This window comes from Homalodisca vitripennis, chromosome 1 (assembly GCF_021130785.1).
Source record: "Homalodisca vitripennis isolate AUS2020 chromosome 1, UT_GWSS_2.1, whole genome shotgun sequence".
NCBI lineage: Eukaryota > Metazoa > Arthropoda > Insecta > Hemiptera > Cicadellidae > Homalodisca > Homalodisca vitripennis.
Window position 1 is genome coordinate 157,689,759 of NC_060207.1, and position 250,023 is coordinate 157,939,781.

The 250,023-nt window shown below is 33.4% G+C and overlaps 3 protein-coding genes and 1 non-coding gene across 9 annotated transcripts; 1 reads left to right on the top strand and 3 right to left on the bottom strand.

Annotated features, from left to right (window-relative positions):
* Window positions 1–4,967: 4,967 nt before the first annotated feature.
* Trnam-cau lies at window positions 4,968–5,039 on the bottom strand. The gene has a single exon. It is a non-coding gene; the product is annotated as a tRNA-Met (tRNA).
* Window positions 5,040–29,884: 24,845 nt separating this feature from the next.
* LOC124374710 (probable tRNA N6-adenosine threonylcarbamoyltransferase, mitochondrial) lies at window positions 29,885–69,692 on the bottom strand. Of its 3 annotated transcripts, none has more exons than XM_046832886.1 (9): window positions 69,545–69,692; window positions 57,437–57,592; window positions 50,986–51,119; window positions 49,370–49,494; window positions 45,239–45,367; window positions 42,959–43,163; window positions 40,428–40,582; window positions 30,969–31,177; window positions 29,885–30,217 (listed from the first exon to the last, which is right to left on the bottom strand). In XM_046832886.1, the coding sequence occupies exons 1-9, from the start codon at window positions 69,547–69,549 to the stop codon at window positions 30,091–30,093; spliced, it is 1,245 nt and encodes a 414-aa protein (XP_046688842.1). In that variant the 5' UTR covers window positions 69,550–69,692; the 3' UTR covers window positions 29,885–30,090. The 3 variants fall into 3 exon arrangements, with proteins under 3 accessions (XP_046688842.1, XP_046688848.1, XP_046688835.1); XM_046832892.1 differs by lacking the exon at window positions 69,545–69,692 and adding an exon at window positions 57,706–57,725; XM_046832879.1 differs by lacking the exon at window positions 69,545–69,692 and having other exon boundaries at window positions 57,437–57,789.
* Window positions 34,571–37,691, bottom strand: LOC124374734. The gene is made up of 3 exons (XM_046832898.1): window positions 37,220–37,691; window positions 35,537–36,738; window positions 34,571–35,075 (listed from the first exon to the last, which is right to left on the bottom strand). Exons 1-3 carry the CDS (start codon window positions 37,293–37,295, stop codon window positions 34,725–34,727), a joined length of 1,629 nt encoding a protein of 542 aa, XP_046688854.1. The 5' UTR covers window positions 37,296–37,691; the 3' UTR covers window positions 34,571–34,724.
* LOC124374679 (steroid hormone receptor ERR1) lies at window positions 59,612–238,315 on the top strand. 4 transcript variants are annotated; one of them, XM_046832855.1, is made up of 11 exons: window positions 59,612–59,766; window positions 72,683–72,772; window positions 76,663–76,664; window positions 176,501–176,650; window positions 180,651–180,764; window positions 225,627–225,756; window positions 226,405–226,623; window positions 230,739–230,906; window positions 231,816–231,997; window positions 233,650–233,822; window positions 237,601–238,315. In XM_046832855.1, the coding sequence occupies exons 2-11, from the start codon at window positions 72,712–72,714 to the stop codon at window positions 237,764–237,766; spliced, it is 1,365 nt and encodes a 454-aa protein (XP_046688811.1). In that variant the 5' UTR covers window positions 59,612–59,766; window positions 72,683–72,711; the 3' UTR covers window positions 237,767–238,315. The 4 variants fall into 4 exon arrangements, with proteins under 4 accessions (XP_046688811.1, XP_046688816.1, XP_046688820.1 ...); XM_046832860.1 differs by having other exon boundaries at window positions 59,620–59,774; XM_046832864.1 differs by lacking the exon at window positions 59,612–59,766 and adding an exon at window positions 69,836–69,854.
* The last annotated feature ends 11,708 nt before the right edge of the window (window positions 238,316–250,023 follow it).

Genomic DNA, 250,023 nt, shown 5'->3' on the forward strand with positions numbered 1-250,023 from the left:
GACCTCATCAGTGAGGGGCCGTAGACTTAGCCCGCACATGTTAGAAGGAGAAATGCTCAGCAAAACTTCCAAAACACTTAATTAAATAAATATTAAATGGAGCTACTTCAACTAGTACAGCACGGCTCGGAGTCTCTTCCACTCTGCCCGGAAAGGCCAAACGCCTTCAAATGGTCAGTCGCCTCTGCAGCCAATAAACCACACACACACTAACTATATAAAACACACATGAGCCGGGGAGATATAGGTATAGAACCGGCTCAGTACACTACATAAAATTACTAAGATAGCGTATTGTACACCGTCCTTATTAAATAAAAACAGCAATTTCTAATAATAACGTGAACATCGGTACACTAAATTTAAATGTATTCTAAAACGCAAATATTTGATATGTATTAAACTTCAGCTGCTTTCACGAGTTTAAAGAAATGGTGTAATAGTACTGCAAAGTCAAACGCTTACACACGCACGCACACACAAGTACATTTTACCCTCTCACTCTCGCTCAAGCAGACTCGCGAACGACTTCAAACTGAATGCTGCGATATAATCATACAAGCAGGAGAGCGTTTACAACTTCTGGCCTCACATTACTGTTACTTTGAACTTACTAATTGCTCCATATTTTCTTTGTGTAATTTACTTGATTATAATGTTTTTTATAATTGTATAGCGAACGCGTTGAGTAAACAGTTCTTTTGGCATATTTATGTGTATGATATGTGTTGTGTAATATGAGTTAGTTTAAAAAAATCGATTTTAACCAATCGAGGAATGCGTATCCTAGAATTTGTTTACAATCCAGAATTTTTCTTAAGGTAGTGCAATATATTTTTGGTTGGATTAATATTTTTAAATCTCAAAGTTACGGAAGAACATAGAGATTAGTTTATCTCACAGTTTGTTTAAGACAACTGTCCTGAATAGACCAAAATTATTTTTGATTACTACAAGGAATTATTTAAGTGTCAAAATCAGGAACGTTGTACAATGTTCCAGCAAAAATAAAAACTAGTGCAGATAAGAATCTCAGTGTATGTATATGAGCTATAATTTCATATATTGACATGGTTTTAATTTAGTCATTCACAGCTTGTATAAATTTTAATTTTCATCGTGTGTTTATCTTAAATTGTGCCCTAGTCTAATGATAACCTAGTCATGTTAATTACTTCATTTACAGAATATTCCAGTAGTTACTTCTATCCAATTTCCTGGACGATTGGAGGTTTCTCGTTACTTGATTTTTTTATTCATACGTAACCTCAAATTGATTATGGACATGGAGAATAATCTTAAATGTTGATAAACCATGAATGAATAATAGCTTTCACAAAAAATGTAAAGAGTCATGCTCAACGCGTAGCCTCCACGTACACTCTTGTAACAGACCCCAAGGCAATAGACTTGTGCTGAAACATTGCTAATTTGAACATAAAATATGATCTGCTTTACCATTTAATTGACAATAACTGTGACAGTTTTATTTTTGTACTTTAATATTGCGTAGTACAAAATCTGTAATATATGAACTTTCCTTTAAAAACCAATAATTTAACACCTCAGGCCTGATTAGATGCTCAGATCAGCTTTTAATTAGAAAACTTACTTTCCTTGAGGAACCGACATCCCTTACTTGCCATCCCTCCCTACTCACTGGAGGACCCTCACCCCTATTGTTCTGTTCTTACTCTTTTCTGTTGTGAAACTCCCACAATGTCCACAACCCATTGTTCCTTACCTTTCTTGTATAACATTGACGAGGTATTGAAACATAACTGAGCAGGTGATTTATTACAAAAATTCTTGTTTAGTGTTTCGTCTTCAGCTTATGTTACAACAAAACTACACTGAAAACATTTGAAGTAACCAGTGCGTGTACCAAAGCTTGATAAACACATTAATATTGCGTACTTATCATGTTGATCTGTTCAAAACTTATACATTCCAAGGTGGAAATATTAACAAGTTATTTTCATGTACTTAATATTTTATTACAAATGTTGTTAGTCTTTATTAAAACTATAAGCGCTTATCGTCACCACAATACCCTTATATACAGTAATTTGAATTTGAAATATTTATATTATATATATGCAAATTAATTAATTTGTATTACAATTTTTAATACAAAATTGCAAAACACGCAATTAATATATCGCTGTATTGTTATTATTTGTTAGTATTTTTTATTTATTTTTATTGTTGTTGATTGTTTGTTTTATTTATTGTCGTTATAATAAAGATATAGTATCGAAATATTTCTTTAGGTATAATCATTGATAGAAGGTTGCCTTAAGTGTCACACGTTCGTCGTGTTAAAGGACAGCTAGAACTGTAATGTATGCCTTCACGTAGCCGTCCCATGCGCTGTCCTTGGATCAATGTAGAACTGTATGCCTTCACGCAGCCGTCCCATGCGCTGTCCTTGGATCACTGTAGAACTGTATGCCTTCACGCAGCCGTCCCATGCGCTGTCCTTGGATCACTGTAGAACTGTATGCCTTCACGCAGCCGTCCCATGCGCTGTCCTTGGATCAATGTAGAACTGTATACCTCTATAAAACTGTATATTTCTTCTATGATAATAATGTAATACTGAATGCGTCCCACCTGACTCATACCCCCACCATTATGTTTTTGTTTGTCTGAAGTTCAGAAGTGCCATGTGCTGTAGGGCTATTATGGGGATTTGTAGCTTCCACCTCTCTAAGTATAATGCTGATCGTGCTCTATATTGTGATATGGAGTTTCGTGTATCAAATTTATTTTTCTATTGTTTGGATTGAGATGAACTTTGACGAAGAATTTTTAGCCATTTTTGTCTAAACGTCAGCAAAGACCACTCCTGGGTCTGCACAAATTGAATTTCTGTCTATCTGTATATCTTTCTGTCCGTTCGCAAGATATTTTCGGAAACGAACTGACCTGCAGACTCGATATTTTGCATTAAGCTTCATTTTTATAGGCGACTCTGGGTTCTATGATGGTGCATGTCAATCGAAACTTGGGTGAGCGTTAGCAAACATTTTTACATTGGTCTTGTTTTTGTAGGTAACCATGATGGCAACGAAAAAATAACAGTATAAATAAATTTGTAAACAAATTGAATATAATCATATGAGTACAAGTAAAAAATAACACAGTGGTAAGTCAATATTAACCCTTTGAATGCCGCTGGCATTTTCCCAAGTCATATGTATAAGTGCCGGGCTTTTTTGCATATTTGCGACAAAATCATCGCATAGGTACTTCGGTATTATAGAGGCCCACTATTTTTGGACGAGTTTTCCTTATCGGGGACCAAAATAAATTTCATTATACATTTCTAATACTTTCCCTTTTCCATAATGAATCGAAAAATACTCGATGAATCATACTTCCTATCTCCAGCGAATAAGCCGAAGAGCGACCCTTCAAGTAGGCGTACGAATCACGTGTCACTTTCGAATAATAAAATGTTCTTTTAATTTTTGTTTTCATTGATTGCCGTAATAATTAGTAAATTTCAAAATCGGTTAAAAAACTCTGTTCTTTTTAAAACCATAATTTATTTTGTCCCCGATAAGGAAAACTCGTCCAAAAATAGTGGCCTCCTGAAAAGTAGCCAAACAACATATATTTCACAGATCAAAGAGTAGGGAAACAATATAAAACTCATATTTTTCGATAATTTGAATATATATATATATATATATAATATATTTGAATATATTTGAAAATAATATAATATGATAATTGAATATAGATGTATGGTTATTTGGCCAAAAGAATCTTGTACTTATTAAAATATTATCGAAATACGAAACGTCAAAAGTAGCGACGCCGGCACTCAAAGGGTTAAAAGGCAATGATAAGATTTGATTTCAGCGCATTTGAACACTACTATTAACCTAACGTAATAAACAAAAACGTGAATGTTTCATGTGGCAAGTTATTTCAAATAAAGATTTCATCTGTAGACTTATAATTTTGCATGAAACATTTTTCTCCATAGACAAGAATGAGATTTATGATGGTGGATGTAGAATCAAGAAATTTGGCTAAGCGTCATTGAAGCCTATCATTTACTACGTTCTTTTTCAGATAGAGATGTAAATTTATTCTGTCTGTTTGTCTATCTGTCCGCAGGACATCTCGAGAATGAAGTGACCTACAGATTTGAAATGTTGCATGCAACTTCAGCGCAGCCTGTTACACGACACGCGGTGTGGCGTATTCCTACCTTGTTTTATTTTTCATCGATTGTGTGCTTTACTTCATGTTTTTGGGTTTTAAGTTTTCATATGTTTCAGTTTTTGTTACATATAACGCTAGCAGATTTGATCCTGTTACTTTTTAAATCGTATTAATTTTTGTTCCTTCTTATCACTTAATGAATTAAATTTAAAATGTAAACTATATTAAACACAAATTGTGTTTTAACTGAGTATTACGACAGAAGCAACCAGCTGTATTTCTATCGTTCTCAAAGGGTCATTACATTGTTATTTGTTACCTTTAAGGCAATGCTATCATCGCATTTCAACCGTTTTAATGTATGTTTTATGTTCGAAAAGTTAATGTTTTTACAAGCCAATTTTATTTAAATCTAGAAAATCTCCGTTGATGCATTGATTTAATACAACCATCATAAATAAAATAATTAGTATTTTAATATTGTTAGCTTAAAATGTAAATTATCCATTCATGTACAACTGAAATATTTAAGATGGGATATGAGTCTATTTTCAATTGTTGACTTAAAATTTAGAAGATTTAGCAATAAACCAAACTGATAGTTAAACTGTTTAAGATCTCTTTATTGCTTATGATGAGGACAATGTTAAGGATTAAAAGATTTTCATTTGCACATCTTTAAAACTGCAGTTTTTCAAAAGATGTACACGTATTTACAACTGAATATCTCATATTATATCAGGCTTAATAATGAACGGGTTAATGGAAAACGTGCAAAAAAGTTATAGCAGATCGTGGTTTCGATCCACGGACCTCTGGGTTATGGGCCCAGCACGCTTCCGCTGCGCCAATCTGCTCTGTAAAGTTCATTTCCCATGGCAACACTTCACGTACTATTCCTGAAATAACCCTGAATGAAACACTGTCGGAGTAAAATTTATTATGATTTATTACATTAAAAGTTCCAAGAACAGTTTATTCATTACAATTAAAACGTTTTTATTGGAAATTATATCATGTTTCGAATAAAGTGGTTTAAAATTTTAAATTAAGTGTAAATATTTATTAGTATTTAAGTTTGAAAAATGGTACGCATTTAGGAGTTTTTACTAAGAAATGAGCTTTCGTACTCGTATTAAATCGTTGAAGAATAAGCATGTTTTATAGATTTTATTTTTAAAGTTCACTAGTATATTTTTGTTATTTTATAACTTATTAAATTTAAATCGTTTATGCGTGGGACGACCCCCTATATTTACAGCAGCAGTTGATCCAACACCTTTCAAAACTAATTATTAAAATCTTTATTGATCGTTGAACATTCCAGCCCCGGCAACAACCCCTCATTCTGTATTCAGTAGCAGCTAAAGAAGTGTTGTATTTTAATTTAAAAAAAAAAAAAAACTATATTGTGAAGTAAAATATCCAACTTGCTGGTTTTTATAATTTAAACATAGGCATTGCTGGAACTAAAATTATGTTGAAACCAAAGTATGTTATAAATTAATTAATAAATTAATTATAAATTAATTGATCTATGTTAGTGGCATTGGATACATTGTTTCCAACATTTGAAATACATTTTCATTTACTGGTATTACAACATAATAACAATTTTATTTAGAATAGAGGTAATTCAGTTAATCTTCGGCAGACTTTGACAAATTTGGCACCATTAGTTTTTTGGTAATGCTGCAAATCTGTATTAATGTACTGTATAGACAAATAGTAAATACTGCCTGTTTCTATAAAATGTTGTATTATAAGTTCAAACTGTCAACTTTTAAAATTGTAAATAGAAAAAATAAATCTTTAGTTTGAGTTATGACCCGTTTTTAAAATATACTTTTCCATACAACACACACAGACTAATAAAGTCTTTTCAAACGTAATGTTCCATTTAATGTTTGTCTTATTTTGAAGCTCTTAACCAATATGTGAAGTATGAATAAATGAATTTTATTTCCCATAAATTATTACATAAATACATGCATGAAAAAGGCGAGAAATATACTGGCCACTTTAACCAGTAGTGTGGCCAGTTGTAAAAATAAAGAATATAGTTTTTACATGTGAAACAGAGTCTAGCATTATAATACTTTACTTAGTATTTCGCCAACCGCAACATCTGAGGGTTTCAAAATATACACACACATATATACACACACACACACACATATATATATATATATATATATATATATATATATATATATATATATATATACATATATATACCTACACATTAGTGAAAATAAATAGTATAAATGATTTTTTAAATAATAGAAAGAGATAAAGTAACTAAAATGACAAAATTATGCATAAGTAAATAGGCACACACACATGCATACATATACATCCACATATATACCTACGCATACACACATACATATACTCACACATACATATTATTTTTTATATTGTGAAAATGAACACTATATTATTTTAAACTAATACATTGTTAAAGTATTCTACATCCCGCTGAGAAGAAAGCCAAGTGATTGTTTGCTTACAAAAAAGATTGAGGTTTTTCGTACTCTTGACTTGTAATGGTAGTTTATTAAAATATTTGGGTCCCAAATATTGAAAGGAATGTCGGAAAATAGCTTTATTAACTTTAGGCAGTTTGAAACAATTATTTACAAAACTTCTTGTACTATGTAGGTGGTTAGGCATAATATTTTCTCTATTTCCGCTTCTAATAAAAAACAATCTCAAGACTTTAAAAATGAATAGGTGCTGAATGGGTAGAATTTTTAAATGTTGGTATAACGGAAAGGAATGTGTTATTTTAGATTTTTTTAAGATTATACGTAAGAAATAATTTTGAGTCATTCTTAACTTGCCAATTAAAGTTTTGTATGTTCCACCCCAACATGGCAAGGCGTATTGTAATCTTGAATTAATAAGGGCAAAATATAGTGTTCTTAATAATTGTTCGTTACAAAAATTTCTCAAAAAGTAAAATTTTCTTATTTGTGATCGTAATTTGGAGTGTAAATCTAGAATGTGTGGTTCAAACGTAAGTTTTTCATCAAATAGAATTCCCAAGTATTTAATAGTTTTTACTTGCTCTAATGATTGACATGTACATAGTTGGAAGTTGCAGCTTGAGGAATGAAATATCAACGGGTAGGGTATTTCAAAACCGAAAAAATCAAAAGTAACAAATTTAGTCTTATTCACATTAACTTGCATTCTATTAGTGAGACACCATTTCCTGAGTAGTAAAAGATCCAAATTTATTAAATCACTCAATACAATAAGGTTTGTTTCTGCATAAAAAAGAGCTATATCATCTGCAAAAGCGTTAATGTGTCCATGGAAGTTAAGGTTTAATAAATCATTAATAAAAATTAGAAATAGGGTGGCTGATATCACTGATCCTTGAGGTACTCCATTTTGGACAATTACTTGGTTGCTAAAGGTGGTATTTATTTTTACTTGTTGTTTCCTTCCTATGATAAAGCTTTTAAACCAGTTTAGAGCCACTCCTCTGATTTCAGCTGACTCTAATTTGCTGAGAAGAATCTCATGATTTACCATGTCAAACGCTTTTTTAAAATCTATAAAAAGTCCTGTTGTTTTGAGTTTTGAATTTAATCCGGTAAAAATGTAATCTGTAACTGTAATCAATGCATCTTCAGTAGATCTTCCTTTAGTAAAACCGAATTGTTTACTGCTAAAAAAGTTGATTTTTTTCAGAAATTCATTTAATCTTACTATCATTATCTTTTCAAATAATTTGGAAAAAACCGAAAGTAGGCTAATGGGTCTTAGATTATCTAATTTATATAAATTGGATTTTTTCAAAATAGGAACAACTGAACTTAATTTAAGATTTTCGGGGAAAACACCTTTGTTGAAACTGTTATTGATGATGTAGACTAACAAAGGGGCAATTTCCTCAATTACATGTTTTATTAAATTAACATTAAAATTATCGAAGCCAGTAGATTTTTTATTTTTTAAATTAAAAACAACAGTTTTGACTTCTTCTACTGAGGTTGGAGCTATAAAGAAAGAGTTTTGGTGTGCACGGATAGGAGGCAGTGTTATGGCTGGGACTGTACTCGGCTGACCAGACTGTACCGAGATAAGATGGTTGTTGATTTCTTGAGCAATGTCACAAGGCTCTGTTATCACCGTCCCATTATCAAGCTCAATCCGGTCAATACAATTATCTTTACTGCCGCCAGTTAATTTATTAATAATTTTCCATTGCTGAGAAATATCACCTGTGCAATTTTCCAACTGATTAGAATAAAAGGAATTTTTTGTAATATCAATTTCTAGTTTTAAGTTGTTCGAAAATCGTGTAAAATAATTAATAAAAGCGGTATCATACGGTCTTCTCTTGTAAAGTTTATAAAGCTTGTTTCGTTTGTCTATTTTTTTCAGAATATTTTTATTAATCCAGGGACTCAAAAACTTAGCTTTCCTTAATTTACAATCGACCGAAAATATCTTATTGCTAGTGTTAACTATATCGCTTAAAATTCCTTGAAACTTATTATAACATATATTTACATCTTCCTCAGCATAAACCTCATACCAGTCAATGTTTTTTAGCTTAGTTTTAACCAAATTCATATCAACTACAGATTTATCAGGCGTAGAGCCCGTTTTATTGTTTTGAAAATTAATTTGCTTATTTGGGAGGCCTTTAAACTCAAGTCCTACAATACAATGGTCAGTGATACCGACATCAAATACACCACTGGAAAAGAGATCTATAGATCTATTCCTGATAAAAATATGATCAATAAGTGTTTTTGAGTTAATCGTTAATCTAGTAGGAGTATTTATTAAAGACATGAAACCATTATTATTCAATAGACTGTTATAGTTGTTAGTTATTGCGTTCGTCTCCAATAAATTAATATTTATATCTCCAATGTAAATAACGTTTTTTGTGAGTGCTGGAATAAGTTGTGCTAGTTCAGCTATAAATGAGTTTTCAGATATATTATGTAATCTATACAAGCATACAAGTTTAAAGTAAGTTTGGTTTAATTTAATATCCAGCAATAGACAGTCAGCTGATGTCATGTTAAAAGGTACGTTTATCTGTTTACAATCTACATTCTTATCTACAAAACACAGAACACCACCTGCTCTATAAGTGTTGTTGCAATTCGCAAATATTTTATAACCTGGTATATTATAACAACTTATTTCACTGGTATCAATCCAAATTTCACTAAGAACAATAAAATGAATTTTGTGTTTTATTTTACTTAATTCTGCAATCAAGCTATTGAAGTTTTTTCTCATACTTCTTATATTTGTATATAATAAATTATAGTTGTTCATATTATTCTCAGAGTTAAAGAATTCCAAAAAGTCGAGATACGAGTTTTTTGTAGAAATGCTAAAAGTTTAAAGGCCTCCCAAATAAGCAAATTAAGGACAGATAAACTATAATAATTAAATAACAGGACACTAACAGACTGACATATATAAATAATACATGATTGGCTCAAGATTGGTATGATTTAGGCCTAATATAAATACGTAACAAAGAGAATAAATTTTTGAACAAATTAAGCGGTACTTTGATATAAGAGTATTGATCTCTACCTGTAGCAAACCCAGCATACGAGGTGTCAAGAAAGTATTGTACCTTACATCATAAAAAATGTATAATTTACTAACTGTTACCCGCGATTTAAAAAATCAAAGTTGTAGCCTACTTAGTCATAGCAATTATGATGTAATGTGATGGTCCCCTATGATAATTTACGAACCTAAGTAGACATACGGTCAGGTAGACTATGTATTAGTTCAGTGTTCATGGTTAAACGATCAGAGGTTGAGGGACTAACGACTAACATGTCAAGTTTTGCATTTAGAAACAGATATTCCCTTGAGTTTGCCTTTGTGTCACGTTGAAGAAGTATATATATATATATATATATATATATATATATATATATATATATATATATATATATATATAGTAGCAGTTACCCGCGGTTTTGCACGCAATTTAGTATGTTTTGCACTTCTGGTTCGAGTTAATTATATTTCCAATGCCAATATTGAATATAAAATATGTTGTTAAAAAGTATATTTTTATAGAAATTTTAATTTACTCCGGTCTTAGTATTTTTTATTCCAAAGTTGATTTTGCACCTCTCCCGATCAAGAAAATAATATATATATATATATATATATATATATATATATATATATATATATATATATATATATCAAATTTATATATCTGAGAAGCCTACTTTTTTCAAACTGCAGTTATTAGAAATTATTGCAGTTAACATTCACAATCCTACCATGTTTAGTATTCTGCTTGGTACATTTGCTATTAAAAGTAAAATTCTAAATTTGTAGTCATTCATTTTATTATACCTAAGCTTAGTTTTTAGTCAATCAAATCTGTTTATAACCAAATTAGATGTAATTTACTTCAGATTTAAAAATGGCGAACGTTTCAAAATATTTAAGTCCAATTTTATTCAAAGCAACATGATAATAAAACAGTTTAAACACTAGTATATAAAAATATAATCTAATGTGTTATTATTGTATGTAAAATGCTGAGAAAATAATTCATATTATTGTTTAAAACAGCATAATCTCTAAACAAACACTTACGCCTACACCTTATATTGTACAATCGCAGCAAAAACTGCAATTTTCATGTCACTTGTCATTTGACCCTAATATGGTATCACAATGTTTCAACTCTATTTCGAGGAGATAGTGTTATATTTCTCAAATTGCTTGTTGCTATGTCAGTTTTCATAAAATTTAGGATCACTCCTTTAAAAGTACAGGTATTTCAAAATGGAACTGATCGTTTTTCTGTAATTTTGTTTTAGCCATTGGTCTCCAAGTTGTGTTAAAGAGGGGTTCTAAGCCCTAACTTCGCCTGATAAAATAAGAAGACATCTTTACTTTACTTTACGTTCTATTTAGCAAGGCTCTAGATTGTAGACATCCTTTGTGTAGATGTAGACTGTCAGCCGGCGACGAGCAGCGCGGCTGAGTGACAAAAGCCAGTACTACGAACGGGCATAGTTAGCGTTCAGTCAGAAGTCACCACAGTAATTTACCAGTCCCTTACCAGTCCTAAACTTTTATGTCATGGACTTTCCTTGATTTTTTTTTATTTAAAACAAAATTCAAAAACATTTTTATATTTTGTATATGTTTTTATATTTTTTGCAATTTTTACAAGTATTTAAATTCAATGTTCAAGCATTGTAATTTTTAATATTCAATCTCTTTAATGTAAATTTAAATACTTGTTACAGTTGTTGATCAAGATTTGTAAAGAAGATTGAAAAGTATTTTATTTAGTTTTTTTTTTTTTTTTTTTTTTTTTTTTTTGTGATTGACTCTTATTTTAAAACAATAAGAATTGTAAAATATTTGTGAACTATCTTTGTTTATTTTTAATTCAGAACATTCACAGACTTTCAAGTGACTTTAATTTTCAATTCAATTTCACCTTTTAAGTTACACTTTAATGTAATTTAAAGTACCGTGTATCTTAATTAATTAAGGTTACGATACAGCATTCGAAATATTAATAAACCTTCATAGAAACAATTTTGTACAAGTCAACCTTCAAAACAATAACGCATCTTCAGTCTGTGCATGAAGGTGACAGTCGCAAATAGAATCTGTCCTTCTGCCGCCTTTATTTTTTTCCTTCTGCCGACAAACGGAATATTTTTCGTTATTAAGTTATTTTTTATATAGACAAATAAATTCAAACTCCATAAAACATAATAAATAATAAGTGCATTCATTCGTGATTTTTATTTTTTTCCTTCAATATTTTGTAAACTAAGAATTGTTAAAACTGTATGTTAATCACGGTTTTCGTCTGTTTTGCTACTATAGTTCAAGAGATCTCAAAACACAACACCTAAACAATTTCAATGATTCATTTACAAAATTTAAGCTATTTATTTCATAATGTGGGAATATAAACGATTCTGTATCAAAAATCGTTTTTCACCAAACTACTCTACTTGTCTTACGAATGCGTGAATTTTATTTTTTAGCTTCAATATTTTGTAAACTAAGAATTGTTAAAACTAGAATATGTTAATCACGGTTTTCGTCTGTTTTGCTACTATAGTTCAAGAGATCTCAAAACACAACACCTAAACAATTTCAATGATTCATTTACAAAATTTAAGCTATTTATTTCATAATGTGGGAATATAAACGATTCTTTATCAAAAATCGTTTTTCACCAAACTACTCTATTTGTCTTACGAATGCGTGAATTTTATTTTTTTTAAGCGGTATGGGCGTTCTTTGGATAATATGTTAACGGATAACATCAATTGAGCACTTCAGAGCTAAGACAATGGAATCCAAGACCAAATCAATATGCAGACAATTCTCTTGTACATCACAATATACGAACATGCAGTGAATTCAAATGGAATTGTCATGTTCTGTCTATATGTGGGGTTCCAAAATTCTTTTTTAAGGAGAAGCCGACCCCATTTTAAGCTTTATTCTGCCCGTTCTCATGAACCACTGTGCGAGGATCTTACCAAAACTCTTCTACATATAAATTAATCGATTAATATGAATATTTTATACAAAAAACTAATATAAATTTTAAAGTTTACAAATATGGAGCTTCTGGGAACCTTTTACCAGGACTGAGCATGGACAGATTGTATTCTAGGTCACCAGTCTTTCCTAAGTAATTATAATCTTGCACCTTTTAGATGGTAAGGTTAAGTAACTATGTTAACCAGGTCATAAAGTGTTATAGTGTCATGATATTAGGTAATGTAAGCCGAGGCAAATGGTTGTGTCGGTGATTTACTAGGCGATTCCACAATGTTACTTTTTTATTAGTCAGTCCTGTTAATGAAGAAAATAATTACACTAGATTCTGATCCTTCCACCACAGGTGTTTCTCCTTCAAATTTACTCAAATCTGACCCAATTTATTTTCCCGCAGACTTTTGCTCGAGATAATTAAAACACTTCACAACAAGGGCAACTTGGGTTTACATCGTGGAGGACCGTATCCAAATGAAAAAAGATTCGTACTCAGCAAACGTCAGTTTGAGCATGCACTTTGGAAGAATTGCTTTAAAAACAAGAAAGAAGGCTACTGCTGTCTAAAAACGTGATGGTTCCTAAAATTGATATCGTTCCTGGCTGTTCTCTTCACTTGCCAGGAATGTCTGACGTACGTTTCGTTTCAGAGCCCATAAAACAGCTCAGGATTCGAAAGTAGTATATATATATATATATATATATATCAATAGATTTCTTTCCATTACTGTGTTTCCAATATATTTATCTCCAGGATTCCCTCAAGAAAATATACAAGGGCTGCTCAAAAACAACAAATATTCTTTAATTATTTTGTTCAACACTTTCAATACTCAACTGTATTGTCAAATCAGCAACTATTTAAATGAAGAGAATAAAGTAGCTGTGATGTTAGAAACTTTATTTTTTGATTCTGTTCCAATCAGCTCTTAATTAGAAAACTTACTTCCCTTAAAGAACCAACAACCCTTGCTTGCCACCACCCACCGCTCACTTGAGGACCCTCACCTCCATTGTTCTGTTCTTTACTCTTTTCTGTTGTGAAACTCCCACATTGTCCACAACCCATTGTTCCGTACCTTTCTTGTACCCGACAAGAAAGTATTGATAGATAACTGAACAGGTGATTTATTGATTTTGAAGTACATCTTTGTCTTTCATCTTTAGCTTCTTTTATACATAAAAGCAATGTTGAAAGTAGTGTAACGTAAAAGTAATTACACAAATTTTATTATACCAAACGTATAAAAATAGTCAACTTGTTTATTATATGATTAAATCATAAATTTTAATCGTCTAATTTCAAATGGATGATTTGAAGGGGTAGCAGGATTACAGAAATTTGCCATCGTTGTTATGTTACAACAGAAACACGACGTTTCTAGAACTAGTATCTGGTTTATCCTCCAGGTGTCATATCGTAAAACGGGATATAACGTGTAAAGGGTACAAAAAACACTTGATAAACACGTCAAAGTTAATAACAAAAAAGTATAGGTGAAAGCCACAAACATAAATGTCTACCATCCTGTTCATGTCAGATGAAGCATAAACACATTTTCTATATTATTATACTACAACCTAGCCAGTACAATAATATATTCTTAACAAAAAAATCGAAAAGTAAACTACTTCTGTTGTCCTAATAATCACAAGTAGTTTACTTTAGTAATATTATTAAGTATTGCATATTAAGAAATCTGAAAAGAATGTATGTAAAGAGCAAAACCATTATGTTTAGAAAATACAAAATTAACTATATAATACGTTTTTTACCTAATATTAATTTATGAACCAACTTAATGTTAACTAACAGTTAAGCAAAAGCAAAAGAGATGGTTACGTCAGCGCTTGAACAGCGTTCTGGTGAGAGACTCGCAGGCGCACTCAACATTATTTCTTGAAACGTGTTGTCTTCAAGCTACACATCACTCTAACCATACAAGCCAAGAAGCATGACATTGACTGGCAAAAACGTGTTCCAATATGTAGCCCACTGATAGTAGCAATTCAATGGCAGGGCCGAAAAGAGACGTCAAGCTCCGTTCGAGCGAAAGAGACCATTGCGATTTAGACCCATTGCATGATCCATAGAGAAGCATTAGCCGCTAAACATATCACTAAGGAACCGCACGATATATACTTAATTGTTATCGGTGCAATCAACAACTGCATTAAAATTAGTCCTAAAAAGTAAGGTTCTTTTGAATACATGTATAAGGACATGGGATCAGACCGCTCACGTTTTATTCTAGAGCAGATTTTGTTCCTTGTCTCTTGGTAACTCCCTTTCTAGGTTTTTGAACCGAAACACGAAATATATGCTTACCAGAAGGATAAAAGCCCTGCCATTGCTGATAAATTTATTAATAAGAACTTTCTGTCGAAGATAGGTTTCCTTTACTGAGTTGTTTGAAAAGTTGAACATACCAAGTAAGTAATTGCAAGAAAAGAACACAAATATATTAAACCTGCCAGGAAGGCTGTCATAGATAAGATTAATACAATATAATTTCCGCCTTGAAACAGTTTATTGAAGAAAGATCTTTCCAAACTGAGTGTATATTTTGATGAATATATCTCTACCTATAAACGATATCAACTCTATAATATGGGTATCAAATCTATTCAACAAAGAACTGCATCTAAACGTAAAAGGGAGTAAACAACTAGTTGAATTCTAAACAAATACTAAAGAATGGACTCAACACGAATGATTTATTTAGATTTTTGGTGTAACGTCGAAAAAGGTGAACCCGCAAATTGCCAGGAAAGCATTGCTTGTATTGATACCTTTGCAACTTCTTGCCTTTGTTAGGCTGGCTTCTCAGCGGTGGCAGTCATGAAATAAAAATAAAGACCAAACTTAAAAATTTAAAAAGAAGTTTGTTGCAATTTCAAACATGAGTCCCTATTTTGATAAACTAACTAAAGGACAGAATCTCATCATTCGCATAGACTTTTAGCAAACTGTGCGATTGTTTTTTGTGAAACTTTAAATAAATATTACGAACCGTTATGAATTTGAGTAAATATAATCTGACTAGCTAAACTGTAGTTTTTATGAAGCGATTATTGGATTATTAATACAATATTTAAAATATTAAATAAAAAATATTTTAATTTACTTACTTCCCTCTATATATTTACCTGTACCAACAATAATGTAATACTAGCGTTGTTCTTTAAAATCAGCAATAGTGAATAGTACATAGTTATACATAATTTATTAAAAACCGGGTATTTACTTGATACGTTCATGACGGTTAATTTACAATAGGCATATAGTCATATCATAACATATCTTACCGATGTAAATTAATTATTATGTGAATTAAAAAAAGTCACAATACTTTATTATTATTCTTCATCAACTCTATTGAGATAAGCTGATGGGGTGGGGAGCCCCTTTGGGAAGAACTGCTTTATCACGTTAAACCGTGCGATGTTGTTTGTATCTTTTTATACCTTGTGTTATACGATTTGACATCTCTTCTCTAGTTCTAGAAACATCGTGTTTCTGTTGTACCATAATAACAATGGGGAATTTCAGTATCATTTTTTTTATCCTTTCAAATCATCTCATTTTAATAATACACAAACCAGTGTAGATTATTTTAATTAAATTAACAAAGTAGTCTGTTCCTTAATAATAATCGTTATAGAACACGAGTATAATGCTCAATAACAGCTGAGATATACAGTTCTAGCCAAACCATATGGTTGTAAGCACTGTAGTTATGACATAACAAACACAAAGTGTAGAACCAGATACAATTTTCTCCAGCTAGACCGACTCACGGTTTAGCCATAAGTTATTTGGTGCTATCTCTTGATCCATAGAATAACATAACATAAGCATGGCAGTTTGCCTCATGGTTTGGGAGAGAATTATGCAAACTCCTCAAAGTTTGTACTTCGCGTATTGTTCGATATTTAACACATTTATTTATGTTTAAAGCCTTATGGTAGTAATCAAGCACATAATGTTTTTTGTATTTAGAATTCTTATTTAGGTTAGAGCAGTTAAAAGCACAGAAAGCAAAGTAAAAATAACTCATTGAATTTCAAATGTAACAAATGGTAATGTATTTTTGTCAAATTCCACAATATCTCGTGTTACCTCCTTTGGCTGAGATAACTGCTTGAATACGCTGTGGCGTGGTTCTATAATAAGTCGTCTGGAGTTGTCTTGAGACAACCGCGCCCATTCTCGTAATGCCATTGCCAGCTCATCCAAGATCCTGGGTTGGTTTGGCGAGCCCCGGGTGCTTTTCCCTGCTTGATCCCAGACGTGCTCAATTGGATTTAGGTATGGCTTGGTGAGAAGCTTACCTCTCCAATGCTGGTATGTCATGTACGTCCAAGCAATGTCGAACTACTCTCGCTGCATGTAGTCATCTTTTCCCCATACTCTAACACGGTCGTCATTACCAAAATTGTACATTTTGGCTCGTCTGTATACATTACCTTACGCAATTGTCTCAACTGCCAATGACTATGGTCTCTTGCGAACTGCAATCTTGCTCTCCCGTGACGTGCGGTTAATTGCGGCACTTGGACATCTCTCCAAGATCTCATTACAGCTTCCCAGAATCGATTTATCACAATTTTGTCTGACATACGAGTTCCAGTTGCTTGGCTAAGGTCAATTTTAAGTTCTCTAGCAGTTGAAAACCGATTACGAACTGCATTAACTCGTATAAATCTGTCTTGTGCACAGTGGATCTCGAGCGACGTCCTGGTCTTCTGCGAAGAGTGTCTTGCTCCTGTTACCGGTTCCACAATCTTGAAACCACTGACTGGCTCACACCTGAGCATCTCCCCACATCACGAAGGGAAAACACCTTCTATCAAAGTAACCGTTCTACTGACTTCTGTATTTGTCAAAAACCATCTAAAACCTGTCATTACTATGAAAACCAAACAGAACAATTTTAAAACATCAACTGATCAACATCTAGACTTATAGACGTTCAGCTAGTTACAGAACTAAACCAGATAGTTTTCTTATGTCTTTCTTGTTTGGATCTGATAAGCAAATCTGTAGTATTTATCTTCAACAGAACTATTCGGAAATAAAACATAACTATTTATCTTCCTTACCAAGACGCTGCCTTTAACTAGGGGCAAAGTATAAATCTCTCATATTATTTATATTTATCCTACGCCGAGCAATATAAGTGATCCATTAATTGTTTTGAGGTGTGTAATATTAGTGGTTGGTCAGTTATTTTAGTTTAACTAATTAGTGGGCTATTTTAATTCCAACCATTTAAAAATAATCTAAAGACAATTTTGTTCTACTTTAATTGATTGAACATACTCGGTCTTCACTAAGTTAACTGATCGAATCCCTTGTTTAGGTTATAGAATAGAATATAAACTACTAGAATTGACTACAGAATTAAATTTTCAAATGCAGTTTGGACCTCTCAACAAGTTTTGTTGCCTCGCACTGCATTGCTGCCACCATTCCACTCCCCTCCCCCACCCCCATGTTGATTTGAAAATGTCAAAATTATATTTAAGTTTACTAAAAGAATATGTGTCAAATTTAAATTTTCATCCATTTATATTCTTTTATAAAACATTACGGAGTTGATTTCCAAAAACAAAAATTCCATAGCAGGCAAAAAATATATATATGGAATGGTTGGATATATCACCTGTATTAGCTAATTATTTCTTACATTAACAGATTCTAAATTGAAAACTTAAACTACATTTTTAAAACTAATCCAAGCCAGAACTGTAGTTGTTTAAGTATAATGTGATGTGTATATAAACTCTAAACAGACAATAAAATCCAATATTACTGATTTGATGGGCTTGGTAATTCAACTAATGAGTTGAAAATTATAAAACTAAACCACTTGATCTAGATCAAACTAGAATTAGTTGGTTATTCATTCGACCAATAACGGACAAATTAGAGAAATAGCTGACTGCTTAGTCTGTAATAAAAACCGTTTGTTATACCATCATGATTGGCTGACTACTTCACTCACTACACAAGACCTCATATCTGTTTATTATTGTCTAACCTTCGTAGTCGTATCTCACAATGTTTCTGAGATAATCGGATAGATGATAAAGGGTATTCTTAAATTAAATGGATAACCTATAAAGTTGGCAAGTGTTTCTAACTGTCCCATAACAAATAAAAGTGATATTAAAACTTTGTACAGGTAATCCCCATCAAGAACTGGCTGGGTAGGTTTAAGTGGAACATTACCCATAATGCCACTCAAGACCCGGAAGACAAAGGAAGTTCCAGTCCAACAGCTAACTCAACTCTGATGAGATATGAAGTTTCTTTTGTGCTTCGGAGGTAATTAAAAAGTATTTCACAACTTGGAAACTCGAATCTCTACACCTGCATAACTAAAACTTTATGACTCTATTAACAAATTAATATCCTTTGTTTACGGAGCATTTAATGCAACAATGGGGAGATCCTTATTAATTCTCTGTTTGCTCTTTACTAAATATTTCAAATAAAAATTGTATTTAAAAACAGATTTTTCTTTATAATTTAATTCTAAACAACATTTATTTTTATTTACAAATTCTCATTGAAATAAGCTATTGTGGTTGCTTTTAAATCGATACTAAAATCCAGAAGGATATAATGTGAACCGAAAAGTATTTTGTTCCTTTTCTTTAGAAAAGTATTTTTATAACATTTTCAAGACTCTTATATTAGAAAATAATTTAAAGGCTGCATTTTAAAATGATTTCTTAAAATTATTGTAAACATTTTTCGGAATTGTAAAATTAGATTTTTTCAACTAGTTTTGTTCTAACATTCTTAAAAGATAAAAATATAGATTTTTAAGCACTAGAGAATTTCTTTTTCCTAAGAACCAATTTTACTGGCAATTACCATGATTTTAGTCCCATAGCAACAATATTATTACCTAAAACACACTTTTATAACCTTATTTTTGCTTGTAGAGTAACTAAATCTTAAATTTTTCAATATTTTTTTAGATTTTTAGGAAAAAAACTGTATTTACTTTATTGTTTGAATTCTCAATGAATATACTTAACAAAAAACAGAAACATCGTTTCAATGCATATTAATTACATTTTTTAAATCAGACATCAACCATAACTCTACCGTCAAAAATAAGGGATTAAGTTTAGTTCAATATATCTCTTAAATATTTTCCTAAAACTATAAAACTGATAAGTGAATTAGAAAATTAAAAATACTTAAATACTTATTTAGTCACTAATGAAGGACAAGACATTATAAGAAGACATAGAAGAGCTTTTATAATAAATTTATCATAGTATTTTTAATTTAACACTTCTAATAAAATATAAAAAGGAATACTTCACTGATACTAATGATAAATTCAATTAAATTTTAATTCAAATTGAAAATTAATTCTAAATTTAAATTAATTTGTAAAAAAATATACAGACAAGCAAAGACAAATGTTAGATTGTTAGAAATATTTTAGTTGAAAATAATATCAGGTTGGTCAATCTATATTCAGAAGGCTTTTGTTGAACCGACTATTCTCATAAAATAACTGTACCATATGTATTGGCCACTTAATGAAAAATGTGAATAAATAGTTTCCTGAGATTACAACTTTTTTTTATCTCATGTTTTTCTTGTTGCCAACATGGTATCCTACGATAGTGTCAACTGATTTTACAACCCAAAACTTTTATCCTAAAATGCAGGCTTAGTCTAATTTCAATGTCCTCGATATCATGATTAATTTTTCAGAATTAGCTTGTACCAACATACTAACCCATAATATTTATTTCAACACCGAAACTAATTAATTAATTAAACCAGAACCTTTGCAAATTTACTGAAACTTCATTTAAAATATCTCATAAAAACAAACTAAAAATTCTAAGACATTGATCACATATGCCTATTAACAAGAAAAATTTGGCATGGTTATTGTTTTAAATGTCTTTATTTTTTTTAAATAAATGTATTGAGTGAAGCGGGAAGGCACACATATCTATTCTTTCAATTTGCAGATGTTTTAAGAAAATTTTAGAGTACTAAAGGAAAACACATAACTCTTACCTATTTGTATTATACTCTATCCTTCACTTAATTTTATTAAGTAACATAAAAAATAGAATTAGTTGATAGGTAAAAATTAATAATTCCTCATACTTTCCTTTTTATTTCTAAAATGTAAATTTTTACAATTTTCCAAAAGCATAGTTAGTTTTCTTCACATGTAGTAAACCTGGCCCTTAGACTAAAATGTACGTCCCATGGTAATAATAACGGTAATAATAACGTCCTGTCCCATAAAGTTGGAGAGGGCTAGATTGTAATATAGATTGGAAGGGTTAATATTGATGTTGAACAATGTAGGCTCTCATTGTCTGCTGCCTATTGTACCTCACACTGTAGCTCTCTCCTTTACATCAACTAATCTGACATTTCACAGTTCTAGGTGCCACTCAAGTTATCAGAAAAGACTAACTGTACCAATTTGGTGCACTGAAATAATGTAATAGGTATTTTAATAGCAAGGCTAAAGCCACATTTAGCAAGAAAGTTTTTATTTTCAAAGCAATTCATGAGATTAATGTGTCTTATTACAATTAAGACGTTTTAACTAGATGCTGACTTTTTAAATTTATTACCTCCTTTACACTCTCAGCACTCAGTTACTGAAAGCAGTGGGGTGGATTTTATCCTGTACACACTACAGAAATTGAAAGTGTAAATAACTAATATATAAATTCAGTGGTTCCTTTGGAATCGAGAAATGTATTTATAGTAGGGAAATTCACTATAAACTTAATCTATACTACTAGATTTCTAACTAGCAGCACTTTGTTTTGTAAGATTATATAACATTTTATTAAATAGCATCAAAGATGGATTTTTATTACAGTGGAGTTTTGAACAATATAATTTTCGGATTAAGCAAATTGATTAAATTATTATTGTTATTAAAATTATTTCACTTAATTAACAACAACTGTATATTATATATTAGTTTTCAAGACATCATGTGGACAGACAGATGAGAAATTTTGCTAGGCTTTGTTAATACTCAGATAAATTACGTTAACTATTATGATTTTGCACATAAATTACATTATTGTATCACAATGCATCTAAGTGAATAAAATTTAATATGATTTTTAAATTTTTCAGGAACGTAAATGGAAACATACTGAGAATGATTGTTTTATTATTGTTGTAAACATTGATTAAAAAAGCTTTTTATTTAGAAGATTACAATAATATTTTACAAACATACAAGTTTTGAATAATATAAGAGATAAGGCTAAGAGTTAGAGTTGGTGTTAAAACAACAAAATTTAGGTTTATGTCTATAACAACATTTATTTTAAAATGAAATATCTCATCATTTTTCAGTTTAAAAGCATTTTTGGAGAAGCATAGCAACTTCATTGAAGTGTCATATTAGGCTCAACTATTAAAACTTTTTTGTAAGGAAAATAATTGCACTGCCTTGTTCAAATTAGAGGCTTGTACTTTGCCTTGTTCAATACCTAGACTAAGTTATGCAATTTGATTATAGACCATACCAATAGATTTTCTGAATAATTCTAAATATGCAAATCATAGGAAGCTCTTCTCTAGCATTTTTCTATTAAATGTAATACAACTTCAACACCTTTATGTATTGTGTACACTTTTTAGAGTATTTTACTCTAGTAATGCAATGAAGGAATTAATATTTTAATTTATAGAACAAGAAATTTCAGTAATAACATTTTCAAAATTCCAGGAATAAATACTAAATTTCTAGACTATCCTACAAAAAATGCATTGCAAGTACATAATTATTATCCTTACCAATAAAATTGCTGACAAATTAATATTTTTTTACTGTACTGATGTAACTGTTAAATTATATTCTTAATCATTTTCTTATAATATTAAAATATATCATACATCCCTCTTTTGTAGCAATATTTTCAATAATTATTTCAATTAAATTTTTTAATAATAAATCAAACCTCAGATGATCACTAACATTATGAGTTTATGGAATTATCTAAAAATATATTTTTTGTTAAAGAGGGCAAAAAGCCAGGTTGTAATATGAGAGTTTTTATACGAGAAAAAATTTAACATTTTGTACACAATGGGCACTTTATCAACCGTATCTGTGTGTTCTTTTTAATGTCTGTATATTAAAAATAGGATTATATTTTCAATCTGGTAAAAGTAGCCCTGCTGTTCCTATCCTATAAAACAGGGGTTCTCAATCTTTTTTAACCAACAACCTCCTTTTTGTCAGAAATTATGATGACTCCCAACCGTAAGTTGCATTTTGGGCGGGGGAGAGTATAAGACGTTCAACATCACTAAATAAATAGCACTCATATTCTGTAAAATGCTGTGGTTTTTATGGTATACCCTTATTAAATATTAAATAAATACTAAATTTCTTCTTCCTGTAATAAAAGCATGGCAGTAAATCCGATATTATGTAACATGAAAACTAAATTAAAATATAATGTTTTGATCACATTATAAAACATGCAGATGAGCATGATCAGTCTATGCTGCTACCTGTGGGAGATTTTATGAACTAATTCAGGGTGCCAACGACTTGGTCTTCTGTCTGCCCGATCTAACATGTAAGTTTCTTACTCTTCACATGTTTATTTTGTTGTTTTGAATTAGTCCAATATTGTAATGAATGAATCGTTTTAAATAAGTGTTTCCATGAGTAATGAGGTAGATCAAACTAAAAAAAAACAAAATTGCAGGGGGTGCACGCCCCTTGGAAATAAGCCGAAGTGTGGTGTCATGTGTGGTGAAGTACTGTCTGCTGAATCAATGAAACTATCGAAAATTTTATATCAACTGCAAACCAAACATCATGAACTGGATAGAAGGATAGACAAGTAAACTGTTTTGAACAAAAATTACAGCCTCTGAAGATTCAAATGGGAAATATTACTAAAATAAATAATACTAACAAAATGCTTCTAATGACATAGCATTTAAAATTGCCTCATGCATGAAACCTCATACAATGGGAAAACGTTCAGGGTCATTTAAGGACAAACTAAATAAAAGTGAATATTATCAATACAAATTGACAAATCGACTAACATAGGCAGTTGTTCTCAGATGTGTTTCATCCGATATGAAATTGGTGAAGCAATCGAAGTAACATTCTATTTTGCAAACCACTCCCTTATCAAACAAGAGGGGAATGCATGCATGATCTGTTCACAAATACTACTGAGCCATTTAAAACCGATTGATGTAAATGTTTTTTATTATGCAATGATAGTGCTGCCGCTCTCTCTTGTAAACACAGTGGACTGACAATCATGTCTAATGCTAAATGGGTTCACTTTTTTATATAGGCAAGCTCTGGTATGAAAAAAAATGGTGATAAAACTTTGTCAAGTTCTGGATGAAGCAGTGAAAATTGTTGTTAACACTTTTACCGTATCACCGGTCTGTGAGACCGGAGGGGTATTTCATGTTTCTGAAATTGGCACTACTGGTGTTTGGTTACTCCCTCCACGCTCAGTAGCTGTCTACCAGTCTCTCCTGAGCCGTTTTTGATTGGTTTTAGTTTGTCTAGGGTGTTTGACCTTGAATCAGTCCAGTTATTTTGTGTGCGCTACGGCCTACTGTACCGGACGATACGGTTACTGTAACTATTCTACCGGTCTGTCATACCGGGTGATACGGTTTAAACTGTGAATAGTTATTACGTGTTTGTATATATTAGTTTTTGTGTTTTATTATAACTTGTTATAACTATGAGTGACTCGGAAATTTTAAGAGTGAACGATGGAAGATTTAACGAGCGACTTTTACAACTCCTACATAACGTTGAAGGGGATGATAGTGACGATGAACCTGTTGACGATTCGGATGAAGATCCAAACTATGTAGTGTCTGATAACGAACTAAATCAAAGTGAAAGTGAAAGTGATGATAGGTAGTTTTGCTGCTGATGAACCCCAACTGGAAGATGGAGATGACATCCACTATAGTGTCAAAAATTATTTGGTTCAGGAATCTGAAGATGACTTTTTTGGGGGAAAGATGGTAGCGTATGGTGCAGAAAGGAGCCACCCAAGCAGCGCAGAACACCTCAAAATAACATTTTGAGGGGACCATTACCCGGGCCTACTGCAAGAGCAAGAGCCTTAGGTAACAATCCACTCATTACAAGATTTGAATTCATAAAACGTCTGACCTTAAAACTTATAAAGCCTCACATGTCAAGACGCCTAGAAATTCAAAATTAGCCAAGAGACATTAGACGCGTCATCACGGAGTACGTTGGAGAAACAGAAGCTGCAAATCCTAATGAATGTGTTCCTAGTGACAAACTGGAAAAACGAAAGATGTTCCAAGTGCCCAGCTGCTAAGGAAAGAAAAACCAATTACAAATGTATCAAATGCAGACAACCCATCTGTTTGGAGTGCAGCAGAAAGTTGTGCATTTCATGTGTTCAGAATATCTAAAATCTGTGGATACTTTTTTTGTATTTACTTATGCCTTTTTTAAGTTTTAATTGCTTTGGTAAAAATGTATGTGTAATTCTGATACTTGTAAATAGAGCTTTATACTATATACTAGTATTCTAGAATATTATTTTCCATCCTAAATTCCCCAAATTATTAAATTTTATAATTTTTGCAATTATAAAAATTTAAAAAATATTAATTGTAGTTTTGTTATCAACAGGGAATAATTGTAAATATATTTTGTGTTTAAATCTGAACTAAAAAACAAGAATAGCCCAAAAACAGCAAAAAAACCTCCCTCAGGTCTGTGAGACCGGATGATACTGTAAGTGATTGTAATTTCATGATACGGTAAAAGTGTTAAAGCTCGTCCATTGCAAATATTTTGCTTCACACAGAAGTACGTTGGTTTTCCCAAGGAAGCGTGTTGAGCAGACTGTTTGAGTTAAGATCAGAAATCCAGATTTTGGATTACATTCCAAATGAGGATACTTCTGGTTCACAATGGGTAATTAAATCAATGAGAATATAGTGGGAAAAAGCAGAATTTTGTGCTATGTTTCATGACAAACTGGTAGAGTTATCAAGAGGCCAATGAAGAAAAACTGTTGTACAAGAGCGATTATGAGGACAGATTTTGGTTAGGTATAAATAACAAGCATCCTGATTTGGAGTCCAACCTTTAAAACTACTGATTCCATTTGCAACATCATACTTATGTGAATTCAGGTTTTCAAAAATGGTAACGATTTTTGAAATTCCAAATCAAGAAACAAGTTAATATCTTTGGAAAACTATATAATAATGTGCATGTAAAATACTCAATTAGGCATTTTAAAGACAGCCAAGGCTAAACAAACTTAGGGTTCACATTGAAAGTAGGCCTATCCAACTTGTAAAAACTAATTTTTAAAGATTGAATGCAAATGTTAAATAAGAATACCCACATACTTTATAAAATCAAATTTATGCAATTTTACAGCATTTAAACACATTTAATTACATTCTCTGTAATTTTGAGAATGTACAGCTTAGAGTGAAAGTAGTTTTTGTCAAATTTTGTGTAGGTTATTTCTTAAAAGTTCTTAAATCCTGGCAAACTGATATGTAATTGAAATGTTTATTGCTAAGTATAATAGTAATATTTCAGTTTATATTGTTATAATAAAATTCATTTAGTCCATTTTTACAGTATGTAACTGTGAATTTATTTATGTTTTTAGCTATGAACAAACAAGCTTAGAACACAAAAGTATCCTTAATTTTATTGTACTCATTCACTTATGAATAGTGTTTTGTACCTTACTTGATACTTGTTATCTGCATTCCTGACCAGGTAGCTGGATCGATGGCGTCAAAAATTTAGCCATGTACAAGACATTTTGTTAAAATCTTAGCTATTTAAAAACTATTTACATTATTTACACAAGCTATGGCGGCAAGATAGTGTCAAACTCGCTACTAAAAAACTCTTCCAGTGAGTAGAATGCTCTCCTCAGCAGCCAAGTCTTGACCCTAGACTTGAAGACCTTCAGCCGTAGATGCCTTACTTGTAGAGGCAGTACATTAAACATTTTCATAGCCAGTACAGGAAAAGAGTTCCTCTTTTTACCGAGCCTACAGTCGGGTAAGGAAATGGTGTCCCCTCCTCGTAAACTACGAAGGTGAATGTTGGCTCTGGTGGGCAAACTGTGTTCATTGCTCTTAACGTATAGCAAGGTGTTGAGTATGTACTGGCTATAGACAGTCAAGATCCCCAGTCTGGCAAAGATGGGTTTACAATAGTCAAGGTACCGAGATAAAGAGATGATGCGCACAGCCCTCTTCTGCAACCGGAGTACCTGTGAGCAGCCAGGCGCATGGTCCCACATCAACCATCAAGCCCGTAGCTTAGGTGGCTATGGAAGAGTCCGTGATAGATGGTGACAAGATGTTCTACCGTAAGAAGGAGAGTCAGTTTACGCAGCAAAAATGTCACACAGGCCAACTTCGTGCACACGGTCTCAATATGTGCACTCCAAGACAGCTTTAGGTCGAGATTGAAGCCCAAAAGTTTAGTTGTGTTTGTTCCCCATCCAGTTGTTCGACTCAAGGTGCACATCATCTCTTGAGTTTTGTTCGCATTCAGCTTTAACCTATTTGCTGAGAACCAATCTTCAGCCCTGGCAAAGATGTTGGCAGCTTGGAGAGCAGCAGATTCAGGAGTATCACCGCCAGATAGAATGGTTGTATCATCTGAGAATAACACTAAATCACCAAGCAAGCTGATATCGTTGATGAGGATCAAAAACAGAATTGGCCCAATAACAGATCCTTGTGGAACACTGTGGCATACTTGCAGTGGTTTGGAGTTGGCCCCCCTGACTGACATCACCTGCTTACGATTCTGCAGATAGGTCTGTAGTAGCCACAGTACCTCCTGTTGAACTCCATAGATCTCCAGCTTCTATAACAGCATTTCATGTGACACACAATCGAAAGCTTTGCTGAGGTCTGCCAGGATAAGAGCTGTAGAGTCCCTTTCCTCAAAGGCGTTGAGAATCCTCGAGCTAACATGTGAAACCGCAATCACTGTCGATCTACCCCACGAAATCTGTGCTGGGACTCTGAGAACAAGTTGTTGCGTTCAAAGTGGTCAACCAGTTGGTTTTTCATGACAGTCTCAAACACCTTCGCCAAAGCAGGAACCAGGGATATAGGTCTGATATTGACTCAGGGTTACCCTTCTTGAAAATAGGAACTGTCCGAGAAATCTTGAACACCTCAGGGAAGACACCTTAGCTTAGATACAAATTTATTGCAGCAGACAAGGGATCAGCTATCTCATTAATTATAAATTTAATCATAGTTGTACTCATACCATACAGATCCGGGCTAGGTGAGTTCTTAAATTGTTTAGTTATTTTTATAATCAGGGCTGGTGTTGCAGGGCACCATTTAGAAAATATGGCAAGGTTGTTACGTAGGCCTATTTCATTTGATAATTTGTTAAGACTGTCTCTTACAGAATCGTCACTAGGGATCACTGAGCTGACAATTCGGTCCACCTCATTGAGAATAAGTCGTTAAACTCGTCTGGGCTGGCTGTACACTTCATTGCTGGTTTACATTTGTATATTTGGTTAACCAAGTCCCATGCTGCTTTGCAACGGTTATGAGCATTCTCAATTTTTAACATGTTGGCCAGCTTCTTTGCCAGATTCACCTGTTGCCGATAAATCTTTTTAGGTCTGAGGTATAAGGAGTAAAACCTATCACTCTCAGCTCCCACAGCCACCCTCATCCTGTCATGTAAGGCTATCACAATTTTGTTTAGATTAGCAAGTTGAGGACTGTATCAGGTGTTATTCCTTTGTAACTTTAGACCTTTAGGAGAGTTTTCATTTTTATTATCAATTCTACTCATTCTTACCGGGCAAATTCTATCAAAAATGGCCGTAAGGCAAAAGAAAAAAGCATTGAATGCATCTTCACCGTGTTTTCTGCATATGACATGAGTCCAATTTACTTCCTGTAGTGCCATCTTAAGCAGATATAAGTTAGCGTCATTGACAGTCCTACTAGTTCTTAAGTAGGTATTGTACCACAGAGATTGGGCAGAATTGTTCATTGCATCTAGTTTCAAATCCACAATAATTACTGGTGAGTGGTCTGCAATAACTGGATCTCCAATTGTAACACAGTATTCCCACGAATTTAAAGATGTGACTACTGAGTCCAGTGAATACAGGCCACGGCTTTTAAAAAGATAATCCAATGTATTAGATTCATTGCAATTAACATTTAAGTGTATGTTAAAATCACCACCAATAATAACAGGCTTGCCAAATCTGGACAGCTGAAGAAGGCAGAGTTCAAGTTGTTAAATAAAGTGGTCCAAATCCCCAAAAGGTGAACAATACACAACAGCAACTAACAGGGGAAATTCCTTGACCTCTACACTGCTAATTTCAATATCCAACTCACTGGTAATGTTGCCCAGATCAATAGGTGAAGTGTTCAAGCTATTTTTAACATAGATAGCAACACTCCCCCCCCCCAGTTTTTGTGATGGGTACAACAGTAGACTGACCTGAGGGTGAGGTGTTCAATGCAACTATAGCAGTCTGTCTCATTGTTAACCATCCAGTGTTCGCTCAAACACAGGATGTCAGGGTAGATACTATCAGTAAAAAGTGAGATTAGGTTAAACTTTGATCTCAAACACTGAACATTTACATAAGCTACTCTTAGATCAGCTTTGCTACTTGGTTTAGGTCTAATTAAGCTTATATTGTTTTGTTTAAGAGTCTGATTAGGTGCACTATCAGTGAGATTTGCATTACTTGTTTCCACAGAGCTATTTACACTTGTATTAGAGCTATGTACATTTAATTTACTTTACTATTTTTAATTACGTAAATTTATGTCAATCCTATGTTTGTATGTATTTTTACGTTACAATGTTGTTAAGACTGTCTCATAGTAATTTTGTTTAGAACAAGTATACTAAGTTGAAACAATAACACTAATATAAATTTTTACATAAAAATCTACAACATGTTCAATATTGGCCTGAGAGTTTGAAGACATGCCTTTGATGGAAGACTGTATAGGAGCATGCAGTTCGCAAAGTGCCTGCCGGCTATAGGTTTCAACATTGTAGACACACAATAATCAGTTTTGTACAGATTCCACTTTAGAATCATTTAATGAAAAAAATACCAATATTTAATGAAATTTAGATGGTAATTGACACAAACTCAAACTGTGTGCATATCTTGAAGTATTATCATTGTTTGTTATCATTGTTATTATCACAATCATGATACGAGGAACTCCATATACTTCCAAAACCTATATTAGAACTTTTTCTACAGTTATTATGTTTTGACAGCGTCAACTAATGTTTCTGTGACATTATCTGCATACAGTTCAGACAAAGAGATCCATTTACACTTTATTTCACTCTTTGACACATCTTCGGAGAGATCTTGACCAAGGGGACACCTGTAAACCATAATACAATGTTTAATTACTTTAATACAAACATTGTTATCAAAATAAAACTTAAAATTTACATGTTGGTTCTGTCTGATGTGTATTCTATGCATTTAAATATCTTTTTTAACAACTATAGTTTATGGATTTAGAGATTAACCAAGTGTGTCTACATGAATTAACTAAACAAAAATATTTAAAAAATACATTAGATCTAATGGAATTATATATGTATTTTATGAAAAGTTTGAAAAACATTTTTGAAACCTTAACTAATAAGCTTAAATTTGAGACCTGTAAAATAGAATTCAGTCCACATACTAAAAGTTTAAATACTGGTCAAACTTATAAATAGAAACATTAACTTGAAAGTGTTACATATACATAACTGATACGTAAAAATCTCAGTACTTTTGTACAGTACCTGTACAAATTGTATCTTACTGGGATGATGATGAGCCAGTGTTAAAATGAGTTACACAAAACAAAAAGCAACTATTTGCTTGTTAAATTTTCTACTACGTGTGGAAAATAATAGGTATATTTTAAAGCCTCCTTCTTCATTAACCTTTCACATACTTTGACAATTTGCATACATTTTCACTGAATATAACTTCCAAATAGTAACAATTTTAATTTTAACTTCTTGTTATTAACAAAAAAAGCTGACACAAACAAAACAATACTCAAAATATGGTATTTTTTATTCTAAAGTCGATGTAAAGGCTAAACACACCAAAAAATATGAAACTATCACCACCTTGCTTGAATATCGAGGCAGTCAAGATTGTCATGCTGGTAGATACCATCTTGCACACGCCACCTCTCCATGCCGTTCCACGCGATCATGATACCATTGTCGGTACAGAGATGTGGAGGGGGAACTCTCACACTGTAGTCCATCTCTCTACACACAACACCCACTGCTCGCTTGATATACTTGTTACATGCCACACCTCCAGAAATAACCTGCACAATATTTCATTTGTAAATGTATCTGTCTGCACTTTGAAAAACCATTTTGAAGGTAAAGATCATTGCTACAAAAGTCTATTCCATTTTATTTACTAGTTAGTCCGTCAAATCGCTTGTACAAATCAATAACAATGAAGTAGATCTACCTCGTTATTCAACCTTTATGTTGTTCACAACTTTTCTGGGAGATGTGTCACAGATCTTGTACTTAAACATTTTTCTGCACCTCCCTCACTTCTGTTTACCTGTAAAATCTGATACTATTTTAAAACTAGTGATGGGCCAATTCCAAAACAATTCTATCAGATTTCAATACCAAAATTATACTCTTGATTCCAAATGTGATACAGATTCCTGTTTAATTCGTTACTAGAAAATAAGAATATAGCCTGATTTCACAAAATTATTTAACGATTTATATTACAGACTAGCTGTTACCCACGGCTTTGCCCGCAATTTTCAAAACCGAAGTCCTTATATTACTTAATAAAAGCACTCATGATGTAATATGATGGATTCCTATGGAAATTTTAAAACGTAAGTATACATCAGGTAGATATTATTTAAGTTCATGGTAAATAGTATCAGAGTTTAACTTAATTATTGTATCATGTTTGGCACGTGTAGGAGCATTTCTGGTTCTAATTAATTATATACATAACGTCACAGCTGAATCTGCCTTGTCATCCCGATCAAGAAAACACAAATCTCAGATCACACAGGTCTCGGAAACTTACTTCGGTCAAAAAGCGTATATTTCCAGTCCTTGTCATATATTTCAGGTCTAAGATATTTCCAGTACCATAGTAGAGTTTGCCTGTTTGTTCATTAAGGTTAGTTTTATAACAGTATTTTTTAATGAATTAGATTATTTGAATTCGTCACTGGCACAATCTGTAGTAAAATTATATACATTATTGTTTTATTTATTATCTGCATTACACTACCGATCAAGCCTGTTTACTTATTATTGAACAAATTTAAATGTAAACAGTTGTTTTAGAAAGTTTGTCGAACTATAGCTGTCAACAACTGTTTAGTGCGAGTTTAATTTGAATTATGAAACGTAAAAAATACAATTTTTTCTGAATTCCAAAATATTCCATGTAACTTTTCTTAACTTTTTCTTCATAAAAACTTTCCTTTGACTTCAATGGACACTTTACAAAAAGAATTAACCGAATTGGTCCAGCCGTTATCAAGATTTGCGCTAACCAACACATTTTGAGATTTATTTTTATATTATAGAAGATGAGTCGAGACAATACCAAACCAATGTCATTCCAATTCTGATACCAATACCAAAATTTGGTCTTGATTTTGAATTCCATACTGATTCATGTATCAATAATATCCAAGATTAAAAACAAAATATTATTAATAGCTAATTAATAACTAGAAATATAATACACTACGGTTTTGTTTTGTTACCATTAAAGCAGATATGGCCAGTGAGAAGACAGCCAAAAATGTCAAACTACCCTCAGCTATAGTATAACATTTTAAGATATACAGTTAGAGTTAAAAGTATGAATACTCTGTTTAGTTTTTTATGGATAAAGATGGAGGAATGGAACTCTGTACACCTTTCTAGGAAATAGAAGTGAACTTATTAGTCACTGTTACAACATTGTCCATTTCTCAGAACAGAATGGCAGCTCGTTGAACTTAATTAAGTTCAAGCATGGATGGATCCTTATCAACCTTCAATGGACGAAATGAAAGTCAGTGTGTCCTCTATGAAACAAAAGCGAACCATTTTCCCAAATGAACTTTTTGGAAGGCAGTTAACAATTTTGTAATGTAAAGTTACAGGAGCGCTATTAATTACAATTAGGTTAAGCAATAAAATGGCTAAAACTTACTAATCTGTGTTTTTCATATCAGATGTTCAAACTGTTGTCCCAGGACAGTTTGAAAATGTCCAAGCCTGTTGTAGAAACTTAAAACGGCACACTGTATGGATTCACATGTGATGTTTTTAATTTCCACTGCTATTCTGTCTCTAAAGTTATTAATGCACTGGGGTTTCATTTTATAGACTTTTTTAATGTGACCCCACATAAAGTAGTCAAGTGAAGATAGATTTGATGATCATGGTGCTCTCTCATCTAATGAAGGTTAACATCAGCCCTATAATTGTGTCTGTTAATATTACTGTTTAACGTGAAAGTTGCTTTATCTGAGAAAGCAATGTTGTTTAATCTATTTCTATTATTATCAATGTTGTGCATCATTATTTCATTCGTAAACCACAACAAATTGTGTACGCTTTATAACCACTGTCATGTAAAACTGATATACCTAATATTTGAGAAGCATTTCTTGTTGAGGCATGAAGATATTCTACAACAAACTGTAAAACATCAAGTGACAATTCATCATTTGTAGCCAATTTGGACGTCCAGGTTTGGGTCGGTCTTTAAGGGTGCGCTCTACCACAGGCCAGAAATCGCAGTACAATGTTTCAAAAATCCGCTTGGAGCGCTGGCAAAATCGGTTGTAGGGAGGGCAATGAGTAGTTGCTGTGGAAGGGATCGGAACTTACCGAGCGCCTCCGACATTTGCCGAGCGGGGGACCCGAGCCAGGTGCACGACGTCCGACTCTAGTATCCGTGTTCCGACTCACACGCGCGCTGGAGCACACAGCTTCGTGTCAGGGATGGGCTAGTCTTTCACTCTTCAGCCACTTGCTATGCTTTATTCACATTATTCTGCCCCTATATACTGACAGTAAATGGACACAACGATACACATGAAAACTATCGCTAAACATACATAAAATATTGTAGTATTATTTAGGCAAAACATGATACGTAAAATATTATAGAAAAAATCAAACTGGGAGTGGCTTCCTTCAAATATTATTACATGTGAATAACATTACATGACACTTTCACTTTTATTACAGTACATGTTTTAGATTTGTTCAGACTGCGATGTACCACAGGCCAGAGATCGCAGTATCGAGACTACGGAGCATCTCAGTTATTTGCCGAAAGAAAATGCGTTCGGTGGCGTACGGCTCGTAACAACGCACTCGCGCCACGTAGTGTGGAGATCGGCTAAATCAGTATGAAACTTTAACCGGTACTTTTCCTACCGTTACTCGTTGGTACAACATACTTTTATTATTATGCAATAAAACGTTTTAGTAAAATATATTTTATTTTTGTTAATTTAAATTCGGTCTATTTGAAAACTAACAGAAACGTAATCATTCCAGTGATATTGTCAGGTCAGAGTGTCTACCGATCTGGAATACGTGGAAAAACTGGGCAAGGCAGGAATTGTTATGAAAACCATAGAAAATTTAAATAATTTTAATGTTATCAACAAAACTAACATAATTTTATTAATTCTTTTATACATAATGTAAACCCACACATTTTCTTGTTTATATAATCATTCTTTCATTTTTTTTAGAATTATCAGATCACATAAGAATTTTAAGACTTTTAAAGATTTTTTTAATTAAATGAATTACTAGGATCACCTGCTCTCGTCACGTATATTGCATTATACTAACATAAAATTTTAGTTACAAAACATCTAGTCTGTCTCTCACAGGAAGCCCTCGAGGGTATCTTGGGTCAACTAGTTCTGGCAATATGCATTTGTGGTAAAAAGTTAAAAGTGGAATTTTCATATGTTTAAGCCAGAACTCATCATTTTTCAAAATTTTTTCCACTGATACTCCGTGAGGTGTCCATACTGTAAATAAACAGAATTGTTTTCCTGTTACATGGAGTTGTCCTTGTACTTGATAATAATAAGAGTGAGTCACTTTTAACTTTAATTCGCCACACTCATCCAGCTTGCAAAATTTTATAATTTTTCTTCGTACAGCATCTGCTGGAGTTAAATTTTTTGCTGCAGCCGGACATTTAACCTGTAAAATAAATACAAATATTACTACCAATTCCCACACATATTATTAATATACAGTATATGGAGCTATAAGAAATTCAATATTATATTTGAACTCAGCAATAACTTAAAATTATTTAATTCAGTTAATATTAACTAAACAATATTAAGTATACTATATACTTGTTTTAAGCTCCAATTCTTTATAACCGCATATTGAAAATCGTAAAAAGTAGTACAAAATATTGAAAAACATAACAGAATTTTTCATTTTCATGAGCCTACACGCTAATAGTGAAAGCAGGAAAAATTAACCCATTTGTAAAGAGTGGATCAATCTCCAACTACAGAGTGAATATGACTTCAGTGGGTTTTCACTCTGTAGTCGGAGGAAAATGAGCTACTTTTTGTCAATGAGTAACTTTTTCATTCATTTTATTTTAGTGTGTTTGTAAAAATTACTTGATATACAGTATAATTTACCTCAACTAATCCCTTGCCGTCTATAATGCCATCAGGTGAAGCAGCTAAAAATGGATGAACTGGATCTACGAAGAGTCCGCACTCTTCCACTTTGGCTCCTATGAGGTTTTCCAGTTCATCTATGGCGTTTCGCTCATTCTCCACACCGTATCTCGTGGCTTTGTTTCCAACGAACGATTTGTATAGGAGTTGTTCCACTGTTTTTTGGCACGGTGTAGTTGACTTCATCCTGCATATTTTCCCAAAATTTGATGCCGTTAGTCTCTTTCTACGCTCGTGCTTCCACAGTTCGCAAGTACTCTGGCCACGAGAGTCTAATTCTAACTGGGTCCGGGTTTCGGTATCAAGTTTGAGTGAATTCAAAAAAGTATCTTTCTTGTGTTCAAACTCGTCTGGTTCAATGTCTACAGCAGCAACATCGCCATAATCATGGTCAGCGCAAAATGAACGAAATTTCTTCGTCCTCTCTTCACGAAAAAGTGATTTTCTTGTCCTAGTCCTCCTCCTACATCTCCGGTGCGCCAACGTTTTCGAATGAATTCCAGGACTATGACCTGACGCCAACTTTTTATAAATACGGCGATGTACTTCTTCATTGTCATTAGTGGATAACGCGGACAATTCACTTCTTGCAGTGTAACTGTTCCTTTGCACCAAATTCACTCTCTTTCCCCCAACCAGTTTACACACTTTAGCATTGTAGCTTTCTGCAATGTTTGATGTGACGCACTGTAGCAGGCTATAAGTGAAGTTGGCTAGGAATGTATTGGCTGCCATAATGTCTTGCCAAACTCCGTAGGATTTAAGTAATTCTACATAATTTTCTTCTCTGTTTTTCGACCGCTTACAAAAATAGGGTTGGCACTTAGAATGGTCTCCGAATACGTGGTTTGGACCATTCATAATATCAGTCTTTAACTGTTTTAACGTATCATGAATGAGTTGGTATGAAGAATTACTTTTATGATGTTTGACTGCTCCAGTCACAGCATGCCGAAGTCTCATCAAACGGCTGAGAATCTTGTCCCTTAGTTCTCCTGGAACCGGACCTAAGTGGTTTCTTTTCTGCCCGCCGATATCTCGTATTTTACGAATGTAATTTCGGAGCAGATGGTTGGTACACTCTATTTTTCCTATTGTTGTCCTGGGACCATACGGCTGACACTCAGTTAGCTTTGACATTACACTGCTGTCACCATCGCCTGCAACAATAACGTACTTTATTGTAGTAAAATACATTTTTATTTAATACAAGGTACATTTATGTAAATGTTTACAGCCCTTTTTTGTTGCAATGGGTTATGAAAATCAAAGATAAAACTTCTGAGTACCTATGTACTTTCATCAACAGTTCAAAAAATGACGCAGTTACGTACTTTTATTGTCATTATTTTGTTCAAGGTTAATATACGTAACTATGAAATATATTTTATATATTTTAAAAATGTCAGACAAAGCTCCTTCATAGCCATAAGGCCAAAAACTGTCATTGGAGAAAAAGGCCGTCATTGAAAATGAATAATCTATAAATGTAGGTTAAAAATTATAAATTTTCTTACAAGAGAACCTGTTATGACATTCTCTGAATTTTGGACTCTACTATAATGTTACGGACTATAAATTCAAGTGGGCTATTAAAACAACATAAGAAAATATAGGAAAAATAATGTTACACATACTCACCTATTACATTGACATATTTCAAGTTGTACATCTCAATACTTTTCCTAAAGCCTTCAACTATTATGTCTGCCTCCATTGCAGTAGAGGACTTGGTCCAGTTTTTGTAACAGAGTGTTCTATACAATAAGTTTTATTACAACATTCCTTTGTTATACAATACTTCTAAACAAGTTTCACTGCTTGTATGAAGTTACCAGTGCTTATGACAATTCTTTATTGATGGGGAATACCCGAATACATCGAACAAAAACTTCAATATTGCGTGCACAAACGTGCACAAACGAAGCACAAACGTTTGGAATAGGTTCTATAACAATACTTTGAAGTTGCACTGCCAACTTCACAGACATTATCTTTTATTGTAATAATAACAAAGTTACCTAAGCAAACGAGAGATTAAATTTCCAAGAAAAAGAAATTAAAATAAAATTACACTAGTTTTAGGTGAGTTGAATTATAAACAACACGTATAAGTGTTTTACTATAGAGATTTCTAACCCCATAATATTAGCTTTATCATCTCAAAATCAATTTAAATTAATTAAACAGTTAATCAAATCAATTAAACAAATCGATTAACCAATATTTAACTGCGAGATAATGGCCGAAATGTTCTTTTGTCTTAAATTTAATTTTATAATTCACTATTCTAATATTCTGGAATAATATTAATTATTAATTTATAATAATTAATTTATTTACTACCAATTAAGGACTCCACATTATAATATGTTGCTTTTGCCCTATTAATTTGAATATATTCCAATAGCACAAAAAAATATATTTACCGTCATTTTAAGCCTATAAGCAAAATATGATGAGATTATGACATTTTATTCGTTGTGCACCATCTCATATTTTGTAAAGTGTCTTTGGAGTTATAAAGAAAGTTCAATATTAATATAATTAATTCGTTATAATTTCTATGTTTTGCAGATATGTTCGGATATAAAACGACTCATTAATTCGGATATAAAACGACTCATTAATTCGGATATAAAACGACTCATTAATTCGTAAGATAATAGAAATCAGAACCGTTCCGAACTGAGGTCGCTATCAGCCGCATGTACAGGGTTTGTCAGGAATTTTCGGGATTTATCGGTACTGCTCGGCTCTGTCCCCACTCTTTCTATCTGCCTACATTAATCGCCCCATTAAACATACGCGTGAGGAGCTCATACACGTTATAACCTAGCGAAAGCGGGTGAGGGGAAATATCCAGCAGGTAGTGGTGGGAGAGTTGCCTACAGTTTCCGGCTGTAGCCGCCACGCGCGCCACCTGACAGAGCGTTGAATAGCGCTTGCAGACCTTTCATGTCTGCCTTATTGTACCTTAACTTCAGAACTTTTTAATAAACCGTTTGCAGTTTTACACTTACTATATTCCAATCTACAAATGTCTGTATTCAATTCTTTAATAAAAATTCACGTTTTTATTTTATGAAGCGTTGAAAATACCCTTAATTTACAAACTTTCCACCTGATGTGCATAAGTTGAATCGAAATTGAAATTTCAAAAACTAATGCACGTATACAAATATTTAGTTACTTAAATGACATCAATATGTTTGTAATAGCTCAAAAAATAAGCCTACAATGAGGCAGATTCAAAACCCTTGCATCAGCGTTCACCAGAGTGGTAGAGTGCACCCTTAATGCTGCCTGCTTCCTGGAAACGTTGGGCTGTTTTTTGAACTCCTGATCATCAGGAGCATAATACACTCTTGTTTACTTAAAAAATCCATGTCAACTTAACTTAACATGATACTGGACTTCCTCAAAACTTCTGTTTTAAGATAAGGGAGGCCTGCCTTAAAACAGGTTTGAGTTTTTAAAGGAAGTGATTGTCTATTGAAGTTATTTACCTTCTGAATTTGCATGTTCATGTTTTGCCTCAATTATTTTTTAATTAATTTCAATGACCTACCATTTGTACTGGATTGAGATAGAAAGCTCTATTTTCCACTGTTCTTCTTTTATCAAGACCTTTCAAATTAGGTGTCACTTAATGGGTCTTTACATTTAAAAATTTTGAGTCGCCTCTCCCCCCTCCTCACAAATCCCATTTTGGGGAATAGAAAAAGTTGCAAAAGCGGCTAAAAAGTTCACTTCTATTTCCTAGAAAGGTATCCCGAGTTCCATCCCTCCATCTTAATCCATCAAAAACTAGACAGAGTGTATCCATACTTTTAACTCACATTGTATGTATATATTGTTATAGAAGATATATTTATACAACTACACAAACTACGGATAAACAAAAATTAACAAATGTCTGTTGTTTACAGCAGAGAAGTGTTCCTTCACATATTAGGCAACATATGCGCTGTATTGCACGATCATAGATAGACATAGAAAATATAAACTGTATTTGTTGATTTTGCTATTTATCAATGTTTTATTTTACAGAAAATATGAGAATAACACGCTGATCCTTATTCGCATACTTCCAATCACTTATTGTCCACAATTACATGCAGCAGACTCGCAGCGATATGCGATCATACATATATAAAACAGGAATGTGATAAATATAATTCTTAAAAATATCATGATTATTTTATCTAGCTACTTTTTTTCTTACAGAAATTAAAATAATAACATAGCAATCGGTAATTTGTTTACTACCAAACAGCTACAGTAATGTTAATAAATTTATAGTGTTGTTTTTGTAAAATGCAATTTTTATTACTTTAAATGATTTTAATTTAATTTCTTTATTATCCTACATATTTACTTATGTAATAATAAACTAGGTAGATTTAAGATTTTAACTAGTTTAATACTAACATGGTTTGATATACTTCTAACACTAATAAAGTAAAACTTTAACAAAGGTTAAATCTGTTTTCTTACATAAATTTGAAATCATCATGAGCCTAAAGCCTAAAAATCCTTCTACATCCTATCACTAAAATGTGAAGAATTAATTCTTAATCCAGTAAAAGAACAAATCACTTTTGGCTTTCAAAAACCTAATGTTACATGATTCTGTTCACAAAGGAGTTTCTAAAGCGCAAAATTAAGTAATAGGATAGTCTGAAAATGACTTTAAATACTACAGCAGAAGTAATTAATAATTATTAATGTTGTATTCAAAGTAATACTATTCAATTTTCATACACAAAGGATAATTGCACTGAACTCATTTGAGTCTGATTATTTGAATTTCTTAAATTTAAAATACAACATATTAATAACATACCAGGTTCCGTCTGTTAGGAGGAATTAGTTGTTTAAGGTTGGCATACTCGATGGCACGCTGCACTCGATGACAAATATGTATGGCAATACTGTGTTGGAGACTAGCACACACGTCATAGAGGACGGGCTTAGGTATTGTCTGGCCTCCGGTCACTTCTACACAATCAATTTTTTTTTAAAGTCACTTACAATTGATCGATAAGGAAAATTACTAACCTATAGTCAAACTTTTCCCATGCAACTTTGTCAAATACAAATAAATCAACATGTTGACTGTGTCAGATGCCTTACGGCGCAGGAGCTGAGATAGCCGTTCAGTCTCATTCCATAGAGACCAGCAGTGAAGGAGTTAAAATGAAATAATGTATTTGAGTGTAATAATGTATGGGAGTTATAACTAGTAGAAGTCCACAAAAACAAACAAAAAGAAGATCAGTAAAATTAATAGTTCATTTTAATTAGCCTACTAATTCATTTTAATGTTTTAAGTAGTCAGTTACACTTCCGATAATATTAACAACTTTAAAAATTTTTGTAAAACCAACTAGTCCAAGTAAGTAAGAGCGAGAGCTTTTTGATAGACTGTTTGCCATAAGATATATTTGCTGATATTGATCAAGGGGCATTTTCTCATCATAAACTCATTGTGATTGCTATTATAACACACAGATGATAGTCAAAAGAATTCAACTTTAAAAAAATGGGTTAGGTAATTCTTTCACCAACATTGTAGGGTCTAGTCAGACTGCCTTGTAACTGTATCTAACCACCTTCCTTATATCAGCCAAGTACAATGAATGACTGACTGGCTAGGACAAAGAATACGATTAGAATTAAAGAAATCTTGGACCCTCTCAACCCTTTAGGTAGCAATAAGAAGACTTGGAGGGAGTCAAATTCATCAGCATACTGATACTCTCCTTGACTGTCATTTCTCAGGTTGACTCTTCAGAGACACTGTCACAAGCAACATAAGTCTTCCCATGCCTTCAGCCAAAGGCAAACCTGGACCAGAGGATTACTTAGGGCGAAGTCACTGCCTCTAAAGTTAAGTAGTCAAGTGAAAAGTTCAGCTCATTTAATTCTCATGGTGAGCTTCTCCATCCTTTTAATTAATGCTTTTCAAATAAGGTCCTGAAATAGTGTAGCACTTTTTGTTTGAACACTTTTAAGGCAAGTAAATCCTTCGGATATGTACCTCAGTTAAGAATAATCATTAATGAGGTGTTTCTTCTTATGCATATTCGTAGTAACTACATTATTATAAAATCCCTTAAACCTGTTTGTATCTCATTTCTTCTTACGACGTTTGAAAGCCTTTTAAACTGCCACATTCAGAAAGGAGTGTTTAACACTTTGAGTGCTAGCTCTGAAATATGTGGATAATAATAGATAGCTGACCATTTTGAGTGAGTTTGGAAACCAGATAAGCTATAAAAAAGATACTGACATTACTGAGTCCCTATGTTTTCTTCTTTATTGTGATGCAGATATTTTTTATTATTTAATTATAAACAACAACTGTATATAACTTTTTAAAACAAATATTCATAAACAAAGTTTTTTCAACAAAGAAACAAACCCCTGTTTTAGAATATGTTTGAATTGCTTATTCACACACAAAACTGTACAATAAATGACATATGAGTATAATTTTATTGAAGTTGAAAATATGTCTCACCAATGACAATATTAATCTTAGCAGATGTTAATGACTGGAAGGAAAAGACTATTTGGTAGGATTTTTCTAATTATTGTTGAAGAGAACTCCAGACATCCAGCATTATGTATGATATCATCATAACAATAATTTCTTTATTTCATTAGAACAATTTACTTAACAGCTATTTAAACTGTCAAAAATTAGCTATAAACTTAATATTTAAAACACATTGTATTTGTAATTATTCGCCACACAAAAAAGCAAATGTATGATCAGACCCAGACCATTCTTTGTTTTTGTCGAGTAAATTTATCACAAAATAGAAAACATTTAGCACTAAATGGAGCATTAAATGAGTCTTGAGTAGTTCCATGCCTCAAGAAACATATTGATGAGCCTGACATCAACTCGTTCTGGAAAATGTTCGGAAACCATCAACCAGTTGCTTTAAATCCAGAAGTAATCGCTACATCTTGTTTCATAGTAATGAACAGGACTGCCTTGAACAACATAACACTGAAACTAACAGTACACAGTCACTTTTATAAAGTACAAAGTCCACAAAGTCAGAAATCAAAACTCCCTAAAAGCATCTCTACATGACTGAAATTCAATTTAGCAACGATTACAACTATATTTTAGTTTCAATAAATGTTCCATTTTATAGCTTGTCTGTCTTCTCACAATCCTTTTTGTTTATTTACACATAGTGTACGATTGGAAATTGATGTGCAATGAAAATATTTTGACAGAATTTCAGAGTCTGTATAATCTCAATAAACCAATTTTAATACAAGAAAAGTCTTAGTTGTTTATAGATTTTTAACTAATAGATTAAAAAAATAAAATGCACTATACGTTACACTGACCGTACTTTTTCTCTTCAGCCATTGTGATCCGGTGGATTGAGTTCTTGAAGCCAGAGAAGCTGAAGTCACAATTTCTGTAAGTGCGCATGGGGATGCCAAACTCGTAAGCTTTGGGGTTTCCTCTGGATGCTGCCAACTCTATGGCTTGGCCCCCACTCATTGAGCGGAATTCCAAGATGTTCCTTAGTTTTAGCCGTCTTGCCGCCTACAAAGCAATCCAGGTATAATGAGTTCTCAATGTAAATGTGATACCAACCAAAAATAGAATAGCCACATGGTTGTTTAATTATTTTTTTACTTTAAGCTATTTTCAATTTGTTTGGTTGGATCAGATTGGCAGGCCAGCATTAAATTAAAAACTAATGTAACCTGATACCCCAATGAGTGCTTTTCAAATTTAATTGGATTTTTTAAATATATGTTGGTTAATGTCCAAAGTGATATGCTGTAATCCATTTCTTTACAGACAACATTACAGAATAGACACATATACACCAGACACAATATTACAGAAACAGACAATATCAGTGAAAAGAGTGTTTGTGAGCATGAGAGTAGGAAATTATATTGATCGTGTGAAACAGGCCTTTTATGAGAAACATTACAAGGCATATCCGGAAAGTAAGTGTACTAAGGCTCTCACGATCAGAAGGATTATTTTTCGATATGTTGGCTATACTTCCATGTAGCCTGATTTCTCCCAGTTTCTAGGTCAATAAGTTGAGAACTGTCGATGCGACAATACGTTTCGTGAAAAATGTCAATCCAATCTCCCTCTAAGTGTAAAATATATGGCATCATCCTGTATCATGTTTGGAAGGGAAAACTCTGATTGAGGTTTATAATGAGGTAAAAACTGCATATGGTGATAAAGCTATACATTACACGAGTGTGTTTATGTGGTTTCACAAGTTTAAAAATGGTTGTTTGTCTGTGCATGATGATCAGATACGAAAGACCTTCAATTATGACTGAAATTCTGGAAAAAAAAATTGAAAATGTGCTCCATACCAATCGCAAATCGATTGTAGATGAACTTTCTGCAATATTTCTACTAATCTCTTAAATCTCTGCTACACGAAACCACCACAGAAACCCTTGGTTATCGGAAAATGTCCACAAGGTGGGTCCCAAAACAGTTGATAGACCAACACAAATTGAATCTGAGAGTGGAGACAGGGCAAGAGTTTTTGAGACTCTACAAACTCCATTCAAATAAATTTCTCCACTCCATTGTTTGAAATGATGTATTTTTTATCTCATTATAACCCTCAACTGGAGTTTTTCCCTTTCAAATGGAAAAGGAATGCTTTAAATTTTCTTTTGTTTCAGTTTTTCATTTCAGTTTTACCGAGTTTTCAACAATAACTTTAAGTCCATTTAAATAAGTTTACTTATGATTGTGTTACTGAATTCATCATTATCTTCTCTCTACTTGTTATCAAATTCATCTAGTGATAAGTTATTAAGGTTGGTGGGACATATACAATTTTTTGAAAATATTTAATTTTACCATTTCCAAAATGAAAAAACAAGGTAGCTGGACGCCACACCATCATACACCATGTAACAGACTTCGCTGATGCTATATGCAATATTTCAAGTCTCATTTCATTCTCAAAACTTTTAAGTTTCCCCAATAAACAAAGGAGATATTATGTCAGTCTACTGAATCATAGGTTTCAATGACACTAAGCCAAATTCCAGGGTGGGACATGCACCATCATAGAACTCATTCATGCCTAAGTAAAAATGAATTTTCATACTAAATTTAAAATCTACAGATAAAATTTCTCAAGATATCTTGCTAAACAATACATTCATATTATGGCTTATTAAGTCAGGTTTCATAGCAGTGTTTACATATTGAAAGTGTACAAAAAAATACTAATGATAATATGTCACTTGTTAAAAGTTTATAAGACTACACTCAGTTTGTTTGGAAATGTGTTTATTCTGTAATATTCTCTTTGCCATCATGATCATCCATAAAGCCAATATAAAAATATTACCTAACACTTGGCCAAACACCATAGGGTATCATGCACCATCACCGAACTTAGTATTATCAATACAGAAGTGAAACTTCATGTAACATTTCAAGTCTGTAGGTTTTCGACTTATCCTGTGGACAGACAGACAGAAATAAAATTTTTCCAGTCCCTCAAGTGATAGGGGACTTTGCTAACACTCAGCAAGTAATAATGTTTAGTGCTGCATACTTACAGTTTATGTAACTTCAATAAAATAAACTTAATCGAATCTGTTTGAAGAACTAACTTTGTCCAGAACTTCTCCAGGAGCGTCATCTCGACTCTGACCAATCAGCTGGAAGTGTGTGGCTGACTGTGCAACAGCCAAAAGACAGTGGCCTCCAGAGATCAGCAACACCAGGAATGGGAACTCCACCTTTAACGACATGGACCACAGACTTTTTCAAATCAGTTTTTGTTGGTTGGTGAAGTATTATAAAAACTACTTTTACAAAGTAAGGGGTAACCCAAAACACCTCCTGTATTTTGATTACCTGCATCATTATCAGTAGACAAGCAAGAGGAGTGGGGTGGTCATTTCCTTCACTATATCCTATCCTTATTTAATCGCCAGGTCAGGAGTTCATCATGCTTTTACAGTAGAAAAGTTATTCTAAAATAACAGTTCTGTAATTTTGGAACAAAGAGCATTTTCATTTATGTTTTAAAATTCCACGAAATGAACAAGTTCCTGAACAAAAGACTATCTTATGGTGGGTAGAGAATTTTTGAAAAACAGGTTCAGCATTGAAAAAAATTATGTGGTAGACCCCCAAGTGCTCGAACCCCTAAAATATTGAAACTGTGAGCAGTCACGTTCTGCAAGAAAACGTGCTGTGACTGATAGGTTTTCTGGTATTAGAAGCGTTTTAATAAGACCAACAAATTTCACTCATAAAAAGTTCAAATGATTCCACAACACACTTTTTAAACCATCATTTCATCACTTTTTGCCTGGAACAGTGATAAGCTCATTTTCATTTGAGCAGATGGGTCGACAAACAAAACTTTTGGTATTGGTCTGATCACAACCTTCAAATCCGAAATCAGAGACCATTGCATTCTGATAACGTGACGGTATTTGAGCGATCTATAAAGATGGCAGTATTGTTCCTTATTTGTTTGTAGCAATAGAGAAAGGTGTTATAACAACATTAACGTTCCAACGTTATATTGCTGTGCTTGAAAACTTTATAATACCTCAACTACAAAACTTGGGGATGGACAACCTTGATGTATGGTTTCAGCAATATGATTCTATGTCCCAGAATGATCGCGTATCCATGGAAGCACTAAGAGCCCGTATCCCTTGACAATTTGTCTCATTCCATGATAATTTTGATTTTCCAGCATGATTCCGAGACCTAACTCCTAATGAATTTTTCCTATAGGGTTTTTAAAAATTTAAGGTCTATAGACACAGGCCTCAAACTCCAGAAGATATGAAGATGGATATTCAAGAGGAGATAACCATGTATTCCTATAACCATCCATTTTCTCACATTAACACATTCACTGCTGCCAGAAAATACGTAAAATACAAGCCCATGCTGAAAATATTTTTTTTAGGTTTTACTTACCATTATTATGTGGAGACTTCATATGCACCATCAATGATGTGTATATGTCCATATATACATATATACAGCAACAATATAGTAGCGGCACCGGAAGGGTGCCGGCCGCACTCGGCAGGTCAGATGCCATTGGACACCCGACGGTGTCAGTCGCGGTCCGTCACTTTCCACGCACAACACTTTTCACTGTTCAAATTGTTTACAGTATTCATTCATTTGTAAACCGTCATACACACAATTATATACAATATTTACAATATTTCCACTTTTTCCTGCCTCATTTTCTTTCCTACTCATGATACTTGTCGAAGCATCCTCAGTGCACATAGGCCAGGTTCGCCAGGGCACTGGGCACAAAAGAAAAGGGTCATGGTTCTTTTCTTTGTCTTTGAGCATTCTCTGCATCGTTTTCTCTTCATCCTTTCTCCTGTGTTGTCAGTGTGTCCATTTTTGACACAATACGTGTCTGACAGGTTGTTTGTTGTCTAGGCCGGAGTGGAGGTGTGATTGCGTTTGCTGCAGGCAAAAGCATGTTGATGATGGACAATCTAAAGTGGTACAGCGATCTTTTCCTTGGGTTGGTTTGTAAATAAAGTTTGAAGGAGTTCACCAACAACGTCCTGAAGGAAATGGACGAAGATCTTTTTGTACCAGCGAATTGATTTGTGTTCGAAGGCATAATAGCTCATAAGCTGATCATTTCGGTCACACCACCTTCATATGGGCGTTGTACTGTATTATGGGCAGAGGCTTTTGGCGAGGTTGGTTATACCTATTCATTGAGATTGCCCAATCATTCTCAAACTCTGTGGATAGGTACAAACACCTGACGCTTGTTCGCACCATTTTGCTATCAAAACACCATTGGCGTACCGTTCTGCCTTTTCTCCTCTGGCAAGACGAGCTGTCTTGAGATCTAGCGGAACATGCTTTCGGTCTGAGCGCATTGTGCCAGTGCAGTAGGTTTTCTCACTCAGTAACTCGGTTGCAAGGGGGTAACTGATATAATAATTATCCATATACAATGAATGGCCCACCCCAAGCATTCCCCTCATCAAATAACTTGACTACTTTGCTAGCATGACCTTTTCCTCCAAGTTCACCCTCCCTTCCCAGAATACACAGTGAAACTTACACAAAGTCCATCCGGTTCACATAACGAGTAAATCTTGATACCATATTTATGGCGCTTTCCTTGAATGTATTGTCGAAAGTGCAGACGTCCTCTCCATAGCACCATTCCTTCATCAATCGACAACTCTCGACTTGGGTAGTAGATGGTTTTCATCTTTTGATTGAAATAGTCAATCAAAAGCCTGACTTTGTAGAGGCGATCATCAGGTACAGTCTCTTCGTCACTTTCATAAAAATTTAAACATCTTAGGATCAGGGAGAAATCTGTCTCTGCTCATTTGGGATCTCACGAATCCAAAATTAAACATACGATCAGTTTTCCAGTAATCGTTTAGACGATTGATTTTTTACAGTTCCCATGTGAAAGATTAGCCCGAAAAATTTTTCAGTTCAGCCACTGTCAGTTCCTGCCAATTATTTATTCTTGATTTTATTTTGAGGTTAGGGAAAATAATATTTCCCAGGCATTTTTGTTAGTGCAGACACAATTTTTTCCAACAGGTATCATCAAGTAGTAAAAAAAAACCAATCGATAGGATCGTTTGTTCCGGGGGCAGGTACAAGCAATTTGTTTTTCTTTTGTGAAGGGAATTCTTCGCATACCTGCAGTACGAAGTGACCATATTGGGTCAGAAATCACTTGATCAGCTTCCTGGTCATCCGTGTCCTCATCCTCGATGTCCACAGGCGCCACCACATTGACAATAGGCGGCGCGTCAAGCTGGGCTTGGTCAATGTCACTCTCCGGGCCGGCAGACGCCACAGAATCGTCAGAACTACTTTCCACATCACTCTCACTCAAATAGTGTCTTATTTGGCTAGAACTAGGACCATCCCATTGTTCACAACGAAGTTCACAGCCCCTACAACTATAACAATACACCAAACACACAGATTAGCCGATGAACTCAACCCGAACCACGTGGAACAACAAACAAGGGTACTCTACACGCGGCGCGAAATATACCTTCCTCACGCAGAAGCTGAAACAGCACTGACGTTGTGAAATCTAGAAGGTGGCGTGACACCGTCCGGTGCCGAACGCACCCGAGGACACCCGAAGCGCGGCACCGTGCGGTGCCAGCCGCATTCAATGTGTTAAGTGTGGTATTATATTATGTGAACATCAAAATTAATGCCTTAAATCTGAAATTTATAAATTTAATTTTAGTCATATTAAAATCTTATTTCTAATAGGCCTACACAAACTGCTTAATACACAAATATCATTGTTATTTATTTGTACACAGCCATTTTTATTTTTATTTGAGTATGAAATTGCAATTTCATTTGCAAATCCACTAATTTGACAATTGAAATCTTGAAGCAGCAGGTCATTAATATATAAAATGAATAGATCAGTAGAAATAATCAATTTCTGTAGGATGCCTACCTCAATGACATGAGAGTTAATGTTTATCTGTATTCACCTTCTCGATTTAACCGACTGGTGGGAAGAAAATTAAATAAAGGAGGGCTATTTCAAATTCAGTCAATTTGGGAAAAAGGTCTAACATTATTACCTTAAACTACTCATTTGTTTCCTAACATTATTCTTCTTGTTTATCTTGACGAAATGCTATAGAACTTCTGTAACAAATTAAGACTGTGTGGTAATTGTAATTTTTATTTTAAAAGTTACATTTTAAAAGAAATGGGTCACTCACCTGTTCAACCATCCTAATGGTGAGAGCGTGGGCTTCCATGTGATGTATTGGAATGAAAGGTTTTTTTGAAATTTTTGATAAGTGCTTTCCGTATTGCATTCCAATAATTAAAGACAAAGGAAGTCCTGCCAAAAGAAAATATGGGTAAGACAAAAATAACAATAACCCAATAGTAGAACATGAAAAATCTAACTTAGTTTAATAAACAGATTACTGATTCAAATTTATCATGTTAAGTAGGAAAATAAAAAAAATTTCTAGCACATAGCAAATACCATGACACTGAACTGAAACCATCTTCATCCTCGGTCTCAATTTACAAAAAAATGATAAATCATTATTGAATTTTAATCCTATTACTCCCTTCTGCACTTGTTTTATCCCAATTATTTAAGTCCTTGTTTGAAGTTCATTCATTACAATGGAAGATTTTAAGATATAACAGCAATATAGTTATCTTTCATTGTTAAATGTTGCAATAGTATAAACACTTCTCTTGTTTAGTTTGTAACAGTTAACAATGGCAAATATCCAGAATGCTGTTATAACTTATTATTGTTAACATTAGTTGTTTAAACAATTTAAACAGAGTTTTAAACTATTTTAAGTGATTTTATTAATAAATTTGTTGATATTCCAAACCAATTAAACTACATGAAACTAAGTGTATGACCTTTATGAGATAACCTCTAAATTTCAATGATGCCTCATATCTAGGATTTTTTTTTGGATAATATTCTTTTAATTCTGAAACGTCACAGAAGTAATATAGTAACCGACTGGCCTACTTTGACGAAACCATCCCACCACCAAGTAGTTAACCGTTTTCTCACAAGATATCAACACTATTCAGTTTTAATTTTGTTTCTGTGTTCTACGGAATAATAGGAATAGAATAATTTTACTTTGCAGACTGACAATTCGTTAGTAAATAAATTGGTAGGTTGTAGATTTACTCAAAACTGTATTTTACCATATATTTTAGACTCTTTGCAACAACTGTTTGGTGTTGAATGTTTTTTAGTGTGTTAAAGTCAACATAGCTCCTAATAACGGAGTATGAAATAATTTTGTAAATTTTAACAGCTTTTAAATTGGAGCTTAAGTAACCTAACCTCAAAATTCAATAACTAAGGAAAGTCTACAGATATTTTAATATTTCCAGATGATGCGAAATGTCGGACAAATTTTCATCAATAATAATATGAGTAAACTGATCGAACAGTTAGAAAACACGTCACTGTCAAATACTATAACATTAGGGAAGTGTTTCGTTATTTTCCTAATCATATATAGTGTTGTATGTTGTTGCAGTTTATATTTCCCTTTTAATCTGTAACAGATTTTTCATTAACATCAACTTCTGTTAGTTCAGATCAGATGTTTATATAATGGATGGTTTATGTTTTTGGTAAACCTGTCATTTTACTTTGAAAGCATGTGAAAAACATAAACATGCGTGACACGAAACAAAAGTTTTTCCTGATCAAAACATACATCCATAGCCCACCCAAAGAATTAGGCACTTCAATAAAAGGTTACAAAAGGTGACTTCAATTTCAAGAGCTTTTTTTAAAACTAAACATCATTACTCCAAAACTACTTAAATAACATACCAGGTTTAAGAGTTGTAGCGATGGCATCAACATCAGCAATTTTCATGTTGGCAGCATCCAATGCCTTTTTGACCACATTCTGTATGGCTGCCTTGTGCAGATCTCTGGCTACTGGAGGAATTATTCCTCCATGCCTCATTTCAAAACAAAACATTCAATATAAATGTCAGTTAATAAATGACGGATTAGTTATTTTCCTGTAGGTCTACTGTCTATGCTTTCAAAGTTTTGAAAACACGTATATGTAATATTACAACCAAACCAACTAAGATATTTCAATAAGTGTCAATAATTATTTTGTAATGTTAACAATATTTTGATGTACTGCTCATTCCCATTTACAATACCTGTCTCTCACCCCTCCCCCAACACAATTGACAAGCTTCTATTCAGTTGGGAAAAATAACGAAGTACTCGTACAAGTCACAATATGATTTCTGAAAACTGTTAACAGTTTGTCATATCAAAAGGTTCATAATTCATTTATATTTAAGTGCATATCCTAGATTTAAAGTTAATTGTTTGGAACTTGATTTTGTAATGATATTTTTATAGTTTGCATTTTATCCCACACAATATCAATGATTTGTATAGCATGCAATATAAGAGTAGCTTTCTGACAGTGATAAATATTTTAATGTATGATTACCAACAATCATTTCTACTGAGTAGGCTTATCATAAAATAACCATGTAAAACAATGATCGCAGCTTCTCCTTGGATTGGACTCCTAAACGTTCCTTTTCTTACAAGCAGCCCATCCACCAGACTACTGGATGTGGTTTATAGGCTGATAACTTTAATCATAATTGTAGCGCATTTTACTCGTTCTTCTGATCAAAACTACATGGTTTTAGGGAGCGATGACCAAAAATAATGAAGTTTTGTAATACTGAAAACGAAAAATTTTGTTGCTCCTACATGTACTGCCCTTCTTGTTATTTGTGTTTTTCAGTGTTATCTACAGCTGATGTCTATTCTAAGCATTTCATTGTCAGTACTATATCCTCTAGTGTCTCGTCTATTATTGTACAGTCCCTTGTACCAACTTTGTAACCATGGTGTCCATTACTCAACTACCTTATCCTTAATACCATCAACTATTTTTAAGCATGTTTGGAAAATTATCTAACTTATGTGGTATATGAGTTTTGAGTTTGTAACCACTTTTAACCCTTTCTGAGAGGAGACCACTACTTTGGCTAAAACTTTGGAGTCTCAGGTGGTCGTCCTCTTAACTCGCCGGGCCAGGCATAGTGGTCAGTCGTAGGTGGTTGGTCGACGAATGCAGACGTATTGTGACCTGTATTCTGTAGTTTGGTTTTAATAATTAGTGTTGTTTAGTTTTTTATTAAGTGCATTTTTTAGAGTTAGTGAAGATGACACACAACATGGTGGTTGTGATTCCTGACTTAGGCGTGTCAACACTCTGGTAAGATTTGTTTATTTTAACCTAGTTTGTAGTTATGTGTTAGGTTAGTTATTTACCTAAAGAAGAGATCAGATTACAGATCTCGAAACTTAGTGTTACTGAATTTTTGTTTTAATGATAGTTATTATGGTGCTTCTTTCAAACATTGGTAATTGTTTATTGCCACTTTTAATATTTGTTGTTTTTCAACAGGAAAATGCTTAAATATGAAATTTTAAAAATCACAGATAATTAAATTTTGGAGACCAGAATTTTTTTAATCTCTTAAAAGCACTATTATTGAATGAGCTAACAGTAATGCCTCCGACCATCAGCACGGACTAAGGCAGCACCTTCATTGCAGCCCCACACTGATGGCAACGAACGAAAAACATCCCTTGAGATTGTATTGTTTAGTAAAATATAAAATTCAAGAAGGTTGATCGATAATTTCACTAAATATTACCATATTAAATCCATGCCAAACACAAGCAATAGTGTAGCGTCAGCTATTTAAAGGACTATGACTGCCACATTTGTCATACAAAGAAAAGGAATGTAAAATTCTACATAGAAGTAAAAACAACACATTATCAAAACATCATTCTAACATAATCATAAAACCTGATAGAGCACCCACAACAGTATTGTTCATAGGTAAAATATTTTCTTCACTTTTAAAAGCTAAATGCATTGTTCTAGAAGCTTACTATCGAACAAACACACAACAAAAATTTAATACAAAATGGCAAAACACAAAGAAAATTTGGTACTTTGGGATTATACCGACCACACCCAGACATGAATCGTTATTTCACATTTCGTTTCTACTGATTACTAGATTAGCGTAGAACAATATTTCGTCAATATAAAACAGGAATTGTCTTATCGCAAACCCCTCCCCATCCTCAGACAGAGGTCAAAGTCGAGCGTCTAGTAGATAACGTGATTGCAGAGTCTCGCCGCCCGTTCAGCTGGTGCATCGCTTTGTTGTACTTCCGTGTTTTACCTCTACATTTCTCCAAACACAAAAATTCAACAAAAACAAACATTTACCAAACTAAACTCTTTATTAAAAAAACACTAAAAACTTGTTTTTATTCTTGATCACATTCCGCCACCCAAAAATGCGAGTGCCTCCGGCCATCAGCGCGGGCTTTGGCAGCACCTTCGGTGCTGCCCCGCGCTGATGTCGACGAAAGAAAAACATCCCTCGAGATAGTACCTATCAGTAAAATATCAAATTCTAGAGGGGCTAATCAGAAATATAAATTGAATTGTAATGGAAAGGCAATTATGTACCGTGCAAATCACGTGATGCCGCGCGGTCTGCCGTAATCAGGATTCTCGAGAAAGATAAGATAACAGCGACAACAATAACGATCACAATACCTGGAAATGCTTGTAAGTTTGTAATTTTGTAATTGAAGAGTTGTTTTTTCGTTCTATCATGTTTGTTTCTATAAATTTCTATTTTTGTGTTCTTCATACTAGTGTGGTCGGTATAATCCCAAAGTACCGAAAATTTTTTTTGAAATGTACAACGCAGTAAAATCTGAACAATTATGCAATGAGAAACGATAATTTAACAACAATATATGCAAATAAGATGCGTATTGGCAAACATGACCGTGGAACATGTAGGAAAAAAAGATAGCCTAGTCAAACTTCACCAAACTATTGCAAAAATAATGAAAAAGAGGAAAAAGTACCAAAAATCTCTTAAATTATCCTCATATGCAGTTGGTAGTTTTTCTCTGACCTCTAATATTCCATATACTTTTATCGTGTGAATATTGGTATCCCTATTATCCCCTCCACCAATGTCTACCCCTCCTTAGCTTGTTACAAACCCCAATTCCCCTCGGTTTCCTAGATTGACGAACTATTTGGGATACAACTTAAATTTTTTAATTATTAATTATTGTGTACTTTTTGAATCGCCTAAACATTCTTCCTGAAAATAAAAACATAATATTTTAAGAAATTGTTAAAAGTTGTTTTAGCTGTTATGACTAATGTAAACATTAACTCCAATGTTAAATACAAGGGTAGGGTACGATAAGCGGACCCGGTTATTTATTGTAATCATCGATACCCAATATACGCATCTCAAATCCTAGACTATCAATCAATATAAAAGTATCTATAGTCCTTAATAACAAACATATTTTTTTAATTAAAATGTGAATTTAATATTAACAGTGATCAAACAAACTATTATAACCAAGATTAGGAAAACTGAAGACGACAATATTTGCTCCTCTCACAGTTAAGTTACATTTGTTTCTTTCCCACAGGTTTCAAATAATGGGTTTTTCGGTACGAGTCGGGTAGGGTACGATAAGCGGACCCGGTTTTTTATATCGAAATTGGCAAACAATATTACTTAAAATCATAACCACCGATATAATCAATCGATAATGATTAATTATTTCGAAAAAATAACTTAAATAATCTATATTAACAGCTGTAAACACTTTCAAATAATAACGTAAGGTAATATTTCAAATTTACATATAAGTAACATTTGATTAATAAAAATGGCAGTCAATTTTCAAAAACTACACGACGTTGCTTTGAAAGATGATAAGACATGTTTTACGTGGCTTCAACATGTTGGACTCGTACCGAAAAATCCATTATGTGAAATTTGTGGGAAAGAAAAAACTGTAACTGTGAGAGGAGCAAATATGGTCGTCTTCAGTTTTCCCAATATTGCTTATAATAGTTATTTGTTTCATCACTGTAAATATTAAATCCATATTTTAATTTAAAACATATGACTGTTATTAAGGACTATAGGCCTAGATACTTTTATAGCGATTGATAGTCTAGGACTTGAGATGCGAATATTAGGTATCGATGATTACATTTTTCTATATAAAAAACCGGGTCTGCTTATCGTACCCTACCCTGAGTTTTACATGTTGAAGCCACGAAAAACATGTCTTATCATCTTTCAAAGCAATGTTGAGTAGTTTTCTAAAATTTTATATATATATATATATATATATATATATATATATATTATTTACGTTAATTGTTGAAAATAATTAATTAGTTTTGATTATTTTATTGATGGTTATGATTAACCCTAGAACTGGCAGTCATTTCATCCTGTAGTGTCGGGCTGTTTTGGAGCTTCGCGCAAGGTTTTTTTTAAAAAAATTATTAAAAATATAAAATAAAAGCAATATAAATAAGAGTATATAATTTTGTGTTCAGAATTAAACGAAGAATTGCACTATATTGTAAAATTAACCATCAAAAATTTTCTAATAAACATTTTTTTTAATCAAATATAAAATTTACGAAAAATATTTCTTAAATTTGGGGGGGACCATACCTAGCAAATGAAGTTATAGTGAGAAATATTTATAAGTGAGATAGCCATTCTGTGTCAAATTTTATCTAGTTTCAGAAAAACATAAACAATATACACATTTATGAAAGCATCATAAAGCTATAGAACAAAAAGCAGCGATGCGTATAAATTCTGAAAATCGGGTGTACACGTAAGACTTTGGTAAAACAAGTTTTGCTAATACATTTATCTATGAATACATGTTATTTTGCATATTTTATTACTTAGAATAAAATAGAATATACAGTAGTAATGAAAAAATTACCATAAATTATTTTTTGAAAAGTAAAAAAAGTTAAATTTTGCCATTATTCAAAAATTTTGCGAAAAATTTTCATTCAGCAAAATATAAAATAGTTTCTAAAGCTTGTACTATATCAAAATTTATAAATTTATGGTTTATAAGTAATAGGAAATATTATGTAGTTAGAAAACTATAAATATAACTAAAGATATTGAAAAAATATAGAATAACCCAAACAGTTATTATATATAACCAAAGAAATTACAGGAAATATATATTTTATTGTGAAAACTATCTATTTACCAAAAATAAATAGTTACTTCAGAGCTAAAAAGAGTGCTATAAATAACGTTTAGTAAGTGAAAACAATACCAAACTATGTGAAATGAATTTTAGCCAAGTCATTTTGCCATAGCCTACACAAAGCCGGTAATTTCTCAAACATATTTCAGTAAATAGAAATTCGGCACACAATAAGCTCAGGTTGACGTGTGAGGATCTAGGAATCCACTCCAATATCCCAAAGGAAAAATAGAAATTGATTTATTCTAAAATATATATGTTTACACTACTACGACATCAAACAACACACTACACATTAAATACGACACTAAAACACGCGTAAAAACTATTAAAACTTACAAATATCCACAGCTCGGCACGAAAGTGATACAGAACGGTAGCGGCAATATGGCGGTCACAACAAACGGCGTCGCGTTTTCTTTTACGTTCAAAATAACAAGCTTGCTACGTCATAACCATAATACAAAGAGGAATAAAACTCATCTGTTCCTTAGCATTTTCCTTCCTGAATCCAATGGTGCATGAATTATATCGATACGTTACCGGAGTATATTGTAAAAAGTAATTATACGAGGGAATGTTTGACCGACAAAATTTTGACGGTTAACACTACAAAAGCGGCATTAACCGACATAATTATGTCGATTAACAGTTCTAGGGTTAAGTAATATCGTTTACCAATTTCGATATAAAAACCGGATCCACTTATCATACCCAATCCAAATACAATAATGGAAAGTTAATCTTAGGTCTTAAATTATTTATATTATCAAATTAGCTTTTATCCACAATAATAGTTATACTATAAAATAGCTAGTAATTATGATTAGGTGAATTACAAGTTGTTTGCTCTCTAAAGTTGTTTCCTAGCTCTCATTTATAGGTGGAAGTATGCGTGAACAGACCCTCCAGATTATTAATATTTTAGTGATAAGTATCTTGAATATTGAGGGATGTTTTTCATTCCTTGCCATTAGTGCGGGGCCAACTAAGCTCAAACTGTTAGTCCACTGTTCTTTTCCATCCCATTATCAAGGAGAGGAGGGTTGGTCTTCTGTCATTTAAAGCCATACAATTGTAACTAGGGCTACATATTGTAAGATCAAGAGATATATTAAATACTTACTCGAGATGTATTTCTTGCTGTGAATGAAGTGATTCTCCAAGAATATGTCCTTCATTGTTTACAATTGCACATCCTGTGTCATCACAACTTGTCTCTATTCCCAATATTGTAACTGATCTTTTAAAAACTAGGTTAGGTTCATTTTTTAATGCGCTCCTGAAACATTTGCAAAGTTTTTGTGGCGATAAGCTTAATTGAAGTGTTTTGCAAACACTATGCATTTCAAATGTAAAAAATAAATAAAATTATAATTCACTAAATCTTATTACTTCATGAAAACAACATTTATGTTTCAATCAGCTGCTTCAATTCACCAAGAAACATAGTTCACCATTGTTTTTGTATGATGTCTGATAATACTCAGCAGACGACGCAACCCGACAGCGAGATCACAATCAGGCCATCTTGATCTAGTACCGCCATAACCTCTATTTATACTCATTGCACTTCATACAATCATACATGGAGTAAAGAAGTCTTTATGAGTTCGTTTTAGAGAAAGCTTTATCCCTATGATAATCAATGATTTCCACTTAATCGTAGTTCAAACTGACAAAGAGGATTGTTCACCAGAATTTTCAAGGGATTAGCTAAAACATGACACGGTAGAAATTTTCATCAAACTAAATTTATTAATCATTTTCTGTGGCAAAACAATTAGTTAATATCGTATTTATCGCTCTGATTTCAAATGTTGTTTAAATGGATTTTTTTGAAGCGACTACTTTTGATGTGGTATGGATTTTTGTTTTGCAGGGGGAAAAACTTCAGTTTCGTGACGCGTAACGTCACGTCACACGTCAGTCTTCAGCTGATAAGGACTGGCCATTTTGTAATTTTAAGATATTATCTGATACCGTCTCGAGAGTGTTGTTTGTCAGTTGTAAGCATGGAGAGCTACAACAGCCCGCCATCATAGTGGGAGGCAATCGTAATCACTCTGAAATTTTAATGTATTATCTGATAATACCATACCAAGGGATGTTGGTCGTTAAACTCCTTGGATGTCTGTTAACAGAATGGCATTATCTCGGTGTAACGACTGTCAAGACCACGAAAGTCATCAGCGTGAACAAGTACCTTAGTTATTTGGCTCCTTTGAAATCTTGTAGAAATTGAGAACTTTGTACTTCTTCAATATGTCTTTCACAGTTTTTAAAGTAGTTTGGTAAATTAAAGTTTAGATCATGGGTTCCCTTTATTTGTGTTTCCTTATTGCAATGGCTGCAGTAACTTAAAATATATGTCTTCTGTCTTTTTCCGTCCAAGAATGAAATTGTGGATTTGGGATTATATTCCCCTTGTATGTTAGTCACTAGAACTACGGAGCAAAATTTAATTTAGCCAAATATAATTAAATAGAAAAGAGTTTGAGAAAATTTTCTTCTAATTAGACATTAAAAGTGTCATGCTTCCTGTATTTTCCTGGCATTCTTTCTTTATTTTGACTTATTCACCCCATATTAGATACCAAAACTAGTAAAACAATAAGTTTAGACTGAAAACAAAAACAGCGTACAACACTCATTAGTCGCTAATTATCGAACGATTCAATATAATATCCAACTTAGATATTATATAATAATTGTACGCAATTATCACTTATTGTCAACAAAAATAATAGATTTAAATTTGTAATGTCTTTTTTCTCGCAAACTTCTTTCGACGATTCAAGGAAAGAAGTTTGTTTTCTTTACGATTCCGATCTCAATTGTTTATCTCACACAATTTCCTCATATTGATCCCTGTTCACAAATTCTTTTAAATTTAGTTACGTCTTCTTGTTTATTGTTTAAATTAAAGATTACCATAATAATGGAATAACATTATATGTTAATTGAAATACATTTTAATATCAACTTCTTCATTTTATTAAAACAACCGAACAGCGAGTGTAGACCCTTTTTAATAGTATATCCAATTTTTTCTGAGCAATGTATTGACAAAAATTAAGAATGTTCAAGATGTTTATTTTATGAAACAATACAGATTATTTACTGGTACGGGATAAGTATGATATATTTAGGGATGTAATTTAAATGTTTTATATTTATGTATAATATTTTATATTAATGAAATAAGTATGGACATACATGGTTGTATTTAGTGTATTGGCCGTATACAATACGACCAAACGAATTTGGCATGTGATACTTAAAAATACATCAGCTGACTGCGCAAATGTGGTCAAATTTCGTCTATTTGCGCTTGATCGTCTGTTCTGTTTTTAATTTATTTTCTTATTTAATGGTTTTGTAATAAATATTTTTATTTATTTCTGGATATGTGTTTCTTTCTGAAGTGGAGGGTCTGAAGGATCTCTTCACAAGGTCTGCATGTAAGAATAATTTAAAATTCCATATTTTTTCAAACGTACAGTAAGGATTTAGAACCTTCTCTGAACTGTACAGGTCTATAATATACAGTACCAAATTAGTCCATTTCCTTTGATTTAATATAAAATCTTGTATCTTTGAATAATTTTTAGAGCTAACTCCAACAGTTGTAATATGACTTAAATGTTTGTATTCATCAAAGATTGTTTCAATCATTTGTATTCTTACTATGTTTTTAAGTTTGTCATACATGCTATTACAGTTTAAACTGGTTCCATTCAGTTTTTAATTTAAATTAATGACATTTAATTACATTCATCTTTAATGTGTATCCTATGTATTCAGAATTTAAAAACAACGTTACTGTTTGTGTAGGTTTTATAATTTAGTCTATTGATTAACATTGTTGATTCCTCAAAGCTGTTATCAGAACCTGAAAAGCCATGTTATCAATGTTTCGAAACTACACTAACTAGTCAGGGTAGGGTACGATAAGTGGACCTGGTTTTTATATCGAAGAATGTAATCATCGATACCTAATATTCGCATCTCAAATACTAGACTATCAATCGATATAAAAGTGTTTGTAGTCCGCAACAACAAACATATGTTCTAAGTTAAAATGTGAATTTAATATTAACAGTGATCAAACAAATTATTATATCCAAAATTAGGAAAACTGAAGACGACCATATTTACTCCTCTTACAGTTACATTTGTTTCTTTCCCACAAATTTCACATAATGGGTTTTTCGGTACGAGTCCTACATGTTGAAGCTACGAAAAACATGTATTATCATCTTTCAAAGCAATGTTGTGTAGTTTTCTAAAATTGACTGCCATTCTTAACCCTTATAACGTCACAGACGCCGTATGGCGCATAGACAAACTATCTCCAAACGGCAAAGACGCGGTACGGCGCATCGACACAAAACTGCGTCTGTAGCAAATTTAAGTTCCTTTTAAATCCGATCAATGTCACTAACGGTATGCGTCAACCATGTGTGTGGGTTATTGACCTATGTCAAGCGTCAAAATATAGCTGTCGCGTTACATTGTTTGAAACAATAGACGCGGTGTCTAGACACTCTCCCCGCCACACGGCATAGACGCCGTACAGCGCGCGCGCTTTTGTTTGCAGTTTGGCTTCAGGTAGTGCGCGTCTAACCATCGCTGAGTCGGTTTCCTTCGTCGTGTTTTCTGTTTATATAAAAGAACACTATTAGGTTAGTTGTATATTTACAATCATGCATTTCTTTTTTATATTTATCACAAGTGTAATTTATATAATTGTCTGGTAATGTTTATAGTTTAGCTAATAAAATTTTGTGTGCCTTTTATTTTGACTTTATTTATATCTACAATTTAATGTCCCATAAATATATGTACGTACAAGATAATTTTAAAATTTTTACTTTTTTATACTTACCATAATTATAGAAAGTAAAAATAAAAATGAACTTTACACATTTAAAATTTTTTTTTTGTAATATTGTGCCGTTTGCTGGAAGTCGTGAAAAGATATACTGACGTTATAAGGGTTAATAATCAAATGTTACTTATGTAAAATTGAAATATTATCTTACGTATATTACTTGAAAGTGTTTACAGCTGTAGATATAGATTATTTAAGTTAATTGTTCAAAGTAATTAATTAGTAGGTATTGATTGATTAGATCGATGGTTATGATTGAGTAATATCGTTTGCTAATTTCGATATAAAAAAACCAGGTCCGCTTATCGTACCCTACCCACTAGTCATCTCTTGTTAAAAAAAATAATTACATTGATGAAGGTAAAAGGTATGTTGTGTTTTGTATGTAGTAACATATAACATACATGTCTCAGTTCTTCCTTAAACCATTTATAAAAGTATCGATTTTTATATGCAACGGGAACTTTGAATGGAGTTTATCTACCCAGGTTATGAATCTTCGAGGCCTGACAGTATTTACTTGGTTAACATTGAAACAGGCAGTTAAATTGCTGTTAGTGGTGAAGTTTTTTTTGTCTCGTATTTTGTCTTATAATTGTTTACTTATTAAATACCATTGTATTCAAGAATGTTCAAGAATCATTTTCATTATACATAATAAGTATATCTGTATTTTGAATACCCATCGCTTGCAAACATTAGAAGTTAATTTTAATTTTTTGATTTGTACAAAAGTTATGATTGGTGATATGAAAAAAACAAAATATAAAAAGATGAGACATTTAATTTTGAGTAAAACTGGAAAGAGTAAAAGGTTTAACTTTGTTTTACATATTATGGTAAAATAAAAGAAAACGAACAGAGATGGTCAAAATCGCAACTTGCTAAAATAATAAACAGAAAAAAATTGTAAATTACTAAATTACTGTCTTAGGGGCAACCCTCTTAAGTACTCAAATTATAATTATAATTATGATAATAATCACCGGTGCTTATGCACTATACGGACCCCACCTATATTTTTACAAATTGGGCATAGTTATGAGAGAAAAAAAAACATGTGCAGCATGAATATGAATATATGTACAACAATGAACAGAGAGAAAATGGTTACTGTGTATTGGCGTCATTCCAGAAGGCCACGATGTTCGCTAGCAACGCATCAAACCTATTGCCTCCGGTCGCCGCTACTGTGGGATAGTTCCCTTTTGGAACTTTTGCGCTATTTCGCAGTACCCTACATTCTTTCAACACGCTGTGTGTTGGCCTCAGTTTCGGGATTTAAAAAGTTGTAGCTGAGGTTGACCGAAAAATGTTCAAATCCACCACTTTCTAGTTCACCGGTTTTGTATCCTTTCCAGCAGTCAGACATAATCGTACTATCTGGTTCAATATGCTCCAGAATAGCAACCACATGTGTGCCTGCACAACGGTTCGGTACCTTAACCAAGAATCTAGCATTAGTTTCCCTGCAGAGTCCGCCAAGCACCCATTGTTCAGGCATAACACGACCAACATTGTTCTTACGTCTGGTAAACAAGCTCTCATCTATTTCAACTATTTTATTGCTACCACCAATTATCTTTTTTTTATAACAGTTTCAACACATACCTCTCTCATGTAATTGTTCCAGTCCACTGTTGTGTGAATAGACATTCCCAATTGTCGGCCACACCACTTAACTGAATTAAGTTCCTCGCACCAACAATACATAAAACGCAATGTTGTTACAAAACGTAACATACTGTGTTGAAAGCACGTACCGACACGAAACCCCACTTTCTTCTTGCTCGGTCTGACATTGCATTTCAAAAAGGGGTAGTGTTCGCTGAAATACAACTCCATAGCATGTCCTTCTTCGTCACATGCAGCAGACCTCATGATTGGAAAAAACCCACGGCATTTCCTTCTGTAGACGGCAGCTCCCAAATCAGCGACGGCAATGGAATTACTGTATTTTCGCTGCGCAGTATGTACCGGCGACTTATCAGGCGTCTGTCAGGCAGTGACAGGCGCGTCAGGTGCTGGACAGTGGCTCTGCATGTCCACTACCTAGTCTCCTGACCTAGGTTAGATTAGGTTATGTAATGATAGTAATTTAACATAACATAACCTTACTCTACCCGATATGTTAAAAAATAGTTGGGGTCCGTATAGTGCATAAGTACCTTATCAGCATCATATTGAAATTAAGTAAAATCAGGATACATAATATAACATTTTTACAAAATCTTGTAAACACCCTTTCTTAAATTATTATTTAACTATGAATCCATTAGCCTCCCACTTGAACACTTTTTGAATCACTTAGCTAGGTACCAAAAATATAGACTATGAATTTTTTCAAAATTTTCAAATATACACTTTTTGAGGAAATATAAATAATGTTTTATTTGATTTTTCGAAAAATCCTGTTATGATAAAGTACGTTTTTTGTGCATCAAAGGAAAGAGCATTTAAAAGTGAGTAAAATGACAAAATTATCATCTCTCTAGCTCAATCAGGAGGAAAACTATGGTGATTTCAAAATATGTTGGTTCCGGTTTTTTGGTGGATTTTGAGAAACTTTACATTGCGGTAACTTTAAAACCGTTTAAAATATTTTGGGGAAAATTGGAAATATTTCTAATCTATATGAAAACTACTTTCATACCAAATTTCATGAAATTCTGAGGTGGACAATTAAATGTTAAATAACTTGGAACAACTGACTGAACACCATTATACAGGGATGAATTGGAATTGTAAAGAAATAAACAAAAGAGTAACTTCAATCTAGTGGAAACAACGGAAACTACTTGAAAGTGTTTCTTATCTATTCCGGTAGATCACATATGTATTCAGGTGAGAGATTATTCATCACCAAACATTATTACAGAAACTGTTAACCGCCATAGCGCTTCCCGCACGGCTATCAGAATTACTGCATGTGGCACATAGTATGCTCTCGAATATGTTGTGGGATTACTAGTCAAAGGGTTAAAAGCTCTTGAATATCACTAAAGCCATCGTGAAATTTACGATCAATTGTCGTAATAGTAGTGGCTCATCAAAACTATTTTTTTTTTTAATACTCGTTAACCCTAGAACTGGCGGTCATTTCATCCTGTAGTGTCGGGCTGTTTTGGAGCTTCGCGCAAGGTTTTTTTTAAAAAATTATTAAAAATATAAAATAAAAGCAATATAAATAAGAGTATATATTTTTGTGTTCAGAATTAAACGTAGAATTGCACTATATTGTAAAATTAACCATCAAAAATTTTCTAATAAACACTTTTTTAATCAAATATAAAATTTACGAAAAATATTTCTCAAATTTGGGGGGGACCATACCTAGCAAATAAAGTTATAGTGAGAAATATTTATAAGTGAGATAGCCATTCTGTGTCAAATTTTATCTAGTTTCAGAAAAACATAAACATTATACACATTTATGAAAGCATCATAAAGCTATAGAACAAAAAGCAGCGATGCGTATAAATTCTGAAAATCGGGTGTACACGTAAGACTTTGGTAAAACAAGTTTTGCTAATACATTTATCTATGAATACATGTTATTTTGCATATTTTATTACTTAGAATAAAATAGAATATACAGTAGTAATGAAATAATTACCATAAATTATTTTTTGAAAAGTAAAAAAAAGTTAAATTTTGCCATTGTTCAAAAATTTTGCGAAAAATTTTCATTCAGCAAAATATAAAATAGTTTCTAAAGCTTGTACTATATCAAATTTAAAAATTTATGGTTTATAAGTAATAGGAAATATTATGTAGTTAGAAAACTATAAATATAACTAAAGATATTGAAAAAATATAGAATAACCCAAACAGTTATTATATATAACCAAAGAAATTACAGGAAATATATATTTTATTGTGAAAACTATCTATTTACCAAAAATAAATAGTTACTTCAGAGCTAAAAGAGTGCTATAAATAACGTTTAGTAAGTGAAAACAATAACAAACTATGTGAAATGAATTTTAGCCAAGTCATTTTGCCATAGCCTACACAAAGCCGGTAATTTCTCAAACATATTTCAGTAAATAGAAATTGATTTATTCTAAAATATATATGTTTTACACTACTACGACATCAAACAACACACTACACATTAAATACGACACTAAAACACGCGTAAAACTATTAAAACTTACAAATATCCACAGCTCGGCACGACAGTGATACAGAACTGCAGCGGCAATATGGCGGTCACAACAAACGGCGTCGCGTTTTCTTTTACGTTCAAAATAACAAGCTTGCTACGTCATAACCATAATACAATGAGGAATAAAACTCATCTGTTCCTTAGCATTTTTCTTCCCGAATCCAATGGTGCATGAATTATATCGATACGTTACTGGAGTATATTATAAAAAGTAATTATAGGAGGGAATGTTTGATCGACAAAATGTTGACGGTTAACACCACAAAAGCGGCATTAACCGACATAATTATGTCGATTAACAGTTCTAGGGTTAATAAGAAGCAACTACCTGAATTGTAGAGTAAAAAACAGCTGTGTGAACTAGCTGATCCTGCACAGCACATGTAGTCGGTGCAGTACGTGAGTACGTAAGAAATAGTTTTGAGATTTAAAAAAATCATATGGATTAAACACATAGAGAAACGTATTATAGGCTATGGAACGTGAAAATGATCAGAAAGTTTATTAGTTAAGTAAACTTGACATTTCTCTTTTTATTAATATCAATACCGATTCTTTTAGAGCATGTTTTCAAGAGGTAATAACAAAAAACATAGGCTGTATTAAAAGATCTGATATGGAGTACTGCCATGTAGAAAACAACTGAAACCCTCGACATTTGAATTTTGCCAGTTGTAGGGGTAAACGCTACAGCAACTAAAGACCCTAAGTTAATGATGGTACTGCACACGTTGATTATCTAGTTATAAAATGTATTAAAACCTAGTTACATTGGGGCCAGGTGCTTATTAAAATTATTCTGGTGGGTTTTAGTCAGTAGTCGGGACATTGTCTATATAAACCAAAGTAGGCTATTGTTTATGAATAACACTGTCAACCACATTCATATAATACTGGACTAGTTTAAATAGGTGAAATAAAAAAAGAAAGGTGGTGAACAATCACTCCTCATAATATTAACACAACTCATTCGTACATGAAATGGATTGCTGAGAGGTTGATTCAGAAACTAAACACTTTTTTGTGCAATAATTGATTGTTTTCTAAAAACATAATTCTTCCAGATTCTACAATTATTTAAATTGTTCTTGATCACTTATCTTCTATTTAGTCCATCCAAATGTGCTGTTCGACAATGGACATTACTAATCCTAATTTACTTAGTTTTCATTAAACTATTTCATAGCAATACAAATGTAATAGGCTACATAAATATTAATTTATTAATAGAATACTACAATTATAACAAAAGATAAACTTATAAAAATATCACTTAAAACTAGATAATTTTTTTCCAAGAAAAGTGGAGGGTGACCTCTCTTTAGACTTATTCTACTATCTTCAAGGGTCACTGGTTTCTGTGAGAGTTTTATTTAAAACAAAATAAGAAAAAGAGATAATGTTCTTGAAAAGTTAACAATACTGATAAAAATTCTATCGTCACAGGCAGGTTTCTTATTATAGGTGACTATCTCTAACAAAAATTTTACGTACTTAACATAGTTACCTGATCTCACCAGGTAGAAGGTGGAGATGGCTACATTTTAGTCCTGAATGGTCCGATATTAAGATGACTTATAATGTCATTAACGTGTAGTGGCTTCATAGATGAGAAGTTGAAGGACTACAAACTAGTGAACATTAGGAAGGAGATGATTGGTCTGAAGTTTTATACAAAGTTTTCTCCAATGTCGATGTAAATAGTCATTTCACAGGCAGATTGGCTTAGAGAAGTTTATTTAAATCAAAATAAGAGGTTTTATCTACCTTTTCTTAACTTTTTATATATACCAAATTTGCTCCTTTCCTAACTTTTTCCAGTGCATGCAAACAATCATCAAAAGGAATTGTACATTGGAGTCAGAAATAAATGCAATTAGATGGACGGAATGTTTCACTGAAGGTGTATTACCATTACTACATAATACAATTTACTATTTTATTGGTGTACTACTGTTAAATTTTTCAGTAACTGTTCCTGAAGGTTATACTATAACTACTAGGGTAAACAAATTCATTATAACTTCTATGACAAAATATGTTGTGAAGGAATTATGATAAACGTAATTTACTGTAAAATATACCATAATTTTAAAATGCAATCTCACAAATTAAGATAATTATAAAATTTATAGTAGTAATCATTTAAAAAATATATATTATCGAGTAATTTATGACTAAAGTGTGGAATCTATTTAGAAAAGTTCATAAGTTGTTATTTTTAGCCATCCCTGACCGACATTTAGAAACTATATTGTAGTTCCAAAGTCCTGGTGCATCCTTACTGTTAATTGAGAAGTACAGTCTACCCCAGTTTAATTCCTTAAAGATAAAACCAAAATTTAAATATTTGGGATTAATATTATTGTTTTGAAAATGTCTATATATAAACAGATTACAAATTGTTTTCTGAATTGATCAAGTTCCATTGCAAGTAATAGCAAAATACAATGGCACTGGTCTTTAGATTGTTCTTTAATTATACACCAGGCTTCAGTTTGTTCTGACCATACGATCTAGAGGTGTATTTGTATTATATTTCATAAATGGTATCAAAAATTATATTATCTAGAATTTGATTTTTTAATATGAATACAAAGCGATGAACAGACTGGAAAAGCATTTTGGTAAAGTTATGAGATGTTTTAAATCATACTGCAAAAGTTATGAAAGGTTTCCTACCAAGTACACAGGCAAAATTACTTATGTGGTTAGGGTGAAAGTTTTCCATTAGTATAACAATGAGTATATATATATATATATATATATATATATATATATATATATATATATATATATAATATATCCATAGGGTTTTCTAAAAATACATATTTAACGGCTTATTTAACTTTTTTATCAAACAATTTCTTAATGAAAGTACAAAATTTAAATCTTTCTCAGACGTTTTATGTTCATGTGTGTAAAAAATATTTCTTTGCACAGAATAGTAAAAACTTTGTGCACAATGCCTCATTGTTTAGCTTGCTAATTTAATAAAAAAAGCTAATGTCTAATAATGCATAGCTTCATGGTATTTCTGGAAAAAATACTCAGCTGTTTCTGCAGGTCTGAACAGGGGATTTTCAATATTCACAAGCTGCTGATAAAAATAACTGCTTCCAGTGATGAGTGATGAAAATTCATTGACAGACAGTGACAAGGAACAAGCTGTTCGCTCTTGTCAGACTGAACAACTTGTACCTTGTAATTGGGACAGCATCGAATAACTCGAGCCATTGTATCCATCCGTACTCTTATTGCATTTATGTTACTTTCATACTAGTTGACAGCTTTTAATCTAGGAGCCAGAGCCAGTTTGCAGTGTTTAAGCACACAACTTATTTTTTCATGAAATTTATAGAGGAATGTACCCTAAGAAAGAAATCAATCGTCAGCCACTCTAGTTTCAGTGGAGGTTGAAATGAAAAAAGATATCTGAAGGGTTAAACATATCAAACCACACGTGTCTTTTTTATATCAAACCTACTGTCAAACACCTAAATAAAAATTGAGTATCAGCATCAGACAAAGACATTCAGAGACTTTCACCATTTTAAGCTATATAGTTCGTCCCTACTTGTTGACTGATATTGATTTAAGTTTTATTTATATATCTTATAGTATTAAGTGTGCCAAACTAAAATAATATGACCTATGTAAAGAAATTATCATTTGGTATGTATAATCCTAATGAAATATCCATTTCAACCTCTACCAAAACTAGCGTGGCTGATAATAGTGGCCGAATCTCTATGAGTGGGGACATCAGTTCCTGGCAACAGAATCCAGATATAGAAGGTACATGTTGTTTAGTGCCATAGATTTGATTTTTAAGAAAAGAATCCTCTATAAACTTCATAAAAAACTAGGTTGTTTTATGATACAAATTTTTTTAAACCAAACGAACATTAAAAAAAATTAATAATGAAGTAAAAATTATTGTTAAATTATTAATTTAATATATACTAACTATTTTTTAATAGCTTGTAGGTTAAATTATCTCTAGGTTATTTATTAAAGGTAGGATTACATAACTTTATAGCCTGTAAGAATTTGAAACTGTTGTGGTACTGGAAGTGGTATAATTTGCACGATAAAAATAGTAATAATAAGTTCTAGAATTTAACTTAAATGAAATAATTACTATTAATCCAGTAGAAACTTACCCCATAATTTTAAACAGTCAAGTCTAAAAAAATATTCACTGTGGAGGTTGTTTCAAAAAGTGTACTTGGTTTTTACATTCAACAGTTGGATTATTGATAGTTGAACCGCAATTCAAACAATGACTCTGACTTCCAATTAAAACTATTTGTTAAATGTATGTCAAACAATTCCTAACTATTATTGGTTTTATCTTAGTTTCATCTCCAATTATAATCCATCAACTATTTTGTAATCAGCTACCAACATATTTCATAGCACTAATGTTAAACGTACATTGAGGTGGTACTGAGCTCCAATCATTGCATCAATGTAAGACAAAAATTAATTTTTATAATTTTTTAGCTAGTAAACTTGTAAATACAATAATTTATTAAACTTGGTTGAGCTTGTCATTTTTTTCATTTTTCAAATAGTATAAATTTTATAAATATTGTTAACTCATGACATTAATATAGTAAATTACTTCAAAAATGGTATTTACTACTTAGTTAATGATTTATTTTCTACTTCATTAATATATTTAAAAGAACACACTGTATGTAAGTTATATAATATTATTAACACACTCACACAAAGTGAAGACTCGAAAAGTAGTAATTGTTTTGGTATAACATTATTTCCTATGCTTGTCAAACAAATATTGGCTAAACATTACATTCAAAGGGACAGACCTTTGTATATAATAAGTTTTCATTTAAAATATGTAAAATTAACTGTTTTAATAACTCGTATATAATTTATATGACATTAATTTTGCTACTTGTAAGATAGGATATAGAAAAATATATTAATTCATGAATAAAATATTTTCCAAATAAATCTAAAACTGTTTTATAACTTATAAATATTTTCTGCTTTTTCACCTAGGAATAAATTAGTGTATTGATCTGTTTACAGTCAGATTCCTCAGAATGCCCACAATCAATGTCTTTCAAATCTAGCTTAATTGCTGCAATAAACGAGAAACTCCTAGGTGGTTTCATGTTTAAATTTAATTTGTGATATAAACAATTTTATTACTACCTTTGTTGTTTGATAGATTAACACTTTTAGGTGAATTTTTTTTCCTCTGTACTATTGTCGTTGTCTGCATAATACATTTATAATTTTCCTATTACTCCGTGACCAGTTTAATGAATTCAAATTCACTGCCACTATGCACGAGAATCCATTATGTTATATTAACATAAAATTCTAGCTATTTCCCGCGGCTTTTCACGCTTTTCGTAAGCTTTGTCCATGTATTAGCAGTTCTGGTTCAATTAAATTATATTTCTAATACCTTGTTTATCTTGTTACCACGATCAAGAAAATCTGTCAAAAGTGTATGTTTATAACATTGTAGACATACATATACTTTATTATAAAGTGGTCTAACACTCAAGCTTTAAGTTCAACCAAAAATTTATTTTAAAGACAAATATACATCAAAACATAGCACCTTAAAATAGTGTTTGGCTATTTAATAAATGTAACTGTCTCTTAATTGCAGTTTATAATGTGTAGGTGCTTTGATAAATTTTATATTTTGCAGTGCCGCCTGGTGGTGAGTTATAGCATATGATCTCATGCCATCAATGGGCATAGCATATAAACCTTCTACATGGAAAAATAACACATCCATACAAAATTTCATAATGATCGGTCAAATAGTTTCTGAGTCTATAAAAGACATACAGACAAACAATAATTTTTATACATATAGATTAAAGATTGAAAATAATATAATGAAATATATTGAATTTCAAAATACGACTAATCTTTAATATTTCTTATCAACTATATAAACAAAAATAATTAACGAAGCATGATTTTAATTATATATTCTGTTACAAGGTATTTGACAGATGTGTGGTTTAAACAATAATTAATATTACATTTTAAAATGTTCAATAATTATACATAGAAAAATAAGAGTGTCATAAGTGTTTGAAATTTAAAATTGTTTTCATAGGGCTAAGCTCTATGTAATTTCACTATAGCTGGTTCTCAGCCCTATTGATATCCTCCCATTTTGATCTCCACAAAAACTAGTGAAGTTGACAATTAATATCCTTTGTAAGGAAAATTCATCTATTGATTTCATGCAGATAATGAAACCAGTTAATGTACTTACAAAGTTCAAATTGGCTTTCTGTTCCCGGAGTTCTCATAATATATGAGGTGTGTTCAAAAAGTATCGCGAATTTTGAATTTTTGTGGGTTACTTATATTCGAATTTCGATTTTTTTGTGGTGTTATGTTGGTACATATGTCTCTCACTTATGTTGACAATTTCGGCCATTTTGAATGTTCAGTTAATTGTTGACAGCTGCTTTGCTTGCACATGTTTTGGTTCGTCTTCGATTTTTACCTATTCAAAAAAATGTAACAAAGAACCTGTATCAAATTTTGTGTGAAAAACGAAATTAAGTGCGTGGATGCATTCCGAATGTTGACTGTGGCATACGGAGAAGCTACTTTGGACAAACGCAAACTATTATCGGTGGGACAAAATGTTTTCAGAAGGCCGAGAAGATCACAACGACGAAGAGCGTGCCGGACGCCCGAGCACTTCAACAACTTTGAAAAAATTGAATGAAATGAAGAAAATGGTATTGGACAATCGTCGAATCACCGTTAGAGAAATTGCCGAGGACCTAGGCATATTGATTGGCTCGTGCCATTTGATTTTAATCGATAATTTGGGCATGAGACGGGTCACGAGATATTCACAAATAAATAAATCATTTTTGAAAATACACAAAATTCACGATACTTTTTGAACACACCTCGTAGATCAGTTAGTTGGAATTGACTTTCAGTGTAAAATATGTTATATATGTATTAATTGTATCAACTCTTGATTACTTATCTATTCTAGTCTATTGCCACTTTTGGCAATTTCCACATTTGAAGATCACTTTTCTTTCGCTACGAATTTTAAATAATTTGGTTAAAAGGGTTTAAAAATCCAATTTGGTATAGTAATATGTATTATATCCAAAGGTGTGATAAAACTTCTCTCTCTAAGTTCCTAGCATTTGAGTCAGTCAACTGACCAGTCATTTGGTGATATATGGTGCTTTATGTGATAGAACATTTTACTCTTATCAGAATTATTTATTCAGTGATTAAATAACACAACTTGTTTTTAGGTTGATGGAGAAGAACCTAACTTTTTCCAATGCTTCAAAATCGTCCCGGAAATGTGCTGGTCATCAACATTCGTGAATCGCTGAATTCAGGTATACCACTCTGCTACATTAGAAAGGATTGTCATTCTGGTTGGGTTAAAAAAATAAAACCTAAATTATAGTGACATATTTTATGTACACAAAGTTTTAAGTTTAGTATTATGTGTCCAATTTTATTTTATTTATAAGGCCAGTAGCGTTCCCAAAAATAACTTTACTTTATAGTTGTGAAAGATTATGATCTTTTTGTATTCATACTGTAGTCTGAAAAAGAATGGTATGTTGAAGCATTTTAGTATCCATTCCTCTGTTTTTTTTCTGTAATTTATTGTAAAAATGCCATATCACAATGTCAATAAAGCCAACTAGTTATGAGAGTACCTATGTTCAAGTATTCACAGCTTTATTAATTAAGATGGGTTTTATAAGTTTTTCAGTAATATTCCGAATGGATTAAATGATTTAAATTCATTACTGATGCAAACTCTAGTAAAAATTTGATAGTAACTTTGTCTTTGCTATCTGCATTACAATACTGATCAAGCACTGTATATTTATTATTTTCTAAAATTGTAATACATGTTTTAGTCTTTTGGACAGCTTCAGCTGATAGTGTACAGCTGTTTAATGCCAGTTAAATTTGTATTATTTTTCATCAATATTATAAATACTATCCCAAATACGAAAATATTCTAGGAAACTTTTCCAATTTTTTCTCTTTATTAAAACCTTCTCAGACAAAATCATATTAAGGAAAAAATTACCAAAATTGCTCCATTCAACAATTTATGTTTATTAGATAAATATAGTATTTTGTAAGTGACCTATCAATGTTTTAATGGTTAAATTAAACATTCATATAAGCATACATATATATATATATATATATATATATATATATATATATATATATATGTATATGAATATTCCATTTAACAATTAAACTATTAAAACTTTACAATATAATTGCATAATTGCAAAGTACACATACATATACACACAGAGTGAATAAAAAGTATGGATACCTCATATTAACTATTCCATTACTGCACTTAAAATCAAAGCTTAAACGGTTACTAACCTCAGTGTTTTCACAACAGGTGCTCAAACTGCTCCCCGTCGACAGTCTATCAATGTGCTAACTTGTAAAATCCTGAAGTGGCAAGTTAGATGGATTACTGCAAAATTCTCTTGCATAATTTGATTTCTTAAATCGTTCACACGCATTGTGGTTTTGATTTATACACATTGTCTGTAATATGGTCATACAAAGTAATCTAAACGTGGTAGATCAGGTGACTGCTGGTCACTTGATATCTGCTTTTCTACCTACCCGGTGGGTGATTGATAAAGGTGTTAAATATGTGCGGACGTTAAAACCGTAGTGTGGAGGTACTCCATCTTGCTGGAACCTGACTACATCTAAGTTAATTAAGTAATTTTTCACTAACCAAACTGCTGTTATAAAATTAAGTCATTTTAGTAGTTTGTTAAACAAGTCCAACAAATAGATCTCTAGCCTAATTAAATTTTTCTGGATACTGCGTACGTTCTCACATCCAGTGAGGGTCAACGTCTGACTAGTACAGTTTGCCAATTGTGCCAGTTTACATTGCCGTTTAGCATAAATGCCGTTTTTATTATTTGTGAAAACAGTATTATTAAATGGTACTGTACTATTATCAATATTCCTCATCTTTACCTCGCAATATTGGAGCCTGGGATGAAAGTCATCCGCAGAAAGTCCTTGAATTAGGTGGATTTTTAAGATTTAAATTTGTTATTGTGCAAAACTGTATGAAGGGTGATTCATGAAGATATGCAGAAACTGTGGGAGCTCATTCTACTTGTAGAAATAGTGAAAAAATGTTATATAAACATGGATCCAGAAATTCTTCGTTAGCGAGTTGCTGCTAGCGAAAGATTTCGCCCGTATTTCAGCTCAACCATGTAAAAGGAGGTCTTCTTGAAATTCTGGTAAGGTACATTTAGGGGTGAATTCAATCGTTTCTTGTGGTTTTTGACCTGAGAAATTGAATAAAACAAATCCCAGAACTGTAAGTTAAGTAGTTTTTGAGAAAACCAGTGTTAAATGCAATAAAACTGGAGTAAAAAACACATTTTTTCATCTTTGGGAAAAAATAATTTTGTTATTTCCCTAAGAAACTGATCAGAATTTTTAATAAAACTTCTAAAATATTTTGATGAGAACAGTGTAAATAAAGGACACAAAAAGGGAATATATATTTAATTAAATGAATTTTTATTCATAACAGTACAACACACCTTTTACACTTGTGGACTGACAACAACTTTGTTAATTACCCATTAAACAAATTAAATTTATACTAAGAAATTGTATATTACAATTCTTTTATAACAAATTATTTCATAGAGTAGTTTGATTTTAGCAGTGCATTCAGGTGCTGTTGAGATACTGTATTGATTGATTTAATTTGACCTTAAAACACAGAATGATGTTTTGCTGGCAAATTTTATTTTATAAGTTGGCAATACAATAAGCAGCTGTTCAACAATATGACTTGAATTGTACAACTCAAATAATTTTGAGAGGTAATAACTGAGTTTCAGTCCATGTGCGTATTGTTCTGTTCGTAGTAATTGGGTTTCAATCTGTATAAGTTTAGTTTTGTCTGTAGTAATTATTAAATTATTGGAGTAGTAATGAAACACTTATTTATGAGTGAAGAATATGCCAATATTATGTTTATTTATGGTGTATGTGAAGACAGTGGAACCGCCATTGTTGAAGAGTACAGACAATGTTACCCTTACAGCAGAATTCCAAGTTGTAGAACAATTCTTGCTACACTTCTTACGTTACGAGGAACAGGATCACTTCCTAGTGCAAAGTTCCAGTATGACCGCTCTTGCCAACATGATGTCATTGTAGAGGGAAACATTGTTTCTGCTATTGAACATAGTCCAGGTATTAGTACAAGACGTATTTCTAAACGGTTCAGGGTTACGCAAAGTAAAGTATGGAGAATGCTCAATAATGACAAGTTCTATACCTACCATAAATAAAAAATACAGCATTTACACCTAAGAGACAATACCCATCGCTTGGAGTACTGCATTTGGTTAAACACTCATCGTCGACTTTAAGTATATTTCATCTACCGATGAGTCACAGTTCTCTTATGATGGTATCAACAATTTAAGAAACCAACATTCATGGGTAGAAGTAAACCCTCATGCAACAATTAAACATAACTTTCAATAGCGTTTCAGCATTAACATATGGTGTGGTATTTTTCTGATCAGCCGTTTGGATTGTTTATTTTTCAAGAGCGCTTAATAGGTCAGACATACTTACAGTTTCTTCAAGAAGAATTTCCAACATTGCTTGAAGCTGTACTTCCAACATGATGGCATATCGCCATATTTTTTAAATATTTTTTCCATCTACTTCAATCAACAGTTTCAAATAAATGAATCGGTCATGGAGGTCCTATACACAGATCACCCAGGTCATCAAATTATACGCTGTTGAATTTTTCCATAATTAAATTCACCCTACCTCAAGGCTTACCATTCCGCAACACAGAACAGCCCTCTTTGAAAAAAAACCATCATACATAGGCCGAAAATTAAAAAAACCTCCTTCCAGACTTCCTCCGAAACCTGACAGGCGACAGACTGAACTCGCTTAGAGAATTTCTACTTAAGAATCCTGTCTACACTGTAGAAGAGTTTCTGGAATCTGCAAATGCAAGAACTACCATGACCTTCAACATTCAAACAATTTTTAATTCACAACTGTTATATTACAATTGTATTATAATAACTTTGTATTATAATCTGACAAATTACTGTTCTTAATGATCATGTAATAAAGATACTTTGACTTTGATATTGGGGATGGATGAAGGAGAAAGTTTATGAGGTCAAGATAATTCCTGTGAGGCGCTACTTAGATGTATAAACAAAGCTTTTAAAACGCAGTTAAAAGAAAGCCCTGTTGAACTACGGGAAGCAACAAAAGTCTTAAATGAACAGAACAATGCATTAAAGTTGGCAGAGACACTTGAAAATTTACTGTAATTTGGTTGAATAGGTTTAGATTATTGTTTTCTGGTTAATTTTACTTTATAGTGCTATGAATAAAAATCCATTTAATTAAATATCTATCCACTTTTTGTGTACTTTATTTACTCAGTTTTGTTCAATATATAAATTTCTACAAGTTATATTACAAAGTTTAATCTGTTTCATAGTGAAATAACAAAGTTATTGTTGTCCAAAGATTTAAAAAAGTGGTTTTTCACTCTTTTACTAGAAATCTTTTGCTAGTCGTAACTTGCTAACGAAGAATTTCCGGATCCATGTTTGTATAAACTTTTCATTATTTTTATAAGAAGAATGAGCTCCCAATATTTCTGCATATCTTTGTGAAGTGATGTTTAGAAAATATCTAAAGTTTTTAAAACAGAAAAAGTTGAAACATTGGAATTCTCTACATCATATTGTAAAACATCCATTGAGATTTAATTGCTAGTAGCTGACTTTGGTTTTCTGGTCCAGTTTACTGCCTGTCTCTTCAAAACGTTTTATGCAATCCTGATTAATTGAATACATTTCTCACCTTATCATAAGATATATAATCTTATCTGCATAACCTCGAATCATTAAAATCGTTTAACGTTTATGTTCACTGAGCTCTACACTATATTACTAGATGTCTACAGTAAATGAATAACCACTTTGTAACTTTGTGAATAACTGATGTAAAACAGCTGATACCTATCAAAAGACAAAATGTTTGCTGCTCCTGGCTTATGCAAGCCTACTTTTAAAGTGGTCGTGCTCTATAAGCATTTAAAGATTTTGTTGAAACAAGTACTATTGGAATTGTAATAAAAATGTTAAAATAGTTGGTATCAAGTAATTTTTTTGTAACTATACGTGGGTTTTTGTTATTTGACTTTAAAAATTTTCAACAGACACCATATTGTTAATATTAAAGAAAGTAACACAGTTATTTATTTTTTAAATTTAAATCCGATTTATTCAAACCTATGTGCTAAATTTAGTTATTTTAATCCATTGAAGAACTTGCGTGAGCATCACTCGTTATGGCCGAGCGGGACTGAATAATCTTGCCCTAGCTGGACTCGTGCTCTTTCTAGACACTAACAATCACATATTTGTTTGTTTTTCCACTAGATCGCAGTTTTGTGGCCTTGTATCCTTATAAGCAATTATTCTATTTCGATTCATTATGTTTGCACACTGGAACCACAATTAATAACTTGTTTTGTTATGGTTTACATTTTGCCATATGCTCAATTTTTATTACTTCAATGTTCTGTTTACATTCTATGTATCGTGTTCTTAATGTTAAGTGTTTTTAAACTGTTTATAGTTTTTGAATGAGTTTTTAGTTCTTCCGCAACATCATGGAACAAGGCAATTTGCGTACTTCAGAAGTAGACAGATATTTGGACAGTGATATTGAAATATAAAAAAATACTCACAGACTGACACAGAAGTGAATTATAAAAAGTAAATGAATGGTCATTGTATGTAATGTAAATAGTTTATTTTAATTATCATTTTGATAATATAAATTGAATGTAACAAACTGGAGCTTGTCATAAAATCATAAAAAAATATTAGTGAATTTTGATTGTTTTGTTATTATGTTTTATAAAATTAAGTAATCCAATAAAACTGGTTTTCCATGTAAAAACATTGTGCTGTTTTGGATAACAAAATTATTGAAATAGATAAACAAAGAACTAATAAAATATTGACATTAAAGCAGGGGAAGTAGGACAGGCCAGATATGTACAGACCTTAACTAGTATTATTAGATTTTTCATTTTGCTAATCAATATGGGAAAATTAGAATTTTGTTTATTATTTCTCAGATTCTCCAATTTTTACATTATTTTTTATTAATTATTATATTATATAAAATACTTAATGTTTGATGTATGTTAACACATATTTATTTCAAATGTTACTTTTAAATAGGAACAATGATTTATATTGTGGTATATTGTGCATGTTTTTAAAATGTATATTATTTATTTACTTCAGGATAGATGACTTATTTTGAAAATAACAATACAAATTGTGAATTTGTTCAATCTAAAAATGTCCAGAATCATAAATTACTATTTATGTAATTAAAGTATATCTGTGTTAGGTAATACATTTTTGATGCACTTGGCATAGATAAAATCAGCTAAACCTTATGATACATGTAGATCAACTGTTGTAGACAGAGAAGTTGTTAAAGTATAGAGCAGCTTACTGAAGAAATAATGCTGTTGTATAAATGATTTACAAACTAATTATTTCCAATTGAAATATTGAAAACACGTAAGGGAAGAGGCAAATTTTCTACAGCCTTTTAATATTGAATTCACTAAGTGTAAAAGACTTGCATACCAGATTTCAGTTTTAAAATTGTTCTATTTTATTAATTGTTCCTAATAGTTATTTGAGGAAAACTTCAGGACTTTCTATCAAAAGGAAATTAAAGTTGTGGAACACTAGGAAATGGCAGGAGTACGGCTCTAAAGAATAGTCAGTACTTCAAATCTCTAGTTAAAAGTCTGCCCATAGTGTAACTACAAATTACCAATTAAGGTTTCATGATGTTACACTACTTTACAGTAAAATAAGTATAATGTAATAAATCACACCTTGTAACAGTAAAATTACTTGTAACAGATCAAGAATAATCAAAACCAAATTTATCAGATGTATTCGACTAAATTATTATAACGAAGAACTACAGGGCAATGGACTACAAGACCTTGTTCTTTTGACTTGATAGATTGCAAGCAAGAAGTCTTGCAATGTATAATGTTGCGTAGGTCAGCCCACATATTTCATACAAATTGGAAAATACATTATACATTGTGTCTGCATTTTGATGCACTCCCTGACTTTGCTTACTTGTTTTCAACACCAACCTTGAGCTCAGTTTATGTCTGCTACATGGCAAAATATGGTTGTCTGCATTCTTTAGCACCTGAGACATCCATCCATCTTGTTATTTTTAGAGCTGTGACGTATTTGTTGTTTCAATCAAATTTCGGTTGGGAAAGGAAGGTGCTTGTGAAATTGATTGCTACAGGTTGATTAAAAGAGTATTCAATTTTAAAATTGTATTGAAAAATTATTTTGCTGTGTGAAATTTTTGAATAAAACTTTAACATATCTCAAATTTATTTTAGAGTTACTTTTTATGAATTGTTCCTCAGGAACAATCATGCACTGTTTCAAATATAAATGTTATTTTATCAACTATTAAGCAGTGTCATTTATCGCAAAACAATCTAATTTTCACTATTTATGTTTTACAATCATACCTGTAATTAGTATAGTTAGAGGTCTTAATAGATCATCTTGATGCTTGAATTCTTAACAGGTCATTGATATTCTATTGGACTACTGCAATAGTTTTTATTGCCTTCATCATTCATCGGCCTTTTATACTGTCAGTTTCTTTGAAACATTAGATTGTTCTACATAGTGAAGACTTTGATATCGATGGTCTGTCCGGAAACTGTCATGAAATAAATGCACAAATTGATCAAATGTTCGTAAACAGTCACCATATTCCCTCATCATAAGCAGGGTTAATTTTTTAATTTCAGTCACAGACATCACAATAACAAAGTACAGAACTAGTCAGTGTTGATAAAACGTGCCTTAAAACCCAATTTACACTGTACAAATATTGTACACTGTATCACAAAATCAACTGTGAACATTAACCCTGCGTTGGTCGCGCGCACGGTCCTAGATTCCGTTACGCTGGAATTTTTTATGCTATTCTTGTTGGGGTTTGCAACATGCAACGGGCTTTTGTCTAGCTGAGTTCTAGAACCCCCTCCCCCACTCTAAGGTGTAAAAGCAGTGTTTGGTGTGACCTTAAAGGCAGCGGAGGGGTTTTGTTTACGGCCTGGTCTGCTATTCCGGCGCGCCTATCTTTGTAGCCGCTACCCCGGTACTCGAGACCGTGCGCGACTGTTTCTGTTTGAGTGTTCCCGGACTTGTGGACCGTGCGTGACTATAAGTGTTTGTGATTAAAAAAAATTTTATGCATCTAATTTTTTGAAAATGGATCCCAAAGAATAAGAACGAATTCTCCAACTTCTACATGAAGTTCCAAGTAAAAATGACTTTATTGTTGACCAATTTAATTCGGATTTAGACGATATGTACATGGAAATAAAATAGGAAAACAAGAGTAAGATGTGCACGTTGTAGAATCTACATCTGGGGCGAGCATACGGGCCTAAAGCTGTGTCTTAACTGCCCATTAGATGGACCAGAAAACATGGACACTGATGAATCAGATTAAATCAGAGTTTTATAAATTTCCACTTTTATACTTACTTCACTGCACTTATTGAACCCTATAAATAATATTGTTACTGTACTGTGTATTCTTAAATGTTCTATGAGTATGTTTGATTAATTAAGTTCTATTTGTATTTTTAAATAATGTTTTTTACTTTTGGATATCGAAATTTTAATTTTGTAATATAAGTTTTAAGTTCATATAAATTTTAATTATATTTATATAAGAATATTTAAACTACTCATAAATTATTTACTTATTTCGTTACTAAAATACATTTTTAATAAGTATTTTTATAATTTATGAGCTTTTTTCAATTTTAACCAGCTTATTCTATTGTTTACTCAATCACGGTCTCACAGACCGTGCGCGAGCAACGACGTTCCAGGCGGAGCGCGACTAACGCAGGGTTAAAAGAAAAAGAAAATTTCCTGTCTAAATATATTTTACAATCAAATTAGAGGAGATAAACAATGAATTACTTTAATGTTGGAATGACAGTAGGAATGTCATTAACAACATTCACTTATTAACAATGATGTAAATGCTAATGACTTTTCAAGAATAAACTATCTCGGAAATCCCATTGTTGTGATCTTTGTTACCAACACACAAGAACTAATTCATCACATCAATCAAGAAACTCGGGAAATACCCCCAGATATGTTAAGAAACTATAAAACGCTGCCATTTTGGTAAGTTTAAGCCTTTTGAGGTCTGGTTATTGGCATTGTGTTCTGTTAAAGACCTTAATTTGATGTACATCTCGACCTATGCTCTAATTTAAGATTTTCTTCTGACTCATTGTGGGCCATCCCCCTGATAAGATAAAAACCTGACAATAGCATAAAACATTTTATTTTTATCAGTAATATTGACATACCAAGTCTAATTGCTTTACAAGAAATGGTTAAAAAAATTATTAAACCATTCCGGGACTTTTAAAGCACACTGTATAGCCTATTAGATATCAAGTGCTAAATGTCTTAGGTCTTCAGAAGATATTCATTCTGCTTTTTTTCTTTGTTTTCAGTGTAATCGTTTAAACTCAATACATTATTTTCATTACTGAAAACATAACACATAATACATTTTATGCAGTTCCATTCTTTAATATTTTTCTAGCATGTCTAATGTTACCTAATGTTAACCATGTGTAAAAAAAGGAACTTGGAGTTCTATTTGTATTCCTTAGAAATTTTTTATTTAAAAAATGTTTTTTAATGTTTTTTGCATTAGGTACAGATAATTAAACTCCAGTTTTTATGATATCAGAAAGTTAAATATGAGTGAGGACTCTGCCTGTAATGGGTATAGAATATAGAAAACAATAAACATGGCTAGCTCAATTTTATTTTCAAAGCAGTTGTCATTGAAAATTAAAACTTAGAAACTATTCAACAACTTTAAGAGCCACATTTAGTGAGTTGCCCCTGGTTTTTACCCCATAAGAATAATCTTAAACTTCAAACACTTTTACACTGTTATTTTTTTGGCATAGATTTATCAGAGATGTCATATTTTAATTTTAAAGATATTACACATCTTAATTTGGCATAAAATGATTTATTTCAATAATAACAAAATATTTTAAAACTAGAAATAGATTGACTCTGATCAATATTTTTTTATTCAATAATAATATGAATTACTATCTTATTCCAAAGATAATCTCTCTTGTACTCTAAACTGTGCATAAAATATTGCAGACTATGCGACTCAGTTGTTCACAACATTGGTAATCATCAGTTGGTGGCGGGACTATCCTTCCCTTCCTCTTTGCTTTTCTAATCCCCCATCCCCATTCCACTGCTCGTAGCCGGGCTGTCTGTTGTGCATCCAACATCCAGTGTTATTGTGGTGTGGTGACGTGTCTATCTTCATTGTATTGCCTATGTGCTTTATGTTAGTCATTACGCTTTACGTTGTTGACAACTATTCAATGGATTATATTGTGGAACAGACCAAGATAAATAAAAAAAACTTCTGTCATTCTTCACTAATTCAGAAATTCTTAATTCATAAAACAAATGCACAGAATGTACACCAGTTGGCCAATTGGCTTTAGGTATTGTATACGACTGAACAGTCGTAGGTGGTTGGTAGAAGAATGCAGACGTATTGCGACCTGTATTCTGTAGTTCAGTTTTAATGATTAGTGTTGTGTATAGTATTCTTATTAAGTGCATGAGAGGAGCGCTAGCATGCAAATGGAGTAGATGTGTTTAGTTCGGCTCTGTGATTTTTCATTTGTTTAAAGGTTTATGTAAGAGTTATTTATAAAATACTTATTTATTAGGTTACTTTTGACGTAAATTCTTACTGGTTAAGTTATTTTCAGTGGATGTGTTTTAATAAACCTTTTTAACTGTAATTACTTCTGCCTCGTGCAAAGTGAGGTTACTTGTGTTGGGAGCTGAGACACCAGTTAAAGCACGTGTATCAAGTCAGCTGTGTTGACGCCTGTCAACTGCAATCAGTCGTCTGCTTCTATGGGCGATAACAACAAGACTGTGCGTACCCGTGCTCGGAGTGCCAGTGACATGCAAGCTATAGAAGAAAAACTTGACCCTATCCTTTCTAAGATTACTTGTATGGGATCGGACAGTGCCTCATTGAAATCTGATATTAATTCAATAAAAGAAATTCACAGCTGAAATTAATAAAACGCTGGACTTTTATTCGGAAAAGCTGGTGGAAATCGAAAGGAATGTAGGCCATACTGAAGGCAAAGTGAAGATCCAGAGTGAAAACATCAACTTGTTGAAAAGTGACAACATTTCGCTTAGGCGAGAGCTGTCCAGCCTGAAGAAAAATCTTAATGCTAATTCGCAGTATTTGAAGAGCAACTGTTTGGAAATTCAAGGTATTCCAGAAAATAAAACTGAAAATGTAACTGATTTGGTGACAGCAGTGGCTGATGTCTTGGGATTCAAGATGGTTCCGTCAATGATCGACGCGGCGCATTGCCTGGCTGCCATTCCCGGAAGATCTGGTCCACGACATATCATTGTTAAGTTTTGTCGTATGTTCAACATGGAGTAAGTTTGCCGCCTGGCCATGAAGAAAAGGGGCTTCTCGGCTTCAAACTTAGGCTTCTCCAGTGATCTATCAGTATACGTGAACCAGGCGATGACTCGTGAAACAAGGATTCTGTGGGTAGACACTCGCAAGCTGAAGGAAGAGCTAAGTTTCAAGTTTGTCTGGATTACTACTGCCGGTAAGATCTTTCAACGAAAATCTGATGGAGATCGACCTGAGGTGATAGAGGACCACTCGGACCTGGAACGACTGAGACGTGCATCGAGGACGGGACTAGGGATGGAGGGAAGGAACGACGCCGAAGGTTGAGCTGCCAGCTGTTATCGCATCACCAATGTATGTTTTGTTCTTATTTGTTATCTTGGTATATCCTCTGTATTTATTCATTGCATGTGTTATTTGTTTCTCTTAGTGTATTGGGTGTTTTGATTGTAAGTGCATGTCTTGCATCCCGCCTCATTTTGAATTAGTTAAAATTGAAATTTCTGAATATGTATGTATATTTTATTCTTTAAGAATGTAGGTTAACATTAAATTATTATTCGCATATATTCAGTTTATATATTTGTATATTTATTTTTTACTTAAATAATGTGTAGTAATATAAATATTTATTATCAAAATGTGAGGGGTCTTAGGACCAAGACCCCTCAGGTACCTCGGTACATTACCTTTGAGATTGGGAGTCATAAATAACAGCTATAAAATCATTGCTATTAAAAATAATTTAAAATCTAGTCGCATTTATAGTTTAGAAACTAATGGGAACACGTCTGGGTGCTAATTAATTTAACTAAATCTTTTTCAATTATTCTGGCTGTGGTGTATTTTCCTCCTAATTCGTCAATATCAATGTATAAAGAGTTTTTTGAAAAATTGGAACAATTCAAACTCTCCAAAGTTAAACAAATTTTAATCATTGTAGATTTCAATTTGCCTATAACTGGAATCAATTTTACTTTGACAAATGGAGGACAAATTATTTTTTATGCAAATTTTCAATCTTTAATTGAAGAATAATGTGTTGAATTGTTCCGGGAGAACTTGGATCTAGTTTTAACAGATATAGATTTAAAAGTGTTAGAGGAAGAGCCTTTGGTTAAGTTGGATCGTTATCACCCGCCATTGCAAATTCTTTTTGAATGTTTCATAAATAAGACAACAGATTTGTTTCTGAGCAATAGCAGGTATAATTTTAAAAAAGGTGATTACTTAGCTCTCTATAATTCGGTTAATTATTGTCTGAACTGGGAAGATATCTTAAATACTTATAACGTTAATGACGGTGTCAATATTTTTTATAGTTTATTGTATTCTAAAATTAATAAACACATACCTTTAACAAAGCAACATAAAATTAAATATCCATTGTGGTTTTCATACGGTACAATAAAAGTTATTAAAAAGAAAGAAAGATTACGCAAACAATACAAAAAGTTAAAATTTGAATACTTGTTGGATGAATTTAAATTAATTAGAGTGGAATCAAAGCGGTGTATTAAATCTGATTATCTAAATTATACTTCCTCTTTAGAACAAGATATTGTAAACAATCCTATGTCATTCTGGAGTGCGGTGGGGAGGTTGAGGTCGACTGATGGCTGAACTACAACGATGATGGTGGACGGGGTTGTGGTGGAGGGCGGTGCGGAGATAGCAGAGGCTCGGTATTTTAAATCAGTGTACGATAACTCTGCACTGGACTGTGATCAGCTGGCGGGCATTGCGCTCAGTTCTTCCATTCACTCTAGTATTGGTTGTTTCAGTTTAGGAGCTGTTACTGACCAGGAGTTGTTGCAAGCTTTTAAAAAGCTCAAGTCCAAGCGATCATGTGGTACAGATGGCATTCCCTCTTATATTTTTAAAGGTTGTTTTCAATCTTTAATGGAACCTTTAAAGCACTTATTTAACATTTCAATTAAATTAAATATTTTTCCTGACTGCTGGAAACTAATTAAAGTAGTTCAAATATTTAAGAAAGGCTTAAAAAATTATGTACAAAACTATAGACCAGTTGCCTTGTTGTCAACTCCAGCTAAACTATTCGAGTCAATTTTATACAATAGAATTTTCAATCACGTGCAAAATTATATTACGCCTTTTCAGCATAGCTTTTTTACTGGGTGTTCTATTAATACAAACCTTAATACTAATTAATACTTCACAGATTTTTGCTCTTCAATTTTAGATCAAGGGAGCCAGGTTGACATAGTTTATACTGATTTTTCGAAAGCATTTGACAAGGTCAACCATTTAGAATTACTAAAATAATTATTATTTTTTGGATTTTCTGAAAATTCTATCAAATTTCTTTCATTGTACCTTGTAAAAAGAAAACAGATAGTTACATACAGTGAATTTTATTCTAGTGAATTTCATGTACAATCTGGTGTACCTCAGGGCTCTAATCTTGGTCCGCTATTATTTATTATATTTATAAATGATATTGTGGAATGTGTAAAAAATAGTAAAGTCTTGTTGTATGCGGATGATATAAAAATTTTTCGGGAAATCAATACTATAAATGACTGTGAATTGATGCAAGATGACAGATCGTTTATTCATGTGGAGCCAAACAGGCCTGGGATTTAATGCGGACAAGTGTGTTGGCATGAGGTACACTAGGAAAACAAGGAACGTCTTACAATTTGATTACTCATTAAACAACAATATTTTGTCAGTTTGTTCTAATTTAAAAGATTTGGGTGTTATTTTTTATATTAATTTTTCCTTTTCTAATCATATAATTGATATATATGTAAAAAAGCATACAAAACATTTGGATTTTTATACAGGTCTAGCGATTTTTTCAAAAACTTTAAAATTATTGTACCTTTCTTTAGTTTGTTCAAAACTTGAGTTTTGATTTATAATTTGGAACCCATTCCAATATTGTTTAATTGAAATGATCGAACAAATACAAATCAAGTTTTTAAGATTTTTGTACTTTAAAGCATTTGGAGTTTATACTTATTTGATAAAGTATTCTGAACTATTGACTTTGTTTGACTTCGAGAGCTTTCGTAGGCGGCGCTGTGTGGGTTTGCTAGTTTTCTTAAAGAAGCTAATAAATGGTAACTAGACTGCAGTGTACTGCTTGCCCGTTAATGTTCCCCACCCCTCGTCTAGGGTTAGAGCGTAGTTCAGTCCTCATTTTGCCTACTCAAATCTAGGCACAAATTCCCCTATCAATACAATGATGCGACTGCACAACGCTCTGCCCGATCATGTCGATATATTGTCATCGACCTTGACCTCATTCACCGCAACAATCAGACACTGCTTTGAATTCTAGCTGTTTAAATATTATCAAACGATTGGGTTCAATTGTGAGGAATTCAAAATATAAAATAAAATAAAATATGTACGGTATGTTACTGTTAGTATGTCTATTGTTTTAATCACTGGCATTGTGCAATTTAGTACTATTGATAATTTATTTACGAGTATACTATAATAGGGTCTATTTATTTGTTATTTTTTGTTAAGTATAGGAAGGTATGAAGAACATGGACTGGGATTTAAAAGTATATTTTTAAAGTGATTTTGCTGTGTAATTTGTTAGTAATAAGATATAAATGTATAATATATTAATATGATACAATGTAATTGGATTTTGAAATCTGTATTGTAACATTTAAATAAATAAATAAATGTTTTAGAGTTAGTGATGTTAACACACAACATGGTGGTTGTAATTCCTGACTTAGGCGTGCTACAACGCTTTGGTATGATTTATTTATTTTAACCTAGTTTGTAATTATGTATTAGGTTAGTTATTTACCTGAAGAAGAGATCAGATTGCAGATCTCAAAACGTAGTGTTACTGATTTTTTGTTTCACTGAACGATGGCAAATGTCCGGAAAAATTCTGTTTCCTTCACAATCCTTCCATTGTCAAAAATAAATATAAACAAAGAAAAGTTTGGTTACATTCTCCGGTTCCTTCAGAATCGCTTCAGAATTTTACTAGGTGAAGTTTTTAACCCCTATTTACTAAGTGTATAACCTACATACTTATAACCATAGTATATTACCTAAATACTTTACAAAATCACAAAAAAATTATATTTGTTTTTACTGACTTTTACTATTTTTACTATTATAACTTAGTTGGTTACATATTTCTCTAAGCTTAGCTAAGTGTTCATCTGGATTTTTCCGTGTTACTAGAATGTCACCTACAAAACATACTACTCCTGGGATACCCATTAATAACTGTTCCATCATTCTTTGGAATATTCCTGGTGCCGAGGAAATTCCATACAGTACTCAGTCCATACATAAACAACCCTCTGTGGGTGCTAACCGTTCTTTGAGTTATCATCTAAGCTAATTTTAAGATAAGCTGCAGACAGATCAATTTTAGAATGCTACTCCTTTCTGCAAAGAATTTAATAAATCCTTGATACTAGAATTGAATGCAGTTCAACTTCTAAGTAAAGATTTAAAGACATCTTAAAATCTCCAAATTGTCCATTTCTTTTTAATACTGGAATGTTAGGTATTCCTCATTCGCTACTCATTACAACTGACAAAATACCATTACCTATTACCTCTCAAATTCTTTATCCACTTTTTCTTTAAGAGAAAAGGGTATGGGTCTTGGTTTGAAATATTTTGGTGAAACCTCAGGTTTTAAATTAAGTTTTATTGGTTTCCCTTTATAATTTCCTAACTTATCTGTAAATCCTATTCTTGTCGCCACTCTTATATCCTTACTAGATGTAATGGTGCCTTTCACTTGGGCATTATTCAGGTTTTTAAATAAGGCACAGTTATTTGTATATTAAGACCGGTAATCATTTATTCAACTCGTGTCATTACATACAACTCGCAAAAACATATTGCCAACATTCAAATGTTATAGAACAAAATATTAAAGTTAGAAACATTAAAAGATAACGAGAACAGAACCACTACTGAATGAGTGATGTATAGAGGATTAATCGAACACCTGACATCAACTCAATTTCTGCCAGATTTGGCAATTATGTACAACATATTAACAGAGTTGTCGATGATTTCAGAATGTCTTAAAATTAGAGAAGCAATAATGGTCTATGCAGAAAAAATCATACAACGGGCAATTGCTTTTTTTGAGAGCCTTATAGAGAAATTGGTACTAAATGCCTTGAGGGCAAAAGAGCTGCAATCGCCGCTAGAAGGAGCATCAACTATCTACAGGGGCCAGCAATAATGAAAAAGAATAATTAACTTCTTTTAGAATTGCAAGTTCTTGAAAGCAAGAACTGGCCTCCTGAAAAATCTGTTAAATTAAAAGAAATGAAAAAGGTCAGTGCAAGATTGAAACTGAATTTAAAAAAATTAAAAACATCCTCAGATATTATTTAGAAAAAAGCATGACTATTCCAAAATATTTAAAGCCTCTAATCAATTGCTGCAAGCTCATTCCTTGCAGTTCATCAGAATGTTAGCGGGGTTTTAGTCACATGAACATAATCATATCACTATCTAGATCGAGATGTATCAGTGCTGATGTTTATCAAGCTGAATGGACTAAAAATCCAGACATGGAAACCATAGGACCACATCAGGACATGGCTACGACAACACCACACAGCTGGTGACATTAGAACTCGTTGATCTCAACCTGACAGAAAAGAAGTGGAAGAGGACAGATTATCTGACTATTTATAAATATATCATATTTTTGTTTTATTTGTTTCCTTGTGGTTTTTGGAATATATGTTTAATTTTAAGAAACAGGTTATGATAAGTAAAGATTATATTTTTGTTTTATTTGTCTCGTTGTGATTTTTGGAATATATGTTTAATTTTAAGATAGGGTTTACGATAAGTAAAGTTAGTTGAACCTCATAACAATTCTTAATAACGTTTAATAATGTATTGTAAAATAAATCATTTAAAACCATAAATATAACATTACTATTACTTTATTTTATTTTTCCTACAATTTTCCTTATAATTTAACGTAAATATCCTGAAGGCTACGTGTTATACATATGTTATTCCGTGAGCTTAGATACATTTAATTTTATGCTTGTAGCTATTGTAGGCATTCTAGGAAATCATATAAGTTGAAATTTTCTTATAATTCGTCAAATGTACCTAACATTCCCACACTGGAAAATTTGCACTACACCACTGTAGACAAGTGTCTGGCTAAAAGTCCCTACCTACACCCCTCTTGTTCCCTCCACCAACTACATTTAAAGGTTGCATTTGCAAGCTTTTGGTTTGTAGCCCATATCTTTATAAATATTAATTGTAGAAAGAAGTATGATATTTGAAGATTCATGTTACTAGTTAAATTATCTACTAATAAGGTCTTATTACTTATTTTACAAAACTTTTTAATTTAGAGATGATTATCAAAACATTAACATGTTTGCATTTTCATGTCCCTTTTTATGTTTTTTGGAATCTATTTATTTAGTACAACTTTACTTATCTGTATATGAATTCACTGTATGTTGCTAAAGAAGTAGAATATATTGTGTTATTTCTAATTGTTTTAGTTCTATTTTATTTATATAATTCACTAGTGTTCAATTTCTGGGTTCAGTTTCTTTTTTTATTTAGTACAAATCCTGAAAGAAATGCTGCTTATTCAAATCAGATGTTGGCAGGATAGTTTCCATACTAAACGTAGACTCCATATTCTCAGTGTACCTGAAGTACATTGTATACTAAATGTTATGCAAACAATTAATGTCATATATCCATTTAAATGAAATCCAAGTCTCTCCTGCTTGCTCAGTAAATTTTCTTAGCTTTCACTTTCATTGGATGAATGATTTTTATGTAGTTCTTTAGACTCACTGACCATTATGATAAATAAGATTGCATAAAAAAATGATATATATTACATTGCAACGTATTATAATAATGACGAAAATGATGACACCTTTAATTTCTTCTGATTTTTTATGGATCTTTAAATATCAAATGTATTTACGTTGCCTATAGGCTTATGGGAAAAGAATTGTGACTTTTTTGATATATTTAAACTAAAAGTAAAATCGAAATGTCCATATCTACAACCATAAGAGATTTGTTATATGTATTTGTGGATAAATCTGCATACTCTTATGCTACTAATGCAATTATTTGTATTGCTGAATAAGCATTGCAATACTGTACTCATAAGAAAATGTAAAATTTTCACACATAAAATCTAGAATTGGATTTTCAAAGAAATGTGAATATCTCGGAAACTCTGTTACTTGTTTGTAGCCATGTTTTGGTAATTGGACAAGTCAATGACTTTTACTTACCTCTTTAAATATTATCATTGACTTACAGAAATGTACATGTACATGTACAATGTACATTAACATTTGCCATCAACTAATTTTTCATACCCCATTTGCCTTATGAGATAAAAATTCTTGTGGTCAGAGAAGTTGAGGTTTAGGCCCTTAGTTGATGCCCAGGATTGTATTTTTGTATATTGAACCATCTCAAAGTGTTTAAATCATTCTGAGTAAATTCAACATCCCTAAATAAGCAGTATATGAGGTATGTTAAATAAAGTAACTGGAATGTTCATTTTTTGAATAAATATTTATTTATCTACATTAATGTTATCACCTTCAAAATAGTCCCCTTTAGATATTATGGGAATACTTGTTCCAGCACTTCTTCCAATCTTCAAAACACTTTTCAAACTCGATCTTTGGGATTTCTGGTTTGGCCAAAAATCCACGAACAAGCAATAAAGTGTGAGCAGGTGCATTGTCATGGTGCAAAAGCCATGAATTGTTTTGCTACAAATCCCGGTGTTTTTCAGATTGCTTAACGCAGACGGTGTTGAACTTGCATATAATACTCCTAACTTACCGTTTGACCTTGTGGCAAGAATTCATGATGCACTAATCCATTAAAATCGAAGAACACAGTGAGCATAACCTTCACGTCTTGGCAATCCAGAATGTCTCCACTGGGATGATTGACCCTTTCAACGTCATATTCGTAAACCCATGTTTCGTCACCTGTTATAAGACGTTTCAGCAATTCTGTATTGTCGTTGACCTCTTTTAGTGACTATTGAACAACTTCCATTCGCTGTTGTTTTTGTTCGAATTTCAACAATTTTGGAACGAATTTTGCTGTCACTGATTCATACAAGTATCCAAAATATTTGAAAAAATGTCATAGCATGAGCCAATTGATATGCCAACATCATCAGCAACTTCTCACTGCAGATTTTCTTTTCTTTTGGTTCCTAACAGACTCACCATAGGCGTTTGTTAACATTTCCTACACTTCATTTCATTTTTCACACACAATTTGATTTAAATTCTTTGAACCATGTTTTTTTTATCAAACGAAAATCGCTGAGTTCGTAAAACACATCAACTATAGCAACTGCCTCTAAAAAAGTAAAAAATGAATTGAGGTACTTCAAACAATGAATCTTAATATACCTCAGGAGCAGAATACCAACATAATAAAAAAAATCTTGGCAGTTAGATGAAATTTTACTCCAAACATGCCAAACTTCAAAAGTCCCATTATTTTTTAACACATCTCTTATAAATATTGAGTCTCCATAGGTTATTATTCTTACTTTTTATTAGATCTTTGAAAAATATCAGAGTTTTGGAAATTACATATTTTTCTTCTCCTTCTATTTTAAAGAGGTAGCAAAATTATTTAATCCATTGAAACCATCACTTTAGACTTGTTAATGTTTACTAAAGTAAAAGATCTGCAAGCACTCGAAATTTAAAAAGGGGAGCAGCTACATAAAAAAGGGTACTTATACTTTATACTGACCACATTTGTTTGTTTTTAGTTTAAAATAACAAAACTGACCAAATCATAACTATTCTTCACATATGTTAACTTACTCTTGCCTATATTTTAGCCTACCCAATCTATATAATACTGGTGGCGAGAGAAAAGAAGAGACCTGGCCCGTGCCGGCGCACAGCTGTGTACTAGTGTGTTGCTGCACGGTAATTTCAGGCGCTTCGCCCCACAGCCAACCCTGTGAATTGTTTATCCTAGCAATGAGTTATTTGTTTTCAGTAATGTGGCATTCCTGCAGAGTGTGACTCATCTTAGACGCGCCCATTATTTCAGTCTTGTTAATTTCAACATTACTAACAGTAAGTTTTTTATGTTATCTTCCGAACATGCTTACCATTGGAGGATTAAACTGTGTTCTCTCGGTTTCATATTCAACAATTTACAACTTTAGCAAAATTTAATTATTTTCTTTTGACGTGGTATTTGTAAACCTGTTGAAGCAAATTTTTTTTTATCAAATTACAAATGTTTCTATTTTTTGCGTAAGAGGTTTTTTGTTTACTGTACATTCAATATTGTGTTAATCCAGTAAGGTATCAATGTTAAATTTTATATACCTAAATTCACTACATTTACATTATACATATATGAACATTAGTAATTATTATCTCAACAATAAAAAAATCTTCAATTTCATCAATTCATTCCTTTAATTATTCTTTGTTTACAACCACTGTAGAGCCTAATTATTAGAATTAATTACAAACATAAATTTTGCTCAATTTTAATTGATCAAAACAGTACCGTCATTTAAATTATCTTATAAAAACATAACAATTAGGCCGCAAATCAATGAAAACAGTGAAACAATAATGGAATTACGAAACAAGGCGCGGCAACATACTAGTAGTAGCGCCTGCAATTTTCAGATAGGCCAGAATCCAGGTCTCTTCTTTTCTCTCGCCATCAGTAACTTATCACATTCATATTTTAAACATATCCTACCAAGAGAAAATATGTTAATCTTGAGAAAAAAAGAATGAGTATGTGGAACCTAACCGAGCAAAATTCACTTCTGGCTAGTTTATACCTTCCAGTAGAACCATACTGGGTTCAGTAAAAATCAATGTTACTTAAAATTGGATAATCCAATGGAGTTTAGGAGTGATTGTTTGAAACATCATACACTACACATCAGCAACTGTAAATGTCAAGATGTTGAGGAGAAAAGGGCTGGTCATAAGTCTGGTTTACTGCAGAGGATAATTGGAGTGAATAGGCTTCCTTAATGTTAAAAGGCTTTTTCAAGCCATAACACCAGGGAGTAATCTGTTTCCACTACCAGCTTTGACTGGAAGAGTCTGGAACAGCTAGTTACCCTTTTTTCAAAATGACGAGACTGAGAGTGTGCTTGTAATCGCACATTCCCATGGGATCTCAACAGAAGACAACCCCTACCACGAATACACATCTCAAAACTTGTCACTCCTGAAGCAGTCTAGGTCCTTTTAAGATTCAACCTAACTAACTGGTAGTTTTGCAAGTGCCTCAAACTTCCGTACCCAAGGACCGACTGCGCTACCCAAGAGTAGTCATAGTCATAGTCATAGATCTTTATTCAAAGCTGTAATATTATAAATACAGTCAGAATAGTGTCACAAATACAGATAGACTAATATCATCACAGATACAGGTTAACCTATCTAAAATCTTATGTTAACTTAACATAAATATTGTTAATTTAAACAACTAAAATTAACTCAATTTTTATTTATATTTAATGGCCCAAGCCCTCAAAAAATTCTTCAAAAGAATAAAATGATCGTGATATGAGATAATTTTTTAATTTATTTCTAACGGATTGATTTCTTCAATTTTTTTTATGTCAATAGGAATGTATTGAATAAATCGTGTACCAGCGTATTCAGTTTTCTTTTTAAACAGCTCTAATTTATGATTTTCAAAAATTATACCACTCCTAGTATTATATCTATGAGTGGTATAGTAAGGTATATTTTTAAATTTTGTGTAAGTTATTGTATCGTATATGTATTGACTGTAAACAGTTAAAATTCTTAATTGTGCAAATAAATGTTTTAAACGGTTGCTTGCCATGGTAAATTTAGAATTAACCGTATTGATTTTTTTTGTAGTATAAGAATTTTTTTCAAGGTTTTTTATTTGAAGTAGCTCCATATACACTGATCCCGTAGCTTATATGGGAATGTATTAAAGAAAAATAAATTTGTTTTAAAGTATCCTGGTTACAAAGGTTTGCCATTTGCCTAAGGGCGTACAGGCCAGATGATGCTTTTTTTATTATGGTTTGTACATGTTGATTCCAGCTTAAAATTTTGATCTATTATTAGACCTAGGAAACAAAGTTATCCTCTACCCTCCATTATATTTTGGTTATTTATCTTAATGTCATATTGAAAATTAAACTTCGATTGGTGTGTTTTAAAGGTATAAAATGTGTTTTGCCGGGGTTAAGTAACAAATTTTTTTTAGTTAAAAAAGAGTTAATTTTATTCAAACAATTAAGAGATGATGTTTCAATTACCTTGGGATCCTTTTCCTTTTGACAATTACGCTTGCATCATCATCAGCGTATAAACACATTTTGTTTTCCTCTGCTACTGTAGAAAGTCCTGTTATATAGCACAAATAAAATAGTAAGGGACCCAAAATTGAACCTTGTGGTACGCCATACTTTATGAGTTTTTTTTCGGATACAAAATTAATTTTGTCTTTATTTTATTAAGTATGATAATTCAACGTATTGATTACGGTTACTGATGTAAGAGTGAAACCAATTTATTTCTTTATTTTTTAAACCTAAATCTTCCAGAACATTTATAAGTTCGTCATGAATATACGCTGTCAAACGCTCTTGTCAAATCCATAAAAATTCCTAAAGGTCTATTACCTTTATCTAATTCCTCTATTAAATTTTGCACAAATTCTACTGATGCAGTAATTGTTGACCTGCCTGGACGAAAACCATGTTTGTGTTGATTATCAAGAAAATCATTTTCCGACAGATAGTTTAACAGTTGTTCATTAACAACTTTCTCAAATATTTTAGAAAACGTCGATAATAATGATACTGGCCTGTAGCTCTCCGGCACCTGAGGATCTCCTTTTTTTGTAAATAGGAATTACTTTAGGCCGTTTTCAGTTCATCTGGGAATTTACCAGATATTAGAGAAGAGTTTATAGTGTGTGTTAACGGTCTTAATAAATGCCTTATTGCTTTTTTTATTATTACAATTGGTACTTCATCAAAACCAGTAGAATATTTATTATTAAATGAACTGACAATTTTTTTAACTTGCTGTTGTGTAACTTGACTGAATCGAAATACTTTTTAAATTTGGATTCCAATCTCTATTACAATAATTTGAGGATTTAGGCACATCTTCATCACCATGGGGACATCTGCTGATCCACAACATTGATGAAGAAGTTATTAAAAAACATTTGCAAACTCTACCTGGATTCAACAACAGTTTTTTCTTTATTAAGCAACATAATGTTTTCTTTTAATTCTTATTTTATTTACCAGTTTGCATGTTAATTAACTTCCAGGTTGTTTTGTTAACGTTACTTGAACATTTTATTTTTTTTTATCAAAAAATCTTTTTTTAGCTTGAATAATTTTTAGTTTAAGATCACGTTTTTTAATTTTTAGCTGCTGCTTTAAGTTATTATTTTGTTTGTTCTTCCTATATATCTTTTCTTGCTCAATTAAATCTGTTCTTTTCGTTTTTAATCTTCTTCTGTCACCCAATTGTTTTTGGATATGCAATTAGGTCTTAGACTAGATACTTTAGGGAAACAAATGTTAAAATAATGCAAAAAAATAGAATGGAAAGTATGAAACTTGTCATTGACACCAGACATATAAACATCTATCCAACTAACCAAGTAAACCACCTAGCTGCGCACAGGACTCCCGACTGACTGCTATGAAGCTGACTGCCGCACAGTAGGGTTCCCTGACTTACCTTTGCTTGTTTTGATAAAATAAACCAACACAACAATACAGTGACAGGGAAATGTTTATTGTCGTTCAATTCATGTTTCTTTACTTTATTTACTGAACCATACAAAAAGTAAGTGTGAATGTAAGTATGGTCAATATTATTCATAAGTACCAAGTAAAACTACCTGTAAAGAAATTCTGATATTATAGTTCGAATTACAGTATATGAAAGAAATTTTCTTGGTAATATTATCAATCACTTATAGTAAAGATTTTTTTTAATTGTATCAACTGCCATTTATGAAAATAATCTACACTTATATAGCACCCACCATCCATCATTATTTCTTATCGGTCAGCCCACTTAACAAGATAGATAAAATTTGTATGGTGTAAAATATTTTAATTTCAAATTACAAGTCAGTTTTCTTCAAAATTATAGTATAATATGTACAATACCAATGATATCAAAATATTATTAATCTGCATAATTTTTTTAATTACAGCATAATAAAGTAAAGAATAATGTCTTGTAAAAGTTATTAAAATCTTAAATTTTAATCTAGTGAATTCAAAGACTGTCTTGAAACTGTGTTTGGTACCTTCTCATTCTCTAATAAAACTCTATATCTTGCTCCTTTGTGTTGGTGCTCCAATAAGTGTTAATGGAATGTGTGCATTGGTAGATGATTTGTACTGTATTACTTTGGTGATACTTGTACTGTACTGGTTTTTGTGATACTTTTGGTCACATCCCAAGTTTGGTTTAAGTTTAACAAGATCTTTACTACTAGCGTAGAGAAATTTACAGATTTTTGTATTAAGAATTGTTTGTTCTTTCACATTTCCCTAGACTTGAGGTATCTCAGTATGATGATGTAACAGGAGAAAGCAATAAAAAATTGAATTAAACTACAAAAATTTTTTCAACGAACAAAGATAGAGCCAATTGTTGATTTTTTACACTTATGAACCTGCTATTCTGGCAGACACATTAATTTTAGATCCATAAGAAGGGTAGTATCAGTGGAGGTGAGCTGTCAGTGGTGCTTATAGCATTCAGTTTTAGTAGCAATAGCACAGTGGACCGTGTAACATCTAGTGTATGATGTTGGAGTGTATTTCAAATTGAATGAATCAGTCGTCAATGTTCAACAAAGCTTTTGTAGAGAGTTTAATGTAGTGAAATAGTTCAATACCTAACAGCAACACGATACTTCGTTAGGTAAACTATTTCATGCAAGAATCTGTTACAAAGAATAAATCAATTGGTCGTCGCAAAATTTAACAATGTCGTCAGAGATTCAGTTCTTCAAAGTCCTTACCGCTTGACTATTTCTATTATCATATAATATAAATATAATAGGGGCTCTATTCTCACTCTATAATAGAAAAGAGTAAGTAATTTAATAATCATAAAACTTTTTAAGATTGTACTATTAAAAATATCTATGATAAATTTAAAATTAGTATATTTAATTTTTTTTGCAGGAAATTATATTTCAAAACACCCTCCTTCACTTCTAAAAGAGTAGAAAACAAGTTTTTCATGTTTTCAATGTGCTGATGCAGATTTTAACAATTACTCATCTCAGAGCACAGGGCTGCTCTGTTTCATGTTTTGTGAGCATTTCAAAATACTGATTTGATGATAATCAGTATATCCTTTGCTCTGAAAAGTCTTCACTGTTTAAAGAAATATTGTTTACAGGGATACAATACAAATCTTTCTTCACTTAGAAACACATACTTTCATATTACCACTTGATGCACATAAGGAAAATTTGAAAAAGATGTTTAATGTTGCATTAACAGTCCTGTGATCAATGGACTTCATTGAGGATTGGTTTTATGCTTCAATATAGGCAACATCTTCCAAGATACTGTTAAGTAACAATAATAACAACTAAATACAAAATTGAAACTTTTTCTTGGCCCTGTCCAAGATGATAGGCCTTGCGCCACAATTGAATCTCAAATCATAGTTTAATATCTTAGACCTACAGTGCTGGCCAAATTATTAGACTAAGATTGTTTTAAAAGCAAATTCTTTACTGATTACATATTTAAACACATTATTGTACAATGAAATAATAATCTAATATTATTAATCTAATATAATAATTAATATGCATTTCCTTGTTTTTGATTAGCATTTTGAGCCTGTTTGGCATACTTTTCACAAGGTTTACACACACACTTTTTATTTCTTCATTGTGATGCCACACTGGGATGAGCTCCTCGATCAGTTGCTGCTTCGTTGTTATTTTTGTTTTCTGGAGTCGTTGCTTGACAATATTGACAATAGCCCATAAGTTTTCAATTGGGTTCATGTCAGGGCTGTTTCCAGGCCAGGGTAAGACACTGATCTCTTCTTTTACTCAAGAATTCCTTGATGCTTTTAGCCTGGTGGCATGGAGCTTCATCATGCATGAAGATGAATTCTCTGCTCAGGTACCAGTCGTGAACCTGTGGTAGCAGCCTATTTTTTATCACATTCAGGTACTGATCCTGTCTCATGATTTTTTCTACAATCAAAAAAATCAAAATCTTTTTTATTGCAGCGATATTGTATATACATTGTATGGCAAACGTCAATACGGGGTTTCTACAATTCCAGGCATTCATACACACAATACACATTCATACTTACAATTTTACAATCACGCCTCTTTCATTCTTCGCCAATGCAGCCCACTTACTACAGCAGAGTCAGTCTTCTAATTGGGCGGTCTCCCAGTCAAATGCCAAAAACTCACCCCCATTATGGAATGTCTGAGACACCAAGAAGCGTTTGAGGCGAGTCTTTAACGCCTTAGGCGTTGGGGCATGTTTAATTGAATTGGGCAGTCTGTTGAGGAAATGCACACCCGCTTGCGAGGGTAGGCGTTCATAAACTACAGTTCTGTGTCTCCCAGTCCGGTAGTTTGCTCTGCCACGCGTCTCATACATGTGTATGTCTTGGCCTCTGGTTAAGGCACATTTACTCATACAAAACAAAGTTGTTTCCAAAATGTAGAGGCACGGCAGAGTCAACAGCTGCAATTTCTTGAAAGCTTCCCTGCACGACTCTCTAAATTTGATTTTGGCGATTACTCTAATTGCTTTTTTTTGGAGTCTGAATTCTCTTTGAAACTGAGTGTTTGCGCAAGCTCCCCAAAGGACCACTCCGTAGGCAAGATGGGGGTAAATCAAGCCGTAATACGCCGTAATCAGTACCTGACTCGGACAGTATTTGGCTAAAGATCTCAAAACAAAAATGCCTGAGCAGATTTTTGCGCAAACATGGTCAATGTGCTCATTCCAAATCAGCCCTCGATCGAGGTGCATTCCTAGGAATTTTGAAGAGCAGACTTCTTCCAGTGTGGAGTCATCTAACAAAATGGCCGGCTCACACTGGTTGCCCGCAGTGCACAAGGCAAAATTCAAAACGTTGGTTTTTGAAGAGTTTGTTGTTAGATTGAGGCTGTGGAAGTTTTGGAACAACAAAAGCCTGTTGTTCCAAAACTTCGCTTGACATTGCATTGAAAAAAAGAGTCGTATCATCGGCAAACTGCACCAATTTTCCATGCAGAAGCAATGATTTTATATCGTTCACGTAAAGCAGGAAAAGCACATGACTGAGGATAGACCCTTGAGGGACTCCATATCTCAGGTCTATTGGTTTGGATGATTTATTTGATATTTGGACAACTTGGGATCTCTGACTTAGGAACGAGCTAAGCCATTTAAGAGGCACGCCTCGAATGCCGTGGGACTCAAGTTTGTCGAGCAGTGTAACCGTGATCTACACTGTCGAATGCTTTGGACAGGTCTAAAAACACACTCATTGTGTGGTTTCAACATTCAATTCCCTCTACAATCATATCGACAAGACTCACAACTGCGTCTGTTGTCGATTTGCCTTTTCTGAAACCAAATTGTTCACTTGAGAGCTGATTGTATTTGTCCAAAAAGTGAAGCATTCTTATAAGAAATAGCTTTTCAAAAATTTTGCTTATCACTGGCAAAATTGAGACAGGCCGATAGTTAGTAATTGAAGCTGGGTCGTCTTTCTTAAAAATAGGAATAACTTTAGCAATTTTCAGGAGAGAGGGAAACACTCCTTTTTGGAATGAATAATTTACTAATTGGGTTAAGGGTCTCACTAAATGCTTGCAGCATTTTTTTATGAGCCATGGAGACATTATATTGAGGTCGTTTGATTTTTTGGCTGGAAGCTGCTGAATAATTCGGTGAAGCTCATCCTCAACGACGGGCGCCAACACCATTGACGATGTGGGGCTCTGTCTTTGCAAGGGGCGTACTTGAGGTTCAGATGGCCGAGGACCCCGCCCATCAGCAAAGGATGCAAAAAAGTTATTAAACTGATCGGCAATCTCCGTTTCATCGTCCACAAGCCTAGACCCAATTTTAATTTTGACTGATTTATGAGTTTTCGTTGTATTATTAATGATGCCCCAAGTTGTTTTTGAAACATTTTTGGAAGAGAGAATAGATTTTGAGACATCATATGTTTTTGCAGCTTGGATCACTTTCCTGTATGTTTTTTTGTAATTCTTGAAAAAAGTTTTAAATTGTTCGTTTGTAGTGTTTTTGTAAATTTCGGAGAAAATTTTTAGTTTTTCTCTAGAAATTAAAATACCCGCTGTGATCCAGTTGTTTTTGGATGTTTTTTCACAAACATTGATAATTTTTGTAGGGCAGCAAATGTTAATGTGGAAATTTAGAGTGTCGTTAAACAATCTAAACTGCTGCTCTACAGGTTGAAATTAATTTAGAAAATCCCATCTTTCTTTAGAAAGAGAAGTGTTGAGGTGAGCGATGTTTTCTGGCCTTATGTCTCTTACTGTTTGTTTAATTTTGGGCTCCCTTTTGAGTTGTACCCCACTAATGACGGCTTCTTGGCCATAGTGGTCTGAGACAGCTGTATTCACTACAGACACCGCGACACTTGAGTGGTAACCGCCAAGTTGGTAACCGCCGCAGAACTTGATTGTGTTGTAGCCGTCACTCTCGTCGGAGTTCTGACTAGCAAGTCCAGGTCAAATGACCTAAGTAAATCGAATTGTGGAATGGTGAGTGTTGTCCAACGCGTCAATGTTGAAATCCCCCATCACAACAAATTCCTGACGTTGGTTAGTCAGGCATGTCAATAATTTTTCGAATTTAGAAAAAAAAGTGTCTACATTTCCACTAGGAGACCTATAAATTCCGATCACGACTAATTTTGGTTGATGCGTTTGAAGTTTGATCCCGACTGCTTCAAAATCTTTTTCGATTAATTCTTGGATCGGAAAGGGGGTAAACAAGAAATTTTGTTTAAGAAAAATGCTAACGCCTCCTCCTTTGGAGTAAGTTCGACAAAACGCGGAAGCCAATTTGTAATTTGGAATTTTGCACAGTGCGACGTTCTCCATGTCGAAACCGCTTTCGGTTAATACAAGGAGATCGGTTTTCAGATCCTCGCACATAAGTTGGATTTGATCCAGTTTGTTGGTTGCAAATTGAGAATTTTGATGAAGCAGTCTTACTTCAGTTTGTTTTTTAGTGTTTATTAGTTTTAATTGGGTTTTGTCTGTCAATTTTGTCCGCTGTTTCCAAGTGGGGTCCCTAAAAAAACAGAGTTTGATTTTTCATTAACAACAACTGTAGAGCGTTCGTATGTAGGTGAAGATCTCACTGCCTCCGCGTAGCTGTTGTGGGGTGATGTCCAGGGTGTAGCCGGGCTGGGCGGCACACAGGGGACCACGGTGTCGGCAGCCGGCGACGGCATCGGCAGACATCGCGGCTCCGCGGTGGCGACGCTCGGAGACTGCGTAGTTGATGACGGCGGCTCACCCGAGGATGGAGGTGGCACCTTAGGAGAAGGCCTCGAGGTGAGCTTATGCATCTTGGCGAGACTTCGCTGTATCAAACCAGCTAGTTTTCTCTTGCCTCGCTGGGACAGATGCATGCTGTGCCTCGTGAACATCTTCCGGTCTAACAGGTTAAAATCCAGGAATCGAGCGTCGTGTCTCACGGCCAACTCCTGGATTTAAGCGTTCACGAGGCCGATATCTTGATTTGTGCCGTCATCTCCGGGCAGGTCGTGGCGATATGGCAGAGTAGAGATGACCAGGCTAGTGTTGGCGGGTCTGGTAGTCATATAATTCTCCAGGTGACGGTATATATTCTTCTGTTCACCTGAAGCCAGATCGTTGGTACCCGCTATCAGTACCTCGCAGCGGGTACCGACCACCGGTGGAGTCGGGCTGTGGTCGATGAAGTTTGCAGACGCCCGTCACCTCGGAGTTAACCATCTCCCCCAACAGTCCGGCGATGTAGCGTGCATGACTTACCCCCCCCCCCCCCGAATTACCACCGTATTGAAGCCAATGTCTTGCTTTTTAAACATTTTTTGATGGGAGGTATGTTTTTCGTTTGACGTCTTTGTAATAGCTTTCTTCTTTTTATCATCGTACTTACTTTTAGATTTAGCTGGCACTTTTTGCTGGCTGGTTTTGGTTTGTACTTTTGTCCAGGTATCTTCATTAGTACGTTCCTCACGCTTAAATAGGTTTAGTTCATATTTATGGCTTGCAATCTCTGCCTCCAAAACCTCAACTGTCGTTTTGAGGCTGTGAACTAGATCGCGATTCACACAACACTGTTCGCTGTCACACACGGCCGGGATTGTCAATGACTCGTACTGCACGCAGGCGTCCACTGTTGCGACAGTATCGTCTGGATTACCGAGAGATATCAGAGGTTCACACTATGTGGCACAGTCTACAGTCATGGCGGCACGCGGCGCGGTCATATTTGCGGAACTGGAGTTGGCGACAAAAACTTGGTCAGTGTACTGGAGAAGACGAGTATCCGATTCGATTGAGTGGTCTAGTAAAACCGTTACTCGTCTGTTTAGATCAGCTATTTTCTCCCTCAGTAACTTGTTTTCCACTGCCAAATCATCCGAAAGTGTTGGGCTAAGCGAGGAGTCATCAGGTGTTGAGGGACTGCTCGGTAGACTGGATGGTGCAGGCGAAGGTGGCGTTGAGATGCTGAGACTAGGCGTGGAACACGCGGGCACAGGCGCGGGGGACGCGGTAGCTTGTCCGTGTTGTGGAGACATCAGTTGTCTCATAGTGGCTGGGTGTGCGCCACTGTGTTTTGTATTACACACAGTAACAGTAGTAGTGTCAGGATCCGTCTTTATAGTCGCACCACAGCTTTTCCCCAGACAACGCCATGAAACGTCACCGTTTTTTAATGTCCTTTGTTGCCTGTATTTAAAGTTATTGAACACAATGCATGGTCGGCCAGTTTTTGTACAACTGTACAATGTACAGCCTTCCAGGACCATGTGCCGATATAACACTCCATACCATAATGCTTGTAGGGTGTTTCACAGTTTGCTTTATGCAATCTGGGTGGAATGCCTCATCGGGTCTTCTGCGTACGAATTGCGAGCTTTCGTCCGATACTTGGAATATCGACTCGTCAGAAAAGCAAACCTGCAAAAAACAACTTATTTAGGTATATCCTAGCTTAATTGAAGGTTTGAAGGCCCTACTTTCAGTTTAAAGATGATTATGACCAGATGAGCAAACTTTATTAAACTGCGATTGAGGTAAAGTTTGGGATTCATTCTAAGGGTATTACAGTAAAAGGTAGGTAGTCTACATACATACAGTAAATATTTAAGCCTAATATCTTACAAAGAACTCATATTTACCTTGTTCCAATCATCATCAATGAACTGAATCCCTTTGGCCCATTCCAATCTCTTCTTAGCCATTGCCGGTGTTATTTTTTGTTTTTTTGTAGGCCTGCATGCGCAAAGACCTTGTTCATTCAAGGTTCTTCTGATGGTCCTGGGCGAAACATTTGTGCCATAATCTCTTAACTGGTCACTAAGAACCTTGCTGGTCATTTTTCTATTGGCTAGTGTCATGGTTTTCAACTTTCTGGCCATCCTTGGACTTAACGCTTTCTTCCGGCCACATTTTCCGATACGGCTGGATTTATAAATACAATTGATATCAAGTGTTTTCTTGATCCTACTAACTGACTTCTGTGAAATATTTAGTTTGTGTGCTATTTCAGTTTGTGTGTAATGTTCTTCCAAAAGAACCCATTTCCTGATAATGTTATAAATAGCCAACAAGGAAGTAAAAAGGTGGTTTCATACACTCACAAAATGACCTTAAACTCACTTTAATAATAACAGAACACACTAGTAGAAAGATATACTGAACCAAAAACATGTTAACCACATGAAAAATTAACTGTAACATGATTGAGGTTATGCAGCTGGTAGATTTGTAAAGGCACATGATAAACAAAACAGGCAGTGTTGCCACCCGCCAACATAAAATTACCAAATTTTCTGCTCATACTATTCTAAAGTAATACACGAATGAGGGTATATACTTCAACATAGTTTTTTTGTAAAAAGTCAAAAGAGAAAACAACAAAATATGCTTTAATCTAATAATTTGGCCAGCACTGTAGATGAATCAGTAATTTTGCTAACATTTTCGTGCCTTCCTTGTGCAAATAGCATTTCTAATGTTATTGGTAAAAACTAAAGGAATTGGATTCAAGTAAAAAAAATGGAAACAAAAAAATTATTAATATGTCTAGACTGGTAGCCATCGACAATTGACCAATTGATTATTATTCCACATTTATGAAATCATGAGCCATATTGTAAAGGAAACTCCTTTATAATCAATTCCAATCGGAAATAAATTACTGTACTGGGCACGCGTTACTGTAATGCTATCCACGATGCTTTCATTATTTGTTTATTTACGTGCTCTGTACAAGTTCGGTTGCGCAGGGCCCGGCACAATAACATGCGGTAACCAGCCAATTATCCGGATACAGTCGTCGCGTCGTGTTCTGTTTATTTATCCGGGTTATTGTAAGCGGACTGTACAATGTGGCAACGCCGCGTCGTATCCCTGAACTTGACACTGACTACTACGCATGACTGGGCCGCTCAGGGCCATCGTTGTGTCATTGCTTGGGCGAGGGGGGAGGAGTTCTGCTACAGTGCACATCAACAAGTTTGGCTCTGTAAGATCGAAGATCGCGTACAGTTCCTCCTCCATCGAGATCCGCTATATCTCGATAGAACTGACCATATGGTTTGTGGTAGTACAAAGTCTCTTATTAGAAGTTGTTGGTATTGGAGATTAGGCTAAGAGCGTCTTCACACAGCGGCAAAACCACAAACGAGTCGCTCTCTTACAGATAAAAATACATTTTCACCCACGCTGGCTGGCAAAACAGACGAACATATGTAATCTTTTCAATCTTTTTTCGAAAGGTGAAAAACGCAGTATGTCTGTAAACTAACATGCAATATCTGGTTATATTAATAGTAATGAGACAAGTAGGCAGGAGACAAGACTGAGTTAACAGTCCGGAAGGCAAGTATCAATTTGCAATTCGTAGAATAAATAATCATGAAATAAATAGAGACCTTTCCCCTTAGATAGAAATCAATTGTCTGATTAATCGGGATCCAAAATAAGGTACTGTATGGGTTAAAATATCAAATTTATCGTATTTTTAGCGTGACGCTTGAAATCAAGTTAAAAGTTATACAAACGTTAGTCAACGACAAAAGAGATTGGTGAAAATCACCTGAGTTAGAGTCACTATTTTCAGACTCTTTATCTCGAAGCAATACTGGGATATAATTACAATATAGGGGCACGACAGACTATCGTGTAAGAGGCTTCGCATAAATTTGCTGCAAACTTTCAAATATATCGCTCATTTCATTCTCGAGAGGTCTTGCGGACACAGACAGACAAGGAAAGAGATGATCACACAGAAAAGAAATTGTTGAAGTCCCCAGACGACTGAAGAAATATTCTGCAAGCCTACAGAATGATAAATAGGCTTCAATGACGCCCAGTCTAATCCCATGGATGGACATGCACCATCATCGAACTTATATATTAACGTTGAAACGACGCTATGTTCTCAGTGATTTCTGGACTGATCTTCAAGATGTATGTGTCAAATTAAAGGAGACAATGCACAGATTTGCCGAATTTCCAAAGATTTCCCACCCTGTCTTATGGCTACGCTGTACAGCCATTTAAATGTGAGAAAATACAATTCTTATGGAAGAATAAAATTCAGTCATGATTATTTACCAACTATTTAATAGACAGTCGTGAATAATTTGTCATTACCTTTATAACACAATTTTCAGTACACGGTATTATAATCTAGGAATGTCTGATTATAATTGGCGGTTCTTAACAAAGAGTACGCAACGTGAAGTAATACAAATAGTAGGCGTGATATAGAAATATTACATGTGTTGTAAATTAGATGTTTTACTCCTTGTTTCGTAGACTTTCATCGGTTTAGATTTGAAATAAAAATAAAACAAAAACAATATTGGTTCGCTATGGTTTAGTTTTAACTTTGATTAGATATATTATTCAATGCTAAATTCTGTGCCCAGTTTCACTCGCTGTTCTCTGTCAGGAGAACTCCCGCCAGTTCCCCGCCATTGAAAAGTGAAGTGCGCCAAGTGAAGCGCAACTTTCTTGTACTACTAGTTCTGGTCTATGTAGAAAGGAAATCTCTTGCAAAATTAAATTAAAATTAAAAGATACAATCTTTCTTGAGATATCTTTTGGAGGGATAGAAAAAAGAGAAATGTTGACATCCCCTCTCCCCTGAGTTGTTTGGATAACGCTCAGCCCATTATTTACTTTGGCTTTATATCAAACTAAAAATTACGATTCTAGGCCTGGAAATTGACAATTCTTATTTTTTATTCTGTCTATCCTTACATTTCGTAATCGATCAACATTAGTATGAAAGACAAACAATTTCTTCATTAAGAGAAATTTTACGAAAAAACAAGATGTGTTCTTTTAAACTCGCTCCTGGGCTTGTACTTCTGTATTATATTCTACTTTTGTCATATATCTTTGTGGTGTAGTTTTATACCTTTTTTTGGCAAAGAGAGAGGTTTCAGCCGAAAGTGTTTAAATTATTTTTTGCAGTGCTGAAAATCTTCGGATATGTTTAGGAGTGTATTGCACGTTATGATAGGCATATGAGAGTATTCATTCTTCTGTGCCCGATTTGATAAAGTGCAGACTATTCACGTCCGGTCCTCGGCAGTATGGGTAAATTTCTACTCTACACATACGAGTAAAATACTAATATAATATCCGAAACTATGAGGTCCAACTTCGTTTATACCGCCGGTGTGTGTGAAATGGGCTTTATATCCGAAAATGCCCTCAGGCTACTTTCGCCCTCCGAACCAGAGATAATATGCAAACCGTATGTTAGTTCAAAATTATTAAAGAGAGTAGGACTTTCACTATGTTGTATTTGTTTTAGCAAAAGCTTTTATTCACGCGATCACGGGGGTACAAATACTGGAGGGACCGAAGTAGACCTGGACTCAGGATTCACGCTTGATGGCGAGGGGCGCGTTTTTTTCCCCCGGGATGGTGTAGAGTTTCTTTGTCATCACCTTGTTGTCGATGTACTCTGGCTATCATTATAGTATATCCTTTAGTTGTTAAAATGCACCGTAAAATGTTTCCCAGGAATTCTGATTACATTTCAAATTCTCCTCGTCCCTCTTCCTCCCAGTAAAATGCCAAGGGTATGCGCAGGAAACACATCGCACAGCGCGTTAACACATCATTGATATAACGTGCTCGACCACGCGACTGGCACGTAGCGTAATGCCTGCTGGTAACACGCCGTATAAATTAACATAATTTTAACCTGCTTCAAAGGAAATACTCGTAGTTATCAATTTGCCTGCATATTTATACATGTACATTTATATGTGGTGGTCATATATAATTGTCACCAATCCAAAAAGATTTTGATTAGCCTATTTTTAATACGGGTGATTAAATAATGCTGATACTGTAACATTCTTACATTTGGTGAAAAACCATACAAGTTTTAATTTTAAATACCGTTCATTAGTTTAGATTAAAATTATTTTTTATGTTTATTTTTTACAGGAAACAGAAAGAACAGGATACAGTACGTACAGGGTATAGTACTTTTTATAAACAACAAACTTAAGGACATAAAAGATGATGAGATCCTTGAGTATTGCGTTTGGTTAAAATGGATGAAGGCAAGTAAATTCGCAAAAAATACGAATACACCCGAATGGATTATTAAACTGAGAAAAATATAACTTACAGTAAGCTCAAAGAAATAACCTACCTTAATGTGAGAGATTTATGTCCTACGTCCCGGTCATGTAAACTATTAACATTATAAGTAAACAATGTAAGACTGGACACTTGAATCTGTGTATATTACAGAACGCAGAAAAGTAATATAATATCTCAATCTGTGACCCCTGAGTGCGGCCTACACAAATATGACGAGTGGCCTGGGGTCTCTACCCCATTGAACCTTTGATTATTAGAGTTGCGTAACAAGTACTTAAAACTACAGTTATAATTTATTTGTTTGTATTAATTCAACATAAGGTTTATTGTACTTTTTAGCATCACTGTTCACGCCTACAACTCATTCCCTTTTACTATACGAAGTTTTAACTTTATTCTAAGTATAGTAACACTCTGTATAATTCACAAGGCTTCACAGCAAAGGTAATATAATATACTCAGAGCGTGATTTGTAGCTTGTCACCTAAACAAATATGGCGGCTTTGGTGACAACACCGTTAATGCAGATTAAATAGGCGTCTCCCTTCAATTTTTGTGTGAATTCGATGGTTCAAATACATTGACAATTTGCCTTGTTCTAGCTGTTACTCACAGACGACTTAGTGGGACATCCAGCTCATTTCGTTCATTATTTCGTCATCTTTAAATAAACCGCCGGATTATATGTATCCCATACTGACAATTATAAAGATTTTAAATGTAATTGAAAACAATTCAATGAACCAAAGCTTAATCCTTAACACATTTGTTAATGTACCAGAATAATTATGATTGTTCTGTTTCTAATTAACAAAAATCTAAATAGTGTTATTCATATATTTGCATGAACATGATTTATTTTTTAAATTGCCGTCACAGTTGCAATAGATTTTTAATAAACAGCAATATTTAAGTTTTAAGGTTTCTAGAAAAAAGATAAGTTTGCTTGTTCCTACCAATAATTCCTGTACTGTAACATGAATCCATGGCACAACAATTTAAAAACAGAGCTTTTCATATCGGCTAGAGTAATTAGTGTCGCAAATTACGTACAGGGAACTATTTGGTGAACACGCCAAAGTCGTACTTGAGAACAGAAAAGATATAAAGCAAAAGCACACATACCCGGCAGAATAACAAACAGAATATCACCACACATCAGTCTCTAGGTTGTGACACCAGATATCTTACGTGATGGTTCAGATTTTGTGACACGTGACGGTGACAGATGTTCCTACTCTTACTGCCTCAGGTCTAGTATATGCCGGTGGAATATCATTTTCAACTTAAAAAATAAACAATATTCCAGCAGCAGTAATTTGTTTAATGTTTATAATACTCTTAGATAACTCTGTTTGGAAAACAACGGATTACAGTTCGAACATGTGTAAATAAGGTTAGTAGAATAACGTAATTTTTGGACCGAAATAGTTAGAACCTAGATAAATAATTGTAGGAATAATATGAGTTCAGTTATCAAGAGAGTTATTGATAAGTGTGATGAAAATCATACCTTGCTATTTGAATGTCTTAGGTTTTACTAGTTTGAAACACCCTAAATTTGAACTATTTTTAAATATTGTAAAATATGCAGAAAAATAACAACTATAACATATTTTTAGAAAGAGTGCTTCTTTGATAACTTTGAATAAAAATTTGGATTTGCTAAAATGTTTAACGAGGTAACAGTAATGAAACAGTGAAACCGTACAACTTTGACATTTTGAGCCACTCTGTATACAAGAAGTTGATAACTTTGAATAAAAATTTGGATTTGCTAAAATGTTTAACGAGGTAACAGTAATGAAACAGTGAAACCGTACAACTTTGACATTTTGAGCCACTCTGTATACAAGAAGTTGATAACTTTGAATAAAAATTTGGATTTGCTAAAATGTTTAACGAGGTAACAGTAATGAAACAGTAATGAAACAGTGAAACCGTACAACTTTGACATTTTGAGCCACTCTGTATACAAGAAGTTGATAACTTTGAATAAAAATTTGGATTTGCTAAAATGTTTAACGAGGTAACAGTAATGAAACAGTGAAACCGTACAACTTTGACATTTTGAGCCACTCTGTATACAAGAAGAGAAATAAATCTTTTGTTTCAAAATGGTCAGCAAACTTTGAGATACGGTTCTCACTATCTTTATATTTGAAAATCTTTCAAACATTACCCCTACTCCCCTTTTCCCCAAAAGTGCCATTTTGGGTGTTAAAAATGTTTTTCCCGGTCGAATACAGGGGTTTTAGTTAAAACTAAGGTTGGTTTTTCGGTTTAGCCACACTGTACATCGCGGACGGGTGGTCTGTCTCACCCTGTAAAAAGATATTTATTTGCCATTTTATGAAATTTAACATAACATTATGTAATTTGTGTTATAGTGATCTAGGACACATAAAATAGGAAAATTCAAAGAACCATCCTAAACCATCACGGTAAGCATTCCCACTAGAAGGATTACCGTGATGGTTTAGGATGGTTCTTTGAATTTTCCTATTTTATGTGTCCTAGATCACTATAACACAAATTACATAATGTTATGTTAAATTTCATAAAATGGCAAATAAATATTTTTTACAGGGTGAGACAGACCACCCGTCCGCGATGTACAGTGTGGCTAAACCGAAAAACCAACCTTAGTTTTAACTAAAACCCCTGTATTCGACCGGGAAAAACATTTTTAACATTTGTTTACAAATCATATGAAATCCTTCAATATATGTACGAGTATATATCGTACACTGGATGATGGTTTCCTCCTGTCTGTTTCAGATGTAAGTGAGCTCCCGCCGGCAGCCTCCTCTGGTAGCACTATCAGTCGTGTCACGTACGTAACTCACATACCATTTTCGTGTTCGTCCAACACGCGTTCATTAAAAGTAGATATAAGATACAATTGTATGGTGAAAGTATTTCGATCTCCCAAGATTTAATGGTCGGCAAGGCGGAACCAACAACTAAGATGGAGGGAGGTACGTGTTATGATGGGATTCGAGGGAGGGGGAAGTCAAGTTCAAGGCCGACTGTAATTGCCGGGAGAGAAGAAGAAGAAGGGGAGAGGAGATTCGCACGTAATCCAGCTTCACAACGGCGCGGCGTGGCGCGAACAAGGCCGTGGCTTTTGTGCAGAACGTAAACACGCCAGTTAGGGGACATTCCTGCGCGACTCACAACCTGCTTTCCTCCAAAATTTATCAAGCTTATATCACACACAAAGTTTGTAGTCAAGACAAGTAAAAATCAAGAACACCTGCTTCCGTTTTTCGCTATTACTTTAAGTGCAAAGTAGATTTGTAAATGCGACATTCAAGACTCTTTTCTACCCTAACTATTCAGGCGGTAAGAGTTGGGGTTGAAACGCTTATCGTCATCCCTTTTGGCTTTCAAGAAAAATGGTTAAGAAATAGTAAATAATCCGAATTAAACCATACATGTTTTTTGCTTGTTATTGCATTCCTAGTGATTTTATCTATCGCGATCAGGTGTACAACATCATATAGTACTAGACAATACAAACTTCGCCTCCTCAGGGATCGTTCTGAGGTTCAGTTGAAAATCTTTAATGTAAGCATAAAAGTATTGTTGCATATCATTGTAAATGTATTGGGCAACACAAAACTAAAGGACAACCATTTCAAGTTTTTTTTTCAAATTTCAAATTACATATGTTCGTATACATTTGCACAGTGGTTATGAAATATTTAATTAAAAATTAATTATTCATAGGTTTATATAGCACTCTAAAGATAAAAACTATTACACGTTACACACTGGCACTGCACTGAGCACTATAATTTTGATGAAAACAGAACTTAAATTAGCATAATTAGGCTATTTATATACAATAAGTAACATAACTTACGCAAACTATAATAAGTATATTGTGAAATATGTTTTTTTACAAGTGTGTGTTGTATAATGACGTTAAAACACGGTTGCGTCAAAATAGGCTGGATTCTCCGAGATACTTCATCAGCCTACAACACTTAATACCACCTACTATTGGGTCGAACATATTTAAACCTAGCTTTCTTTTAATTATTAGACATAGGTTCTGAGCATCGGTTGTTCAAGTGTTAATATTATTGGGTACAATACAAAGGTCTCGAAATTATAATATATATATATATATATATATTATTTCGGACCTAAAAATGTCATACATTCTTATGCCAATCAATTTCGTATTGCAGTATTATTCAGGCACTTCATTGGATTTAAAGAACAATTAAAACCCTGATGTTAAGATTGGTTTTGTCAGCTAATTATATATTTATGTTTAAAATACGACATCGCACTGTGTTATAGAACATTACAGATTTTAATATTCCTCGTTCTAGGGGAGGAGATATCTTCATAATCAAATACGTTAGGTTATGTAACAGTCTTTGAGTAGATGTGCCATACATTGTTAAAATGTGTAGCAGTTTGGAACGTTTGGGTTGCGCGCTATCTAGCGACAAACTGAAGAACCAGCAATTACAAGTCTGTTACAATAAAGTATCAGACATTTTATGTTCAGTAAACTCTGACAATAACAAAAATGCCAAATATGAAAATGAGATCATTGCGATAAGATTGAAAACGATTACAACACTAAGGAAAAGATTTGAAATTTTAGCGCTATCTAAAATTCACTGTACAGAACTGCCATTACCGTACAAAATGTCGATTACCGTTACCCACACGATCCGGGTGCGGGTAGTCATTTAGGAGCTCTCCAGTATGGGATGGGATTCTTAAGTTTCCAGTAGGATGGAGTAGATTATCCCACGTAGAAGTATATTTTAGTTCATAAAACATTTGTCTCTATACTAGTTATAACTTTGTTGTAAATAACATTTTTTGGTGAAAATCTTATAATAAGGTATATTTTTTACAATTAAAGCTTTTACCATAAAAAACTTTTATCCTTACTACTTACACGGTTATCAAAAGGTCTTAAGTCAAAGGATGTCTTATTTTACCAGGCGAAGATAGGACTAAGAAGTCCTCTCTAACACAACTTGGGGACGAAATCTTGAAGGTATCTTACGAACCACCCACCAATGGCTGGGTAGCTGAGGTGCTTACAAGTACAGGATCACTCAATGGTCACTCGTCAAAGCAGCAGCCACGCTCGACGTTGCTTGATTCTGTTATCTTGCCATAACATCCGTACTCGCTGCACTGCGCCATTGGCATTTATCCGTGTAGTATCTGTTACAGACTAAAAATTCAAGCGTCACCCAATTCACCGAATAGTGCTATCGACGGTCGATTCTAATACCATAATTCACTAGACCGGGTCTAGCCCAGCCAATTCTTTTGACTGATCCAAATCAGTGACGGATAAAAAATTTTTGTTTGATGGTGCGGGGCTACTCTCCAGAGATCTTTTGTAATAGGTCGCGTAAAGTAGTCATTTTATCTATTTAAAAAGCTGAAAAAGTTCTTTATAAACAGTTATAGATTCAGTAACAGTTTTAGTAATCTTATCTTATAGTTATATGATTAAAACAATTATTGACCAGATGTAAGTTTTGTGGTTCATAACGGCACCAATTGCACCTTATAACCAACGGCAGTTTATTACATGTAACGAATTTTTATATTTTCTCTACGGTTGGAGGGGTCTGAACCCCCTGTACCCTCCTCCTTTATCTACACCACTGGTCCAAATAACCCAATTAGGTTACGACGAGTCTGCAGAGAATTCTTCCTTGTTTATAGAAATCAACGATGAAAATTGTTTCAAACTCTAAACAACGTGGTGCTAAGGGATCATTGTTAGATCGACAAATGGTGTGGACCACTCAAGAAAAACTGTCGTATGTTTAAATTTTAATAAAAATAAATGGGATGTATTAATAGCGAAGTGGGTTATTCAGTCAGACAAGTATTGGTGAAAACGACGAAATAAAAATGCTGTAGTTTTATATAATAACTACTTATCAGGATTGACAATTTCCCAGTGGACTTCTCCGCAAATCTCCTAAAATTTATATTTAATTTGCGCACATTTTAGTTTTTTAAGGACACATGAAATATACAGTCGGGTATCACTTTTTTCTGTGGTATCTTAAAGATATTAGTCTTTAAATAAAACCGTAAATTTTTCTCTTAATACTCAAAATTTCTTTTAGAAATGTTATAGCTTTTAGGAGTAACTAACATGTCAAGTTTCGTGCACACCTTTACGTAACTAGCTTGAAGAAGTTTCAATTATGTAAATGAAATCTTCAGGAGATAATCAAAGAGAGTATGCAAACATAACATTAATTAACTTCGAAAGACGGTTCCACTTCGTATTTAAAAAATGTCAAACTATGTATACAAACAATGTAAAACTAATTGTCTTATTAAAAAATGGGACGCGTAGTGTGATTTTAAATAACTAGCGCTTATTTAATCTTAAATACTCTTAAATTTTGTTTTTTAATTTATGGCGTGAGTTCAAGAATATATCAAAGGAATTACAATACATTTAAAGTCAACATTTTACTCTAGCACTCCTGTGTTTAAAAATTAAAGAATAAGGTCACAATTCATCAAAACATCGAAATTAAAATCGCTATATCAATAAAACTTACAACAAACAGGTTTTCTAAATATAAAATTATCAACGCATATACAAATGCAGCTTGGCTATTTTAAATGTGCCACAAATTGTATGTCATAAACGTCTAAATTTACACTAAACTTTAAATGGGAGATTTCATTCAATAATATAGGGCATTCCATTAAATACTGGAAAATGGCGGACAAGTTTATAAATCTAAATTCATATATTTTATTGTCACTAAAAAGTAGATCCTGTAAATTTACTTGTTTTTGAGATATAAATGGCGGTACAATTAAAATTGACACCCTGTATATTTTGTCACTTTATGTGTTGTAATGAATTTAACTCTTACCATTGAACCGCAATCGTAAGTTCTCTCAGGATCTGCAGAGCATTGGCTCTTATGGGCTTTGCGTCGTGGCAAAGTCCGTTGGCGTCATCAACTACGTGTCAGTTATACGTTTAATTCCCTACATTCCTGTTCCTAAGTTAGATTTAACGTGGAAGTATTTATATCGATTCAACATAGTGGAACTTAATATACAGAGGATACATCGAAGTCAACTCCTGAGTGAATCCCTCGACGTCTGCTTAGTAAGTTTAAGTAGGACACGAGTATCTAAACGAATGCAGTCAGAGTGTTTTATAGTTGCAGGCAACAAGTCGTCTCCGTGGTGGGAAGGGTGGAGTGAAGGGGTCTCTCCTCTCCCTCTTCACCCCCTTGTCCTAGTTAGAGCACTTCTGCATTTCCATTACTCCCTCTGTAGGTCACGTTAATTACTCGAGCTCTATTTTGCTATTTGCAGTGCACATATTTACTTCCTTCCAAGGGCATAAACTGCAGTTTAGATAGACAGTTCCACTCCAATACTTACTTATACTTAGAGCATTCGGCAGCCCCCACTTAAAAACCTTTCATAAAAAACTGCATTTATAATTTACTGCATTTGTTCCTTAAACTAAGTTACTACATGATAAGTAGGTTACGTGATAAATATAACACCTGTTAAGTAATCCATGGAAGGTTATTGTAAGCTAAAATATACATCCGCCTAAAAAACTTGTGGTTGTGGACTTGTAAGTCTGTTGACATATGATTAATAAAACATAAGAACGTGATATACTCTTTGGTGTATCATTCTTTCCTAACGTGACAAATACAGGATCATTTTAAATGCCCCCAAGGGTTGCTAAATATAAAACATGTCCCTCACGAACTATTGTGCTCATCGGCTCTGTTTATCTGTTCTCCCGACTAAATGATTTGTTCTATTATATGTTGGGATTGATAATACATACAACCGATTCTTTACTTAATGGATAACAAGTACTGGCAGTGCACTTCGACCCTCACACGGCCCCCTATAGTAGTTGTACAACCAATTTACTGTAATTTCTGCAACAGTCAGCCTTTGTTCTGTTCATCGGCTCTGTTTATCTGTTCTCCCGACTAAATGATTTGTTCTATTATATATTGGGATTGATAATACATACAACCGATTCTTTACTTAATAGAAAACAAGTACTGGCAGTGCACTTCGACCCTCACACGGCCCCCTATAGTAGTTGTACAACCAATTTACTGTAATTTCTGCAACAGTCAGCCTTTGTTCTGTTCATCGGCTCTGTTTATCTGTTCTCCCGACTAAATGATTTGTTCTATTATATGTTGGGATTGATAATACATACAACCGATTCTTTACTTAATAGATAACAAGTACTGGCAGTGCACTTCGACCCTCACACGGCCCCCTATAGTAGTTGTACAACCAATTTACTGTAATTTCTGCAACAGTCAGCCTTTGTTCTGTTCATCGGCTCTGTTTATCTGTTCTCCCGACTAAATGATTTGTTCTATTATATGTTGGGATTGATAATACATACAACCGATTCTTTACTTAATAGAAAACAAGTACTGGCAGTGCACTTCGACCCTCACACGGCCCCCTATAGTAGTTGTACAACCAATTTACTGTAATTTCTGCAACAGTCAGCCTTTGTTCTGCTCATCGGCTCTGTTTATCTGTTCTCTCGACTAAATGATTTGTTCTATTATATATATTGGGATTGATAATACATACAACCGATTCTTTACTTAATGGATAACAAGTACTGGCAGTGCACTTCGACCCTCACACGGCCCCCTATAGTAGTTGTACAACCAATTTACTGTAATTTCTGCAACAGTCAGCCTTTGTTCTGCTCATCGGCTCTGTTTATCTGTTCTCTCGACTAAATGATTTGTTCTATTATATATTGGGATTGATAATACATACAACCGATTCTTTACTTAATGGATAACAAGTACTGGCAGTGCACTTCGACCCTCACACGGCCCCCTATAGTAGTTGTACAACCAATTTACTGTAATTTCTGCAACAGTCAGCCTTTGTTCTGCTCATCGGCTCTGTTTATCTGTTCTCTCGACTAAATGATTTGTTCTATTATATATTGGGATTGATAATACATACAACCGATTCTTTACTTAATGGAAAACAAGTACTGGCAGTGCACTTCGACCCTCACACGGCCCCCTATTAGTAGTTGTACAACCAATTTACTGTAATTTCTGCAACAGTCAGCCTTTGTTCTGCTCATCGGCTCTGTTTATCTGTTCTCTCGACTAAATGATTTGTTCTATTATATATTGGGATTGATAATACATACAACCGATTCTTTACTTAATGGATAACAAGTACTGGCAGTGCACTTCGACCCTCACACGGCCCCCTATAGTAGTTGTACAACCAATTTACTGTAATTTCTGCAACAGTCAGCCTTTGTTCTGCTCATCGGCTCTGTTTATCTGTTCTCTCGACTAAATGATTTGTTCTATTATATATTGGGATTGATAATACATACAACCGATTCTTTACTTAATAGAAAACAAGTACTGGCAGTGCACTTCGACCCTCACACGGCCCCCTATAGTAGTTGTACAACCAATTTACTGTAATTTCTGCAACAGTCAGCCTTTGTTCTGTTCATCGGCTCTGTTTATCTGTTCTCCCGACTAAATGATTTGTTCTATTATATATTGGGATTGATAATACATACAACCGATTCTTTACTTAATGGATAACAAGTACTGGCAGTGCACTTCGACCCTCACACGGCCCCCTATAGTAGTTGTACAACCAATTTACTGTAATTTCTGCAACAGTCAGCCTTTGTTCTGTTCATTGGCTCTGTTTATTGGTCTCTTGACTAAAGAAGTAGGCTTGTTATGTACGGGGATCGATGATGTCTTCATAACATCCCCACTTGACAAACCCAGGATCACGGTAGATGTCCAGTGGGTGCTGGAAATTAGTTAACACCCTTGCAACTCCTTGCTACACAGTATATAGTAGTTGTACAACCAATATATTGCAATACCTTTGTGCTGTCTCACAGCCAATGTTCTTCTTGTACGGTCCAGTTTAGAAGCTCTCTCCACCAAATTAAATAGTGTCCAATGTAATGATAAAGTAATTAATTTACCAATTCGAGTTTTCCTTTTTTATGGTATTTATGTATTGTGACTTAAGTATATACACGAATCCTTCAAGTGTTCTTTGATACTTTACCAGCAAACTATTACTCACTAATGGTTACATTTCACATATACTTTGGACTTCTACGCGCATGATAACAAGTGTAGTAAAAGGTGTGAGGTTTCGAGGATACCAAGGGGATCTGGCCAGTTTGTACGTTTTTGTGGGCAATGCTGGGTGCACTACTTTTCCGAGCCGGAAGCATTCATATTTAGGCCTTATTCAGTTCTAATTTTCACTTTTAGGTAGTGGTGTAATAAACAGTGCCGCGGGACTCCCGTGTATTAAACGATCAGGAACTGTTCTGCCCCCAGGGAAAAACTCGTAGCATTTCCAGTGAAAGTGGTATTGGCTTGGCCGGGAAGGGAAAGCCAAACCGGAAGGAGGGCAATGCTGGAGAAGTAGCGCTCGCCCAATCAAGAAGCTCTAAGGTCCTTGTCTTCCGAAAATGCCAAAAGCGTCAGATTTAGCAAGTCGATCATGATTTTGTTTTATTTTTTATTTTTGTTTAATTACTGTTGTTTTTGGAGGGATTTACGTAAAAAAATAGTTGATGTATTTCAATATAGAGTTGATTTGTAATCCAAACATTAGAACACGTTAGATTTTAGAGATGAAACTGATACATATATATATATATATATATATATATATATATATATATATATTTACATTATATTATAAGATTTTGTATTCAAACCCGTGGCTAACGGAACGACGTACTTAGTCTCAAACTATTGTAGGAGGACTCTGGTATAACCATAACACATACACATAATATATAAGGTCGAGCCCCTTTCCTGAAATGTTGAAAGCGAAATAGTAAAATTCTACCCGTTAGTTGGATGCTTGCTTTTAAAGACCCAAACGTACATAAATATGAGCTTCTCCCCCTACATCCATTATGGCTCGTGTCCCTAAACAATCTTTAGTCGAAAATTGTATCCAAAAGTGTTTTACAAATTAATAATTCTCAAAATTCACGTTTTTAGGCTTTTAAGTAGGTTTACATGTCATATTCATAATATATAAGGTCGAGCCCCTTTCCTGAAATGTTGAAAGCGATATAGTAAAATTCTACCCGTTAGTTGGATGCTTGCTTTTAAAGACCCAAACGTACATAAATATGAGCTTCTCCCCCTACATCCATTATGGCTCGTGTCCCTAAACAATCTTTAGTCGAAAATTGTATCCAAAAGTGTTTTACAAATTAATAATTCTCAAAATTCACGTTTTTAGGCTTTTAAGTAGGTTTACATGTCATATTCATAATATATAAGGTCGAGCCCCTTTCCTGAAATGTTGAAAGCGATATAGTAAAATTCTACCCGTTAGTTGGATGCTTGCTTTTAAAGACCCAAACGTACATAAATATGAGCTTCTCCCCCTACATCCATTATGGCTCGTGTCCCTAAACAATCTTTAGTCGAAAATTGTGTCCAAAAGTGTTTTACAAATTAATAATTCTCAAAATTCACGTTTTTAGGCTTTTAAGTAGGTTTACATGTCATATTCATAATATATAAGGTCGAGCCCCTTTCCTGAAATGTTGAAAGCGATATAGTAAAATTCTACCCGTTAGTTGGATGCTTGCTTTTAAAGACCCAAACGTACATAAATATGAGCTTCTTCTCCCCCTACATCCATTATGGCTCGTGTCCCTAAACAATCTTTAGTCGAAAATTGTATCCAAAAGTGTTTACAAATTAATAATTCTCAAAATTCACGTTTTTAGGCTTTTAAGTAGGTTTACATGTCATATTCATAATATATAAGGTCGAGCCCCTTTCCTGAAATGTTGAAAGCGAAATAGTAAAATTCTACCCGTTAGTTGGATGCTTGCTTTTAAAGACCCAAACGTACATAAATATGAGCTTCTCCCCCTACATCCATTATGGCTCGTGTCCCTAAACAATCTTTAGTCGAAAATTGTATCCAAAAGTGTTTTACAAATTAATAATTCTCAAAATTCACGTTTTTAGGCTTTTAAGTAGGTTTACATGTCATATTCATAATTAAAAACCGGTCGTAGGTCAATGTGATTGCTGTTGGTACAAGCCTGTTTACTAATCAACATTCCACTATGAATATCGCTCGAAGTGCAACATCAAATCGTGCCAATCAAAAGACAAAGGAATCAACTTGCTATCGCGTATATAATAAAGCTTAAAGTAATGTATTTATTCGTGTAAAAACTGTAACGAGTCGAACATTGAGCACTACTAGCAGTCGAATATAAAGATGTCCATTACACAAATCCCAGCTAGTTCTCTACATCCAACAAAGTGTAGCACTAAGTGTAGCACTGAAAGCTTAAATTACACAACAAATCTTGGCAACTGTGCATGGAAGCTGTGCGTTTTGGAGATATCATTCTTTTATTTTGCCTTTGCAGTGATAGTAATGCGGTGCGGTGCGGTGTTTATCTTGAGCTATGCAGCAATCCGATTATTCCCAACTAAGTTAGTCATTGCGTGGTTGGTAATTTATTGTACTAAACCAAATGACGTATTATAGGGGAAATACGCGAGGCAATAATTTACACAAGTGTTAGTTGCCTATTTTATTTCTTTTATTTATCGACAACTGCCGTTTTCCGTACTTTGATCAGCGTGAGTCGACATTTTGTCTAATGACGTGTTCACATTACCGTGACTGCGTGGAATTTCAAATTTTTAATAATTATTGTTTTCAAGGCATTACTATTGTTTTCCATATAGGCTATTTTAAATTCCTTGTCCTCTTCAGGGTTTACTTACTATTGTTAACTGTGTAAATATATTTACTAACTTGTCACATAATAAGGCATTTCACATGGTTATTACATTCAAAGTGCTAATAGTCACTCTTTAGACATTATGTTTCTATTAATTTACGGTATCATTGTTCAAGTGTTCTAGTATTTCAAAACTCTGTAAATTCCTGTTAGGAATATACATTTCAAAGCTTTGTTGTATATTATCATCAAATATACTATTAATATGTTGATAATAGTTTATCAATATATAATATTATTCTATATAAAGCAATTGTGTATATTTTCCTTATGAGGTTGCTTGTAAAATGTCTAAAAAGTCTCTGATGCCCCTGTTTGTAACGGTTTAAAATGTATAATCATAATTTTATATCTATTAATCTGTTATAGTCTATAACCGTACAGTTTACACATTTTTCTAGACTAATTAATATTCAGGATCTAATTCTTATAGGTTTAAATAGTAAAAATATTTGCTATTAATGTTAATAATATTGTACAGATAAGAGACAGATAGACAGTCATAAAGAAAATGATGTTTTATATCCCCCCGGGAGAAAAAATTCACATTGTACCAGCCTACTGAGTATAGGTTTCAATGACGCTCTGCCAAATCCCATGGATGGATAGGCACCATAAAAAAATATTGCGGGATGGCTTGTATGAAACCGTGATGTAATACTGCATTTATGCGTTTTTAGATCACGGGTTCAGCTCAATATAGAAGTGTAATTCAACCGCATTGTGGTAGCATATGTTTACAACAAACAGTAACTGAATTGTTACAACAACATTACCAGAATAATAATAAAATAGACATGGTTTGTGGTGATGAATATGAGGTATTTACTTGAATCATCATAAACAAACTGTGCCGTAAATATTGCGGGATGGCTTGTATGAAACCGTGATGTAATACTGCATTTATGTTTTTTTAGATCACGGGTTCAGCCCAATATAGAAGTGTAATTCAACCGCATTGTGGTAGCATATGTTTACAAAAAACAGTAACTGAATTGTTACAACAACATTACCAGAATAATAATAAAATAGACATGGTTGTGGTGATGAATATGAGGTATTTACTTGAATCATCATAAACAAACTGTGCCGTAAATATTGCGGGATGGCTTGTATGAAACCTTGATGAGTAATACTGCATTTATGTTTTTTTAGATCACGGGTTCAGCCCAATATAGAAGTGTAATTCAACCGCATTGTGATAGCATATGTTTACAACAAACAGTAACTGAATTGTTACAACAACATTAACAGAATAATAATAAAATAGACATGGTTGTGGTGATGAATATGAGGTATTTACTTGAATCATCATAAACAAACTGTGCCGTAAATATTGCGGGCGGGCTTGGATAAAGGCATGGTGTAATACTACATATATGTGTTTTCAGATCGGGGCCATCCCAATATAGATGTCTAATTAAACCGCATTGTGGTAACTTGTTTACACAAACAGTAACAGAATCGTAGTTAAAATAGACGTGGTTGTGGTGATGACTATGAGGTGTTTACTAGAATCTAAACAGGAAGTGAGTTGATAACGTATCAGAGCAGATTGCAATGTTGACGAAGTTCAAGGCTATGTTGTACTGTGCCTGGAATGACACTGAATTGCTGTAGACAGTCCATCCTGCCCTATATAGTTTTGATCTCCACAAGGGAGAGGAGAAGGCTAACTAAACAGGGATTGTAACATTTTATATTTATATGTTTATTTAATATTTATTTAACCTAGTCCACAAAATCGTTAAAACGCTTAATATAAAGTTGCCTTTTCATACCAAAGAAGGACATTTCTTGCCTGAGATTATAGTATTTTTGTTTCCTTGTTCAAACCTGTACAAAAATAAAGGGGAGTATTATTAACCGTATAGTAATAATAATAAAAATCTCGGATTACCGATTAATTAATCTAATGTGCATACTTGGATAAGAGAAGTTTCTCTTCCTCTTGTCCGAATCTATACAGAGGTAAAATAGCGTATCATTGCCCATATTGAAACGTAAATAAAAATCTCAGGCTAACGTAGTTAATTAACCTACTATACATACTAGGATAAGAGAAACTTCTTTCTCTTTCTCTTGTCCGAAACTGAACAGAAATAAAGGATCGTATCATTTCCCGTAGTTAAACGTAGATAAAAACTCAGATTAACAATTAATTAACCTTATATGCATACCATAAGAGAAACTTCTTTTTCCCTTATATATTCTTGTTGCTGTATTATGTTTACATATATATATAATTTCGTTATGATGAAAATTTAATATAATTGATGAAATTTAATTATAGTGGAGGTTGAGTTTGTTTACACGCTGTTATAGTTTGATGTAATAATCAACTGTTCTGTTTACTGTACGTTATTTCAGTGTCAAGAATGGGCTACCTTATTAGTTCTCCCGTATTACATAACTATGTTATTCTATGGCTCTACCCGTGTATCCGCACGTTTTGGTTATACTGTATAGATTGATTGGTGGTGTGGGGAAATATGTGCTAATAATTTTGTATATTAATACCGAGGTGTCCGGAGAACACGGAGTGCCGATTAATAGCTTGGGACCTGGGAGTATTAGGCGTAGTATTAGATCGTGGTTGTTCTAAATCTAAAAAAGTGACGAAACTCTGTATTTACACTTCCATGTCTTTGATCATGCCTCTGCATAAATCACCAATTTCCTCCCTATCATCCACCATAATATATATATATATATATATATATATATATATATATATATATAATTTCAATAAACATTGAATCACAAAAAGTACTTGCTCCGCCGGGTTCCTCCGCCGGGAGTCGAACCCGGATCTCTCACTTGCCGGGTGAATGTGCTACCATTACACCACAGAGCGCTTACTTTTTCCGATTCAATTATTTTGTATTTGGCCGTATCTGTCACATATGCATTTAAATAAGCAAACTAACATATGATCGGAAGACCAAATACCTGTCAAACGACTTTTATTTAAATTAAACTGTATAAATGGCAATAGCCTTATTTAATTGTTTATTGAAATTAAATAAGGCTATTGCCATTTATACAGTTTAATGTATATATATATATATATATATATATATATATTATATATATATATATAGTAACACACAATAATTTACACCTGACGTGTAAGGTACCTAGCTAGGATTTAACATATTTTTACTTCGTGTATTTCTACAAAATATAATTACTTTTCTTCAATAACTACTTTTATTTTAGGGTTTGGATAAATAGGCATGGGAAAAAACTTGTTTATTAAATGCAGGCTACGCTCGTATTCATTTTCAAAGGATTGTAAACAACAATTACAATAATACAAAAATGTTAATAATGGGTTTAAAAAGGCTGTTTTTGAATTTAAAAATGGTCTTTAGCTTATTTAAATAGTTATTTCTTCTACCTTCCCTATGGGAAAAATTGTTATTTACTTTTTTAAATAACTTACACTGCCTGTTATGTCTGATTCAATGTAAACAGTCACAGGAACAGATGAACTGTAAATATTGTAAACAATATAAACATTTGAATTAATAAGCAATTGATTTTTAAACCTGCACTTTAAATTGTACACGGGCTCGTCTAAAGCCCCCATAAGATATAATCAAATATATTAAAACAACAATATTACGGCCGCTCCATTGCAAAGCTAGACCCGAGTGCGCCGCGCACCACCCTCGGTAGTCTATTGGTTTGCGCGTATAAATAAGTAGGCGCAGGTCACGGTAACTTACCAAAATCTGTTTAATACAACCGGCGTTAAAAATTAAATTTGGATTTTAGGTTTTAGTTTAAATAACACGTCCATAATAATGACTTTCAAGGTTCAGAGCTCCATAACTTGACCAACGCCAAATCTTTCAAACTCAGTCACAAAATAAGTTAAGATAGTAATTTGAAAATAACTTTTATTTGTCTGCTTCAAAAATTCAAAAGTTACATATAAAACAATTACACTTGTAACTATCTCCTGTAAGAATTTGGTCGTAATCAGGTTCGGAGTTCTAAATTTAGAAAGTTGCAGTTTGGTTGAAAAGCGCCTGAAACCGGTTACCTATTTCGTTGTAATCGAAATAAAAAAATAGCCATTCCTTGTAAATTATTTGTTTATATGTCTTAACACAAAAATAAACAACAAGTTATATGTTAATGTAATTCCCGTTAATGTACCTTTACAATATAGTTCGCGGTTAATATTCAAACTCGGGTATCTTACTTAGTGATCCGAGAGTATTAGAACGGTAGGCACTGCCCTAACCCAAACAACTTTATAATGGCATTGATCCATGAGTAATGTATCATAAAAATTATAATAATTTTAATATTTTGTAAATATTTTAATATGAATATGAAAAAAAAAAATTATAACTTTAGTCACCCACCAAATTTTGCTGCCCTGTGCGTGGGCACCGAATTGCACGTACCTAAATACGGGCCTGAATATACTCTTTGTATGACGTAGCAGTTGCTTGAAATTCCAATAAGCTAAGACTGCACTAAAGGATCAGAAAAACATTAAGATAGAGTTTATTACTTATTTTTGGGAAGCATATATGTAGTTCGATCATTTGTTGTAATCGAAATAAAAAAATAGCCATTCCTTGTAAATTATTTGTTTATATGTCTTAACACAAAAATAAACAACAAGTTATATGTTAATGTAATTCCCGTTAATGTACCTTTACAATATAGTTCGCTGTTAATGTTCAAACTCGGGTATCTTACTTAGTGATCCGAGAGTATTAGAACGGTAGGCACTGCCCTAACCCAAACAACTTTATAATGGCATTGATCCATGAGTAATGTATCATAAAAATTATAATAATTTTAATATTTTGTAAATATTTTAATATGAATATGAAAAAAAAATTATAACTTTAGTCACCCACCAAATTTTGCTGCCCTGTGCGTGGGCACCGAATTGCACGTACCTAAATACGGGCCTGAATATACTCTTTGTATGACGTAGCAGTTGCTTGAAATTCCAATAAGCTAAGACTGCACTAAAGGATCAGAAAAACATTAAGATAGAGTTTATTACTTATTTTTGGGAAGCATATATGTAGTTCGATCGTTTATTATATTTTAAATGCATAATAATAGTAAAATTTGGTACGCATTTAGTTTTCTTTATTCAATATTTACTGAAACTGAATAGCATTACAATAATTTAAAAAGCAATTAAACTCCAAACCTAGATTTCTCCCTAAAACTAGTCAACAGAGTGCAGCCAGTGTTTCACTACTAATAGTTTAATGTGGTGTGCCCTTAGTTTTCTTTATTCAACCTTTACTATTGAAAGTGAATAGCACTAGAAGCAAATTAAACTCAAAATATATTCTCCCTAAAACTAGTCAACAGAGTGCAGCCAGTGTTTCACTACTAATAGTTTAATGTGGTGTGCCCTTAGTTTTCTTTATTCAACCTTTACTATTGAAAGTGAATAGCACTAGAAGCAAATTAAACTCAAAATATATTCTCCCTAAAACTAGTCAACAGAGTGCAGCCAGTGTTTCACTACTAATAGTTTAATGTGGTGTGCCCTTAGTTTTCTTTATTCAACCTTTACTATTGAAAGTGAATAGCACTAGAAGCAAATTAAACTCAAAATATATTCTCCCTAAAACTAGTCAACAGAGTGCAGCCAGTGTTTCACTACTAATAGTTTAATGTGGTGTGCCCTTAGTTTTCTTTATTCAACCTTTACTATTGAAAGTGAATAGCACTAGAAGCAAATTAAACTCAAAATATATTCTCCCTAAAACTAGTCAACAGAGTGCGGCCTCTGTTTCGCGACTAACAGTTAATACTGTACATTCCACAATGCTCAGTCGGATCTCATTGCTAACATTAGTTTCAGTGAGACTTCTGTGTGCTACTTTTTCTGTGGTTGGAAAGTTTCAATTTTATCAAATGTAACTTTGCAAAATATCTCAACAGGGCCCAATTTGGAGTGTTGGGATGCTGTTTGAGGACGTTACATTGCTTTTGTAATACAACAATTTTAATTTCTATTTCTGGCCCAAACCAAAGTTAATTATTTTAACCGTATTTCGATATGTACGAAAACGTTTTAAAATACTCCTTTCAAAGTAAGTACTGTATTAGCAGAACTAAATTTGGAACATCACCAAATATTTTTTCCAGCCTCATTGTCAAACTATTCTTTAAGTTTAAGTGTGGTAGGGAGTACTTTCATGGCATTTTGAAGTAAAAATATGCTTAAACTTCAATAATAGAAAAAAACTTAAAACTCATAATTCTGAAATAAAAATCTGCAATAAATTGTTTATTAAATTATAAATCTTTTCAAAACATTTTTTTTTTATTTGAACCTTTTGTATATCTTGTAAAGCTTGTATGTATGAATTGCAAGTGTTATTATTTGTAAATTATGGAAAACTATTGTAACAGTCTGTTGTGAAGGACATACCTCTTGTGTATTTTCCAAATGCTATGCAAAAATGAGAAGGTAATCGTATTCCAATGGTGTTAGGCAAATGTATTAACAATTACATCGCTTCTGCGAGGGTATATGCCGAATGTTATCCAAATAGAGAACCTCAATATCGAATTCAGAGACGTTCTGGTCGTTCGTGAAAAAGGACAGGTACAACCTGACAGCAATAAAGGAAAAACAGCTGAAGTGATTGGGAACCAGAAGTATTGGCAACGGTTCAACTAAAACCAAGAGAGTATTCCAAAAGAATAACTCTTGATTCAGATCTGAGCCAAAGGTCAGTGTTGAGGATCCTGAAAGACAATAAAATTCATCGTATAAAATGTCACTGCACTAATAATTGCATGGTAATGATTACCTTGAAAGAATGCATTTTTGTAAGTGAGCTCTTGCTCAGATATGGTCCAGTTAATTACCTACCCTCATTTGACATGTATGGACTTTTACTTATGGGGTAGGCTGAAAGACTTAGTGGGCATACGCCTTTCGACCAACAATACCCAAAGATGTAATGTGTCGAATCCGGAATCCAGTTAGAAAGAAGTGTGTAAGCTAGTATAACTAATGATAAATAGTTCCAGAATAGCATTTGGTTAAACAATAACGGATTACAATTTGAGCACCTGTAAACTAGTAAAATTAGTGCAATTTTAGATTATGGTTTGTCGGACACTCATAGCTATAAAGCTAAATAAACGTTTTAAGAGTTTTTTTTTTACTCAATTCAGTTTAATAATAATTTGTTAAATGTCGAGAACTAAAATATTAAATTATGTCTTAAAGGTGCTATGTTTAAACAATAATAAATAGACAAAATGTTCAAATACAACAAAATGTTTCTTTTAAAAAGATCTTTAATTTGATATACAAGGTATTGTGCATTACTATTCAAGGTTTTTACTTTTAGGTTTTTTTGTGTCCTTTTAAGTATTTGCATTCTTTTTTGCATTTGGATAGTGCAATAAAACACTTTTACTTAAATAATATCTCAATTATAAATAAGCTTGGAAACAGTTGAATGCTGTTCCATATTTAGTTAGTTAGGCTAACACAGTACTTAATTGTAAAGGCCTATTTTAAAACTTTTTGTTACACGCTGTAAACAGATTAAAGGCAATTAACTTTTGTTTCCGCCAAAATGATCATTGTAAATAGACCCCGTATTGAAGTATCACACAATCCATGTTACATTTGAAAATGTCTCAAAAAGCACGCCAACTCTCCAAATCCTTTTGGAGCTTTTGCAAAGGTACAAATAATTTTATTGAATAATATGAGGTCAAAATAGGGAGAAATGAGAAAGAAAAACAGTTAAAGATACTTAATGCGACAGTTATACATACCGCGCGTAAGGAAACGGATACGAAACATTACCAAGAGAAAAAGATTTGTTATAGTAAATGTACCAACACCACCACAATACATTGAAACCTCGGTATCCGCTACCGCCAACTGCATGTTTCTAAGGCTTGGGAGAGAAAACGGCATACGTGCAACATGAATTTTGCCATTATAAACGAAAATGTACTGTTACGAAGCATTAACCGTCCGGACAGACTGGTACAAAAGTTGTTTTTTCCTATTTTAAGGGGAAATTAATTGTAATGAAAAGTTTGCATATTCAACTTCCAAACAGTTAGTGGAGCTCGCCATTGTCAGGGAAAATAGGCGATATTTAGGGAAAATATTTTTAATGTATCTACCTCTCTATGCCGACGGCGGCGGCGCCTTATGACTTCCTTATGGTGATCCTTATATTCTTATGAAACAACCTTGCATCTAGTGTCGAGGCTCCTTGTGGTCCTTGTGCGGCATGGCTTGTACAGGCATATCAAACACTAATAAATAAAGTAATAAGAAAATAAATAAGTATGTGCTGTGTAACGCTTTGCTATTGATACCTAATTTTCAGTTTTATTAATAGAATAAGCCTGCGATTTTACGCAGACAAAATACGGCATTGGGGTCCCTTCGCTCACATATCAAGTATTTACGATCCAGTACCAAGTTGCCTTCTGCAGAATACTACGCTATTATCGTCAAGACCTCGTATTTTACTTAATAAACGACAATTAGCAAAATAGCTCTAAAGTAGTACAGACCTATATCTCTAATTTTTCAAGGATATTTGAGAGGAGTGAACTTCAAAAGCTATAAAGCTCTTAAAAATGTATGTACGTTTCCTCTCCGGTCAGCGTCAAAGTCTTCCCAATTAGTCCAGCTGAGTACATACTCCACAACTCCAAAACTTTTGGAGCAAATACATTTTTTTCAGTGTAGTGAGAGTACTCACTTGGTCTCTCTCGCGAGCTTTACCATGATCTAGATTTTGTTGACCATCAAATACTTCTGAATAAGTTATACCGGCATGCCGTACGAGACGTAACATTTCAGTGGTTCTTGACTTTCCAAAACGGTGGTTGAGTTTTATACCTTGTCAATCGGTAACAATCTAAATTTCACAAAGGCCTGCAGTTTTTTAGTTGGAGTTTCTCCGTGTGAAAAATATATCCCTAAAGGTTCAGTACAGGGGCCTGAATTGTTTCTTTTTTTGTAAATAATTTACTATTTATGATTTAATGATCAATAGTCCATGATCAATGATGACGACCTTTTGGTATTCTCCATTGATGTACAGCGTGTACTATATGAATATATACAACAAAATGACTATGCCAGTGCTGCCATTTAAAGTTTATCGTTTTGTACTCAGTTGTAAACACGAAAAACAATTCTCGTATTGGTTTGAACTATAATTCTTACTTGAACCTGTTGATAACTCTAAGCTAATTTTAACCGAGAGATAAGAGTTGTGGCCTTGATAATGTTCAATATATATTGTGCATTTTATGGCACTGCGTCTGGTCTCTCTTGGGTGTATTTAATGTGTCAAAATCATTGTATTAAGTACAGTTTGTTATGTTTTATTTCGTTTTACACTCTCCCTTTTGTAGAAGAGTTGCATGGATTCAGATTTGGAAAAGAAATAAAATAAATAAATCGTTAAAAAACTTCTTAATCGTTAAACATAATTTTAAACATATAAAGTGTGACGCAATGACAATGTAATTACTAGAAACGATCATGTCTGTCTGCAAGGCAAAGATGTTCGTTGACATGAGGGCTAGAGAAAAGTACAGAATTGCTCAACACAGGTTGGGAGCTCTGAGCATCTCATAAATTGGTGTAATATAAAACAAACTGTGTCATCTATGCAGAGGTTTATTCACCAATAAAAAAAATGTTAACTGCTTGTTACAACAGTTATTTAATATTAAGATTGTTGTAATCGTTTAGTGAGTTTTTGGAACATGACTCGGCCTAATCCTAAGAACATTATCAGAGGATTAGTCGAGAAAATCTTTTGACGCTAGAATTTTCTCAAAGAAACATTACCAATTTATTTTATGTATGTAACTATTGCAATGTGTACGTTTTGAAATATTAAGTAACCGACACATGTATAAAAGTTGTACTTTTCTTATGTCAATAAACCATAAACAACGGAAGATCAACGTCTTGCCAACCAATCCAGCATAATAGGAGTAATTCCATCACATGATCAAATGTCATATCACTGTATTCAAGAAAATTATTATTTTGATCATTTATTCTAAATGAAGTTTTAGTTATTGAGAACTCATTTATAGTCTGTGTATTATATAAATGGTGTTTGAATTGCATGAGTTTTCAGTAGTTTATAGTAATAAAATACTTTTTATTGTATATGTACAATTTTAGTTGTTTTACATGGTAGTATCACTTGTTTTGAGGAAATATTTTTTATTAAATGCTATTTTCATACAAAACTGGAAAAATATTCAAAAGTTTTTTATCAAGTACCATTTGTGTGTTCTTTTTAGTGTAATAAATTAGCAGTAAATTAGTTGTGATTTTAACTAAACAATTTATCTTTAAAAAAAAAAAAAAAAAATTAAGAGACTATCTAAAACCGTTTTGATTGTATGATTGATTTAGTACAATGTTACAAAATCGCTGAAAGAGGCTTAGGATGTTTCAGCAGTAATTTAAGAGAAATCTCTAACCTTTTTCGGACAAACTTGTTTTATCACGCTCTGACACATAGAGGGTTAAAGAAGGCCTAGTCGGGTCTGTAATAAAGAAATTTGTAACTGACGCAAGCAACCCCTTTTACACTCGGGTTTGGAGGTATGTCAGTAACTATCTATTTGAATTGTATCTGATGTCATGTTTATTTATTGTTTGATAGCATTTTAAGGATTTTGTAAAATCTTCAAATGTTGCCTTTTACACACTAAAGTTTAAAGAACCTTTCGTTGAGTCAGAACGGGTTAACCGGTTTTTGCCAGGTTTTCAATTATTTTCTAACACCGATCCCCTTAATACATTCTCCTCGATATATTTCAAGATCTTATAATAATTTGGACTTTATAGATTGTTTTTGTCACCTACACGGTCTTAATTTTGCGAGTAAAAGTCGAATTTGTAACAGTATGTATTCATCTTCGTACAAAATAGTTCGTAATTTGGAAAGTTCATTTCTACACAGGCACGTACGCACTTTTATTGCCGATAATAATATTTTTAATCACTAATTGAATGAATATGTGTAACTAGATAAAAATCAAATTTCTAATATAATGTAACACCTTTTTATATTAGTTTATTCCTTTGTAATTTTTTTAGTAGGGTCTGGCCCCGTATTTCCCAATTTCAGTTGTGTTACTATCATAGATGTATAACCGAGGTTTTAGAGTGAGAGCATTTTTATAATTTATCTCACAGTTATGATTAATCGAATAAAAAACATTTATGGAATTATGTGCTAAACGTTGGTTTTCAAACTATACTGTTCGTTAATTTTAAATATGTTAGATACAAGTATGGGTTGGTAGAACTTTTTAATTTAAGTAGAAATTTCTTGGCCACGTAATTGTGCATATTTGAATAACAGCAAAATTGTTGTAGGATGTGGTACCTTCCAGTTGTTGAATACTGGTAGCCCGTCTTATCCATTCGTACTAGTAGGAATTTATATAATGAGCATTTTCTTATTTTAAGATGTGATTAATTACTGCACGAACATCCTAAGCAAAAAAATTAGATTTGTTGAAACTGGGAATATGTCCTCCTCTTCAAGTGGTATTTACCCCTTCTTTAATTTTTTTTTTACATTTGTACTATTTTATTAAACTATCATGCTCAAAGTAAAAATCTAATGTTTATATACATCTGCATATGGTCTTCAAAGACATCGTGTCCCACAGTTTTGAATTTTTCTCGAAACAACTTTGGTTATTTTGTTGAACTGTAATGATAAACGTATCAATATCTAGTGCTAACAATTTATCTCTTCATCGAATCTTCAAACACCTTATACCCGCAGAGTTTTAGTTTAGAACTACATGATCAACATTCTTGGTTATTTTATTAACCTGTCATAATTAAACTAATACATATTATGTAACGTTTATCAATATACCTCTCAACGTGGTCTTCAAACACCTTATACCCGCAGAGTTTTAGTTTAGAACTACATGATCAACATTCTTGGTTATTTTATTAACCTGTCATAATTAAACTAATACATATTATGTAACGTTTATCAATATACCTCCCAACGTGGTCTTCAAACACCTTATACCCGCAGAGTTTTAGTTTAGAACTACATGATCAACATTCTTGGTTATTTTATTAACCTGTCATAATTAAACTAATACATATTATGTAACGTTTATCAATATACCTCCCAACGTGGTCTTCAAACACCTTATACCCGCAGAGTTTTAGTTTAGAACTACATGATCAACATTCTTGGTTATTTTATTAACCTGTCATAATTAAACTAATACATATTATGTAACGTTTATCAATATACCTCTCAACGTGGTCTTCAAACACCTTATACCCGCAGAGTTTTAGTTTAGAACTACATGATCAACATTCTTGGTTATTTTATTAACCTGTCATAATTAAACTAATACATATTATGTAACGTTTATCAATATACCTCCCAACGTGGTCTTCAAACACCTTATACCCGCAGAGTTTTAGTTTAGAACTACATGATCAACATTCTTGGTTATTTTATTAACCTGTCATAATTAAACTAATACATATTATGTAACGTTTATCAATATACCTCTCAACGTGGTCTTCAAACACCTTATACCCGCTGAGTTTTAGTTTAGAACTACATGATCAACATTCTTGGTTTATTTTATTAACCTGTCATAATTAAACTAATACATATTATGTAACGTTTATCAATATACCTCCCAACGTGGTCTTCAAACACCTTATACCCGCAGAGTTTTAGTTTAGAACTACATGATCAACATTCTTGGTTATTTTATTAACCTGTCATAATTAAACTAATACATATTATGTAACGTTTATCAATATACCTCTCTACGTGGTCTTCAAACACCTTATACCCGCAGAGTTTTAGTTTAGAACTACATGATCAACATTCTTGTTTATTTTATTAACCTGTCATAATTAAACTAATACATATTATGTAACGTTTATCAATATACCTCTCAACGTGGTCTTCAAACACCTTATACCCGCAGAGTTTTAGTTTAGAACTACATGATCAACATTCTTGATTATTTTATTAACCTGTCATAATTAAACTAATACATATTATGTAACGTTTATCAATATACCTCTCAACGTGGTCTTCAAACACCTTATACCCGCAGAGTTTTAGTTTAGAACTACATGATCAACATTCTTGGTTATTTTATTAACCTGTCATAATTGAACTAATACATATTATGTAACGTTTATCAATATACCTCTCAACGTGGTCTTCAAACACCTTATACCCGCAGAGTTTTAGTTTAGAACTACATGATCAACATTCACCTGAGTAACGTTTTATCATAAGTTTAGTTTAGAACTACATGATCAACATTCTTGGTTATTTTATTAACCTGTCATAATTAAACTAATATAACGTTTATCTACCTCCCAACGTGGTCTTCAAACACCTTATACAGTTTTAGTTTAGAACTACATGATCAACATTCTTGGATTTTATTAACCTGTCATAATTAAACTAATACATATTATGTAACGTTTATCAATATACCTCCCAACGTGGTCTTCAAACACCTTATACCCGCAGAGTTTTAGTTTAGAACTACATGATCAACATTCTTGGTTATTTTATTAACCTGTCATAATTAAACTAATACATATTATGTAACGTTTATCAATATACCTCCCAACGTGGTCTTCAAACAACTCGTATTCAACAGTTTTGAATTTGTTTATTGTTTGATCAAACTGTCATGCCTGTTCGTGGATGAATATCTAGCGTGTAGAATGTAGCTCGTTCTGGCTTCAAAATTCTCTTGTACCACAGTTATGCATTTTAAGTCTTATGAAGACATTTTGTGTACAGTATTTCGTTATATTTGACTATTTTTTGTTACATGGATATCCTTTGTGAGATAAAGAAGAATAAATTCCGTCGATATATATACTCTACCTCGTGTTGCACAGTTTGCTGTCCTAATTTTGTTCTTTCTGCAATATTTCACGTAACCTTGTATAATTTCTAATTGTATCTATAGCTCTGTAATTTTTTACATTCAATTGTGTTGATTCAAGAAATTTAGTGTCTATTAATATCGTATGTGTTTGTACGCGTATATAAAAATGGCATTTTATGAAATATTACAACATTATATTATATTTCCTACTCATATAATTATAAACAGCAATACACATTGTAAATACACATTGGTTTACTATTCGTATAATCACTTATATCATCTGACAATGCCTTTGGATTCAACTTTAATTTTAGCTATCCCAGCGGCTTTCCAAGAATAAAACGCGTTGACACCCAAATGCATTTGGAGCGAGCTTAGAATTGGTTTTTATTTTGCAATTCTTACATGCTCAGGAAGTTTACTGGTTTGAAAGATGATGGTAGATGCTCCTAATCAAAGCGCATTTTAAATTATTGTACATCATCTGTTCAAACAGACTAAGATCAGTAATCCAAACTCAATGAAATAATAATATCCACATGAATCGGTATTTTTTTTTCAATTCGTATTGCCTCTAAGGCCTTACTATTCCTTCCAATTTGTGTTTGGCATAGTCTCCTCGGTCTTAATCCATTCATAAGATGCGGACAGATATCGAAAGAGAATTGTACCAGGATATCCATAAGACTTGTACGTGTCACTTTTACAACATATCGTCTTAGGTGACCTAATCAATCGATTCCCAGGATCATAGTGAATTCAGTCTTCTGAATCATCAAATAGTTATGTGATTTTAATAGGTACCGTAGTTGTATGTCAGGAAATAAGGTAGTATAAGGAAACGACCCTTATTTATACAGGGTGATTCATGAAGTTCTCCCCCCACTTATACAGCACATTGTACTAGTAAAAATAATGAAAAAATGTTATATAAACATAGGTCCGAAAACGCTTCGTTAGCGAGTTTACAGCTAGCGAAAGATTTCGCCTGAATTCCTGGGTAAAGAGTAAAATAAAGCCATACTGAACTTTTTGGAAAGGTTAATTAAGTAAGAAATATCGTGGATTCTTATGTATTTTTACCTGATAAAGCTAATAAAATAGGTTTCAGAACTGTACCTGTATTAGTTTTTGAGGGGACTCAGGGTTAAATGCAAAAAATTTGGGGCACGAAACAATGTTTTTTTAAGTTTGATGTACAATAACTTTGTTAAATTGGTAATAAATACATAAAATCAACAAACATTAATTGTAGAGAATTTAATTCTGAGAAAATTGATATAATCAAAGTCTAAAATAAAACAGAAATAAGTACCAAAAAAATCGATTTTATTCAGTATAATACTTTACTAGCTGTAAAAAAATACCGTACGGTATTTAGTTAAAATAAAACAAAAACAAAATGTTTGTTCCTTAATGATGAGATAAATTGAGAAAACAAGATTAACTCTTAAATAAATTTGTTTGTAAATAAAAATATCAATGTTTTATTACGTTGTATTTTTTTTTAATAAAATTTTACATCAAAATGTTCGAAAATAAATGAAGCAAACCATTTTCCCATTATTGTTTACTAATCATCGAATTGCAGTTTTTTTGTTTTATTAATTTCTAAGTTGGTAACGCACGAATAACAGCTGATCAACAATGGTATTCTGTACTGTTACGGTACGTTAGAACTGTGTATTAGTGGTGTTTTGCAAGCTACAGCAGGAGATCGGGTTTCTGTGAATCGTGTTATTAAAATGCAATTTTTTCTGTGAGTTATAATTCGATTGTTTATTCAGCGAAAAAATGCCTTACTTATTTACATCAGAGGAATACGCTGATATGGTTTTTATTTTGGGTTACTGTAATGGTAATGCTAGAGCTGCTGTAGAAGAATATGAACTACGTTACCCTAATAGGAGGATTCCAGATACCAAAACAATTTCAGGAACTTTTCGTACTCTTCGGGAAACAGGATCACTACCAAGTACTAGAACCAATTATGAACGAGCTGTCCAACTTGATGATGATATTGTTATTAATGCTGTTCATCGCAGTCCAGGTGTAAGTACACGACGTATTTCTAGGCGGATAGGAGTTTCGCAGTCAACGGTGTGGAGGTCACTTAATAAAAAAAATTTTTATCCGTTTCATAAACAAAAGGTTTCAACATCTACAGCTAGGGGATGGTCCGCTTCGCTTGAGTTTTGCAACTTTTTGAATATTATAATAATCAACTCTACAAGCGTATTTTGTTTACGGATGAGGCACAATTCACTCGGGATGGTGTCAATAACTTGCACAATTGAACACTCATGGACAGAAGAAAATCCACATGAGGTAGTGGAACAGAACTTTCAACACCGATTTAGCGTCAATGTCTAGTGTGGCCTTTTGCACAATCGGCTGATTGGACCTTTCATATTACCTGGACGCCTAAATGCTGAGTTCTATTTGCATTTCCTTCAAGAAGAGTTGCCGCAGCTGTTAGAGAATGTTCCTTTACATCTCAGACAAAATTTGTACTTCCAGCATGACGGAGCACCTCCCCACTTTTCACGTGCCGTTTCTGCTTACTTAAATCATCAATTTCCTGGACACTGGATTGGTCATGGAGGGCCTCACCCTTGGCCACCAAAGATCACCAGATCTATCTCCATTGGATTATTGCATCTGGGGATGGATTAAAGACATTGTATACAAGACAAAAGTGAATTCTCGTGATGAATTAATTGCCCGTATTATGGATTCGGCTGTGCAGATACAGGGAAGTCCTGAAAAATTAAGAAAAACGCAACAAAAGCAATACACAAACGTGCTTGCAAAATGTATTGATAATGATGGCCTCATTTTCGAACATTTATTATAAAAAGGTGCGTACGGTTGGCCCAACCTGATTAATTTTTGCTTAAAACTAGTAATGTATTATACTGAATAAAATCGATTTTTTGGTACTTATTTCTGTTTTATTTTAGACTTTGATTATATCAATTTTCTCAAAAATTAAATTCTCTACAATTAATGTTTGTTGATTTTATGTATTTATTGCCAATTTAACAAAGTTATTGTACATCAAACTTAAAAAAACATTGTTTCGTGCCCCAATTTTTTGCATTTTAAACCCTGAATCCCTCAAAAACTACTACAGGTACAGTTCTGAAACCTATTTTATTAGCTTTATCAGGTAAAAATACATAAGAATCCACGATATTTCTTACTTAATTAACCTTTCCAAAAGTTCAGTATGGCTTTATTTTACTCTTTACCCAGGAATTCAGGCGAAATCTTTCGCTAGCTGTAACTCGCTAACGAAGCGTTTTCGGACCTATGTTTATATAACATTTTTTCATTATTTTTACTAGTACAATGTGCTGTAGAAGTGGGGGGAGAACTTCATGAATCACCCTGTATGTTCCCGCTATAACTTCCATTATGTAATATTTTATCCTCATCTGAGGTTGTAATGTTACAGTGATGACAACGCACCCTCAGTCTTCATCTGAGTGTAATGTAAAAAATGCTGTACAATATTCATTTCCCTATGAAATAAATAGAGAGTTAACTCACACACAGAGTCTGTGTGTTTTAATGTAACAGGTTAAAATTTAACAAATTCAATGCACTGCTTTTAAGTACAGGCTATCATCACTCAATAATTTACTGCTTGGTAGCAAAAGTTTAATAGAAATTTAATTCTAAGAAAATGTACGATAATATATTTTAATTTTTGCACTGGGATTTAATTTTCAATTATCAATTATTATTAGCGCAAACAGTTAAACTTAGGATAAAAATAACAGGTCCAATACAAGATTACGTAAAACGTATAATGTACGCTTCATCTCTCACTATATACTTCGGATAATTCTCTGAGACTATTTATAAAAACAGTGATATCGTACCCTCTTGACCTTTTGCACATTTTAGATACTTTTATCTCAGCTCTCCACTTTTATTCCCTGTGTTCCACTCTTGTGTGTTATTGTGTAAGTGCAGACCTCGTTCGAGAACGTATACAGAAGTAAACTATTAGATGATCAAATTGTCCCCTAAATATATTGTGTGCCCCAATGCAACAAGCTCCTACCGAAATTTAGTCGGGATATATCATACACGTTTGGGTGTAGACGTGTGGATGTTTTTCCTGTCATCTCCCAAACATTGCAGAATCGATTGAGTTATTTGTTGTAGATACTTATTTTAAACTATGAAATCAAATAGTACGACATCTCATAGATGTGAATGGTCGCATATTGCGCTGTCTGAAGAGATGATTACAATACCTGGCCCACATATGACACGTACAATTTTCTTTGGCTTTTACAAATTATTTGGGATTCAAAGGTAGTTTCCCTAAATGATACAATTTATTCTATTGTACTTATTGTTATCATTATAACCTTGGTAAATATTCAAGATTACTTCTTTGGTGACTATGTGAACTAATGCTCTGAAGGCAAAACAAATGCCACCTTAGAGTGTAAAGAAAACTACAAATACAAAATGTTATGGTGTTGATATTTGTACATATTTATAAATTGTTAAACAACTGATCGTAAAACCATACAAGTTTATCAAGTTTACAAAATTATTGGAATAAAAAAAATCTATTTATTAAAAAAAATGAATGGAGTATTTTGTAACAGCTGATCGCAACAATAAGTGCAGTGCAATATCAGATGATCAGGCAGGTTTACCAACCATCCGACTAATATAATAACATTTCTCTTCAAACGACCGTAGAAAAAACGGGTTTGTATTATTTATTTGATGAAAACCACAAAGACATCTGGTACATATGGTATTTTTTAAATCAGTACAAAATGTACTTTCTTTTAATTAAGTAAAGATTGGTCATTGCATTAAAAGAATTAACTCGAACCCTACGCCATGTACTTGCTGGTCTTAAACATTCGTCATTTATAATATTAAAACTATAAAAACCTCCATGCACGTTTTATGTTAAAAAACGTTACAATACAGATACTAATAAGATAACTGTGACAGTCAGAAGATTGACCATAAACAGATTTTTGTGCGCCGCGAGTGAACGACGCAACCAATAATAATTAACCTAACCACTTTGATCTGTTTGTCTTGTTATTACGCACAACTGCGATTGTTAAATTTTTGCAGTATCTCTTGTGGTTTCCAAGATCCCTTCAGTGTGTATAAAATTTGGAACACTCGGTATATACGATACCTGTCGAACGAGTTTTAACATTCATTAAATTTGTATAAAAGGCAATAGCATAATTTTATTTCAATAAACCTTTATATAATAAACCAGAAAAGAAGAAATCAATTTACATATTGGTTATTATAGATGTGTATACATTTAAGGTTGAGCACCAAGGAGATAAAACATTTATTCCACTGCTAAACATAAAAAAATGTTGACTATGTTGACGTGTGTGCTTCTATCACGCAATAATTACTACGCATTGATTATTGTTAGTTATGGTCATGTTAAATTTAAACTCTGTAGTAACATTATCAGGCCCGTAATGTAACCGGTTTTTTGGGCCTCGCCACACGACTATTTAAAGGGACCGTGTCGAGGAGGCGGGGAATGATAAAGCCCGCCCGAATATCGTTTCTAGGGCCTGCTAAAGATGAGTACAGCCCTGAATATCGTATCAAAACAACTCAATGAGAACGTGGATGATGAACTCTGACTTGATTTTTTCCAATTCTCAAATCTTGGAATATTCAACCAATTAATACGAGATTCTGCATAGTAAATCTTACAACAAAATCCTTATGTATTCATAAAAATTGTGTCGATCTCCAACTCCAGAAACACAATTTTTATGTTATAAAACACATAATAAATATTCGTTCGTGTTGCATTATATAATTACTGTCTTACTATTTTTATTACACGTAGTTAAAATTTGACAAACCACTCTAATATCAAATGGCTTCAGTCACGTAGATAAACTATTATAATAACATGACCTTCGTTATACTGGGATCAGCGTCCTCTGGATACCGTACAGGCCGTGTACCACGTATTAATCCCTGCCACAGCAGTTCTCTGGCCCCAGCAGTTTTGCGTAGCAGTGTCTCTGAGTACCGAATTGGATCGTGTTCCACGTGTGGTACCACATACAGTTCTCTGGCCCCAGCAGTTTTGTGTAGCAGTGTCTCTGAGTACCGAATTGGATCGTGTTCCACGTGTGGTACCACATACAGTTCTCTGGGCCCAGCAGTTTTGTGTAGCAGTGTCTCTGAGTACCGAATTGGATCGTGTTCCACGTGTGGTACCACATACAGTTCTCTGGGCCCCAGCAGTTTTGTGTAGCAGTGTCTCCGAGTACCGAATTGGATCGTGTTCCACGTGTGGTACCACATACAGTTCTCTGGCCCCAGCAGTTTTGTGTAGCAGTGTCTCTGAGTACCGAATTGGATCGTGTTCCACGTGTGGTACCACATACAGTTCTCTGGGCCCAGCAGTTTTGTGTAGCAGTGTCTCTGAGTACCGAATTGCATCGTGTTCCACGTGTGGTACCACATACAGTTCTCTGGCCCCAGCAGTTTTGTGTAGCAGTGTCTCTGAGTACCGAATTGGATCGTGTTCCACATGTGGTACCACATACAGTCCTCTGGGCCCAGCAGTTTTGCGTAGCAGTGTCTCTGAGTACCGAATTGGACCGTGTTCCACGTGTGATACCATATACAGTTCTCTGACCCCAGCAGTTTTACGTAGCAGTGTCTCTGAGTACCGAATTGGATCGTGTTCCACGTGTGGTACCACATACAGTTCTCTGGCCCCAGCAGTTTTGTGTAGCAATGTCTCTGAATACCGAATTAGATCGTATAGTTCTCTAATCTAAAGAGTTTGGGGAAACAACTCCTTTAATTATATTGCCTTGCTTCCAAATAAAAAGGTAAATAAAAAGAGACAAACTCAGTATAACAAAAACGTATCTCGGCCACTGTTACCATGTTCGACCTCCCAAGCTATCTGCTATCGACCGGGGTCAAACCGGTAAAAACTAAGACAGATCGAACAGTGTCGGTGTAAATTATGTTAGTAATTAAGATTAACCATAATTGGTGCTCTTAAAACAGAATCTTATACTATTTTAAGATGTATTCGTCTGAACTTCTTTTCTTCGGTTAACATGATGGAATAGAGGAAAATCGAACTTGCAGAGCTTCTCCTGACAAATATGACATTGGCTTTGTATATTTTATTTTTAATTTGTTGCCTGGTATTAATATAGTTTTTACATTTTTATTATTGTACACGAGGCTTTCAATCCCCAATTGACTTTTAAGGAGAAAAATTGAAAAATAGAGTAAAATTCTTCAGTGTTGACATTCATTTTACACCAATGTCGGATACTGACATCCCATGTACAGGGTGGAGCGCGGTAATTTGCTTTTTTGCACTGCAGGCTGTGGCGGCACTGTTGGTCGAAGAGAGGGGAGAGTGGGCGTGGCTTATAGTGGCTGACGGGAGATTTGTATTCCTCCACGTTCCAGTTACCATCATGCAGTGGACACAAAATGAGAGGTCGTTTTGTGTTGAAGCGTATTTTTCAAATACCCACTCAATCATTACAGTGCAGCGTGCTTTTCGTTTACGATTGTCTGTTCCCCCACGCGGACGTGTTCCTGGTCGGCAATCAATTGTAAATTGGGTAACTGCATTCAGAACAGCAGGGAATGTGTCATGTGTACGAAGGCGACCTCAGAGAAGGAGTACAACACCGGAAAACATCGATAGAGTTAGAGCAGCAGTAGACTACTGCAATCTCCAAAACGCTCTGCTCGGAAGCAATCACTTGCTCTTGGCATTTCAAGAAGTTCTCTCCACCGGATTCTTCATGATGTACTGAGGTTTCACCCGTATAAAATGTGCGTGGTCCATTAATCGTCAGCACGGGACTATTTGACACGGCGTACTTCTTGTGAAGACATGCTTACAACTATACCGCGTGACGCAATTGTGTTCTTTTGTGATGAGGCACATTACACCTCAGTGGGTGTGTCAACAAGCAAAACATGCGCTACTGGAGTGAAACAAACCCCAGAGAAGTCCACCAGAGACCTCTGCATTCGGACCGCGTCACTGTGTGGTGCGCCATGTCACGAGTAGGCACCATTGGCCCTTACTTTTTTCAGGATAACCGTCGTGCCATAACTGTGAACTCCGAACGGTACTTGACTATGATACAGGATTTTTTTCAGCCGGCTCTTGAGGCAATGCAATTAGAGGATACATGGTTCCAACAGGATGGTGCCACTGCACAACCAGCGAGGGTTACCATGAATTGTTTGAGGCAAATGTTTCCTGGACGGCTTATCTCTTTGAGGGGTGATGTGAACTGGCCGGCAAAGCTCACCAGACTTAGCCCCATGCGATTTTTTCCTTTGGGGTTACCTGAAGTCGAAGGTGTATATCAACCGTCCCAACACCTTGGAAGACCTAAGGAACAATATTGAGGCTGAAATTGGCAGAATACCAGTCGACATGCTTGTTAGAGTTAATGAAAACTTCAGAAAACGTATGCAGCAGTGTGTGGATGCCGAAGGTCGACATTTGCCAGATACATTATTTAAAACCATGTAATTTAAAAATTCCCTTACTGTTCAATATAATTAAAATAAAAAATAATTTTTTCTAAGGTTCATAATTTTTATATTTCATTTCCAAATCAGCAAATTACCGCGCTCCACCCGTAGTACGTTTGCTCTGCAATGTCTGTTTAAAACTTTGATATCCATAGCATATGTCGCGGTTCCATTACTCCGCTGGAATCTATAGTAAGATGTACCTTCTCTCGTAAACAGCTCAGACCCCAAAATTGGACCATCAAGGCCTCCCTAACATAAAACGAGGGAGAAACAAAACTGTTACGAACCTTTATGGTATGTGTTTAACTCAAAATATTACGTTATGATAGTATGTTGTTGACTTTTTAAGTATTTACAAACCTTCATTCACATACACGTGTGATCTGTTAGTATACAGGTTATAATAAGAAATAGCATAATGCTATAAGATGCATATAAAATTGTATTGAACATCTGTAATGTTGTAATAATAAATAACAAATATTCGTACTTATCCTCCACACTGCATCTGTATAATGCATCCAGGTTGTTATTCATATAACAGAATCGATGAAAAATGCATCAATGACCTCTGACCCAAGACCTCTCTTGGTTACTACTTATGCGTCCCAACAGAACATCCTGGCACCGCCACTGCAGAAAACAGAAGCTTGTATAAGACCATATTTCCATATATTAGTTCGCGATAAAAGTAATTTCTGATCTTTGAAAGTGCCTATTTTCATTCAGTGAAGCCGTGCCGAGCTGTAGCAGGCATGCACTGCAGTGGGCGCACGACGGGCCACACAAAGGCGGGGAATCTTTGTAAACAATGCTGAAGCTGGGGCCACTCGGCCACTCAGTGAAGCCGTGCCGAGCTGTAGCAGGCATGCACTGCATTGGGTGCACGACAGGCCACACAGAGGCGGGGAATGTTTGTAAACAATGCTGAAGCTGGAGCCACTCGGCCACTCAGTGAAGCCGTGCCGAGCTGTAGCAGGCATGCACTGCAGTGGGCGCACGACGGGCCACACAGAGGCGGGGAATCTTTGTAAACAATGCTGAAGCTGGGGCCACACGGCCTGTCAGTGGAGCCGTGCCGAGCTGTATCAGGCATGCACTGCAGTGGGCGCACGACGGGCCACACAGAGGCGGGGAATCTTTGTAAACAATGCTGAAGCTGGGGCCACTCGGCCTGTCAGTGAAGCCGTGCCGTGCTGTAGCAGGCATGCACTGCAGTGGGCGCACGACGGGCCACACAGAGGCGGGGAATGTTTGTAAACAATGCTGAAGCTGGGGCCACTCGGCCACTCAGTGAAGCCGTGCCGAGCTGTAGCAGGCATGCACTGCATTGGGTGCACAACAGGCCACACAGAGGCGGGGAATGTTTGTAAACAATGCTGAAGCTGGAGCCACTCGGCCACTCAGTGAAGCCGTGCCGAGCTGTAGCAGGCATGCACTGCAGTGGGCGCACGACGGGCCACACAGAGGCGGGGAATCTTTGTAAACAATGCTGAAGCTGGGGCCACTCGGCCTGTCAGTGGAGCCGTGCCGAGCTGTATCAGGCATGCACTGCAGTGGGCGCACGACGGGCCACACAGAGGCGGGGAATCTTTGTAAACAATGCTGAAGCTGGGGCCACTCGGCCTGTCAGTGAAGTCGTGCCGTGCTGTAGCAGGCAGCACTGCAGTGGGCGCACGACGGGCCACACAGAGGCGGGGAATGTTTGTAAACAATGCTGAAGCTGGGGCCACTCGGCCACTCAGTGAAGCCGTGCCGTGCTGTAGCAGGCATGTACTGCAGTGGGCGCGACGGGAGGGGAAGGAAGGAGTGCGAAAATTTTCCGCCGTGAATCCGCGTTTCCGCGGCCGCCGCGCCGAGTGGACGATGATGGTGGGGCGTGCAGCGTGCTAGGAGCACAGAGTAGAGCTAGAGCGGCCCGCGACCCGGGTCGAGTATCGCGAGTGATGTGAAGTGACCGCGCCGGGATGGATACCTGGATGGAGGAGGTGGTAAGTATATAACAGAATACTTTATCACTGTTGTTGTTACGTGGAGGGCTTTGGTGTCCTTGGACTGCCTCCGAGCCGTCTCGCTGCTGCCTGCCGCTGGGGCGCATAAAATATTTACCGCCGCCGCCGAGATTTTATTTTTATTAATTAATAATTATTAAAATGTTAATAAATGTACGAACGAAAGAACTCTTCCAAGTCGTGTATTTGTACAGTTTTATGCTTCCGAGTACCAAGGACACGTTCCGGGTCAGCATTTGCGATTTGCTTAGGTCTACACGATTCATTGTTCACCTTGTTTTTAAAAGTTTTGCTACTTTGCCAACTTCCCCCTTTCCATTTGGACGTTTTGTATTTGGCCAGAGCGTAACTAAAAAAATGTTTACGTAGAATGTTTTCTCACTTATTTGATAATTTTCTTGAGTTGTTTTGCAAATTTAAGATTACGGTTACAATATTACAATAAATAAAACATTATTTAAAACAAAATTGACGTACCTACTTTATTTTTTTTTAAACTTTAATTATTGATGATAACTTTGTACATGAAAATACAAATTTAATATACCTACTATTTCAATATGAATATAGTGTAAAATTACTCAAAATCAGAATGCCTGCAGTTTGCAAATTAAAACCAATTACCCACTTCCATATTTAAATCTTCAAAAGACCAAAACACGTTAATGCAACTTGAATCTGCCATCGCTGATGAAATAAAGTTGTACGGTTAGATCATATTAAGGAGTAGTATTAGTATTACAATTGAAGTCTTTATCGCCATTCAACATACTACAACAGTATGAAAAGCCATCATTGTGGTACTACAAAGATATAGCCTCATTAGTAAAGTCAATCTCCCACGAATAGGGTAGAACTGAGGTAATTATTATCCCTTTCCTCTTCTAAGTTGTAAAAATAAAGTTTAACTATTAGACTAAGTTTATAACAAGTTAATTGAAGTTTGTTTTATAATTTTCCATCACATTTCCGAAAACAAATGGTTTTATGATAACGCATGAATAACTTCCTTTTCAGGTAACTTAAAATTAAATAATTAAACAAATAAAACCCAATGCCGATGTTCTTATAAAAATTTGTTTATAGACCTAAAACAATTTTTCTATTATCGATTATTTTTAATTTGATCTTCTTATTCACTAACATATTTCTAAAAACGTTAGTGTATAATTGTTAAAATGTATTTGCTCACTGTGATGTGATATTTTTAAGATTTTCCTCTATGAATGCATCTCATTTAAAACATCCCACATCCAGCGTACTCAAAAAGTTCTTGTTCTGGAATATAAATTAAACTCTATAAACTGTTTAATGAGCAATGTAGGAAAACAGATCACTGCAGTTCCTGTCATATAAACAATTCGGAACCTGAACGCCAGGCAGCAGTGAGCATATCCCCAAGACATATTAATACTTTGTTTTGATCATGTAATAGAATTAAGATTAAAAAGGCCATTTACTTGGTTTTTGGCCATGTAGACATATGGTGTATGCAACGGTCGTACTATGACAGCCATGAAACATAAATTACGATGCGCATTCTGATTAGATACTACGTTACGTACGTGCAACGCGAGTATACAACGTAATGGGAGCGATGCGTACACATCTTATATACTTTCTGTATAAATGTGATCTTGGTAATTTGTCACTTTATTGTACATTTTGGTAGGAGTCAATTAAAATAACAGTTTTGACGTCTATAGAGTAAAACAGTTTTGTGCTGTTCTGAAGAAATATTTAGTGACAACGGTTTGGAACAGTGTAAATACTACAAATTGCTATTATCATCACGTACATGGCTTCAAGGACGGATTGTATAGAGAACGCCTTCGTTTAATTCCGTATATCTAGCTACTATACTAAGTTATATTTGGTTGTGTAAGTGCCATGGATTTCGTGTTACCTCACACTGCTTCATTCTCCCCCGTTCGAGCTCAGGACGGATTGTATAGAGAACGCCTTCGTTTAATTCCGTATATCTAGCTACTATACTAAGTTATATTTGGTTGTGTAAGTGCCATGGATTTCGTGTTACCTCACACTGCTTCATTCTCCCCCGTTCGAGCTCAGGACGGATTGTATAGAGAACGCCTTCGTTTAATTCCGTATATCTAGCTACTATACTAAGTTATATTTGGTTGTGTAAGTGCCATGGATTTCGTGTTACCTCACACTGCTTCATTCTCCCCCGTTCGAGCTCAGGACGGATTGTATAGAGAACGCCTTCGTTTAATTCCGTATATCTAGCTACTATACTAAGTTATATTTGGTTGTGTAAGTGCCATGGATTTCGTGTTACCTCACACTGCTTCATTCTCCCCCGTTCGAGCTCAGGACGGATTGTATAGAGAACGCCTTCGTTTAATTCCGTATATCTAGCTACTATACTAAGTTATATTTGGTTGTGTAAGTGCCATGGATTTCGTGTTACCTCACACTGCTTCATTCTCCCCCGTTCGAGCTCAGGACGGATTGTATAGAGAACGCCTTCGTTTAATTCCGTATATCTAGCTACTATACTAAGTTATATTTGGTTGTGTAAGTGCCATGGATTTCGTGTTACCTCACACTGCTTCATTCTCCCCCGTTCGAGCTCCGCCTGAAACAAATTACATCAAATTACATGAATGATTGCACAGTCATTAGTGCTAACTCAAAGACACGGATACGCCCCCACATTTAGATCATATCTCTACTACCCTGTGGATTCTTAGATACTAATGTCAAAACAGGAAATAAAGTGTTTGATATGAGCTTTCTATTTCCCCCATAATTGCTCGTTTTAATGATTATACTGTAAGTTTCGACTTCAGAGTTCATCCGCAATAGCAACTACAAGTATTGAAAATAAACTAACAATATGATTGGAACAACGATATCCAAATTCACGACCTTTGTCCACAAAAATTGAGTGATATCGATGGTTCCAGAAGAAACAAAATGTTTTCTTAATATATTCTGTTCTATTTTGAGATATATTCCAATCATAATTTTTCTCAGGAACACCTGAAATGTATTAAAAGGATTATACCTGATTCTCGTGTTCCACTAGACGAAGAAAAGTTTGTCAATCCACAGTTAATTTATCAGCTAGTCCCGTGGGATACGAACAGCTGTTTTCCAGCTTAAATGCTGTAGTAGAGTTAGCTCTGAGAATATTTCATTCCAAATATTCACTCAGCGCGTCAGAAAGATCAGCCGGGGAGCGCAGTACCTCTGAATGACCTTGAGTTTAGTTCCGTATAACCAATGTTAATTTCAAAATGTCGGTTCTGACTTTATTTTAATCGAATACGTGCGACTTTTTTGTGCGACTTTTTTCATTGTAGTCGTTAACGCATCGTATAGGGTTTCAAGTGATTACTTGTGATACTTGTCCAAAAAGAGCGTAAATAATTATTTCATTCAATTTTAATTATGTTATGTCATTACTTTTTAATTATTATTTATAATTACTTAAATTGAAAATAAAAATTTTGTTCGCTAAATTTCCTATGTAGGGCCACATACTTATACAAAATACTTTTTTTTATTTCAAAATACCTCGTTTAGTTAGAAGGACTGTATAAAACTGTGTATAGTTTTCACGAATCGGAGCGGTGTCTGGTATCCAAAGTTGAAATTGTTTGAGAATAAGGTAAATAATGTAAATAAGGTTAAAACACACTAAATATATTGTTTCTATATATAGCGAGCTTTCATTTTAATAGTTTGAAGATTATTTAAATTATTTTCTAGAAATGTTGGTAACATATTTATATAACAATAGAGAGACGTAATATATTTTTAAGTTTCATGTGAAACTAGTTGCCTTCTTTTAAAACAAGGCAGGGGTACACCCCACCACTTCTCGCATAACAGGCTTTACCGAGGTTGCATGCAAAATTTAAGAAAATTTTACATACCCCCGGGAGGCAAAATGGAAACTTAGTATGCGAACAGGCTTTCATGACGTTCAGTCAAATTCCATGGTTGGACATGCAGTTTCATATTACTTATTCTTGTCTATGTAGAAATGAAATTTCATGCAAAATTTTAAGTCTGCGGATGACCCTTCTTGAGATATCTTGCCACACGATACATTCATATTTTTGTTAATTGAGTTAGGTTTTACAAGCGCTCACACATTATATATGCTGGACGAGTTCTTCTCATAGAATGACGATTCTTAACTAGAGCTCACATTTCTTAAAACATTTACAATCTGTAAAAACTGTATGACTCTGTGCATTGACTAGTGTATGCATCTCTAAGCATCCACAACGAACGGATTGTGATCTCACGATGTGATGTAAGTATCCCTTTTGTGCCTGATGTGGGCAACCCCTTACATACAGTACATAAATGTCGTAGTAATCTGTGCATTGACTAGTGTATGCATCTCTAAGCATCCACAACGAACGGATTGTGATCTCACGATGTGATGTAAGTATCCCTTTTGTGCCTGATGTGGGCAACCCCTTACATACAGTACATAAATGTCGTAGTAATCTGTGCATTGACTAGTGTATGCATCTCTAAGCATCCACAACGAACGGATTGTGATCTCACGATGTGATGTAAGTATCCCTTTTGTGCCTGATGTGGGCAACCCCTTACATACAGTACATAAATGTCGTAGTAATCTGTGCATTGACTAGTGTATGCATCTCTAAGCATCCACAACGAACGGATTGTGATCTCACGATGTGATGTAAGTATCCCTTTTGTGCCTGATGTGGGCAACCCCTTACATACAGTACATAAATGTCGTAGTAATTGGTGCATTGACTAGTGTATGCATCTCTAAGCATCCACAACGAACGGATTGTGATCTCACGATGTGATGTAAGTATCCCTTTTGTGCCTGATGTGGGCAACCCCTTACATACAGTACATAAATGTCGTAGTAATCTGTGCATTGACTAGTGTATGCATCTCTAAGCATCCACAACGAACGGATTGTGATCTCACGATGTGATGTAAGTATCCCTTTTGTGCCTGATGTGGGCAACCCCTTACATACAGTACATAAATGTCGTAGTAAAAAGCTCAACGGTCTTTTCAAAACCTTTCATTACATTTGTCCTCTTAGATTTTCCAGTTACAGCTGGAGATGCCTAGACCACATACGTACATCTTTTACCACCACCAAGGAATTTGTAAAAATACTTTAGACCATTCATTATTAAGTATCATCGGTATGGTTGTAATCGAAATATTAACAAAAAATATTTCAAATTAGAAACCCAAAAACAAGTAATTCGATGTTTACACAATGTATAGTACTTATACTGAGATTGGTGAGGTTTGACCCATTGCAAACAATATCTCAAATTAGAAACCCAAAAACAAGTAATTCGATGTTTACACAATGTATAGTACTTATATCGAGATTGGTGAGGTTTGACCCATTGCAAACAATATCTCAAATTAGAAACCCAAAAACAAGTAATCCGATTTTTACACACTATTTTAGTACTTATATACTGAGATTGATGAGGTTTGACCATAGTGCAAACAATACCTCAAGTTAGAAACCCAAAAACAAGTAATCCGAATTTTACACACTGTACATTACTTATACAGAGATTGATGAGGTTTGACCATAGTGCAAACAATACTTCAAATTAGAAGCCTAAAACCAAATAATCTAACTATTACACACTGTACATTAGTGTACATAGATCGGTGAGGTTTTTATGAGCAATACATGGGAAATCCCTTTCAACCCTAAACCTTCCTTTTAAATAAATAATTGCCGACAGGCGGCTGAGTGCTATACCTAAAAACGTGTCTTGTAACAAGTATCACTTTAGGGTAAAGTAGACTGCAGATTACAGTAGTTGGCCTGCAACCGTTGGCCGTGGATGAGTTTCAATCCAGGACCTCCTGGAGCCGATCACTCTGGTAGTGCGAGCTTAATAATGCATGGCGTTCTCATAAATATTTATTCGCGACCATTGTCAATTCATATCTTCTACCCTTGGTTCACCTCTGCGACGTTTACTTGGTAAATGAACTACGAGTTGTATTGAAGTTGTACGATCACTATTTGCACTGTTGTACTTCTTAGTAATGTAGTGAATTATATTGTGCGTAGTCGGCAGTCCTGTGTTTGTCCATTCATATCTTCTACCCTTGGTTCACCTCTGCGACGTTTACTTGGTAAATGAACTACGAGTTGTATTGAAGTTGTACGATCACTATTTGCACTGTTGTACTTCTTAGTAATGTAGTGAATTATATTGTGCGTAGTCGGCAGTCCTGTGTTTGTCCATTCATATCTTCTACCCTTGGTTCACCTCTGCGACGTTTACTTGGTAAATGAACTACGAGTTGTATTGAAGTTGTACGATCACTATTTGCACTGTTGTACTTCTTAGTAATGTAGTGAATTATATTGTGCGTAGTCGGCAGTCCTGTGTTTGTCCATTCATATCTTCTACCCTTGGTTCACCTCTGCGATGTTTACTTGGTAAATGAACTACGAGTTGTATTGAAGTTGTACGATCACTATTTGCACTGTTGTACTTCTTAGTAATGTAGTGAATTATATTGTGCTTAGTCGGCAGTCCTGTGTTTGTCCATTCATATCTTCTACCCTTGGTTCACCTCTGCGACGTTTACTTGGTAAATGAACTACGAGTTGTATTGAAGTTGTACGATCACTATTTGCACTGTTGTACTTCTTAGTAATGTAGTGAATTATATTGTGCGTAGTCGGCAGTCCTGTGTTTGTCCATTCATATCTTCTACCCTTGGTTCACCTCTGCGACGTTTACTTGGTTTACCTACGAGTTGTATTGAAGTTGTACGATCACTATTTGCACTGTTGTACTTCTTAGTAATGTAGTGAATTATATTGTGCGTAGTCGGCAGTCCTGTGTTTGTCCATTCATATCTTCTACCCTTGGTTCACCTCTGCGACGTTTACTTGGTAAATGAACTACGAGTTGTATTGAAGTTGTACGATCACTATTTGCACTGTTGTACTTCTTAGTAATGTAGTGAATTATATTGTGCGTAGTCGGCAGTCCTGTGTTTGTCCATTCATATCTTCTACCCTTGGTTCACCTCTGCGACGTTTACTTGGTAAATGAACTACGAGTTGTATTGAAGTTGTACGATCACTATTTGCACTGTTGTACTTCTTAGTAATGTAGTGAATTATATTGTGCGTAGTCGGCAGTCCTGTGTTTGTCCATTCATATCTTCTACCCTTGGTTCACCTCTGCGACGTTTACTTGGTAAATGAACTACGAGTTGTATTGAAGTTGTACGATCACTATTTGCACTGTTGTACTTCTTAGTAATGTAGTGAATTATATTGTGCGTAGTCGGCAGTCCTGTGTTTGTCCATTCATATCTTCTACCCTTGGTTCACCTCTGCGTTGTCCTACGCACCTCGGTACTTTAGCAGACATTACTAATGATATTAGGTATGACTAGAATTGTTTTGTGTTACTTAGATATAACTAGATGTATTATTTACGGTATTACATGAGTCAATATCGCATTTCGCTAATAAGTAATTCTTAAACTGGATTTTCACTGTGTGCATATGCTACATACGCTGTCACTCCACTTACTAATGTAAATCGTAAATTTGGTGCTATTTTCTGGTACAAATTTGGCCTGAAACCCCGCTATTAGCACTGTTGGCAGGTGTTTTATACAACTACCTAAAATAACACAAAAACTATTACGGGGATGGAAAATTGACCTAACCCAAAATTTATATTATAGGATTCTAGGTTTATAAATTTCCATTTGCATAAAATGGTACTTGTTTGGAATCACACAAATGTTAAGTAACGTACTTAATATCTATACTGTTTAAATCACAACAAATTCGTAACGCCATTAATCTTAAGTTGATAACTTTCTAACCTCTCTTGGCTAATGATAGTCACAGGCGAGAGGACGTAACCAGTGACGTGAACCGTATACAGAAGGGCTTTCCTTTTGTTGTTGTTTTTTGTCTTTTGTGTACTTTATTTCAAGGGACGAACCCCTATATAGGCTTACACAGCGTATGCTTTAAAATAAGAATCGGTAACTCAATTCTTTGACTTTTTTCGTGGTTTTTTATAATATTCTTTTATAGAAAATTGTGGTGGTCAGGGAGAGAATACGGCGGTACAGGAGTTTGTTACGTGAAGAGTTTTTCTCTTGTCTCAGCCAATAATATAAGAATATCAATAGTATGGAGTAATAGCTCCTGGGTATAACTTAGGAGAAGATGCGTATATACGATTCCAGATGTGGGATCCCATCGTGCATTTTAAGGTCAGTCCGGCCTGGGTAAGACAATCACTTGAATCTAGAATGGATAATAAAGGGATTAAAGCTCATTTACGAGCCCGCTGTACTGGTAGTCATCTTGTAAAAAATATTCGGAACAATTTATATCTATTGTTTTATTTTACTATTCAGAAAAAATACACTGAATAGGAAAAACTTTTGGCTGTATATTATTAATATATTTAAAACTAGGTTTGTCCCGTAAATTTTTGAAATAAGGTCGTAAAACTGTTTAATTTTAACATGTTATAATTGGTTAAAGGTCAAGATAGCTATACTATACTATATTAAAGAATAAGAAATAATTGTCAAAATTGCATTCTGGTTTGAGAAGAAACTTAAGTATGTACTTGCACAGCTCTGGGAAATAATGCAGATTTTATTTAAACTAGGATAGAGGCGGGTAAATAGACAGCTTTATTGAGTATTCGCATGTCTTGGATTATTTGTAAAAATATGTTACTTTGGTTTCAGGGATAGATCATTATTTGCGAAAGATCTTACCTCATCAAATGCGGAGATCATAAAGGTGGCTTCAGATCTCTTAACCCTTCTTATAAAAAGCTTATCTCAAAGAACATGTCTTGATTCCTTTTCTACACTTAGCATACTGCGGACATATTGTATCGATATTTAAAGCACATTTTTACGCCGATGACTCTTTGTCAGCTCCACTCACCCTATGATCTAGACCATTGAAGGGATATGATGCAATAATATAGTATGAGTGAGAACAACCAGCGCCTGAAGTTTTAGAAGTCAATTTATACGTTATACGTGAAGAAGGGTGCTTGAAAATGGTAGTCATCTTATGATCACGAAATTTAAGCTTTTCTGCAGGTTGTAGAAAGATTGATAAGCTTATATTATATAGGTTTTGACCAGTTTTGACCCAAAGTCCAATCCATAATACTCTCGATGCTCTATTATCGCCTTCCAATATTAAATTACAATAATAGTCTATGATATTGGAACGTTATCACAATTCAGAATTATGTTTCATTTATCTGCAATATCTATACCCATATAGCTATATCAGGGTGTTGCAGGACCGTTCCCTAAGAAAGCCGTGTGCATGCAAGGTGAAAACTGGTTGTTTTATTAACTATGCCTATGGCACTGAGAGAACCGATATATTTGGCTGAGGCTCTTGTTTTACGGCGTAAGATAACAACCGTGAAGACCACAAGATCCTACTCTCCCAGAGTGAGGTGGGAAATTGTTCGGTGAGTTTTTAACTACTTTGATTCACAGTATTATCCAATAATGTCAAGGAATAATCAATTTTATTAACTTAAATAAAATGTTACTAACTTCGTTGTTTTATTGCATGTAGTTTGCGTTAATGTTATGTAGTATGTGGTATTAAATTAAAATATCTATTTTTAGTGGTTATAATTAATCAGTCTCTTGAAAAGTAATATCGTTACAGAAGTAATTATATTAACTGTTCATTGTAATTAAATTTCTTGTTCTTGAGTAACGTGATACTTGCACCTAATTGAATAGGCTGGTGTTTTAATTGATACGTCTGAATGTAAACGTAGGTTGACGAAATATATATCTAGGACATTGTTCATAGGAAGTTGGAAAGTGAGCCCCTAAAAGTATTCCAATCATTGTACACTGTGTTACAATATTTCGCGTTTTAGGCCAATTTAAATTAAAATATTACGTACATTGGATTGAAGATTAACTACATTCACACTAAAAAGAAGTGTGTCTGTGAAGATACGCCAATGACAATGGATTATTTTGTATTATGTTTACTCTTGTAAACAATTGAATAACTATTTCTTTTATTTGATAGGTCATAGGTTATTGGATAAAATTATTGGATAATTGTGTCTTTTCTTTTATAAAATAATAGAAAATAGTGTTTTCCAATAAGAAGAGCTCCTCCTTCATTGAACCGAATAACTGTTTAACAAGTGTTCTGTGGAAGTTGGGAAGTTAGAATGGTGATATCCTACACAGGGATTCGTAGAGTTAATAGCTTTTGTAGCGTACACGGAGTACGGTACAACAGTCCACATGCCTGCATAAGTTATACGATTATTTCCTATTGACTAGAACAAGTTTATCTCAGTATTATGAGTTAATAATAAGAAATAATAGTGGCAGATGATCTATAGTTCCACATATAGATGGGTCTAATTTAGATTTTTTATGACCATAACTAGGTAGAAGAATCGCGGTGTCCTAGAAATCTTCCTACTGGTAAAGGTACATATACGTATACTGAATCAAATTTGATTATTCTATCTTGCTGGAACTTCATGTGAGAGAGGTGTGCTCCATATTATTTAAAATGTAAATGTCATAATTCAAACAAGTTGAGTAAAGATTTGAAGCAGAAAATATATTAAGTCCAAATACCAACACTGTATCAGTGGGATAGTATATAGTAAACTAAACCAGAGTATCTTCTTATTTGCGAATTTTAAAACTGTTTAAATAAATGTGTCGATTGGCATCTCTGGTATAAAAAAGAGATGTCCTGACTGATTTACTAATTCATCATCACCCAGCAAAAACCATAAAGTATAGATACATGGCATTGTGCCCTAGATACGCGCTAAGGGAATATTTTTCCACTCCGTCCACAAGTGTGTGTAGGAAATACATTTTGTTAATAAAAATCTTTTAAATGTGTTCCGCAGTTCGATGTAAACCTATTCCAATATTTAATAGATGCATACCTCGAGGTGTCGAAGATTCTTGATATCGCTACCGCCATGTTTATCGATCCTGATACCAATATTGTTTGTTTTAGTATGTTCGTAATAATCTAAATTTGGATTTTTATGGAACGAAAAACTAGAACAGTTTGTAATATATATATATATATATATATATATATATATATATATATATATATATATATATATATATATATACCACTGAAATGAGCAATGTCTATCATTTCGAGACTAGTATCGTACTGTAAGTATGAATGACAGTAATATTATTTACCTTTTAGTGTAAATCTTACCAGTGAAAAATTAATAATAACTTAGTCTATTATGTATAATATTTTAACATTGCTGTAAAAGGTAATTAGGCTTAATAATTAGAATTGTTAATGTGCGTGCGTAACGTGCCCGATATTGGGTTCTATTAGCATTGTGACTCAAAATATTTACAATACATGAAGGGAAAAAACAGGAGGGACGAGTAATAACATAATCAATGACAAATTCTTTGGATATAGCACTAAGGAAGCTAACAAACCCCGACTTAAATATCCTCTCCCTGGCCTAAGATAATTGAAGTACTACTGAAATCTTTGATTTTTTCAATAAAAAATCATAGAATGTTGTATGGAATTTCGAGTGAGAATATTTTCCAATGACCATCACTTATCTCATGAGTGCAATGCCATTTAAAATACGTAGATACGCCTATGAATGTATGATAGACGAATATATACACCCGTTGTTCAACAAGAAATTGTTTGCGAAGCCGCGGGCAACTGATAGTTATTAAATAGTTAGACAAGCTCAGAGGGATAGTGTCAAAACATAAAGTTTTATATTGCAGTTGTATAAAATTATTTGTTTCGGCGAAATAATCAAAAGAAAACTTCATTTGCACATAACCTCATTATAGTTTATATCAGAAGTGAGGGTAGCTCAAATTTTACTTAATCTTGAACCTGTCCCATATTTATATGCCATATTTAATAATTGTGGCCGACAGTGGCATTACACTGGGAGAGAAATTGCAAATGAATCGATGCAGCGAGAAATGTCATACCAGAAAATGTGGGGAGCAGAAACATAAGCTGAATTTATCATGGGAACTTGCTGAAATGGGGTTTTACGACCTTGAATGGCTTGATTACAGCTATTAAGCCTGGCACGGCGAAGATCTTGGCTGTCCATTGCATATCGCAATACTGCTACATTTGCAAGGGAGAAAATACCTGCAGCCACGAAGTAATTATTTGCTACCAAGCTAATTATAGTGGTGGATTGAAAATTCAAGGTGTTGAAAGAAATAATTTATCACGTTGAAAAGATCGAATTACTGTCGAGTACACGAATATTCAGGAAACGGGAATTGTAAATCAATTGTTTATAAATTATATATGTCATAAATAGAAGAGGATAAATACTAAATAACAAGAGGATTCGAAAGGTACATTTTTAACGAAAGATTGGTGGGTGTAACGGATTGTTTAAACATATGCTAACTAATAATTAAAGAGCTTATGTTAATAATAATATAAACTTCCAAATCAAATCTTTCCAAGAATGAGTCTGTTATAGCAACCTAGACACGCCCCCTCTAGACCAAGTTGAGGTTAGATAACAACAGCGCTGGAGCTAGCTAGCACCTTCAAATATGTAAACATCCGATTTGACCGTAGCTCATGGACATTCCAATTTACAATACAAAATTGCATCACTATTTATTTACGAGTAAACCTCTGAGTAGTTCCCGAATGATTTTAGTAATCTGTTATGAAGTCTTTCACCTTGTAAAGTATAACAGGACCTACCCAACTCTCATCTTCATTGACTTGTGAAAGTAGCATTGAAAAAAATAATAATCCTGACTTGAACAAATTTAAAAACGTTGAATCCTTCGTTGATGTCTGTAACATTGTCCCCTACGTATACTTCACAGATAACGTTACTTTGTTCACTAATGTTTAGTCTTTATCTGTACCACAGCTTTTTATTTTCCCTTTGATGTTCTGTAAGCTACGTTTCCCTGCAAGTTTCGATGGTCATCATCACAGTGAATAATTAATGGAAATTGTGTTTGTGCTTGACCTTAATAATCAAAGTGCATTTTAGCGAGCATTGAGAGACTTGAAAGAACTTTAGAACCTTAGGTATTTCTTCATTGACGATCCTCGGAATGGCCGAAGATACCTGTAGAAGCTTAGATGCTATATTTTTCGGAAGTGCTTCAGTAGTAGTGGCAGAGTTTACATAAAGGCTCCTAGTTTTTCAGACCAGGAAAAAATTGAATAGCACTATGGGCTAAATTCTTTTTATCATTGAGATTTAGATATATCGAACGCTCAGAACGTGCTGCAGAACTGCACATTAAAGTCTTAATCACTATAAATGTTACTCTTATATCACGCAGGACTTGGCTACAGTTACGCTACAAAGAAATAAAATACAAATTAAGTTATAAAAACTCGCCTTTGGCCAGAGGCAAGAAATCATGATAGTTTCTTAGACTGACTTACTTCTCAGTAATGCTTCGGGCAATGACTTGATCAGCACTCCCTCTACTTTGGGTTGAGATTTTATTCATATTTAATAAGTCTCTTTTTTAATATTAATTCGTTATTTGAATCTATCACACCTACGTTATGTTAAAATGTCCTACATTTCGACCTTACAAACTACGGCAAAGTATATGTCTCCGTCGTGAACAGGAGTCATCTTCTTATTTTTGATATGCACCCTTAGTGTCTGTTGACTCAACAATTCTTCTGACTTTGAATACTCTCTTTTCCATTCGGAAATTACTTCAGTTTATAAAATATTCATTTTATAATTGGGCTTACTGTTCTAGAATATCTATTCCCTTCTATCAATACAGCTCTGTCATTGCTTTTAACTCAGTGATTGATTTTTTATACTTGAAACAGTTTAGCCATGACAATTAGGAACTGTTTCATGTATCTTAATTAAGTTTCACTCGACGTAAACCCTTTTGCTGTAGCCGAAGCGTTCTGTTCGTAGACAATGTAACAGGTCTGAAGTTCTTTGTGGCGTTGAAGTATATTGTGTGTTATCTCAGAGGAAGTTTTGTGAAACTGAATCGGTGTAAATAAATTAATGTAGACACGTGAAAACCCATGAGAAGTATAAACTGTTCAACTGTTGAAAATATCTGAACAGGATTCGAGAGGATTCTTACTCGGTCACAGCTTTTGATATTGATATAAAAAAATTTGTCGCTGATGCCGTCGTGCCGTCGTGCGTCGTGCCCGTTCTACCCTTCCCCGTCTTTATTATAGTTTTGATATGAATTGACGCTGGGAAAGTTGAGATCACTTCGTACGTGCTCCGACTCGGCAATGGCAAGGCCTGCCAAAGGAAGCTTCTACGTGATGTTTCCACGCTACCAAACGTGGCGGGGAACTAGGTATATTCTTTCTGATTTTCCGTCGTTTGATTGTTGGGAGGTTGTAAAGTTTTTAAGATAACTTCGGTCTTATTGCGGTGTCTCGTGTTGAGATACTCATTCATTTCTTAATGTCGAATTGCCGAACTCAGGAAGTCAAGGAGAGTTCACAAATTATAGTCCATGACTGCACGCGCGGTTATGGTGCATTTTGAAACCCAGTTCAATATGTTCAAGTTCGGATAAATTTGAATCTCCCAATAAGAAAACGCTTGGCGAGATTGTAGATACCAGCCGAGTGACGTGTAGAGACACGATTCAATGCTGCAACCGAACTCAAAGTGGTTTCTCATCGATTTGGATGTGGCTGGTGGAGTGGTTTGTTGCAGCCCTTCGAAAATGATGAGGGAGGCAATAAGCCCGATGTAATCTGTATAAAGTGTGGTAGTGTGTGCTGGTATTGTGCCTATGTTTAGAGGTCTGTATCCTGCGAATGTGGCAGGTATAGAGATAACGAGTCATCAAGCCTGGCTCTTTCTCAGAAGTAAACTCTTTCCATCGTGCAAGGTTACTTAGCTTTGTATCTGGTCGTCTTGTAGCGTAGAATTGTAGGTGAGTTGGACTATCACATATCGGCTACTTCGGGGGGGGGGGGGGGGGAGAGAATCATCACGTGTTTTCACTTCAGTATGAGTAGTAGTTGTACTATGGGAAGCATGTAACTGGAATAGGGATTACATTTATGGTTAGTCCTGATCTTTTCGTGTTATGTCCTTTTTATCATTCGTTACCATTTATCTTTCCATCAATGTATTTAAAACCCCTGGTACATGACTTTGCGTCTATCAATTATTGTAGTTGCGCGATGAACATATCTGGGTTGTCAGACGTATAAAAACACGAAACATTTATAACTTTTTGACGGCTGGCGGAACATCATATCATGAACGCATTCTGTTGGCGGATCCTAGTTATCAATCCCAGTGAAACGTCGTGGTTTGGATTGTCTTTGCTCCGAACATTGGCGTTTCTCTTATGTAGCCTAGGTCGAAACTATTTTGTCTGTCATTAAGAACATGAAAACGCACTTAGTTTGTGGGCCTGACTGTATTTCCTTGTCTATGATCGTTATGGTACATCGGGTATCGTCGCTTGCATGGCTGGATTATCGTTTAACGTTTGTACCGGTGAATGAATTGATATCACTGCCGTAGTATTCCAGATGGAACATTGTGATTATCAGTTTCATTTCAGTGAGTCCGGACCATCTTAACTATACACCAAAATGTCTTGTGCGTTTATTCTACTGCCACAAATTTATCTTTGTTTTCAACAGTAGCTGATCATGCGGTTGAGTGACGAGGTCAATCAAGTTGATACTATTGAACTTGACTTCTTAAATGGGTTTAAAAGGCTCTTTTATAACATTTTTGAGAAAGCTTGTAGCTCTCGGAGTTTTTTCCCGGTCTTATTCGGTGGATCTACTTTTATCTTGAGGAAATGCATGCAGAGTACAAGTCCGTAGTACAGTGTATTCTGAGTTTGTTGCTTTGCTACCTCTCTCTTTTTCCTAGTAATTATCAATGATATCCTGAAATAAGGCACTTTACACTGAGGACATCAAGATACTACTGTACTTGACGCTGGCGGTGTTGGACCAGTTAACTGTTTAATAAGTCATTGATTCCGTTGTGAGGTGGGCTGAAATCAATTCTATGCCTCCGAACTCCCAACAATCCGGTGGCAGTTGTTTGAATTCTTGAAATCATTCCTTTTCACTTGCTGATGAAAGTGCAATGTTCAACACGCAAAACAGCCATCCGCACTATCTGCACCGGTCATCTTACGAGCGTGCCGTGACGGTTCCTACGATGTTTATTTACAACAACTTACTACGAACTAAAAAAACTAACATTCATAATCTCAAAACAATTAAGTTCAAAGGCAACCAACACCATGTTCGAGCATACTAAACATTCAACAGTGTAAATATAAAATTAAAAGAAAAAATTCAGTACTTAATTAAATATTAAATTATGTAATACAAAACCGAACTAGATATTTACATCTAGGACAATTTAAGAAAAATAAAAAATATTACATAAATGCGCATACAAAAATTCAAGACTTGTTTACAATTCACTTTACGTATTTTTAAGTTTTAACTGAAGCTTTGTTTCAAGATATTGCAAGGCAGCATTGCGTATTATAACTTATTTTAAAATACAGTATTTACTATGGCAGGAATAATATTCCTCTATATTATTTTCGCTGCGAGAGGAACTTTTCACGAAAGATGTTTGACATAAAAGGACGTAAAATAAGTTTGTTTGATCTCTTTTGTATAGATAGTGTTATTGAAGTTTAAAACCTACATCTTACCGTCATAACATAACACGAAAAATACAGCAGTCGATTACCGATATAGATATGATAAACTTCACAAGTATGTTGAATGTTATTGAAAATAAAGTAGCCTTGATTAATTTTACTAAGTTAAAAAATAAGAATTTTTTATCACATATTAGAAAAGCTTAATCATTTATTAGTATATGACAATATGAAAAGTCACCACTAAATACTATAACAATAATTCTAAAGTCGTGAACTACAATTGTACTGTGAACGTCTGTAATGTACTGCATGCACATTTCACATTGTGGAATTCCCCAGATAGCCAACATACATTACAACAATAGACCTGTGTAATGCACATACATGTTGACCAGTTAGTGACGAGTTACGGCCAACAATAAAATAAACATGTGTTGCACATTAACATCATAAACCCTCTCGTTTTGCCCCAATGAAGGTGAAAATCAATTAATTCAATAGTAAGAAACATTGTCCATATTCCTTGTTCTCATATTTCGCATATTACATTACAATAAATGTTCCTCAGCGGGTAGCTCGAGTTTTATTAGACCAAAAATGAGTTTTTACAATCCGGAATTGATCATTCATTTTACTTTTCAAAACCGTATTAAATATTTTTATATTTACACCGATCTTCCGTCCCTCGCCATATGTACGCCACTGTTTCTACTCACAAACGAATAGATTGAAATCAGAATCCAGGGTATCATACTTTGAAGGCGTTAGGACTTATGTAGTAAAATAAATAGCCAGTGTTACGAAACCATTTCCTGGCGGGTTTTCTCTTGGACGGACGTCAGTTTCCTGGTAACTCGCTGTTCTCTGTACATACTCACTGCCGATTGAATACTCGTCATTTTATCAATGACGGTTTTTTAGAAATGGCATTTTTTTAACCCAATAATAATCCAATCATTGTTACTGACGTTACAGATATCTATACAGTAAATGTTGACATATTTACAAAGTTCATATCAAATCCAGTATCACTGGTTTTCAATTCTTATCGAAGAATATTAAAGTTAGTTGTTATATCTATATTATGAAATTAATATGTGGCAAATCTTTTTGAAAACTCTTGAATGAGATATGGATCTTATTGCTCTTTACTTGAGACTATATATATATATATTGTGTGTGAGGGAATGTGCGGATACCGACGGCACCCGAATGTGAGAGAGCCACTGTACCGAACTGTCGGCACAAGGATTTGAGTGAGCCACTGTACCGAACTAACAGTACCCGGATTTGAGAGAGCCACTGTACCGAACTGCCGGCAACCGGATTTGAGTGAGCCACTGTACCGAACTGTCGGCAACCGGATTTGAGTGAGCCACTGTACCGAACTGTCGGCACCCGGATTTGAGTGAGCCACTGTACCGAACTGTCAGTCAACCGGATTTGAGTGAGCCACTGTACCGAACTGCCGGCAACCGGATTTGAGTGAGCCACTGTACCGAACTGTCGTCAACCGGATTTGAGTGAGCCACTGTGCCGAACTGTCGGCACCCGGATTTGAGTGAGCTACTGTACCGAACTGTCGGCACCCGGATTTGAGTGAGCTACTGTATCGAACTGTCGGCACCCGGATTTGAGTGAGCCACTGTACTAAACTAACGTCATCCAGATATGAGCGACTGTACTGAGCAGACGGCATGCGGATGTGAGTCATTGTACAGAACTGACGGCACCTGGATGTGTACGGCATTTTGATAAAAAAATATACATCGTCTACAATAGAACAGAAATAAACTTGAAACGGGATGGTAATAAAAGAAAAAATAATTGATATTTAGGCGCTGATACCCACAATACTGACACTTCTTGGATTCACATAAGGGTGGTTAGAAAGTCTATCATACCACGCAGAGCTCTCGAGGTACTGTTGAATAGCTTATTCCTCCCAGATAATATTATATAGCTGACTCGGAGAACCCTTAATATGGCTTAGGATCCAAATCGTATTAACTACGTCTGGAGACAAGTCCCGCCCAAGTTATCGTAGCAACCGAATGATAGAGAAGTAACTGATGGACACCCGGATATAAGCCTTCTGAGATTTTTTGTCCACTTTCGCTGCGTGGAAACCACTCAACACGGATCTCAACTTCCCCATTGCCGTCATCGGCTGCTTTGCCTAATTGTGACAGTCTCTTAAAAATTACGGTATTTGTATGTATTGAAAAAATTTCTGTTTTCACAGATTGTTTCTCACTGCGTCAACCTCCATTCAATCTAAGAAAAATAAAAAAAATATCTTCTAACGAGTTTTGCATACTTTTACTAATAACTTAGTAGTAAATATTGTAATAGTTTTTTAGTTTTATAGGCTCCAACATAAACATAAACCTTAATTCTTCAGGAGAGGTGATTTTGCATTACTTCTTTCTTTTTCCCCTCCCCAAACAGAAATTCTGGATATACAATCGGGAGTACATAAGGAAAAAAGATGCAAAGCAGAGAAACTAGCATTACTCATTACAATTTTAAAAGTTGTAGATTGGAAATACAACATCCATTGATATTTGTTAGCGTAATAGCTTTAATTTGATAAAGTAATAAAACAATCATTTTAGTTATGCGTTTTAAATTATCTTAAATTGTAAAGATGCGTCCACACTGGACGAACATTGTATGACCGAACTTTGGTTCAGCGGTGAAGAACCCCTTGTGGTGCAGCCTATTGAAATTTAGTGTTGTTGGACACCATACTACAACAGTAACTGTGAGTACAGAGCAGTTTTCGGACAGTAAAAAAACTCTTCTTTTAATTATCAAGCAATATCAACAGAATAGTTTACTATGGAATCCACGAGAAGTAAGGTATAAAATGAAAGTAAGGTATAAAACTTGACACATTGACAATTTAAAATCAATTGCTACAGAAGCTGGTACAGACGTTATTCAGTGAAGAGAGAAAATTAGCAGTATATTAGTGCAGTGCAGATGGTGGTATTTATTCCACATTTTTAGTGGCAACATCAAGACCCACCTTTTATAGCCTTACAGTAAAATCTCAAGAGGAAGACAGGTAGAAATGTAATGTATGATAATGTCCAAAAAAATATGTAAGAAAATGTGAGGCATTTAAGATTACGAAAGATTGCTGGAAATGTTAGCAATTAAGAATCTACTTGTCCGTTCTTAAGTCTTCACCACTGTATTCGTATTGTCTTGTTAATAACTGCCTCTGCCACCACCGACACTGTTGATGGCCAGCACAAGCCGACGCGCACCAACATCCATTGTTACTGACAACGCACACACTGAATTCACAGCGATCGCCATAATTTGTTCGACAAACATCTAAATAAATGTTCGGCGAACGTGTTTTTGGAAAACATTCAGTTTGACTAACAATGTAATGTTTGGCCAACATTTGTGGATAACATATATAGGTTGACTATAAATATAATGGTCGGCGAACATGTACGTCACGAATGTGTACCCGGTGTGGACGTAGCATAAATCTTTTCCAGAACTTTAAATCATAGTCTATGTGTAAGATAATTTGCATTGAATCAGAAATATGACATTGTTTAAAGTTTGCCAAATGGTCCGGTACACATTGCCGGATGTGAGAGGCTGCGCGCAGGAGCCGGTAGAGGAAGAAAGGGCCGGCCGGCCTCGGCCAGCAGCTGATGGGCAGAATTGGCAACACCGCGCCACAGCAGTCAAGTTCAAGGCTACTATACTCCCCTCCCCCCTCCATCTCAAGGCCGTCTCTGCTCACTGCACCTCGGGTACACTCACACACGCACTATTGGACTTGTTAAAATAGTTCCTACCAATATGGAACTGAAACACATCCATCCGCTTATCAGTGGACACGACTGCGAGTCGACGTGATGCACGCAAAATTAAAAGGTTAAGTTGTATTTCAGTAATCATACAATTGTATTAAATGGTATGAAATATGTCCTATTAGCAAATCACTCATATAGAATTATATCGTAAATTTCAATTACCTTAAAAATTACTTCCGTACGGATAGAGTTTCGAGTGTTATATAAAAATACATTTGTACTTAGCAAGTTTATATCGGTAACGGATTCGTTTGCAAACTCATGGTTCCAAATATAATTGTTGTATAAGTATGTACGACATTTTCGAAAGTAAAAACTCCAATTTAAAAGCGGATATTGTTACTTAAACATTTCTGGTAATACTTCAAAAGTAGTAAGGAAAATCATTATTATGTGGCAAATTGTGTGTTTCGTTTTGTGGGACATTGAGATCGTGTTGTAAAAAAGCTTGTAATGTTCTAATCGACGTTGGAAACTAAATCGATGTTGTCTTCTATTCAAGTGTACAATTAACAGTAAAGTCAAATATCGATATGAAGGTCAAGGGTTCAAGGGGGTTGCGTCTGTTGTCTGCACTGTTCGGAGTTTCACTTACATGTAGCCTCTGTTACATTTATAAATAAAATTGCACACATCTTCTGGGATTAAAAACGTACTAATAGAAATATTTAATTTTAGTTGATTAGTGATTTTGTTTAGGTTTAGTCAACAGCGTCAACATAACATTTTGGGATCGATCATTCCATATGAAATCAACCAATACAAATCGTTTTGGAACATGACCTCTTGGATTGTTATTATAATTTGTTTACTATTTTCTCTGTGTCTTGTTATTTGAGAATATTTCAACTTTAACTGTTATAATTTAACATTGTATGTCATTCATTCTCCTTATTTGGCAGGCCATCACTACAAATTCATATTTTTACACAAATTATGGTTGTTATACGATTAAACTGCTGTCCCACGAAGAACCTTGTCACACAGCTAACAGGATAGTATGAAAACCGCTTACTTTTTACAAAAAATAAAAAGAGGTCTTTGAAATGTCTTATGAGTACAAAAGCAAGGTCTAAATTTCATTTTTATGTTTTGACCTTATATAACTCAAACAGTAGTATTTGTTTTACAAATTTAAAATTAAATGTAATATTCTTAGCGATGGTGGGTGCTATTAGTAAACCAACAAATGATAAAAATCCAAGATTAGTCCTGGCCATTTGTTGATTCGACATGGAATGACCAATTGCTCCCTTAGAACTAGGTGTTTTATGGATATAATAGAATAGACAGCTTGAATTCAAAATTAAATACAAGAAGGTTATAGATAGTTTGAACGTAGTATTGTTTTCATATTTGCAAGCGACATAAACAGAAACAATGTTAGGTGAAAATATGAATAGGAAGCAAGTGGCTGTAACCCACAATACCAACCATCATTTGCAGCCCCTTCAGTTTTGGTTGTGATCACTCTCCCTACTGAACTGCCGGCTCAGAGCATCCTAGTTGTACGCGAGACAAGTTGGAGCCAACTTCACGATCTGAGAGTACCAAATCCCGCAATGAAATATAATGTTATTAGCTTTACACATTAAACTGACTGATTATACTTGAATACTTTCGCAATATGTAAATCACTCAAACAGAATCACTAATCACTACCACAAGAATTATTAAAGACAGCTTAAAACAACGTCAAATGTAATCTACTTATTGATTCATAACATGCGAACCTGTCACCCTACTATAATATTATTGTCAGTACAATTATAATTATGCGTATAATACACTAGCGCATCATTTTATACCACATGCAATGCACAATTTGCTGTAAAGGGCCTTTTGGTTTTTTACTAGCAGAAAATATCATTTGAAAATTTTGAAAACAAGTGTTAGTAGATCAATGTTTCTTCAAATCTATAATTTCTAAATTTATGTTTTCCTCTAAAAAATACAGACAATACTAAACGCATACGAGTGTAAACTCACACAAAAACTGATAAGTTTGAGATACATAAGGTTGGTGTACAAAAATAAGACATTATTTTAATTATAATATAGATTGATTATAGAGGGAATCACTAAACAATTTGTACTCTCGTTATTGTCAATTACACTTAGAGACTGTGACGATTGGTCTGTTATACAAAAAGTAAAGCCACCAATGTTTTATCACCCATTGTCAACACTTCTATCTATTACTTTACTCCCACAGTACAATTTCGTAAAACGTGTGAGTTACGGGTTTTTAGTGAATGAAATTAAAGGATACAACTATACTTACAATTTACATAAAAAGAAACTGATTAGGCTACTTCTAGAATAGATCTGAGAAAACTCCGAATAAACTGGTTACATTATGATCATTGATCAGGTTATTTGAGTTCTATAATTTACATAGGATTATAACCATTCATCAAAAGAATGGCTCTAATGCCTCGAATACCTAATCCCTAATAGATCCAACAATATAATAAGTTTTTATTATTTTTGTAGGCTTTCCTTAGCAAATGCCAACAAAAGTATTAGTAGCATGAATAACATACAAACCGTCTCTAAAACCAAATAGGAATTATTACGTCGTATAGTAAAAATAGAATTAATGTTGTTTAGAAAGTTTTCATATATCTGAGTTAATGTGGCTCTTTAACACCGTTTCCATATCCACTTTGACATACCACTGATGTGCGAGGTTTTTAGATTTTGGTTATTGAATAACTTGTATAACTTCATTAGAAGTAGTAGTTCCTAATTGTGTATTATTTACAATTCTACCTAGTTTGTTATGAATAAACCGTAATAGCACGTAAGCTAGTAGTTTTAGCGTTGGCTGGGCATTGTACAATATAAATGAGAAGTGAATAATATTATTTGCTGATTCTTCAATCTAGTTATATATTTTGCATTTTAAAGATGGTAAACACTCTTTCTTTTTTACTTGACACTCGTCAGTTTTTCCTGTATTTTGTGTTTGTATAAGTAAGGGAGGTACACTTATACCGTATTCGAGGAGGTTGACACTCGTCAGTTTTTCCTGTATTTTGTGTTTGTATAAGTAAGGGAGGTACACTTACACCGTATTCGAGGAGGTTGACACTCGTCAGTTTTTCCTGTATTTTGTGTTTGTATAAGTAAGGGAGGTACACTTACACTTACACCGTATTCGAGGAGGTTGACACTCGTCAGTTTTTCCTGTATTTTGTGTTTGTATAAGTAAGGGAGGTACACTTACACCGTATTCGAGGAGGTTGACACTCGTCAGTTTTTCCTGTATTTTGTGTTTGTATAAGTAAGGGAGGTACACTTACACCGTATTCGAGGAGGTTGACACTCGTCAGTTTTTCCTGTATTTTGTGTTTGTATAAGTAAGGGAGGTACACTTACACCGTATTCGAGGAGGTTGACACTCGTCAGTTTTTCCTGTATTTTGTGTTTGTATAAGTAAGGGAGGTACACTTACACCGTATTCGAGGAGGTTGACACTCGTCAGTTTTTCCTGTATTTTGTGTTTGTATAAGTAAGGGAGGTACACTTACACCGTATTCGAGGAGGTTGACACTCGTCAGTTTTTCCTGTATTTTGTGTTTGTATAAGTAAGGGAGGTACACTTACACCGTATTCGAGGAGGTTTTTGCAACTTTAAAGATTTTAACAAAACGTCAGTATTTTACACTTGATTCTCTGTTAAGTGATGAAAAGACGAAAGGAGCTCTCGGGCGAATAAACCAAATCTAGATCCAAGTAATTCTATACGTAATGACCAATCCAGGCTTCAAAATTCCTACTCACGTCATCATCATACCCACGTGTTTGTAAAGTTTCAAAGCGATTGTTGGGTTTCTATTTAACAATATGATTACTTTCATGTATTTTGTTTAAAGTGTCACTACACTGAACACTGTTTCCATATTCAAAGACAAAAGGATAATAAAAACAATAGTTCATAATTTTTTTAAATGATTGTTGTTTTTAATTTGTAAAACAATTTCTATACATTGTTTATTGACAAACTTGTGAGCATGCGTACGTAAAGTACCCGATTTAATTGTTTTGACGTGTGACAAGAAATATATACTGTAGCTGAAGTAAGAAAGACAGAGAGCCGAGCAATCATATGACTGAAATAGTAGTAAGTCCGATTTGAGAAAATAAGCAAGCGCAGCGAGCTCGTAACTATTGGAAATGGAATAAGTTGCACCTTTTTATAATTAAGAATACTATAGAGGGGGCAGCGAGTTATTTTGCTTTGTTAAGGCATAATATACTGATAAGGTACACGGTGTGAGTTAAAAGTATACTCTGTTTAATTTTTGATGAATTAAGATGGATGGATGGAATAGGTGAACTTTTTAGTCACTGTTATAACTTTCTCCATTTCTCAAAAATATAAATTTTTGTGGGAAAGCGGTTAAAAAATTTTAAATGTAAAATACTCATTAAGTTACATCTCAATTTAAATGTCTTGACAAAAGAAGAACAATGGAAACTAGAGCTTACTATCTCAACCCAGCACACAACGGCTGCTCATTGAAATTAATTAAGTTAAAAGCATGGATTGATCCTGCTCAACCTTCAATGGATTAAGATAGAAAAATGAAACTCATGACACACCTCTAGGAATCAAAAGTGAACTATAATGTCCAAAATGGCCTTTTTGGGGAGCAGTTTAAAATTTTTAAATGTGAAGTTACAGTAGCACTAGTAATTACAATTACGATAAGCAATAAAACGGCTAAAACTTACTAACCTGTGTTTTTTAAATCGGATGTTCCAACTGTTTCAGGACAGTTTGAAAATGTCCAAGCCTTTTGTAGAAACTTGAAACAGCACACATTGTATGGATTCACGTGGGATTTCTTTGAATTTCTGCTACTATTCTGTCCCTAAGGTCATTAATGCACTTCGGTTTCGTTTTATAGACGTTGTTTTAATGTGACCCCACACTAAGTATTCAAGAGGAGATAGATCTGGCGATCTTGGTGGCCACCCACTCAATACTTTCTCTTCTGCCTATCCAGCGATTTGGAAACATGTTGTTTAAATACTCGCGGGCATGCAGGCCATAGTGTGGAGGTACTCCCAAACTTTATTACAGTTGTTAGTTGCTTCTTGAATAGCTGGATAAACCTGATTGTGGAAATTTTCATGGTATACCTCGGCGTTAAAGTTTCCATCAATGAAAAAGGGCCAAACAAACTGATCCCTCACAATGCCAAGCCAATTTTTAACGTAACCAAACATGAAAATTGCTACATCTGAGAAAGCAATGTTGATTAATCTAATTGTATTATCAATGTTCCGCATCATTATTTCAAAAAATTCTACTCGACGATCAAAATCGTCCTCACTGAACACATGAACTAAACGAATTTTGTACGCTTTTATAACCACTGTCATGTAAAACTTTACAACTGATGTTTGAGATATACCTAATATTTTAGAAATATTTCTTGTTGAGACATGATTATCTTTTACAACTGTAAAAAGGCCAAGTAACAAAACTTCAATTGTAGTCGATTTTGGTCGCCCAGGTTTGGGGCGATCATTAACGCTGCTGCTTCCTAGAAACGTTGGATTGTTTTTTTTAACTCCTGATTTAGATAAAGGGTTTTGATCGGGATGTGTCATTAAATAAATTCTTCATCATAAGATCTTGCCCGGTCTCTACGGATATGTCCCGGTCTCTACAGATAAATGTAGGCTACGGCCTCACATCATCAGGATCATAAAAAGCTCTTGTTCACTTAAACACTCCATTTCAATGTAAAGTATTACAAAAAAATGTCTTAACTTTGTTAATTCCAACCAGAAACTGACTATGAATCTGGATTTCCTCAAAACTGATAAGATAAGGGAGGCCTGCCCTGCAGCATGTAATAACTGTAAAACCGGTTTGGGTTTGTAAGAAAAGTAAGGAACGTTTGAAAGTCCATTTATGAAGTAATTTACCTTCTGAATGTGGATGTTCATGTTTTGCCTCAATTAATTTTTAATTAATTTCAATGAGCTGCCATTTGGTACTTGGTTGAGATATAAAACTCTAGTGTTCACTGCTCTTCTTCTTTTATCAAGACCTTTCACATGAGGTGTCACTTAATGGGTCTTTACATGTACAAATGTTGAGCTCCCCCTAAATCAAAGTTGTAACAGTGACTAAACAGTTTACTTCCATTTTCTAGAAAGGTGTCCATCCCTCCATCTTTATCCATCAAAAAGTAAACGGAATGTATCCATACTTTTAACTCACACTGTATAAAATGGATCAAAATTGCTAGACTGCACCAAGTAAATATAGCAGAGATCGAATGGAAAGGACGCTTATCAGTACTTGTCAGGAACGAAAACCGAGGCTACAGACGAGAACAGTATAACCATAAATATCAGTCTGTCATTGTAGTAGTTTGGATGTTTCTGCTTCTGTTACACAAATATGAGTAATTCCATTTCAAAATTATTATATAAACACCATAATTTAACATAAGCACTATTACATTGTGAGTGCTCTCAATAAGAAAACTGCGGACTCCGACTTTAGGATTCCTCCCCATTAGCCTATAATAGAGTGCATGTGAAAATGTAGGAACTATTCAATCAAATATTAGCTGCATAGTATTGTATACTGTAGTTTAGTAATTGTCAGTTCATTAAAACTACAAATAATAATCAGCTTAAAATTAGAAAACAAATTACCGGACTATGTGGAAACGAGTTTTTTCTAGGTACATGAAAGAGCTGTTTTTTTAAACTAAAGCAGGTTTTAGAAATTTACTGAATTCAGTGTAGTATAAAAAAAGTAAAATTAAATATCTTAAGAACGAAAACTCAAAAATGTATCTCAATCCAGTGCTTTGCTCTCATTGGGTTTCACAGAAGCAAAAAGGTAGTTGTATCTCGGTCTTATCATGTAATTTCTGGTGATTCTGTCCCACAAGCTGTAACTACTCAATACATAATACTCATTCAGGTCAAGGAACTACGCCTACTCTTGATGTTTGTTTTAACTTATGATATAGTAACCCTTTTTATTTTATTCGTGTTGTATGAAATAAAATGCTTTTGTATACGATGAAGCATGTAAATACCAAAAGGGCATTTTTAAAATGATTTTAATTTTTATAAAACTAATTTTTTCACGTGATCAGCGCCATTAAATATATTGCTCTTTGGGTTAGCTAGTGTTTATTCAAATACAATGAAAATTATAACAAACAAACTATACAATTATAAAATTCTTAATTAACAGTATAATGCTTATCCTTACAAAGTCAGTATGTTTAATTCCTTATATTAGAGACTATTATATGACGGTTCAAACTTAACACATTGACTGCGGCGGACGCACATAACAGCTGTTCTGCGTGTACTAAAATCGGTACCACGGTGAAGGTGTTAACAACGTACAATATGGCTACAGAGGTATTATAGATTAAGCTTTTGTACAGTTAGACTGACCTATTATTCAAATTGAAGGTAGTAATGCTCAGTAGCACAACTGAGAGGGACAGTAAAATTTAAAAATTAAAGTATTATAAGATATAAATGATTAAATATACCTGTAGTTCTTTCCAGTACTATTTCATAGCAAAATATCAATATTTGACAAATAAAATCGGTATTTAAAAAATGCGTATTTTTACCAGGAATTTTTAAGCGCGTCATACTGCGCCTTCCATCCGGTATCTGCTGTAGCCTTATCAGTGTTCTGAGAGTTGTGCCTATCGTAACATTGAAGGCGTGACAAACAAGCAACCTACAAGCATATCTGTCACACTTAAAACTTGGGCAATGAAAATTTGATACATTGAGACGGTGATGACTAGAGTACCACCCTCACCATCCCCCCCTTTCACCCATATACAACGGACAAAATGCGGAAAGATTACACTGATTGTAGAAAGAACCTGATTTACCTCAGATATACGATTGTGGATTGTGTGTGTATCTTGAGTTTAATCAAACGATTCTTCTTATAAATCTGTATGAGGGTATTCGTCCAGTCTACAGAAAACTTTCTAACTTATGTAATATCATTTTTCACGCTATTTTATGTTATGAGAGTAGTGGGCTGTTGTAATGTGTTACTTAGACCAAGATAAATTATAAAACCTAAAATAAATATGAGATGAACATTAAATTATAGTGTTATTAAATAAAGCTTTATTCTATTGTAAATTGTAGCCCACAATTTCGTTGCTTTCAATGAGCATAGTTATTAGTGTGGGTTGAAAAAAATAAATGTATTTTTAGAATGCTTTAGTGCAGGAAAGTTGCACGTTATTGTGATAAAAAGAAGCAACATAAATATAAATCAGCTTCGGCATAAATGTGACTATTTACAGATTTAAATTTATTTAAGTATGTCATATCATAAAAAAAGTATTAAAAAACTGAACAAGTTTATTTAAAATGTTTCAATAAACTTAACAAAATTACCGAAATATCTCCTATTTCTTAAAACTTAAGTGTAATGCGTGAATAAATGAAACTTATTTTTATTTTCTATATGTCATTATACTTTTTGTCGCAATGGCAACTTTTACGCACTAAAGTGTTTTGAAAACAAAATTCAGTGTTTAAGACCCACCCTAACAGTTGTTGCCTCACCTGCAATTTTCTATGTATTGGAAAATAATTTTTATTTTAATATTTGTTTTCACAGTCTGATTTGAATAACATAGATGTTATTTTTTTATGGATGGATTAGTCTCACTCCTAGTGGTCACATTAGCCGATCAGATATTTGGAGGTTAACTGTGTTATTCAGACAAAAGTGGAGAGTATAAAACATGTTTTCTGCTATTATTCTCTCATTGCCATGACTCAAAATTGGTGGTCTGGAGGATTTGACGCTCACAAACCGGCTTTCACTCTTTCTCTTGTCATCTCAGTGTTCTCATTGAGAAAATCCATGTCCACCAATTTGTGAAATTTCTTTTTAATAAGTCTTCTAATGCAGAATATGTTGTAGTTAAGCATAATAAAAGAAATATTAAACGGTATTCACATTTTTTAAACTCTAAAATACTCTAAAAAATATCACACAAAATAAAACATTTGATTGTGTTTAAGTAGACCTCCTTTTAGCTTAAGGTTACTATGTGGACAATTTCACTTTCATGAATTGTTTTCAGATGTACCAAAGGTGAATGCTGCGTCTCAAACCATTTAGGTATAAAAATATATTTTCTTAAAAACACATATGGACATAGATATGGATATGGGGATATGGACAAAACAATATAATTTTCATGAGTATTTTCCATAGGGTTATTTTTCTGTTTTTATATCCTAAATTAGTTTTTAAAATATTTGCCACCCATTATGAAACACCCTGTATGGAGATAATAGTTGGAGACAATTTTGTATTTTTGAAGAAAAAGGCGATCTTTGTCTTTTTACCAGTTTTTTGCACGCACCATCAGAATCTACAATCCCATGACAGAATCTACTGTTCCAATGCCAGGCCTCCAAATTATCGTGTTCTGATGTCTTGTGATGTTGCAGGTGTCTATGATGTCATCGACCACCAGCAGCACGAGCACACGATGCAGCCGCATCAAAAAGGAGGAGGATTCCTACCGTGATCCCTGCTCTCCACCTAGCAGCGGGGCCTACTCCCCCTCCACTACCCTCACCCCTGCCACATCACATGATGTAAGTAAGTCTACTCTGCAGGTAATTTTCAGAAATTTGAATTTAGAAATGACCTACAAATTTCTCCAAAAGTTGCTAAATCTACATTGGGACCTGATCTGCGTGTATTGTTCACACATTACAAATATAATACTACTTCCCTCATATTTATTTTATTATGGAATTATAAAAACCTAGACTCTTTAGTAGCCCAAATGTATTTATTAAAGATCTAAATTTGTATAAGTATTTAGGTTGGAATACAAAATTAAATCTATAACATAGAATGTGGCAGAATTGGGGCAATTATGCAATCAAAACCTGTTTTGGAAACTTGTATAGCAAATTTTAATAATTGCCTCATTATGCTTAAATTCATATACCAACACTCTGTGTTGCTCCCAATCTGCATAGGCAACATATTAATTGGATATACCCACATTTATGCTTAATCTAACGATATTAAGAATAAAGTTAACACTAAGAAGAATAGTAAAGAACTGATTATTGTTACATTTGTTTTATTGATAATTGTTAATAATTTATATAATATTCACTAGGAAAGAAGTATACAGGGATTTTAGCCTATGTTTTGATCATTGATGATCTTAATCATATACCTTGTCAAACAAAGCCTCTTATGCACAACTAAACACTACAGATTAAAAAGATGATAATATAATAAATAATTACAATAACTTAATTAACTGTTCTTTTAAGTATTATAACTCAATTGAGACATGGAATCGGTAAAATATATATTATGTTAAATCCATCAGGCTGTCCTGATTTTTAAATCACCTGAATAGCTCTATATGTTTATTACAAGGTAGGAGTAAGCCACACCATGTGTTGTGTAACAGACCTCGCTAATGTTTCATGCAAACTTTTAAGCCTATTCAAGCTCATTTCTTTATTAAGATGTTCTGTGATCAGGTAGATTATACAAAAAAGAAATTTTTACTTTCTCCTAGCAGACAAAAGGAAATTGTTTCTACTTACAGAATGATAGGCATCTACTACACTCAGCCAAACTCCATGGTTGAACATGCACCATCATAGAGATTAACCCTTGTATATGTATAAATAAAGTTGCATAGTTTAAAGTCTGCAGATGATCTTTGTCAAGATATCTTGCCACATTATACATTGACATTTTGTTCATTGAGTTACGTTTTATAGGAATGTTTAGATAGTAACAGTTCCAAGTTACTTCAACACAAAAGTGCGCTAAAATCACATTTTGTCACCAACTTTTAACATTGATTTCCACTCTCTTATTTTTTTTTTCTAATGTATTAATAATCTAAATGTAATATGTTACAGGTTAAAATCTCATATGATTGTACTCAGCTTGGTTACAAATATATTTATTTCTCTATTTTCTTGTTACCATCATCATTACACAAAGATTAATGTAAAAATATTTGCTAAGGCTCAATCAAATCCCATGGAGTGAATGCACCATCATTGAACTCAATGTTGCCAATTTATAAATGAAGCTTCAAGCAAATTTTAAAGTATATAGCTTAGTTCATTTTTTTTAAATCATCACTTCCGGTAAATGACCTTTAAATAATTTTTTCTAATATCATCTCCTTTTTTTAATTCTCTTTAAATTAAAAATAAATATTTATATATCTTTAACGTTTTTATAAAATATAAAAACTATTTAATGCACAATTTATAAAATACTTACATATCTTTACTGAATTTTTTTAATAGTATTTTGTATTACATCACATGCTACAATTTCTCAGAAACAACAACATAAAAGATTGAATGTATTACAGCAATTTGAAAATTCATAATTATATCATGCTTTGGACCAAAACTATTTATCAAACTTTTTGTTGTATCAATGACAGGTCTAATTTCTATAAATTCTTTTGGATTATAACATATTTCCATATTTTTGCAGTAAACTTTCTTGAAATCTTGATACATCTGATACATAATTTTAAAAATATCTCCGGAAATGGAAAAACTTTATAATTCATCTGTGTAATAAGAACTATTCAGTTTTACTCTAATATTTTTAAAATTCAAACTATCGAATTTTGTAGGACTATGGAACTATGGACATCTTCTGGATTATTTTGTCTATTGGTTTGAAAACCAATAATAATGAACTTAGGATTGACTATATTCCTATAAAAATTTGTAATATCAAATGATAAGTTGTTCCAGAAATTCCTTTTGTTCAATACATTGCCAATCTAGAAAATTAAACATAATATTGTGTGTTTTGCTAATATCGTTAATAAATTGAATCTTACTCGTGGTCTTCTAAAGCAATCATTGGAACTCGAATAACAAATTTATTAATTGTAATTTTTCCATTAACTGGCATATCATTTCTAGTTTTTTTTTTCAATATCGCATCATCTTCAGCTCTTATAAAACTAATGTACAATCCAGATTTATATGTCGGAAAATTTACTTTTTCAAAGAATCCTCATCCGAAATGAGACAAATTTCTAATAGCTTCAAATTGTCCAAAGTTAAAAGTGATTCAAATCCATTTGAAATTTGATAAATAACATCTTTTTTGAATAAGAAATCATTTCTTTAATTGTACTTAATTGACCACAATTTCTTCTCAATTTATGATGTATTGTTACATCTTTGTTAGAAAATAGAAACTGTAAAAAATTGACCATCCAGTTTTGTTAAAGTTCCAGAAATATAAAATTGAAATTTTTATGAGCAAACTTTATCTCCAAGACCATTATTAAAACTCAGTTTTTAATTTGGTGGGTAAAAATTTTGTTTAGTAGTTGGTTAAAGAATTTTAAATTCTGCTCTCTCAATATCGCTTGAACCCTTTAGATATTTTTCGTATGACTGACAAAAATCTTGCACTTAGTAAGGTCGAATATTTGGCCGCAAAGAAAAAATTGATTAATTACGTAATAATAGGAATGGTTGAATAATAGTAAAAAAGGCTTGGTGTCCTGAAAGTAATAGTGTATTCATGTACTGGTTTACAGATAGTTTGAAAACCCATGTAGAATATCTCAGCAGTATACTTTTAGGGGTCGAAGTAAAACTTTTTCATGCTATGAACATCAGTCTACAATAATTGTTTGCCCCAAAGTGACGTCACTGCCTTAATCTAAAAATTATAATTTTTTCCAGGCCTTTACAATATAATACCATCTGAAAAAGGATTAATCATTAGATGTATTAACTACATACATGTTTTAACCATGATACATGGTTAAATTATTCATGACAAAAACTGTTGCTCGTTAATAAAGTTTACAATGACGTATTGTGTTTACAAAACTTTCTTTTACCTACCTGAAAAGTTGTATCTCGGCACATACACTACTTTATGTTCGGGGCAGCAATATACTTCCTTTCAAATCTGTGGGTTTCTAACTTTGTCCTTCAAAAATTTATTTTGTTTCTAATGCAATATAACTAGAACTAATAATATCAGTTATTTGGTTTTTGTGGGTATTGTCACACTATTTTTAAGTCTTCTGGTTCATACCATGTCAAAAACATGCTAGTAGAATGACAATTAAGATATGGGTATGTATGACTCTTTTTTTATAAAATTAGTATTCTGTCCATATTTAAAAGGTAACTCCATAATTACTGTTTCCACAAGATATAAGAGACTGGATGCGTGCAAAATAAATCATTTTGAAATTTTTTAACCAGCAAACATTTGTTATTTTTATAAGGCATAAAACACTAAAGAAACGATATTGCTACACTTTCAACATGGTGGGTCCAACTCAATGTACTATCCATAATTAATCCTAATCCTAATCTTTTCAATTCGCTTCTTCTAGTTTCATTCATTTAAATTTATATTCACTTATTTATTATTTTTGTGGTATGTTGCATAAAATTAGTTTTACATAAATGCTGTAAATATAAAAGATTATAATTGAGTCACAAAATCAGTCAGTTACAAAAAAATTACAACAGAGTTCTGTGGTACTTACTGCTGTAATTGTAGTTACTCCTGGTGGGGTTTTCGTAATTTTTGGTTATGTTTCAGTATTGTGACTCCGGGTATGTGGAAGTCAGATCCCGTTCCCCCTCCAGTCCCGACCGACAGTACTGTTCCTCCACCACACAGTCATTGGGGGAGCTTATGATCGGCCACATTGATGTAAGTACGTACCTCACACTTGCTTGGCTGTACTTGCTTTGCTTTGTAGTGTTTTATTTGCTTTTTTTAGAAACTCCCATCAGACATCATAAGTACGGTAAGTATACATTATTTTGTAATATTTTTCTTTTTATAATATATTTCCAAACCAAGACTTCTCATTGAGGTTAGTAACTAGGTGTAACCCTGGGTTTCGTCAGTGGCACTATGGATAGTTGCTCCAATAAGTGTGGATATCCTGGATAAATTATTTCACTATCTAAAATCGACTGGTTCTTGGACATCTCATAAATTTATATCATATCCTTTAATGTTGCTATTGAATCAGATTTTGAGATGGCTGGAATTGAAGTTTGCTTAAGATCTCTCGGGAGAATTGCCTTGGTCGGTGTATACAGATGACCAATTTGGTGTTTTTTTTTCCAGAGACTTAAGCGGCTTCTAAACTACCTTCTTCATAATTTTAAATATTTTTTTATAACAGTGTATATCAATATCAATGTTTTAAATATGACTGATAAACAAACTGAACTGCTTAGATATCTGCTCAGATCTTTTAGTTTCAGCTGGTCTGTGAACTCACCGACTCGTGTTAACAGCGACTTCGATTACTTCCATAAATAATGTCATGACAAACGTACTCAATAGCTCTGTGTCAGTGCTAAACACTGGCTATATCCAACCATTATCCACAGGAGGTTGTGATCCACAGATGTTCACTAAGTCAAAAATCTTACATTTTTTAAAACAGAACTGTCCACCCCCATAGTATAGCTTTTAAATAAATGTCTGGTGAATGAAAATTGCAATATTTTAGACTGCTTTACTTATGCAGACACAATATTTGACTCATTCAACAACTGTTTCGTGTTCTAATGAAATTTGTGCTGTTCCCTCAAAAAAATAAAAGTTTAGAATAATTCTTGGATATCACCTAGAAGTAAACTAAAAATCTACAATGAAATATTCAGAAACACTAATGTGTATCAATTCAAAGCTTTCTAAAGTAATTACAGCAAAATTTATAAAAAAAGTAATAATTGCTGTAAAATTATACAAAATAAATAATAAACTAAAATAGTCATGAAACTATTCTAAGACAGCCTGGAACATTATAAAAAAGTTCAACAAATAAAGTATTTTTAAAATCCAATCAGCTTGGTTGATGGTATTGATGGGATAAAATCAACCGATATTTTAACAAATCTTATTCCTCAGTATCTAGCTCTCTTAATGAAGACTATAAATTGCAACTGGATAGAATTACCAAACCCTGTTTCATCTGTGGTTCTGGCTTCTGTGTGTGACGATGAAGTGGGATGTATTGTTTCGAGACTTTCAGCTAAAACTTTCTAATGCCATTAAGGGTAATTCAATGTGGCTTATAAAACAATGTTATCAGCAGATCTTAAGTCCATTGACACAAATTATAAATGCTTCTTCCAAAACTGGTATTTGAAACTGGTATTTACCCAACCACACTCCAACTGTCAAAAATCATGCTAATTTTCAAAAGAGGTGGTTCATAAATAGCTGGTAACTATCGACCAATCTCAATTTTATTCGTTCCTACCAAAGTTTTCTAGGAACACCTGGACTGACGTTGTAATTTTCTTGAAATACACAAAATATTTTGTCTGATCAACAATTTAGTTTTAGACCTGAAAAATCAACTGTTGGAGCAATCACACAACTTGTAAATTGTATTTTAGAAGACTTTGAAGCTCATCAAACGATCTATCAAAAGAATTTGATTTTTTTAATCATGGTATACTGCTACATAACCTGGAAGGCTGTGGTGTTTGAAGGACAGTACACCAGTGGCCCCACTCATACTTGAGCAGCACAAGTCAATTTGTTCAGATCCAAAATGCAGTATCAAGTAGTATTAGAATATTCCAAGGATCTATATACCAAGGGATCTATCTTGGGTCCTGTCCTTTTCTTGATTCATGTGAATAACATTCATGCATCAGCCTTACATGGAAAAATCATTCAATACAAGGTCTCTCTATAGTAAATACGCGAACCGAGGCCATAAAAACTTTATATTGCAAATTTATTCTACATCGATTTTGTCCCCTTCGAAGTACTCTCCATTTATTGTTATGCACTTATTACATGATCTTTTCTACTGTTTAAAGCATCCTTGAAAGTCCTTTGCAGTTAGGCTTTTTAGTTTTCTAGACATTTTTTGTTTTATTGTGTTTGGCGTCTTGTCGGCCATCTTTAAAATGCTTAATCAACTTGAAAATGGATGTTTTCTTCAGAGCAATATCACTGTAAACACCTGTCAACATTTCTTGATGTTTTCTCTGATGTTTTAATGATGGGTTACTATGGATTAAATAATTTTATACCTGTCCTAAGGAGTTTCTCTGTGGTGCAGTTGTGCCATATCAAACTTGGAAAGAATATTCAGGCTACAAAAAAAGCTGTTCGAATCATTACAAAATTAAACAGCGAGTCATTACAAAGTGCCTTCAGGGAGCTCAACTTGCTAAGTCTACCCAGCTTGTGTATTTTTAGACTTTATTTTACTGTTGATTTAAGTTTATATTGACACAGGACAGTGATATACACAGGTACAAAACAGGAGCTCTCTGCTTTCGAGCTCGACAGCATAGAACAGCAGCATTTGAATGCCTCTCTTCTCAAGCCGGGATCAAGCTCATTAACAGTCTCCCTGAAACACTAAATTTAGAAACCAATAAAAAAATTACAAACCTAATTAAAACTGTTTTCCTGTGCTTTTCACTCAGTTGGCGAGTTCATGGAGCACACTCAGGATTGATATTCATCGCAGTGTTGCAATTCTGGGGATTGATCACAAGAATTTTGTATAATTGTGTATAAGTTTTTTCCTGTGTGCTACTACATGGAATGTCGAGAGAATGGATTTAATTTATAAGCTAAAGACCATGAAAAATTGTTATTATTATTGAACTATTACAATGCAGTGTAATATATACTGTTGGTGCAATAACTATATTCAATTCCATGTTCACTGCAGGAACTCTTTAAGGGCAGAGTCATATAGAGGATAGTTGGTCTCACTTAGTATAGAAATATTATATTCATTATAGAATATTATTTTAACCACAGATAACCAATGAGATTATTTTACCACTTATAGTTTCTACTCAGTATGGTTCATAATTTTTAAAAAAAATCAATAAGCATTATTCTTTAAATGGTAGTTTTAATTGTATGAACCATTTTTGTATTTTATAGAGAAGTTTTATACCTTTTAAGATTTTTGGATCCATAGATAGAAACTGTAATATTATAGACATTAAAGTTATGGTGGTTCAAAAAATGTAGTTCTTTTATCATGCTATAGTATATAACAGTTTCCATATGTGTAGTAATAAAAAAGGTCAAAAAACAACTTTGTTAATTCCTTCTGGTTGTACAATATTGATATTATGTCAACAACAATTGATCAAAACCATTTATGTTTAAGATTTTTTAAATTAGGTAAGGCAGAAATAACTATAATTCTTTGTTTAATAAACGTTTCTATAAGAATACCATTTAATTTTTTTTAAATAAGCAATGTTAGTTATATTACTACATTTTATTTTGTTAACTGTAGACGTACTTAAAATGTTACTTTTTGTCTACACGTTATGTTTGTAGCTCATAGATAGTTTCAAGTGAAATTTCTAGGAAATGTTTTCAAAATGTATGTGTAATTGAAAGGTAATGTTGACAGTGCTATGGTTATTGCTATACACAACATTACAAAATCTATATAAAGTTACATCTTACATCTATACACAAATATGTATTTTTTATATGTTGTCAGTATTTTTTATGATACATAAATTAAAAACAATATTAACTAGATATCTTGCTGAGGTTAATAACTAATCAATTGGATTTGTTAGTGAAATGCTTCGTCCCACCAGTGGTAGTTTCTAGACCGACCTATTGTTTCGCCCTTTAACCAGCGAGATGTGTGTTCCATCTTTTCTCCATTTTGGTTGTCAATCTAACAATGGTCCTGTTAATATTGAAACTTAGTATAAGTTTTATATTTATTTTCTTTCTGTACAGCTTGTAACTAACTTGTAGCTGTAACATTGTTATTTGCGTCAGTTGAGGTATTGGTTAAACAAATAATTGGAATTGTGTTTATTTGTTCATATTCTCATGTTTTTAGTGAAATCATAATATAATGCAGTTTACACTTATTCATACTTATTCTATAACTAAAGTCTTTCCTAGACTACAGTCCAAAAAACTACAAGACTTCTATAATACAAAACATATTATAAACGATTATTTTGAAATGTTGAATGAACGTAGTACGGTGTTTCCTCCTTATTCCGTAAGGAGACCTCAGCTTTTCGACCGTAGTAGGCTTCTCAGTCCTATGTCTGCATATAATATATATGCTTCACCGGGACAACAAGACAAATTGAACTAAGGTACTGGAAATATATTATACCGAATGTAGGTTATAAGGCCAGAAATAGATCCTTTTTGACCTAAGTAGGTTTCAGAAACCTACATACAAATATTTATACATTTTCTTTATCGGAATAGTAATAATAATAATACCTATATTATCAAATGCTTTTCAGTTTATACTGCTTTACAAAAGTACTACAGTCATTAAAATTCAAATCATTAAACTAATATTATAAAAAATAAATAAAAACAACTAGGCAAACTGAAATCTATCACTATAAATACATTTGACTGGAAATGAATTCAAATGGACGGAATTACATACATTTTTTTTATGTAGGCTTCTCAGTCCTACATATTTATATATATTTTTTATTGGGACAACAAGGCAAACTCAATTATGATAATGGAAATATAACTCATTGTAACCAGAAATGCTCCTACATTGCAAAACTTGATATAGTATTCAGTCCCTTAAAATCTGTCCTCTAATGGGCACTGAAATAACGTGTATCTGACTATGCCTAAATATGTTTCCAAAATATCATAAGCCTCCATCATAGGCTACATACATAGATTTTAAAATTGCATGTGAAGCCTTGGGTAACAGCTAGTAAGAAATAAAAATTTTCTTTTAATACCGGTAACATTTTATTCATATTACATGTGTCCTGTTATTTTCACTGAAAAAAATATATCATCCTTACATTTTGTTTAGATATTAGTAACCTATTACGTTATTGCAAGTTTAAAAAATAAAAATATTTTACATACCTCAAATATATTATTAAAATTGAAATGTTATACACTTTTTACAAATTTGCACTTTAGAAATTAAATACTTATTTTAAATTTTCTTCCTTGGTACTTGTAGATCCATTTAAAACAATAGTTGGCCATTTTTATGCCTTTGAAAAATTACTGCTACATGTAAAATATTAAAATCTATTTGACAGTACTCTTAAGTAAAATATAAAAACTTATGTAAATTAACAATTATTATTGATTGTAAATAAATCAGAGAAAAACAGAGCAAACTGAATCGTGTGCTCAAACTTCGTTTGCTAGCTGAAAGTGAGAACTGCCCCACACGAGCACTCACAGTATAAGCGCCGACTACTATTGACATATTATCATTGCTACCTTTACACTCTCAGCTAACACTTACAGCTGGTTACACTGTTTCAAAATCTTAAACCAAATGTTGCTAGTACACTTGTTTTTAGAATTTTTATTTACTTGATACTATATTGTACCAAAAACAATATCATTTTACTAAAGAGATTATTAATTTTACTGTAAAAATGTAAAAATATAATGTAAACAATTTGTTATAGTTTCTAATTTTTCATTTTACCTCTTAAAATTATGCACAATTTTGTGAAAATTTCTTGACAATTTCACTTAAATAGTTAAAAAACCCTTATTGTTGAAATTGTTTACAAACACATAAATTTAAAATTTACATTTAAAATCCGTAATATATTTTTGAAGAAAGAACTAATGACTAAAAATGTGTAGGGATTCACGAAAAATATAAAAAAATTCATTAAGAGTACATATTAAAATTGATTGGTTTCAGAAAAGATGGAACACATATCGACCTTATGTATCAAGCTACCATTTGAACTAAACAACAGTGATGAAGGAGTAAAAAATAGTTCTGAAACATCTTTTTATCATTGTTATCATTTTGACCTCTCATAATCTTGTGTCTAGAAAGAGCTAAGAACATGAAGGTGAGAGGAGGTTTGTAGCTTGCACATTGTTATGCCTATTCTCTGTCCTCCTCTGTAAAGCACCATGATCAATTATTCGTTTCCCAGAGTCCTTCAAATGCGTAGATAATTATTGTTTGTGGGATCCATTGATTGATTTAAACAATAAAGTTAGTTAATTTTGTGCTCTTCTTTATACAAATTTAATACTTAAGCAAGTTTGAATAGCTATCAAATAATTAAGGTATTTACTTAACTTACTTAGATTAAGATACTTAGATTTTACTTACATAAGACAAAGTTTCCCTTGAATTCTGTAATTGAATTGGCATAGTGGCTCTCCAAGAATTAAATTTATATTTACAAAACTGAAAACCATTCAATTGTGTAACATATTTGAGTGTTATACTAAATTAATTTTCCTTTTCTAAAATTTTGATCATTTATATAAATGTCAAATATGGTAAATTATATGTCTCTGTGGTAAAGTATAGGTCAAGAATTTGTTTAAAAAAAGTTCTGTAAAACACTTAAACAAAGTTCCAAAGTAATGGTTTATCTTACTGAGACTAATTTTACTTCTAGTAAAAGTTGATATTAGTCATGCTGTATTGTGAAGAATAAAGATTATATCAACATGTTATAAAGAGAAATAAATCTAAAAATAATCTACTTGAATAAGATATTTAAATAAAGCTTTCCTAAGATCAGAAACTATAAAAATAAAATTTAATGCTTGGAAAATATAAAACAAACATGCTGAAAAAACAAACATGTAAAGTCGATACAAAAGGCTAACAATAATTGCAAGCATATAAAGTATTATGTAAAAATACCTCCATAAAGATACTTTATCAATTATTTTTTATAATTTACAGGTTTGTTTTCACCTTTGTGTGAGCGTGTAAACATTTCATAAAAATAACTAAACTATTTAATTTAAAAACATAAAAATATTAAATTAAAACATCAAATATTAATGTTTAGGTTTAAGACTCAAGGCTTATAGAAGCACAGTGAGACAAAATTGGCCTGGCTGATTAATAGGAAAGTCCCCTACTTAATATTAAGTTACTGCTCATGTAAATAAAAATTGAGTGTTTTTCCTTAAAAATGTATTTACTGTCATGAACAAATATTTTCTGCTCTATTGAAGTCAAAATTCCAGTAGATCAATATAAATGTCCAAGTCATCCCAAAATGAGATCAAATTAATGTCTTTGTCATTATTGTTGAATAGATAGATAATATCTGTTTCCAAGTGCAAATGTAAATGTTTACTGATAGCATCTCTCTACCCTTGTTTATGGAAATAGGCTTTCAAAGGTTCCATCAATATAAATTGTTGTGAGCAAGCTGATAATATCTGAATAACTAAAGAAGGGAGAAAGAATAGTTTGACGATAAATGAATGATCACAATGTCTTAGTAAACTGTGTACTAATGTTTTATTGTAATTAAAATATACTCAGATTTTGATTTATTTATTATGCCTCATATACAAGTCACATTCACATGCACAGAATCTTGTCAAGACAAAGCTTACCATTGGTATTTGTTAACAGGCAAATAGATAGTTCACATAACAAATATTTAAAATAATATCTTTCATTGAACATTTCATTCTAAAATAACTTAATGGCATTATCAAATGAATAAATCCATTGTAGATATTAAATAAATAAATAACAGTATGTTACAACTGAGATTTAACTTTAGAAAAACTTATAACTAAATAAGAATAATAAAATTCACTATATAGGAAAAAAATAAAAATAAAATAGAAACCCAAACTCGTTAACATTAAAACAAAATATGATATGACTAGCCAAGTCAATTAGAGGTAGCTTCAGTGATTCATTAATATTGATGTATAATAGGGTTAAAGTTCCTTTCATCTCACAAATTCTTAAAGGTTTTCTATGTCTCCTTAGTGCAGTTATATAATGATATCCCACTAATGGAAAATACTACAAAATGTAATGATTAATTTCCAGTCATGCTTCTATATTAGGAACAAGATATAAATAAAGTGGTTTCCATGATCAAATATTATTACCTCAAAATACATTAATGACTTTAAACTTTTATTTTTGATTTAACTATTTACATCCGAATTGTATACAAATGTATACTTTTCTATTACAGAGAAAATTTTTTTAATTGAAAAAACAAAACATTTTTATTTTGACATATTAAACGTTAACTAGTTTACTCCGTACTAATCATTATCATATTGTAGCAATTTATTACTTAATATTACTTATGTAACATGACTTAAGATTAAATGTTATGTTTAGTAATCTTACCATTATTATATTATATTTAATTAATAGACCTATAACCATTATTACTTATGTTTTCATTGTTTAAATAATTATAAATCAAAGTTTAAGTAACAATAACAATTGATTTAGTTTGTTTCAGGTACTTTTAGATATTTGTATCCTATACTACCAAAATATTATATATCGATTGCACATTATTTTACGTTTGAATTGTTTTTGTTTGATCAATAGTTTTTCAAAAATAAAACTTCACATTTATTAATATTAAAGACATTATGAGTAATTTATTTGAAACATATTTGTTCAATAATAAATGGAAAAATTTGTGTTTTACTTCTGAGTTCGTTTCTACAAGTAACAAAAATGTACCTTACTTACCATCAAAGTAAAATTTTAAATTCAGAAAAAATAATACATGAGCCTTTGTGAAATAAAAAAAGTCCTCTTTACATCAGTATTAAAGTTGTTATAATGTACAACCTTCCTATTTATTTAGTTAATTTATAGTTGTTCATTGAACTATAAACATCAATCAGTAAAGAACATCATCAATTTTAGATATTCATCCAAAATGTAACACCACATATGATTCCATTTGTAGAAAAGTTGCCCACATGTGCTGGAAGTTTATTATTTAACTGCCTTCCCAACCAACAATGTATTTCTATGACTCGTGTTCTTATCTCTATGATAATGTACAAAAAAATGTAAAAAACCATGTCAAACAAACTATAGAATTTAAATAATTTAAAACTTAACTCAAATCATTTCTTATGATTTAACAATGATATTAAAAATCTAATATACAATAATAGTTGTATTGTGTTCTGAATTTCTATTATTTGTAGTTTAATAAATTACTGTATCATAAAATGAAAAAGATATAAAACTTATATGTTTTGAAACTTGTTGTATAACTGTATTTTTTACTCCATGTGTTGTAAATATTGTATATAGGTTAATAATTAGGTATAGATTAAAATAAAATATGTTCCCACTCGTAAAATATTTTGTTATGTATCCTAAGTTTGAATATACTCAAAATTAAAAGCATTGAAGTAAATGTATAAAGTATTAATTATTTATTCTACGTTTTGGATACATAGTGTTGTACCACAGTTAATTAACTAAAAACAAAGCAAAAAATTAAAATTTATCTCATCAATTAAATGAACAGTAAGCTTCAAAATAAAACACACAGGCCTATTTCACCATAGTACTTCTTGGTAGGCAGCAGCACTAAGAGTCAGAGCTCAAAGGGTTAATATGTTGAAATATCTTTTCCATTCTATGAACCATAGTTTAACTGAGGAATGAAACGTTAATCTTTTTCTGGAATTGAAAGGTGCTTTTGTAACACTTTATATTTATATGGAGCCAGGAGAAATATTGTACATAACATATTGTATAAAATCTTAATGCAGCATGACAGGTCAAGTTACCAAAGGTGAAGTGTTGTAATGTTTGAATGTTAACAGCAGGTATTTCATAACTTGTTATGTAAATATATTATAAAAGCCTTTTTTATTTTATTAGGTATATAAAGACATGCACATTTTCAATTCTATAAATTTGTCTAGAATTCAAACAAAAATTTGGAATGAAATATATTTATTCAGAGTTTTTTTTTTAAACAAACAAAAAGAAATAGTCCTTTGTTCATTGTTTAATTCTTTAACGGTTTACTACAAAAGAGATTGTAACAAAAGAAAAAATTCTGGATCAAAAAAGGGGAGCACCATGTTTTCTGTGGATGATATATAGGGTATCCTATAGCTCTCTGGACTAAGGTATACACGTTATTGCTCAGGTCAAGACAAACATATTTCACCTTATGAACATGGGTCTCTGATGCTTAGTTTCCCATCTGTCTGTCTGTATGTGTGTTTTTGAAAAACATTAATGTCTTAAAAACTAATAATTGTAATTATACCAAATTTGGTTCAAATGTTTATGATAACAAGGCCAATTACCAAAAAAATTGTCATAAAATTATTATTTTCAAAGTTGCATCCATTAAAACTTTTAAACTTTGAATAGCTTAAAAACCAGCAGTTTTTCTCAATAATTACATGAGTTAGAGGATATTATCACAAATCTAAAGACACTAACATTATTTAAATTTAATAATAAATAACTGATTTAGAGCAATTTACTGTAACAAGACATGACCCACATTGATTCTCAGCGAATAGCCAACAATACAAAAACTGAATAAACAGCAGCTCGCTCTCAATGTGGGTGGTGTCTTGTCACAGTAAATACAGGACACTCTGTATATATATCCTTTCCTGTATTTACTGTGACAAGACATGACCCCACATTGATTCTCAGCGAATAGCCAACAATACAAAAACTGAATAAACAGCAGCTCGCTCTCAATGTGGGTGGTGTCTTGTCACAGTAAATACAGGACACTCTGTATATATATCCTTTCCTGTATTTACTGTGACAAGACATGGCCCACATTGATTCTCAGCGAATAGCCAACAATACAAAAACTGAATAAACAGCACCTAGCTCTCAATGTGGGTGGTGTCTTGTCACAGTAAATACAGGACACTCTGTATATATATCCTTTCCTGTATTTACTGTGACAAGACATGGCCCACATTGATTCTCAGCGAATAGCCAACAATACAAAAACTGAATAAACAGCACCTAGCTCTCAATGTGGGTGGTGTCTTGTCACAGTAAATACAGGACACTCTGTATATATATCCTTTCCTGTATTGAAATGTGCTTGATGTGCCCAGTTTATGTGCCAAGGAAGTTATTGTAACAGAGGTACCTCATTTAACTATATGTACCACTTTAGGTATCATACTGCGCATTGCTATAACACTGCTTGTTACCGCAGAGAATAAATTGAAATAAAGAAAAATTGTTACTTTTATATTTATGTATATAATTTCATATGAATTAAAATTGTTATGTTTTAGTGATACTTTCAAAGACGCATTAATCTTACATTAATTTGTAAGCAACAGATTTGTTAATGATAATTTCTAAAAGAAATATTACCAGAGCCCTGTTTATATAAGATTGATAATACAAGATGGTTGCACAGCTTCAGGTGGCGTGTAGCTAGGTCCTGTTTTACATTGACTAAACAAACCTTGTGTAACGCTGATTTTATAAGACGCCTTCGATTCACTGACCTTTTATATAACAAACACTATCATGTCCTTATTTCTTCATCAGGAAATTTTTCATCTTTAAATATTTATTAAAACTTTGTTAACCTATATCTAATAAATGATTAATTAGTTTACAAGGCTATATTTCAGCAATATTTTATTACTAAATACTGTAAAAAGGATAGTGTATCCAGGATTTAAGTAAATGATTGCATGTTATTCAAATCTGTCATCTCATAACTAACACTTAGACTACCAATAGACAATATTGGAAGTTGGTAATATTGGAAGTGTAACAGTAGCTGGCAAAACTGTGTTATGATGGTAAAATTATCTAAACCAGACTCTTCCTATTTTATATATGGTATAAATAGAACAAATGATGTTAGAAAAATGTGGATAGCAACCTTAAAACATGTAATAATTGAACATAAACAGAAAGTCCATTGGGCTGTGTTTATATTTATTTATATTGGGTTTTTTTATGTTTAGATTGTGTGTTTGTTTGGTGTAGATATTAAACTAAAATATTTTAATTGTTTTGTCAATAGGGTGGTTTTAAACATTTTTTTATATCAAATTTAAGCTAACTAATATAACAGCAAAAAAGTGAATCTTGACAATTACAGCTAGAACATAAAAACATGTTTGTTTTTCAAATACTAGGACTTTATAGAATTAAACTTAATAAACTTATTTTTACTGATTTTGTTTTATTAAATTTAAGTTGATTTGCATTGTGTTGTTGTTTATTCTTGTAATAAATATATTTCTTCAGTTATTTCTTATCATAGTCAATAAAGTAATAAACCTTTGTACCTATTTTTCTTCCATAATGATTGTTTGATTTTATCAGTTTTTAAGAAATCAATATTCAAACTTTGAGTGTTGGCATTCAGAAACAGTGATTGATATTTAAACTGTAGATATATTTAGTATTGGCCTAATTATGTTTTTATAATACAATACTATCTTAATAGAAACTAATATGCTATGAAAAATACGAATTGATTTTGAATTATGCTATTTGTCAATGATGGATAGTAAAATTAGGTGATTCTATGATACCTCACACGTCTAGACCAATTTTAATTTGTTGTCAAAAAGAATAGTGTGTTCATATTGCAACTAAAGTCTTGATGACAACAGAGGATATTTTTATTTAGGCCTTATTTTTTACTTTTGCAACAAAGATGTTTTTAAATGGATCAATTCTTAAGACTTAATTTAACTAATCAATAGTTTGAATTGTTATAATCACATTAGTGCTTAAAATTTATGCTTTAAGATTCAATATATTGTGTAGAATCTAAAAGAAAAGATTGTCTCACTTTGTTCCCTTTGGCGATTTTTGTTTACAAAATATTTACTTTGTTAATTATTGCATCTATTTTTTATGTTTACTAAAACTTTTACTTTTACACTTATTATAGGATTGATTCATAAGTCATAAGTGAAACCCCATAAACTTATTATTCTAATATTTTTAACCCCTTTCTATGAGGGTATTTTACTTCTAAGATTTCATAATTTATTATCATGAATGACTGAGAGTGCTTTCATTATGAATAAAATATATTTGTTTGAAGCCATAATTTCTGGATTTTCAGTAAAACTTTAAGTGTAAATAATTAAGTTTTGGATCATGATTGTATGACTTAAGATTTGCTGGGACACCATTTTCCTCTAGAGATATTTGGAAACAGTGGACAACACAAGTCTTTTATAGAAACAGCTTACATAAGCTGATCGGTTTATTCATGCAGTGAATGAGATGGCCATACATCTGCTGTCACCCCTTGGTGGTGAGGAGAGAAGTGGGGATACAGAATATGATTGCTATTCTGCACAACTAGGGTGACCATTGGTGCTGAGCGTTCCTCTATCGAATTCTCTCAGCTTGTCTCTGTCCTTTTTTAGGACGTTTATGGTGTGCTTTACGGTTTTAATTCTTTAAATCAACATTGTAATCTTGTGTCAGTCTGGTTCAACATTTTTGTAATAATTTTTGTGTTGTTTTTGTTATAAAAAATATAAAATTATGGAAGAAGAGGAAAGTGGAAGTTTGGTTTTGCCTAGTTTGCTCAAAATTGAAGCTCCGGATTTGGACAACACTAGAGGCTGTTTCCAAGCTTTAGGTGAGAAAGAAATTGTGATTTTATCAACTAATGTGTTATTTTTCTATAGTTAATTAATATTTCTATTAAGAATGTAAATTTTTAAATATTTAATTCTAAATAATATAAATGTAGTTTACCTATGCTAATTATCCTTTTTAACAAACTTGCTCTGATTAATACTGTTTTAATACTGAATAATACTCTTCAATCTTGTCTATATTTTTTTCCAGTTCTTAAATTAATTAAAGAATTTTCTTTACAGCCAAATATCAACTTTATGTTATGTTGAGCATTTTACTACCAATGAACAAAGTGCTAATTCTAATGATTATATAATAATAATAACTGGTTAACATCTTAGGACAATTGTTTCCAATTGTCTCTTAAGGTACTATAGTTTATGAGTTTTACAATTCAAATATCTAAATTCAAAATATAAGTTCATTTCTTTATTATGAGATACAATGTTTTGTGATATTACTTTTACCATAAATCTGTATTTTAACAAAATCAATTATATTTTAAGGATTTTTTGTTTTTCTTATAACTTCAGTCTTAATAACTAAATCTCTAAAAGTTGAATATTTAGATTAAATATTTTTAAGATATAGTTATTTTTAAGATCAAGAACAAATTATATTTGGTTAAAGATATAGTTATCATTGTTTTAACAAATTTCATACATTTTTTTATATTCTACACAAAAAGGTTTTGTAAGTTTCAATCCATTTGAATTTGAACAATTCAGAACACTCAATCAGTAGATTTTTTTATGAATGTTTTGAAATAAAACTTTGATTTCAAATGGAATTCTTATATCAGACCATAGAACCTCACATAAAAAATACTTCACGTATGAATGACAGGCACTGCAGTTGGGCGTGCTCGTTTAATACTTCTTACTCAACATTGTCAGTATGGGTTATGGAGATAGTATGACATTATGTATCCACTGTTTCCATTTTAAAATGGGTACTCATAAGCTTGCAAAATCAATTAACTTATATACCAGCTTATAGAACACGCTATAAAGAGATATATTTGCTAAGCATTTTAGTTTTAAAAGAAACTTACTTGCCACATCTGTATTAATCTTGTTTCATAAGTGTTTTATTTAGCTCCTTGGAATTGGTTGATAATAAATTGGCAATATGATATCTCACAATGTTACACATCATTTGAGAATCTTATAGAAACAAATTTATCTTTGAAAATTAAACACATTACCATATAATACAATTGTAGTATAAAATAATAGTTGGACTTGATTTTTCAACAATTTCATTGTATTTTAGGAAGAGGAGAGGAATTGAATAAGGGGGAAAGTTCTGAGTACATCTTAAATGGTAAAGTAATCCAATATGATTGATTTTTGGGGGGATTGTGATAAAAATGATTAGTGAAAATGTTATAAACATTCCTTATATTACAATTTCACTGTTTAAGTGAATGTCTTACCAACACTCGTCATGGTTCTAGTGGTAGGTATTGTTTGGTACACTATAAAATCAGTGCTGTCAGTTCTGGTGGCTGAATTGCTCAATATTTGCCTTCAAACAAAACTTCACTATTCAAGAAATGGGAAAAGTACATAAATCATGGTTTACCCATCAATACCTAAAACTGTGTGAGATTGAGAACTATTAATAATGGATTGGTCCTCATTTTGAGATATTTTAAAAGACATGTCACATGAACAATTTAACGCCATTTGAAAAGTTTAAGCTACTGACATATTGTGCTTTTTGGCACCACTCTTTTGGCATGAAATTTATCTGTTGATGATTTTATTGAAGACCATATTTGAGCATTTTGTGTGGTGAGCAGCTGTTCTTGAAAAAGTGTCCTTTTATATTAAAAAGAAACCACGTAAACACCAGTACTTTTATTGGTTAAAATACTGAGTCGCCATTATAAACTAGTAATCTGTCTCAAATCCAGTCTCCCAAAATAGATGTGGTGCATAGATGATACACTTCACATTGAAGCTTGAGTATAGCAATAAATTCATGAAATATAATAGGATTTGATAAAAAAATATGTTATTCTAAAAAGTAAGCTTAGAAAAATATTGAAAACATTAATTTTTAAATACTTCTGTTGTATCAATATCATAGGACTGTTATTTTATCTCCTTTTTACTTATTTAGTTTCTACATTTCTTTATCCTTTCTTTAAAATATTAGTTAAATTAATTTTCTGTAAATAAAGCATATTTTAGCTAATGGACGTCTCAAATTTATTCTTTAATATTTGCAAGTATATTCATTTATTAAATTATAGTCTTAAAATTAGTAATGGAACATTTTGGCGTGTACTCTGTAATGGCTTCTCTCATGCACCTATTATTTCTATTATTTTCTATATGCAATGATCAAATTGTGTTTCTGTTGATGCAAATTTATTAATAACATTTTTTAAATGCTTCTTTTCTAATCATTGGGAAGGTTCAGAATATTATTTTGATATTACCAAACAGACAACAGATTCTGCATATGTATAGTAACATAGATGTAAATAATCCAATTAATCACATTCTATATTGTCACAAAATATACTTTCTAAAGAATAGCACTAATAAAAGGTTTAGTACTATCCCTTTCAGCACCCATCTTTTGTGTGTGTGTGTGTGAGCGCGCGCGCGCGCGTGTGTGTGTGTGTGTCAGCTACAAAAGACCAATGCTTATTTCAGCCGAAGTGCAAAATTTCACATAAATTACCATGAGGTACCTAATTTATTATTTATTAAAATATTTATTTTAAAATATATAGTTAATTAAATGGGCTTTCCAGTAATGACAATATTATGCATTTTAATGTGTTTTTTATATTTTGAAATGTAACAAATGTTGTCATTCAAAATTTAAAAAGTTCAATTCAATTCAAAGTGCCATAGAAATAATAAGACACTGAATAAAAACCTTTTCAACTAGGAACTCTTTTAGTGAATATGTTAAAAACTGTTCTCAATAAAATTGTGGATTTTCAAAAATTGTTTAATAGTACTGTAAGTATGAAATATTATTTTCATGGCCTGTATCATAGCATGTTCACATTAATTTTCACAAACTGTACAAACATGAGGTAAATTCATAAGTGTGTATTATTTAAAGAAAAATTAAATGATGTTTACTTTTCAAGACTATTTAAGTACCATTGTGAAGGTAAATAGATTTTTCCTGTCATTTACCATTGTTCAATGGTACATCAAATCAGTAACACTACTTTTCGAGATCTGCAGTCTGATCTCTTCCTCAGATGAATATCTAACCTAAAGCATAACTACAATCTGGGTTAAAATAAACAAATCATACCAAACCGTTGGGACACACATAAGTTAGGGATCACAACGGTTCTTATTATATTTTCACAATTTGTAAACCATTAGATAGATGCTTAACAACACTTAACTACAAGTTCGGGATAATCTTTTTCATGAATCATGAAAACAAACCAGTACTTTGGTTCAATACCTTTTAAACCTATAATAATAAATCAATTATAATATATATAATTTGCCATTCTTAAAAAAACATTTTTTCAACTTTATTTATTACAATTAAAACATTTATATTTCAAACAGAATTCAATTACATTTGTTATGAATAGAATGGTTTAGCATTATTTGAAATTGAATGAAAAAATCAAAGAATCATCTGGTAAGATGAAACAGAAAGCTATCAGCAAACTTGTGTATGTTTCTTGCCACCAGCAGATAGCTGGTGTATCTTCAACCTTTCAGACAGGAGATGTGTTGGCAGTGTTGTTATGATCAAAGCCAACTTATGCCCAGGTGAGAGATCAATTTATGGTCAAATCGCTAATACATCCAAGGTTAGCTCTTAAGTTACATGTAGCTTTATTGTACATCTTGGAATCTTGGTAAATATGTTTGAAAGTTATGGAAATTAAATTTGGAAATTGATGATATTTCCTTTAGTAGTTAATAATTAATATTATTAGTTTCCATTGTGGAATGTCTTGATATACGATTTAACTTAAAATATGAGACAAACAATGTGCTAATGGAAAGTTTATATTCTTTTCAATGTTTTATTTGGTTTCATATTTCCCTTTATTACAGGGTAAAATCTCTGTAATAGTAAATATTACAAACATTTGCTTGAGGTGTTTCTTTATCTTACTTTTTTATTTGTACTCAATGTGGAATGATTGTTGGCAACGTTTTGGGATCAGTGATATCGTGTTGTACAAATACTTTAAACATTACTACAAACTATTATTAAAGCTCAATGTTTGGTTAATATCCCTGTTTCTTTTTTTTCAATTTCTTCTTTAAACGGTACCTAATTTATGGTTAAAATGCTGGTTTACATTTAATTCAATTTTATCTGTTACTTCTTTACGGTAAATTTAACCTCATTTATAAAATAATTCCCAGTTCTTATATTAAATGCAATTGAAATTTTTTCATACAACCGATTGTCATGAACTTATCCGAAGAATTTATCAATTAAAATTGTCTAGTAACCAAATAGATTTTACATTCATTAGCAGTATCCCTTTTTTCCTTTGATTCACACAATTAATGTAAAAATGTCAAAAATTTTTATAGGCACCATTTACTTTGATTTGCTATTGTTTGTATACTTCTTTATAACTAGCCATATGAAAGTTTCAATCTACTATTAAATGACATTTTCATAACAAAAATACTTTTAGTGTAATGGTTTATTTCAAATCTAGTAACTTTTAATAAAAATCCTCCATTTTATATTAGATAATTTTTGTATTATATAACAATAATTATTTATTTTAAAATAGCTTGTTTGATTTGTAGCACTCGACTTGTTTGATTTACAGTACTCATACACAAATGTAAACCTAATTATGCTGACAACTGTGATCTGTGAATTGTGAATAAGCATCAGATCTAGACACTACCCATAGTCATCCAAGTGCTATTGTGTCATTCTAGTATTTCTCTACAATTGATCCTCAATGTTACAAAATTGACTGCACTGTTTGATGCCGAAATATGTGTCTAGGAGTTTCATCTCTAGCTATCATTATGCATGGTCAATATAGGGGTGTGATGTTTTGGGTTGGTCAAGAAGGAATTGTTATAGCTAGGAATACTGATTCATGTGGGTGGAGAACATCTATTACAAAGTATATAAGGGAGAAGTGGAGGCTAGAGCATTTAACTGTTTGACAGATATACTTTTGAACTTTGTAAGAGTGTCTCAAATGCATCAACTGTATTACTCAGGATTATATTCAACTTTCAACTTTTTTACATTCAAGTCCACAAGAATACGCATTACAAGAGAAAGGTGACATTGAAGCTAGCTTTGTTTCTGAAGTACAATAACATTATTTTTTCGTCTTATATAATAATGTAGGGTAGTCTCAGACTACAAAGTTCGTGGTGAGTTTAGACATTATATCTAGTCTGCTGCAGGGCATCATAAGTAGAGTTCTCCAAAGCAGTAGCTGGTAGCCAGGTACTTGAATCATAATTGTGTTGGTGACTACGGTAAATATTAGCTAGGCAACCTACTGGGTGACATATTTATGAATACCAAGTGAAAAAACTTTCTAATGTACTAACTATTTCTGGAGAGACATTTTCGATACTTAAAATTTCTAACAAATAGCGACTAAGTTTATTGCATTCCATTTTTGTATGATGAAATAAAAGAATCTTTTTTTGGAAATTCCGTAGTTAAATAAACTTTTAACACTAGCAATTACTCTTTTTATACATGGCATTGCTTTATACATTTAAAAATGAACAAATTAATTCTTTTGTCTTGATATTTTCGAAATTATAAGATGTTGTTAATAAACACAATACAAAAATATTGAACATAAATTTTCTTAGAATATGTTTCTCATTTCTATTCAGGGAACCTTATCATTGTGCATGAGTTCATTCTATAATAATAGCTCCAAAAGCATTACATAGATATTTTAAATGTTTACTTCAAGTTAACTTAATTATTTTTACTGATCTTTTGTAGCCTTATGTTTTATGTGCATAAGATATTGCCATACGTAAACCTGGATACATACTCGGATCACTATTTTCTATACTTTCAAGTGAGAGATTTAACCCTTTCCACTTGACGTCCGGGTGAGCCCATATGCAACAAAATCACGCTAGCTTAAACTCCGAGCCGGACTCAGGCGCGCAGTTACAATGCACTGCGATTGAATTTGGACAGATTTAGTTCCATCATTGACAATGAGACTTGTTCCTTGACATATGCTGCAATCTCTTGGTGTTTTTCAGAACCATTTAAAATGCTTTCATTGCTAAATAAATAATCTTAAACGAGCTGGAATCAGCTGTCAGCACAGCTGGTTGCTCACAAATCGCATGTACGTTTGCCATTCATGCATTAGATATTATAAACATAAAAAAGTGGCCTAAATCAAAATCAAGACTACAAGGATAAAACTTAGCTTCAGAATTTGAGTGATTCAAATATTGCCAGTTCGTATGATGAAGATATTTGATCTGATTCTTCTGATAAACAGATCCTGAACTAGAGTGTTTCACCTAAATATTGTTACTATCAAGTACAGTACCAGACAACAGAATTTTATAGTTAATGTTTATTTTACAATTTGGTAACTAAAATCATAACAATTTTCTTTTACAATTATCCTATTTTCATAATAGGTTTTTATCTAAAAGTGTATTATAGCATTTTATATTGTAGCCAGAAACATAGGCCATCCAAAACAAAAAAATGTTTTGACCTTATTTCAGTTTTAAATGTGCCATAAAAATTGTAGTTTTATTTAGTATTAATACCAACCTCAGGTATCTCATAAACGAAAATCCTCCAGAACTGGTAGAATTACTTCTTCCGAATAAACACTTGACATATACAAATTAGCCTCAAAATAAAGACAAGTAGATGGTGAAAACAGGCCCCAGATAATTCAAATGGAAAAGGTTAAGTAACAATTGACAAAGCCTTTTAGTAATTACCAGCAGAATACCCGTCCTTTGTGCGGGTTGACATAAATTTGTATGATGTATTGCAGGCAGAGATATATAACAGGGATAAAATAATTAACTTAAGGTTTTTGAAGCAACCTAATTGTGAAAAACACTGTTGTGGAGCTTCTTCTGATCATCGAGATGCCATCCTGTTAGCATTGGCCTCTAATCCTGCTAGTCGATGTTTGGAAATTTCAGAAAAATAATGTAGTGCTGTATTATCAGCGTTGCTTTTGCCTTATCAGAACATTGAACATTGTTGTTTCGTTTTCAGCATTTTGTTATAGCTGATTAAAATCACAGCAAAATAATCAGACAAAGAAAAGCTTCTGTATATAACATGATATTTGTAAGATGTAACTGACTTTGACAGATGAATAACAAAAAACATTTATTATCTTCTCATTAAGCCAAGTTCATAAATATAGTATAATGTATAATTGAGTGTTAAGGAAGTTTTCAAGACCAATGGGGCGTAGCCCAGAGGGATTTTTGAACTAGGAATAGGTCTATGTGTTAACCAGGGATCCTAAGAATGTCCATATAAAATTTCACTACAATCGGTCTAGTAGTTTTTTTATGATTGAGTAATACAAACACATATGGACAGCCACCATTAGATTTTTGTATAATAGTACAGTTAAACGTAAGTAGTACTGTAAATGTATTAGGTATGTTATTCCAAAATTGTAACTCATTCGGTTAAATTTTTTTTATAAAGGAATTACATCTATATATCTCTATCCAGACATCCAAATTTTCTCATTTATCATATTAGAAGAATTGTGTTGTACTTGAATTTACTAATGTTTTAGTTAAAGTTAGATCTGCTATTAGATTTTTCTACAAGTTCCAAGAAGATGATTTCAGCATCAATTGAGTGAGTTTCTAACATCTTATACTTATCAGTCTATGATTTATTAATTAATTTTTGGTTCGGATTGGAATATTTATCATAACTGTAAAACATAATGTACATTACCTTTGCTTCTATGTTAAACAAGGCACTTACTTGTAAATAACATAGCTTCTTAATATTTATATACGTAGTATACAGTTCAGATTTTCTACAAGGCTTAACTTTTGTAATATATTAATTTTTAAATATCCATTTATGAATACGTCAATTAATTTCAATATCGGTTCCTTTGTAGTAAATACAAAACCTATACTTTTTATGTTTATTTAATTTTTGTTGGTGAACAGTTTACCATTATTGGTATTAACATTTTAAAATTAAGCCTTTGTAACCAAAATCTATATGAAAAAATACCAGATTTACAGACCATTATCATTATTACAGATTTGAAAGCATTGCATACTAATATAGAACTCACCATTAAAATTAACAGATCGAAGTCCTTGTTAAATATTAAATTTAAATCAGTTAAAGTCAAAATTATGGTATATTTAAAATATCAGCATGTGTTATTACAATTACTTGTTTGTTAAAAATGAGATATTTTTTGTTCATATATGTAAACTTATTTTGGTTAAAATACAATTAAAGGTTTAAACAGTAATTTTGTTTCTTACTCAATAATACATTTTTATGTATTAAAAATATGTATTCATTACTTTGAAAATGTAATTATGTTAATTTTTATTTTATCGTTTTGATTTTTATTATATAATCAATATTTCAACAAAATACATATATACAAAATACATAATGATTAAAAATGCTTCATCAATTTAACCACCAAACCTGATTGAATTGTTTCGGCCCATGCATGGAAAGGACCAATTTTAATTGAATAATGTTATGTTGTTAGACGCTGCAGTTTCCCCTTTGATGTTTAATCCCGCGTACCTCGCGCTGCCTGGGCCTTCCGTCCTAAATGTTCCACGGGAGGTCAGTCTGTTTTCCTCACCTCTCAAAGAAAGAATCGTTTAATATATTTCAATTTAGAAACATTTGCTGAACTCGGGATTACTGGACCAAGGAAAGTATTTTAGGCAACAAATTTTGTTGATTTGTTGGTTAGTTATATATGTGCCAGCCTGTTGATTTTGATTAAAAATAATAGTAATTTTTTACTGTTAAATAAATATTTTGCTGTTCAAAAGTTTTTTCCAACTCATATATAGGCTTGGTACACTTGATTCAAAAATAAATTTATTTTGTTTAAAACCTTGCAGAAATTCGGAATTGTAAAATTAATTGGGTATTGCAATAACCCTGTTTTTATTGGTTTTTACAAGTCTTGGAACCACAATTAAAAATTAAATGATTTTTGAAAGGTTTTGTTGGAATATATTTTATTTTTCATGCAAGATAAATTTAGTTGAAATTATTGTTAGTTTTACTTTCATGTGATTTTGTATTATGTTTGTTTGGCAACTATAGTACCAATCTTATTGAGGATATACATATAATATATATTATTCCGTTTTAAATTAATTATAAAATAATTACTTTTAATAAACTAAATTTATACTCATAATGTATTCTAAATTGATGTTTGGGACGAAATTTGAAAAAAATTACAATTTTGTTACTCTTGTTGTTTGTTACTGAACATTCTGTCACCAACTCTGTTTCCAGGTTTGCATATTCTTCTATCTCATTCATCACTTTACATTGATATTTTATTATTTTGTTTCCTTCTTCCTCTAACAAACTTTTCTGAGTTTGATATTTCTAAATTCATCTGAATCTTATATTCTCTATAAATCTCAAATCTTCATCTACATCATTAACATAGACCAAAATTACTTCAAGCATACCACCAAGCAATTTAAATTTTGATATTTAAAATTAGATTTAGTCTTTGAAAACCAGAATTTATAAGTTTAGTAATATAGCAATGTTAACATTTAAATAACTAAAAATAGGACTTGATTTGAAGTTCAAAGATATATCTAATGTTACGTTATCAAAAAGAATTTTGTTATTTTTCAATTCTACAGAGTGTTTTAAACATATTAAACATTACATATATTAAACATATTAAACATTATTAAACATACATTTTTTTTGCACAAAACTTCAGTATGTGATTACTTACACCAAAGTAATTAAAATCCTTTTTGTGAACATGTGTTTTAAAATTGTTTGGTTTTCCTTTATCTATCTGTATGTATTTTTTACTAAAACATATAACTTAAACATGTTGAGTTATGACATTGTTATTTTGTATATTTATTAATGTAAATAAGACCTGACAGACCTGAAAATAAATTAAATAGGTAAACTAGTTTCAAACAGATGGCAGTTTATAAACATAAATCTTATTAAAATGCCTTACATGTAAAAGATATAAGATCAGTAAAAATGTATTTTCTTGTTACTTTTTATCTGATTTCTATAAATAAGTTATCAAACATTATGTCCTTTTACTGTCTACTTACTCTATATACTGTATACGTATTTTGTAAGTTTCTTGTTCCTACTTCGACTTTTGTTTCATTTGATGGAAACAGCCATCATTTTGAAACAAGTTATACTATTTCCTTTACATTTAGCTATAAGTCAATTCCTATTAAGACAAATAAGTATATAAAATAACAATCCTTTGACTCAAAACATTTATGAGTAACAATTTTTTATGTAAAAAACGTATACAGTCTTACAAAACACAGATTGAAAGCCAAGCACTTTAGAACACATACTTAAAGAATTTTGTTTTAATTATTCTGGTGTAAGTTATTATCTTCAAACTATTATCATCTCATTATCAACTCCATTTGGAGTTTAGTACAATGTCACGAATACACCCTGAATAAAGGAACAACTGTATAAATATTTACACAGCCAACCTCCAAATATATTTATTAACTGCAAAATATAGGTTGTTTAAAGAATTGAAACAGTGGTTTTTTCCACCTAAAAGTCTTAAAACATAACATCCTCCATTCTAGATACAATAAAATGATTTAGGCGTTTACAATAAATATTACAAAACTAGTCTTCTGATATGAAACACTCTTCACAACACAATGAGAAGAGAATGAGATTCCATGTGGCTATCGTCTTATAAAAGTATCATATAGAAAATGCATTATTACCCAGTTTTGAATGTCAATTTATACAAAGTTGTTGTTATATCAACTGTTTTAATCGCTGGTATTTTAGTATATCATTTTTTTAATGTGGAAGCCCACTATACTTAAATTTTACAACATATCTAAACCAAGTTCAGTTTACTAAACATTTTAGAGTTTTTAAACATTTTATTTTTCATTCTCTTTGAATGATTTCATTTCTTTTCTAAATTAAAAATACTGCATGAATGTAAAAGCCCTTCATTTTAACTCTTTAAGTACCACCATCTGATTTTACAGATATTAATGAGGTCTGCAAAAAAGAGCCAACAATATTAAAAAATCACCATAAATCAAAATAAGTTCTAATTTTTACAATATTATTATTTTTGTGTTCATTACAGAATAATCTTTTTGAAAAACACTTTATATCTTGTATTTGAACTATATAGTGAGCGAAAAACAAAGTAACTAATAATAACGAAATTGTAAAATATTGCAATTAAACATTTAGTTCAGAGCCAAAATACATTTTTTGGCATAGTTCAGTGTGTTTTAAATTTTATACTTCATGTTCATAAGAACTATAACACTACCTACTGTGTGAGAAATGTTTAAATTGTACATTTCTTGTGATTAAATAAACAAAGACAAAAACAAAAGAACATAAATCATACATTATAATCATATTTTATTATTAGTTGTAATTGTTAATGCATGCACAATAATATAAGTCCTTAATTAGTTTAAAGTAAATTATTATAAAATAAATTACAAAAATTATATGTGTTGGTCCAAAAATAACAAAGTTATAATATTTAATGTTGGCAGCTGTAAAACCTAAATTTTGGCCTGGCTCTTCTTAATACAGCATAGAGCATACATTGGCACTTTTGAAATATCACCTAAGAATGTCTGTCATGGGAAGATTTAAATAGTTTAATTAGATAGTTGATATTGTGAAACAACATACGAACATATTTTGTACTAAATATAATCAGCCACAGTACGGAAATGTTTAATAAAATGGGAGTGGTTTGCAAATTTGTACATGGCATATTAAGTGAAGTGTGCCAGATTTGGTTAGAATGTGTGAAGAATTATGCCTACATTACTTGTACATTCACTCATATTGCTGCACCTCGTTGTACATTTCCCAAACCTTTTTATAGCCATTGCCTACAACTCTCACATGATATAAAAAAACCAAAAGTTCTTGTAACTAATCTGATAATTCTAAAGCCTTCTACAGTTTTGTTTTACAATGATAAATACACAATTTTTAATCTTTGAATGGTTGCTATCTTAACACAGTAAATCAGTGACTTCATAATTTAGGGACGAGGCTGCCTAGCTCATAATGTGGTATTATAACCTAAATGAGTTTAAATCCGTCTCTATTTAATCAAACCTCTCAGTAACACAATAATTTATTTATATATATATATATAAAATAATTCTCCATTTTTTCAAACATAGAATATGTAATTAAATTGTTTAAAATAGTGAACTTATACACTTGCAAATTATTATTATCTAGATTATTACACTATACAGTAATAAATTCATTATTAGAAAGAAATTCATATAGTCTCTCAAAAACATTTTAAGCTTAGCAATTGTTTATAGAAGTAATAATTTTGTTTCTTTAACTTATAAAGATTGTATTTTGCCTTGAAATTATTTATTTATTGATGTTTTCTGAAGGGAATAGAATATTATTTGAGATTTATGGTTATTGATAGGTTGTTGAATGTGTTTAAAAAAAAATCGGGCTCTATTACTGTAATATCTGCACTGATACTAATAATAGACAAATGAATATATGAAGTAACATTCTGATTCTTGTATTATGAAGAAATACAATTTTTTAACCCAAGCCTTTTATCTAGTTAGGAAGAGTAAAAATATTTAACATTGCACATCAAGCTAGATATTGTGTTGTTAAACAACAGGTGAAAGAAGAAATCCCAATTTGGACCTTTGGTGTGCCCCTAAATCGGTAGTGAATCATCTGGATGCCTGATCATTCCCAATGGATGCAATGTAGAGGTAAATTTTGACTCAGACAAGGGAGGGATAAGAAAAAATTCAAAAACTCTCAGAAACAAACTTGTGTAATTTGAATATATATATATATATTGCTTGATATGAATTCAAGATAATAATTGAATTTGACTGATAGATCCAAATTTCTTGTTCTTATTCCAAAATTACAGCAGCCTTGTCAAAAATTTTTGCTGTTGTTTCATGTTGACAAATAACTGAAACACACTAAGAACTGATATATTGTCTTCGTCATGTGAAACATTATAAAAGTAACATTTATTTACTGTACACAAATATAAATATGACAAAAAATAAAGTGTTGAATACTCTGGAATCAAGGGTGTCAGCAGAAGTTGTTTGACTAAGCTTAGATAAAAACCTATAACATCAACCTAAGCTAAGCTATGTGTCACCAGTGTACAGAATAGATATGGGCAACTACAGGAAGTTGCCAGACTGATGGGAAACAGCATTTGCTTTAGAAGCAAAAAGATACAGGCTTAGGCATAAATTGGCACATTTTATCGTCTTTTGAAAACTAATTTCAGTTCTCATGGTATGTCAAGTTCTTGGGGCTTTAATTGTGATTTTTTTTCTTGCCGTCCTAATACTTCAAATTTGAAGAGCAATCAGTTCAAAAATCGTATTTATTCCAAAATATTCAAAGATTATTAATTTTCTTTCTATGGTTATTCATTTTAGTTCTAATAACGTAATACTAAAATGTACTTATGTTTATTCAATTAGAGCTATATTTGCTTAGTTTTTTATGGAAAATTCTAGATGTACAATGATTTAGTCATTCGTTTTTATCTCTGGTTTACTCTTGTCTGAACTTTCTAATCCTTTTATTTTTGTCTTCACCGAGAGTAACCTTCTTCATTTACTAGATGAAAGAAAACATTATTTTTTAACAGGCAATAAATATTGGGTATTAAATACGGGTTTATCTATTGTTGATTTTGAGAGTAACTACTTCATCTAAAACAAAATAATAGTTACGAGTGATATACTGCTTCAAAAGTTAAAGATATAAAATAATTTAACAGTACCAAAGTTAAGAAATGTGTAACTATGCAATGACACCAATCAATCCTGTTAATAGTATATATCTGAACTGATATTGTAATTTCTATTTTAATTTGGAATTTTTGTTTATTTTATGTAAATAATTTTAAAATGTTGATTTACAACTATGTTTATTTAGTTTGGCTATTAGTTGTTATATATCATTGCATCATGATTGTAATATTTATGATACGTCTAGGCTTAAACTGTAATTTTATTGTAGTTTAACATTATTGGATCATTTTCAGCTTGTTAAATTACCTGATTGCTGGAAACAGACTTGCTTACAGGCGTTGACTTATTTTGTTTTTTCTTTGCTTTCAGGTTAATTATTAAGAATAAAAATATAGTACCGGTTTAACATTCTCATCACAAGGTGTGTAAAATTAAAAATTGTTTCAACTTATTAAATTTGTGCTATTATTTATGAAAGCTTTCCAGCAACTTGGAGCAACCTTTGTCGTTCTAGGTAAGTATGTGCGTTTTTACCAGAGCCAGTCTAAAGCAATTCAGCTTGCTAAATAACAGCATGTTAATGTATGTGTGTACAAAGGGCATTATATGTGTGTGGTGCATAAATAGTGCCCAGAATTCAATAATGTGCTCAGAGTCGTGGTCCTGGAGAATTGCTTGAAGGCAGGCTGAAGCAGGAGTAAGTCAAGCCCTTTTACAAATTGTGAAAGTCAACAATTAGGAAAGACTAGCAAACAGGTTTGACCTCTAGGATAAAAGATAAGTCTTTTTTGCAATATAGCCAGTGGTTTATAAATAAAACACCTTTAATTGTCACACTTGCTACACCCTAAAAATTACAAAATTTAATACAAATAGATAACATGTAGTTTGAGTTCTAATTATGAGACATTTAACACTTCTAAGACCGCCCACAGTTACATTTGCAAGTCATATTCTTGAGTGAAAATATCATTTTGAAAATACATCAAGCCTAAAATGTGCAGTGTTCAACCTATAAACATGCTTAGTGTTCGGTTTGGTGAATATTATCATTGATGTTGTGATAAGAGGTGCAACCCGGTTTTTTTTTTATTATAAAAATGTCAGTTGGATCTTTACGAAACTTTATGACACTTTTTGGAGAAGAAAATTGTGGATTTACGACCACATTATGCACAGCAATGACAGAATGAGATGAGGGTTGAGCGACAGGAGGAAAATTTAATGTATGGAGTTGGGGGCGGATCAGCGGCACTGTGTAGGACCGCCCTGCCACTCACATCTGTCGAAGCCAGTGTCAAGTGTTTTCCATATGTACAATACAAACATTAAAGTTAAGTCACTGCTCCAATGTTCACCGCCCACCACTTACCACTTGTATTACAGCCATAACATCGACTTGGTCTATGAACGATTGTTCCTCACACACACAATCTGATTGGTTGTTAGATTACATAGGTTAAAAACAAAAAATGTGGTAATATCATGGCCACATCCAAACATCAACTGAACTAGCTACCTTTATTCTGGCATAAGTTCTGTAATTTTTGTGTCTGGGAGTAAACATCGTTAATCTGCAAGTTAATCGTTGGGTGCAAGTGCTCGCAACTGTAGTGTCGGGCAGTTGTTAACAAGAATACAGAATAGAATACAGAATACAGAATACAGAAAGCTTTATTCATGATCATCAAGAACAGAATAGTTGTCAATCAATAATAAAAATAATAAGTTATGAAACATAACATGAAAGGAAAGAACAAAAATTAACAACAAAAACATTACAAGTCAGGAGTTGAGAATGTCATAAAACTCATCTAGACTGTAGATAGAGTTCTTTCACCAGCCACTTGTGTAGTCTTCTTTTTAGAGTTTTTAGCGTTGCCGTCTTGATGGCATCAGGAAGGGAGTTCAGAAGCTTGATTCCAGCAAAATGATGGTTTTTTTGGTGAAGAGCGTTGTTCTATGAGCTGGTAGACGGTGAGCTTGAGCTGTCTAGTGTAGTAGTTGTGCACCTCACTGTTTCTCGGGAAGTTTTGCTTGGAAGCATATATGATGACTTCGATGATGTAAGATTGAAGTCACAGTGAGAATGTCGAGTTCAGTAAAAGATTCTCTGCAGCTGTCTCGGAAAGAGAGGTCGGCCATGATTCTTATGGCCCGCTTCTGCAAGATTAGTACCCTCTGGAGATTACCATTTGAAGAACTCCCCCAAAGGATGATTCCATACCGAAGATGGCTCTCAAAGAGAGAGTGGTAGGCTATTACAATTTTAGAGCAGATGTTGTGCCCGTAGCTTTTTATCCTTTTGAGAGCAAAGAGAGCAAGCTGAGCTTTGAGCTAAGGTAATCAATGATGGCAACTCCATGTAAGATTTTGGTCTAATATCATACCTAAATGTTTTTAAGCTCATCCACTTTTTCTAGATCTGGTGGGCCTGATATGTGGTCTTTATGTCTGCCTAGAGCAAGGAGTTTTGTTTTGGATGGGTTGAAAACAAGGTCGTTATTTAGGCAATATTGTTGGGCCATGCTAACAGATATATACGTGTTGATTTCTAGTGACTCCGCTGTTGAACTGCTGTGATAAGAGCTGTGTCATCTGCGTATGATACAGGATGACTAAAAGCCTCGAGTGTTTTACCTAGATCACTAGTGAATAAAATGAAATAGGACGGGTCCCAACACAGATCCTTGCGGAACTCCTCTTCTAACATACTGTGGAAGTGAATGAAGAGCCTTCGTCAAGCCCCTTAGCTGTGTGTTTCAGCTCAACTATTAGCTGTCGCCTCCAGAGAGGTAGCTTTCGAACCATTTCAGGGCTATAACCGCTGACACCCAAGGTTCTGATTTTTGTATAAAATAAGCCTTATGAGACAGTGAGTCAAATGCTTTACTCATATCGAGAAAAACAGTTGTTACAGTTATTTTCAGACTCAATATTATCAATTATACACTCAATGAGCTCAGCAAGGGCGGTGATAGTCGATTTGCCTGGGATGAACCCATGTTGTCCTTTTGGGCAGCAGATTGTTACGCTGAAGGTGCTCTAACAGTCTCGAGAGAACTATTTTATTCCAAAACTTTTGATACAGTGGGCACAAGGGAGATTGGTCTATAGTTCTTGATGTCGTGCTTACTCCCTTGCTTATGCCAGTGGATATACCTTTGACATTTTTAATTTTGAGGTGAAATAATCCCTGAGTCAGAGACTTGTTGATTACATCCGTTAAGGGTTGGCAGGTTACAGAGCTGCAATACTTCAGTATTTTTGAAGAAATGTCATCATAGCCTGAGGAGGAAGAGGATTTTAGAGAATTTATAGTGGTTGAATACTTCCTCATTAGATGTAAGATTGAACATGTTAAGTCCTGTTCCTGTGAAGTTTGAACATAAGTTAACGTCTTTGTCGCTAGGAGCATTGTTATGACCGAGAGTTACTTCGCAATTGTTGTAAAATAGTATTAAAATGTTCAGCTAGGTAAAAATGTCGTCTAGGTAGGTGTCATCGTCAGTATTTTTTAATTCCACGTGGATTCTGAAGCTTCTCTCTTGTGCTCCTTTCGCTATTAATGAACGCTCCAGACTGCTTTGCTCTTGTTGCTTGCTTCGGCGATGAAGTTGGAGTTTTGTTTCCCTTCTAAGACTTTTTAGTTTTAAAAGGTCGTAGGATTTCTTCTTCTGGGCAGCATCCTCTTTAGCCTCAATTTGTCCACTGGCTAAGTAGCGCTCGTGGGCTTGTATGAAAGACATTCCGCAGTATGTTTACTTCAGGGTTGTTAGATTCTTGAGTTCGGTTCCTGGATCTGTTTCTTGATGTTGTATGGGGCATGTAATGTCTAATGCTGCAGTCAGAGTTCCAATGAAGTTTGAGTAGGCATCCTCTGCACTTGGAGAGTTGTATACCCGATCCCATGATTGAATTTCAAGAAGCCCCTTTAAATTTGAGATGTTATCTGGACTGAGACGTCTTCCATTTGATGAAGATTTGTTTACTTGATGTGGAGGGGAAATCCATGAAGTAAAGTTGTCCGGTGTGGTCTGTAGAGCCCGTTTTCAATGATTCGAAATTGAAGCTAATGTGGTGGCCAAGTTGGTGCAAAAAACATCAATTGATGTAAGCACTTGTAGGGGTTATCCTGGTAGCAGGTAGGAGGCATCGAGTCAGGTTATACTCAGATAGGAGGTTGTTTAATTTATTGTTTTCTCTTTCCATCAGTGTGCTGAGCACAGTCAATATTGAGATCACCAACAATGCAAATTGCAGAATTGTTTATGGGGATTTCTTCTTAGTGACGAGTTTAGTAATTCAAGAGCATGATCCAGTGGGCTTTCTTGGTGGTCGGTATACACCCAGAATGTAAAACATGATTTTTTTTTGTTTATATTGATTTTAACAGCGGTCAATCTCACAAACAAGTTCAATGCTTTTGCTATCAAGATTTACACTTTTCCACCTCATTGTCCAGATTAACTCTCTTGAATATTGCAACACCACCTTTTTGGTGCAATTCCCTACTATATTCTGCAATAAGTACATAGCTAATTAATCGGACATTTTTCAATAAATCAGCACTGAGGCCATGCTCAGGTAAGTACAAGTATGTCAGGTTTTGAAAAGTGTAGGAAGTGGTTTATGTGTCAATTTTATTTCGAACTCTGTCAATGTTTTGATGGTAGATTACAAATTTGCTACCTTTTTTTAGATTTTCCTTCCTGTCCATTGTTTTGCAACAGCAATTTAGGTTTTGGGCCTTCGCTTTCTCTCTCAAACCCTAAAAAATAGTTGTCTCCACCTGTCATGTCATTAGTATTCAGTTTTTTTTGTTGAGGTGGTTTGGCTGTCTCCACCTGTCATGGCGTTAGTATTCAGTTTTTTTGTTGAGGTGGTTTGACTGTCTCCACCTGTCATGGCGTTAGTATTCAGTTTTTTTGTTGAGGTGGTTTGACTGTCTCCACCTGTCATGAAATTGGAATTCAGTTTTTTTGTTAAGGTGGTTTTGACTGTCTCCACCTGTCATGAAATTAGAATTCAGTTTTTTTTGTTGAGGTGGTTTTGACTGTCTCCACCTGTCATGAAATTAGAATTCAGTTTTTTTGTTGAGGTGGTTTGACTGGCTCCACCTATGTCACTTTTATTTGGTAGTTTCGTAGCATCTTTCCTTTCCATGCTTCTGTGAGGTAGGAATGGATACTTTCCTATAGAATTGTTTTCTTTACAGGTTGTTTCCATTTCTTTGTGATGTTTTGCAAGATCTACTTCAGAACACTGCTGACCATAACGTATCCATTTAGTCAGGATATCCTCTTGAGTTGGAGCAATGTACGTGAAAGACTGAGTGTGACGAGATATTGGCGACAAGACAGTGTGGTACTGAGTTGTAGATGTCTTCGTTGTTGGATGATGTCCTCACTACTACGATGTGTGGAGCCTGCTTCCCTTGATATTCGTGAATGGTAGAGACGTTATGGCCTAATTTCAAAAGTTGTGCTTTTTCAGTTTGTTTAAAAAACCAGCAATTTTGGTGTCTTTTACCATGACTGGTATACTATTGATGTTGTCAAAAACATGTTTTTAACAAGCTCTCTTTTTACATTGCTGCTTGTTGTCATACCTTCAGAATAATATTTGGAAAGAATGCAGGCAACTGTCATCGTACATCTGTAGGAGTGACTTAAATACTGTGAGATCTCAGTGATTTTTGTAATGTCCATGGAACTGGGTTGAGTGGCCTGTGACCCGATTAATATAGGGGATTTGGTTCATGTCGCCCACCATCATGACCTCTTTGGCTTGTGAAAGTTCGACTGCGTATAAGATTTCGCCAGCATGCACCATGAGTGCTTCATCTACTATCCACGCGGTTATAAGTTCCTCCCATTTTTCAAGTGGTTTGTCGAGTTTATTAAAAATGAGTGCACAGTTCTACAGTAGTTCTTCACATCATCTTGAAGTTCAGGATGGCTTGTCTTTAGCCGGTTTGAGAATTCAGTAGCTCCTTCTTTTGTGGGATATAAGACCAAGTCTCCTATTTTGAAGTTCTTCAAGATGAAGGATGTTTTATCCCACATCCTGGCACACCCTTGCACTAAGTTAAACCTAGCCTTGGAAGAGTATGTGTTATCGATCTTGGTATTTTTTGTACTATTGTATAATTTAAGGTCATTCATTAGTAGTGTGTCATCAGATACCAATATTAGGTCATTAATTACACTAGCGTTAGAGGCAGCGGAAAATTTTGATTGTTCACCCTTTGTTAGATCTACAAAATGTGCTCCGTCAAAGCCGCACTGGTAATTCTTGTTAGGGTCCCCAATAAGAAAGTTGCCACTCTTCAAATCAATGAGAGCAAAGTTGTCTCTGTATTTTAATAATGTGTTTCTTATATCTTGCGTAATTTTTTCTCTTTTGCTTAGGTTATATTCCTGGTACATTTTTGAAAATCTTTTCAGGAGTAATTCTTCTTTTATCCTCCATAGGTCCCTTTGTTCCACCATAGCAGTTCTGACAAAGTTAGATTTTAGAATCAATTTGGGCCAGAGGAGTGTTGTTTGTAGTTGGCGCATGTGGGATCTTAGTTCTCCAAGTGTTGTAAATTCCTGAGTTGTTGCTGCTGCATGTCATTTGAGAAATTTTTCGTTGATTTTAGCTGCTGTTTGTCCAGGATTTTTATCAACTGATTTTTTCAATTTTTTGTCACTTGAGTAAAGTCTCATACGATGCAAGTAGGCATTGCTTGAGAATTGCAACAACACTTGTAGAAGGTCTCTTTCATTTAAGAGATGTTGTTTTAGAAATCCAACATTCTTTCTAGGTCAATAGAAAACAGTACAGGGAATTTAAAACAGTTTATTTGCTAGTTCCATAAATTTATAAAGACGTCGCTTCCAGTTTCCTGTTTTCATGGATTGACAAATGATTATGTATGGTTTACCCAGAGGTCGAGGTAGTGGCAAAATTGTTGTACGAGAGTTGATTTAGCTCAAGTCTTCTTTGGCAGTGCTTTTAAGGACTCTGGGGTAAGTGAAATTGAGCATTCTCCTGTATCTTTGTCATAAAAACACAGACCACAGCTGTCTCTCTCCAATTGTCATCCATGTCAAGTTGTGTTGTCACAAGTGGTGTTTCTTCCGGATGAAAGGAAAAATATTTTTAGATTTTCCAGAGAATTTTTATCAAGTGAGTGTAGTGATGACAATTTACCGGTATTTGAATTAACAGCAACGCTGCGTATCACTCTTTTCATCACAGGTCTGGTGTCTGCTGTAACATTTTCATCTTCATCACTGAGATAGGCAGGAGAGTCTATATTTATACCCTCGATGAGTATTGACTGTTGATTATTCCTTAGACTAGGAAGCCTCTCTGTTTGTTCATTTTCCCTGACTATCTTTTCTGCAGATCCTGCAATTACATTGCAAAATCTGTGTAGTTTCATTGCTAGATGAAGTTATTTTGTCTTGTATGCTGTTCTTTTGATTGGGAAGTAGTCAAAGTAGTTATAGTATATTCACTGTTTGGCTGTGGTGTGGTCTTCTTTCTAGAGCATAGCTTATTTAAGCAGGTTATTATGTTCGCAAAGGTTTTATAACCTTTGGTGGTAAAGTTTTCCATGGACAGTTAGGCATTTAGTTGTCAGTCCTTTTTTGTGTATTACAGAAAACCACTTGTTTTTCTTTACACAACCACTTGATATTTGAGTTTTGCGTTATTTAGAAGTTTAGGAGGAATTTTCCCATCTTTCATGATGCTATTTACTATTATGGTGGAGTTGGGAAATTTGTTTTTTGTCACATTTATAAGAGTATAAAGATAGCCCATGGCATCATCCGGTGATTTTGACAAGTGCAGTATGTCTGCACCCTCCTGAAGTACCACAAATTTTGGATTCCAAGTGTCTGGTAAGCTTATAATTTTTGGGAAATCATTTATAGTTTTAATTTCAAGGACTTTAGTTTTCAACATTTAAAATTTTTAGTTTCCCAATAGGCATGTCAGGTGATTACCAAGCAGTCCAACTTCTCAGTGATATTTACAGGGCATGGTACTGTCTTGTTGTCTCTATATTCTTCAGTCTTACATAGTAACGTGTCATACTCAATTTCAAATTCATATAAAGTCTGCCTTAGTAACTGAATGGTATTCTCTGATTTTGTAAGTTCCTTTTTTAAAGACTCAACTTGGCTTGAAAAGCATTCCAGCTCCTGCAGCAATTCATCGTTGGAAGGTGGATAAGGTATAATAGTTTCCATTAGACAGTTATTACTTTTAACCAAAGTTTTTAATTTGCTGTTTTAAACTATCAATTTCTTTCAAGTAGAAAGCGCTTTTCAACTCAGCATCTTTTTTACTATTTGTTATTATGGTATCCAGAGATTTTATTTTTTCATTCAGTTCATTTTCTGAGGAGTTGTGTATGCTAGTACAGCTTTTATGAGAGAGTGGCTTAGTTGTATTGTCACTCATAGTTTTCTTGGTGATAGGAGTATCAGGGCTTAGTGTCTGGTTTTGATTATACTTATTTTTGGAGACTATCTCCTCTAATGCCTTGATTTTATTGACATAAAACCTATTTTCTTTATTTATTTGTTCTTCTTCCATGTCTTCCATAGTTTCAGTCCCTATCCTAAGTTTATTTTCAAGAAATGACTTTTTCCAAGCTATGGTTAGTTTTTTAGTTCTTCTATCGCATGCAAGAGGTTTTGTATCTGATCATCTGTAGCTTTTAACTTGTCTTCAAACTCTTAGCTGAAGCTTATTAAACTTTACCTTTAGGTTGAAGTTGTCATTTTTTAAGATATGATTTTCATTGAGGAGAAAATTGCCAGCCTCAGCAGCTATAGTGAGGGAGGTTTCTAAGTCTTGTTCTTCATTTCCAGATAAATTTGATATTTTTTTTCTCTTAGGTTATTTTCATTGATTTGAGAAAGAGAAAGTTGCACAGATTTGTTTGAAGAGAGAGCTTCATAAGCTTCGATCAGTGCCTTGTGTAAATCAGGGTTTGAACTGTTTATTTTTGTATAATTCATTGTCTGAGTCGAGTTTAAATTGAGAAATATCTTTTTCAGAGCAATGTAGCAGTCTGTTTGGTGCCATAAAATATAACATGATACCTGGTCCTAGTTTTAAGATTTCAATTCTTTCGATGTAAGCAGGCCAGGGTGAGTGGCCCCTTATTTTAACAACTACAGTTTCATTAAGCTGGAACATACTATCTTATACTTAAAAAGTTGTATGGAATCACAGTTTCTTTTGAATTATTGAGTTTGAGGAGGTGACAGGCAGACAGACAGTTGCAACTATTTCAGCAGTCTGCAGCGAGGTCACTGCCCGGCTTTGCTATGTCTGCATATTTGAGGTGTGATGATAGAAGTGCTCATCACTAACATACTGTGTTAATGAGGTCACAGTAATACATACGGCTCTATAATGTTAGTGTGCTTAATGTTAAAACGGGTTGGATTGTCGTGATATCTTTTTTTTTTTTTTTTTTTTAATTACTTACTTGTGGATAGTAATCTCACTTGGATTGGCCAAAGTCCAGGTAAGAACCCATTTTACACACTAAAAGTTAACTTTTTTAGGGAGTGAAATGCACTGACACACTACACATCCGCCATCTTGTGAGTGTTCCTCACATAGCATCTGCTGGAGAGCAGTGTTGGCCATTACAATGTCAATTATAAACCTTTCCAAGACTTCACTGTTGAGTTTGAGCAGACTTGAATAACCAGCGATACAGCTGTATCAAGTACTTGCAACAGTTCTTACACGTAGAATTATTTTGCCCATATTATTAGTTGCGTAAGTTCTCTCGCAACTTTACTTGCCAGTGTAAACTTAGCTTAATATTGTTGCTAGTCTGCAGTTGGCCAGCAGGCCGAATCTACCATGCACGTCAGTTTTCGTCGTCAGAGCTGGTCGACAGCTGGTGGAAATTTCATCAATTCTCCAATCATCTGCATGACCTCCCCGCACACGTCACAATCAGTGGGTCAATTCGAACTGTTCAAACCAAGTCATCCAAACTATATGAGAAGCCTTATGTCATGTTTTTTTTAATCCCTGACTAATTTTACGAACTATTTGCAATTGGGACCACAGCCTTTCATGTGTTCTATACTGGTGTCTAATTATTCTACAGATCGTGAATTATTGATTGCTAACACATTTTTGTACTTTCTATGCGAAGAAATGTAGATAGATGACCAAATTAACAAATTGCTGGAGTTTAACCAATACTATTTTAGCTTTAATTTGTGTTTTCTATATTTATTTTGGTGCATCATGGAGTGTTTGCTGCATCTATTCATATACAGCAACTGATTGGCAGTAAGCAAATTACTGATTTCTGAAACACGTTTGTGTAGTTTTTTGTGTATAAAAACTATTTTGAGACACACAGTAACAAAACCACGTGATATAAATAATATTTTAATTGAAGTCTGTATTTTCTATGTCTAAATTTGTCAACGCTAGAATGTCTCTTAAGTTCTATGCATGGACGTTAGCTACTCTGCGGTACAGGCAACCATTAATTTTTATTTAATATGTACGTGATACTTTGTGTAGTTGTGTATAAATATATATTCTTACATCTTCATGTAAGTGGAATATATCCTGGAAGCTCATTATAAAAGGCTACCATTTCTATTATTTAAAAGCTGAAGGTAGGGGATATGACTTGTAGTTTTAAAAATATATTCATTTCCTGGAATCTATGCCCCTTTCAAGTAGTGTGGTATTCTTAGGCTTTCTGAAAAGGTCAAATAAAGTTAACAGTAGAGTTCCGATGTAAGTATTTGGTTTATTTGTTGGTGTACCGAACTAACCTTGTGTACCGGCAAAATCGTGATCTCTTATCGAAAGTTCGTACATTGCAGACATCTAACACCCTATGATGGACTGCAGCGTGCCTCACAGTAGCACTGTGTGAGTTCAATAGTTCATTCTCTTTATTTTTTCGAATGGGATACATGTATTTTCCAAACACAGAAATGAAAATTATTATATACACAATGCTATGTCGATACATTGAAAGATAAAAAACTAATGAACTTAAAATAGGTGGTAACGATGGAATAAGTGGTCATCACCAAATTTCTCACATATCGTTCGCTAATGATGGAATATGCTAGACCATGGCAGCTTCATGAAATTTTCAATATAGCTCCCTCAGTGTAAGGGTTAAATACAGTATTATAGTTGTTTATTTGGTTCGAAAATGGACTAGAGAATCGGAAATATTTGACATGGAAAACCAGAAATTTGTAAAGAGGTTTTGAGTAACCACCCTGTTACAATTATTATCAAAAAACAAAACATTAAAAAGGTCAGAAAAATAATTAGAACTTGTACGAGGGGGTACCCAAAAAAAACCGGAATTATTTTATAAAAATTATATATTATCAAATTTTTTACAATACGACCTTATCTCCTTTAAAATAATCTCCATTACAACTAATACACTTGTCCCAACAATATTTCCATTGATCAAAACATTTTTTGTAGTCATCTTTAGAAATGGCTGCAAGCTCGAGCTTCGTTTTTTTCTTAACCTCTTCAACGCTGTCAAATCGTTGACCTTTCAAGCCTCTTTTCATGTGTGGAAATAAAAAAAAGTCGCATGGAGCGAGGTCAGGCGAGTAAGGTGCGTGGGGCAGCGGAACCATGCCGTTTTTGGCTAAAAACTGCCTAACTGAGATGGCTGTTTGTGCCGGTGCGTTGTCGTGGTGGAAGAACCAGTCTCCAGTCTGCCACAAATCGGGTCTTTTCTGGCGAACTTTTCGCTGAACCGAGCTCCAAGTTAACCCACTACTCTCTGATAGTTCCTCAATTGTCTGTCGACGGTCGGTGAGCACAAGTTTACGAATTTTCTCAACATTTTCATCCGTTCGAGAGGTTGATGGACGTCCAGAACGAGGTTTGTCTTCAATCGACATGTCGCCATTTTTAAATCGAGCGAACCACTCGTAGACCTGAGTTTTCCCCATAGCATCATCTTTGTAAGCTGTATTCAACATTAAAACAGTTTCTGAAGCATTTTTACCAAGTAAAAAACAAAATTTCACAGCTGCACGTTGTTCACTTAAACTTGCCATGACAAAAAACGAAACAAGAACAAAACAGGGTTAGCGAAAACAGTCACTACGAACGAACAGAATGCACTAGGACAACGGAACTGGGGTCACTGAGCTCGCAATGGGTTGCGCGGCACAAGCCTAGCGGCAGGAATGTGTACTACACGCTGCCGGCTGCCAGCAATACAATTCCGGTTTTTTTTTGGGTACCCCCTCGTATACTTGTGTTAAGAAAAACTAATGCATTATAAAACTGTAATTTTTTTACTTTTGCTTCACCCGCTTCAAAACCATCAGCCAAATATGGTGTCTATTTATTTATATAGTCTTATTAGAAGGCTATACATCTATTAGATGAGGGTAAATACACAAGCCATGGTCCATTGAAATAATCGACCTTGCGATCACTGGGCCATCCTAACAGGCAAACTATAAACTATCGTAGTTACTTTTTTCATTGAAATACAATAAACCTTTTCATTATTGTGCTATAAGTTAGTTTGCATAGTGCTTTACACTCTGTTAGTAAGAATCCATTTTAGCTTTATATAATAGTGTTAGTAATAAACTGGAATTAAAGAAGTGTGTGCTGTTCTGAAACACAGTTAACATATTCTATCCTGTTGACGCTCATCAAATATAGAGGTATTTTTAAGCTGCAGAATTTTTACTAATTATTTATAATAAATCATATTTATTGCTGTATTAAATGTTTTTTAGATGTTTATGAATACCAAATAAACCTTGGTTTCCAAAAATCAGTCTTCAAAGTATTAATTATTTAAAACTTTAGTGTCAGCTGATTTGACTCGATTTCAGCTGATCTTTTCTCACATGTTTCACTATTATTATTTAGCGGCGTCATGGTACTTTCATGCAAAAAATAATATTTCATCTAAAAAAAATTGTTATTTATCAATTTTATTAATGTATACGTATTTGTACTATAATACATATGTATTATCTCAAAAGTTCCAATGTAAATATTTGATCAGTGTGACACATACCTACACTGTTAGTATTGAGGATGAAATGGTGGCATCGGAATACTTTTTTTTATATAAAAAGATAACTCCAGTTATTTTATTTCAAACTTATCTGGAATGTAAAGAATAAAGCAATTTTTCATTGAAAGAAATTAAAACTTTTAGTGAGTACTTGATACTTTTCTAAATATCAGTTTTTGGGCCTTTGGCTAAAAATAATTATTTTTTGTGTCAATTTTAATAAGTCACCAAAGTCTTGATTCATATTAGTGAAAGTTGTATTGCCATTATATAAAAGTGTTTTACTGTTTACAGGAATATTATTGATATGCTCTAATAGCAAAAGAGGGATATGGACAGTGTATTGCACACTTCTTGACCGTGAAAAACAAACAAGTATAGTAGAACCTTGTTTATCCGGAATTCCAGATAATATGGGAAATGTGAGAAGTATTTTAGAAATGAATAAACCCATAAACAAACAATAAAAATTAAACTTATTTTAGTTAACTGCATAAACACTAAATATTAAAACACTCACATATATACATGAAACATTTAAAATAATTGCTCATGCTGTATTTACATTTTTTACTTCCAACTTTGAAGGTTCGTTTCTCACTCTTATGTCGATTTCATGCAGTACAATTACACAAACATTTCACCATTAAATATTTCTGCTGGAGTAGAGTCAGCCTGCGGCTTCAAATATATCCTGACACTGTCCTCTGTGACGTAACATCAGCATGTGTAATAGTCAGCTGCTTTGTTGCACTCCTTCCTTTCTCCTCCTCCTTGATACTGACACCTGTGTATAAGTTGACATTGCAATGACATCACACTTATTGGCTTACACACACTCCTGTATATCTTGGATATCAACTTCTGAGAACCCATTTATTTTGTTGCACAATTGTAGCAGTTCACTATCAGACATAGTTTTTTAATTTTTATAATTTTATATAGGCTCACGAGTAACTTTTCTTGAAGGCAACTTTCCTTTACTTTCTCTTGTATAGTGTATATTTTAGTCAAAAGTTTTTTTGCAGTATACTCTTTTTGATGTTTTTAAGCAAACACTACTGTATAGGTCGGATGAGTGAAGTCACAGTCAGCTGAATTCAAGTTTTACTGAACTAATTTCACTCACTTGTGTTCAAAAGGATGGATTGTTTGTTATCTATCAGCTAAACAAGGCAAGTTCTTTGTTTTAGAAAAAACATGACAAAAAGTACACAATTCCCAAAATAAAGCAGTTTTTAAAAAAAGACGCAACTGGTAACAAATCAAATTTTACTTTTTTAAATGCATGGGGTTTTTGAACAATCTATGATAATGAGCGGTACATGAATTTTTCAAAAATGTTGCTGAAATGTTGGCCATAGTGGTTTCTGTGTCTTTACTTTAGCCTGATTGCCTGATTGTAAACTTTAGATGCTAATAGGTACAAGTTTTGTAGATTTTACTAGGTACAGTACAATAAAGAGGATAAATTGGGCAAGAGAAAACCTCAATTAATTCTAAAGATCTACTGTAGCAAAACCCTAAATTTTAGATTGCCCATATCATGTGGAGGATTTTAATAAACCTCAAGATGTCCATAGGAGCTAAAAGTTTTATTTCAGGAGGTTTAAGAAATGTCCTGTCTACAAAGTAGATTATATACAATATTGCCCTGTGTTTCCACCTAGTCATGGCACAATAATAGCTGCACTATCAGTTGATAGAATAGATTAGATTAAAAGAGGGTATTAAGGACTCCTAGTCACCAATGTGCCAACCTAAGCTTATTGCGCACCTCATGTTCCATTGGTAGGGCCTGTCTACCCTTTTACCTTGAATGAGATGCAAAAGTGTCTGCCCAACCACCAGACGTTGAATTTTCTAAATAGGTTCTTTGCCTCTCACAATCAAAAATGAAGTATTTAGCCGTCCCTTTCAACTAGTTACATAGTCAGTAAATAAAGTCTATAATAGTTTCATCTGTCTCAGATCTGGTTCACTTTTCCAGCAGAGGGATATTTTTCAGCCACCTATTCTGTGACAGCACTTTAACCTTGATATTTTAGTCAAGTCACAAAAAGCTTCTGGTTGTACAATATGCAACATCAGAGTGACTCTGTAGCGAACAGTCTGGTTCAGTTTAGTAAACAGTATCAAACCAACATTTTTACAAAGGTACAGATGCTAAGAGACCTCAGTACAGCTTGACTGTCCAACAAGATGTAGATCATGGGCTCTTATGGTTTCCTTGATAGATTGATCCAGCCACAAAGATATATTGCAAGCATTTGTGTCTGAAGGATGGTTGGGAAGAAATTCAAGATCTTTGAGAACCAGATGTTTGGGCCCTTGACACCCAGGCCCATCCCTCAATCCTTCCTTGTCCATCTGTGTACCAGATCTGTGCTCCCTTCTCAACCTGCTGCTATACATGGGCATTTTGATATGATTGCAGATTAATTATCATGCGCTTCTTACGCCCCTCCAAGTAACTTCTTTTTTCCTTCCTGAGGGGAAAAAAAGTTTGTCCCCACGGTTAGTCCTAAAAGGACCTTTGCGCCTCCCTTACTTTAATTTTGTGCCCTCAAAGTCCGAGGCTTTTGCAAAAACCAATCAGATTTAAGGGCTCCTGTTCTCTAATGTCCTTGGGGCTGAGGAGATATGCTCCCCTCTCCACAGAGTCTACATTCGTTACTCTGGCTAAGGCCTACCTTCATAAGGTGCTTCCTTATAGGGCCATGTCTTGTCAACATTCCTAATATCAGTCTTATATCCTCCTTATTCTGGCCTAGGAGAGCTGTCTACCCTTTAACGTAAGGAGAGATAAACAATTTGGGTAGTCTTAATCTTGAGGCTCTATTCCAATTATTGTGTCTTGTCCTCTTTTCCCAATCTTTGACCAGAGCTTTAATCTTGGAGAAGGCTATCCCACAACCTGGCTCAGGCCCCACCATTGTGGATTCCGCTCCCTTTTTGGTGAAGATGTCTGCTTTTTCATTCCCATGAATACCTTCATGACCCGCCAAGTGTTACTCTGTTATTCATTGCCAGCTCTGCTAGAGCGTTTTTACCACCAAGTAACTTATTATCCTTCGGTTCATCCATTGAAATAGTCTTATAGCACTGAGGGCTGTCACATCCTTCATGTGCAGGTGAAAGTAAGACAATCCATACAAGGTTCAACAGCTGCTATGACTCCACTGATACAGAGGCAAGTTAGATCTTGAACACCGTGGAGCCCTCTAAACTGTTTTTCTTATCATTTCACATCAAAACTTTTAATTGATTTGCGGCTTTTACCAGTCAGAGACCATATTCACTTTCTATTTTCTTTAAACTTTTTCTTGTGTCTATACTGTCTCAACCTGCATACCCCCTCCTCTACACTTCTTATAGCCAAATTTGTACTTGGTGACTCATCACAATAATAGGAACATAAGTATTTCACTTGTACTCACATTAAAATTTGCTCACACAAAATAATGAACCGAGCTTCAAAATACAGTATCTACAATTGTTACACTATATAATATTATTGTAATAACAGTTGTAAGTCTTCATTCAATTTATTCTAATTTTAACCTTTTTCAAACAAAATTAAACTAATTGTAATTATTTTTTGTCTCATTCTACAATAAATCTGAATAATCTAGAGAATTGGATAAATCAATTTATTATAATTTTAACCTTTTTCAAAAAAACTTAATTATTTTTAACTAATGGTAATTATTTTTTTTCTCATTCTACAATCAATCTGACTAATCTGGAGAATTGGATGAATAAGGTACAGGTAAAGTGAGATTTTACTTCGGTTTTAATTTTTGAGATGTGGGTAAATGAATATTTTAAATTTAAAATATTTTTAGTTGTCTTCATTGTAAGTAATAATCCAACAAACTAAATAATATTTTTTAAATCTCACGTTTGGACAGTTGAGTTAGCTTAAACACATTATATTCCAAACCAGTTACAGACTTTAAAAGTCTTTTATGCAAAATTAATTAGACCTTTAAATACTTTTCTCTGTTGAAAACCAATATAAAAATCTACTAGCAAGAACAATAATGTTTTAGGATGGAAGCTTAAAAGAAGAGGACCTGCCCAGACGGATTTGTCTCGTGTGTGGTGACGTTGCTTCTGGTTTCCACTACGGTGTCGCCTCCTGCGAAGCTTGCAAGGCGTTCTTCAAACGTACCATTCAAGGTTAGTACAGTTTTCATAGAATGGATGTTTGTTTTTAAGAAGGAAGTCGCATTTTCATAAACCCTCAGAGGTGTCTCAGTATTTAGGGTTTTATTGTGACAACTTGACCACCTCTCTCTGTTTATCTTTATCTCTCCCTCTCTCTATCATTTTACATTCATTTAGAGAATTATGCTTTTTACACAACAACTTATTAATTCCCTCCAGGAAGTGTATTACATTGTTTAACATTACAATGCAATTTAATTAATTTTATGAATAACTGTTGCAGACTTCAGGCAATAGCTTTGATTTGTCGTTAGTTTTATTTAGTTCAAGATTCATGAGATTTGTTCAAATTTGTTTCAAACCAACTAAATTAATTTACTGTAGCTTTTTAAGTAGCAGAGATGTTTGTATTAAATGTTGTGTTATGAATTTTATTTAAAAAACTAGAATCCCTGATAGTAATTAATCTGTTTAAAGTCGCATGTGATCCACAGGAACCAAACAAGGGTTCTTGATCTGGAATCAATCAGGACGTTAATAATGAGATAGCAACAGATATAATATTGTTTGTGGATTTTATAATTCAGTACAGGTACCAAGGCTAACATTGTCTATAGACACAGGTTTCTCAACAGAGATTACAGTTCTCAATGATTACAGGAAGCATTGAATACTCGTGCCCTTCTGCTAACGACTGTGAGGTAACAAAGCGACGACGCAAGGCTTGCCAGGCATGTCGCTACCGCAAGTGCCTCAGTGTGGGGATGCTCAAGGAAGGGGTGCGGTTGGATCGTGTCAGAGGTGGCCGACAGAAGTATCGGCGCAGCACTGAGCTCCCGTACAACTTCCAGCACCACTTAGCGCACCAAGGTCCCTCTGGTAAAAATTAAAATTTCATATGTATGAAAATTATAGTATGTGCTTTCAAAAATAATTACTATGTTTTTAGATGGTATAAGTTTAAAAATTATAAAATATATAAAAATGCAACCAAACCTTTTGACTTTTTGACAACGACAATAATATTCAGATAGATTCTAATAGCCATTTTGGCTTTTTATAAAAAAATTACGACAGACTCAAGTATGATATTTGAATAAAAAAGAATATTTTTCATCAACAGTTATGAATAAATTGAACTGAATGTAATTTAATTTGAGAATATATACTTTTTAAATGAGAATAATGTTCTGTGATCATTTACGAATGTAAATAATTTGCAGCTTACAAGATAACGTGCATTATTTTGTTACGCATAAAGTACCATCACAATTGTCCTATAAAGTAACTATAATATTATCAGTTAAGTGTTATGCCATTTATTCCATTTGTCAGTTAATCCAAGGCCAGACTATAATACAGGCTGATATACTGTGATGTCACCTGGCCTGTCTAACTTCTCCATTTCATTCAGCGGGAACAAGCAAGTGCTTAGCCTCATAATTGTTAATATTTTATAGATTTTCTTCTGTAATTGAAGATAAGTAAATACCAGGCCACTAGAGAACATTTTGCCTTCTTGAAAGTAATTTGTTTATTAAAGTAGTTTGTATTTTTTTTTTTAACATTAATTTTAAAGTGACATACATATTTTTTAACCCTTTGGCTGTTTCACAACGATATATCGTTGTAGATAGTTTTACCGAAAACTGTTTCACAACGATATATCGTTGTTGGTAGTTTTTCTGAAAATGTAATTTTTTTAAATAAACTAGCGTAACTATATATCAATCAGTAGAGGAATACATGCTATACAAGAAAATAAGTGTTTATGCTCTTTTTACATACATCCGCTGTAATGAATCCAAGACCATTGCCGCGATTCGAGTGGCCTTGGCGGGCGGGCGGGCTTGCACTGGCAGTGCCAACACGAATCGCTCGCTTGGTGCCTTTTGTTGTTTTCGCGGCTGCCTGTCTGTTCTTTTGAGGTTATTGTGCGCTGTTTACATTATCTCTGTGAAGTGTTATAATAATGAGTGGAAAACGATCTAAATCTCCCGTTAGTGAGAACACTCTGATAAACATTGTTCAAACTGCTGGTTTGAATTTCCGAAGTGACAGTGACTCCGAACATTCTTCTAATGTAGATAGCAGTGATTCTGATCAACAATCTAGCAATGATTTCATAGATGACACGGACGAGGATCCTAGTTATGATCCTTATCAACCATCAACCTCAACAGGACTTCAACTTCATTTGGCATAGGCCAAATCTATCAGTTCCAAAGCGTCGTAGGCGTTGTACAGTTAGTTTGGAAAGAACTGGGACTAGTCAAAATGTCTCACAAAACGATACAACTGATAATCAAAATGTTCCACAAAATGATCCAGCTGACGATGATGATAGTAGTTGGGAAGAAGTAGAGGAAGGCAATGATCCACCTTACAATCACCAATTTACATTTTCTGAAGTAAGTGGACCTAAACACTGCCCTCCACAAAACTTGAAACCTATAGAGTACATAAAACTGTTTTTTACAACTGCAATTTTGAATGTTTTTGTTACTGAGACAAACAGGTATGCTAGGAACTACATTGCTGACAATGAGCAGACCTTATCGCCTTTCAGTCGAGTCAGAAAGTGGGTAGATGTTACCCTAGCTGAGATGAAAGCTTTTTTGGCAATCATACTGAACATGGGCATGATCAACAAGCCTAGTATTGCCAGCTATTGGGATACCCATTTCACACAAACCACTCCATTTTTTGGCAAAGTGATGACTTCAAATAGATTCATTTTGGTATTACAATTTTTCCACATTGTAGATGTCACTAAACTAGTCCCTCACGGAAATCCTGGGTATGACCCTTGTGGTAGGTTTCAACCTATAATCGACCATGCAAACCGGCTGTTCAAGCTTCATTACAAGCCAACTAAAGCCCTATCTGTAGATGAGTCTTTGGTGGGAACTAAAAAACGAATTGGACTTACTCAGTACCTGCCCAAAAAAAAACACCACAAGTGGGGTATTAAATTGTGGGTCCTTTGCGATTCAATAACACGCTACTGTGTATCTTTTTACTGTTATAAAGGAGCTCAAAGATCAGAAGAAAATGAAAGAGTTGTTGAGACGGGTTTGGGAGGCACAGTTGTAATGACCTTGCTAAGAATGGCAAATTGTTTGGGAAAAGGGCACCATATGTTTCTTGACAACTTTTTTACTTCAATTGCACTTGCTAGAACTTTGTACAGTCACCAAACTTTTGTTACTGGAACTATGCTGTTGGTCAAAAGACCTATGTAAGGAAAGGCCCAATGCTCATTATGGCGCATAGGGAAAAAAAGAGCAACTCCTCTCAATTTTTAATCCTATCAACTGACTGCCAGGCTGCTTCTGAGGCATACTCTATTAGAAGAAGTGGTCATCTCCTTATAAAGACTAAAACTAAAATTGCCCATCAATACAACCGTGGTATGGGTGGTATCGATTCCACTGACCAAATGTTGTATGTATATATGGATGAACGTAGAACTATGAAGCACGCAAAAAAGGTTATATTAAATGTTTTTGGCCGCATGGTGTTAAACGCATTCATCCTATACAAATTGAATACCACCGAACGGCGGCTACGTAGAGCTGATTTCATGAAGGAAATTGTGGGTGAACTTGCCTCAGAATGGATGGCTGTCAAATCTGTACCCCATAATCTTCAAGGCGGTGGAGATGGCCCTTCAGCTAATTTTGGACTTAGGAAGCTCCCAGAGAAGAAGGAAAAACTTTGTAGAATGTGTTCAGGTGACAACCATCCTGAAGGAAAAAAACGTAGATCGCGCACAGTGTGTGTAAAGTGTGGGCAGGGTGTTCACACGGAATGCCTCGTCAAGCATGTGTGTCAGTAAAAAGTAAAAAAGTGTAAATAATGTAAATAGTGTGAAAAATTTGTTTGTCCTTTAAAAATTAGCTTTCTATAAATAATGAGCTTTTGTACACTTGCAGTAATGTACTTTATTTATTATTGACAATGAAACTTTATAAGTAGCAGGTGAAAATTGCATCAAACTCATGTAAGTAACTATTTACTTATTTTTACTACAACTTGAATAGTTTTTATCCAAATTACTTAAGATTTTCACGGTCTATTCATAATTAAATCTACTTTTAGGATATTATACTGTCAATTCACCCTCCTTATAACAAATATATGTTTTATAGTTCCAAACTAAAAAAATAAAATAAAATAACAAAATAAATAAAAAAATTATACATATTTTAAAAAATATATTGAATTTAATTGACATGAGGTATTTTTTCTAAAGCACGGCCTTATGTTCTACAGAACACAACAAGTTTCAAGCAAATATCTTGATTTTTAAAGAAGTTACACATTTTTAAGAAAATCCCTGCAAAAAGTCCATTTTGAGCTGAACAGTTCTGGGTATGACCCATGCTAAAAACCTAACAGTTTTATGTCAAGATTTAAAAAAATGGCAAACAGCCAAAGGGTTAAACCTCTATACAACAAAAGAGTTTGTAGCAGACATGTAGTAAGAGATTACTAGTGTGCTTATAATCTATCAGCTCCTGTGATAAATACGTGAGGAGATATGGCTGGTGTGGGTTAGCGTCTGCTGGTGAGAACAGCACTCTGCCCTGTATTATAGTCTGGCCTCGGTCATACCATAGAGATACATTGTTTCTGAGATACCTATATCAGTCTGAGCAGAAAAGTAGAGAAATCTTCACAATCCATCAGTTGAATTAACCAAAAGCGGAGTGAGAATGTTTATATAATATTCATTAGTTATTTTCTATTTTTTTTTTTTTTTTTTTTTATTATTAAATTTGTATAAGTGGCAATAGCTTGATTTAAATTTTCAATAAAAATGTATTTACAAAAAGCATTTACTCCGACGGGACTCGAGCTTGGGCCTCTCACTTGCCGGGTGAGCATATTACCTCTATACTACAGAGCCATCTTACGATTACGATTAAATTATTTATAAAATACAAAATATGTTCAATGGTGTTTCCTATAGGTAATGGTTGTTTCAGACAACAAGATCTTGGAGGCACTGAGACAATATGAGCCTGAGATCCTGGTCGGGAGTACAACAGAACCAGGAATAGAGATGGAGCCAAACCTCTCCGTGGTGACGAGGCTCAGTGATTTGTATGACCGTGAGCTTGTTGGTATCATCGGCTGGGCCAAGCAGATCCCAGGTACTGTTCCTGACTATCTTAAGACACCTGAATAAGGAAGGAAAGTGCCAAGACTGGCACAGTATCATAGTCTTGTGTAGCAAGCCCTTGAAAGTCACATGTGGCGTATAACTTAAGGTACCGGAATCAGCCTCCTGTGTCATCTGATGGGTCTTTTTATTGACATTAAGGTTACCCTTGGGTGTTGAGGGGATGACGTTTGACATTGGAAACTGGATTTCTACAGCTGGAAACTTTGTGGTTCAGATTACATATAAAAATGTTGTATTTGTATTGTAGATTGGCCTATTAAATAAAAATACTTGCTGAAAGGCAGGTGATCTTATCAAGTATAAAGATTAACTGTGCATCATTCAATAACATGCATCACATTCATCTTTCACTCATATTCACCTTCTGATTTATATTTAAGTATAGCAGTATTACAGCATAGTATATCAAATTGGTAATGGAAGGGAAGAAAAAAATTTGATGTACATGAGACAAGATTTTATCTCTGACAATGTGGGACAACTCTTCTTAGCAAATCGTGTGCAGCATGGCCACAGTAGTGGTGTGTGTGGTGGGCGTTGGTGGCCGCGCTGCACACGATGTTATGAAACTGAACTGTCTGTACCACTAATTCCTGTATTTTTTAGAGTTCACAGGAGTAAAATTCAACTGATAGGTGAGGTTGCTGCAGAGTGCTTGATTCAAGATTATGTCCTAATTCTGGTGTACCACCCTTCTTGAAATCCTATAATTTTCGTGTTGTTGATCGCATGGTTTTTAAGAATTCATTAAGACAAAGTTCAATGGCCATATGAGGCTACTGTAGAAGTGTGTGATATATGGTTTTGTCTCTTACAGTGGTGTACCTCTTTCTCCATGATCATACATTATTTTCAGTACTGTTTTCTGTGTGTGTAGGGTTCACAGAACTGAAACTTAATGACCAGATGAAGTTGCTGCAGAGTACCTGGGCTGAAATACTGTCTCTGACACTGGCGTATCACTCACTTCCTAAAAGCAGCAAACTGCGCTTTGCTTCTGACTTCACATTGGATGAGCAGCAAGCGCGAGAATGCGGAGCACTTGACGTGTACAATCAGGTATTTCAGAATATTTGTGTATTTTTTAAAGATATTTAAGTTTAAAAAGATATATTTATTTATAAAACTATTTTCTTTTTTCTTCTTATTTATCCTCTTCTGTAATCTTTAAATTAATAGCAATTGAAAGTCAGGTGAACCTATACAATAGTTGAACTACACAATGTCTTAATTATCATACCTCTTTTAGCTTTGTAAAGTTTATAAACTAGTACAATTCTAAATTCATGTTATGTTGTCAGGATTACTTGGGTGAATAGTTTAAAGGAAACCTTGACACATTTAAAAGCTTTAATGAAGAAATATTGTAAAAACACAAAGTGGCCTATATATTTTTCTGATAATTTCCAGATAATGTAATATGTTATAACATTATAACATGTTGAAACAAAATTAGCACAACACTATGAACTAAATTTACATTGCTACTCTGAAAATTAATTTGTCTTTTAAATTTTTTTAAATCCTAAACAGATTAAATCCATTTTGATCAATGTACTAAACTACAGTCTCATGAATGTAATTTTTCATGTTTAAATTTCTATATTGTGGAAAAGGTTTCAGAAAACTGTAAAAGGAACTAAGTTTGTTGCATTCTTTAAATAAATTGAGGTTTTAATGTTTTTTTAGATTTGTTTTTACAAAAACCTAAAAGTCCAGATGATTTGTGTTTGGCTATTTGCTATATGGCAGTGTTACTCACCTGTTATTCACAACCGTTTGGATTTTGCTATACAATCTACAATCAAGCCAGTGTTGGCCAATAGTTAAATGCTGATAACTTGTATTGGTTCATTAGTAATTCTAACTGTATGCCACTAAATTTTGGTATTACATTTTTGTCAAGTTGAATATTATACAGTACTGAGTTTTCTGTTGTGCAAAGCATTTGTCTAAAAACTTTCAGAAATTTCAGAATTTCAGTTATATAATCTCAAAACAAATGAGTATCTAATTAACTAGATTTTTATTTAACAGGGCTAACTAATCCTGAATGCTTTGAAACTTAAACGTTGAAGTTATTCAAACCTAGTGATTCTTGGATATGGACTTCATAAAATTAATAATAATACTTTATTTTTCCACCATTTACAAAATTGTATCAAGTGCCAAGGATATGGATAGGTTTAAAAATATTTTTTTAACATCTTGTACATGTCATCAATGTTTATCGAACCATAAATAGGGATATATTAAACAACTGATAAGAGCTCAGACCTGCTGTGAGGGTGGATAATTGGCCCTTAGGCACTTGTGTATTGTCTGCTACAAAGCTAACAATGTCCATTCATTATCTCATTCAGCAATCCTTCTGGGAGTTACAATTGCATAAGCTATTAATTTGTTAATGGGGTTGATTACTTTAGTCTTTGTTAATTATGAGTATTGAATGAATAACAAAATCTTGTTAAACTGTGGTTTTATATGTTTTAAATTTCTTGTAAAATCAGAAACTTTAAAACATTCGTATTTATGGGAATGGAAAAAAATATTCTGAATGTAGAAAAATTATAATGTGGCTTAAAAGTTAATTTTGCACATTTTCAACTGCTAGCAACATTAAGTTTATATTATTGCTTCCTAACAAACACACCCTTACTTTATATTGCAATTCCACTAGGGATTATGTTTGGTTGTGTTTGTGTGCGCAGTGTACTCACATTGTTGAGAGGTTGGAGGACATTCGGATCGCACGGGATGAGTACTTCCTACTGAAGGCACTGTTGTTAGCCAACTCTGATGTTAAACTGGGTGACATCATAGAGTCCAGGAAGTTCCGGGAGGCCATCCTCAACGCACTGACTGAGTGTGTCCAGGCTATCAGGTGAGCATAGAGTAGATAATCACCAGTTTTCTGTATTTTTAGAATTCAATTTTGATAGAACTGTTGTGAATTTGATTATAAATGCATCTATTTTTTACCTTCTTTGTAGAAGATAGTAACACTCATTCTATCACGCTACGGTTAGAGATGACCATTTCATTTTACAATATGTTTCACTTTCTTTTAGTGAATATACAATCAATCGTTCTTGTATTGTACTGCAAGCTGACAAAGTATATTGAGATAATCAATGTATCATTGAAAACAACAAATTGAGAATAGAAGTAATGTATATATATTTTAATAAACATTGAATCACAAAAAGCACTTGCTCCGTCGGGACTTGAACCCGGATCTCTCACTTGCCGGGTGAATGTGCTACCAGTACACACATATATATATATTCATATATTATGCTGTGGCATCAGAAATCATTGAAAACGTTTTTCTCTACATGTCTTTTCACTCTAAACTATTCTGCCATTTTATTTCCCTAGCAAGTTTATGTTTACTGCAGTACTGTTTATATGTTTTGTCAGTTTGTTGCTATAGGATTTCTGATATTTGTCATTGTTGTGTTATAAAAAGTGTTCTATTTTTGTAACAAATAATGATCCAACCGATTAGTTTGTTATTAATATTTTGATTTTAGTTACAGAATTATATTATAATCTTTGTTAATATATGTTAGTGCAAAGAATAATTTTTACTGATATTTTTCTATTGTAAAATTTTAAATGCACTAAATAAATGTGTATATTAAAAAAAAACCAAATTTGTTGTATTGGAAAATTTTTTAAATGGATGTACATAAAGTATGGAATAAAAGGAAAATTTTTATCGTTACTTTCAGTTTTACTTATTTGTCACGGTACTAAGAGGAGTCCGTGAGTCACTAATAAATAAACCATGTTGCTTTTTCTCTTTTCACGGAAGAAAGAGCATGGCCTTTCTGACCTGTCTACTCACGTCTCAGTAGCTGTATTTCTTTATTGCATTTCTTCATAAAAACTACTATGTTTTGTTTAAGCTGCAAAAATTAATCCACGCTTCCGACAAAATGGCGGCGGCCAATAGAGCTGGACATATGAGCTCCAAGGACAAATTATAAAAAATACTGCCTGCGAGTGCATAGGGTTAACGTTAGAACTTCGGAAGCCTGTGAGACAGAGCCCCACCATAGTCAGATGTATATTAAATAATGTATACAAATACTGTGTATAAATTAATTTTTTTTCCAGATTCTTAACATTTTTATTATGTATGTAATGTTAAAATTGGATGATTGATTCCATTTTTGTTTTGAAGGATTCAAAATTCCTATGCCCTTAATACATAATTTCTGATTTATAAATCTTAACAGTAAACTAGGCAACATCACAATACCTAATTTAGTATTGTTATTTAGTTGTATGCACTACTGCAAACAGGCTGTTGTCATTCTGACTGAGTAGGATGAGCTACATTATATTTTTAAGAAAGACCTCTTTCCCAAACACGCCACACATTGCGTTTATTTTATTTCTATGAATTTAGCAATGTGAGCGATCTGAGTGGCTCCATATCTTGCCTTGTACCTGTCAAGGTCATTACCTCATTCCCCTACCACTACAATGCATGGTCCCTCCCTCACAATATCTTTGTTTAGCCATCACCATCACAACTCACGTGTCAAAGTGAATGCATACATACATACAATCTACATCAAGATTTGCTCATTGCATAAGATGTTATATTTAATTTATTTTTATTTAAGTATGTTAAGACTTGGCTACCGAGCAGAGCAATGTCTTGTATTGTCAGTATCATCATACACTACTATTATAACATTGAGTAACGAACAAGTTAATAGATTGCCTCCAAACATGAGTGAGAGTCCTGAAGTAACTATGGCCCCGCACAGTTTCTGTTGTATGTTTGATGTTTGAAAATTTGCATTTCTGAGGTGCCGTTTAAGGAACATCATAGGCAAATGTTTCTTTATGTTTAACCCTTTGTACGCCACTAATAAATCCATTAACTTTCCTATAACGCGAAGACAAATAAAAAAGTTTTGTTTCTTTAAGTTCAAAGCTAATTTTTATTATAACTAAATTATAAACAGTATTGCAAAAGAAGTATAAAACAGGACATTTAATTTAAAATTAGCATATTTATGGGTAAAAATAAAAAATAACTATTTAAAAACCTGTTTATTTCAAATAAATTTAAATTTCATTGCAAAATGTAATTAAACTGAAAAGTTTAATTATATTTTACTATAAAACAAGATAAATATCTCAAACTAATCACAACACTATCACACGATGAAGAATAATAACGAGATACGTAGTAGACGCGCACTCGTGACAGCCGAGAAAGCATTAATACATGCCACGGATATGTTTGGTTATTGCCCTGTAGGAGATGATACTGATGAGCAGGCGGTCGGAGTTAGACAAAGGGCCCCTCCCGTCTCACTGCCACTGAGTGAAGGTCGTGGAGTGTGCACCAGTCATTTCGAAGGCCTTTTGTGAACTAAAAAACTCTCCAAGAGACATAATCTATAATATGGGATATAACTGTATTTGGTGTTTTAGTCAAAGTCTGCCATTCTAATGTTTTAGTCAGGGTTAAGTGTGTTTTAATTCTTTATGTCTTTAGTTGAAAATCATATGTTATAGCACCAGTTGTTATTAACTGTTATATCTTGTAGCCTGCAACTGACATGTTTTGTTATGATTTCGTCAGATTTATTCAAACCTAGATGTTACCCTTGGCTTTGCAATTTCCTGATAAATATCAGGGATGCTATAGGCATCCTTTTTAAATAACATAACAGTTCTGAGTTATTAAGGTTTCAAAAAAATCTAGTAGATATCCTACTGACACTTTATATCAAGAAACTGCCATTCTATCAATTTGAAAAATCTTCTTTAAACCACTCCTTGTGCATATTTATAAACATTTTTAATGCTCAAATGAATGGCTGCATCTTATTCAGTATGTATGAGGGGAAGCAGTTATCACGGCTGATTACAGACTAGATCTGACTTTTGACTATGCTTCCCCCCTCTTAATGTCAACCCCTTCACCAACATACTCGTAGATGCCTCTTGATGGATTCTTTCCTTTTTTATACATTTATTTTTTATTTCATAACATTTTGTCATGACACCTACTAGTAATATGTTAGGTTGTTTTGTATTCGATTTATTGGTTACTAAACATACATCATTCCTGATATTTTCACTTCTTTACATTTTTTACTTATTTACACTAGATGAATTTCAATATTGTATTATGTATATACAGTATTTTTTTAGTTGTGCAAGTGTATGTGTGTGCGTGCACGCATGCTACAGCTTGGTTGACTGTTAAATGTATATGATAACCACCTAAATACAATCCATCCATTTCCAGGGAAGCAACTTGAGCCTATTCATAGGCTTTTTTTGCCCATGTAGGCTCTATCCCTTGGCCATTTAAATTTTATGTTTGCTGTGTTTTCTTATGTAAACATCTAACTAGTAATAAGATAATAGAAACTTAATAATAAATGAATGTCCAATTTCTTAAATAATTTAACTCCATCTGACTAGTAACTAATTTTACAATTACTACTGTGGATTTCGTTTGATTTTCCTCAAGGAGGTGTGATTTATTAAAAATACTGTATGCTCCTAAATATTTTGGAAATAAACTATGATATAATTCGTTTATTACTGTGCCTTCCTGCGCTCAGCCAAACAGACTTGGCTTGTTAACTTATAGTAATGATGTGTGTATTAATGTGCAGGCCTAACGGTGCAGTCAACCACCTGACCAGTTTATTACTGTGCCTTCCTACGATCAGACAAGCAGACATGGCCGTGCGTAATTTCTGGTCCAACATCCACCAAGAAGGCAAGGTCTACATGAACAAACTCTTTGTGGAGATGTTGGAGGCATATTTGCGCCTGTGACCTGTCAGTGAACTCTCGTCAGATGCTAGGAACCGGTAGAAACATGTTAGGAGGAGTCAGGGTGGGAAATTTTCTTATTTTTTAGAGTTTATTTTCCTTGACTGTGCAACAGTCGATGCTAGGGTACCTGTCATTACACATAGTTTTAGGCCCTAATTGTTTTTAAGCTTTAAAAGTGAATCACAAACATAGTTTGTAAAAAGTATTATTTTTCCTCGTAGTCTTTACACTTAGTAAGTATTAGTTGGTGCAACACACAACTGTATCACTTATTAATTGTAGTATCGATTCTCTTGAATTTCCTGACCTGATAATCCGTAGGGCAGAACTTGAGTCCTGTTCGTTTGTAAGTTGTAGAAATGTGTATTATAAATAACGAGATGATATTTTTGTTACCTAGTTTGTAGCCTGTTATGTATTTATGTATTATATGGTACATATGTATTTATGATTGGGTGGAGTAGTGGACTGAGTGTATAGTATATTTATATAGTAGTTGTTTTTATCAATATATATATTTGAGTTGAATAAACGAATTTATCAACTTAATTTTACAGTCTCTCTTACCTTCACTTCTATTTTATGGTCATTATAATGATTGATAAAATAATATTAGCTGATATGTGTAATACCATTAAAGATATTTTTGTTTGTTTTCACACAGTAATCATATAATTTTAGTTTCAAAAATGTACTGCTGTTAAATGTTAATATATTTATTGAAATATGAAAAATATTAAGTATGGAAACTTCAAATTTTTTAAATATTTACTCAAGCCTGAATAATTTTAAAATATTAGATTAGAACAGATAATATATTTCCAGATAAAGATATTTTAACAAAACAAGTGTGTTCAAGTATTTTTATAAAAGCTACAAAAGACTGATTATTAACACATACTGTGGATATTGTATAGTAAATCTAAGTAAAATACAAATTACAATGTTCATTCGTGCTCAGTCTGAACTAGCTTTTGGCTGCAAAACTTTCTGTTTTAACTTATACACACAAAAAAAACAAGTATTGTGAAAGTATATGGCGTAAAAATTACAGTCTATTTGGAGACTTTTCATAAAATTGAATCCAATAAAACATCAGCGAGTAAAGATATGATTACTTAATCCATTCACTACCAATTAAAATTTAAATATTTTATCTTCAAGTGCTAAATTAATTTTTCGGATTGCAATGGAAATTGTAATGTGGATGCTTAGGGCCAATTAAAAAGATTAAGATTAAAGAGATAAAAGATAAAAATATTATATAGGTTGACACCGAAGTTTAAAGGTTAGGCCTTGTCACATGTTTTCTTGAATTTCTTCATTGCCACTTTCACTACTACTTCCACTCAAACTTTTGTCATAAAACTTACTACTAATTCATTTTTACTTTCACTGAGTATGTTCTATACAAAGTTACTAAAACTCTCAGCAAAAATGCAATCTTGCCACAACACGATTTCAGACAGCAACAATCAAAACAAACAATCAATAGGTGAAACCGTAAGCAATAATCAATTTAGAGAGAATTTACCTTCTTTAAAATCGAACATGTTGTATTTTAGTAGACCATCAATATAATAGTTACTATAGATAAATGCCAAAATAATCAATATCAGGAATATTTTTCTACTCCAGAATTATGAACTTAGCGTGATGGGTAGTACCAATCGGGTAATTACGCTGATGCTGTCTGACTACCATTATTATTAACAAAAATAAAATATTCTTGTTGATATTTAAATTTAAAAATTATTTTGTAGTGGTTGCCCGTTATATTGTCTAGTTAAAATGTAATAATATACTGTTGATTTATAACCATTCACAATTAGACTCTTTATATAAAATAAGAGTTATACATTCCATAATATTGTCATTTATAAAACAAAAAACTAAATATCATATGCCGTTAATAAGCACTTGTTAATATTTTAAGAAAATCATATAAATTTTCTTGCTCTGAATTCTTATTAAATATTCTAAATGCTTAAAAATATAAATTATAGTTAAAAAGCTTTTTTTGGTCTCGATACATATGTATGATTAGGCATTTCTTATAGGGGTATGTGTGAATTGTAGCAGTCTTTATTGGCAAATTTCCACTTTTATAATAAATCAGTGTTTATGTCTTAATTATATACAAATATTTGAAATGAAGGATATTTAAATAGTGGAAATTATAAGTGATCCCTATTATTTTTCGTAATAATTACCATTCAATGTTTTTGTTGTTTATAGATTGGACATAATATATTCAAGTCATAAGTTACTTCCCAGCATACAAGAACAATCCTACTATGTACTAAAACCATAATGAAAGGTTCATCCTTGCATAAATTTCTCAAAATATTCCTCAATAAATTTTCAAATGTTACTTTTAATTTTAAAATGTGTTTATTCCAATTTACTTCCCTGTATAATTTTACATCCAAGTATTTAACTTGATTATCTCCTCAACAAAGGTAGATGATTTTTGGTAAGTTTATGGTTGAAATTGGGCCTAATACATTACATGTAACTAGTGTTCCCCCTTCCAGCTTCGGTTTCAGAAAGAAATTTGTTATGAACTCTTACATGGATGGCTAGATATGTAAATTATACATGCATTTAATAAAAATCTGATCAAAACTGGGTCAGTTATGTCTGAACATCCCTGAGTCAGTGATCTTCACACACTAATCCATCTTGCTGCAAAATTGTAATAATGATTACAATCAGTAATGTTCGAACAACACAGGCATCATTACATATCACCTCAGAGACTCAGGTTCAAATCCTGATGTGGGCATGGCACTTTTACATGCTATAAATTATCTGAGCTTAGCTGGAAGGAAATAATGTAATAATTTGTTCCGGGTTAGAGTTTCAAATCACCCTATGAAGGAATTACCATAGAATAAAAATTATAATTTCAACAAGTGGGGTGAAATCCATTTGAGAGAGCAAACCCCTTTTTTAGTAAATTTATGTATTGAAGAAATGTTTTGAAAAAAATGTGACATTTGGTTCAGAAGTTTTTAACCCATTGCGGATCACTGACGAGCTGGCACGCAGCGGCCGGGCCTAACGGCACGATGACGAGCTCAGGTCGCAAAAGCGGTCTGCTTTTAAGTTTCCCTCCAAATAGTTCTTTTAATGTCTGATAGATCGGGCGATCGTCTTCGCTTGTCAACTAAGAGTGTTTAACAACGGTCTACGTTTAGAGTTTTCAAAAGTTTTATAAATATCATACAGATTGCAGTTGTATGTCGAAGTTGAAAAATCATTCATATGAGTTTACTCTCTGCTTTTTAGCGCTTCTGATTGGGTGTTTTCCTCAATTGTTATTATAATTCTTTTGAGGTTAGTGAGACAACGAAAAGACGTACATATTGGCGGGTTTAGTCTAGACAATGGCCCGGATGTTGTAATCGCTTTGCCCGAACCGCTTAATTTAGACTATGATTCAGACATCATCCCTGCCACCCTGGAACCTTGCTCGCGTGTTATCGTTCCTACATCACGGATACCCCAGCAGGCCCATGTACCATCTGAACGAATACCTTCACAGCTGAATATTCTAGTATACAATAGCGAGCGATACGATGTGGCGCACCATTGCTGTTCGTGCGGCCGCTGACCATAAGTAAATTCGTGCCCGCTGGTGCCCGCGCGCCAAAACAACACGATCCGCAATGGGTTAAAGGTTTTGTTAGTTTTTAAAGGCTAGTGGAATTTAGAGTTAAGTGAGTACAAAAATGTTTTTGGGAGCACATACAAATTAATTAAGTAACATCAATGTCATGTTATACCAAAAGTTGTTAAGTTTCAGTTAATTTTTAAAATGTTGAAACGCTGATGATTGAAACTTAAAACATAGAAAAAAACCAATATTTAATAAGAAAATATTTTAATTAAAAATACTAGAGAATAAAATTTGTTATTAAAGTACATTTACTTTTGGATTCTAGTTATTTTTTTATTATTATTCATTGTTGCACTTAGTATTCTAATTTGCAAAAAATTGTTTAAAGAATCTTGTTCAGATAATAATGAGTGTATGATCTGCATTCACTGGCCATCTTTAAAGTACTTCATCATTGAGATGCCATAAGACAAAATTGCTTAACACATTCACTGCAAAATTTACGCCTGTAGAGGTTACAGGGTACAGAAAAATGTTTATTGCGATAAAACTTAGCTTTTATGTTGTTGAGTTTGGAATTTATGGTCGAATTTGAATTTAAAGATGTATTTCCTCAAAATTATGACGTTTTAAGTTGACGACCGCTAGCGAGTCAGGCATATGGTGTAACGTCGGATCATTGTCCAACATTACACACCTGCTTAGTGACCCATCTCCTGGTATGCCATACCAAACAAAGGTGCCCATCCCCTTTCAAATTTTATGAGTCTGACACCAGCAAATACACCGTGTGTGGCATTGACTCCCCACATCAGAGTTACCTTCACTTCTGTGACATAGTCAGCTGACTATTATTTGTTTTTGTTGTTGTTGTTTACATTCCAATATTTATTTATTCATTATACAGTCTTCAATAAAGATGTTTTAATTGTTGCATTTAACTTAATTATCTTAGTTGGTGTCAGAAGATGTTGAAAGTAAAGCCACCCAAGCCTTTTTCTATATCAGAAGATGGAGATTCCAAAAACTGGGAAATCTGGAAACAAAGCTTTGAGTTCTTTGCCAAGGCAACCGGGTTGAAGGAAAAAGAAGGTGAGGTTAAAGTAGCTACATTCATGACCATATTAGGGTATGAAGCAATACCAGTATTTAACAGTTTCTCACTATCTGGAAAAGCAAAGTCAGATTTAGGAACAGTAATAAAACATTTTGATGATTATTTTTTTCCTCAGAAGAATATTATTTACATTAGATACATGTTTAATATTGCGGTCCAAAATGAAACTGAGAGCGTAGGTGAATTCATCTCACGACTGAGAAACTTAGCTCAGGACTGTGAGTATGGGGTTCTAAAAGACGAACTTATTAGAGATAGGCTGGTAGTTGGACTAAGCGACACCTGCCTAAAAGAAAAACTGTTGCTAGAACCAAAACTTACTCTAAGCAGGGCAACAGAAATGGCACGACTAGTCGAGCAAACTAAGAAACAATTGGGAGCCTTACAAAATACAACACCAAGTATAGATCAGGTAGCCAGTCAACAGCTTGAACCACTGCATAACCAGCCTGCGATTTGTCAAGTTGTCAATAACAGTTTTAAAAGTTTAAACAAGAATAATAGTAATTTAGGTAGAAATCTTATATTCCAATGTAGAAACTGCGGAAACCAGCATGGTCCACGTCAGTGTCCCGCATTTGGCAAGGAGTGTTTGGAATGTTCTAAGCTCAACCACTTTGCTAGGTATTGCAGGTCTGAATCAAAAACTTCAATGCCAGGAGTTTCTATGGTCGAACAATCTAACAATGCAAGTAAGAAGGATACCACAGAGGAACAATATTTAGGTGTAATGGAAATTGCTCGTAGTGAGGTGAACGCCGATGGGTAGTTACAGTAAACACAAGCAACATAAGCTTCAATGGAAACATTGATTCAGGAGCAGCTTGTAACGTACTGCCAAGAAAAATTGCAGAGCGCCTCAACGTACCTATGTCTTTATCAGCAACTAAACGCCTTGTTTTGTATAGCAAACATTTCATTGAAGTCTTAGGTGAGGTTGAAGTAAACTGTTTTATTGGTAAAAGTCGAGAAGAAACCAAGATCAAGTTTTTAGTTGCAAATAGTGATAATGTATCTCCAATATTAGGAGCTGCAACTAGTGAACAGATTGGACTGATAAAAAGGGTAGAAAGTACAAATAGTATGAAAGAAATGAGTGCAATAAAGGATTTTATTTATGATATAGATTTGGTTGAAAATCCAGTTTTCAGAATACATGCTGCCAGAAGAATACCATTTGCAATTAGGGACGAGGTGAAGAGTGAGTTAGACAAAATGGTTGAGTTGGGGGTAATCAAGTCGGTTCAAAAACCAACCCCAGTTGTGTCACCTTTAGTTGTGGTTAAACAAAATGGAAAACTAAGAATTTGTTTGGACCCAACTGATGTCAATAAAAACCTACTCAGAAGACATTACCCTCTGAAGACATTGGATGAAATCCAATGCAAAATTAAATGGTGCAAAATATTTTACTAAACTAGATGCCGAGAAAGGTTTCTGGCAAATAAGAGTCAGTGAAAGATCTCAAGATTATTTGACATTTGCTACACCTTGGGGAAGATTTTCCTTTATACGATTGCCTTTTGGACTCGCGTCCGCTCCAGAAATTTTCCAAAAGTTAATTTGCGACATTCTCAAGGATGTGCCAAACACTGAATGTGCTATGGATGACGTAATAATTTATGCAAAACCTGTTGATGAACTTAGAAACGTAACTGAAATCGTTAAGAAGCGGTTCTCAGAAGCAGGACTGAAACTAAATGACAAGAAATGCGAATACGAGATGACTAAAATAAAATTTTTTAGGTCATATAATTAGTGGAAATGGAATTCAAATTGACGAAGAGAAAATACAAGCCATCGAACAATTGCAGGCCCCTACCAACCTAAAAGAGCTTAGACGACTAATGGGCATGTTAAATTACTTGTCAAGATTCATTCCAAATTACTCTGATCTAGTTCTTCCTCTGAGATCACTTTTGAAGAAAGATCATTACTTCAGTTGGACTGTAGATCAGGAAAAGGCATTTGAAAATGTAAAAAAAGCTATTACTACAGCACCTACACTAGGATTTTATGATGTAAAGAAGCCTGTGAGACTGTCAGTTGATTCAAGCCAACATTCAATTGGAGTTGTTCTATTACAGGACCGTCCAATTGCCTATGCTACAAGAGCATTATCACCAACAGAACAAGTAATGCCACAAATAGTAAAAGAAGCTCTTGCGGTACAATTTGGTTGCACAAAATTTCACTGTTTTATTTACGGTAGACCATTGACTATAGAGACTGATCATCAGCCTCTACAAACAATATTTAGAAAAACATTGAATGAAGCACCTGTTCGTCTTCAAAGGATATTTCTAGAGATAATTCCGTACGATCCGAAAATATTGTTCATAAAAGGAACAAATATGCACATTGCAGATGTTTTAAGTAGGGACTGTAAAACGGCTGAAAATACTACTATGCAGGAAAAAGACCTTGAAGTGATATCAATCTTCTCAATACATCCATACAATCAGCTTTTAAGAGTCAAAGAGGAAACATTGAAAAGTTCCACCTTACAAGAACTAATACAAGTAATACAAAATGGTTGGCCTAAATCAAAAACTGAGTTGCCTAAGAGCTTGCACTTATTTTGGAATTTCAGAGATGAAATGATGGTTGAAGATGGAGTTGTGTTCAAAGGAACCAAAGTTGTAATTCCAAATGGTATGAAAACGGATATTATCAAAGCTATTCATACTGGACATCAAGGAATTCAATCTTGTTATCAAAGGGCAAGAGAATCCTTGTACTGGCCCAACATGTTTGAAGATTTGAGTGACTTCATACGATCATGCACAGTATGCCAAAGTCAGAGCAGGGCAGAAATAAAAGAACCCATCAAAAGTAAACAAATTCCAATCAGGCCATGGGAGGTTACAGCAGCTGATTATTTTAAGTTCAAAGGCAAAAGTTACCTTGTTCTTGGTGACAGCTACTCTGGTTACTTCGAACTCGCTGAAGTGTCGTCAAGTAGTTATGCAACTATCAAACAGTTGAAGTCATGGTTTGCTGTTCATGGTGTACCAGCTGTACTGGAATCAGATAACATGCCTTTCAATTCAGCAGAGTTTAAAACATTTTCAAAACGATGGGGATTTGAACAGTCCATATCCTCTCCAAACTTCCCAAGAGCAAACGGATTGGCAGAGAGGTTTGTTCAGACAGCGAAAAACTTGGTCAGGCGATGTTATCAAGACGGAACAGACTTATTTGAAGCTCTGTTGAATCATAGAAACACTCCACGATCACCAGATCTAGGTTCTCCAGCACAAAGGTTAATGTCTAGAAGGACACAGACATTGGTTCCAATTGATGATGCGCTTCTATTGCCATCAATAATTGATCCAAAGAAAGTGCATCAACAACTCTCTGAAGCGAGAGAAAAACAAAACATGTATGGAGATAGAGGTGCAGTTCCAAAGCCAGAGTTTAAACCTGGAGAGAACGTAAAGCTAAGAAAGGGTCATCGAAGTTGGGTGTTAGACGGAGTAATTAAAGACAAAGTAAACCCCAGGTCTTACATAGTGGAAAGCAAAGGAAAACTTTATCGACGCAACTCACAGCATATTGCCAAGAGATATGATAAACCCAATTACCTGAAGGATTACACTTACACTTCCTGAGGAAGGGAGATGTGACATAGTCAGCTGACTATTATTTGTTTTTGTTGTTGTTGTTTACATTCCAATATTTATTCATTCATTATACAGTCTTCAATAAAGATGTTTTAACTGTTGCATTTAACTTAATTATCTTAGTACTTCTGTACCGCTTCACGTCTGTATCATTTTTTTCAATGTCGTTAACCAATTGTTGCACAGGATCATCACCAGCTACATCATTTTCATAAGAATCACCTAAAAATTGGCGTTGCAGATGTAATCCATTTTAATAAATAAAAAATGTATAATTTAATTGTTAAGGATCACTGGATTGACTCACTGATTAACGCATAAAACCAACAAATAACACTAACAACAAACACATAAACACTGTGCAAGAATCGCGGGTGGTTTACAAAACACAGGAAGAATGGCAAACCAATGCATATGCAATGTAGCAACAGGTTCAGAAAAACATGTGACAAAACTTTAAACGTTTTCCATGGGTGACAGGGGGGTTGTATATCTATTTGGGTTGTCAGTCGATGTGCACTGTGTTATGCAGGACCTGTGACACACCTGCAGTCGCTCTGGAACAAACATATTAGGCAATATCTAAAACTTACCAACTAATAAAGTCGATCAACACTCCTAGATCTGATAAAATGAACTTTTTCTATTCTTTGTTTCTGTTGTCATCTATACGAATTGTGAGGTTCATCATGAACAAAATGTTATGAGTTATGGCTCTTAGACACAGTTTATTAAGTATTGACTCAGACACTAAAGACAGTTTCATTCAGAATAGTTATTGTAAAAATTCTGTATAATTTTTGTATCAATCAAATTGGCTGTGAGGGTCGACTTGACCATATTTTGTTTTCATAGCCATCCTTAAAATCTGAACCATTTAAACACTGCATCTCACCTTCTGTTATTAAAATAAGGATTATTAATCTTTTCTTCTAAGGGTTGCTCTATTACCAAACAATGAAGTTTAATGGGCTTGCAGCATACCTTGGGAGTATAAAATAAAACATTCAGTTTTCACAATTTCAGCAATCTTCAAAATACTTAAAACAAATGACCAGGTGTCTTCCTGAGAAAACTTACCAACCTTTTTCAAAGTATCAAATTTTCCTAAACAATCCTTAGTAAAAAAATAAGTGTTCAATAGTTTTGTCTTGTTCATTGCATAACCATAGGATGAATATATCTATAAATATCCAACATGTGAGATATGTATCAGATATCCATACCCTGTGATTAGATCTACTATTCAGGGAGATTGCTTAAAGAGAAAAGAACAGGTGCCATCCTATGGAAAGGTAAATTAAGAATAAGCTCACTCATCTGCTTCTCCATCTTATTGTGTGTCAATGTGTATCTCATTTGAAATAGCTCTAAAGGCTACTTGACTTGATGACATCCTAATATTTTGATTCAGAACATAATTTTATTAAAGTATCAGGCCTTGCATTTCCCATAATCCCCGCATGGCCTGAACCCAAACAGGAACACTGTTCACCCTGCTCAGAATTAAAAAAATAATTCCATGTAAGTTTTTAGTTAAACACACTAATACTTTCAAAACTGCCTGGCACAGTGAAAATGTTAATCGTCTTGCCACTATACCACTGACAAAGATTCTCACTGACACTCTCCGTAATTATAGTGACCTCTGTTTGGAAAATTGAGAATCAAAGACGTATTGAAACCACTAACACTAAACATAATCTCAACCTCACAATTCCAGGGCCAGTGACACTTTTAAACTATCTTAAATTCAAACTCTGATAATAGAGAATCTGTACTTCCCTCCGACCAAGCCTTCTTGGAGGAATCACTATCCTGAAGGGTTTATCAATGGATAATTTTTTAGGCATATGATCAGAGATCATGTGCAATTCATCATCTCCCTAGATCCCCTAGCTTAGTTTGACAGTGACCACTGTTGTTGCTAGAGCCCAGTCGGAAGCCTAGCTCACAATGTACGGTTAAGACACTATTCCAAGACAAAACCTAGAGCATTTGGGAAAGCTCTAGTGTTGGATGGGCAGGCCATCTAATGGATGCTGGTGACTAACACCACCGCCTTAATGTCTATTGCACTAACAAATCACTTCTCTAAACATTAAAAGTAACCTAATTTAAAGAGACATACAGCCGGTTAAAATCTTTGGTTTTAGTTCTAAAACATGCTCAACACATCTGCACTGTACCATAACTGTGTAATGTGTTACTTATTTATTGCTCCAGGATATAAAAAAAGATGCACTAAAAAGTTTTGTTTTTCACCATAGTATATGTATCTCTTGTTTATTTTCTCTTCTGTATAATGATTAGTTTCAGCAACAATTTCTTTATACATACTATATCTTTCAACAGTAAAAAACAAATAAAAAAGTCTGAAGTACTCATAGATTTATTTCAATTAGGGTCCATTTACCCACTTACTAAAGTATAAGGAAAATGTGGAAAATCAGGTCTATCATAAACAGTCCAACAGATGTCAAATCCATCTCCACCACCTCCATTATTTGAGGTTGGGCCTAAGTTTCCATAACTTTCAATATCTGACAATTTTCCAACGTGAGTAGGACGATTTTACAATCACTATTTTCACTTATTCATTACTGAATTCGTCATCATTCTCTAACTCGGCATTAACCTTGGAATCAGAAAAAAACAAAGTGTCTGGTAACTACATATTCAGTTGACGATATCACCAAATGAGTTTAACACATCAACTAGTAAATACAAAAAATACAGCAGACGACAATTATTTTTGTTCAGCTGTTAGTATTAGTTCCTAAGATTGCCACGTGATTGCAGCACCGATTGAAGACATCGCAGATTACAAATGGAAGAAAACTGATGTCATGGAGATGTTGATGTACAAGTGGAACAGTGAAATTACAATGTCAGATGAGGTCCGACATACAAGTTGTAAGAGCTAAGTTAAGGGCCAATAATTTTTAACAAGTAAAAATATATTCTGATTATTTTATGAATTTTACAAGTCCCCTTTGGTGGTGCCAATTTGTAATAGATCATTTTTTTGAAATATTTCATTTATAAATTATTGTTGAGTCTCAAGTGTATAATGCAGAGTTAAAATGGTTTAATTAATTCTATAATTTTAATATTGAAGATATGTTCAGTACCCAAGATTATAGTAATGCCAATTTGCATATATTGCCAAAGTCTATTTTGGAGTGACCATGTCGACACGTATTATAGATCAGCATTGATCTGGCTGATGGCTATTTCTATCATATCAGGCTCACAAGTGAGATGCAGTTGACAATCATTTGGCATACAAATGGAAGATGCAATTTTGCACACACAGCGGGAAGTCCGATGATTTCATAATTGATTGTCTCGAAGGCTTAGGAATAATCTATCAATACAAGAGAGCTGCATTTGTCTTTACCTTTGTATAAATTACTAAACAAGTTTGTGAGGGCAGTATATGTGCTCTGATTTCTTCTAAATGCAAACTGTAATATTGGTAAAATGTCATGATTTTGAACATGAGTCATAATTTATTTTATTCCTATCTTTTCCACAATTTTTGACATAGCCGGTAATATGGATATGGATCTTAGTTCCTGCTTTGTTTTGGGGATTAACTTTAGGCAGCAGCTGAACAATACTTTTCTTCTATTCTTTAGGAAAGATACCTTTTGATCATCAAAACAAGAACAAACATCAGCTGGCTGCTATAAAAGTTGAAGTAGTATTTTACCCAGTTATGCCAACCAGAAACATTATAATTATGATACATTACATTAAAATAAATGATGCACATTAAAATATGATGGATTAGATTTGGTAGAATTTACAGTCAGTTGAGTGCTGTTTTTTAGCAGACAACAGTTACTCATATGACCATAACTGCAATCAACAGACAGAAGAT

Coding starts and splice junctions, on each gene's coding strand:
- LOC124374679 (XM_046832855.1), top strand. CDS start 72,712: ATGCTTCAAAATCGTCCCGGAAATGTGCTGGTCATCAACATTCGTGAA. Junction 176,651..180,650: donor CCCCTGCCACATCACATGAT/GTAAGTAAGTCT, acceptor GTTATGTTTCAG/TATTGTGACTCCGGGTATGT. Junction 230,907..231,815: donor CTGGGCCAAGCAGATCCCAG/GTACTGTTCCTG, acceptor CTGTGTGTGTAG/GGTTCACAGAACTGAAACTT.
- LOC124374734 (XM_046832898.1), bottom strand. CDS start 37,295: ATGGAGGCAGACATAATAGTTGAAGGCTTTAGGAAAAGTATTGAGATG. Junction 36,739..37,219: donor GAAATATGTCAATGTAATAG/GTGAGTATGTGT, acceptor TTATTGTTGCAG/GCGATGGTGACAGCAGTGTA. Junction 35,076..35,536: donor ACGGCAAGGGATTAGTTGAG/GTAAATTATACT, acceptor TTTATTTTACAG/GTTAAATGTCCGGCTGCAGC.
- LOC124374710 (XM_046832879.1), bottom strand. CDS start 57,657: ATGCATAGTGTTTGCAAAACACTTCAATTAAGCTTATCGCCACAAAAA. Junction 43,164..45,238: donor CTGGAGAAGTTCTGGACAAA/GTTAGTTCTTCA, acceptor ATTGCTTTGTAG/GCGGCAAGACGGCTAAAACT. Junction 31,178..40,427: donor CTCCTAACAGACGGAACCTG/GTATGTTATTAA, acceptor AATATTGTGCAG/GTTATTTCTGGAGGTGTGGC.